The sequence below is a fragment of the Elgaria multicarinata genome, chromosome 4 (genome assembly GCF_023053635.1).
Source record: "Elgaria multicarinata webbii isolate HBS135686 ecotype San Diego chromosome 4, rElgMul1.1.pri, whole genome shotgun sequence".
In the NCBI taxonomy this organism is placed as follows: Eukaryota; Metazoa; Chordata; class Lepidosauria; order Squamata; family Anguidae; genus Elgaria; species Elgaria multicarinata.
Genome location: NC_086174.1, coordinates 39,915,135 through 40,188,489, shown reverse-complemented (window position 1 = coordinate 40,188,489; position 273,355 = coordinate 39,915,135). Strand labels below are relative to the sequence as shown.

Genomic DNA, 273,355 nt, shown 5'->3' with positions numbered 1-273,355 from the left:
CTCCCCTTGCCTTCCTGGATGTATAAACTTGCAGACTTACTAAAATGATCAAGGGACTGGAGCAACTTCCCTATGAGGAAAGGTTACTACCTCTACTGTTTAGCTTATATATATATATATATATATATATATATATATATATATAGTTCAGTTGAGGCATGATAGAGGTGTATAAAAATTATGAATGATGTGGAGACGATGGATAAGAAGACATTTTTCTCCCCCTCTCATAATATTAGAATATGGGGTCATCCCATGAATCTGATTGGTGGGGGATTCAGGACAGATATAAAGGAAGGACTTCTTCACACAACACATAATGGGCTCATCTACACCAAGCAGATATTCCACCATGAAAGTGGTATGAAAGCGGTATATACTGCTTTATAGTGGTACTGAAATAAACTGACAACTGTTGGGGCCCATGACATATACCATATACTGCTTTCATACCACTTTCATAGTGTTATATCCTGCTTGGTGTAGATGTGTCAAGGGTCCCAACAGTTGTCAGTGCACTTCAGTACCACTGTAAAGCAGTAGTGTGGCTCCTGCCTTTTATATATCGCTTTCATAGTGGAATATCCTGCTTGGTGTAGATGAGCCCATAGTTAAACTATAGAATTTCCTACTACAAGATATAGCAATTTGGATGACTTTAAAAGGAGGGAATTAAGCAAACTCTTGGAGGACACGTCTATCAATTACTACTACTCCTGATGGCTTTCTGCTATCTCCAGTTTTAGAGGCAGGATGCCTATGTAAACCAACAGCTGGGCAACACAACCAACCAGGAGGGAACTAGGCTGGTTGGCCAATGTGTCAACAGAAAGCTGGACTAGATGGCCCCTTGGTTTTACCCAGCAGGGCTCTTCTTATGTTCTTACATTCTAAATGTAGTTGTATAACTATGTGGGAGGCATATGAACCAATGGATTTTGATTGTGAGAAAATCTGCAAATTATTATTATTATTATTATTATTATTAATAATAATAATAATAATAATTGCATTTTTATACCACCCAATAGCCGAAGCTCCCTGGGTGGTTCACAAAAACTAAAACAATTCAAAGTATAAAACAAACCGTATAAAAACATGATATAAAATACACATTAAAATGGATTAAAACATATCATACATGATTAAAATATCTTTAAAACATCCTGAAAACATTCTAAAATTCCACTGGATAGGCCTGCCGGAATAGATCAGTCTTTATTCCTTTTTTAAATTCTAAAAGACTGTAAGTTGATGAATCTCCTCCAGCAGGCCATTCCACAGTCTGGAAGCAGCAGAAGAAAAGGTCCTCTGGGTAACAGTTGTTAATCTAGTTTAGAGGCTTAGACAGGTTGCTTATCCATATCAGCTAATACAGCATTGCAGGGGCTCAATTTACTTTTTATTTTTATTTGATTTGTACTCTGCCTTTCTACCAAGGAAAATGGCATTCAAGGCAGCTCAAGGCAGTCATAAGACAAATATCTAAGATACATGGAAATTACAGGAAGAGACTAGAGGCTCCAAAGGAAGACGTGTGACAATATACAGATGTCTCTGTGGTGATGTAAGATCTTGACACATATGCAGAAGAAGAAAGTCAGTTAATGTAAAGATACTGTCAGGAGAACATCTGCTACTGATGCCAAACCTGTCCATCAAGTGCTGGGAGCTCCTGACAGTGTACAGGGTTTCATACCTGGGATCCCTGCAGTGACGACTGGTGGCTCCGATGTCAGTAGGGCAGTGAATCCATTGTGGGTTTCAGTCAGAACTATAAAGGAGCTATCTAAGGTGTTTTGCACCCTGGGTAGCTTCTTTAGCGTACAGACTGATACGCAGAGCGGATTCACTGACCCACTCACTTCGGAGCCACCAGCCTCCACTGGATCTCTGTGATCCACCCCAGTATGACAGGGAAAGACTCATCAGCACCCTATAACCGTCTCATCAGAGCACTTCAACACATCAGCCAATGCCTGTCTCCTCTGTTCTAGGCTATCCCCCCTTCATTGTGGAATATTCTCCCTGCTAAGGTCCACCTGGCACCAAGATTGCCGTCTTTTTAGCACCAGGTTCAGACTGTCTTCTGCATGCAGACATTTGGCATCACATGATAGGTTTTGTTGTTTTAATGTCAGTTGTTTTTATCAGATCCTGGTATCTCCCCACCTCAGTGAGTCGTCAGCCCAGGGCTTTTACATACTCAAAATGGCTAAAGAGAGAAGCAGAGACAATTACATTTCACAAATTCAATGATGTTAAATTTATTCCAGACTCATACTCTGCTGTACCTGTTTCTTACATCTGCAATATTTGGGGCCAATATTGTCTCAGTTTCATTGAACTTTTTGAGCTTCTTGCTGAGTTGGAGAACACAGTTCCCTAACCCTGAGAAAAGAAATCCTATTCTTCCATCATTGTACCATCATCAAACTCTTACATGTAAACAAGCATGTATCCTCCCTAAAGCCAGTGGGGCTATTAATACTCATGCAATCTGATCCTATGCTTGTTTACTCACAGAGTTCACTGGGTCTTCTTGCTTCCAAATGAGGGTACATAAGACTGCAGCATGAAAAGGCAGCCACATTTCAAACTTTCTCTGTTGGATTTAAAACAAACATATGCTCAGCTGCCATCTTTAGGTCCTTGCTCTAAGAAGGACCATAGCTCAGTGTGATAGAGCCCCTGCTTTGCATACAGAAGGTCCCAGGTTCAATCCCTGGCTTCTCCAGGTAGGGCAGGAAAAACGCCTGCCTGAAACCCTGGGGAGCTGCTGCCAGTCTGTGTCGAAAATACCAGGGTCAATGGACCAAGAATCTGACTCAGTATAAGGCAGCTTGCGATGTTCCTGGTTTTGTTTCTTGCAATATTTTGTGGAAGTTGGAGGAAATGGCTACAATTTGGGTACAAACGTTGGTTAGGAATGCAGTTGCTTTAGTCGGTGGTGTGGGGTGTGTGTGCATGTGTCTTCTGTTCAGGAGCTTCGTTTTCATTCTCTCTCTGCAGAAGCATGTTCTGACTGGTTTTCCAACAGAACTGATTCTGGAAATTAGATGTCGGATGACTGAGTGCCTGCTGGTAAAACCATGGCATCTGTCCAAGTGCTGAAATTTCTAGACTCCCATCAACAATGGGTTATATTACTGTTGTGTTACTATTGATGATGATATTATCATTATCACCATAATCATCATCATCGGGTTGTATCTAATGCCAGCAGAATGGAAATTGCCAGTGGAACAGATTTCTTCCACAGCCCTCTGTGCAGCCCCCCACAATCTCCTCCAGTGGGTTGAGGGCTGCTCCGGAGTAGATTTGGGAGTGCTGGAAGGCTGCATGTGGAAGGAAAGCATGGGGGAGGTCCCATTGCAAAAGCAGAAGTCTGCTCATGCAACATTAGAATTAACCCATTATTAGTATTTTGTTGTTATTTACATAGCAAATGTTCCATTATTAGTATTTTGTTGTTATTTACATAGCAAATGTTAAATGTTTAAAGCAATTCACATGGCTAATCTCAGTAAGTCTTGAAACAACCCTGTTAAGGGATGTATGCCTCAATTGTGAAAGAAACACCCCTAAGAACATGTGAGGAGACTTGCCTATTCAAACCAAAGGGCTAGCCTAGTCTAGCATCCTAACAGTCACCAGCCCAAAGCCTCCAGTAAAAAGCCTTCTACTATCGCATGTCACCAGCACCTCATATTATTCCATACCAATACTCACAATGTGAGGCAATGTATGTTTACTCAGCAGCAAGTCCAATTAAGTTCAAGGGGAGTTACACCCAAGTAAGAGTTTTCAGGATTCCAATTTCACTATATAATCCTATACTTGTCTGTTCAGAAATATGTCCCATTTACTTAATTGGGGCTTACTCCCAAGTAAATGGTAGAGGCTTGCAGCCTTATTTTCTATGAAGAATTCTAACATGAATTGGAGTGTTGTTTGTTTTCAAACAAATTGAAATTCCCACTAAATAGACAATGCATGTTGTTTATTTTAAGCATATGTTCTTTAGTTTCACCAATATAAATACTTTATTCTTCCCCCTGTCCTGCTGCTTGTGCTGCAGTAGTAAAGGAGCCTTGCGGGGTGGGAGGAGAATCCTGGCTACTCTCCACTTCAGTAACTCGTGCTTTTTAGCCCATCTGATTTCCCTAGCAATAAAGTGGGTATAAACTTACAGTGACACATTCCCAGGGGCATAGACATCTAAAGGTGCAATTCTATGCATATTTAGACCCCCAAAAAAGTCCTATAACTCCCACCATTCCCCAGCCATGGCTGAAGAATGCTGGGAGTTATAGGATTTTTTTTCTGTCTAAATGTGCATAGGCTTGTACCCTTAATCAACTTTATTATTGTTGGAAAGTCTGGTGTGGTTACAGCAGAGCTGCCTTTTATAGAGAAAGTGTAGCAACACCCCAGTTAGTATTGGAGGCAATAAACAGAGGCTAGATTAAAAGATGTTCAAATCAACTTACTTTATTAGTGCTTTTATAGGGAGCTTCGGCTATTGGGCGGTATAGAAATGCAATAAATAAATAAATAACATCAGAGAAGGCCATCTAACACTGTTTAACTAAAAACACCCCATAAAGCTGAGTGTGTGAGTGTAAGTAAGTGAACACATAAGGAGGATGAACAATAAAAGCAGCTGTTGATGCAACATATTTTCTACTGCCCCCTAGTGTCTGCAAGCATGCGGAGTTGTTCCTATTACCCAGCAATTTCAACTTCATATTGAGCCATGTTCCCAGAGGCATACTATGCAGCAGCAAATCTAATCAGCTAATCAGGTCTGGGTCTGGTCAGGGACTGACTGGTGGTAACCCCATGTACAATGCCTTGAGATCCATAGAAGAAAGCCAGAGATAAAGAAACACTTAAGCATTATCTCACTGTACTTTTTGGTGAAAGGAGAAAACTTACCAATCAGTCTGGCAAGAATCCCTTCTTATCAGAACAATCTGGACTCACTTCTAGTTTCCCATGTAGTCCCAGGTCACTGGAGCCATATGGAAACAGCACTTCTGTATTCCTGATCTTCTAAGTAGTGGTACAGTACAATAATAAAAGGCCTGCTATGCATGCACAACATCCCAGCTTCAATCTAATTAATGCATCACAAATTGAAAAGCTGAAAAATGCCCCCTGAGCTGAGACCATGAAGCACAACTGCCAGACAATAATGGGCAGCTTTGTATGTCCACATGTTTTTTCCCCCATCCCTGGCTGTTCAGATAAGTGCACTTTTACTGCATATTTTCCAACACAATAGCCCACACAGGACCTGTTCAGAAGACACCTTAAACCCTGCTGGTGAAGGCTTTTGGTTAAGCAGCAGGGTTTCAGGTGTCTTGTGTGATGCATTTTGCTAAACGTTTCGGTCACTTTCTAACCCCAGTCGGACCATCTGCAGCAATGTTAGAAGCTCTAACTATGGCTTAAAGTGTTGTGTACGACAGCACGGCTTGTGGTTAGTGATAACCCCAGAGAACCACAGTTCTGCTAACCACATTCCCTGAAGTGTCATCTGAAAAAGCTCACAGTGAGTTACATCCACATTTTGTCATAAGGAAGTTGATTTCAATGGATCTAATTGAAGTCTGGACCCAATCCAATATTTCTAAATTAGCAGCCTTCGTGCTCTCAGCATTGATGACTTTAAAATATTTTGAAATATTTAATGTATATATTAGTCACCGGTACCTAGCTTCTTGGTTGAGCAACTCTAACAGTGTACACCTGCACAGCACTGATATAATTATAGGGTTCCATGATGTAGAGCATTATTGTAGTATTTAAGCTTGACATGGACTTTATTGTGGTTGCTGTTATCGGCGTACTAAATAGGAAACTGAAGCAAGAGAGGAAAGGAGTGAAATTCTAAAATGACCTTGTTTACAAGCAGCCCTGCTGAAGTCTCTTGGACATTTTGCAAATAAGAAATTGAGAATGGGATTGAAGGTGCAGCTCTACGGCCATTCATTATTTGAAGCAGCAGGTCCTGATTTAAGAAAATTAGGGAGGGGAAAATCAAGGCTATGTAGAGGACAAGTGAAGTTTAGAAACTCGAAACAGCTCTAAAAAAACAACCTGCCCAGTCACTGAGGTCATCAGAGGGCATGCTCCTGGTGGTTCCACATGGACCTATGGCCTGACTGGAGTCCACCAGAAGAAGAGCCTTTAGTGTGGTGGCCCCTTTTCTTTGGAACTCCCTGCCCCTAGAGGTCAGGAAGGAGCCAATACTGTGTTGTTTTTGGCACCCCCTGAAAACAGCTCTTTTCCAGGAAGAGTTCCTTCACTGACCGGCCATAGTTTTTATTGGTGTTCTGCTTTAAAATGAACAATTTTAAGATGTTTTCATCTTTTTATCTTTTTACTATTGTCTTATGTTCACCACTTTGGAATTTATTTTATATCTGGAACTGTATATAAATATTGTAAATAAATAAAAATGAAATCAAAAAAGCTGTTACATGGCTTAAAGTCAGGGCTTTTGCTAGTGACTTCATAAATCTAAAATGAGATGACTTCATAAAACAATGGGCCCAACTACCCATGCTGTTGTTCATGTAATTTGGCCTGCTTTTTTTGGTTTTGTTTTAAATAAATAGCCAGCGAGAGCCGGGTGGCATGGCATGGTGGGAGCGAGGCTTTAATCCTTTGCCCCCACTGGTGGTCTATTGGGTCTCCCCATGCCTGGTATTTGCAATGGAGCTAAATTCCTATTGACACCCATGAGAGATTTGCTCCCATTGTAAATAGTAGGTGCAAGAGGCAGGGTGTGGTGGGAGGAAAGTGGGAAAGGGCCCTTCCCTTATACAATGGTCCCAATCTATGTCACCCCCAAACTGAATGCCCCTTGCCATGATCTGAGGGCATGCACCCTTTGGCATTCCCCCTTCAGCAGCAACCCATCGCTTACACAGTCTCTGATGAAATAGGCCAAACATCAACATGCCCTCACATCCACCCACATTCCAAAATTTGGTACCCACATCACAAGCCAGCAGGGTGGGTCATTGTTGTGATTAACAAACTACCCATGGGCTGTTTTAGGGTTGTGGGTGGTGACGGACTGCGTTTTTAGAATATTGGTCAGTGCGCGACAAGAAACCCACAGTGGCTTGTTGTGACTTGAGAACATGCCGAATGTGTCTGGATGCTGCTCTCTATGGCTACTGCTGTGGAAACAGAATGCTGGGCTAGATAAGTCTTCGGTCTGATCCAGCAAGGATCTTCTTGCGTTCTTATGAGAGCAATATGGAAGGTGAACTTTGCCGTCTTGAAGTATTGCTGCATTTAATTTCAAAGGACTTGACTTTGTTCAAGTCCTCCATCATCCACAAATGGCTTGGTTCTGCAACCTGATTTGAACTAAAAGTAAAGATCAAATACAGTTAAGCAAAGCTGGTCTGTCTGACTATCTACCTAATAACATGGTTGATAGTATTTTGAGTTGAATATTAAGGTGGAGCTAATACCAACTCCTAAACCTGTGCAGAAATTCTAGCACACCACAGTTCCTGTCTGTAGAAGGGGATGGACTGGCCAAGATAAAATAATAGACTACAGATGGATGGGGGAGGAAAGGGAGGAACAAAGATTGAAATAAACAGAGATTATATTCTTTATTCTGCCCTGGTGTACGTGCAGTTGTTCCTGTTTATGCACTAAGTGGAAAATAAGGCAAGGCAGTAGGTGGTGAGAGCATTGGAGCTCGTATCATCACCCAGGACAAGTAATTGGATCTCCATTGTCATCCTAAGCCATGGTGAAGGTGTCCCCAACTTCTCTCAAGCAATTCTAGGACTCCGTTGGCAAGCTCATTCTAGAACTTGTTCTTCTTCCTAATAGAAACAAATGGGGATGGAGCTGGAGGAATGGAATTAAGTTGCTAGCCTTTTTGCTAGACCCTCATTTAATAGCACCTTCAGTACCTGGTATCAAAAGTGATTCGGGTAAACCAAATATGCAAAAGCATATTTGGTTTACTGGTGAGGATTGGAAAAGTTGTGATTTTGCAAGCAGCCAAAATAGGGTTCAGTTTCAAAGTCATTACATTGTTCAGGGGAACCTAGAAGTGGCATTATCCCTGCCCAGGTAGGGCAGCAGAGGACTTGCTGCAGGTGGCATTGCCTCCCTGCTACTGGTTTGTTTGGGGGGGGGTGTTTCTTTTTGGTTTGGTTATTTTTGGTTTTTTGCTGGCCATCCTATCATCAGCTTTACTTAACCCTATGAGACTGGGCATTGCATTTTGTGTGTTACATCTGATGTATGTGTTATCATGTAGGTATCAGACTTTACGTATGCATAGTTGATATCAGATTTTTGTTGAAGGGTTTCCAGTAAGGCTGTGAGCTATAGAATATTGGAGGTCTCAGAAATTATGCCATAAGAACTTCTGAAAATTGGATAAAGTGGCTCTTACTGGGTGATGTTGACGATCGTCATGTCAGCAGTTACAGCATTCTGTAGAACAATGACTCAAAATAACCATTTTAGCATCCTGTGGAGTAACATGTAGGCCCTGAACATTGCACCCTCAGCAATAAGATGGCCTCTTGACTTGTGAGTTGAAGGTTAAATGTCAGTGATGCAATTATTAATGGACATGGGTCAACAGCCAACACAGTGACTGTGGACTAATAGATATAAAAGTGGGCCTCAGAATAGTGCAAATTGGAGTTCTCATAACATCAAGAAGGTGTACACTTTAAGACCCCATAATCTCTGGTGTAAAGTCTCATTGAGTGGGTTTGGTCTCCCATTCTTATAGGTGGTGAGTATGATTGGATACTCTTCAAATCACAGATGTTAGATATCCTATAAATTCTTTATAGGATATCTAACGCCTGTGATTTGAAGAGCCTCATTGCTCCGACTCTTTTTAGATCCCAAGCCTGATTGGAACTGATACCAGCGGGAGGGTGCTGTTGTGCTCATGTCCTGCTTTTGGGTTTCCCATGGGCAACTGGTTGGCCTCTGTATGAACAAGAATGCTCTACTAGATGGACCCTTGGTCTGATCCAGCATGGCTCTTCTTAAGTTCTTGTAATTTTAGGTCTTAAAGCGCTACAGCTTAGTATCTGATTCAAGATCAGTCTGCTATTCAGTAAGTGTGATGGCTTATGTACATGAAACAAAAACAAAAGGCTAACCTGAACATTTCAAATGACACATTTCTATAGATACACCAAGCTCCTGTGAGTGCTAGGAAGACTTCCACTAGGATAATGCATGTAAACCTGGGAGGCAGATGTTTACTAGATGGATATGAGCTGTGTGCATGCACCTGCACAGCTGAACCATCTTCAGCTCTGTGACTTGGAAAGCCTCTCGGTTTGGCCTGGGTTCATTGGCACGTCATCAAGATCACTCAAGAAATGTTTTTGCAAAATGTACTGGGATTTTCCAGAGATTAATCAGAGATAATTTACACAGAAAATTCTCTGGGACGGAGATCACATGATTTTCTTGAGAGATTAATCAAGAGAGCTTACATAGAAAATTCTCTAGGGAAGATAACATGACTATGGCCTGTATACCATAAGTTGAAATGGTCTTATGTAAGTAGACCATCATGTCAGGCTCAAAAGGCCAGAGGGGCAAAGTGAGGGAAGGCACAGAAACCAATAGGACAGTGATGCTGGTGAACAATCTGCCCATGTTCCTCAAGGAATGTGATTAGTGCTGCTTCCAAGTAATAACTTAATAAAAAGATTTGCACGCGATGATTGTTTACAAAGCCACTATTTCATGGGTGACATCGTATACCTTAGAAAGTACATAACTGACTTTGAAGCTTGTAAACGGCTAAAGAATGAAGAGAAACAACAAGGAAACTTGCATCCACCTTAAAGATTAACTAATTTATTTTGGTGTAAGATTTCATGGATTACGGTGCACTTCAGCACATGGTGTTAATCTCAAATTGACAGATTTATATACATGTGCTTCGTTGGAGGTTGGATTGAGGGCGGACATGTAAATTGTTGTCAGAAGGAAGTGAAATTCGGGAAATACAGACAGTGATAATTACCTTAAGCGTTGCTATTCACAAATCATTGTTGGGTGATAACACATACATAATTGCAAAGTTGAGCCAATTAATAGATGCTGTATGATAAATGAAATAAAAGACATCTGTCCTTATTCAGACCACATTAAATAGAATTTAATGAGTGAGAGCCAGTGTGGTGTAGTGGCTAAAGTGTTGGACTGGGAGTCAGGAGATCCAGGTTCTAGTCCCCACTCAGCCATGGAAGCTCACTGGGTGACTTTGGGTCAATCACAGCCTCTCAGCCCAACCTACCTCACAGGGTTGTTGTTGTGAGGATAAAAATGGAGAGGAGGAGGATTATGTATGCCACCTTGGGTTCCTTGGAGAGAAAAAGGTGGGATATAAATGCAACAAATAAATAAATAAAAACAAATTGAATCCCTTGATGAATTGCACTTCAGCAATTTCATACTGATGTCTGACTTTGAAATTCCTTTGTTCAAGAATGGCCACCTGAAGCGCAATGACAGTGTGTCTTGGGAGCCTTATACCAATATAATGAATCCAGAAATACTCTGAATCCTATATAAGAGCCTAATAGTTCCCAATTCTTCCATGCAGACCTGAACTGCTTCCATCCTTTCCTACCCAAAGCCATTTGTGTGATCCAACTGAGCACTATGCAGAACCTGAAAAGTCAGAACCACCGGCAGGCAGCTTGTGCTGTACAAGTGCTGGCCTGCTCCAGGTATTTGAGGACCTTTCGGCAAGAAACCTTCCATGATCCTCCTCCCTCAGTGAGTCTCCCGTCTTAATGCCACTGTTACCAGCTGCTATTGCTCCTCATCCTCTTTTTCATAGGCTTGTCCATTGCTAGGAAATCCAGCCCTTTTGGGGCTCACTGGAGTCCCATGGTACAACCCTGACCTGACTTGCATTTGTGAGCTGAGGTGTGGGTTTCTCCCCAAATCCAGGAACCTTTTTTATTTGCAAAAAATAGATATTTGTGCAAAATCGCAGCAAATGACACAAATTGTGGTGCAATTTCCACAAATGTCTATATCCGCAAATAATAATAAGGAAATCAGTTAGCTGGTTGAACTCACTGCAGACCAAGTCAGGCCAGCGAACTGAAGTCCAGGAGGGTCGAACCAATGAAAGCTCATATGGATTCCTCTGAACCCTACTTTTTCATCGTTGCTACCACTTGCTTGCTTAACAGGCAGAGAGACAGTGAGCAAATAGGCAGTGAACAAAAGAACACAAGGACATAAGAACAGCCCTGCTGGATCAGACAAAGGGTCCATTTAGTGCAGCGTTCTGTTCACACAGTGGACCACCAGCTGCCTGTGGGAAGCCCACAGGGAGAACCTGAGTGCAACAGCACCCTGACATCTACTGCTGATCCTTCTCATCACCAGTGCCATTGTTTGGATCAGAGTGAGAGGCAGGTGAACAAGCAGGTTGAAATGGTGAAGATGAACAACTCCAGAGGGGTCTTATCAGTGGGGCCCTGCTGGGATCTGGGTGCTCGGTAGCTGCCCAACCATCCCCTATCCTTGATGCTGGCATTGGCTGGAAGTCAGCATTGGTACAAGGACATGGATCAACCTCCTGCATCAGCCATGGGACCTAAACCTATGAGGCAATTCCTCAGTTATGAAATGCATGTGATTGGGCAGCAAGATAGTGGAATTAATTAATTAATTAATTAATTAAGAAAGGGTATTACTCTAGGGCAAACTTTGTACCAAGTTCCACACTAGTTCTGCTACCGATGGGAAATGACTTCTCTTCTAGGTATGACTCCTTGTTCCCAAAAGTAATAGACAGTACTTATGGCAAAGTTCTGATTCCTTTTTAGCAGTGGCTTATCAGCAACAGGCTTAAAATTGCTTCTGTAACTCCCCAGAAACCCAATGTGCTTTGGGGTATATTCATTCCAGACCTCATGACCTTTCATTCAGTTTGGAATGGACGTTTGCAGCTTCTTGAGACAGCACGGCATGTTCCAAAACATAGGAGCATCTGATGCCATATCCAATGCCTTGTTAGTCACACAATCTCATTTTGAATCAAGCCATTATTGCACTAGTAAAGTTTTGATAGTCATTCGTACAATCATTTTGTTTATGAATTTAAAATTTTACATGGATCTCTTCAAAAGAGCCAATATAGAATTCCTTCCTCTTATTTTATAACAATATTTGTTTTTGTTTCTAATGTTCTTAAATGAACTAGCACGAAACAGAATAAGATTTATCCAGATTTGAAAATTGAATATCTCCTCTGACCTAAGTTACTGATGTTGTATCATAGCTAGGGCAGCTTTGTTTTTGCTTTTTATTGTTTTAAATATCCTGCTGCCCTCAGATTAGCTGCTGAATATCTCAGATTGGAAGAGATTGCAGCAGATAGTTTTAGACTTCAGCTACATGAGTGTTTTAAAATATTTTTTCTTTTTCTTTTACTCTGACGGACTTGTGCTTGCAGCCTTATCAGTTAACAGTGGGAGTATACAGCCACTTGGAAGCACATCTAGTCCTGACGAATTTCTCTTCTTGTTTGCAGTGACTGGCTGAATTCGGGTATCTTTTGGTAGCTTGCTAATTTCTGCCACACATATTTTTATCCTTATTTTTGCTGAGTATAACAACAACTAAGATGTGGCAGTAATAAAAACACCTGTGATTATGCCGGGGCGGAAGACGAGAACCCAGTATTGGAAGTTCAACTGCAGGTTATTGTCAAATTGATTATTGACTTGCTCCTTAAAAGAGGAATAGTTTAGATAGCAGCCGAAGAACAGTAAGAATGAGAAAAGCGAAAAGACCTAGGTGTCCCGATAAGGATGGTGATGTGGAGTCTTTAAATCTTAAGCAGAGCAGCCTGGATAATTATCTTCTGCCTCCTAAGGAGTTTGCTATCCCATTACAGAATTGTTTTAAACCTCTGCATACAGAAATGACTGAGCAGATATGCTCAGGATCCAATGAGAAGGATAAAGTTAACAATGTGGATACTCCCTTAGGTGCTGAACAGAGGCTGCTGGACAGAAAATCAGAACTGCTAGGGGAGTGTTGCCTGCTGACCAGCCAGATAGTTCAAACTATTTTTGGATGTTTGGACTATATTGTTAAGAAGCTGGACAGTTTGGAAGATAAGCTGCAATATACCCTCAACACAACCCAGGGAGGAGCAGAGAAAACTCAGACATATGCTTCTGAATAGTTCGGAGAGAGTTAAAGAAGCAGGAATGCCCTCCCACTCAAATAGCCTGGTACTGAGAGCATGCGAGGTTGTAGGGGCCCACTCATAGAATCACAGAAAAGTAGAGTTGGAAGAGGCCTACAAGGCCATTGAGTCCAACCCCCTGCTCAATGCAGGAATCCACTTCAAAGCATACCTGACAGATGGTTGTCCAGCTGCCTCTTGAAGGCCTCTAGTGTAGGAGAGCCCACGACCTCCCTAGGTAATCGGTTCCATTGTCATACTGCTCTAACAGTCAGGAATTTTTTCCTGATGTCCAGCTGGAATCTGGTTTCCTTTAACTTGAGCCCATTATTCCGTGTCCTGCACTCTGGCAGGATCGAGAAGAGATCCTGGCCCTCCTCTGTGTGACAACACCCTTTCAAGTATTTGAAGAGTGCTATCATGTCTCCCCTCAATCTTCTTTTCTCCAGACTAAACATGCCCAGTTCTTTCAGTTTCTCTTCACAGGGCTTTGTTTCCAGACCCCTGATCATCCTGGTTGCCCTCCTCTGAACACGCTCCAGCTTGTCTGTGTCCTTCTTGAGTGGAGCCCAGAACTGGACGCAATACTCGAGATGAGGCCTAATCACTGCTGAATAGAGGGGAACCAGTACCTCACGTGATTTGGAAGCTATACTTCTATTAATGCAGCCCAAAACAGCATTTGCTTTTTTTGCAGCCGCATCACACTGTTGCCTCATATTCAGCTTGTGATCTACAACAATTCCAAGATCCTTCTCATTTGTAGTATTGCTGAGCCAAGTATCCCCCATTTGTAACTGTGCATTTGTTTTGTTTTTCCTAGGTGTAGAACTTGGCATTTATCCCTATTAAATTTCATTCTGTTGTTTTCAGCCCAGTGCTCCGGCCTATCAAGATCACTTTGAAGTTTGATTCTGTCTTCCTGGGTATTGGCTATCCCAACCAATTTTGTGACATCTGCAAACTTGACAAGCGTTCCCTTCACCTTCTTGTCCAAATCATTAATAAAAATGTTGAAGAGCACTGGGCCCAAGACTGAGCCCTCTCATTACCTCTCCCCAGTTTGAGAAGGTACCATTGATAAGCAGTCTTTGAGACCAATTCTGTAGCCAACTGTGGATCCACCTAATAGTTGTTCCATCTAGCCCACTTTTAGTTAGTTTGTTAACCAAAATATCATGGGACACTTTGTCAAAAGCTTTGCTGAAGTCAAGATATATTATGTCCACAGCGTTCCCACAAGGGAGGTTACCCGATCAAAAACAGAGATCAGATTAGTCTGGCAGGATTTGCTCTTGACAAATCCATGGTGGCTTCTAGTAAATCACTGCATTGTTTTCAAGGTGCTTACAGATTGACTTCTTTATAATCTGCTCCAAAAAATTTCCCAGGGTTGGATGTCAGTCTGTAGTTCCCAGGCTCTGCAAAGCAAAGACACATGTGTATGGTTACCAATCACTCAACCCAGCAGGGCTTCTTTGCCTCAGCAGAGGATTCACAGACAGCAGGGTGGCAAGAGTAGTGTCTAGTGCCCCCCCCCCCAATGGAACCAGCTCCAAGTTTGGAACACCAACACCGGTTGCATAGCTGTCTGTCATAGGGTGTAGAGGTGCAAGAGAACAGCATCTGAGCCTGGGCCTCCATCCTGGTTTGCACAGAATGGGATGTGGGGTGGATCCTGTTACTGTGGGATACGGTGGAGAGCAAAGGGAGGCACAGGGAGAGAAAACAGCCATCCAAAGGCAGCAGCTCGAGCACATAGTGCCTCAACCTGGATGCACAGGAGGGGAGCAAAGGGAGCGAGAGGCGAGAGGGAGTGCGGCCGCCCGAGTGATGTGCCAGTGCGCCTGCCACGACCTCCACTTCGCCACTGGGGGAGGGCAGGGGGGCTGCAGAGTGCATTTCTTTCCCCTTTGGTGGCTACACTGAGACTGTGACAGGACAGCTGCAGCCGGTGCTTTTCCGTGCCACCAGGGTGTCCCCTTGCAAAGCAAAGGTGCTCACGAGTGACTGGCTGGCAGGCAAGGGAGACCCCTGCAGCCCTGACACACTTCAACCAGAACTCTCCACCCCAGTTGTGGGGCTGAGTGCCTCCTCTAGTGTGGTTTGCAGAATGCGGTCTCTTTGTTGAAGGGGGAAGGGTGTCAGCGCAATGCAGTGCAGGCAAGGCCCAATGTACGCTTCCTGCGAGGTAGTGGGAGAGGCATTGGGGGGAGTTGCAGCAATTGTATATTACAACATGTGTCCCCTCCCCACCCTCTCTTACTTGGGATCAGGGTGCTCTATCCTGGCACCCTCAGTTGCTGTCGGGTGTTAGCTATGTGCTCGGATTCTGCCCTTCTGTGCAGAGTCCCCCTTTCGAAGTGCAGAGTGTTCTCCTTTGAGTGCAAAGTGCCTTTTCTTCAGAGCTTCCTGTCCCAGAGTTCCCCCTTGTCTGCTCTAAGTACGCACGGTGGCACTGGGCGAGAGAGATGCAGCCCCAGGCTGTGCACCTGGCCATCTGACTTGTGCTCTGCGTGGGTGAGGCTTACATCCTGATGGAGGTGTGCCATGACTGAGCGCTGAGTTACCCCACATCTTATATTCTCCTACATCCGCATGGGTGTGGCAGTAAATGTCTGTGTGTATGTGTGTGTGCACAGATTGTCAGTTCTGTCCCCCCTCCTATTGGAGGGGAATTACTGACACCAGCCCTTGACTTGCCATAAAGTTCCACCATCATTGTGGGTGTGTTGTCAAGATCAGAGATCAGAGGTCTTAGGAGGGGGCCTAAGTATGGCATCGCCCACATCTTGCTCAGAAGCTATGGTGAAAGCCTAAAGAAGATCACGAGTAGGGTAAAATCCCAGGCACAGGAGCCCTAAGCTTTCTGCTTAGCACTGGCAACTCCTTGCCACCTGAGTCTGGCAGAGAGAAAGAGATCACGCACCTGTCCATCCTGGACTGCCGTACCCTGGTAAGCATCACAGGGAAGGGAAATATCTCAGGCACAGGAACTCTCCTGCACGTAACGTTAGCTCCAGGGCAGCTCTCTGCCACCTAAGTCTGGCAGGGAAGAAATCTAACAGTCCCACCCAACCTGCCGTACGCTGAGCTGACCAGGGAAGGTACCATCGCAGGCTCAGGAACTCCCCTGCATGTAACTTTAGCTCCAGGGGAGCTCTCTGTCACCTGAGCCTGGCCACACACACACAATCCACAGCAAATGCAAGTTCAAATCTATGAAAAGCCTCACAGTACTTTTCATGGCACAGTCCTTAGATTTCCAGAGTCCAAATAGCAGTTTGTCCATGTGCAGAGTGTTTTCAAAGTCCCAAATGGAGATGGAATCCAAGCAGGAGGGATTTCAGGCCTTGTGTCGAGAGATGAAACCCAGCAAAAGCTCTTCAGCTTTTGCACTATTGTACTTAGCAAGGCAAAAGCCTGCAGGAATAAAAAATAACTTCACTAACAGAGGCAAGACAGTCAGAGATGGGCCACCCAAACCTCACAGGCCAAGGTGTTCTACAAAGTTGGTGCAGCTGTTGAAGAGGCCTTATTGCCACCACCAGCTTTGCCTTGTGCCCTAGGTGGGACGCAGAGAAGTGCTTCTCCTTCTGAACTTAGCAGGAGTGGGCAGGTTGGTAGTAGGAGTTCATCCCTCAGGTATTCTGGGTCTATGATATTTAGGGCTTTCAAGCTAACCATCAAGACTTTGAATTGTGCCAAGGGAGCAAATGGGCAATCAGTGCAGATGTTTCAGGAAAGGTTAACATTTTTCCTGCTGTATTCTGGACCAACTGCAGCATCCAAAGATTCTTCCAAGGTAGCCCTCACATAGAGCACACTGCAGTAATCCAGTCCTGATGTAACTAAAGACAGTGTTATTTAATCCACATTGGAAACTGTGGTTAGTTTTAATTACAGTTTATCCAAACAAGCCAGAATCAAGAACCATGGTTTGATCTCAGTGTGTTTGTACAAACCATGTTTTAAACTAATGGAGTTTGTTCCACTTCGGATGATATGACAAACTGCAGTTCATCAAAAAGAAAAGCAGATGCTTCCAGTCTTCTCCTCATGTCCATATTGGAGGAAGAGAGGAAAGAGGAGAGCACATGAATCCAAGGTTTGTTCATGTAGCACTAAACGGTTGTGTTTTTATCTGTGCTCTTGGTTCCTGCTGTGTGTAAGGGCAGATGAGTGGACTGTATTTTTACTGAACGTGTTTTTAAAATTTCTTAAATTTTGTTATACGCCACCCTCAGACATACTATGGGAAAACAAGCAGAAGGAGTGGGAGGTGAACGACATTGTCTAAAGGATACGTGCACATCTGTAAGTGGGCAGTAGCGAGCGAGCAATAAAACGCTTGTCTGATGAACCTCATAGGCAGTAGAAAAGTGGGATAGACATTTCTATATAAAGACATGAATCACTGCACAGCCAAGCCCCACCTGCCTTGCTGGCGCTCTCTGGGAAAGCAGTGATGTATCACTGTGCCATAACCACAATAAGAAGCCAGGCCTGGTTGCTGTGGCCTAACGGCAAGTTGTCAAGTTGTCGCAAAAGCAGGCACTCCTGTAAGACCAGGCTGTTGGGAGGAAACTGGGCACGATATGAGAGCTGCCTTTTAGGCAGGAAATGAAGTGGTGTAATGGAGCTGAGGCTCACTGGGACACAACACTGACACGTTTTTTTCTAGCAGGAGTACTGATAGCATCTGCCACCCCACTTAGTTCCCTCATGCTTAGCTGCAGTTGTCACACTGGCTACAAGACTTTTCTCTTTTCCCAGGCATTTAACAGCATTTAACAACGCTAAGTTTATTTGTTTTTTAATGGACGCCAGAACGGTTGTTTTTAAATGGATACCGTTGTTTTTATACCGTTTATGTTTTTGATAGTTTTAAATTTGGTATACTTTTTAATGTTCACTGTTTTTAACTTTTGTAAATCGCCCAGAGAGTTTCGGCTATGGGGCAGTATATAAATGTAATAAATCAAATCAAATTAAACCAAGATGTGGGGAGAAGGAACTTTCCTAGAGGAGAAGACTGGCAATAGCTGTAACTCCTGTTACCTCCACTATCAGAGGCAGTATGCCTACATACACCAGTTGCTGGTGAACTTGGAGGAGAAGTTTGTCCTGCTTGTACGTCTCCCGTGGGCAGCTGGTTGGCCACTGTGTGAACAGAATGCTGGACTAGATGGACCTTTGGTCAGGTCCAGCATGGTTCTTCTTATGTTCCCAACAGCAACTTATTATTCCATGCCGTAATGTCTTCATCTTCATTGAACAATTAAGACCCATCTGCTTTACAAAACAGCTGCTCCTGGGTGGAGATAAAGTACTACAACTAGTTCAATGATGTGGATCCATACAGCTACCCGGACTTTTGTCCAAACTGCATGACCCATCTAGGGGTTGTTGATTTTGGGGGGTTGTTGTGTTAGAAAGACCATTCAGCTTCTTTCCTTGAATTTTAACAATTAACTTTGGCACTAGCCTTTTAATATCAAATCCATCTTAACAGACTGTGGAGTTTTACCTTTAAACTTATTTTTCCTCCATGTAATGGGAGGACCTTAGGAATAGATTGGAGATTTTTATTGCTTTTTAAATACGTTTGACCATTAAATCCAAGTCATTCCTTAACCAAGGCAGAGGAGAGCCAAAAACCCACAAATATTTTTCAGGAGGTTGTGTGTTTGCCACTCATTTGTGCTTTTGCATAGATATAAGGAAAATTCTAGAAGTGGCACTTCTGATACTACATTGAAAGCTGACATTGGCCATCTTGCTCTACAAATATAAATAGAGGTCTTGTTCTAGCCCTGCACCTAAACACTGATTTGCAGTTTAAATGACAAGTGCATTCAGCTTAATTCTAGATGTGCCAAGGCCAGCAACACCAGCTAGTGCAATGTTGGTGAGAAGGTAGCTGAAATTGGTTTTCAAGCTGTGATTTTATGTTATAGAATCATAGAATCATAGAATAGTAGAGTTGGAAGAGGCCTACAAGGCCAGCGAATCCAACCCCCTGCTCAATGCAGGAATCCACCTTAAAGCATCCCTGACAGATGGCTGTCCGACTGCCTCTTGAATGCCTCTAGTGTGGGACAGGCCATGACCTCCCTAGGTAACTGGTTCCATTGCCGTACTGCTCTAACAGTCAGGAATTTTTTCCTGATGTCCAGCCGGAATCTGGCTTCCTTTAACTTGAGCCCATTATTCCTTGTCCTGCACTCTGGGAGGATCGAGAAGAGATCCTGGCCCTCCTCTGTGTGGCAACCTTTCAAGTATTTGAAGAGTGCTATCATGTCTCCCCTCAATCTTCCCTTCTCCAGACTAAACATGCCCAGTTCTTTCAGTCTCTCCTCACAGGGCTTTGTTTCCAGACCCCTGATCATCCTTGTTGCCCTCCTCTGAAGCAATCTTGGCCTAGTTGTATTATCATCTGGTCAGGTAAAAGACTTTGTCCCTAATTTCCAGGTGGCCATGTTGGTCAATTACAGGCAATCTGGTGTTCTCTAGAGGTTCCGGGCTACAACTCCCATCTATATGTAGACTGCTTAGGGATTTTATTATATTAAATTGTATATAAGTATAAATAAATACATAAATAAATAAATGTAGACATATTGAGGGAGGGAGCTCACTGAGAATGCTTAGCCCATGGGCCCTCAGTCATATTGTAGCCAAGCCTAAGAACAGCCATGCAACAGCTAAAGACATGAATAATGTCTAGTTTGCCCCCAACTTCCATATTGATACAATGAAAATCTATGATGACATCTCCCACTGAATGGAATAGTTTCTGAGCCTCTCAAGTTTATGGGCTCGCTTTTTCACTGGGCCATCCTGTGGCTGCTTGCTGGAATCGCACACTTGTGTCAAGACGATCACAGACAAGTCAAGCTGGAAACAGCAACCGTGTTGTGAAACCCCAGTCGAGTTCGTTATTTGCACAACGAGTGCTTGCCAATGTTCGGTTCTCATAAATAAGTGGCTCCTGTGAGCGGAGAGGAATTGATTGGTGTGGGAAAATTGCTTTGTAAGGGAGAGATAAGGTTATTGCCCTTGAAAAAAGGGGGGCATCTGAATTTGTACATTTGGCAGGGCTTCATTGTGCCATGTTTAACCCTCGTTCAGTACCTACAGTAAGGGGGACAATCTGCCAATTTCATACCGTATCTGTAGCTTCACTAGATGTCCTGACAAGTTAAAAATAATTAACTTGGAAACCCACATTGTGAAATCAAGGTACTGAACAATGAACGCAAACTGTTTCTGTCACTTAAAAGAGTTACATTGGGACACGCCATTGCTAGTAATACTTATAAAATGGAGCATCTTTGAGATAAAGGCCAACACACAGTAGTGGCATATTTCTTCAAGACTTTACCATGTATATTACACAAGACTGATCTCTTTTTTGTTCAAATACAGTAGAGATAAACCACAATCTCTGGATACAGGGGGCTTCTCTAAACGAACAATTTATTGCACATTCATAACTGGCCAGTCACCCAAGTTTGCGAGTTGATTGAATGACATTGGTAACAACCAGGAGTTCTCCTGCCTTTCCCCCCACTTGTCCCATTTTCAGAAAGATCAGAGAAAACCTGGAATAAACCCTTAATGGCACAAAGTTGGAAGTGTGTAAAGCTGGCATTGTGCTATGAACTTGGTGAGGAAGAACTTTCCCTGCTATGGGAGGGAGAAGAGGGCAAAATGCCTCCCTGCAACAAAGGGACATAGATCTGACCACACCACACCACACCAAGAGCATCTCTTTAAGTTCAATGGGGCTTACTCACAAGTAAGTGCCATGGGGATGCAGAGGGTTCTACAAGACCAGAAGAACAAGATCCTTCATTTTGCTGAATTATAGTTGTGCTAGGTTTAAATCCAATGTGATTCTTTAAAATTATTTTTTCTTCTTACTGTTTGTGGTAGTAAGTCCCATTGTGTTCAGTAGGGGTTACTTCCAAGTAAGTGTGCTGAGGGTTGCAGACTTACAGCAGATGAAAACAAAACTCCCCCCTCCCACACTGCTCCTTTGCACACATGCCAGGGAAGGAGAGAGGCGCTCCCTCGATTCAAAAATGTCTGCTGTTTAAAGGAGTCCCGGGAAACAGCAGAATCTTCCGCCGTGTTTGCCCCTCTCCTCCCGTGTAATGCAACCCATATCAATCTTTTTTTTCCAATTAATACTTATATTTATTTTCCACAAAAACAGACACATAAGGAAAGGTACAAAAAACCAAAACACTACAAACTATACAAACTGCTACACCACGCATGCATCTACTAAAATAAACACAATACATAAGGCTATATTTCATTTAAAGTGATCTTCATGTCAGACGGCAAACATCCATTGTTTCTAGATTGCCAGGTACGAATTTCATAACAACAAGCTATTGTATATATATCAAAGGCAAAAGTACTTTTGCCTTTGTACTTCAACCTATATCAATCTTGAAGAACCAGGAAGCACAGCAGCCCCAGGTAAACAACGCGTTTTCCCTTAATGTAGAGACGCTATACACAGCTCCCATCATATCGCTTCTATTCTCATATGACATAATGCAAGGGGAATACTCTGAGAAGGAAGCAGTGTGATGATTGTTGGGCAGACCTGCATGGCATAACTGTCATGTCACCCTGCAATGTCACTTGGCATACAAACAATCCGCCTCAATAAAGTTGTTGCTGTACTCATTGCCATAATAATGGGTCCCATGAAACTGTCACGATGTCAATAGGCATAACCCTGGTCATGATTGCCATAATTATGGAATGATTCCAGTTCTTCCCTTACAGGCCCAGCATTCCCTATGGAGAAGCGCTGAATGAAATGCTTTGACCCTGATCTCTCAGTTCCCCCTTTCTAAAACTGGAATGGCAGGAAGGTGCCTTACACCAACTCAGCCGTCAGCCCACCCAGCTCAGTATTGTCTATACTGACTGGCAGCAGCTCTCCAGGGTTTCAGACGGGGCTCATTCCCAGCCCTACTTGGAGATGCCATGGATTGAATTGGCAACCTTTTGCATACAAACATTTGCCCTATTCTGAGCTACAGTCCTTCCTCAAAACATCTTCTGAACGTATTTTAATCTGGCCCTAGTTTGATGATGATGATGATGATGATGATGATGATGATGATGATGATTCCAAGGAGCTCAGAGGAGTGTACATGGCTGTATCATGAACTGAATCTGATCCACAGGGATAGAATGGGAATTAATTAAAATCCTAAAGATTTTAGTTATTGTATATGATTTTAAAAAATGGCATTATTTCGAATGCAAATATCTATGGCGCAATTTAAAATTTAATTCTTTTAAAAAGTTTCAAGTCTATCTTCATCTAAGCATGAGAAGAAAGCAAGTTGTTCATGCTGAAGCATCTTATTTCTGCAATGTCATCTGTGCAAGTCTGACAAACTCAATGGATCACCTCTCTATACATTAAGCACTAGAATACACACACACACATACACACCTTTTAAATTTGTACTTGGTATTGATTTGTTAAGATTCCTGTGCCATGCTGTTCAAAGAAGTCAGGGCGATTTCTAATAAGTCCTTATCTCATTTTTATCCCCTGATCAACTACACTGAAGGATAATGTCAGGGCCGCCCTATGAGTTGCATGTTACAGCCAGGTTTTAAACCTGCATGTCACACAGCCAGGCTAAAGTGGTTGTATTTGAATCTAGACCTTTAAACTGGAGATTATGGCCATTGCTAGACGAGGAGTTAGCGCGGTGTGAGGCCCGGTCTCCCTGCTGTGCATCCAGATGACGCACAGGGGATCCCGGGGTCAGGCCAGGCTAAGTCCTCACTTGTCCCGGGATAACCGGATGCGGTTATGGCCCGGCTTTTCCGCAGCCCTGGGCTGAGGCCAGGGCTGCGGAAGGTCTAGCAGGGTCCGTGGCTTTTCCCGGCTGCTCGCTTACTCGTGAGTAACCAGGAGAAGCCATGCACTGGGCACAGCATTCCATAGGAGCACTGTGCCCATTGGGCCGGGGGGTGGGGAATCACGAGGGGGGGGGAGATGGGGGATGGGGGAAAGAGCGGACCCAGCAGGAGAGATGGGGGGGAAGAAGAACGGGGACAGGCATGGCGGACGGGGACAGGGCATGGTGAGCGGGGATGGGGCACAGGCATGGTGGACAGGGGACAGGGCATGGCGAGCGGGGATGGGCATGGCGGACAGGGGGACAGGGCATGGCGAGTGGGAATGGGGGACAAGCATGGTGGACGGGGGGAAGAAGAATGGGGACGGGGACGGGCATGGCGGATGGGGGACAGAGCATGGCGAGCGGGGACGGGGGACAGGCATGGTAGACGGGGGGAGAAGAATGGGGATGGGGGACAGGCATGGCAGATGGGTGGAAGAAGAATGGGGACAGGGGACAGGGCATGGCGGATTGGGGAGGACGGGCGAGCGGGGACAGGGCATGGCGGACGGGGACGGGCATGGTGGATGGGGGGAGGATGGGCGAGCGAGCGGGCAGGGGGCATCAGACATTGTGGGGGGGGAAATCAGGGGGGCAGGGAACCCTTTACTTTTTAAAAAAACACTTACCTTTTTCGTGGGTGCGCTCCTGCGCACATGGCCGTTTAAGCTGAAAAAAACTGGAGCACGCGACGGTGCTTTCCCTTACCCCATCGCGTGTTTACGTCTAGCTAGGGGCAACGGCGCACGCTAGTTGCAGTGAGGCCTCGCCCCGACTCCCCACTGGGTTATCTGGTAGGTCTAGCAAGGCCCTATGTGTCCCTTCTCTCTCCTATCCTTTCTCTCTCTCTCCCTCTCCCTCTCCCTCTCCCTCTGCCTCTCTTATGTACATGTAAAGTCTTTTTTAAAAAATATGACATTTTGTTTTCCTATGTGCAATTATATATAAGATCATTTTCTTGGCTTGTCGCCTTGATCACGTTACTCTGCTTCTGAAATTTCTTCATATGGTTCCTATTTCTTCTAGGATTCAGTACCAGTTTCTTCTGACTTTTAAAGCTTGCCATGGGCTCGCTCCTCCTTCTCTTCCAGTCCTTATTTCTCATTATAGCCCCATTCACATTCTTTGCTCCTCAAATACGATGTTTCTTAATTGCCTAAGGGTTCTGCATCCCTTGTTTGGCTGCGTCTATTTTCTCTCACTGTTGCCTATTCCTAGAATTCTCCTCTAGAGTATTTGCGAATGGTTGCTTCAATGACTGCTTTCAAATCTGTTGAAAACTTTTTTTCCCAATATTTTAGATTTTATTCATTGTTGGTAATATAAATTATTTATTTTTGCAGTGCTTCCTGTCCATTTGCTGCATTTCCTTCCCTTCCAGTTCTGGATGAAGTTACACTCCCCCTAAATGACTGTGTTCACAGCTTGGGGGTGCTTCTGGATCCGTTGCTCCAAATGACAGCCCAGATAGATGTGACGGCCAGGAGCGCCTTCTATCAGCTTCAGCTGATAGGCCAGCTGCGCCCCTTCCTCAAGTTGGAAGACGGTAGCGCACGCACTGGTAACTTCGAGGCTTGACTTCTGCAATGTGCTCTTCATGGGGCTACCTTTGTGCCTAGTCCAGAAACTTCAACTAGTTCAAAATATGGCAGCCAGGTTGGTCACCGGTACACCTAGGGGTGACCATAGTACACCAATTTTAAAATCACTTCATTGGCTGCAATTAGTTTCCGGGTGAAGTCTAAAGTGTTGGATATTACCTTTAAAGCTCTACATGGTTTGGGTCCAGATTACCTGCAGGATTGCCTTCTCCCGTACAATCCGCCCCGCACAGTCAGGTCCTCTGGGAAGAATTTACTTCAGCCAGCAAAAACTAGATTAACAACTGTTACCCGGAGGACCTTCTCTGCTGCCGCTGGCAGACTGTGGAATGGCCTGCCAAGAGATTTGCCAACTTAACAGGCTTTCTGAATTTAAAAAAGCTATAAAGACTGATCTCTTTCAGCAGGCCTACCCGTTAAATGTTAAGATGTCTAGCTGTTATTTTAATAATGTATTGGTTTAATCAGTTTTATGTATTTTATAGTATTTTTGTATTTGATTTTGTTCCCCGCCTCGATCCAGAGGGAGAGGTGGGTAAGAAATAAATATGTTGTTTGTTGTTGTTGTTGTTGTTGTTGTTGTTCTGTGATTTTATTAGAATGTAAGGGATTTGTTGTTTTATTGTTTTATTCTGTATAGTGCCATGTACATTGATGACACCATATAAATAAATTAGAGAGAGAGAGCTCCGGCTATTGGGCGGTATAGAAATGTAATAAATAATAAATAAATAAATAAATAAATAAGATGTATATCCAATCCTTTTAGCCCCATGTCCCACTCAGAATAGTTCACAACAATTTAAAACCACAATACAATATAAAATCATACATTCAACTAAAGATACAATAAAAATACAGAGTCAAAAAAAAACACGGAATACTGGTGTACCAGTGCAACTGTACCACATGGTTATTATAAGCCCTAATAAATGACAAAAAAAGAAAAACACAAGGACAAACACTCGAAGACAAAAACTATGTGGTTACCTGATTTGCAAGAATTAAAACCTTTATTTACTCAGCACATTTTTATCGCGCACTTCCTCTAAGGAACTCAAAGTAACAGTCTCGTCTCACACAATACCCTTGTGAAACAGTGAGTATTTTACTTGCCGGACCAGTAAAACTGGGTTTTTTTCAAGTAAACAAGTAATGTCAAGACTTGAATATTGCAATCAATGCCTTTGAGTGGGAAACTCAACTGAGGCAAGAAGGTGATTCAATAGCCTTCAGAATAGCCTTCCTGAGTCTGCCAAAATCCTTTCGTAATCTGCCATGTTGCAACATGGCTCTGATGAAGGTTGCCATGTGTCCTACTTTACAGAGGACAATTTCTCTATTGGAAGATGTCCACTATTTAAAGGGCTGACCAGTCCATGTCCTGTGTAAAGATAATGAACCCCAAGAAGGGAGAGCAACAGGGACCTTGGCATTGCATATGCACAGGCCACCTATTTACAGTCTTTCAAATTACAATGAGATATACTGTTTTTCTATTGACATTATAGTGATTTTTCTAACTTTGCATCAATACATAGCATATGCAAAACCACTGTCCTCTTTTGATCTCTTTTTGGGTAATGTGTTTCCTCACTTTTTGGTGACATGCCCACTCTAGCTGTGCCCTTGACCCATCCCATTCTGCCCTACCTATGTTGCTGATGTTAGATTCCTCTAGACTCCATCCACAGTGGCAAGGTTCTTCCTTGGTTCCATCCTGGTCAACCATGTCCTGTCCTGGTTCCACTCCCTTCCATTTTTCAGGAAAACAGTATTTTTCCCCTTTGAACCAAAAGCAGTCAACCTTAAGTTTCTTCATACACAATAAGTGGTAAAAGCATCCTCACCCCATTCATGCATTTCAGTCTGGAAATACTTTTGTTTATTCTCCATTATTCTAAACCAGTCAAGCTAGATCTCCAGAGGTTTTGGACTTCCAATTCCCAGCATTCCTGACCATTGGCCCTGCTGGTAGGGGCTTCTGGTAGTTGAAGTCCAAAACATCTGGAGATCTACCTTCTGCCCAATCTGGCTCTAGTCCTTTTTATGGATGAGTTGCCACAGAGCAGAGATGGAATGGAACTTTTAATAACTTCAGTCACAAGCAATAGCCCCATTCAGTACTCAACTCATGTGATGAATCATAACGTGGAGAAGAGGACAGAACCTCACCCACTAGCTCTGTCCCTAATGTCCCCATTAGACCATCCATTCATTCAGGGGAATATCTGTAGAGGGAAGACTGCTCTAGGAGTATGATGTGGAACCCTGGGGGCTGACTATATGTGATGAAAGCCCTGAGGTGGGTGCACAGTGGCATGGCATCAATTGCTTCCCCCCGAAGCTCCAAACCAGAAAAGTTGGGGACTTACACCGACTTTTTTGTCTGGAGTGTGTTGAGAATGACATGTTGCCATCTGTTGCTGTGCTCCAGGGTCACTGCAGGGGCATGGCCGGGTGAATAGTGACCCCTGATTGGTTGCTGTCCACCTGGGCAGGGGGGCAGTGCAGTGAGCTGAGTGGCCACCAGAGCACCCCTGAGCTGCCTCTGGAGTGGGGAGAAGAGTCTCCCTTAGTCAAGGCATTTTCACTGGACTCCATTGCCCTGTCTTGTCCCTCACTCTTCCCGCTCAGAGTCATGGCTAGCCCACCTCCTTTCTCCTCCAGCCCCAATGGAGACACTCGCCCCCAGGCACAACCTACCCTACAAAGCCCACCCCGCCCTTAGCTGTAGCCATTTTAGATGCCACCCAGCACTCCCGGCTTCCCACAAAGGGCCTGTGAACCCTGCACTCACACTTCTTCGGATGTGGATGATGCAAGGGAGCGCAAATGTGAGGATTTGGGGGCTCATGACACCAATGTACCATCATCAAGTCAGCCCCTTGGTCTCAAAGGGTTCCACATCATGAGTGGAAGCTTCTGCACTTATAGCAGTCTCCCCTCTACAGTCATACTCCCAAACATATGGACAGCGGTGGGCCGGGCCAGCTGGTGCATTCTTGTTTCATGAGCGTAAGACTAATAATTAAGCCAGTTATCAGTGGAGGCCAGGAATCTTAACAGAGAACGTATTTTGCATTTGTATTAACTTTTGTGATCTACATTGGGGGTCTTGTTGGCCAAATAGTGGCACTGAAATAAACTGTAATGTCACATATATATATAATTTTTCAGTCTTTTATTCATTTCTTTGGCACTGATCACGAATGCATAGGTTCTCTTTGTATATGAGTATTTCAGAGAGGGTTGAGCCTTGCTTTGACATTTCTGCTCACCTTTCTTTTCCTGCCATTCTCTCTGAACTCACCATATATCTTTCTATTACCCTCCTTTCCCCTCACCCTGCTTTCAAGCTGAGAGCAGCCAAAAGTGCTGTGCTGACCTCATTTATGCATCTGTACAACCCACCCACCTACTCCTGCCAGTAAAGTAGATGAGATAGAAAAAAGAATGACTTCCTCCAAGGCTTTCCAGGGAAACGTATAGTTTAATAGGGCTTTGAAGTCAGCGCTGTGTAGCCACTTTATCTGATGTCTTAATGACTCTGCTTTGTTTACTGAGCTAAAACAGCCACTCATCGCATATATCCTGTGTTATAAAATAACTCAAAGCTGGAAAAAGTTAGGTTGTCAAGGTGATCTGCAAACGTCAGGGTGTTATGTAAGGGATTCTCTGTTAAACTTCTTCCAGTCACGAAAAGACTGAATAAGCATGTCCATTATAGCAAGGCAAAGAATGAGTATCAATATTCTAGTAAGACAGTTGAAGGCAGCGGTGCAGCTAGGGCCAGATCTTGGGGCTGAAGACCCCAAAATGATCACCCAGAGACAAGTAAGTGATGAAAGCATCAGGGCAAACCTCCATTTCATTCCTGTAGTCATGAAGGTGCTGTGATTTAACTGAATTTAAAATGCAAAACTGCACACGCTCAGTAATATTTTGTTTGTTTGTTTGTTTGTTTGTTTTACATCAGCGGTGGCACACATTAGCACTGTTGGTGTCGTTCTAACCTAGCAGGTATGTAGAACGAGTTGTAAAGCATGGAATGGTGGTGAGGGAGAGACATGTAACTGAAGTAATACACATTTTTTTCTTTTCTTTTTTTAACCCGAAATGTGGAGGTGGATGGGATTTTGGGGAGAACATGGGAGTAGGGAAAGCTTAAATCCACCCCCATTGGAGTGCCATGGTTGCAATCCGAATTGGGGCCATGGGCACTTACACTGAAGTAAATACACTGACGTTTTTCCCAAGGGCATTATAAGGCATCTTATAATGCCTGTCTGTCAGGCCAAAGCTCCAGATGCGATGATCACAATGACAAGTTGGGGCATAAAATCAGCACAGAAATCATTAGAAAATAAGAAAAGCCATGCTAGATCAGACCAAGGGTCTATCTATTCCATTTAGGATTAAGTCCAGGGTTGGCCCTACTCTTGTTGGTTCCCGGACTAACTGTTCCAGGGTGCAGTTCTTTAGGGCATCGAGAAATTGAACCTCTTTGTTGTGACTGGAACATGCATTTATCCAGTCAATGTGGGGGTAATTGAAGTCACCCATTATTACAACACTTCCTCATTTGGAGGCCTCCCTGATTTTGATTCTAATCTCAAGGTCACCCTGAGCATTCTGGTCTGGGGGACGATAGCAAGTTCCTAGCACTAACTTAGTTTTGGAGCCCTGTGAATGCAAAACCATAAACAGCACAGGAACTGATAAGACAGCCATAATAGTCTAGCACTAGGAGCTTTTCTACATGAGGCATTTAACCTGCACCCTTACGGAGGCTTCTGCTTCTGAATTCTTTTGTGGGATTAAGATCGTTTAGTTTGCATGTTTTTCCCCCCAGGGTTTTCTTTCTCTGTCTTTCAAAAGGTTCCACTATACGACCACTAGGTGGCACTGAGGTATAGCAGAATTGCACAATTACACAAGGCATCTACATGCCACTGAGAAAAATACTAGACTTTCCTTGTTATGGGGGGGAAACACAATAATGATTGCAAAGCATGGGAGAGGCTCTGGAGGATGACAATGTCATGTAAAGGACCTGCAAACTACCATGAGTGAGCAATCACAAGATCATTATAAAAGTCTCATGTAGAAAAGCTCTAGGTTCCTAAAATGCCTGGGAGAAAAGAAATGTCTTTGCCTAGCACCAAAAAGATAACAATGTAGGTGCCAGGCAAACCTCTTTGGGGAGTGTATTCCATAAGTATTGCGCCACCACTGAGAAGACACTCTCTCTTGTAGTTACCTGCCTAGCTTCGTTTGGCAGGGGCACCCATAGGAGGGTGTCTGAAGATGAACTAAGGGTCTGAACAGATATATGTGGGAGGAGGTGTGCCATTAGATACACCTGGGGATGATGGCAGTTGCAGCCCAACATATCTGGAGGGCACCAGGTGGGGAGAAGATGGAGCACACTATTACATGGAAAATAGCTATTTCTTTCTGATGAGTTTCCTCAGTCATAATTTAGGGTCAAATGCCCATATTCTCTGCCAAGACACAAATATGCTGTTCATCTATATGTTCCCTTAATGTGCTCATGTTTCTAAACTACCCATAGGCATGCGTAGCACATTTCATTAGGGTGTGCACCCAGGTTGTTGTTGTTGTTGTTATTATTTAAAGGTGAACACTTATTGAATATTCAATTGTAAAGGGCATTATTTTTATTCATTTATTTATTATACACTATAGACACTGATGTCCTACTCTGCATTCAGCTTGTCTGATGATGGAAGGGCCATTGTAGGTGAGGGAGGGGGGAATGAGGAGATGCTTCTCAAGCCCCAGCATTGGTGGGACTTTGTGGTGACACTGGCCAGAGGAGGGCTTAGAAGGCGATATTAGCCTTTGGGGGCTCTCCTCCTGGCCTCTTTGAAGCACGGCTCATGGCAGAGAGGCTCCTGACAGAATGATTCCTTTTTGCTCCTGCTGAAAGGAGCAATGGCACACTGTTGGGGACAGCAGCAGCAGAGCAACCAGAGGGCAGCCGGAGGACTGTTCCATCTGCCTCTGGATTCCCCTCTGGATCCCTACTCAATGCCCCCCTCAATTCAGTGCTTATTGCTTGAGACATTAGGGTGTGCCTTGGCACACCCAGCACACCCCTTGCGCACACCTATGAAACTACCCCTTTTACATTAGTGGGGAAATAATGTACACTCTCTGTTGATGTATTAATTTGGCAGCTTGGTTGTAGTTCATCCGAGACCCACACGATGGCATCAATGGCTTGAAAGATTTCCTGTAGCTGACTCCAGCAAATACCATACTTTACTTGAGCCTACCAACTTAATTAAAAGCACATTTCTTATTAAAATGGAAATGCCTCAGCCAATGCATTGCAGCAATTATTCACGAATCTCTTGGGAGCAATGGGATGTCATGTCAGTGTCAGCAGTGGTGACAAACTACTGAGGGAGAAGGGGAGATGTTTCATATGGGAACAATGTCCAGAATTTCGTTTCAGAGGGAGGGGAATGACTAAAAGTGGACACAGGAAGCTGTTCTCTGCTTGTGTAAATATTGAATGCTACCACAGCCATTGGCACATTCTTTAAATTGCTAACTGCATGAATACATGAGAAATGAAGAAGAGTGCAGACATCTCAAGACAAAGGAGAATGCATTTGCTTCGTTTTGTAGCTTGGATTGTCCAGTTATCACCAAGAAAAAAACAGAATTCTCAGCATGCATGTCACAAGAAAAAGATCAGATAATTTGCCTTATCCCCCCCCCTCTCTTCTTTCTATCAAGGGCTGTTATTTCCTCCAACAAAATCTGTCAGAGGCCATGTCAAGAGCCACACACCACTGTTAGGTGGAGCTGCAGCTAATAGAGGTTGGGGGCATCCCTTTTCTCTCTTTCCGTTACCAATCCATAAGATAAGCTGTCCTCTTATCCCATAACTGCTAAGTTTACTCAGCAGATTTTAGTGAGGAACTTTGCCAAAAGCTTTTTTAAAAGGCCAAGTATACAGTGTCTACCAGGGGGGAGTCTACACACCATTCCGAAGGCGCCCTGAAGCCACTTGAGGGCGCCCCGAAAACGCTTGTGTACTATGTACCTTAATCGTCCCCAGAAGAGGCGGAGGAGGAGGCGTGCTTCGGCGTTCCGAAGGGCGAGGAAAGGGGGGGTGGCGGCGGCCCCTGCACGGTCCCGGGGGTGGGGGAGGTGCCCTCCCCTTTCCTCACCCGTCCGCTCTCTTCCCTCCCACGACCCTGCTGGCTAAAGGGAAATGGATCCTGGAGCAGCCCGCCCGCAGTCTGCACCGCCGAAGCACGCCTCCTCCTCCTCCTCTTCTGGGGACGATTAAGGTACGTGCTACACGAGCGTTTTCGAGGCGCCCTCAAGTGGCTTCGGGGCGCCTTCAGAACGGTGTGTAGACTCCCCCCTGATCATCACTACCACATCCTTATTAAAACTCTCAAAAAACTCTAAAATATTAATATAGACTATTTACGTTTGCAGAAGCCATGTTAATTCTTCTTCATTAAGACTTGTCCCTCTATTCACTTGAACATTTTCTCTTTAACAATGTTTTCCACCAATTTACTCAGAACAAGCAACCTATAATTTCCTATCCAGACGGTAATTTCCTGGATACCTTTTCAAGAAAAGGGGAAAAAATCAGTCTTGCATTAGTTACTTTCTAGTCCTCTAGTAAAGAGGCCAGTCTTAAGACAAGTTAGATATTGTTATAACAGCAATTTCACATTTAAGTTCTTTAAGGAATTTCAGGTGGATGCCATCTTATCCCAGTGTTTTGTTGATTTTTCCCTCAAAATGCACAAGTTCCCCCAAAATGCACATTTTCATGTTTTAGCCTATGAGGGAAATATGCATTTTTGGCCATTTTTAAATTTTGTGTGTATTTTTCTACAACAATATTTGCACAAAATTCCTGAAGGTTAGGAAAACGGTCTACAAGTCTATGGAGTTTGACTGACAAGGGAAAAGCCTGTCCGCTGTGAACATCGCAGGTCAGTTGCATAATAATTTAAACTCATTTGGTTCTATTGCAGATTTCCCTAACATTTACACAAGTCAAATGTGTAAAAAAAAAAAACATTGCTCTCCTTCCTTCCAAAGCTAAGTCCTAGGTTGTGTAGGGAATGGGGTGGCTGTGCATGTTTATGCATTGTATCCCTGACCTACTCCAAACTAGTTCTCAGTGGTCCCTCTCTTTAATATTCTCTAAGCTTGACAAAAATTAGGGTTGTCTGTATCATCCTGCCAAATGACTAGGAGACCCTTAATGCATGTGGTAAAATAGTCACCTTTTAATACCACTTTCACACACTCCCCAAGATACATTACTGCTTCTTTGTGGTTCTAACCCATGTGACTATCTGGGAAGGCATGATGACCTTGAGGGGCATTCTCATCTGATCAGAAAGACTGAGCCATGCAATAAGCCCTCCTGACTGATATTCACATGCACATCATAAACAATTGGGATAGAAGAATGGGGAAGGGCTCCCACAAGTTTCTGCGAAGGGGTCTTCTTTTTCTTCTAGTCCAGTGTATTTAATGTGAAATTAGTCATAACAATATATGCTAGTACAGTACAAAACTTTCTGCCAAGAAGGTGGACCATCTAAAGTGGTGGTGGGGTTATCAGTAAGGTAAAGATGTATATATGTATATCACAAAATACGTGTGACATGTCCAGCAGTATGAGCGTCATCAGACAAGCGTTTTATCGCACGCTCATTACTGGCCACTCACGGTTTTTCATGGGTCCTTTTGACGACAACTTCTGCCTCCCACACGTCTCCCGCACCTTCTGGTCTTTTTTTCGCATTAAGACAGAAAAAAATCGATTTTGGGGGCTACAGCAAAACTTGCCGCCATGTGTGCAGGAAAAGCAGCGTGATAAAAACACCCACTGAATGGGCCACGTGGTCGTGGCTTGCTTCCTCTTTCTTCCCCGTGTGAAGAATGAGGAAACTGATTGTCCCCTGTTGTGGGACAGAAGCAGGAGGCAAAGCGACGGTAGGGAAATGTAATTCTCCCTCCCATCCGATGACCCTCTATATCTTGGCATCCACTATGTTTATGGAAGTGCTATGGAGCTTGTGCCCATTACAAGCACTATGCAAATTAGCTGTAGCCCAGACTATTGATCTATTTTCCACATGCCCCGGAGTACTTAACAAGTCATCCAGTCAGTGGCTTACAGAGAACTACATTTTTACTAGTTCCTGGTCTCATCTTGGCTTTGATTGCTTGGCAGTGTTTCTTTCCATTGGTTGCTTCACCCTTCTGGTATTTTTAACTATATACTTATAAGAAGGCAGTTTCCAAAATTAAATCCATCTTGGGTTATTGAGGTTTCATACAAGGGAAGATCTCCTTGCTCCTGATATGTCTCTCAAAATTTGCCCCTAGCAGCAACTGTCATTAATCCACTTCAGCGATAGTGTTTCCCAAAGCACCAAGTATACGCTTGGCAGCACTGGTATTTGTCCATCTGGTTGTAATAAAGACTTGGGCTCTGCTTGATACAGTGGCTCTGCACAGTATACCACCAAGCGTACATGAGGCCTTCCCTGCCCCTCCCTCCAGCTTGAGTTCAAATCCCAGCAGTAAACTGGAACTAGAGTTATAAATGAGGTTTTGCAAAGGAAGAAAGGTGCAGAGTGCGGATGCTGTAAAGTATTCACTGGAGTGGAGAGTTGAGTCTTCAGGTGACAGCCCTTGGAGGAGTTAAGAGACATGTTGGATTGCATTTGCAAGATGCTGCTGGAACCAATATTGACAGTAAGTAGGAAAGGGCTATAACTTATGCCCACAATGTCCAGGCCCACATCTATACGACAAAAGGATTTCTCCTCATTAAATATAAACCCAATTTTTTGTTGATTCAAATGAAGGTAAAGAGCGTCACACTGCAGCAGCAACAGCGATTTATTTCCTGGTTTTTTTATAGTGCAGTTATAAATGCGCACATGCGCATATACACAGATTAGATGCTACGGAGTAGAGACGATGGGAACTATAAATGTTATATGCGGAGATTCATATAACAGAAAAACTGGGAGCAGAGAGGGGGAAAGAATGAGGCAGCAGAAGAGGATGCCCGTTCCACCCCCTCTTTGTTTTAATAAGCAGAATCAGAGAATTCAAAGTAAAAACAGAGCGAGGGAATAAGGCAGCTGATAGGTGGGAAATCAGGAAATTGGCCAATCACATTGTCCTATCCTCAAAGTTCCACCCACATGTCAAAATGCAATTTAACTCCCCCAAAGACACATAACCATAACGCAGTGCAAACTCGGACGTGATCCAAAATTCACGGTAAATCGCCACTACAAATATGCCCATTATCACGCTAAAAACCTGGCGCTACGGTGAATGGACGGCTACGTCATGTGGCCTGAAATGTGAATATGCACATTTAGGTCAGGGTAAACAAGCCGTATAGACAAGCCCCAATTCATCTCTGGTATATGGAGTTGATGCTCAGCTCTGCATTACTCTAATTCAGAGCTCACCAGAGCTTGGAAGCTGTCTTTAATGTTTGGGATCAGCTCTGAAAAGAGCCTTTGAGCATGTGGGAAAGTACCTTACAGTCTGGTGACAAGACGCTCTTGCCGCCATGGAGTTTCTCAATGGTTGCCACCATTTCACACACACACACACACACACATTTTTTCCATGGGAGCAGCTGCGGGGCACTTGTTTGGATACCGGGATGTGTGGGTTAAGTGTGCAGAGGGATGGAATTTATCCACACAGGGGGATTGAGTAGGGGAACCACACAGCACCACATGGTTCCTGTTCATGTGGTGGGGCCCCTTGTAGTAGTTATCATCCCACTCTTTGCCCTGTAGTCCCACCCACCCACCATCCATACAATCTTTTTACCAAGCAATGCTCTTTTCCAAGATTCCTTAGCATTTGAGAGTCTGGTGTGATTTACAGCACCCAGATTTACAGCAGTGCTTTACATAAAGAAGCACAGCTTATAGTATTGGAAGCAATAAACACAAGCTAAAGCCAATTTAAAAAAAAAGTTCAAATCAACTTGCTCTATTAGTGCTTTTATATACAGTGGTTCCATTCAGAAGACACCTTAAACCACTGCTTTAACCATGGTGGTTAAGCCAGAAAGCTGACATTCTGGCTTAACCACCATGGTTAAAGCCATGGTTTAAGGTGTCTTCTGAATGGGACCACTGTCAGAGAAGCTTATCTAACTCTGTTTAACTTCAAGCACCTTGTAAAACTGGGTGTGTGAGTGTAAGTGAGCAAAGACATGAGATATGGTTACTTGCTTCCTTCAGGGAGAGAACTGCGTGGTGCTCCTTGTCACAGAGGCAAAGTGGAGAACAAGGAAGAAGGGGAGGGAGCAGGAAATGGGAATGGATCAAGCTACAGGACATTCCTTATCACCCTCTAGTGTCTGGAATTTTATTATCCAAAATTTAGCAGAGTCAGTCCAAAACATTTTGCTGCCTTAGCAAATAGTGCCCCTAAGTCCAGGTACGTAGTACCCAAGGCTGGCTAAGTTACTTTGGCACATCAAATCCTACAAACACCTTTCCATGGGGTATAATTACAAGAATACATCAAATACATAAGAATTTTCTAGCCTCTCATGAAACCCAAAATCAAATACGTAGCCACCACACTTTTGCAAACTACTATGGCCAATTAAGAGAAACCTAAGACTGTAATCCTGCATATCTGGCAAGAAACCTCAAGGAAATCAATGGGATTTTGAACAGGAATGTATTGGTTTGTGCTATTACTGTTACATCTTCCTATTTTTCTCCCTTTTCCTTTCTAAGTGTGGCAGATAGATGATCTTGGACCTATCACTGTCTTTCAGTCTTACATACTTCTGTCTGTCACAGTAAAGTGCAGGGTCACCCACTATAAAAAAAGATGTTTTGAGGTGCAATCCTATGCGTGTTTAGACAGAAAAAAGGCTTACAGTGCTCAGAATTCCCCAGTCAGCCAGCCTAGCTGGGGAATGCTGGGAGTTGTAGGACTTTTTCCCTGTCTAAAAACATGTAGGAATGAGCTCTTACCCATTTTTTTCTACACTACTGTGTGCCATAAGTAAAGAGGAGGAACTGTACCATCTCAGAGGTTCTTAGAGCAAGCAAGCTACACTATGTGCTGGAGAAGAAGATACAACACAGCATGTATTAAAATTAGGGTGACCATATGGAAAGGAGGGCAGGGCTCCTGTATCTTTAACAGTTGCATTGAAAAGGAAGTTTCAGCAGGTGTCATTTGTATGCATGCAGCACCTGGTGAAATTCCCTCTTCATCCCAACGGTTAAACTTGCAGGAGCCCTGCCCTCTTTTGTATCTGGTCACTCTAGTATAGCAGGGCAGGGCTCCTGCAGCTTTAACTGCTGTGATGAAGAGGTGATTTCACCAGATGCTGCATGCATATAAATGACACCTGCTGAAATTCCCTTTTCTATACAACTGTTAAAAATACAGGAGTCCTGTCCTCCTTTCCATAATGTCACCCTATTAAAATATGAACTCATGGTTCTCCATTTATGTCAGTAAAGATGTGCATCTTTGGCCTAAGCAAAAGTTGTTTTAAAGTTACTTTCCCTTTCGGACAGGCACACAACACCTGTTTCATTTCCTAGGGGCTGTTTCACAGCGCCGGGTTGGAACTACCTCCCTCCGAAACCCTGTGGTGTCCCTCTCCCGGGATGACGTTGGGTAATTCTGATGCCGAGGTGGAAGCACATGGTTTCCAGGTGGCCATCTGGGTAATGCAGAAGCCCCTCTTCCTCGTGAAAGGTGACCAATCGCTGATCGCCTTCCACCAGACACCATCCCCTGATTGGCCCTGGAGCAATGTCATATGGTGGAAGAGCCATACTGACATCGTCCCTGACTTTTTCATTCCACGGCTTCATGGGAAAGCCTCACGACAGCTGCGAAGCTGCGCCTGCATTGTCTAACTGATGCAGCGCAGATCGGCAGCCACCACGGGGCTTTCCCCACATATAGACGCCCCCCCTAGTTTGTGATGATATGGTAGCTCACCCGTAACAAAAGGGTGTTGGGAGTTAAATTCTCTTTCCAGAGACAAGCAGAGTTAGAAGCGTCTCTCAGTGTAGAACACAGCAAAGACACAAATGAGGTTCAGGATTCTTTGCTTAGTTAAACAAAGCCTTTACTGGCATAGGAGTTCAGTTACAGCATCACAAGTTATACTCACAAATCATATCAAATTATACAGCAGCAGCATTAAAGATGAGGTAAAGATGGAGAGGAGGAACATACAAAACACAGGCACTTATATAGGGCAAAACTGTACAGTCATGGTAATCACTAATTGACTAATTGAAAAATATCTCAAGCCAATAATTCAATAATCGTCCAGCTGAGGCCTTGATATTTAGAAATTTCTTCATATTTCTTCATGCCACCAGGCACTTCTAAAACAGTGGAATAAAGTAAAACTAGATCCATTCCAGGATCCAACAAAGGGACCCCTACATTTTACACTTTTTATATAGATTCATAATGCTGCTTTGTATCTGAATTATAGACTTCTGTTTCTATAGACCTGAGAGGTGGCCACGTGTCATGTGTCAACTCATGTAAATAATCTCTCATCACATCTCATTGTTTAAAAGAACTTCTTTGATGTACCTTGCCTATTGAGCAAATTTTCTAGGAGATAATAATTGGTATAGACTGCCTGCCTGTTGTGCTAATTAAGCAATCCTAACAAAGAGCCCTGTGACATAAATTATCATGGGCCAAATCCCACTTTCTATGGCCCATGAAAGCCCATGCCATAAGAAATTTGCAGATCTTTATGATGCCACAGGACTAATGCTCTGCTACTTCTGGTTTAGTTTGGATTCTCTTTTCTTAGGCCTTTGCTAGACCTACCTCAAAATCTGGGCTTGAGGAGGGGCGAGCCCGCGATGCAAGTATCACGGGCTGTCGCTCTACTCCACACGTCAGGTGCAACAAGGGGAAGGAAAGCCCCATCGTGCCCAACATTTTCTTTTTGGTTTAAAGGTGCCGCTGCGCACGAACGCTGGAGCAGCAAGGGAGAGGGTTTTTTTTTTAAAAAAAATTATTTGGCCACTCTCCCAACCCTGCCCCGATCTCCCCACCCTGCCCTGATGTCCGCAGTACTCCTGCAGAGTGCTGCACCCCATGCGCAGCTTCTCCCGGTTCCTCGCAAGTAATCAGCCCGAGACCGTGGGAAATATCAGGCTACAAGTGGTGCCCGTTATCCCGGGGCAAAGGAGGATACATCCCTGCCTGAGCCATGTATCAGCCCGGGATAACCCCCTCGCCTTATATTCTGTTTTGTTCCCTGTCTTGTTCCCTGTCATTTGGATGTGCCAAACTTAAGCAACCCCCTATCAATGCAGGGATGTCCTTCCAAATATTGTTGGACAACAGCTTCCATCAGTCCCTGCCAGCATAGCCAAAGTTCATGGTAGTTGTAGTTTACAACATCTGGATGGCCACAGGTTCCCCATCTCTACATTAATGTTAAAGCAAAGATAAGTGGAGGAGGAGCAGCAGCAGGAGGAGGAGGAGGAGGAGGAGGAGGAGGAGATGAATACTGTAGGTGTAGAAGAAACAGACCTGGCAACAACCTCACATTTTCATCATATGGTGAGGCAGCATCAGGAGTTGCACATGTACATAGTGACCCTGTTCAGACAACAAGCTAAGCCATAGTAATTAAGCATTTTAAGCGAAACATTGACCCTATTCAGAAAAGACACTAAGCCGCTGTGGTGAAGTATTTTGAGCGAAACATTATGGCTTAGCATTTTGTGTGTACCATGATTTAGTGTGTTGTGTGAACCATTCCTAACCACGGTGGCTTAAACCACAGTTTAAACACTCTCATGAACCATTTGCCGCAAAGGAGTTAGCAGCCTAACCATGGCGTAGTGTGTCATCTGAACAGGGTTATTATGGCATAGCATGTCATGTGAACCATTCCTAACCATGGTGACTACATAACCATGGTTTAAACATGCTCAATAACCTTTTGCTGCAAAGGGGTTAGCAGCCTAACCATGGCTTAGCATATTGTCTGAACAATGAATCAAGTGAAATTTAAAGTTCTTTATTTAAATAAGAGAGAGAGAGAGAGAGAGAGAGAGAGAGAGAGAGAGAGAGAGAGAGAGAGAGAGTCTTTTGCAGGGGCAGTGAGGTTGTAGTTATGTGGACTGAACAACATTTACCATTACATCACTGCTTGTAAGAGCTGTTCTGTTGAATAAAACTGAGTTGCAGTTCTTCTCTTTTTAATGGTCTGGATTTCTGTTCCTGAGTAAACAATCTATTTAATCTTCTGCCATTGCTTACAAGGGCTTGGCTCATTCTTCCATGTGCATATTAATGGGATTGCCAATTATCCAGTTAGAACCTTGACTAAAATTCCTACTGTTTTTTGAGAAAATGCAATAAAGTGTGTGCAAGTATGTCATCTGACAGTATAAAAATATTAATAGAACCTAAATTAAATATGGTGGATGTAATAGGCCCCCATTTACAGGCATGATCTTTATGTGCCTAAAATCATATTGCCTTGAGAATGCCTATTGTTGGATTGATATTTATTAGATGCCTTCTCAAGGCTTGTAAATTCTTCTCGACAAAAATTCCAGATTTTATTTGCTGTCACAGTTGATTTCAGTAATGTCATGCTAAAAGAACACAACATATAAATCTTTCATATAATCAATCTCTCTCTCTCTCTCTCTCTCTCTCTCTCTCTCTCTCTCTCTCTCTCTCTCTCTCTCCAGTTCCAGAAAAGCCTTCCTGGTGTATTTAGAATGGGATTCAACAATCCTCCTTGGTTGCTTTTATATGATAGAGATAGGAGTTGCCTAGAATGACAGCTGATCTGGGGTTTCCAGGTCTATGTAACTGAATGAAGTCCTCTGTTTTCCTTCCTCTTCCTTGCTAGACCCAACTCCTGTGCATTTGAAAGTGCAGGTGGAGCAAGGCAAAGGGAGATCAGATGAAGATGACCCACAGATACCAAGAGAAGCCTAACCTGGAAGCTTTTATGATGGTCAGAGAGTAACAATTGACCCTCTCTTGCATATTTGTGCAACAAGTCTTACTTCGCTGGGTATTCCAAATCTTCTTGCAGCTCCCTCCTTTGGCCCAAGCTGAGTGCCCAGGCTTAATTCCTGCCTCCCAGCCACAAATTCAAGACCCAGAGTAGGCTCCATCCCTGTCACTTCTCTTTCTCCAACCTCACAGAGTTTTTCTCAGCTAGCTTCATCTCAACAGCTGTTACAGGTCTGGCAAGCATTCCCAGTTGCCACCCAGTGTTCCTGGCACAAAGCCCAAGTCTGAATCATCTGAAGGGCAAGATTTTACCTCAACTGTGATCTATAAGCTCAGATACGACATGAGTGAAAACCAGATATTCCTCGATCTCCAGTTAGCCCCATAGACAGGTGACAGCGGGCTTCATTAAGGCTTTATGTCCATGAGGTACAGATTATCATGACCATTGCATTGGCACAGCAATGATATAAAAATATTGCTCATGAGTCAGCTCTACTTTCCCCCATCAAAATAACATTGCATATAGGATATGAATTGCTAACAAGACCACACACATTTAAACATTTGCCTAAAGCATTGATTGAAATTGTTGAGCAAATAACTGTCAGAAGTATGAATGTATGTTGTCTGGCCTTTATGAAACATTCTTAACTTCAAGGGAATCTCTTAATGACAGTTAATATTCTGCTGAGGTAAAATAACAGTTACAAATTTCAAAGATCTCCACCACAGAGAGACTGTTGCTGTGTACTTATATTTATTCACCAGTATCTGCCTCTCAAAGTGAACCATAACAAGGCTCATTGCGTTTGCTAAGGACCTAATGTAAAAACTACTAGCAAAAAAACCATCAGCCATAAGAAGAGCCCTGCTGGATCAGACCAAGGGCCCATCCAGTCCAGCACTCTGTTCACACAGGGGCCAACCAGCCATCAGCCAGGGATGAACAAGCAGGACATGGTGCAACAGCACCCTCCCACCCATGTTCCCCAGCAACTGCTGCACACAGGCTTACTGCCTCGAATACTGGAGATAGCACAGAACCATCAGGGCTAGTAGCCATTGATAGCCTTTGCCTCTGGAATTTATCCAACCCCCCTTTAAAGCCATCCAAATTGGTGGCCATCACTACATCTTGTGGTAGTGAGTTCCATAATTTAACTTAACCATATTGTGGTACAACAAACACTGGAAATTGTATTGGTTTCAATAGAAAAGTTAACAAAAAACTAAGTAACTGGTTGTTAATTGGTTTAGGGTACAATCCTGTGCATGTTTAGATGTGGGGGGGGGAATCCTACAACTCCCAGCATTCCCCCAGCTAGCATTGCTGGCTGGGGAATGCTGGGAATTGGACAACTTTTTTCTGTCTAAATGTGCATGGATTGTGCTCTTAATACCTTATGTTTGTTACTGTCCTAATTAAAGTTATTAAGACTGAAAGCTTTAACTGGTAGTTTAACCATTTAAAGCTTTTGTGGGGGCAAATCTCAATTTGTGTGACAGCTAAGAGAATGCTGGTGAATTCCTCTATTTCTCAAGTGTAGAGGAATGAAAAAGCAAAAGATGCCTTTTTCTTCTAAAGTGAGTGGTAGCTTTGATTCATTAAATTTTTATGTTAATTTACACTTTTTTCAATATGTCAAAGTACCTACAGTAAGTTTTTGGAAATGTAAACATTTATTTAAATTTAATTATAACCTTGTGAAAGGCAAACGATTAATGAACTAAGGGTGCAATCATATGCATGTTTAGACAGAAAAAAAGTTCTACAACTCCCAGGATTTCACCCTAAAATTATTTAATTAGTTGATAACCCAAGATATTGGGTTGGATCCAGACGTCACCAGACAAAGGGAGCGATCCTATGCCCCCTAGAAAGCATCTGAGAGCCTAGGATACTTCAAATTCCCAATGTGAGATCAGAGAGAGTGTTTCTGACCTCAGAGGTGAGAAAGAGAGATCCCACACACTCTTCCTGCTCCCCTTCAAAGCCAGTATGGAAAGAACCATGCCGGCTAACTCTCTGAGGTCAGTAACACAACCTTGGAGGGGGGGAATTGGGGCCTTTCAGTGGGTGGGGAAGTGAGGAGACTGGAGAGGCCAGAATATTAAATACTATACTGTAAATGGATTTTTAAAACTAAAGAATGTAGCTGTTTATTTTTATTTTAAAAGAAAGGCACTAATTGAAGAGGGAAAATAATTACCAATCCAAATAAAATTAGGGGCATCCTCAGATTACTAGGTAACACATGATAGTTGAGAAATTTGAAGATTTTATCATATGGGGACTCATCAGAAATAGTGTCTTCATCTAAATGCATAATGGGAGCTGATATATATACATAACAGCCTCTCTGTGGTGGTAATTTGTGAAAATTGAATCATATCCATTATTTTAGAGCAGCAGAATGTTATTGGGGGGCACTTTGACTCAATCATTTTTCATAAAGGCTAGACAATATCAATTCATTTTTCTGATGAGGGCCAGTGTCCGTTCAATAATTTCAGTCTACCAAGAAAAATAGTTTAGAGTCTGAAGATTCAAACGCACCTCAGTTATGAATCATTTGCTGAAAGTTTGGCTTTTTGCTATATTGCTTACATGTGAATTTTGTTTAGTGTTTTCTTTTTCCATTTCTATTAGAAATGTGTACTGTCTCCCCACCACCACCCCAGATGTGATAATGGTTCATATTAACTATTTTTGTATAATAAAATAAAAATGTAACTTTTAAGAGGTGGAGTTATTTTCCTCATATGGCTGTTTTGCTAATTATATTTTAAATAGATCTGGAGAGGAGAGAGGTATTCATAGGCCTAATCTACACCTGCCATTTATCCTAAGGTGGTCACGAGGTTGTCCCTGCACGTCCAAATGACACACAGCTGATGAACCAGGGACAAGCACTCAGTTCTTCCGGGATAGCTGGGCTCTTGAGCTCCACGGCAGTGTGGCTCTCCCTCCCAGGGTCCTCCCTCTTCCCCACGAGTAGCAGGAAATGGGCACAGAGCTGTGCGGGGGGAGTCCATGGGCATCGGGAATGAGGGGGAGAGAATTTTTGCCATCTTTGGAATGGTGCTCAGTGTCTTCCAGCACTGAGTTTGGTGTGTGTGTGTGTGTGTGTGTGTGTGTGTGTGTGTGTGTGTGTGTTTTAAATAATCTCACTTTCGTACAGGATCGTGGGAGGAAAAAATCTGATGATGCACAGAAAGTAGAGATGAACACTCAGGCCCAGGTTCTCCACAGAGAAGGCTGATATTTCAATCAGGAGTGTCAGTTAATGCAGGTACAGAGAAGCAATCATCACCCCTCACTTAGGAAAAGAAGTGCTTATTATACTGGAATGTGGAATGTGTCAAGAAGGCAAAGAAGTGGCTGAGTTAAAAAGGAGGAGAAGGAGAAGGAGAAGAAGGAGGAGGAGCAGGAGGAGGAGCAGCAGCAGCAACAGCAACCCTAACAACAACTGCTTACGTAATTCTGTAAACATATTTCCCCTTGTAGGAAATTATAGGTCTAAATATAGAACCACAGGTTTGTTGGTTTGTTTTTGTAAAGGAAAATAAATCTACAAATGTAATTCAGAAATATATCCGCATGCTCTTTCCCAGTAAGGCATTATAAGCCTTGATTTTTCCTATTAAGTCACTTTGAGGGATCCCAACAACCCAGTAACCAGCTCCAGTACTTTATTGTCTGCCATCAAAGGCAGCTTACTAGAAAATGGAACTGCAGGTACATGGAGACATTAAGTTGGTTAGCTGCTGCTGTCGAGCATCACTAGGGGGGAATCCGCATGTCGTACCAAGATCGCTTCTAAGCGACCCCAGTGCGGCGTGAAAGCGAGCGTGTAACTTGCCTTTTGAAGAGCCGACGAAGAGACGTCCTTCCTGCCGCCGCCGCCGCCACCCAACTCCATCCTCGCTGGCTGGGACGGAAAGCTCGGGGGAAGAAGGCGGGGTGGAGAGCTTCTTCTGCTCTCAACCCTGCCTTCTTCAGCCGAGCTCTCCTCGCCGGTCGGCGAGGAGGTCTGCGGGTGACGGCGGTGGCGGCGGGAAGGACGTCTCTTTGTCAGCTCTTCAAAAGGCAAGTTACACGCTCGCTTTCATGCCGCACTGGGGTCGCTTAGAAGCGATCTCAGAACAACGTGCGGATTCCCCCCTAGGGCAGCTGGCTAAAAAGATAGTACTGCAGATATAGCCAGACCTCTGTCTGCCACAGTCAGTTTGATCCCCATTGACCCCCTATTGGTCCCTATCTGTTGGTGACCCAGGGAGTCAATTATGCATCACTTTGTACCATAGACCTTTAAATTCTTCTCTTAGTCTTTACAGAGTAACTAGATTACAACTGGTGAGGAGGAAGCTGCTGCTCAAGGTAAATGTACACCTTTTTACCTGCCAACTCACCTACTGCTTGCCCTCTTACTCCTGTAGTTCTGGCCCTTCCTTGCCTTGCTGTCTTTCTCGTTGCGTATCCACGTCCTGCTCCTCTGGAAGACTCCTCCTCAGAGGAAGAGCTGGAGGACCTAGAACCACCCACCACCAGCAATGCCCAGACTCTGTCATTAGACCAGCAGGAGCCTAGGATCGCAGGGGTGATTCTCATGAGGGCATCACCTGTGGAGGAAAAGGTCTCTGCCTCAGAGATGGAAGTCAAGAAACCTCCAGGTCCTTGGCAGAGACACTGTCTAAAAAGACAGGAATTCAGAAGGAGTAATAGATTAAACCAGAGGCTCTTGATAAACAACTGGGAGTCAGAAATCCTTGCCGATCTAATGCAAATGACCTAAAGATCTACCAGTAGAACCCATCTTCTTCCCACCCCTGGGCCAACGCCTACTTCAACAGTAGCGAACTGCTTCTAATGAGGTTGGCTGTAGCCTACATACGATTATGGCATAGTAAATGTATTAGTCCTGATGCCAAAGGACTCTGTCATGTTTGTTTCAACAGACTAACGCTGTTCTGGAATTCATGAAAACTGGAGACACCACAAGCTGTTCTTACTCCCACTTTCCATAGAGAAGAAACCACACACACAAAATTATGTCAGGCTCACTCTGAGTTGAGTCAACAGTATTTATTCTTTTAGGTACATTTGTTTAATGTAGAACAAATGGAGCTTCGGGAAAACAGCGAGGAATGTATTTAAAATATGAACATTAAGTGTAGTACATTATTTTTGTATTTATTTAAAAGATTTATATCAAGAAGCTTTACAAAAAAATCAGAAAACAAAAATATTTTTTTAAAAAAAGACACACTCAAACTTTCAAAAACAAAATAACTATTTTCAAAGCCAAATTAACAAGTTGTATCTTTACCCTCTTTCTGAATGCATTCCAGAGGCTGGGACAAAAGAAGAGAAAACCTTTTCCTATGTGTCCAACAACTGGCCTCTGTAAGCAGGTGACTTCAAAAGGACAGCTCCTGCTTATCTCAGTTACTGAGTAAGTTTAAACCACAATAGGCATTCAGCAAAAATCCCACATCCTACTGGGGCTTTTGTCTTTACGGGTTTTATGATAGGCAAAATAACCAGCTTCTCCCACCCTTATTTTTGCCAGTTCCTTCCCATATGCTTCAATTCTACCGTGAGCAGATGGTGCTGTTTTATAGAGTGTTTTCCATTTATTACATCATTTTCAGGGTTTTATAAAATGACGGATTCCTGCTTGGAAACAGCATTAAAGGCATTGGAGGTTGATGACATCATGAAAAGGACCAGCAAACGTCCACAAGCGATTAATCACAAGCATGCAATATATCACTCATGTGGAGAAGTTCAGATAAGCAAGCCCTAAGGCAGTTAGAACTTTAATGATTAAAACCAATACCTTAAATCGAGCCTAGAAAACAATTGCAACCACTATAGATCTTTCAGTATTGGAGTTATATGATCATGAAACTGTGCATTGGTTAACAGTATAGCTGCCACGTTTTGTATCAATTGGAGTTTCTGGGTGTTCTTCAAGGATAGCCCTACACAAAGTGCATTGCAGTAGTCTAACCAAGATGTAGCCATGGCATGAATCACTGTTGCCAGATCAGACCAATTCAGGAAAGTATACAAGTGATGCACTAGACATAGTTGTGCAAATGTGCTCTTTGCCCCATTGCCACCTGAAGATCCAGGTACAAGAGTATTCCAAAGCTAAGAACTGATCTTTCAGTGCTATCCCATCCAGATCAAGGTGAATCCCAGTCCCTGAGTTAGGTATAATAACATGACACATATTGCATTTGCCAAGAAGATAAAAACAATATTTACATGTAAAGAGGGCAGCAAAATTATTGTGTTGAGTCAAGGAAAAAGTTGTTGGTACACTGCAAAATACTACTTCCCATAATGAAAAGGTCTGTGGGTAAATACAGGAAATAATAAAACATGATTAATACATGTTATTAAGCAAGGGAGAAACTCATACTTATCTTGAACCAGATTGTAGTAAGCATACATTGGATAAGGAGGAGGAGGAGGAGGAGGAGGAGGAGGAGGAGGAGGAGGAGGAGATGATTTAACTCTATACATGCTGTACCTGACAATGGATATTGCTGCTGATGTAGCAGTGTTAATCCATTCTGGGTCAATTCATGACACCAGCACAACAACACATGTCAAGAAGCACTTTTAAGTCCCGCTGATTTCAGTGTGAAAGTTAAGTGTGTGTTAAAATGAAGATGTGCTTAACTTCTACTTGATCAAACCCTAAATGTTTGCCTGGATTGTTCCCATATTTTCAAGCACAGTGGCTCATTGGAGCAGGCTAAGAAAGCAGTTATTAATATACCTGACCTATTTTCATTGGCATAATTTCAGTTTTCAAATGTTCACAGTATAGATAATCTAATTATCTTAGATCTGTTGATGAAAATGACATTTGAGATTTCAGAAGTTTGACACTGGGTATCTTGGCATTTGCATCGATGCTATTTTTCTGCTTTACCCACTCAGAAAATTGCAATAAACTACCAACAAAGCTTCTTTTTTTCTTTTCTTTTTTGTGAAGTGGGACATGAATCTACTTCATGTAGGGCTAACTCATTCATATAAGAGACACAAACCAGTGCATATTTTACTGTGTCCTAGATTACTTTTCCCTGGAATCCTGCATTCATAAATAAATCATAATAACATTAGTAAGATTTATTAACACACACACACACACACACACACACACACATGCACACACACATGTACACACACCTGATTTCAGAATTACATGCATCCTTATTAAACAGAAGAACTGTTCTTCACCCCTTGGAAGCTGTTTCTCAAGTAGAAAACCAGAGGAGGCAAATCATCATCGTCTACTTATTATCAATCTCTGGGCCATTTTTTAATTCAAAGACATGACTAGTCCAGGATGAAAGGCTGCACTTCCATCAGCATTCAATTTTCTCGTATCTCTTTGTAAAAAAAGAAAAGAAGACAGACAAAAGGAAACACACAAATAGCCAGAATGTTGAGGGAAATGAGACATTGTCTCCCCCCCCCAAACATCTGGTTGTTCATGAACAAGGCTTTGTGGGCTTTGCTGACTTGCCAAAAGTGACTTTTGTCATTAGGACAAAACAAGTAGAGACAAACAAAATCTGGGTGGGGACATTCTATTTCTCCTATTCCATCCATTGCAGGACAACACTGTTGATTTCCTGGGGGAAGGCTTCAGGAGTAGTTCCACAGGTGGCACCATTGACAGGGTAAAGGGAGCAACCAATCCCCAGACAAATAGCTTGTCCCAGGGACAGTCCTACCATTAGGCATAGTGAAGCAGTCACCTCAGGAAGAAGATGCTAGGAGATGGCAGCAAGGTGCTGGAAGAGACTGTGTGCCTTGCGGCCTGTAGTGCACCCTATTTTAGACTGCTGCTTTCAGATGCACTGTGGATGCTGTCCCGTCATCAGTGCTGAAGACAGACTAATCTGCCAGTCCAATCGGCATTTGTAGGCATAATTGGAGATGGCAACATCTTATTCTTTACCTCAGGCAGCAAGCTCCCTTGGTCCAGCCCTTCCTCCTATATGTTTAGGATGGGCATATTAATGGGAAATATACCATTATTCCTCTTTCAGAAAACTAGCATGTGGGACAAAGCTTCCACCCTCTTTAATGCATTTCCCCCCTTGTATTCTCCCTCCACTGTTCTGGTGCCTCCTCTGAACAGTTCATGTTTGAACATGCTCCCTCTGCTTTTCTTTTCACTATTGGGGCAACCATGGTTTGTGTGTGACTGCAACATATTTCATTAACAGCACTGTATTTCATTAACCAGTTTTAAATCTGTCCAAAAAACTTCAGGGTGTTCTTTCTTGATGTTTCTTTTCTAATGCTGTTTCACATACTGACGTAACACACCTACATTATTCATCTACAAGGATAAACAATGCATATATCCTCATCCCATCCCACAGCAATCCTACTTTGAGAGAAGGCAAGCGCTGAAAGGCTGCAATAGAGGCACCCAACATAAGCCAATGAAAGCCATATGGATGATAAATTGCTGAATGAACCAGACATGAGTATGGAATGAGGAAGTAGAGAGGATCTATTTACCATTTACTAGCTTTCCATTAGATCTAACATAGGGCACAATCTAGAGTGTAAAAAGAAAGGGTGTTGTCCTTAACAAAATGTACAACTATCCAGATTCAAAGGGTTAAGGAAAAAGACAATTTTAACAAAGTTTTATCGCATGAATACAATTTCAACAACAGTATTAAACAATTAAGGGGCCAGGTGGAAGCAACTTCAAAAAGTGAATGGTTTAGATGTTTCCATAATACCAGAGAAACCATGAAGAGGATGTATTTATTTATTATTTATTATTTATTTATTGCATTTCTATACCGCCCAATAGCCAAAGCTCTCTGGGCAGTTCACAAAAATTAAAACCATTCAAAGTATAAAACAACATAAGTGGAGTCAGAATGGTATTTTCTTATTCACAGAAAATGTTTCCTTGATTCTAGGACATTACAGCAGCCCAGGGGGCAGTGGTGTATTCTGTTTCAAAATAATCACAAAGGAATTCTACAAAGTGGAAGGTTCAGTTGTAAGCTATTTTACTCTTTGACTAAACCATATATTCACCTCAGGTGTACAGCTTGGGTGGGGGGAACTGAAGAGAGTGGGAAACAGCATTGCTTGTTCCTATTCTGGTAGCTGGCCTAAAAGAAAAACAACCAGGCAGGCCAATTTTGCAGTCGGTTGCACACATGAAATTTAGAAAACAACAGTCTGTAGGGTGACTATATGAAAAGGGTAGGACACCTGTGTCTTTAACAGTTGTGTAGAAAAGGGGATTTCAGCAGGTGCCATTTGAATGCATGCAGCACTTGGTGAAATTCCCTCTTCATCACAACAGTTAAAGCTGCTCTAACTATACTAGAGTGACCAGATAAAAAGAGGGCAGGGCTCCTGCAACTTTAACTGTTGTGATGAAGTAGGTGATCTAGGATCTTAGAAACTGAGGCGGTTGCTGTTGCTTGTTAATTCCTAGGGATCCAGTAAGTGTATGGAGAGAGTGAGGGTTTGTCTGCAGAAGGGGTTAGAACAGAGTAAGATCAATGTGTTTTATTATTTAGTGGGGGGAAGTGAATGGGAGGAGATAGTATAGACCAGTGGGTAGACTAGGCAGGGTTACATAGAATACTGTATTGAAACAAACAAGTATTACAATAAATGAAACTGCAAGATTCATAAACTGCATGAACTTATTGTTAAATAAAAGTTATTTTGTTTCATAAACTGGATTGGATTCCTGAAGTACCTGAGGTAACGTAAACTGTTATATGGTGGCAGCAGTGAAGGAAAAGGGTGAATAGAAAGTGCTGCCCTGGTTGCTGTGAGGTCAAAAAGGGTCATTGAGTCACAGAATCAATGAGCAGCATTCTGATGACTTGTCCCATAGTTGGGATCCTTTTATTATAGCGCGAAATAAAGGCGACCCAAAGGAGAAGTCATCACAGGAATGACGCCTGCTGAAATTCCCTTTTCTACACAACTGTTGAAGTTACAGCAGCCCTGTCCTCCTTTTCATATGAAACCATCTAGGAATCCTTATTTGACCAGCTTTAAATTCCTCTCTGTGGAAAGAGCCAGGGCAAGTCCCTTACATTCCTTAAGACCTCTTAACGGTTTAAGTGATTTAAGAATTGTGTAGGCCTTGTGCTAGCCTTCTGCACGCGTGGAGGGAAATTTCAGCCCATGAACCTTAGCACTGTATCTGGTACTCTAAAGCTCTCCAATTATGTTGGGGACGGGGAAAATGTTGGTGCTATGAAGCTGATAATAGCAGGCTGCATCTGTGGTGCAATACAATGAAATGTGGAGGAAGGCTGGGGAATTTAAAAAGGGGGGAGGCTTTACATTACTGATTTCCCAGAGTTAATCAGCTTTGCTGTTGAAATCTGGCTTCAGCTTGCTGGGCAGACATCTCCTTGGTTTCCTGCTGTAGTCAACAGAAACGATAGGGCCTTTACTTGTAAAATGCCCTGAGGAAACTCAAGAGGAAAGAGAGCAATTGTTCCATTTAAAATTGCTTAAATGCCTAAGGGAACTACTCCCTGTTTGAATAGTACATTACACTCCCTTGATTTTCTAATGCATAAACATAACCTGAAGAGTTAGTTTCAAAAAAAAGAAAGCATTAAATGCATTACTTTGATATTTAATTTTTCACTGATTCTATGGAAAAGTAGGTGATCTAGGATCTTAGAAACTGAGGCGGTTGCTGTTGCTTGTTAATTCCTAGGGATACAGTAAGTCTTGTTCTTGTACTAGATCTCCTAGTGAAAGTGGTGAGGAGAAAGACCTGTTTCTCCATATTTAGTCATCGATCTCTCAGCATCCATATTCTGGAAACATTTGCTATAAGCAACCATATTATGTCAGTAAAGAAGTTACTTCTCTCACTAACAATATACTCCAGCAGAAATGGACAAGCTCACCCTAGGGAAATGCTAAAAACTAATCTGCCTCACTTTTTTTTTTTTTCCTTTCAAATCAAGGGTATGGCAGATTTTAAGCAAGGGTTAAGGAATCTGTTGAATCTCTCCAGTCATAAATGGCTATGCTAGGCCTGCCAGAGTAGTTGATGTAATCTCTGTGCACTTGGAATTATAGTTGTTTATGCTTGGTGCAGCATGTGAATCACACCCTTCCTCCCTGCTGCCATTCATCCTAGGGACTGGGGAAGGCCCAAATTGGCATTGTGTAGCTTGCAGCAGGCTTAGAGACTCTGATAGGGTGACCATATTTTGGAAACCAAAAAGGAGGACAACATGGCCGCCCCCAAGGCGCCGGCCAAAGAGAAGGCCAATGTCGGCGCTGGGGGTGGGGGTTGGAGGATGCGTTCCCAGAAGTCTGGGAATGCATCCTCTAGGCCTTTTCCCCAGTGAATTGGGGCCCAGCCCCAGTTGCCCCGGAGACCTCCATTTTTCCAGAGGTCTCCAGGGTTTCCTGGTGCATCTGGTCACCCTAGGAAAAACCCCAGCGTAAGGGGTAGGCATGGGCAGGTTCAAAAGGACTCTGCCCTGCCCAGCTGCTGCCAGGGCTGGATTGCTGCTGCAGTGGCTCTTCTTCCATGCCTTAGTACAATTTAGCACAAAAGAGCACTATCCCAAGCCCAGATCATCCAGGAGCCCCTCTCCACCCATTGGCATGTTCAGACAATTGTATTCTATACAGCAGCATCAGACGAGGAGGGGGAATCATGGTTCTCTACCGTCGCTTCTCTGCCCCCACTCCTGTCCCACAATACTTACTCTTTCTTCCCGGAGAAGAAAGAGGAAGTAAACAAAGACCATGTGGCCCATTCAGGGGCTGTTTTTAATCACGCTGCTTTTCCTGCGCATTTCATTTCCCCCAAAAAAGTCAGATTAACTGAGGCTCATTTTGTAATGGAAAAAAGTCAAGAAGAATTGGGAGGTGTATAGGAGGCAGACAGTATCATTTAAAGGACATGTGAAAAACTATGAATGGGCAGTAGCGACCATGCAATAAAACACTTGTCTGATGAACCTCAGAATCTATTGTTAACTTTCAGATTTTTTCATTTTGCTGGCAATCCTACCTCCAACCCAAGATTGCCAGCCTTTTTTTCTCACTCTTAGATAAATGCTCACAAAGTAGGTCTGTTACAAAAAGAAAATAATCTCCTTTTGTTGCTCTTCTGCCTACTCAAGCATAAAATGTGAGATTTCAGCTTGTAATAGATTGATTTGCCATTTCTCCCCTCTCTTGCAACTGTCATTAAAAGACACTCTAGAGAAAAGTGAAAGAAGTAATAATATGATGTTATGGGGTCACCTGTGACCATTATGTCCTAAGGGTTAGAATGACCTCGGCACATTTAGGGCATAATCCTATGCATGTTTAGACTGAAATAAATTCTACAACTCCCAGCATCCCCCAGGCAGCATGGCTGGCTGGGGCAAGCTGGAAGTTGTAAGACTTTTCCTGTCTAAACACGAATAGGATTGCGTTCTTAGTTATCTAAACTAGGGGAGGAAGACCAAGTAGGATGATCTGTGTCCACTGGGTTCCAGAATACCATCATGAGGTTTTTGGCTGACACGCACAGTTTTCTTGTTGAAGTTTTGGTCCAAATCTAAATAGGGAATTTTCACAGGCAGTTGACACAATTGCACCTAGGTGACTTCACCCTCTGACTAGAGCATGTTCTTCTCTTTGGTCCCTCAGGACATGCAGGAAATAAAGTAGTGGAAGACTTAAATTAGAGTCCTATTCTAGGATATGGAATAAGATTCTATTTCTCCTTTTCTTCAGGGACAGATTAGGTGGTGGGTATAGTAAACCAGTGCCTCAAATCAGTAATAGGCTAGAGAGGCACTGGTTTACTCTACCCACCATCTGATCTGTCCCTGAAGAAGAGGAGAAATAGAATCTTATTCCATATCCTAGAATAGGACTCTAATTTAAGTTCAACCAGACCTTTATGAGTTGTTTTTTATATTTTTATAACTTTATTTTTACAAGCCCTTTGGAGTTTGATTTCAATTATAAAATAAACAGGCTTTTGGATCCACAGCTGTCCTTCTCTTAATGGAGGGACTCCGTCTGTTCATGGTAACCATTGTTGATGTCTGACTCCACTTGCAGTCCTCAGTCTCCACTCTCTTCCACTGCCCAAACAACCCTGCTCTAGAAGGTTGGGTGTCCTTCCAGAACAGTGCAGGAAGTGGTCCTGGAAGCTGCAAAGTGGGTAATTATCAAAGAATTCCACTCAAGCGATGGATGGAAAAGAACTTGGATCCAAACAAATAAATATTAAGCAGAGTGAAAACAAGATACAATGTATGAAGAAAAAATACAAAATGATGCTTAGTAATAACATTACCAATTATTAGTATTACGACTCATTCCATTTGCTTTTTGGCATTTCCTCTTTTCACTCATAGAATTTGGGGAAACATTAAGGCTTAACATTATTTATTAATCAAAGGAGCTTGGTTGTGAGTTAAACAGAAAGTCATAAATGTCTTATTATTTGAGATTATTATCCAAGGTTCCACCAGAATTACAAATTACATGTGTGTTCCAATATATCAAACTATGGGTAGATTATTGCACATCAATGTTCCGCCTTAAAGAAAGCAGTACAGAAGGAGCTGGAGTCTACTGTAATTTAAGATTGTTCTGAGCTAGAACACATTTGTTAATTAGAGTAAGCAGAGTAAGTTCCCAAGTTGCTTGTCTGTATTGGACCATTATCTTGTGTGGACAAGGCCAGTTTGTCGCAGCATTGCTTTTGTCATTTCCTCTTGGATCAAAAAAACAACAACTATCTACTCTGGTAAGTCTACTTGTCACTTGGCCCATTTGCCATTTTCAGACTATTTGGTAGCTGTAAAGACATGATTTAAAAAAAAATATTTTGGTACTTTGACATTAACATTAACCACCTTGGAGATAAATTCCAAAACAAGGCAAGCATTTATTATAATGTTGCTTGAAATTAATCATAGTTTGGAAAATCAGTTCTGGAAAGAAATGCCAAGTGTTAATACTGATAAATTACTGCTTCTAAGACTTCATTACATAGCAGAGAGCTTTTTATTTATTACAGCTGTTCTTGAGAAAATAGCTTGTCAACCTGTAAAAATATTCAAATTATTTGCTTACGCGGTGCTTTCTAACACTTAGGATAGATGGAGGTGGTGTAATATTACAGTGCAACTAGGAATGGGTGAGAATGTCATTCAATTCGTTCTTTGACACAAACTTATCAGAAATTGCAAATTTCTTCATAAATGGGAGGGAAAGAACGAGAGATTTTTAAAAACCTGAATGTGGGAGGGAAATCAAAACTCACAGAATTATCCATCCAGGCAGACAGTTTTGAGTGTTTGGCTCTTAAAAGCCTCGAGTTCACTCTTGTTCAACCATGTTTGTGGTTCTGAATTGGGACTGCTACCTCTTTTTCCATCAGGCTCCTTATTTTTAATAGGTACATGACAGGCAGTGTATTGCCATGTAAATACAGAATTTTAAGTTTGTTTATATTTTTATTTACTTATTTTATTTCATTGAATTTCATTTCTGTACCACCCAATAGCCAAAGCTATTTTATAATATGGAAGCTAAAAACCACAATATAAAAGTACAACCTGAATAAAACCTATCCACAATGCAGAGACGTAAAATGCAGACTTAAAACAGCAGAGGTAAAAGACTAGGATACTAAAATACTGGGAAGATAAAAAGGTCTCCATCTGGCACTAAAAGGAGTACAACGTAGGTGCCAGGCGAACCTCTCTAGGGAGCTCATTCTACAGCCATGGTGCCGCAGCATGTTTTAAATGAAATTCTATTCGAGTTTGTGTAAATTTTACTGACACTGTATTTTTTGTTTGTTTGTCAAACATTGCTTTGCAAAGATCCGATGAATAGATAAAAATAAATCTGAATCTGAAATCTGATCTACTTTGTTATGTGAAACTTCATCAAAATGGTTAAAAACACACCTTGGAACACTTCTGTACATTTGCAAAATATCCTGTTTCTTTTGTCTGTCTTTTGGTCCATTTTCTTTGATGCATTCCTTTAGCACAATGAAAGGGAAACCCATACAAAAAGCTATAGAGGAATCTGTCAACAATTCAGCACATAACTTGTAAATAACAGTGCCAAACAAATAAAGCTTAGAATTGTTGGGATTAGAGTGAGCACACCTATTGCTGTTGAACAACACCCTTTTGTATGTAAACTGATATGCTGATATGTTACAATGATCTTAACTTACATTCCATGATATGTAAAGGTTTCAGCTTTCCTCTCATTCTGATCAACCTTACACTGTTACTGTGTAACTCCCACCCCCCTGTGAGCCATACAAGGGTGTGATATTACTTCTGAGTAAACAGAGACCTGGTTCTTACATAGCAACAAACCATGGTTGTTGCTATGTGTGAACCTGGAACTACGGTTAACTATGGGTTGTTAACCATGAACTACCCACGAGGAGAACCAATGGTTCATTGCAGGGTTGTGAACTCTGGGTTGTTTAACCATAGGTGGTTGTTACATGTGGACCCAGAATCATGGGTTGTTCCTGAGTTGTTTCATTAGGCTATACAGGCAGTGGGCAAGAGTAGTCAGAAAACCCAGCCTCTTTACATGCCAGTACTGCAGTGCCACAAAGGCAGTTGGATGCAGGGAGTGAGTGCGCAACAGAGAAGGGAAACAAAAACAAAAAACAGGGATACCAGACAAATTCTGGATAGGTCAACAAATCATAATGAGGCCATAGCCTCTTACCTGCATTGACAGGCACAACCATCTATCTGCAAACTACACAACGACGTGGAAGAAACTCCATTGTAGTTCTAAGAGACTTGTTCAAGTCCAACACCTGCCATGTGGACTCACTGTGGACTCTTGTCAAGTCACTATCTCATGGGATAATTACACAGATGAACTCAGTAAAGACTATTAAGAACTGCAAATTAAATACACTGTTTAAGCAATGAGTGGTCACTTTAACAGTTAAAGTAAGTGTCAGTGTAAATATCTAGACTTTGTCTATTACATTTGTGCCATTATGGCAATGGACCCAACAGGATCCTGTCTTCTGTAGTTCTATTTGACTTGAAGCCATACAGGAAGAAATAGAAAGAGCAGACTACTTAGTAGTTGCACCAGCTCAATATATTCACCTTGGACTGATTACCTTGATTTTGACTTTATGCTGGACCTTAGGTTTGGATTTCCCCCTCTGGTGGGAAGATTTGGACCACACTGTTATGCTGGATGATGTTTAGGCTCTCTAGTCCCTGCCTCTAATCTTTTACTGTGAAATCCAAATTGTACAGGGACCTAACCCTACTTGATGTGGCTTCAATCCTACAAGATGTTGTGGTGCCTAATAATAAGTCAACTGTGCAGACTGCATATTCCATGCTGGTCCTGTAGCCATACGGATGGGTAGGAGTAGGGGTATGGGTGGGTGCACTCTGGCAATAAGAGATGGTTATAGGTGATTCTCAAAATTACGGGCCTACATCTGCACATACAATGGTTTTTATACATGTGTCCACCGCCACCGCTACCATTATGTATTAATGGGAATTCTTCACTGGAAACAAGCCAAACTATGCTCACTGTTCCTGAAAAGCACACACGTGGGCAATGGTATACCCATAGTGGATTATGATGTGACATAATAGTCCTTTGTTTCCCACACCTCTGACAGTTAAGGCATACTTTCTTCTGAATTAAAATGAGAGGCTATTCTTATGCTAGTAAAGATATACCTTTAAAGCAACCTTCTTCAGCCTGAGAAACCTTTTTCAGCCTGAGGGCCAAATTTCAAAATGGGAAAGGTCTTAGAGGGCAAATTCCATCTGTGAGTGGGGGCAAAGGCAGGTAGGTGGCCCAAATATGATTATTAGCTTATTAAATGTTTTTCAGGATGTTTTAAGGGTATTTTAAAGATGTTTTAATCATCTATGGTATGTTTTTAATCAGTTTTTAATGTGTATTTTATATCATGTTTTTATACTGTGTTTTATACTTTGAATGGTTTTAGTTTTTGTGAACTGCACAGGAAGCTTCAGCTGTTGGGTGGTATAAAAATGCAATAAATAAAATAAATAATAAATAATAAATAAACCTACTCAAACGTAAGCAGGACTGACTCACTCAGCAGCGTTTTCAAAGAGCATACCAAATATCAAGCCTCTGCATGTCTACTCACAGGCAAAATACAAACCTTCATTTTGTGCAGTAGCTCTTGGGCCTGAAAAATGCGGAGCTCAAAATCTTTGCAACAGCTGCAGATGACACGATAACCCACCATGGGTTAAATAACCCCACGTGGGTTATCGTGTTGCCCAAACCCAGTCCTTGATTTTTTGCAAGGTATTTAAAAGTTATTTGTCTTTAAACACTCCCTTATCTCCTATCAGTGTTGGGAGATAATGGGGCGAGGCGGTGGGAAGGTTGCAGGGAATGGGGAATACTTGGGGGCACATTCAGGCCATGGAATAGAAGTTTCCCATCCCTGTTTACCAGTAGGAATAACTGCTGATTCACTCAATCAAACAAACCATCAGGGCGTATTTAAATTGGTGCCTCATGCTGGGTGCCATTAAACTTATTACCTGCCCTGGTGCAGCTTGTCATGTCGTCCAAATTTGGCAGTATGACTTGCTTGTCTCAAATTGTTTCCCCTCAAACAAGACATACTGCTCAGGTTTGGACGATATAACGAGCTAGGTGGATAATTAGGATAATAATAATAATGCACCATCAGCGCTTGAAAACCACATACTTCCCGAACGTCATCAGCTCGGTAGGTGACACTCAGAAAATGAGAGAGGCATGTTCCCCCTCCCCTGTCCATGCTCTCCTGCTCAAGGAAGTTTGCAAGTGCTGCATTAAGCCCCCTATTTAACCCCACACTTTTCCCCTCTCTCCACCATTTGGAATTGTCACTGAATGGTGAAAACAAGCTGCAAACTATAAAAAGGTTGAATCCCCTACCTGTATTGTGATTGATTGAAAGAGCACTACTATGCTTTGATGAATAGAAAAGGGAAGCTATAGTGAGAACAGCAGGCTGGCTCCTCACTCCTTTCCTCCTTGCAACCCCTCTCCTCATGTCTACCCTTCCAGGGAGAATGATATAATAGTAGAGTTGGAAGGTGTTTACAAGGCCATTGAGTCCACCCCCCTGCCCAATGCAGGAATCCACCTTAAAGCATCCCTGACAGATGGCCGTCCAGCTGCCTCTTCAATGCCTCTAGTGTAGGAGAGCCCACAACCTCCCTAGCTAATTGGTTCCATTCTCATACTGCTCTAACAGTCAGGAATTTTTTCCTGATGTCCAGCCGAAATTTTCCTGTAACTTGAGCCATTATTCCGTGTCCTGCACTCTGGGAGGATCGAAAAGAGATCCTGGTCCTCCTCTGTGTGGCAACCTTTCAAGTATTTGAAAAGTGCTATCATGTATCCCCTCAATCTTCTCTTCGCCAGACTAAACATGCCCAGTTGTTGCAGTCTCTCCTCATAGGGCTTTGTTTCCAGACCCCTGATCATCCTTGTTACCCTCCTCTGAACATGCTCCATCTTGGCTGTATCCTTCTGGAAGTGTGGTGCCCAGAACTGGACACAATACTCAGGATGAGGCCTAACCAGTGCCAAATAGAGGGGAACCAGTACCTCACACGATTTGGAAGCTATACTTCTATTAAAGCTATATTTCTATTCTATTAATAGAAATGAATGAATCATGGGCTGCTTTCTGTGAATGGACGTAGCAAACTGCTGAGTTATTCTGAAGGGGTGATCCAGCATGATTTCTTGACTGGGGAAATGAATGAATCTTTGTGAATGGACGCAGTCTTAGTCTGAACAGGAGAGGCTGTTCCTGAAAGCACCCTGGGTGGCTCCACCCCTGCCAGGTCACAGAAACACCATGCCCAGGATTTAAAGTGGGGGAGGGCACACTGCAGTGGAACCGCTCGGGGTAAAGTAAAACGACGCACTGAAAGGACTTTTTTTTAAAAAAAATGCACCTTTCCGAGAGGGAAGTGGCGGGATGGCTGCGGTTTTGCGACAGCAGCATCTGTCATGAACGAGCTTTTCCCACCGAATTATATCCACAGTGTACATTGGCTCTGGCCCTGCAGGGGCCCACTCCAACTTCTGGAACCCCATGACCCTCCTTGCTCTTTCTCCATGTTGTTGTGGCTTATTCACCTGCCACTTTCAAGCATGCCAACAGTGAGGAGATGGGGCAGCAGCATCCATTTGCTTTGCACTCTCCTTCTGAACAATTGTGTAGATTGGGCTCAGAAGCAGAGGGCAAGCAAATGGGCAGTGGTGTGACCGTGTCAAGAAGGATGGTGGGCCACACAGAGAGGGGGGGCTACTGAGAGCATATTACCCACATGCATCCCAAAAACCCTGCAGTCGAACTGCCGCCGCCACCTGTGTTTCTGAATGACTAATTGTTCTGGATATACTTCCCAATGGGCAGTGAATCATACAGGCTCTTCTGAGAAGGTGGATAATTCTGTTGCATTTGTACATCAAAAGTGGTCGAATGATCCAAACAAGACACGTGACAAAATTACCCACACCCAATTGAAGGAGACAAGGCCAAAGTGGTAAATTATTGCAACACAGAGCATTGCCTATGGACAGGTACTTAGGAATTCCAGGAATCTTCTAATTATTTAACCTATTTCTTTCTCAAAGCACACTAAATACTGTTACTCCCTTAGCACACTGTTTGGGAATTAGTGTCTTGGATTCTTTAATTGAATGACATGACAGCAAAGAGTTCAAATTTATGGCAGACTGTTATTTGGTTGGAGGGTAGTGCTTTGTTTTAGTGACAGACTCTTTCCACATGTATCACCACCCAGATGTCAGATTGTGGTGGCTTCTGACATATTACTGACCTAGACCAGGCTCAAACCCACATGTGGAGATATAAATTTTCATTTTCCATTGTCTAAACCAGCACTTGGTACTCCCGTGATTCCGTTTCCCAGTGGTGCTAGAAACAGCCATCAGGATTTTTAGATAATCTAATAAACACACAAGTAAAAGCGCAAAGAAAGAGTGGGCATTAGTATTCAAATTAAATGTTACATTTTGGCTTCTGCTGTCAACTTGGGTGAGGATTACAGGATTATCTGGAGGGTAAGGGAGAAAACAGAACTCCTGCACCAAATCCTTGACTATGAAAATAGACCTACCAGCAATGCTGAATAAAATGGGGAAAATATGATCCCTTGAACAGAAGGATGGAAAATGTCCTTAAAGAAAATGTTGAGAAATTATATTATATTCCTCGCAGGTTTCAATAAATAGAGCCAAATCTCACCCCCCCCTTTTTTTCCCCTTTTTCTTTGGAACATTTCCTTGGCATCTGGATTCTCATCAGACTTGGAACAATGAGAATGTTAGGAAGGCTGTGGTTTGGAATGTGCAGACATTTAATCATACATTGATTTATAATAACAGCAAACTGCTCTCTGTCTCATGTTTTCAGGATGTCCAGTATTTGAACCAGGAAACTGATGGCATGATGGGAACTAACTTGAAGATGCATGTCCCAGGGCCTTAGAAAGCTCTTTTCAGGCACAGAAAGGAATAACGATATGCAACATCAGTCTTTGTGCCTCTAGAGACTTCCACATGAGTGAAATGAGTAAGGTATAGCAAATAAAAACAGGTGCACATTTATTTATTTAGAATACTTCTACACTGCCCTTCATCCAATGGATTCTAGGATGATGTAAAATAGACTTTAAAATTATTTAAACAAAATACAAGTACACAACAGTTGCAAGCTGAAACACTGCACATTGCTATAAAATTACAAGCAGACCGAGACAACATAAATCCTTAAAATGTCAGAGCAATTAGAAAAGTCTTAACCCGGCACCAGAAATATTACAATGTTATCACCAGTCAAACCTTTGGGGTGGGGGGAAGGGCATTCTAAATTTGGGGTGCCACTGCAGAAAAGTCCCTCTCCTTATGGCATAGGTAACGTACCACCATTAAGGAGGCAGTCAGAGAATAGTAGATACTAAAGCATGGGCAGGTTAGTATGGGAGGTCATAAAGATGGTGTTGAGCAAAATTCTCTGGAAGCTTGTTCCATAACCAAGGTGCCACTACAAAAAAAGAAAAAAAGAAAAGAAAAAAGCTCTCTCTTTTGAAATCGGAGCAATATGACTCCGCCTGGCTGAACCAGTTAGAATGCTGGCAGCCATGTTCCACACTAACTGAAGCTTCTGAGTCATCTTTAAGAATAACACATTATAACACATAAAACACATTATAACAATCCTACCAGGAGAATGGGTCATTGAGACCAGGCTATCTCTCTCCAGGAACAGCTGCAGTGGGTGAAACAGCTGAAGCTAGTAAAAGGTACTCAGTGGCCCCGTTCAGAAGACACCTTAAATCACAGCTTTAACCATGGTGGTTAAGCCAGAAAGCCAGGCTGTGTTCAGAAGACACCTTAAACTATGGTTTTAACGACCGTGGTTAAAGCCATGGTTTAAGGGCCTCCAGTGACAATGATGGATCACTCCCAGAAGGGCAGCCCCACCCAGAACAGGTTGAACATCAACCTCCCAGAACCCAAGAACCACCTATCTAAAGAATCCTACCTTCTCAGGATTCAACATAACAGTTGAGGTTTCTACACCTATGCAATGGATGTGAGACCTCTACAACAAGCAGGCCTTCCTCTTGACTAGTCCCTAACCCATCAAGCCATCCAAGGTACATACCAAAATAACCATGCACAGGGAAAGCCCCATGCAAAGGCACTGCCACCACTGGTAAACACATGAACGCTCATTAGCACAGGAGAGTTGAATCTCAGGCTTGCATGCCAAAGCTAGCCCTTTTAGATTCTGGCCACAATCCTTTTCAATCATCATCATTATCATCATCATCACCACCACCACCACCACTACCACCACCACCTCGTGTCAAATCATTACGATCCATCATGGTAGTGCTATATTCCTCTTGTGTATTTACACTTCATAGGACACACCATGACATTTGTCACGGTATTTTATATAATGCAGAATGAAAAGCAGAAAATAACACTATGAAAGTGGTATGTGGAATGAGTCCGAACAGTTATCAGTGTACTTCAATACTGCTATAAAGCAGTAGTGTAGATATAGCCTGAGAGACTTGCTTTAAGCTAAAATATGTTAGTGATTTTGTATATCATCATCATCATCATCATCATCATCATCATCATCAACATCATCATCGGTTGTTTTTACCCTGATCCTTTGCCTTGCCTGGTTTTGCACCACTGACTACTGGAATGCAGCTCCTGGGAGTTTCTCCAAAATTGAATTCTCCCCTTGGGGAATCCCTGCAATAGCATCTGGTAAGAACCATGAAACCACATCCAGAATTTACATTCAGCACTCAGGGCAAGCACACATGAACAGTGGTCAGATTTACCCACGTCTCCACGGATCCAGTTATCTGTATCCAGGATCCTGTGGCCATTCCAATTAGTTCTTCTTGTTTGGAGCAACCGCTCTCCCTCTTGTCTGAACCCTTTTAAGAACATAAGGAGATGCATGCTGGATCAGACCAAGGGTCTATCTATTCCAGCACTCTGTTCACACAATGGCCAAACAGCTGTCGACCAGGGAACCACAAGCAGGACACGATGCAGCAGCACTCTCCCGCCCATGTTCCCCAGTATCTAGTTGTATATAAGCTTACTGTCTCTGATACTGGATCTGTCTTAGTCCTTGTCTCCCCCAACCTCCACCAGTTCCGCTTGAATGCTGCCTATGTGTATATTCCATTTATGTTTGTAATAAACTATATTCAATTATTCTAACCTTCTGGCTTTCGTCTCATTGCTACTACCCCCCAGCTTCAGAACGAATGCCTATTCCCCACTTTGGCAGACCAATTCCTGCCACCGAGCACGAAGACTGTAAGTTTAAAGGCCCTTAATATGTGTTACTTGTGCACATGTACACTGTTCGACATGTCTACATGAGGAATGTGCTCTCTAGAAAATGTGCCAGAATTCTTTCCAATGCACAAGGGCTCTTCAGCAGGCAAGCTGATGTACAGAGGGTTTCCAGACGGTGGAACATCAGGGTCTGGTCTATTATATTTGATGTTTTAAATGTTATGATCAATGAATTGAACAGCTGTGCCCACAAAAAGATAGCCCAGCAAAGCGTTTCCTGCTGATGCTGTGCTTTCCTTGGCCTCGTTTCCTATTCGGCCACCTCACAGGTCCGTCTTTCAGGCACTTTTCTGCATATCTGCTGTGAAGTTCCAGACAAGAGAAATTGGAGTGGAGGGATAGAGAGACTCCTAAAGATGGTGCCTGGACCTCAACCTAGTTGCTTTTTACTCCATGTTGATACAGGACTAGGTGTCCACCACCCCAGCTGTCAAGATCTGCTCACATTTCCCATCTGCAGCATTGATTACCATGCAGCAGCCTGATCCCATGCACCTTTACTCAAAGTAAACCCCACTGTATTCTAGTGGGACATAAGCCTTAGAAGGTTCGATTGCAGCTTTATTGGGCTTAATATTTGGGTATGATCTTGCATCTAATGTTGATTTTAGGTTTAAAAGGTTCATGACAGGCATAAGAAGGAGACTGTCACAATGGGGCATTGTTTTAAGAGTTCCCAGTATCGATTAATATGTGGAAGCATTTCCCAGTAAAAGTATAATAATAGGGGTGGAGGAAAACCCTTCACATTCAGAGGCACAAGACTGGCCAACAGGGAGCTGCCATGTAGCAGGAATGAAGAATCTCAGGTCTGGGGATCAATTCCAACCCTTCACGACTCCCCAGCTGGCCACAACCCCTTTGCCCAACCACAGATTGTTTGGTAGTTTTCCAGCTTTTGTGCAGTTTGCCCCTAATTGTAAAAGGTTGAAATGCCTCTCCTAAGGCTTTTTATTATTATTACTGACAGCAAGAACTTTAAGCTACAATATGGCATGGTGATGGTGGTATTTTGGCTCCACCCTTTTTGCTTTGGGCCATGCAGCGGCCCCCAACAGCTTCTCCGAAATGAAGTCTGCTCCTTGGGCTGAAAGAAGTTCTTTACCCCTAAGAATTAAACATTCTTAGATGTATATCAATATTTATTTTAATAGATTATATATTGGTAAGAGTTTTTGGAATCTGTGGCCATAGCTAGACCTAAGGTTTATCCCTGGATCATCCAGGGGTCAAACCTGTTCATCTAGGTGACACACAGGGGATCCAGTGCTCAGGCAGGGGCAAACCCTGGATGATCCCAGGATAAACCTTAGGTCTAGCTGTGGCCTATATCTTAGGAAATTTTCAAAAGGAATTAAATACTTTCTTTTAAAGATGGTACAGGAAATAATTATACCAGCATATTTAAGGCAGCCCTGCATTCTGTATTTTAAATGTTGAAGTAATTAACATTCCTGAAAGGAGGCATAAGACCTTTTCCCATGTTATATGCAATAGTCATGCCTGGGATCATTCTGTGGGAAAAATTCTTTACCAAGCCTATGTTGCCTGGCTTCTCTTCCCATGCCAATCTTGGGAGCCTCTCTGTCCACTGGATGGATATAAAGAGAGCACAATTAACCAGTAGTGGGGTTGTTCCAGGCATCCAGCCACTATCCTCAACTGTATATGGTTTTATTGAAGAATAGCCATTGCAATGTAAGTTCCTTGTCTGTGTCTTGTCAGACTGGTACTTGATTCCATGTTTAAATATCTATGTGGCATGTTTATTTTGATTGTTCTGATGGCCAGAGGGGGGAAAAACTATTCCTTTGGGAGTCAACAGAGATTCTGATATAGTGTTAAGAAAAATAATAATTGAAAGGTGTGAGGTAAATTAATAAATACACAAATACATAAATAAATTGCTGTCAGTTCTACCTGGGCTCTGTAACATTGCTGTCATAGAATCATAGTATTGGAAGGGATTTTGGAAATCATCAGATCCAACCCGCTGCTCAATGCAGGCTCTGCAATTCAAGATGCAGCTATAGCATCCCTGACAGATGATCATCCAGGCTCTGCTTCAATAACTCCTGTGAAGAAGAAGCCATGACCTCTTGAGCCAATTTATTTCACTACCAAACAGCCCTCACTGTTAGAAAGTTTCTCCTAATGTTTAGCCAAAATCTGCTTCCCTACAATTTCCAACCATTGATTCTAGTCCTGCTCTTTGGAGCAACAGAGAACAAATCTGCTCCATCTTCTTCATGACAGCCTTTAAGATATTTGAAGACCAAATTGGAAGGTGGGGTATCTGAAGTCTCCCTTTAATTTTTAGGAATAAAAATACTTACACATTGACTTTTGGCCTGAGCCTAGTGAGCTATGTTTGGTGGTTTTTGTGACTTTAGCCAACTAAGCGACACCAACAAATTTTAGCGCCACTCCAAGTCATATTTGAGTGTTCTCCCAATGTGGGGAAGAACAAATATTTCTTTCCCCTTCAGATCTTATGAGGACGTCTGGAAAAGGAGTCTGAGTCATTCATGCACTCTTGCCATTTCTGGAGAATATCCAAAGCAACCCAAAGATTTACTGTGTTTCTCTTTACTGTAGTCTACCTACATGCTTCTTTTCTCAGCTATCCAGATTGAGAACCCGTCTGTATGGATAGAAATACTGATACAAGTTAAAACCTGTTCCCAAGTTGCATGGGGTTTGGATGGCATACACAGAATTTCCCAGAGACTCCGTAGAAGAAAGGGATGGAATTGAACAACCAGACTCAGGGTCCCCTACTTTAATTACTGCTCATCTAAAATAGTTGATTGAAAACAGCTGGCGTACATTTTTCAGCCTAGTGCTTTTAACTATCTTAAAATTCTCTGCATTAATATGTGCTTATATCATGCCTATATATGCATATATTGCCATACTATCTGTACATATGTCCATAAATAGCTGTGACACAAGCATATATTCATTTACATATATCATATACAAATGTAATGAATAGACTGACAGATACTTAACTACAGCTGCACAGCTGAGATAGTTATCTATCTATATACAAATGTGCTATTCTTAACAGATATTTTAAGTCATCTTTTATCTTCTGCTTCATAGAAAGAATGTTTACATTGCTGTTGAATGATATGATTGATGTGACTTCACTTTTCAACAAAACCTCAGTAATTTAAAAGAGAAATTACATCATACATTCAAAGCTCTAACCCTGGTTTGTCCCAACAAATATATATGTTATTAAGTTCCCCTGTCCCCTTTCCTATTGGCAAATAATTTTCAATCATGAAAAATAAATCTGTAAGCATTACTATGCCTTTTTGCAGTGTATTGTTAGTCATTCATATAGAAGTTTTTGCAATCACATTGTTTTCTGATGTACAGTTCATACAACCTCACTATAAACCTATGAGGTTGGTTTTCTATTTTTATGCACCAAGGAATTGAGCATAGGAGATAGACTTGCCAAAAGCCACCCAATGAATCAAAACCAAAGTTGCACCTAGGTCCCAGTCCTGAATCTACTATTGTACCTGCAACTCTCTAGCTAACAATGTTTTATCTTAGAGGATAACATAGGACTCCTTTGTATCTAAGGAGATGTGCCCCATGGGTTTTCACAAGAAGGACTTGGAGGCTGTGAGCCCAGATTCACTAGAAACCAGGCCTTTATGTGTTCTCAATGTATCCATTTTCTCTCTTCTATTTCTTCTTTTGACTTTTTTCCAGGTTGGTTTTCAACCTCAACATTCTACTGAGACTGCTCTGTATAAAATCTCTAATGATCTTCTGTGTGCAGCGACTGCTTCCTAGGGTTGTATAAACATCTTGGATGAGCCAGCTATGAATCTGAAGTGAGTATCTCCACCTCAGAGATATTTGGACCACCTCTAAATCCAAGGAAGCTTGGGTCCAAAGCATTCCAAGGTGAAATGGGGGTGGTCCTGAGGTTTTAGACCTGACTTGCAGGGTGCTTTTAAAAGAAAAGTGTGGGGGGGAACCTTTGCAAACCCATTTGTAGCCTCCTACAAGCTCTCTATAAAAGGAAAATACAGGGGTGGGTGAGGTTGGAGAGGCAATGGGTGTAGATTTGTGACCGATACCTCTAGCTTTCAATAAGAGAACGACTTTACCAGGGCTCTCCTCATACTTCAAATTCAAACTTTTTTAAACCTTTAAGTCTTGTTCCTTCTTATCTATGTTCATTGCTTTCACTTTCTCAACTACTGAAAACACAAATATTCTTACTAAACTTCTATTCCCTTACATTCTTTCTCATGGAATTTATATAAATCTCTCTTCAGCTGGCCTCTTGTTGTTGGATTAACTAACAGAGGTCTGAGTTTGCAAATCACGCTGCACTACCTATGAAGGAGTCGATCGTGGGATATGCACTAAAGAAGACGAGGTGGGTGGCTGCAGGAAGTGCACCTACACATCCCACGATAACCATTCCTTTTTGCCAAGAAATGCTGAGAAGTCCTGTAGAAACCACTTACAGATTTACGATGCTCCATCAGTTTTTGTGCTGCTAATTCAGGCTTATTCTGGATCAACCAGAAAAATTTAGATTTGAGCTGAAGTGATTTTGTTGTTGTTGTTTAATTATTTATTTTTGTCATTTGTATGCCATTCCATAACATAAAGTTCTTTGGGCAGCTTGCAAAAGAGAAAAATAAAATAATTTAAGTACAGAATAAATTTTAATGCCATAATATAAAAAACAATATAAAACAGAACAAAACAAGACTTACAGCACACTAAAATTAAACACAGAGCTTTTAAAACTGAGAGGCCCAGAATACATTATTATTATTAATTATTATTATTATTATTAATTATTATTATTATTATTTATATAACGCCATCAATTTTCATGGTGCTGTACAGAACAAAATAAAACAAAATACAAAACACCCTGCCATATGGCTTACATTCTAAAATCACAGTAACAAACGGGGAGGGGAAAGGCCAGCATGATGAAATTAAAAGGCCTGGGTCAACAGAAAAATCTTCACGTCGATTTGAAAAGACCACAGGGATGGCTCCCAGGAAACCTCTCTGGAAAGGCTGTAATGGGTGCCACTACTGAAAAGGCCCTATTTCTTTTAGTCAACTATTTCACTTCATTTGGTGGAGATACTCAGAGTTGGTCCTCTGAGGAAAATCTTAACGTTTAGTTAGGGGACAAGGCAGTCTTTCTGGTAACCTACGGCCTTGCTAGACGAGGCCTTAGCGTGCTTTGTGAGCCGGTTTCCCTGCTCTGTGTCCAGATGACGCACAGGGGAATCCGGCGCCAGGCCGCACTGAGGCCTCCTCTAACGCGCCATAAGCAAAGTCGCTTATGGCGCGCCTTTTTCACAGCCCCGTGAAAAAGGAAGGTCCGTGGCTTTTTGCGGCTACTCGCTTACGAGTAGCCTCAAAAAGCCATGGACCAGGCACAGCGCTCATATGAGCGCTGTGCCCATCATGCTGGGGGGGGGGGTGATCCGGGGGGGGAGATGGGGGAGGGAAGGCCGGACCAGCAGGAGAGGGGATGGCGGAGGGCAACGAACGGGAGATGGTGAGGGAGGGTGGGGGGGGCGACGAACAGGAGATGGCGATGGAGGGCGGGGGGCGACGAACAGGAGATGGCGAGGGGGGATGGATGGGGAGGGTTAACTAAAAAAACCCGTTACCTTCTCCGGAGTCTTCGGGCCGCACGTGGCCCCTTTAAACTAAAAAAAAATATGGCGGACGCTGCAGGGCTTGCGTCGTGCCTGCGCATCCAGCGTCTGGAAGCTGAGGCGGCGCTAACGTTAGCGCGCCTTGGCCCCACCTCCGTGCCGGCTTATCCCGGCAGGTCTAGCAAAGCCTCTAGTCATTTAGGGCTTTAAGTGTTAAAACTAAATGTTAAATTGGGCCTGGAAATGAACTGGAAGCACAGACCTAATATGTTTAAAGTGCCCAGTTCAAGCACCTACTGGGGGCCAACAATCCAGTAGAGGCTCACTGGCAAGAGCCCCTTGGAGTTGTTTCTTTTCTTTACCATTACAACACGCTTATTTACTTGCCTTTTGTTCTGGTCCAAACAACGGTGGTGGTGAGGAGCAATATATGTCATTGCCTACTTACTCACTTGCTCTTTATTTGTTATGCAAGCAAGTAGCACCAATGATAATAAATAGGATGAGAAGCAAGAGAAGGTAGTGAGAATGGTGGTGAGAAGATGGAGCCAGCACTGAGGAAGGACATCATCACTAAGTGTTGCCTCTTACACCCAATCTGGACAACCTAGCCAGAAAGATACCATGGTTAATATTACTGAAAATTGTAAGTATAGTGAGCAAATACATATAATAGCATGTATGACTGGATGCTGTCTTTCAGAATAAAATCAGGAAGGCTTGTGATGATCTCATGGAGAATAACAAGTTAAAAAAAAAGTAAAACCATTGTTAGGAAAAGTCAATGGTATGAGAAAATAAGAAGAACTGATAAAGATGATGAACAGAATTTTAAAACTGAGTAGGAACAATATTCTTTAGGACGTTCAAGGAAACATTAATAGGAGAAGTAGAGTTTGCAAAATTGGGGCTAAATTATTTGTCACTCAAAATGTCCACTGAAATGAGTCTTATTAAAGGCTGGGGCTTAAACAGAGCAGCAGTGTTTAATCAATAAATTTCATTTGCTAAATTTAGAACATCAACCATTTATTTGTTCGCACAAATATGCAAAGCTTGACTTTGTAAAATATATTTTAAAACCCATTCTTGTCTTCGGGGAATACACGTTCAGTATCTAATTACCATTCCTCATGTTCAAAAATACATAACTCCTCTTTTGTACTATCATTTCATAAATCCTCTGGATCATTTTAAAGGTTTAATTTTATTGCTTCGTAGCAATATCTTCTTTATAGCATTCAAACAAAATTGAGAAGGCAGCTTAAACTTCATGGTAAAGCAAAACTCCACTAGATGTAGAATTAATCTTCCATGCCAGTATTTTCTCCTACAACTTATATTTGTTAGCTCATTATTTTGGAAATGTGATGATGCTTAAAGATATCATGGAAGACATCTGGAATAAAACACTAGGTTTTATGGGCTTTATAAGTGTTGGTTTTATTTATACCTTTGCATATTTTGGCACAACATACTAGTATAATGGAAATCCATCATCTCTTTTTATATTGAAGTTGCAGACAATTTCTATTACAAAGACTGGATAAGGACCTTTTCCCAACAGTAACTTTGGCTTGGAGAAGTTGCTACTGACAGGGACATGAAAAGATGAAATAAAATGCTTTAGCAAGAATTTGCTGAAAGTATTTTAAAAGTGTAAGATATTAAAAAGTTGTTTAGAAATACTGGCCTTTGTTAGTACATCTTTTTCTGTTTTGATTAAAAACATATATCCCTGCTCTTAACTGTTTATGATGATATTTGCACGCTGCATGCATTTAAAGAGATGAGGTGACACCAAGGGTGCTTCCAGACGAGGTGTTTGTTGTGTAATTGTCCTGCTTCATTCCCATAATTTTATTGGGGGGGGGGGGTGTCAGACAATGTGGACTTCAACTTGGAACCTGCCTTTCTTTTCCCACTACTTCCATCTCTCCATAAAACAAAATCTGTTAAGCAGGAAAAGTTGGAACAGCTGCACAATGCCTTTGGAATGGTAGTGGTAGGCACCCTCTGTCTGGAAGCATCCCAAACTCTGGAAAGAAATGTAGGGAGTGCAGAGAGGAAATATAATATTCTTCAAAATGAAACGTGCTTGGCTGGGTGGGTGGCAACAGCAAAACCTTCAGTTTGTGGGTGGGAGCGCCAAACCAGGGTGGTAGGACTGTCACCTATTATTTTACCAGCACGGCATTTTCAGTAGTGATCCTGCAGGGCAGCAGTCCCCTACCTGGTGGCTGGTGATGATATGCAGGGACACTTTGAAAATAAGGGTAGACTAGACGGTAGACAATGCTGTGTGTGTGCCTTCCCAACTTATAACATTAAAATAGTTGTGGGATTGATTCCATCATAGCTCTCTTGCTTGATATTATGATTATTTCAATGTATATCCCCCCTATATACAAAATACCCTAGGAGGAAATACTTTTGTACCCCCCTTTTCAATTTATTCATTAAAAAAAAGAGTTTGAAATAATTTTGAAATAATAGACGTTCTATCCAACTCTCTGAAGAGCCTTCTCTCCCCCCCCCCCCCAGTAATGCTCCCCCCTTAAAAAAAGCGACTATTGCAAACTCTGGGAGAGGGAGCCAAAAGAAGGCGCTTTTAAGAGGTGGGATATAACATAAATTAAGGAGTGTAAAAGCCCCGAAGGGGTGTGCGTGAGAGAGGGAGAGAGGGTTGCGTGCGTCGAGGAAAGACCCTCCTCCGCGCAGGCTGGGAGAGAGAGAACACGGAGGTTGGGGCGGCGGGAGGAGCACAAGGACCGGCGAGAGGAGCTCCAGACTCTGCTTAGCAACCGGGTCCTGCAGTAGCCCACAGGGCGTTTCCGTGCCGCTGTCCCCTCCCCTCCGTCCGCCTGTATCCCTGCATTCCGTGCTGCAAAGAGCCGCCGCCGCTGCTGCTGCAAAAGCATCTCCGCCCGTCTATACTATCCTACGGCGAGCTCTACTCCCTCCCTCCCTCCCTTCTTCTCATTCCCAACCGCTCTCCAGCCTCTGTCGCCTCTCTGCAGCTTTGCTCGCTCACTGGCTGGGGAGGGGGGGGGGGGGAGAGAGGCCGCCATGTTGGATCCTGAGACTTCAGTAGCAGCAGGAGCTTGTGCGTGAGGCGTAAAGGAGAGGAGTAGGAAAGAAGAAGGAGGTCGGCGAGGAGAGGAAAAGGAAACCGGAGGAGGGAGCACAAGCTATCACCGCGTCGTCCTGGGTTTTGTGTTTTTTTTGCCACATGAAGAAGATGCCCTGAGCACGGTGGACTGAGGCAGGGGCGAGCATCTCTTCATCCCCTGCACTGGGAAATAGCAGCAGCAGCAGCAGCAGCAGCATCTTCTGGAGGAAGGAAGCGGTGGGGGATAGAGCAGCAGCAATATCCTGACACCCTTAGTCATCCTGTCCCCCAAGACAAACAAGGAGCAGGAGGACACGCACCGACATGAAAAGGATTTGCTAGGATTATTACCAGCCCAGCTTTCTCTTAGCCGGGAGAATTTAAGGGAGGGCGAATATTATTTTCCCCTCCACGCCCTAACATCTCTCCCCCCCCCCCCCAATATAGCGGGGAGGGGAGTTAAGGAAATGAAGACTTCACGTTTATTTTTGGATAGCTGAAGACTTGGTAAAGGAAGGGAGGAATATCTATTCTACCACAGACAGCCCTGAGGAAGGGCTCTGTTCCTGGGGACTTTTCCTCTCCACCCCCCCACCCCCACTCTCTGAAGGATTGCCACTGATGCATTTTCCAAGGGGTGGTGGAGGTGGAGGTGGTGGTGGAGGAGAAGGTGGAGGAGAAGGTGGTGGTGGAGGCGGCGGTGGACACGCTCCAGCTCTAGACCTTCCAAATCCTATGCATTTTATTTTTTGCCCTCCCCTCTTCAAATATCTTTCTGCTGCTGTTTCCATGAAAGTGGATTGCTGATGCAAATTGAATGGGGATTTTACACTTTAATGATGCAGTAGGATTCATTTCGGGATTATGTTGCATGATCTGAATTTTGAATGAAGAAGGAGACCTTTAAAATCTATCTATATCTATATATGAGAGAAGACTGGAGTCAGTCTTGGGTTGATCTTTTTTAATTATTATTATTATTATTATTATTTAAATGTATAAAGTATATATTTTCTTTAAAATGTATTAAAAGAGATTTTAGGGTAATTATTTTCTTTAATATTCTGTATATATTGTATATGTCTGTGAAAAAACTGATCAAGACACAGTTCTCAGAGTGGGAATTCTGAGATGGATTGTACGTTCAGCACCATCCTTGAAGCACTGACTTTTCAACATACTTTTTAGAAATTATAATACATTCTAATGTTTTAGATTTTTGAAAAATAACTAATAATAATAAGAGAGAAGGTCCACAAAAACTGAAGCAACCATGTCTGGAGAAGTGCGCTTGAGACAGCTGGAACAGTTTATTTTGGATGGGCCAACACAGACAAATGGTCAATGCTTTAGCGTGGAAACCTTGCTGGATATACTCATCTGCCTTTATGATGAATGTAATAATTCACCCCTGAGGAGAGAGAAAAATATTCTGGAGTATCTAGAATGGGGTAAGTTTGACCATATATAGTTCACATGTATACATTCTTCTGAACTTTCTAGTGTTTGGGTGTGATTTGTATTGAACCAGCATATATTTATAGCTATGTTGTTATTGAGATAGCTTACATCTATATTTAATAATTTTTATCTGGTAAATAACCATTATTTTATATCAGGAATCCCAGATGCAAGTTTCCTAGGCAGTGGGAGTCTTACTGGCATATGCATGGCCTTTTAAGGCCCAGCATTTGAAGTTTACATCTGTAGAAAGAGTGACAGTAGCACATCATTTGACTTACCTCTGTGTGTATATAGCTGTGCTTAGATGAAAAATAATGAAATTCTTTGTCATGTACCTGAAGAGTTTGAAATAAACAAAGGGAAAGTGGAAGTATTGATGGTCAGGTGTACCCTAAGCTACTGTTGACCAGTCTAAAATAGTGAAAATGGCTAGGTAGCAGGCAAGTAAATTTGCCTTTTCCTATTCTAAGTACAGTATTGAAACACTAGGATTTTTTTAAAAAAGAAAGTCAAATGATAATTGGTGACCGAACAATGTTGGCATCATGACAAAGCTGGTTATTTATTTCCTTCTAAATATACAGTAGTTGGAATACAGGAGATGGTCACATGAGAACAGTTATTGTATGACCTTCAAGTGTCAAAGTCATATTGTAGATAAACATGCATTTAAAAGAATGTTTGACAAAAATAGCACAATAGAACAGCATTTTTATAACATTTTTAAAAACCTGTATGGTTAGAACTGGGCACATTCAATGACTAGCTGGGATTTTTATTTTAAAAAATCACTAAAAGAAAGCCATTGTGACTGTACTTTGCAAACAGAACAAAGCTAGCAGATTGTACTTCCGTATGCATTTTTGGTGCGCAAATACTTAAGGCAGTTAAGTCGCTCATGGCAGAATCCTTAACAGGTTTACTCAGAGTAAGTGCCTCTGAGTTCTGTCGGTCTTACTGTCTAATAATTGCAACCCAGGGTATTTCTACTCATAAGAAAGTCTCATTGAATTAAACTTGGCTTACTATAGGATTGTAGCCTAAGTGTTCCTTAGACACTTAATCATATCTGCATTGGTTTTGGCATTGTTTATAACAGTTGGAACCTGATATTAGGTCATATGCCTGAGCAGGTTCATTTAAAAGAAAACGAAATTGCAGTTGTTTACCAGGTAGCATGAAACAATTACTCTGATGGTGTTGTGTGTGTTTTGTAATGCTAGCACTGAGAACATAGTTTACAACAGATGACATAACTGTATTGAACAAGTTTGAATGATCAGCTTAATATCAGTGAAATAGGATAAACATCAGTGTGAGCAGGATAATAAGAACCTAGCATCTTCGGTTGTCTCAGAGATGGTTCTTTGACAAGTGTTGTTTGAAGATACTAACAATAATGCCAGATTTTAAAATGAATACTTCTGTCAGGAACTTCTGCTGAACAGTGCTGAGAGAGATAAAATTCTGTCTTGAAAAGATTATAAAATACTTTTCTACATGTGTTTCTGGAGTTTTAAATTTACATTATTCTCCCATAGAGTTCTTCAGCTCAAGAAAGGAAATATTTATTTAATTTCAGATACCCAATTTGTTAAAACACACACACCCTAGGCAAGTAGATATAACAATGGGAATTTGAAGGTAAATTGTATGATAGTGCATTTCCTGTAGGTCATATGGAAAATAGGAATGCAAAGTAAGGAATAAGGGCCATAGCCTTTCCCCCATGATTGGTCTTCAGTTAAATGAATAGATTCATGATGATTTCTTTGGGACTGTGCACACAAAGATTCTATGTGGAATCACTCTGAGCATCTGAATTTTCGCCTTCTTTAGCCTAAAGTTATAATTAGTTGATGGGTGTGAAGAATTGTAACAGCTCATTCATATATGTAATATTATAGTAAGCTACATGATTTTGAAATAGTTAACATAGGCTTGGCATAAATTTTGTTCACCGTTCTTGCAATTGGGCTTGAGATTGTCTCTCATTTATTTACTTAATTAATTTTTACTCTGCTTTTCAGCTGGAAAGGCTCCTAGACCAGCTTATATAAAATCAATAACAAACAAGATGGTCCCTGCCCATAGGCTTACCATGTGAAAAACACAATACAAAAGGAAAAGGGGATGAGAAGTGGGGGAAAGCAAATTCAGGCACCAGTTCGGAAAGTTGTGAAGTTCTTATAATGGCCAGCTTGAATGGAAGCAGTTCAAGGAGAGGAAGAGCCTGGTCTGCTGGTCTCACAGCAGAGCAGAGGCAAATAGCCCTGCTTCCTAACTCTCCCTTTGCGATAGCCTGATGGAATGGCTGCTGAGAGATGTCAGTTGATGGGGAGGAAGAGACAAATGGAGCTGGTCTCTCAACAGAGCTGATGGCTTTATTTTTCATAGTTTCTTCAACTGGAAAGTAGGATTTTCCACCTATATTTGTAAAGTACAATATATTTGTAAAGAACAAATGTTCACGTGAAGGATGGTATACCAGAAGACAATATTTTTAGTTAAAGGGATGTTTCAAATTTAATTCACACCATTGTGTTTATTATTTTTAGCTTTTATAATGTATACAAAGTCAATTTAGTGTTGAAAGTCATCTTTTTAAAATTGTTTACAACTTGAACATGTGTTAAAATGCATGCCTGCATAAATGTTTTTAGCAAACTGGTAAGCGCTTAGGTAAAAGTTTATGGAATAGTTTATAATGAAAAATGCAAAAGTAGAATGCTACATTTGTAAAAAAAATTGTTAGTTAAAGATGTGGATGCTGTTTTAAATAAATAAATACTGCCCTGAGATCCTAGTGATATAGGGTGGTATACAAATGTTTTAAATAAATAAATAATAAATACTTGTTTGTTTGTCTTTTGAGGCTCATTTAAAAATATCTAGAGCAATGTATATTTCATTTACAGTTTAATTTTTTAAGACTTTACACTGGGGTTTTAATGAGTATGATTTGGTAGCTAAGGATTATAAAATTACATAAGTACAATTACTCAGTGCTGCTAACCTTTAAGTATTCATTATGATAGGAGTTGGGAGAGAGAAAAGGCAGAAATGATGGGCATGGTTTATCTTTGAAGGCCAATCTTTATAAATCCTGGAAATACAAAACAATGTCAGCATTGAGCTACTGTATTTATTTGTGTGTACTCCATGTATACATGACCAGTTTCAGTCTGCTGTGATAGTTCTACTTAAGTGACAGAATAAGGAGATCCTTTCCATGTAGCAACTGGAGCCTGCCAGCTGGAAAGATTTGAAAATGCAAGGCATGTTGTCCTCCTTTTGTACAACAGCATCCGTTGTCGCTGGTGCTGGTGACCCTGGAGGAGGTAATGTAGGACAGGATGCAGAGGATTAGAAGAAAGACTAGAGCAGAGAAAGAATGTTAAAAGTGTGTAAATTTTTAAAACTATACAAATTATTTTTCTTAAAGGAAGATAAGATATCAACAGTCTTTAAGGTTGGAATGAAACCTTAAAGTGTCTTTAAGGTTGGAATGAAAGCTATGCTTAGGAAGCTTTTAAGGTTGCAGTCCTAATCCTTATCACATTCAATCAAAAGGAGTTGTTTAAAATTGTATTTTCAATATCCGTAATGCTTAGTATTTCTATAGTGCTATAGCACGTTCAAAGCACTTCATGTACAGTACCTCAGTAATTCTTATGATCATCATATAATGTAGGTTGGTAATATTATCCCTGTATTGCAATTTCCAGAAGTTTTGGCCTACAACTTCTATGATCCTTCACTCTTCGCTATGCTGGCTAGGGTTGATGGAAATTGTAGGTCAAAACATCTGGAGGGCTACAAGTTGCCTACCCTATCTATATTGTAAGCGGGACTGAGACTGAGAGTTACTGGCTTCCATAGGCAAAGCGTTCAAGGCAAAGTATTCAATGCAAAGGTGAGATCTGAAGGGACTTCCTGGTTCACAGTTTAATTTATTACCCACTCTTCAGTACTGCCTCATCATTTTAACTTATCTACTACAATACAATACTAATTGTTTGCATCTTTATGAATTAAAATAGCAGTGGTTTCATTTTTCAGAATCATACCAAGGCTGAAAGTATAGACTTGTCCAAAGCTACAAAAGGATTCAGAGTTAGCATGTTTTTCAGTTCAAATCTAACACAAAGCATGGATTTCCTTTTTTCTTCATCTTTTTTTACCTTAGATTGGGATGGGCAAGCCATGGCTTGCATGCGCCCCCCAAGGCCTTTTTTGTGGCCCCCCACTGTTGCCAAATTTCATGAGGCAGCCAAAAAAATCCATGTTTTGCCACCAAATTTCAGTGGTTCAGTAGCACTTGTGGCCAAAAAGGGCCTATTTAGTGTTAAAACAAGGTGCCTTATTTTAAAGTTAAATTGCCCCTTTTTGGCTACTGAACCACCAAAATTCATTGACAAACTACCAGGTTGTGGTTTATTTGTTTGTTTTTTGCTTCAGCTATACTACCATATTCCATCAGCATGGTGTCAAGAGTGTGAACCTTGCTGTGTGTAGGGGCGAAATTAGTCTTAGCAACCCCAAAATTGGCCAATTGCACTTAGATGAATAACAAAGCAATCTTGTGGTCCCCGAGCTATGAACTTCAGTTGAGGGTGGATGGGATCCAAGTGGATATTCCCTACCCCTCCCAGCCGACTCAGAAAACATTGCGGTGGTGCCTCTTCCAAGACCGTGGGAAGGGGAGGGTAGAGGAGAGTCCATGGGTCCACTGTATCCAGAAGCCTCTCCATTCCTGTCCCTGCCCACTTCCAGGTAAGCAAGCTAAGCAGGCTCAGAGATCCATCTTGTTCTAAATGCTTTTTAAGGTGGAATGGGAGGTGAAATCACCCACAGGGTTACTCTGAAAACTAGATAAAGAAATATCAAAAATATTTGAAGTGAGCGATGCAGATAATGCGCTGTAACCCATATGCGAAATCATAGTTTAAAGCAAGCTGCTGCTATAGCACTGGTGATGGTAAAGTATGTACATACATGACCACCATAGTAACTAGTATTATTAATGATTGTGTTGAGTTTTATACCACTGGAGGTAAGGGAATGGAGCTATATTGATTCTAGAATATTATAAAACATTTATTATAAAATGTTATTTCATTTGTAATTCAGTAACTCTCCTTAGGGCGCAATCCTGTGCATGTTTAGACAGAAAAAATCTTACAATTCCCAGCATGCCCCAACTAGCATAGCTAGCTGAAGAAATGCTGGGAGAGTTGTAGGACCTTTTTCTCTCTAAAAATGCATAGGATTGTGCCGTAAGTTACTCATTTGATCATGCATATACTTTCAGTATTAAAAACATACTTCTGGTGCTACTTCACTTCAGCTTTTTGTAGAGATTTGACATTTACATTTGAGCTTGTGCTTTTAGCAAAGACTGTTATATATGCTTAGCAGTATTTGAATAATACAATTCGGTGATTATATTTCGTTGGGCTTTAAAAAACAAACATAGTAAAGACTTGACGTTAATTGGAGCAGAGTTGGTAACAAATGGTAACTTCTTCAAAATACACATGTAAAAGAAAATTCTCATGGAAAGTCAAAAGTATTATACACAGCCTATATTGCAGAAGATTATATATATAATCTTTTCAGGATTGGAGCTGGAGGATGATACAGCAATATCCATATGCTTAACTATTAGCATTAATCTTGTCTCTGACCTCTTTGAGACTCAGTTCATGCACATTACTCCATCTAATTGCACACATTTTTGTAAATCAACTGCCTGTTGGTCATTCATATGAATTAATAAAGCTTTGTCTCTCTTGTACACTGGGCAGTAAATGTTTAACATAAGTTGTAATTGGTGGGAAGAGAACATGGGAGTATCCCTAATGTGAGCTTTAGATTGTCAGTTTGAAGTTACCATTTTAAGTGATAATAACAAAAACCTGCAATTAGGAATACTAGTGTAGTAACTTCTCAACATGTTTTTTCCCCCTGTGTTATTTGACCTAGTCTGCAACACGTCTCCAGATTTATTTTGGATGTATTTTTGTATGAATTGCTAAGTACTGATTAGTTTTACTGTAACTGGGTGGAAAGCATATGATACATTTAGGAATTCAGCTTTGGTTTCCAGAAGACACATATGCTGTTCCATGATGAAATATTTATCTCCTAAGGCTGCAGTCCTATGCATGCCTACTTGGGTATAACTCTCACTGAACTCAACGGGACCTTTTTCAGAGCAAACATAAAAAAAGATTGCAATGTAAATCTTAGTGTATACATACCCACACACCTGTGCATTCAACATAAATATTATTTTGACTGCAGGTTGGCCACTGTTAAGTTATTGAAAGATTTCATGGTGAACTCTAGCTCTGTATATACTGTGCCTACATTTGAACTCTAAATTTGGCCACCGGGATGCCATGGCATTCCATGTTTCTTCTGTGGCATGGGCTGAGCCAGGAAAGCCATGAGGTCCAGCACTAGCAGATGTAATCTGACATGGGCACTGAAGTTTTGCTGGTCTGTCCAACAATTCGTTGAAACCACTGGAGCAGAGGCATGGCCTGATGGCTGTGAACCAGTTAAATGACTGGGAAAAACTAGGAAGGGAGAGGAAAGGAGTATGGGGATCAGGAAAGGAGAGGACAAACAGGCAGAAACCAAGGAAGTAGGGAAGTGGTCCACAGAAGCAGGTTGGATGGGGAAGACTGTCCAGCCCTAGGTAGAGGAGCAGGACGCTAAGATTTTGCCCCAAAGTTCCAGGGAGGAAAGGAAGGTTTTTGGAAGAGATATAAGGGAAGGGAACAGTGAAGTGGAGAGCCTCTTACCTGTCATATGCATTACCTTAGGGCAGGAATTATAGCTCCAAAGCCCTGTCCCTTGGCAGGGATGGCATCCAGGATGGGAAAGATTAAGATATAGGGACACTCATCAGATTGATCTGAAAAACCACAAGAGGGAGCTGACAAAGTAAATATACTTAATCTCCCAGGGGATTGCTCACAAGGGTCTTAGGACTTCCAGGGTTTTCAAGCTTACTTTGAACTCATCTATGGGACCTGATGTTATATTTACAACATCTAGTGCTGTAACTAGGGTGAGCAGACAAGCCATACATTACCAATTTACCTGTTTAAGGCTCCTGCTTGTGGTCTTCAAGATGGAAGGCAGTGGTTTTGATGTGCCCTTTGTAGGGGACCCTATGGCAAGGGCCAAGCTTCAGTGACATTAAATGTGCTTTTAAAAACGTGTTTAAGGTGGCCACTTCAATTTTGAAGGAAAAGTTAGCTTCATGGGCCTGTGATCCAGATTGTGCTTCCCTGCCTAAAATGCACCCTCCACCGAAGCTATTTGCTCCAAGAAGTGCTGCTTACTGCAAAACGCACCTTTTAGTGGCAAGTAATAGCCCATAGTGGATGAGGGGATTTTTGTTGTGAAACCAGCATGGAGCCTTGTGAAATTTCCCCCCACCCCTTCAAAATAAAGTGGCCATTCAAAAGCATGTTTTCAAAAGTTATGCTTAACATAAGGTGTAGCTTGGTTTTGGCTTTGGGAGTGTAGGGTAGATTGTTTTTAATTTCAGAGGACTTCAGCCATGTTGATGACCGGAAACAAGGCACAAACATTTTAAGACTTTATCTACAAGTATTTTAGGAATTCCTTTTATTCCATAGTGAGATCCTTGGTATGCTTTTGCCTTGAAGAAATAAAAGAAGTTGAGTGATGTGAATAATTTTGCAAGCTACGTCATAAGCCTCGTGACATGATTAACAAACTAATTAGGGCCCAAGCATTTCTGAAGCTTAAGCATGAGTTCATTATTTTGTCTGCAAGATCCATGAGCTAGCTATTAAATGTATTTATGTTTGTAATAAATTTAATCAAGTGTTTAACAATATACTGTGATGTTTGACATAGTGTAGCTTTTCTTAAAAAGCATGAAAACAAAACATATTTGCACAAGGAACTGTTAGAATTCATCATCTCAAAACAACCAAAACTCTGAATTTCATCTAGGGCTCTGTCAAATTGTTCTGCCATGTGCAACTAAAACCTAAAACCTGTAATGACACAATCCTATGCATGTTTAAACAGAAGAATGTCCTACAACATGCCCTATGGGATTGTGTCATAACTATCAAATTATAAATCAAGTAATGATGTACCAGAAGCAGAAAGCTCAAGGAATTCTGGGTATAATTTACATATATTTTTATGTGGCTCTGTCCGGAAAAAAAACTACTATCCATGCAAACAAAGCTTTCCCCATTCTTCACTGTTGAGAGTGCTCTGCCAATGCAGTGGGGAAGCTAACACACACACACACACACACACACTCTGTCTCACACAGGGAAATAGTAAGAAACAAAAGAAAGGAAAATAAACTTGACAGCAAAAAGAAATTTAAAAAATTGAGGTGGGGAGGGGTTTTCTGTGAAGAAAGAAAGGTGTTAACATGGGGGCTTAATTTTAGCCAGTCTTCTTACACAACTCAGTACATGTGTGCATGCACATGCATTGTTGAAAGCAGACATGTGTTAGTAGGTGTTCATACAGGTTCTTCAGTGCAGTTTCCAGAGGGGTAGCCGTGTTTTCTATGGCACTTAAAAAACCTTCTTTGATATACAGTATGCTCTGATCAAGTGAAAGAGGCCTGCAATTAAAAGCAGGTTTTCATTTGCAAAGCTCCCCTCTTCGCAAGTGCAAAAGGACACTGTGGAGCAGAGAATGCTGCCTTCTTGGTGTGCCTAACTATACCTATACTGCTTAATAGATTACTAGTTTTGTCAGCTCTGACAGTGCCAGTCACTTGTTGAAGCATTGCCAGCATCAGCTCAGTTGATCCCTTCATCTGTTAGGCAGAGAAGGCCTATTTTCTGTCTAAATATGCAAAGGATCGCGCCTTAATGTGCATTAACTGCCCTGCTACACTCATAGTTGAAAAGGATACAAGAGAACTCATGAGTGGGATTTAGAAATATTGTTAAATCATATTAAAATCCTGGCTTGAATAGATCGTTCCTTTATGTCTAAGTTACTACCTCTCAATTATTTTATTGATGTGGTTGGAAATGCTTTTAATATGGAATTAAACCTTACAAAAATGTGACTGAACTAGGTCAGTCATATGCAATCTTTTGTTAACTTCAGGTTTTGTTTCTGGTTGTTTATGCACAACATGAAACTTAATAAGTGTAAAGAAATCCCCTCCATTCAGACATGTCAGTTTGCTTTATTCTTTGCACTGAAGCATAATACATTTTACTACTAAAAGTTACCATGGGTAAATTCTGCATGAAGTGCACCAATGTACTTAAATTTTCATGCATTTTTCTTAACTACATCTAGGCTTTGGGTTTTCATTCAAATTAGTTTTGCACAACATTGGTTATGCACAACATTTCAAGAGAATCTTCTTGATACAGAATTTTGCATGAATTGTGTTATTTATAAACTATATAACCACAGTTTCCTGTTCCATCTGAACCAACTATAGTTACCAGGTTAAGAACTAACCAGCATCTGAAACCATCAGATTCTATGATTAATTAACTAAGGAAGTCTTTAATCATAGTGCACTGAGAAACAAGAGGGAAAGGGGTGGAATGGATGGGCACAAGTCTCATGCATAACTTGGCTTAACAAATTAAGATATGTGCCATCTAAAAGGGACCATTGTCAAGGAGTGGTAATCCAAACCACCATAAATGCTGCTGCTGCTGCTGCTATTATTATTATTATTATTATTATTATTATTATTATTATTTGCCAGTGAATGTGGAACTAAGGCCCAGATGTCTCTTAGTGCCTGTTGTATATTACATATTAATAAATAGTTTCTTTGCATATGGTTTATGTGATTAAACACAAAGTTAAACCTATAATGAGTATGCTCAATAATGCTCATTATTGACTTTTTGAGGCATATGTTTTTCTCATGCTGATAAAATCGTATAGCACTTGAGAAGCCTTGAGTGCTGGTTCATGTATCACCTATTTGGCATAAACTATAATATTCTTATATTATCCAAAATGAGAATAGTAATGTGACTATAGACTGTGGTAGTTATCTATCTCCCTATTATTATTTTTCATATCTAGTATTTCTAGAAGTAACATTACACGTTAGTTTTGCAATTTTCTGAGTGCGTAATTCCAAATCTCAGCATTTCTGAGTTTGTTCTTCAGTTCTGAGAGTCATTTGTAACCTGAGTGAGTGGCTTAAAATAGTCAGAAACCAAAGTAAAAGTACACTTGGCTTCTAGGTTTACTAAGATCAAGTGTACAAATATGTAGGAATATTTAGATTATTTTTTCTCTGCAGATTGATGTGTTGGGAGTATTTGGATGCTTTGTTTGTTTGTTTTATACAATGTTTTTGAGTGCTTTTATGTGATATATGTAAGCTGCCTTGTGCCTTCAAGCAAAGGCAAGTTAGGCATTTAATAAGTGATAATGCTGATGTGTCCTTGGTTACTTTTCCATCTAAGCACGTCCCAAGCTTAGTTTGACATTGGAATGCCTGCCTACAATTAATATATTTGCTTCAGTAGCATGTGATGAGTCAGTGACATGAGTTGGATTATGCATATTTCTGAAGGGCTATCTAAAGTTGAGGAATTCTCACATTCCATAAAATTCAAGCATTGATCAGATGCACTTATACTCATAAGTGCTTTGAGAGATGCTGGCCTGTTGATAGAGAGCTATACATAAGACTTGCCTAGATGAAGAATCTACTTAGTATTCATCAATGTGTTGACCCTGGAAATGTTTGTCCTCTATCCATATCTTGCTATCATCAAAAGAAATCTGTATATTAATATTTGATTATCATTATTTAAACTTAATTTTTTTTTAAAGACTGAGGATAGTTTGCAATTAAAAACCAAGAAGTTAAAACATATGGAACAGATGCTGTAAGAAAGGACAATATAATTGCACACTAAAGATCAGTAATGTATCTCCGGTACAAGAGTTTTCTATAGTTTTTGTACTAAAATGTTTCCATGTATAGTCAAAATTATTGCTTTTGTTAAATTTCTTCTTCTTCTTCTTCTTCTTCTTCTTCTTCTTCTTCTTATTATTATTATTAATAATAATAATAATAATAATAATAATATAACACCATCAGTGTACATGGTGCTGTACAGAGTAAAACAATAAAATAGCAAAACCCTGCCACATAGGCTTACATTCTAATATGTATTTTACATCCTGGGCAAGTAGAAACTATTATTACTGTTCTAGCCTGTTGATACTACATAGATTTATTTGTAGCTTTTAACTGTAATGGGAAATAGATAGAACTGTTTGATATTTTTAACCAGCCATTTGGCTGTGTCGAAGTAACTGACAGTAAATAATGGGTTTGTGCTTCAATTGAAGGGTTATTGCATGGCAGTCTGCAAAAATGGTGTGCAGTGCTCCTGGATTTTATGTCTGTATTCATGAATGAGTTCTGTAGCTGCTGGGCAATTGCCTGAAATAGCTCTTAACACACCCAGAAAGCTGGATTTTAACATTTCAGCCAGAAAATGCCATAGGGCAGTTGTTCAGAGATAAGACTATTTTTACTCAGTTTGCTTTTTCTTTAGCTCTGTTGAATGATGAGGATTCTTAACTTAACAGACATGAAACAGCTGTGCTATTTTCTCCATCCCCTGCAAAGCAGTAGATTAAGTATGTGATTCTGTTTGGGCCTGGTTTAAAAGAGATTTTCTTAAGATTCTTGTAATGGCTAAATATGCTTTTGTTTTCTTGTCATGATTTTGGAAGAACTTTTCAGAGAGAAGTTTTAGGAAAAAATTATAATATTCTGCTACACATTTCAATCATCTTAGGAATGATTATGCATGTTGTGGAGAAAGGGGAGAGATATAAGTTTTTCTTTAGAACCAATGGGTCACCCAATGAAACTGAATGTACTTCTTCACACACTACATAGTTAAATTATGGAATTTCTTTCTATAATATCTGCTTGTGGGATTCCTTTAGGCATCTGGCTGACTAGTATGGGAGGCAGGATACTGGACTAGGTAGACCTTTGCAGCAGGGCTTCTCTTACCTTCTTATGCTTCTTATGGGCGTAATCACTGGCATAGAATAGAAACTTGATTTCACCTATGATCATATACTGAAAAAGTGGATAAATCCAGAAGTCCGAACAGTATCTGTCTCCTCAAAACACTTATATCGGAGCAGGCAGGCACCCCAGAAATTTCAGCATCCCAGATGAGTTTGTTTTTTGATGTTTTGGCTGATCTTGGAGAAAGTTCCTTTCAATCCTTCTGCATGCAGTGCAATGTTTTCACTATAAGCACTGTAGGATTTGGGCCAGCAAGATTATTTGAGTCCACAGTTTTGACTCAACAGGAATGCCTGCCTTGTCTGACATATAACCATGATAATGTGAACTTGGAAGAGTCCATCATATGGGTGTGGTCTTGGAACAAAAAGGTTGGAAAGGAAGATTAGTTTAGGAAGAATGGGTGAAAATATTGTGCAAACATTGGTTTAAGCTACTGCAATTCATTAGCAGTAGTATTGTGGATACTACTCAAGGTGGATACTACACAAGATCACCAGTCTGTGGTAAGCATTTATTTAAACTAATGTGGAACACAATAATCTATGATTGACCTTCAAAAATTAAAAAGTAAAGTAAGAAAATGCTACCCTAATAATATCATTATCATTTAATGTGCTGCCTGGCATATGAAAAGACACTGTGAACTAGTTTGCATGTACCAGTAGCAAATCATGTTTAATTAATTAATTGGTAAGTTGCGTGCCGTGCGCATGCCACTGCTGCTTTGAATATGCAGCTCTGACTGGCCTGATCATTGCTTTGTGATGGGCTGTTCTTGGGTTAAACAACCCAACGTTAATCTTCAGTTCGTTCTTAGGTCAACTTCGGGTTGTTTAACTCAGCATATTTTGGATTAATTAACCCTTGCTTTGCCCCTGTTACGTGCACTGTTATGTGTATATGCATTGTGTAAATTTTAATTTGCCTAGGGCAACGAAACCTTGGGTCAGCCTTGAGATTAGACACATGAATATGATAGCGCAAAGCTGGTTTGGGATATTTATTCTTTTGAGGAGGCTTTCCGGTTTTATTAAGAAGCAGACACTGGCTAGGTTCACACAACACAACAATCCATGCTCAAAGTTGAGTGGCTTGTGAATCATTGATCACATTGTGTGAACCTAGCAATGCTAACAAACCATGGTTTGTTAACCATAAACAACCCACAGTTTACAACCCAATAACAAACCATGGGTTCTCTTTCTAGGTTGTTTGTGCTTAACAAACCATGATTTATTAGCATGGCTGGGTCCACACAACACAACAACCCATAGTTCTACGACAACCCACACTCACCCCTGAGTACGGGTTGTCATGTTGTGTGAACCCAGGCACTGCCACCATAGGTAACACACATTAACCAGCCCAAGTATATCACAATTTCCCTCTTAATGTTAGTATTTTAAGTTTGAATATCTTCAGTGTATTGTCTTTTCAGCATCTTCAGTGTATTATCTTTTATTATTTTACTGTAATATAGATTTGCCTCTCAGAAGACTAATTTTAATTTTGTTTATGCTGAAATTGTAGTTAGATGAGTAGAACAGGGGTTCAGTAATTAAACACCTGAGATTTGGGGATCTGGATCTCAGCAATATTTTAATGACTTCTTTTGATCTTAATTGTGGTTGAAGAGTTGTTGCTCTTATCTTAGGGAAGGAGAAATATATTAGTAATGTGATGGCTTTATTCAACTAACTTCTGTTGGTAAAACAGATACAAGCATTAATGAGTAATGTAATTTTTAATGAGTATCATATTTTCATCAAACAGTAACAAGTAACTTCACCAAGTAAGCAATTGTCAGTGTTGGCTTCTGGTGTCATTACAACTATATGTTAGCCAATACTAGTTAACTTATTTCATGTATCTGTTGTCATTAAACTGTTTAGATTTAGGCCATTATATGCCTGAGTGATTAAAAACTATGGAGATAAGTTATTTCTAATTCTAGCTTTTTAGTAGTCCCCCAGTGTACTGGCCATTGCTTTTAATCAGGACTCCTCTGGGGGGCTTCCACACACAGTCTTCGGGGCGCCCCGAAAGCGCTTCAGGGCGCCCCGAAACTCCTAGTGTAGCTACCTGGTCAGAAGAGACAGAGGAAGAGGCGGCGGCGGCGGTGGCAAAAAGTTCCCAGGGCTCGGCGGCTTCCTTGCCGCCGAGCCCAGCTCCCCACCGGCCTCCTCCTGCTGCTGGCGAAAGAGCCACCCGGGTTGGAGAGCTCGGCGGAAGAGCCCGCCTTCTTCCGCCGAGCTCTCCAACCCTGGTGGCTCTTTCGCCGGCAGCAGGAGGCCAGCGGGGAGTTGGGCTCGGCGGCAAGGAAGCCGCCGAGCCCTGGGAACTTTTCGCCACCTCTTCCTCCGTCTCTTCTGACCAGGTAGCTACACTAGGAGTTTCGGGGCGCCCTGAAGCGCTTTCGGGGCGCCCCGAAGACTGTGTGGAAGCCCTTCTGGATGCCTGCCATCTATGCACACAACCATAGCTTTCATCCCCAGACTCTCACCTCTAGAAAGTACAATAAATACATGGGTCTTAGAAGAAAAGGGATAGCAGCATATGTATGGGAGAATTATGGAGGGACCTATGACTGAAAGTATTCTGCAATACATGCTAGAGCAATCTGAGAAGGGGGAAAGAGAAAAAAGAGTTCACCTGAGCCTTAAGCTGATTAATTACTGAAAACTAGTTACTTGCCTAAAATGTTGTGTAATATGTGTGAGTTCATAGTCATCCTTATCCTAAAAGTTCAAGCTTTTGAAAATACATTAATACTGTGAATTGTCCCTTTAACACTCAATTATACAGATGTAAAATGGCAAAGACAGCCCAAAACAAAAGATTTTACAGTGTTTCCCAATACTGTTTAGATTTGTTGAACAGCAGTATTTGGTAGACAGGTGTTGTTCACTGACAGATTTTGCATTATGAGGGAGAGCTAACTTGAATCTTTTATTTTAAAATATGCCTTGGAGTTCATACCAGGTGTTCATGGTTTCATCAGGATATGCTCGTCTTTCCTCATGCAGTGCTTGGGAAATTAGTCAACTCCTATTGGTTTCTATTAGGAAGTTGCATTCAGTCTATTATGTGCCTATATGGTAACAAACAAAACCTCAGGAAATCCTGTGGCTGAGAGACAACTCAGGCTATGATTTTAAAAAAACAAGAACTCACCCCTCTCCCACTTAAAATGCCAGTGATTCATGCCAGTGTTTCCTAAACTAAGGCTGTAATCCTATGCATGCTTTCCTGGAAGTAAGCTCCATTGAACACAGTTGAATATACTTCTGAGTAAGTATATTTATAAGATTTCACTGAAATAGCATTTATTTATTTTATTTATTTATTACATTTATATACCGCCCCACAGCCAAAGCTCCCTGGGCAGGGCACAAAAGTTAAAACAGTAAACACTAAAAGTATACAAAATTTAAAAACCATCAGAAACATAAAAACAACAGTATAAAAACAACAGTATCCATTTAAAAAACAACAGTTCTGGGGTCCGTTAGAAAACAAACTTAGCGTTGTTAAATGCTGTTAAATGCCTGGGAGAAAAGAAAAGTCTTGACCTGGCGCCTGAAAGATAACAGTGTTGGCGCCAGGCGAGCCTCATCAGGGAGATCATTCCGCAGTCGAGGGGCCATCACCAAAAAGGCCCTCTCCCTTGTTGCCATCCTCCGAGCTTCCCTCGGAGTAGGCACTAGGAGGAGGACCTTAGATGTTGAGCGCAGTGTACGAGTAGGTTCATGTCAGGAGAGGCGTTCCATCAGGTATTGCGGTCCCAAGCCATGTAGGGCTTTATAGGTTAAAACCAGCACCTTGAATTGGGCTTGGAAGTGATAATTCATTAGGAAATACCAAAAAAAGTATTAACAAAAATGCAAATTAACTTGTGACCTCTTGTGCAGTAGTTCAACACCACTGTAAAGAAAATTTTTTGTTGAGCTTCTGTATACACCTGGTTATTGGATTTTCCTTCACTTGAGTGAAGATCCTTGAGGGAGCAATGCATCATCGTGAAAAATTAAGATTTTTGTCAAACCATTACTTTTGGTATAACATCTCATAAAGAATGCTTTAAAATTGCTCTTGCCACCCTGTCCTCTTACCTGCCGAAGTTCCATGCCAGAAAATGAGAATTTATTCAACAGGGAGATCAGAGAGTTTCTTCTGACAATCTTTCTTAGTTGAGAGGAGCTCTGGAAAGAACTTTCTCAACAAAATGTGGACTGGGCAGCCTGGTGCACTCCAGTTATTTGGCACTACAAAATAACTTGAAGAAAACAGATTGCTTACCCCCGTATCTTCAAAAGAAGGGGAAAGGAGATGGCATAAAGGAATGCATATCCAAGGAATGTATGGACCTTGAAGCAACTTAGTTTTGAATACAAAAGCATTTTGAACAGCCAAAGTTCTTTGAAAGATATGAAATATGAGTTCTTTGAAAATAGATGTCTATTTTACATGGACATCTTTCAAATTCTGTATGAATTTGCTGAGGGGACCCTGTGATTGGAAGAATTCTAGGATTATTTTAGGGAGGGAACTCTCAGTGACTGTTCAGGTGACATGCTAAACCAAGCTGGTTAAGCATTTTGAGCTAAACATGGCTTAGCATGTCATGTGAACCATTCCTAACCACAGTGGCTACTTAACCACAGTTTAAACACAGCCACTAACCATTTGCTACAAAAGGGTTAGAGGCCTAACCATGGCTTATTGTCTCAACAGGCCTGGTATGTGAAGGGCTTGCTGTGTTGCCCCATGCAAACCAAGACCATGACCAAGAATGGGTTCGACACATTCCTGTGACTGTGCATTGCAGGTGAAGATCAGTAATGCTGGACCAGTGGCCTCTCAGGAAAGCTTATTTATCCTTACTGATCTTGTCATATTGGAGACTCCAGCAAGCTTCTGAGGAGGCCTATAATTCCTAGGAATAGTTCAAAAATGTCTGTTCATTTTTGTGGTCTCTGTGTACCACACATACGTGCTGTGTGCCTGCGTGGAGCCTCAAGTCATGAAGCTTCTATAGCTGCAGAGATTTGACGGAAACTTTTCCCTCCGGTGTCTCATTGCTCATGTCCCAAGCTTGGTTCTGTTTGACAATTTTTCTACTAAGAATCCATATTATTGTTGTAAAGTTTCTTTGAACTGTATCTCTTAATCCTTTTCCTACTTAATGTAGGCTTGAAAATAGTAAGTTTGCAGTGCTGGCAGGATTCAATAATGAGCACTTCATGACGTTTAAAAAAATATATTTTTTTTTGCCAAGCCTATGAACTCCTTTTACAGGGATGTTTCTAAAATGCAAGATGAGAACAGCTAGGGGGAAATTGTGAATGTAATGTTTAGAATGGCATACAACTGTGCTAAGCCTTTTTTTCCAAGTGTGAATTGCCTTTATCTTCGTAATCCCTCAGTCAGTGTAGGAGGCCAGCTTATGGTGAGGTGTTTTTAAATTCTTCACTCTTGTTTTTCCGCTTGTTGTTTTATAAGCTGCCTTCATCAAAAATAAACAGATAAGATGGCATTATGTATAAAAACTTACCAAAGTGAAGCACATCGACAATTGGTTCTGTATTTACTATAACTTTTCTTCATACAAGATTTTGTTGCTTTTAATTTGAGTATGTGTTTTTTATATGGCAGGTCAGTTAAACAAAATAAATTAAAATAAAAGTAATGCAAACTTCATGAAGGATTTATCCGGGCTCAAGAAAACATGAATAGAATGAATATATATGGATCTGTAAAGCATGTCCCTGTGTTCTTGCTATTAACTTAAAAATAATATTTAGTATATTTATAATTCAGGTTGAAACATGTTGCAAGCAGAAAAATGTGTGAATTCTCATGGAAATATTCAGTATTTTGTAATAGCTTCCTTTTTCCATCCATGACCCAGATTATATGTTTGTTGCCACTTTATACATGGTTTTATAGTAATATTTTACACCACTTTGAGCTTTATAAGGAAAAGTGTATAATATAGTTTATACATAAATATGCAGAACTCTTAAAACTAAAAACCGGCTTGTATGAACCAGATCCACATTCCAATGAGAAGTATCAGTCACTTTGTACAGAATTGATAGAGCTTGCTATCCAAAGTAGGCAGGGTTGGGCAAAAATGTTGCTTTAGATGTATCACCAGCCATTTAAAACTTTTTTTTTCTTTTAACAAAAGTACAAGCCGCTTTATAGTAACTTTCTTTATCATCAAAGTTGTTTCCATCATATTGTTTCATAAGTAATTATGTCTTGAATGGGCAGGGAAGGACAACACAGGAACCTGTAGCAAGGGAGTGATAAGCTGCCTGTAACTGGCCCCGATCAATAGACTTGGCTGCAGTATTCTGAACCAATTAAAGTTTCTGAACAGTTTTCACAGTCAGGCATGTAGACTGCATTACTGTAGTCCAAAGGGGATGTAACTAAGGCACGTGTGACTGCGGCCATCTTTAGAGTCAGGCGCAGTTGGCGTGCTAGCCTCAGCTGTGTAAATGCAATCCTGGCCAACGCCAAATCTGGGCACCCAGGTTCAGAGCTGAGTCAAAGAATACACCCAAATGGCGACCCTGAATCTTCAGGAGGAATGTACTCTATTCCCTGATCTGTCTTTCATCTGACCAAAAGCACCTCTATCTTGTCTGGATTAAGCATCAATTTGTTTGCTCTTATCCAGTCCATTACCGCCAATGGACACCGATTCAGGACCAGAAAATCTTCCTTGGGTTTAGTTGGAAAGGAGAGATAGGGTTTAGTGTCATCAGCATACTTGTGACACTGAACTTTAGAACTCTGGACAATCTCTCCCAATGTCATGTATAGGTTAAATAGCATACAGGATAAGATGGAACACTGAGGGACACCACAAGCCAACACCACCTTTTGAGATCGCCCCTCCAAGATGGACCGGAGTCACCATATAACAGTGCCTCCCAGTCCCACCTCAGACACACTCCCCAGAAGGATACCATGTCTAATGGCATCAAAAGGTACTGAAAGGTCCAGCAGAACTAACAGGGACATACTCTCCCTGTCTAGTTCCTGGCGTAGATCATCCACTAAGGCTACCAAAGCAATCTCTGTCCCATAATCTGACCTGAAGCTAGACCTAGATAATCCATCTCATCTGGATATCCCTGGAGCTGAGAAGCCACCATATGCTCCAGCACCTAGCCTAAGAACAGAAAATTGGAAATTATCCAATATAGGGAGGTAGTTTAGTCCAGTTCTGGGAGGTTTTTTTTAAAATAAAAAAATAAACACCATACCATCACCACCTTTAGACAAGACAGAATCACACCCAGCCGTAAAGAGGCTTTCACCACTATCCTTACTCAGTCCCCCTGCCCCTGCTTTTATAAGCCAGGAAGGGCAATGGTCCAGCACGCAAGTGGTTGGCTTCACCTCTCCAAGGATTCTGTACACATCCTTGGGCTGTACAACTTGTATCCATTGTAAATGGACAAGCGGAAGCCAAAGTTACATCCGCCGGATGTGTATCAACAATGGCATCCAAGTCGGCATGGATACACTCAGTGTTATCTGCAAAGTGTCACAGAAATTGGTCACAGCAAGCTCTAGAGTAGTCCACCTCTTCTTCTTGTGGGCCTGAGCATAACAGGCCTCTGACCACATGAAAAAGCCCTTCTGGACAGCTATGAACAGATGTTTGATGTTGGCTTACAGAACTCGTGTGTGTGTGTGTGTGTGTGTGTGTGTGTGTGTGTGTGTGTGTGTCTGTGTCTGTGTCTGTGTCTGTTGAGTGGAGGTGGGTTGTTAATTCTGTGGCATGGTTGGATAGATGATATAAGTTAGTGAATGTCATTGAAAGGTTGAGAATAAAAATACATTCATCCCTATTATCTGTGGTAGCAAATGTCGATAAGGGAAGCACATCTTTAATTTATTTTCGATCTTGCCCGGTAAAAGATTCTGTTTTGACTTTGCAGCATTGCTTGCTTTGGCAAGAAACAGATATTTATTTCCATGTGTCTGTGGAGGGTAGTAGCGTTGAGATTCTTAGAAAGGCAGGGAAAGTTAGTGGCACAGTGTTCTTGACTATACATGGGGTGAAAATGCAGTTCAGCTTTCAGAAGCATTCCTAATACAGTATTAAAGGGCAGTGCCAATATATTGTGTAAGTAGATGTCTTGGGAATGTCCAGTGACATTCCCAAATATTTTTCTTCACACTGTAGTACTTGTAACTATTTGGAAAAAACTGATATGTGACAAAACAATACTGGTATTTGACAATAAACTGGTATTTGACAAAACAATACATCAAGTTTGGTAGTAACAAAGTGTATTTTTAGATTTAAGAAACCATAAATGCAGTCCTTAATGAATGGCTACAAAGTGGATACCACTAAATTCAGAGTGAAAATTAATAGGTTTTGCACCGCAATGTCCTTGGAGTAGACTTGTGGAACTAAAAAACTTAAATGGCTTTAAGGTAAAATTTTGGTGAATTAAGTGAAGATAACTTGTTCTCTTTGTTTTGACCTTTCACTTGAGAAGATTTTCCCCTCCTGGACGTATATCACTTTAGATTTTGTCCATCCCTTTAGGGCATAAAAATCTCCCATAGTGTTGGGTAGCATGGAGAAGTTGTGCTCCCTGAATTCAGTTTTATGAATTTAGGAAATCCCCCCTTTCCAAATTATCTAGACTCTAGTTGTTTTGATTTTGTAGAGTGTATCTTGGCTATAATGCTTGCATCATCTGGAACTGGTTGCTGTGCAGGTATCTTTCTGTTCATCCATTCCAGGTGTGTCTTGGCTTGTCCCCTCCTTCTCTGCCACAGTGGTGAAGTGTTCATAGGCTTTTGTTTCCATGTTTTTTAAGTGCAGTTGCTCATGTTGTTTTACCTGGCAAACTGTGGTTAATTTTAACTACGGTTAGTAGAAACAAGCTATTCTATTCCCTATGCAGTGGTTTGAGGGGAAAGGAATGGTTGGGAATGGTAAAGAGGTTAAGGATAAATATGTTTAGAAATAGTATTACATACAAATATGCTAATTTGCATATTACATGGAAAATCCAAAAAAGAGAGATACCGAAGTATGAAAGCTCTATTTCATAATAAGAGTGGGATAAAAATGGTTTCTGGCCTGCAAGCTATCAGTTGGCCATCATGGATATAGATTCTGACCTGGTTAACAAAACATGGGTAGTTTGTAAGTACTCTGCTTTGCTAAACAATCCAGGAATGCAATGACATCCAAACTTAGAATGTTTGTTGAGGGTTAAACATGGTTTGTTGTTGGGTTAAAGAACGTAAGAAGAGCCATGCTGGATCAGACCAAGGGTTCATCTAGTCCAGCACTCTGTTCATACAGTGGCCAACCAGCTGTCGATCAGGGACCCACAAGTAGTACACGGCGCAACAGCAATCTCCCACCCATGTTTCCCAGTAACTAGCGTATATAGGCTTACTGCCTCTGAGAGTGGAAGTAGCACATAGCCCTCAAAACTAGTAGCCATTGATACACTTCTCCACCAGGAATGTATCCAATGCCCTTTTAAAGCCATCCAAATTAGTTGCCATCACTACATCTTGTAGTAGTGAATTCCATCATTTAACTATGCACTATGTTTTAAAATGTATGTTTTAAATTTTGTAATACCGCCTTGAGGCCCAGTATTGGGCAAAAGGCGGAATACTACTACTACTACTAATAATAATAATAATAATAATAATAATAAGTGAAGAAGTACTTTGTTTTATCCGTCCTGAATCTCCTACCAGTTTCATGGGATGACCCTGAGTTCTAGTATTTTGAGAGAGGGAGAAAAATCTCTCCCTATCCACATTCTCCATACTATGCATAATTGTGTACACATCTATCATGTGTCCCCTTAGCCTCCTTTTTTCCAAGCTAAACAATCCCTGCTGTTGTAACCTTCGCTCATAGGGGAGATGCTCCAGCCCTTTAATTAGTTTAGTTGTCATTTTCTGCACTTTTTCCAGCTCTACAATATCTTTTTTTTGTGTGGGGGGGGTGGTAACCAGAATTATACACAGTATTCTAAATGTGGTTGCACCAAAGATTTGTATGAAGCCAGTATGATACTGGCCATTTTATTCTCAATTTCTTTTCTAATAGTGCCTAACATGGGGTTTGCCTTCTGCCGCACACTGGGTTGACACTTTCATTGAGCTGTCCACCACAACCCCAAGACCTCTTTCTTGGTCAGTAACTGCTGATCCCATCAGGTTCCCCCCCCTCCCGCAACATGCATCGCTTTTACACTTGCTTACATTGAACCTCATCTGCCATTTGGTTTCCCATTTTCCCAGTTTGGAGAGATCCTTTTTTAGCTCCTCATAATCACTTTTTGTTTTAACCACCTTAAATAATTTGGTGTCGTTGGCAAACTTGGCCACTTCACTGCTCATTCTTAATTCCAGATAATTTATGAACAAGTTGAATAGAATTGGTCCAATATAGATCCCTGTGGGACCCCACTCTTTACTTCCTTCCATTGGGAGAATTTTCCATTTATTCCTACTCTCTGCGTTCTCTTCTTAACAATTTACTGATTCATAAGAGTTTGCTCAGGAGTTTTTGGTGAGGGAGTTGATCAAAAGCCTTTTGGAAGTCCAGTAAATGTCAACCAGATCACCCCTGTCTACATCTTTATATACACTCTTAAAGAACTCTAAAAGGTTAGTGAGACAGGACTTACCTTTGTGGGAGCCGTGTTGATTATTTTTCAGCAGGACTTGCCCTTCTATATGCTTACTAATTTTGTCTTTAATAATGCTTTCAACCAATTTACCTGGTCTGTAATTTCCCAGATTCCCCCCGGATCCCTTTTTAAAAACTGGTGTTACATTGGCCATCTTCCAGTTCTTTGGTACAGAGGCTGAGCTTAATGTGTGTCAGTAATGTTAAAATGTCATGGCCAACAAATACCTTGAAATTATATCCTAAAAACACAAGAACATGAATAGCAATACATGCAGCCAGTTCAGAGAAAAGGTCTGCTACATTTATCAGATCAGAGTCTCGTGGTTTCCCAGGGCCAGTCACAGTGTTGGTTAAGAGAGCTGTGGCCAGAATAAATTTTGCATGTATTTTTATTCACGATATCTTCGAAAATGCCATTCTGAAATAATAAAGTGAGAGGCAGACCTAAATATATAATCAAAATTTTACGTATTTGTACAAATGTACAAATGTTCAGGAGGATCTATTATCTTAACTACTTTGTATTATAATAGTATTAAGAACTGTTCTTGAAACATATTTTGACCTATGAATAATATATAATCTCTTGTGATTTTTGTTTAGAGTTCTTTGCTTTCTACTTGTCCTATCGGGAATGTACACTGCACCTGTTCTCCTTTAGGCTAGGAAAGACTGATTGGCATTTGAGACCTTAACTATGTAGTGAAAGATCAGAGAAATGTCTTTCTTTTGTAAATAGGCTTTGGAAAAGTGACTCTACCATTCATTACTACTATTTATAATTTTGACAGGGACCTATTTTTTGCCCAATTTGCTTTATGGTAAACTAATGGTGAACGATTCTCTGGATTTTTGGGAAACCACCCTTTATTTATTGTTTGTATTAATAGTTGAGAGAAATGCAAAGATAAATATGAAAAAGATGGAGTTGAGAATATAGTATACATACACACCCACCCAATAAATTGAAAATCCATGGTGTGCAGAGTGGGTTATTTCCTGACCATGGTGGCTACATAATCACAGTTTAAGAATGCTCACTAACTATTTGTATATATGGGGAACCTGGTAAAATTCCCTATTCATCATGACAGTTAAAGCTGCAGGAGCTATACTAGAGTGACCAGATTTAAAAGAGGGCATGGCACCTGCAGCTTTAACTGTTGTGATGAAGACGAAATTTCACCAGGTTCCCCATATATACAAATGACACCTGCTGAAATTCCCTTTTCAATACAACTGTTAATAATACAGGAGCCCTGTCCTCCTTTTCATATGGTCACCCTACATTTGCTGCTAAAGGGTTAGCGGCCTAATCATGGCTTAACGTATTGGAAGAAAGAAGGGACTAAATGAATGGATTAAACAGACACTTGCTGTTTTAATATATTTATACTTAAAGTTATGTTGTGCTTGGACATTTTTGGGACTATGCTGTGATACCATCAGGGCCGGCCCAAAATATTTAGCTGCCTGAGGCAGAACAGCAAATGACACCTCCCCATCCTCCTCAAGTCAAGGTCCATATTACCTAAAGTCATTCAGTTATTTTTGCACTTGTGGCCAGTGGACTGTAGTCCACGAAAGCCGATTGTGCCATAATAAATTTGTGAGTCTTCAAGATGCCACAAGATACTTTGTGGCTTTAAACACAAAAGAACAAGCAGTCTCTATGCTTTTTCATATCTGTTCACCTTTCCACATTCCACAGCTGCTAGCTACATTCCTGATGCTAGACTAATAATAAAAATAGAAATAATAATAGGAAAGTTGTTGTTGTTGTTATTATTATTATTATTATTATTATTATTATTGCAACTGTGTTCATTTTTTAAAAGATTCCATAGACATGCAGAGTTACACATTTTAAACTCATTTAATACATGACTGCAGGAATAAAATAGGTTTTCCTTTTGCTGCCCTGATGCTGAACACATTTAGGAGTAAGCAGCATTTTGTTATAGGAGAGCATAATATATTTTAATTAAAAATTAAAAAATAAGATCTGTAACGATGTACAGAGTTTTCCTATGGAAAACATGGCTGGTTCAGTGTTGAGATTATTTGATTGGGACTGAAATGCAGTTATGGATGACTGAAGGAGATACACTCTAATCATTACTTTGCATATGATAGCCTTTAAACATGATGAAACACCCCATAGCATCCTGCTGTTCTATTTTTGCAATGCCTTCATCTGCATTCCCTACTTTTTCTTTTTCTCCACCCTCCATTCTTTCTTAGGCTGCAGTCCTATGCACATTTATGTCAGCATAAACCCTACTGAACTCAAAGGGATTTACTTCTGAGTAGACATATTTAGGATTGTGCTGCAACTCTCTTTTTAAGGTGACACAAGACACGCACACATACACACCCTGCAGCCGTATTTACCAAAGGAATAGCTTGCTGATTGCTGAATCATATTTGCTTGTAAAAGGGGGCAGGGACATGCTAAAGTAAGCAGGAGCAGATAAGAATTGTTTTAGCACTCCTGAGGCTGGATGCAGAAAGGTGCTGCTGAATCCTCCTTACCCAGGAACAGCCTCAGGTCCCTGCCATTCTTTTTTCTTCCAACTCTGGGAGAGCAGAGAGCAAGTTCACTTCAGCCTCTCCTTTTCTCTCCTGGAGTGTGCTGGAGTCCGGACGTGAGGAAGGGAATGGTAACCTGATGCAGCAGCGGTTCCTCTGTAACAAGAGAAAAACACACTGTACGGCAGCATCTCACATCTCACGCTAGCAGGAACTGCTGCAGGGTTGTTCAGGAGCTTCAGTGTGAGACAGGCAGCACAGGCGGTGGGCGGGTAGACATGTGAGCAGGGGAGAAATGCAGGTACGTGATGGAAGCAACAGCAAAGGGTTAGTTGGGTGTTTTGGAGCACAACAGCAACTCCAAGCACTGTATGCACAATGGGCTAGATCCAATGGTGCCCTTGCGCGGTTGGCCCAGGCAGGACACGTGTGGCCAACTCTGCCAGTGGTGATTGCAATATAGCGCTTCTGGGGGCAAGTGCCAAAATGTTTCTGGAAGGACTGACCTGCCCATTCCAGGAACAAGTGTTTCTGCTCATTTCAGCACTTGCCTCCAGAAGTGCTATATTGCAGCTGCCAGTGGTAGGGTTCATGCACGCACCACCACTGGTGTGCCTGGACCACCCGTGCAAGAGCACGGTTGGATACAATCCAATGTAAGGGATGGTGGTTGGGACAACAGGGGGGCAGCTCAATGGGGGATAGGATTCCCAATCTGCGGCTTCTCGCAATCTGCTGTGTGAAGCAGACACTACTTTCTGCTTCTTGAAAGGACCGGCTCTGGATACCATGATAAACATAGCTAGAATACATTCCTCTTTTTAAAAAATGATTGTAATAAATATGTTGAGATCACAAGCTGATTTAGTTTTACTTGTTAATTTGAGGACATAGTACTGAAAAAAGGCATGAAGGATTATTGTCAAGGAGGCTTTATTGGTTTATGAATAGGAAAGCTTGACTGATTCCTTTTCACTCCCTCTACTAGCAAACTCAGGTGGTGAGTACCCACTGGATTGGAGACAAAGTGGGGGCCCTGAGATACTAGAGGAAGGTATCAGTATGTTCATAGGAACCCTGATGTTTGCAGAGGTACAACCAATATTAAACACAGGTGAACAACTGCCTAATGAGGAGTGACTATGCTCAGTAGCCATGGACTGTTATGTGTCAGTTGGAAAATAAAAATAAAAATTGGGAAGGGGGAGTAGAGTGTCCTGCTTGAGCAGCTTTCATTTTATAGTATCTTTGAGGAGGGCATGGCTGCATGGCTGGAACCATGAACAGGAGCACCCCTGTTAGGGAGTGAGGCTGGCCAACTTTTCTCTTTAGTGTATTAGAGCAACAGAAGTAGAGAAGTTACTTTTGAAATTCCTTTTGATCACATTTTGGGGCACTGATCTTTGGGACTGAAATTGATGAAGTCAGATAATGCAGAATCTTTCACTACCAATGTTCACTTAATTGGAAGATGGGAATCAAGCCAAGAAGAAACTAGGTGTTGGAATACAGGTTGTGTTTAACTAATGGGCAACCTTTCAAGAGCCAGCTGAACTGCTTAACTTTTATAATTTAGAATATTTGCTTATTCTTCAGGTGCTTTTATCTACTTTTAATCATCTGTTTACAGTGTGGCAATGAAATTCAGCTCCCTAGAAAGAGGTTACAGATTTGCTGTATTGGTCTAAGGATGGGAATCAAAATAGGGCAAAAAGTAAGACCTCAGCCTACAGGGGAAAAGATTGATGTCACATGATTCAGGGTCTTTTTCAAGGTGTAGTAGGTCTACCAGAACTACATTTTGGTCTATACACTGATTTCCTACTTGAGACCAAAATTTCTCTTTCAGCGTTTTCCTGCTAAATCTACTGGAAGCATGACTTGAAATGCCCCCTTCTCCTCCTTTCTTAGTCTGAGGTCCCCTTTCATCATAGGACAAAATCACCCTGATATTCTCCATGTCTTTGATAGCACTCTTTGCTATTGGAATCCCTGTAAGCATAACTATTTTCCTTTTTCTTACTCCCTTTCTTCTAGTAGGAACATAGGAAGTTGCCTTATACTGAGTCAGACCATTGGGCCATCTAGCCCAGTATTGTCAACACTGACTGGTAGAGGCTGTCCAGGGTTTCAGGACCATATGAAAATGTATCTTTAAGAGTTGTATTGAAAAGGGAATTTCAGCAGGTGTCATTTGTATATATGGAGAACCTGGTGAAATTTCCTCTTCATCACAACAGTTAAAGCTGCAGGTGCTCTGCCCTCTTTTAAATCTGGTCACTCTAGTATAGCTCCTGCAGCTTTAACTGTCGTGATGAAGAGGGAATTTCACCAGGTTCTCCATATATACAAATGACACCTGCTGAAAAACCCTTTTCTATGAGAGTGGTATGAAAGTGGTATATAAAAGGCAGGAGCCACACCAAGCAGGATATAGTGGTATGAAAGTGGTATATGGTATGTGTCAATGGGCCCCAACAGTTGTCAGGGCACTTCAATACCGCTATAAAGCAGTAGTGTGGCTCCTGCCTTTTATATACCGCTTTCATAGTGCAATATCCTGCTTGGTGTAGATTAGTCCTAAGAAACACTTAGGCTGCAATTCTGTACCTACTTACCTAGTAGTAAGACAAATTGAATTCAATAGGACTTACTTCTGAGTAGAGATGGATAGGATGACATTGTCAGGTTGTAATCCTAAACATATTTATTAGAGAGTAAGACTCACAGAACTCAGTGGGACTTAACTAGTAAATCTGTTTAGGATTGTACCATTTGTAACTTAACTGCCTTAAGTATTTGTTCACCAAAAATACATAAGAAAATACAGTCTACTAGGTTTTTTTTGATTGCAGACCATGGTCACAATGGCTTTGATTCCTATCAGCCCAGAAGGCTCTTAATAGCACCACATGAATGGAAGGATGTATTTGATTGTAGAAGAGGAGGAATGTCTGTTTAATTTACTAACTTGCAGATATAGTGATAGATGAACTACTTGTCCATTCTGCTTATAGGATTTCATTAAACACACAAATGAAAACTGAATGTTGAGTTCTCCTTCCTTACAGTCTGTTGTAGAAATGGCATCTTTTTGATAGAGCTGCATTTATTGGATAGAGCAGTACTGTTGGTGATGATGCCTGCTTTGATTTAGAAGGGTAGCAGGCATTTCAGTTGCATAGATGTCATCTTCTGACAGTAATATGTAGGCTAAACATTATAAAGAATTCTCTTCAATGTATGTAATTGCATTTCCTCAGATTATATGTTCCATATCTGTGCATATCCTATATAAACTGCTCAGAGAGCCTAGGCTATGGGGCCATATACAAATGTAATAAATAATAATAATAATACTTGCCCTTTCATTATGTATGACGCTCATTTTAATTTACAACAACAACAACAACAATAATAATATGCATAAACCAACTCAAAATATAGGTGCTGTTAAACACACAAACAGACCCAGCCTATGGAGTACAATGTAATGAATGCAAGTAAATAAACAGAGGAGGGAAATGTCTTACAATGCAATTCCTGTTGGCTTAGAAGTAAACCCATTAATCTGAATGAGAGTTACTCCCAGGTAAATGTGTACAGGATTTCAAACTTAATGTCTAATTAATCTACAAATGCAGGCATCCAAAGAACTGCATAGCTAGTTCTGCATGATCAAAGGGATTAGGGCTTTTGTTTCTTATAAAGCAGCTCCCCATGCCACATAGCCAGCAGCCCCCTTTTGAAAAAGAGGGGCATCCAAAATTAGTGATTTGAAATGATGGAAGATCTGTTATTCAAGTTAAAAAAATCACTGGGCTTTCCTAAATACCTCTTTGGATTAAGAACATAAGAATGTAGGAAGGTGCCTTACACTACGTCAGGCCATCTAACCTATTATTGTCAACACTGATTGGCAGTGGCTCTCTAGGGTTTCAGGTAGGATTCTTTCCTAGCCCTACCTTGAAACGGTGGAGATCGAACCTGGGACTTCTCCATGCAAAACATCTTCTCTACCACTCAATTCTAGCCACAGGAAATTAATTGAGTAGTAAAGTCAGGCCATAAAACAAGAGAAATATCCATGACTTGTTTGACTTAGTAATTTTACCAGGTAAAGTCCATTTATGTTAATATTTAGTTATTTAAAATATTTGTATCCTGCTCATCCATTCCTCATAGATTCACACAGAGGTTTACAATGAAGTAGAAAACATCAGACATAATAAAACCACATTAAAAGCCAGTCTATAAAAGGAACACATGCCTGGCACATAATCCATCAGAATAAACAAGATAAACAGCATTAGCATTACTAATAATGTTAGTATCTGTGTTGTTAATATAATGTAAGAATAATTTAATCACAAAAGAGATAAAAGATTATGCAAGACAAATATGGTGTAAGCAGGTAGTGTGCATGTATCAGGCTTCAGATCATCCTTTGAGCAATTTGCAGGATTGTAAATGGTGGAGTATCTAAGGATTTAGGAAGTTGCCTGAGAAAATCAGTGACTCCTAAACTTTAAACTTCACCCCATCTGTATCCTTTTGTGCAAAGTTCTTTCTCGCCTTTTTAAATTTTTCAGATCAAAAATCTGTGATTATAACACAGATTCCATAGACACAATTATACGTCAGAGTAGGTAAAATAACAAATTAATCCATTTACAGTATAAACCATATGATTTATGTTGATATCTCTGATATCTTAATGTTTTCAAATTTTAGCACCCTCTATGTAGTTCACAACAAAGAATGTGGCTGTACTTGAGCCATCTTTCAGTACATAATAAAAATATCAGCGTAGTCTCTGACTGATGATATTTAAGCCAAACTGCTAAGGGATCTCTCATTTCTCTCATATGTTCCAAGATTGTCTTCCATAAATTATAATTTTAAAGGTCATTTCCAAAAAATATGACATGTCTTCTGCTGAATGATCACATCTGAATCTCCTTCTGTTCTAAGTTCTAAGAAAAATGTTAGGAAAACAGCAGCATATGCAAAGGGCCACTTCGTCAGCTGGAAGGTGTACTGCAGATAGAGCCTGACAATCTCTGAGAGTGTAGCTGGATCATGGGATGCCCAAGACTAGCAGGCAAACCAGTATTGGCACTATAATACATAACCATATTCTGCATATTTCCACATCCATTAGATATATCTCTTATATATCCATTAGATATATCAGTTTATATTGATGTAGAACGTGCAAAGATTTAGTAAAACAGTAGCCTTAGAAGCATCCACGTTCTTCTGGAACGCTTAAGGAGGTTTGAATTCTCCTTTTAAAACATTGTGACTTAAGTGACATGATGTTTTCTCGAAGTACTATTTTTTAAAATATTTACAAAAAGGAAAGGATTTCTTTTTGCATGCAAATCAAATTTTCTTAATGTTTAAGACAAAAGTAGTAATCTAGGGATTGCAGAGGCTCAACATTTATATCCGTGCTTTTTGTTTGAATAAATCAAATTCAGGTCCAGTTATTTTAAAATTGGCTTGCATGATGTTATTCATCAGCAATGCTGCATAGAGATTATTTCAAGATATAAAAATGATTATACCTTGTTAGCCATGGATCTCACCAAGGTGAGATGTGACTCCCAAGTTTAATCTTAAGTAGTATCAAGGATCTGTGTAATATAGCCATTGTTGTATAGTTCAGAAATGGTGCTATCAAACTCAATATATGTGTAAGTGTTCAGAAACTCTAGTCATATTTAATTTCAAAATAGGGTGAGGATTTTTTTAATCATAGTTTTTTAAAATAAACTTGAAATTTGTTCAGTAGAGAAAGATAGTGTTTTGACAATGAGCTAATTTGCCCATAAAAAGTTCTCCATTTATGCTTTTGTGCAAAAATGTTTTTCCAGTAGTGCAGTTTACACAGGGAACACCCTTATTTGCTCCAGAACAACTAACATTTACTCATATGACTCTGGGAATTGAATACTGTAACTCCCCTTTGGCCCGTTTTCCATTATTGGTGAGTCATTAAGAGAACACCAGTGTGTTTGCTAAGTGGGACTGAGATAACCTTCAGAAGTATACATTATTCATAGAATCATAGTAGAGTTGGAAGGGGCCTATAAGGCCATCGAGTCCAACTTCCCGCTCATTGCAGGAATCCACCTTAAAGCATCCCTGACAGATGACTGCCCAGCTGCCTCTTCAATGCCTCTAGTGTGAGAGAGCCCATGACCTCCCTAGGCAATTGGTTCCATTGTCATACTGCTCTAACAGTCAGGAAGTTTTTCCTGATGTCCAGGCGGAATCTGGCTTCCTGTAGTTTGAGGCCATTATTCTGTGTCCTGCACTCTGGGATGATCGAGAAGAGATCCTGGCCCTCCTATGTGTGATAGCCTTTCAAGTATCTGAAGAGTGCTGTCGTCTCCCCTCAGTCTTCTCTTCCCCAGACTAAACATGCCCAGTTCTTTCAGTCTCTCCTAATAGGGCTTTGTTTCCAGACCCCTAATCAACCTGGTTGCCCTCCTCTGAACAAACTCCAGCTTGTCTGCGTACTTCTTGAAGTGTGGTGCCCAGAATTGGACGCAGTACTCAAGCTTTTAAGCCCCTTATTGTAGTGGGAGAATACATGCTTATGGTGGCAATCCTATACACACTTACCTGGGAATAAGTACAATCAAACTCTATTTGGTGTACTTTTGTGTATACATGCATAGGTTTGTGCTTTACACATAGATGGTGTGGTGTAGTGTTCTCTTGCCAGCCGGGAGATCCAGATTCTAGTTCCCATTTGGCCATGAAGCTCACTGGGTAACTTTGGGCCAGTCACACACCCTCAGCCCAACCTACCTCACAGGGTTGTTGTGAGGATAAAATGGCGAGGAGGAGGGTTATGCACATTGCCTTTAGTTCCTTGAAGGAAAAAAGGCAGCATATAAATGCAATACATACATACATATCATGAAAATAAATGGAGTTCAGTAGGGCTTACGTTAGCTGGATCTTGTCCTTTAATTTTGATGAGTAGTGAATTTGTCATAATTACCAATATTAAACTGCTGAAAGTAAAGAGAGTACATGATATTTTGATTTCCATTAATATGTACATTGTCTAGGAAAGAAAAAGATTAGTCTTCTCTTCAGAAAAACAATATTCCATTCAGATTCATTTAGTAAAATGTTGTAAGTTAACATGTATTGGGTTCAAACAATAATAAGATGTAATCCTGTTAAAGATGCATGAGAAAAAGCTAACAGTGCTGTGAGTGATCTGCCTATTAGATAGCCACACGTCTGCTTGAAATGTCAGCCCATCCAGTCCTGAGCCACCATAAGAAAATCCCCACAGTCCCAAACTTTAGAGGTCTAGTTGTTCGAGATGATAGGTGCAGTCATCAGAACTTGAAGGTAGTGGGACCTATTCTACTGTTGGTGAGGGGCTCCTCTGTGCTCCTATAGACTGTTTGGATCCATCATCGTCTAGGCTTCTGGAGGCATTCTGCACATGGACTCTCCTGACTGGAAATTTGGATTGCTAAAGACTCACCATGAAAAGTACTGCAAGGCTTTTCATGTACTGGGTTTGGATGCTATGATAATCAACAGTGGGTTAAATAGCCAACAGTGGTTTAAATAGTCAACGGTTGGCTATTGTGTCAGGACATTTTCACACCACGGTTATTCAGCTGAAATAACCAACGCAAATAACAAACGCTGTGCACAGTTGATTATTTGAACAATTGTTGGTTATCATCTCATGTGTCGGACACTGTTGACTATTTTGTTGCACACAGTTGGTTATTTACAGCTACTACAGCGACTACAGACAAGAGCGACCAAAGTGGCGGCTGCCACTCTAGTCCAGGCAGCAGAACTCGCAATGGCTGATAGGATACCAGCTGGAGGACTGAGGTGGGTGGGGGGAGAGTGTGGCAGATGTGTCAGTCAAACACACCATTGACTAATACTCAACTTGATGCTAGCATTAATCCACACCATGGTTGATTATAATCATGTTGGGTGGGGAGTACCCCCTCAATAAACAACTGTGGAGTTGACTGTTAACCCATCATTATTGTGTTGTCTGAACGCAGCCATAGACTTGAACTCTCGTTTGCTGTGGATTATGTGTCTTTGTCTGTCATCAGCTCAGTATACTGGCAGGCTGGGTTTGATCTACAACTTTTGAACTTTCCTCTGCCTGGACTCATATGGTATGGAGTTGCGAGTGTTAAAGCAGTGGCATGGAATTCTTTACTTCTTTGGGTTTACCCTTCCATTGATCTTGTGTAGGCCTTGACCATGTAACCTGGAGTTATGAACAAATGATCCAAAGTTGGACTAGTTATTTTTGGGGTGGTTTGTTAGGCCTTTCAAGAATTTGCCCCTTTGACTGCCTGAGGGATCATGTCAGGAGACACATTTGAAAGCACTGGAGAATCCTTATGTTATCTGTGTGACCATAAGCATCCCGGGCAACAGAGAGCAAGACTACCTTCTCACATGTAGGGTAGAGTCTTTGCACAAGTAAGAGTTAGGTGAAAAAATGAAATGTGCTGTGGAAAAGGTGAGTGTACTTTCTCCAGCCATAGGGATGTTGAATGTTGCTGAGACTGAAAACATTGCAGACTTGGCAGGAGAGGGATGCTGAGAATGTCAGAGTACTTGCTGCTGTAAAAATCAGCTGCATAGAAGGGCCTTGAGAGAAAAAAGAGTGCAACAGCAGAACTAGAAAATAGGGGATCCTGATAGATCCTCTTTACATTAAGGAACCCCATCTCTGGGATACTGTACAAACATTTCAGAGCCCCAAATTCGCCTTTAACAAACCAATGAAGTAGTAAATGAAGTCCTAATATATATAAAAATAACAAAATAATGCCCTGTATTTATGAAAGAGCATAATTGACAGGATAAGATTCATAAACAGATGTAGCATGGAAAGCGGTATTTTGCTTCATACAAAGGCAGGGTGTTTATGGAAACTATAGATTACAAAGTAAACATGGTCTTCAGAAAACATTCAATGCCTGAAAGTTTAAACCAGCATTTTAAGAATGCATTCTGATCTATTTATATTAAATATGGAAGCAGTAATTATTTAGAGGCACAGTTCAGAACTGGATTGACTACTGTGTGTTATAAAAATAATTTTTATCCTTTCAGTTCAAGGAATATCATTTTAGTAGTAACTTTACCATGGCCACAAGCTGGAAAAGCATGTTGTGTTACTTTCATTTTGTTGTAAATTCATTGCATTCTGCAATCCTAGTTGTATGTTCCTGGCAAAGGAATCAGAACTTACACACCCTGACGTTCATTCCTGCATTTGACTTCTCATATTAGCCTCTGTTTTAAGAGGCAAACACCTATGTTTTATCCATTGACCTCAAAATTGTTCAAAGGGTATTAGTGGATAACTGTGGATGCCATTGCTAATCTTCCCACTTTATCTGAGGCTATTTGACTCAGGCAATCCCAAGCAGTTTGTGCCTTGGACTTTTATTTTCCAACTTTTCTAGTAAGCATGTTACCTTCAATTACATGTACACCAAATTTTAGGTTCATTACTTTAGGGTAGGTATCTTAAGTTTTGATACCTGAAAATGATATATAGGATCACTCTCAGCATATCAAAATTTTAAGATTCCTACCCCAAAGTAAAATGTGGTGCATACTTAATAGAAGATACTTACTGAAAAGTCTCTGTGTGTGCATGTATGCGTGTGCAGGGTGTACGCATGCACACACTGGATATAGACTTCAAAGGATTTTGCAGAGTACGAGCTTTACTTACTAGCATCAATATGATTCTACCAACTTTTGACATAGAAGGTTCTTACATTTTGGCCCAATTCATATAAAATACTTCTCCTGTATGTGATGTTTCCTGTACATATAAAACTACCTGCATCAGGGTAACGTAAATTATGCTTAGGCATGGGAAATTCCCCGTATCTAAAACCATGTAATGGTGACGGCACTTGCCCTTTCCATGGCTGCTTCTGCTAGCCTGCTGGAAATGACTCTATCACACAAGAACTGGACCACAGCAGAAGATGAGAAACATAGGCAGGATCTACACTACTGCTTTAAAGCGCTTTATAACAGTTATAAAGCGCTTTAACTGGTTTAAAGCGGTATAAAACTGTTATAAAGTGCTTTAAAGCAGTAGTGTAGATCCGGCCAAAGTCACTTCTAGGTGAAGATGGAGCTTGCCTGCTAATCTACAGGCCTTTCTAGGGGGGAGTGCCTTGTTCCAAAGAAGCACCCTGTTGCTTCTCTATGATACACAGCCCACTGGATCTTTGTATGAAATTCAGTAACATAGTTTTCATCATTTTTTTAAAGTGGTGTGTGTGGGGGCGGGGGACATCCAGGTTGTTTCATCTTGGTTCCTAAAATTATTTACAGGAGCATAGGAATTTGATTTTTTTTCTTGCCCTATGCATGGTATATCTAACAGCTAAGAATGTGTAAAGTGAGTTCAGACCCCAGTTGACAGATTGCAGGAGAGAAGTGAATTCTGTCTTGCATCCACTACTTGTTTTTAACTAGAAAATCATGCATATTCAATTTACAAAGTAAGGCAGAACTAATTTGTGTCAATTGATCCTGAGTATGCACTCTTGTTTAAGAACATAAGTTCCTTGTTGGATATCAGACCAAGGCTAATCTAGTCCAGTGTTCTTTGCAAGAATGCAGCAATGAGCATGTACTAGCTGTCCTCCAGTAGACCATGCTTTGTCTTCTGCCTATCCTGATATAGTGAGCTTTTCTCTTTTCATACAGCCGGTTATTTTTATGTTCTGTTCATTATCTGGCAAAGGACTTTTACTTTCTTCAAAGTTCTGTTTATTTATTTACTTTATATCCTGCCCTTCTGCCAAAAAATGGTGCTCAATTTACCACCCAATGTACCATCCAGTAGCCAAAGCTCTCTGGTTCACAACAGTTAAAACCACAAAATACAACAACATGAGCAAACACTGTATAAAACTTTTAAAAGTTTAAAACTACAGTATAAAACCAAAGTAAAAACCAGCAGCAATGTAAAGATCTAAAAATGCATTTTCGACACAGTACCTATCTCCCTTTGTGTTGATACGTGTCTGCCCTGGTGTGCATCTCTCGGGAGTTATTAAAAAAAAGTCCATGCCCCATACCCATCTGCCTAGTCCCACCCACTTTTGCCAATACACATTCGGAACTACCGTCATGGGGCACACGGTTTCCCACAACAGCTCTCCTTTATTTGTGGGAAACTTCCCCCACGTATGCCCCATGAGAAGCAGGGAACCATTGCAGTCAACCCTCCTCCATTGTGAAAGGGCTGTAGATGTATATTAGTCTTGTCTGTCTGTCTGTCTCTTCTTTTGTTTACTGGTGGGTGTATAGTTTTTTAGCAATTTTTGTCTCACCCTTTCCCACCCCAATTTTATCTGCACATAGATTATGAAGAAAGGGTTGCAGAGGGAAAATTCTCTTGCACATTGCTGCCATCATCCTTTTGCACTGCAGCAATATTTTGAAGATCTCCTGTGAAACCACAAAACAGAAAGGTTCATGGTATTAGCTTCAGTCCTAATAATTATGCTAGAAGAGCCTGCAGCCATTTTTATTTGGTCACTTTTCTAGTGTAAATTGATTTTTGCAACTCCCACTTTTGGTGAAGAACTTTCTAGACGCCTGTCGTGAATGGGTTCAGCATATGATCAGTTGCATGCAAAAGTCACAGCTCCATCTACCCTTCCTTAATGACAATTAAGCACAACCAGGTCTAATTTATAGCAATTTCTACAGGGATTGCTGTGTTAGTCTGTTGCAGAGAACATAACAGTCTTCTTGCACCTTAAATATTTGCACATTTATTGTGGCCAAGCCACAAAGGTTTCATGCACTGGAGTCCACTTCATTGGATCCATGAAGTGTTAACGCTGCATTACCAATATATATATACACATGGGTGGATGGGAAATAAACAGTAATTTTAGATGGAAATAGCAAAAAGCACAGAGAGTACTACCTTATTAACAGTGGTTGTTCACAAAGTAGCTGCTGGATAATAACACAAACATCGTTGCATTAGCAACCCCTGTCAAAGGAGCATAAGAAACCACCTTATGCAAGAACAGATTATTTGTCTTTCAAGCCTGGTGTTGTCTGTTCTGACTGACAAGATTTGCCCTTCCTATTTAAAACAATGTGGCGTTTAAAAGCTAATAAACTCATCAAGAGTCTGTGGATTTTTGCAAAAGTTAGATGGACAAGATCTCTGCCATTTTCTAGAATTTATGAATGCATTAGGAGGATCTAGAAAAAGAAGGGACATTATGGGGCAGTGCCAAAGATGGTCATAAGCAGCAGACTTTTGGACAAGAAAGGAAGTTCATTAACTCTCAGCTATTTCTGAATAGATCTGTTTGGCCAAGTTATGGTGCTCAGCATAACTGTTTTATATTGACTGTCCTATGCTGGTTTTATCATTTTGTGGCATTTACCTTTTTCTTTTTTTGTATGAACATTTTAATTGTTTAATTCTTTTGTAAACTACTTTGGAATATGTTTGAAAGGTGGTAGAGAAATAGTTAATAGATAAAACTATGCCAAATTTCAGAGAGCCTGGACAAATAATGTTACCAGCATTTAGAATGCTCAGGCTTTGGCATAGCAGACTGCTTGACCTATCTAAACTATGCCTTACACTATCATGCCTTTCAATATTGCTATTTGTTTATCGCTATCCAGTATACATTTCTTTGAAACAGATATACTCAGTCATATGACATTGGACATATGTGAACTTCTTCGCATAACACATATTTAATTTATGGAATGTGCTCCCATGTGGTGATGGCCATTGGCTTAGATGGTGTTAAAAGGGGCTTAGACAAATTCATAAAGGATATTATTAGCCCTGATAGCTAATATCTGAACTTTCATGTTCAGAGGTGGTATGCTTCTTAATACCAGTTGCTGGGGAGCAAAATGACAGAAAAGGTCTGTTGCCTTCATGATCAATGTGTAGTCTTCCCAGAAGCATCTGCCTTGCCACTACTGGAAATGGGAAGTTGTACTAGATCCTTGATCTGATCCAACAGAACTCTTCTTATGTTCTTATGACCAATAAACAGTAGCTGCTGTGCTTAGGACTTTTAATTTGCAATTCTATGCATGTTTAGAACTCCCAACATTCCCCAGCTGTTTATAAATGCACAGGACTGTGACTTTAGCTCACTTCTGTGAGACAATGGCTATGTTCAGACATAATGAGAAGTCAGAATTGCTGAGAAGTTTGGTTCGTTGTTCACAAGCACACTTGTTCACAAGCACACTTGTTTGGCTCGTTGTTCACAAGCACACTTCCCTCTTGGCTCCTTCTACCAGCAAGGAACAGCTAAACTAACAAGAAAATAAAAATTATCTGTTATGTCCAAAATCAGAGTCCTGGTTTATTGTTCCCCTAACAAACCAGAGCATGAAGTCTGGGTTTGAAGTTGGCTTCTTATTCCTGGTTTGTTGGGAGAGTCAGTGTCCAGGTTCAGTTTTAATAGGAAATTACTTTAGGCACTCCCACTGGTGGGAGAAGCTAAGCAGGGGGTAATTGTGAAGCATACTCATGCACTCTAAGGCAGAGTCTTCAATGTGGCCTGTGTCTTCCAAGTTGTTTAGCCAGGGGGGTTTTCATAGTGAAAAAGTACAGATATTTACATGGCAAGCATGTTGTTATGAAGTTGATGATATAGCAAATTAAGTGACCTCTCAAATTTGAAACTGTTAAAAAATAAATTGCTTGGAGAATTAATTATTTTTGCACTGACTCTTATCTTTATTAAACCTTTAAGTCACAGAATGCCTTGACTGTTTTCTGTTATGAAAACTATTCCAGACACGATTAAAACATATATTGGACTTGTTCAGACAACATGCTAAATCATGGTTAGGAATGGTTCACACAAGATGCTAAGTCATGGTTCACATGACATGCTAAGATAAGGTTTAGCTTTAAATGCTTAACCACCATGGCTTAAGTGTCTTCCGAACAGGGTCATTGATACTGCAAATTATCAAATCTAGCACAGACAGTTTTTAGATAGGTATGTTTTATAAACTGACATACTTTTAACAATGACCTGGTTTGCTTGACATGACAACCCACCATGGGTGATCACTCATGATGGTTTGTTGTGCCATCTGAACCTGGTTTGGTTCCCACAGGGTGACTTATTTTTCATGAACAAGTCAATCTGAAAACCCATGGCTTGTTGTTGGATTGTTCAGGGTGTCTTGTTATGATGTCCTACCTGGCAGGGCAACTTCACCATGGATTGTTGGGAATGGATATGGATAGATGCCTGGCAAGGGCAGCAAAAAACCCTGCTACTCCTTGCAATCGCACTAGTGCTGCCACCATCCCTTACCTCTTGTCAGTACCCTCCGCCCCTTGCTCCTAAATATTAAGATGATGATGATGATTCAGTCTTGCACTAGTGCATAATAATAATAATAATAATAATAATAATAATAATAATAATAATAAGTCTCCAGCTATGAAATCGATGTAATTTCCCCCTCCTCTTTCTTGCTCTATCATGAAATTTGCATATATTTATCAATCCTCCTCACTTCTCTGGGTTAAAATTTGTGTATCTTTACCAATCCTCCTCACTCCCTGCTCTGCCTTGAAATGTGCATGTCTTTACTTCAAAATTTATGTATTTTTACCAGTCTACCTCATTACTTGAAATTGTGTATCTTTATCAATCCCCATCACTGCTTTGTAACCTGTACGTATATTTGACAGCTAACAACAGAGACCAGTGTAGGGAAGTGACAAGCATGAAGTGGGAGGGACAGCTGAAAGCAGGTGGCAGCTGCAGGAGAAGGAGCTTTTGGGGCAGGTGTAATTACGTTGGTAATATGTGAAACAGCTTCTTCTTTTTAAAAGATGTTTGCCAACAAAGTAAGTGTGGAAGTGGAGGGAGAAATTGACAGGGGCATTGACAAGAAGGGGTTGTTGATATGTTGGATTAAGTAGCAAACAGGCATTCTTCCCTTCTTGTGCAAAACTCTGCATTATTATTTTTCTTAAGTTCGTGAATGTGTTACCATGTTCATAAGGGCTCAGAAAATTGATCCCATTTGGCCATCTGATGCGAGGGGGAGTTTTCCTTGGTAGCCCACAACCCTGGCGGCCTAGTTGCAGAAAGGGTGCTGATGTAGGGACTGAGGAAGTAATCAGTTCTGCCACAAAGGATATGTGCTTGGAGCCAGCAGTACTGAGGGAGGAAACAAGCCATGAAATGTAACAAGGAACCTGAATGTCTGTTTGGTTAGCAAGCAAACAAGCAACCCATGGTGTCTTATTCTCAGGGTGGCGTAGTAAGATTTGTGAATTCACCCAGTGTTTGTTTACCATTATTCCTATGGAAATTGTGGAATATTCTGAAATATTAAAATTGAAACGCTATAGGCCTATCTTCAGGTTTAGTTGCTGCTAGATTCTTGGCATATCTGTGATCTTGCTGAAAGTAGATTCTTTTCCAGGTCGTCCAGCTGGAAACAAGAATAACTGGCAAGAACATTCTAGAATTATGTTCTTATGTTCTTATAACATTCAAATGGTTGTGAAGTATTGGAAAATATCTTAGTTGTTGACAGTACAACTAAAATTTCCTTTAGTTGTCAGCAACATAACTAAAATGGAGAGGTGTGTTTATTTTATTTTATTTTCAGTTATTTTTAGGCCACCCATAGAGGTAGAATCATAGAATAGTAAAGTTGGAATGGGCCTATAAGGCTATCAAGTCCAATTCTGTGCTCAATGCAGGAATCCATCTTAAAGCATCCCTGACAGATGGCTGTCCAGCTATCTCTTGAATGTCTCTAGTGTGGTAGAGCCCATTACCTCCTTAGGTAATCAGTTCCATTGTCATACTGCTCTAACAGTCAGGAAGTTTTTCCTGATGTCCAGATGAAACCTGGCTTTCCATAACTCGAGCCCATTATTCCATGTCTTGCACTCTGGGAGGATCAAGAAGAGATCCTGGTCCTCCTTTGTGTGACAACCTTTCAAGTATTTGAAGAGTGCTGTCATGTCTCCCCTCAGTCTTCTCTTCTTACAACTAAACATGCCCAATTCTTGCAGTATCTCCACATAGGGCTTCGTTTCCAGACCCCTGGTCATACTTGTTGCCCTCCTCTGAACCCCCTCCAGTTTGTCTGCATCCTTTTTGAAGTGTGGTGCCTAGAACTGGACGCAGTACTCAAAATGAGGCTTAACCGGTGCTGAGTAGAGGGGAACCAGTACCTTGCGCGATTTAGAAGCTGTACTTCTATAAATGCAGCCCAAAATAGCATTTGCTTTTTTTATAGCCACATCACACTGTTGGCTCATATTCAACTTGTGATCTACAACAATTCCAAGATCCTTCTTGTTTGTAGTATTGCTGAGCCAACTCTCCCCCATCTTGTAACTGTGCATTTGGTTTCTTTTTCCTAGGTGTAGAACTTGGCATTTATCCTTATTAAATTTTGTTCTGTTGTTTTCAGCCCAGCACTCCAGCCTATAAAAATCACTTTGAAGTTTGCTTCTGTCCTCCTTGGTATTAGCTATCCCACCCAATTTTGTGTCATCTGCAAATTTGATAAGCATTCCCTGCATCTTCTCATCTAAGTTATTAATAAAAATGTTGAAGAGCTCTGGGCCCAGGACTGAGCCCTGCGGTACCCCACTCGTTACCTCCCCCCAGTTTGAGAAGGTACCATTGATAAGCACTCTTTGAGTCCAATTCTGTAGCCAACTGTGAATCCACCTAATAGTTGTTCCATCTAGCCCACTTTTCGCTAGTTTGCTAATCAGAATGTCATGGGGCACTTTGTCAAAAGCTTTGCTGAAGTCAAGATATATTATGTCCACAGTATTTCATACTACTCCACGGCAATCCATACTCCTCCAAATATGGGACTAGTCTTAGTTTTACAGATTTTGAGTTGATATGATTACCTCTTGGCAATTTAGTACAGATTGTCTGTGTTACTTGAGACTTTGAATTCTGTTGTCTCTGATTATGCATTTTATGAGATCTCTAGAATGAACCGATAAACTGGAGGATAGGATAGAATAGGAAAACGTGGCAGGTGAAAGTGTTCACAACATTGCATGGCAAATTACAACTGCCTCTTTTTTAACAGTTCTTTTCCAAAATCCATTCTTAACACAGCCCTTAAAAGTATTAAATAGCTGTAATGTGGAATACTTGTGATCATATTTCCCAACTGTTTTTTGTTTTGTTTTTAATTTTAAGGCAGAACTGTGGAAAGTTTCAGTTTTGACTATTAGAGAAGTGGTGCTAGAGGAGGGAGTATTTAACCCTTTCTTTCAAGCATTTTTCCCAGCCTTATTTGGGGAAATAGATCTAAATTGCTACTCAGCTCAAACAAGGAGTCAAGTAGTTATTTGCAAATCTGTTCTTTGGAATCACTCTAGCAATGAACAATCTTCTAGATGTTTAAGATTTTAACTGTGAATATTACTGCAACCTCTTGCAGATCACATGTGTAGATACTGTAGAGAAACAACACAAGGTATTTCTATATGTATTTGGAATGATCTCTACCACGAGCAAGTCAACAGATTTAGATACTTTTGATTTGTTTTAAGTAGATGTTGGCCTATGCTGTAGTTATTTTAGTAACTATTTATAAACTTTAGTCATGTACAGGCTTTTAATATGTTAATGTTACTCTGCTATTTAAAATGATTTATATTTTCCTTTATTTCAGCCAAGCCTTTTACATCTAAAGTGAAACAGATGCGACTACATAAAGAAGACTTTGAAATCTTGAAGGTGATTGGCCGAGGAGCCTTTGGAGAGGTAAGAGTTACTCACAGTTTGAATGTGCCTGCAGTATTTTTTAGTGAAAATGTACTAATACAATGGAAATGTAGTACGTATAGCAGGTACAATTAAATTGCAGAGGACTTGTGAGGTTTTCTGATATGGAAATATATTGTATAGAGCTGTTGAATTTAATATCCAGTTGCCTTTTCACTTCAACAGTTTCTTGGTTTTTTGCATTGAACAAAGATCATTAGGAGTACTTTATTAATGGTATTTTTGTGCTTTTAATATTGAGCTGTAAATTACATATGGCTTTTGTAAACAATGTATTGTAGAGTTTCCTATATACAACTATGCCACTGGGTGATTTCGTTTCATGGAAAGTTCTTCCCTACAGTGGCCCCTTAAGTTTGTATATGCTTTTTGATTTAGTGCTGCTGCTTTTTAAGAAACACAATTTAATTAATGTATTTATTACATTTTCATATCGCTCAATAGCTGAAGCTCTCTGGGTAGTCATCTGGAGTCAGGGATGGGAATTAAGGTATCCAAGATTGCAGATGATAACATCTGGGGCAGCTGAAAAGCATAAGCTGAGTGTGAGCTGAAAAGTGCTTTCCTGCGGTGTCCAGTCCTCTATTTGCCACCTCAGGTTATGTTGGGGATTGCTCCTTTAGCTCCCTCCTCAACCTTTGCTGTCTCCTTGCTAATGCCCATCCGTGTAGGGGTGTTATGTCAGGATAGGGAAGACTTCTGTGTTCAGTCTGCATCCTATTCCCACCCCCAGGCTAAACTCTGTATCCTCTCTAGCCTTACATAGGACAGTGAAAACTGCACATGGACTGTGGCTTTTCACCATTGTCATTGCTTTGGCATCATGTTGGCCCCTGCAGCTCGTCTGGCACAGCCACATTGACCGATATTCCTGTGGTAACTGGCAATTTTGTTGTTTTTGATGTTGGAGCCCTCAGGCTCTTTGGGGTTACCACCTCTTACTACTGGGTGGTGGGATGTCTGTCTTGGTTAGTGTAAGGGGACTAGTAGTCTGAGGGTGAAACATGCTGGAAATTGTAATTCTGGGTAGTGCTAGTCAATAAGAAAATTCTGACCATTGGGGAGCCTGAGCGGAGTTGGGCTTTTTAAGTTGCTGTTCCAGCAGATGATGTGGGCAATGTGCTTCTGACACTGCGGAAAAAGAAGCTGCTTGGCTTAGCCTGCCCGGTTCTGCACTTCCTCCGTGCACCTTCTGAGTCCACGCTGGAGCAGAGCCAGGAAGAGGAGGCACCTTGATGGGGGCAGCTGCTTCCCAGCTTTCGCACTTGCCTTCAGCTGTATCTCCCTCCCACCGGCCTGGGGAGACAACTCATCTGTCAGAGTTTCCTTGCGCTTTAGAGGGCCAAGGTATTAGCTTTTCAGTGGTGACCCATCATGGGCCATGGAGACCAGGTGGTGATAGATGGCAGTGTTATGAAACGGGCAAGCTGGAAGGAGAAGGAGAGAGAGCCGAACACGGCAAGAGTCTGTTGGGGTTGGTGAGGTCCTCGGATGGTGGAATTGTACACGCGGTGCACCTGAATGAATCTGGCTATTTCTTGGAAGATGAGCCTTCACTAATCTCGTGCCCTCCAGATGTGTTGGAATGCACTCCTATCACCCCAGCCAGCATGACCATTGGCCGTGCTGGCTGAGGAAGTTGGGAGTTGCAGTCCAACACAACTGGAGAGCACCAGGTTGGGAAAGGTGGGTGTAAATAGTCAGTCTGCATAATTGGTTGTCATTTACAGGGGAAATCCCAGTGGTATACTACAAACAGTGTACCTTTTCTTAATTTAGAATGAGGAATTGGATTTAGCTGTTCCATTTTTGTGTCACTTTCGTCCCAGACAAGGACTGTTTATGCTCATCCAAATGTTCACATGTATATTCGTGCTGCCTTTAAAAGTCAAATGAACACAAAGTGACTTACATTCCAACTAATTCTAGAGTGTTTCTTTTTAAACTGTTGCTAATCCAAGAAGAAATAGAAATCCGTTAGTAGATTCCTTCCCTTCCCTCCACTCAGATATCTGCATCCATCTTTGATGAAGGAAAGGTAAAAGTGTTGATGTACAAGTACATGAGAGACCTAACCTTGTGAAGAGGCAGAAATGGTTTGACAGCAAGCCAGACAGTATTACTGTTTGTGGGAAATATGGAAGAAGGATTTTGGCTTCTGTCCTTGTTTCAAACTAAACCCAAAATGTTTATATCAGCACATACCAAGCATTTTTAGCAGGCTGTTCATGGAGGAAAAATACACTTTTTAAAAACCCATTAAATCTTCAGTCTTAATAAATCACAGTGACCAGACTTTTTTGGGGAAGGAAGGGGAGAGTGTGTTGGTCATTTTAGATTTTATTTTTCCTTATTGGTTCAGTTAGAGAGTTTTTAAATGGTGTGAAAATTCATTTATATTTGATACCAATGAAGGTAAAGTTCAAATTAGGACAATTTGAAATATGAACTACAAATTGAACCCTGAATCTTTCAGATTTGGGCTTGAATTTGTAAAGACTTGTTTGGGGATCTGTCTGTCACTGCTACCCCTGCCAGCCAGTGTCCTTCCCTTTTTTCCTATGGTCTTGGGAGACCTGGAAAACTGTGTTTCCCAGGGCTCCTTGCACAGATGATGCTCCTATTGCAGCAATTCTATGTGCCAGAAAGAACGATTGAGAAAGATTGAGTTCAAGGGGTGGAATAGAAGGGAGAGTTTGAGCTTGTCAGTTATTCCCATTGTTGGACTGGAATTGTTCCAGATGAACCTGAACCTTGTGTTAACCATTGCAATGTTGGGAAAGACCAAACTAGCCAACCTGGGAATGTGTTTTAAAAATATATTCATAGCATTGTTACTTTGTTATTAGTAAAGTCAGGAAACTGTAATATCTGTTGGACTAAAAAAAAAAAATCTCTCCTGTGATCTTTCTTTTCTGTTTCTCATGTCAGGAACTAAATGATATGAGGGATTATATCCATATTCTCTTTCTGAAGTGCTGTTAATGTCCTTTTCTCCAATATGTATAAAACAAAATAGTTTACATTTATGAGTGTTATTGATATTAAAGACATTTACTGGAAGATTAGCTATGATTTAGGGAAGATTGGTACTGGAATCTTCCTGCTTCTTGTGGTGTGCTTACTGTCATTTACAATATGCAATATGAATATTGAGGATTGCATGTTATATTAAGGGCCTGTTTTTCAGCTATCCTTCATCTAACACTGTTAAAGGGGTATTTGCCACTTGTAAAATAATAAATTGAATCTTTTAAAAATATTTGAATTCCAGGAGATAGCTTTATTTGTGTCTGGCTGGTGCATGATAGTTTCTAATTTGTATTGCTGTTTGTAAAAGCAGGGCCAGCCCTCCCGGTCAGATCACCTGGTACAGGCAATCTCCTGGGATAGCCCTCGTCATGGTTGGGTCTTAGGAAGGACCTCCTCAGAGCCAGGCATTTTGACCTCGCTGAATCAGCTGCTTTCTACAGCCATGTGGCTTGTAGCGAAAAGGGTATGGGGGTAACACAGTAAAGGAGGGAAAGGGTACGGTGGGCACGACGTAGTAAAGGTAAGAGGTAGGTGGTGCACACAGTGGGCCCATTCAGAAGACACCTTAAACCATGGCTTTAACCACGGTGAATAAGGCTTTTTGCTTTATTCACCGTGATTAAAGCCATGGTTTAAGGTGTCTTCTGAACACAGCCTGACTTTCTGGCCTATCCAGTGGAGTTTTAGGATGTTTTTAGAATGTTTTTTTTAGGATGTTTTAACAATGTATATTATATTTTAATTCAGTTTTATGTATTTTACCATTTACTGTTGTTCCCCGCCTCAATCAAAATGGAGAGGCGGGTAAGTATTAAATTTATTATTATTATTAGGGTGTCTTCTGAATGGAGCCACAGGCAGAAAGGGGAATGGGTGTGACTCTGTAAAGGGAATGAGGTGCAATGTGGCAAAGGGAAGGGGTATGATGCAGCTGCATTCGGTGCATGTGCTCTCTCACCTAAGGCAGTGGAAGAGGTTGCACCACTGCTGCGCAATACAGAGAGAAACTTCCATTTTGCTGCAGGAATTGAATAGTGGGATTTAACTCTGCTGCAGAACTTTTAAAAACATCATTTGATTGAACTTTAAGAGAGTTGCAATCCTATACCCAGTTACCTGGGCGTTAGCTCCATTGAATTCAGTGTGACTCGCATTTGAATAAGCAGGTTTAAGATTGCGCTGAAAGAGTTGTTATTCAGAATGGATATTAGACTGTGTAATAGAATGTGGTGCTGCCTTTCTGTCACACAGAAAAAGCCTAAATCACAAGCCTAACAATGAATTATCACCAAAAGAACAGTTGTATCCTAAACCACAAAACAAAATAGATTTTGGAAAATTGTATATACAAAATTACAACTACTTTTAATATATTACATACAAAATGTAAAACAATACATTAGCTATAGTTTCTTCTACATATATAGTTTCATAACTGGTTTCTATAAAGGGTTATATAAATACACAATGCCCTTATCCCAAATGTGTTTCGACCTTGGTGGTCTTCAGTGGGAAAAATATGTAAACTCTAATTACAGCCCTTATTGCAACTAATATTTCATAGTATTAAATGTCTTATACAGAACCAGTAAATATTTAACTAAGCAAATTATATGCTTCTCATGAGGTGGTTGATATCAAGGTACAATGAAAGTTAAAACAAGAACATTTCTTTCCACACCTAAAACAAAAGTTGATAAGTTCCTTCTGTCCACAGAAACTGAGTGGGACTGTTTCAAACTGTTAAAAAAAAATCTGGCACTATGGCCAACTCCCACATAAGGCTTGGATGCTGTGCGTAACCATTTACAATTGTAAACTGGATTACTATATATAGGCCCTAATCAGAGCTCAATACAGGTGTGAATAGAAAGAATGTCCATAATTATGTAATGCTGGATGAGTTGCTCCTGAGGTCAAGAAGCAACAACAACAAAAAAGGTCTTAAGGACACATACATCTCATATAGGTATAGAAAGAACTGCTTCTTAAAGACATAGCTCAAATTTAATAATACAAAACTTATAATAATATTAGAAAAATGTCCATCCCTAAAAATACAACATAGAAAAATAGAAGAAAAAACAACAACAATGGCAAGTGCTATATAAAACTTCTTAAAAAGCCAATGTAAAGGAAGTTACAGATATGGCATACAACTGCGTTCTTCATTTAGTCCATAGGGCAATATTCTTTAAGGTATAAACCCAGACTATTTCCCTCCTTCTCAGTTGATGGGGTAATCTGGTCTCACATCCTTGAACCCTTTCAATAATCCAAAACTTCAGATCATTTTCATCATGCCCCATGTCCGTGAAGTGATTCATTATAGAAGTTTTCTTAAGTGGATGCAGCTCTTGTGTTTGCATATCCTTCTCTTGACAGCTCTGGTGGTCATGTCAGAGTATATCAGTTTGCAGGGACATTTGACAGCATAAATAACTCCTTTGGCAAATTCCTTAATATAATGATAACTGTTACCTGAAGGATTTCTAAATAACTTGAGTTTAGTACAGTTCCCGCAAACACTGCAGTGGCCATATGGATGATTTCCAGTAATCTTTTCATCACTTGTACTAGGTACCAGGGGTGGAGGAGACCTTAAAGAATTGTGAACCAGTACATTTTTCAGGTTACATGCCCATTTGTATGCAAATACAGGGCTAACTCTGCACTGTGAAATTTCTGCCAACAGATCCCACTATTTACAAATAACATTTCTGATGTGTGCTGGATGTCCATCATAGATCAGGGGCTTGAACTTCTCCCAATTAATTTGATGTTGCTTAGGCTTTAATAGCATCCTCCTGTCCAAATTCTTAGCTTTATAGAATGCTTGTTTCAAAGTCTGGAGAGAGAATCCCTTTGATTAAGTTGTTCCAAGAGGATTTTGGCCTTAATGCAGAAATCCCCCTCGTAGCTGTAATTTTTACACAATCTGATAAACTGGGAATAGGGTAAATTCCTTTTTAAATAACCAGAGTGAAAGCTATTATAAGCCAAAAATTCTGTAGTCCCCTATTCCCACTTCCATTTCTAAAAAAATAATTAAAAAAATGATCCTGCATTGAATCGTCTCCTTCAAACTGTTAAAATTCTTTCAATTAATTATTCACTCTTTCCTTCCTCCTGAGTGATAGCTGTCAATCATGCCTTTCCGAAATTGGCTAAGGTTAACAAAACCTGAAGAACCTGCTTGTTGTGTTTCTCAAAACCTCCTGCCTTCTTGGGAGACAAGAACGAGGCCTGCTAAGTAATCCACCAAGCTTTATAAGCAATAAACATCTCTTCCTACCTGAAGAGAGTCTAACCTCTAGGAACTTTCGCCTAGGCAATATGCAAACTAAGCGAGACAATTGTCCTTTCAAGAAGAATGGAAAGCCTTTTTCCAAGACATGTTAACTTCAGAGAGACTAGTTTTGAAGCGGCTTCTGATGTGATGTGAGCCGGGCCAACTTTCTCTCGCCTTCCTTTCGCTACGCATGTTTTAGTCGGCAGTGTACTTTAGGATCGGCTAACCTGTCCATGCTCTCTCCTTCAGAAGAATGTTGGCTTCCCATTGACTGTGTATTATTTGCCCTTGACGAGATAGGCTCTGGAGAGAGTTCACCACCAGCTGGTGAAGAGCCCATGAGAGCTTTCTACCCCACTGGTACAGGCTGGCCTGTTTCTGGCGCCAACTCCTCTACTTTAGAGTCTGATTCTGATTGATCACCTGAAAAACCTTCTTCCAACCCAGGGGGAGCAGGGCTAGACATGACACTGCTGTCAGCTTGTCTAGTACAATAGTTTTATCTTAATATAGTTACATACACCAGTTTCATGTCATACTTGCAAAAAATCTGACATGCAACTCTGCTATTTAAATATATGCCTTGAATTAAATACCACAAAGCAGTAAAATGGCAAAACCCATTTATAACCAATACCACATTAACTGTGAGATAAATTATGAAAAGAAAATTGGGCAAACTAATGTAACGTATGCTCAATTATTATGCAATACATTGATATCCTAATTTAGGGCTGTGCAAGATTCAGAATTGTGAATTTTTGTGAACTGCCCAGAGAGCTCCGGCTATTGGGCGGTATAGAAATGTAATTAATTAATAAATAAAAATAAATAAGAATTGGAATTTCAAAGCGAGGCAGCCGTTTTGTATGGATTCCACCATTTTCTGTACAACCCTAGTAGGAAGAGCGAAAAAAAGCTACAGTTCCAAGCATGCATTGCAGCCAATCAGAGGGCAGCATGGTCTTCTCCATGACAATAATGTGAGTGATGGATTAAGCCTTTGTAGTCAATTAGAGAATGGTACAGGAAAGTTAAGAAAACTACAGGTACAAACTAAAGTTGAGCAGCAGCAAATATCCCAACTTCAACACCCCCATATATTTGTAATTGTTGCAGGTATAGAGGAGAGAGAGAACTTGTTCAGATGACATGCTAAGGCATGGTGGTTAAGCATTTTGTGCTAAACAGTATGGCTTAGTAAGTCATATGAACCATGATTTAGCGTGTTGTGTTAACTATTCCTACATAACCACAGTTTAAACATGCCCACTAACCATTTGCTGCAAAAGGCTTAGTGGCCTACCCATGGCTTAGCGTGTCATCTGAACCGGGTTCAGAGAGAAAGAGAGAACCTAGCACCTCCGTCCCCCAGACCCCTCCCACTAATTTAGTGCAGTGTAACCTATGATAACTTCTAGAGAGCATTTTAACATTTTTGGAGCAGAAAAGATAGTTCTGAGTGGTAAAATCCTAAAAAGAAAAGGTCCTAGGAAATTTGTTCCATATGTAAATATACGGGAAATGTATTAAGCATGACTATTACTGGTGAAAGACATGAACACTTTCAGAACAGAGATGAAACTAAACAATTTCATCTGCTGTCCCCTCATTTTGATATATTCCTGGATTCTATTTTATTTTTACAAGTGTAGGATTGTGAAAGAGGCCAGACCTGATTATTATACCACAGCAATTCTGGGAAGTAATAACTGTTCTATCCAAGTTTATGCATTACAGGTCTTGACTTACACTTTTATAAGAATTCAGCATGGTGTATTGGATTGATTGCTTGAGCTCATGAAAGAGCCTTATATGACACTTTTTTTTTGTCATGCTATCATCTGTTGTAGATTCCACCCCCCCTAAAATTCTTTGGCTCATAGCCAGAATGGAGGTTCAGAGATAGACAGAATGCAAGATTCAACCTTCCCCCCTTTTTTTTTTACTTTCTTTTTCTCAGTGGCACAAGAAGAAAATTGAATACCAAACTTTGTGATAGTTCCCTGGTGTGTACTGTAAACCAGATGGAAACAAAATAATGTTTTTTGTTGTACCATGGTGGACAGGTGGTATTCCTTAGCAAATGATGGCAGTATGGAAATGTTTGATATGTGCATCTTAAATTAAACACTTTACAGTGTTTAGGTGTGGGTTACTCTTACATGACCTTGACATTTGAGTTCTTATTTTATATTTTCCCCAAATTTCAGAGAATCCAGTGTAAGAAGGCATTGCCACTTATAAAATCTGCTCTTTATAGACAACTTTTACCACTTTCATTCAGTATCCATACCCTTAAGTAGGAGGAATGACCAGATCTTTAATATGAGATAAGACTCTAAACTTGTAGAAGAATGGCAGGGGAACCCCTCCCAACTTATATTTAGTTAGTGGCATGGGAGCTCCTGCAGTGTGGTTCTTTTCCACACGGCGATGGCTGTATTCAAAGCTTTGGGCCATGTGGGAGGAGGTGGAGCTAGTGCTGTGGTTCCTCCTGGAAATTGGAGCACTATTGGCATGGGGAACAGTCACATGGCCAAAGGTCATCTTCATATCACAGGAAGGGATGCAGGGTTTATTCAGGAGGGCTCTTTAGAGTCAGTCTACTGTTGTGTACTTTCTTTTTAAGAGGTAAGCTCAGAAGGCCTCAGGTTGAGTAGGCCACGTGTGAGGACTCAACAGGAATGTTTTCACTTCAGGCAGAAGCCAGTAGGAGCAGTTGGGCCAGCATAACCTCCTGAGAAGCCAAGAAATCCCAAGCCTCTATGACTGTTAGCAGGGTTATTTCTTCAGTTATGTTGTTTATGCTTCCCTTACAAATCAAAGGAGGTTGCTCTATGTTTCTGCAAGCTGTAATAAATAACTGTTGAGTTTTAAGACATGTGGTGCATGCTGCTGTTTCCTATATACAAAACTACACATTATGCAGAATGGGATGATAACCTTAGGCATACCACTTCTATATAGTACTTCAGAGTGCAGATGGGAAGAGATTGTTTTTATAAAAAAACATTCCTCCATGTGAAGAACTTCCTTCATGTAGTAAATTAGTATGCCAAGAGAGTAAGGGAGAGAGATTTAGTGCCAATCTCCCTCAAACATGCAAAGAGCTTTTTACACAAAAGAGCCTTTAAAATATGACCATTCTATATTTCAAGACTGACATGGTACAGTTTATTTTGCCACCTCAGTCAGTCAGAATTGGCATATTGGTTCTTAGAGTATTGCATAAACTGCTTCCATTGAGCTATCCTCTTTCCTTCATGGAATCTGCTGAATTAAAATTATAAAATAGGCCAATCTAAAATCAAGGATAAAAGTAATCCCCAGAAAAGGGATGTACTACCTAAGGCAAAGAAGTAACAGGCAAACTGCCAGTAAATTTGGGAAGAAATCAAAATCCTTTCTGGGTAAGAGTGTCAGATTAAATCTATTCAACTTTATTTTTTGTGTATGTATGTTTCTACTACTCTGTACAATAGGTCTAGGAATAATTAGTTGCTTATTTCTGCTATTGTGGAGGAAAGAGGTGGAATATTGGTTGTGATGATACCAAATCCCTTAATTACCTAATTGAAAATATGGATATTTATGCTCCTTATGCACAGTTGCTTTATTAATTGGAGCCATTTTCTCCCAGAGTTCTCAAACTGTCTAGAATATTCTGCTATACATGTGCAGCTTCTGTTATTTGCTTTGGTGGGTGCACACAGTACTTGTCACTTTTACTTAAAACTTGTGTGAGCTGCTGAAATGGATGTTTAATTTGCAAAACAATACTGTGGTCTATCAGTCACGCATGATAAAATGCAATATCCATTTGTCCAAATAATGGGAAAAGGAGTGGTTTTGTTAGAGGAAAGTGGGCAGGAATCAGTCCAAAATCTAAATCATAGAGTTTCCTGTTGGTCTGGAGTGCTGGAGTTGGCACTGCAAATGTTGGTTTCCTGATTGTACAGAGTGGGATAAATATCTCAGAAGATGGTGGGCAGCTCACGGGGGGAAGACATATCAGATGATTAGACATTATGGGGGACGGGACAGCAGCAAAGCAAGAAAGGCTTCTACTTTCAAATTTAAAGCACATTTGTGTCAGTATAGTCAGATTCCCCCTTCTCCTTCCATACCCCACATAGTAGTGTTAAGTTGGTGTTTATGTAAGCCAAGGGTGGGGAGCCTACACCTCTCCAAACAGCACTGCCAATGTTCAGGGTGGATGGGAGTTGTAGTCCAACAATAGCTGGAGGACCACAGGTTCCCTAGCCCTGATCTAAGAGAAAGGTGCCTTCAGGCACAAATTAAGACAATTCATTTGTTTATTTTATTTATTTACAATATTTATATACTACTCCCCATTCAGGAATTTCAGAGCGGTGGGCAAATCTAATAATAGAATCAAAACAGAATGAAAACATATTAAAAGTACATTTTTAAAAGAAACAAAGTGCAAACAAAACCACGGCTGGTCATTAAAGGAAGGCTTCCTGGAACAACGGCTTTTTCAGGAGGTGCCAGAAGGAATACAAAGTTGGCGCCTGCCTGACCAGAGGCAGGGAATTCCATAGGAGGGGGACCACCACACTGAAGGCTCTTCCCCTGGTGGACTCCAATCGGACAGTAAGTCTATGTGGAACCACCAGGAGCATGCCCTCAGATGACCTCAGTGACCAGGCAGGTTGATAGAGAGTAAATTTGTTTTGACAAAATTTGTTTTCAAGGATGCAAAGATGTATGTATTCAGTGCCTACAGGCTAGGTTGGTTCTTGTGTTTTTACAATGAGAGGGAATGGTATGTGTGTGTCTGAGCAGTGCGTTACTGTCAATAGCAATGTCTGATGAATTATAGCTGGTTGTAGGTGAAGCAAATTGGTGATGGCTGGGCATATTTGAAAGTCCATCCTATTAGTTTTCTTGCTGTTAAAAGGGCATAAAGATTCAAATAAAGTCAAATCCTTTGGATAGCTGATTTGTCAGAGACACGGAATGATAACTCCACAGCCATGCATGCAGCTGGGTGGGGTGTCAATTGACCAGCAATGTAGGATGCAGCAAGACATTCCATTTCACTCCCATTTCATAGATAGTGCTATTCCGGGTTAGGTAGAAATATTAACTCTGGGTTAGTTAGAAATATTAACACTTTCCCCACCTCCTCGCTCTTCTTTCTGTTAGTTGCATGTTTAAAGAAACAGGACAAGGAATGGACATAAAGACTAATTGCAGCACACACCTGTACCTCTTTTTACTTATTTATTTTTTTAGTAGTATTTATGTATCCTCTGATCTGTTAAAAAGCCATCAGGAGTGTTGCATAGACTGGACATAATGTAAAGCCCACCGTATTATGACATATTGTACATGGAAAGCATCTGCTTTAGCTACTGAACCACAATTCCCATGGTGCAATGAGAAAATGCCTTGGCATTGCATTTCAAAATGAATAATAGGTATTCTGAGTTTGTGTATGTTCCTTATGCTTCCTTCACCGTGCATTTTAGGCTACACATCAGAAAGTTGAGTTTTTCTTTTTATAGGCAAACTACCTAATCCTATGCAGGGTTACGCATGCCAAAGCAAAAGAGTAATTGCTATGTTTCTGTGCAGATACAGAAATTAGCTATTATTATTATTATTATTATTATTATTTATTTATTAATTTATTTATTTACATAGCACCATCAGTGTACATGGTGCTGTACAGAGTAAAACAATAAAATAGCAAAACCCTGCCGCATAGGCTTACATTCTAATAAAATCACAATAAAACAATAAGAAGGGGTAGAGAATGCACCAAACAGGCACAGGGTAGAGTAAAACTAACAGTATAAAAGTCAGATCAAAATCAAGTTTTAAAAGCTTTAGAAAAAAGAAAAGTTTTTAGCTAAACTGAAGATGTGCAGCCCAAACCCATGCATGTTTCTGTTAGGAAGGGTACCATGGCACACTTACTACCAAATAGGTGTATGTTGCTGCATTACTTTTTTATTTAATCCATCCCTGCAGGAGAGAGGTTTTTTTTAAATATATTCACACCCATCACAATTACATTTTATTTTAGTAAGTTTCAGCAATTATGGGAGCCTCCTCCTCTATTTAGGTAGCAAATCAAAAGCTGAGGTTTAACTTTAGTTTAATAATATTTTATTAAAAAATCAACTTTGCTTCCATTACCTGCCACAAAGCATGGACATGTAACTAATAGTGAGGCATAGTGTGATGTAAGTAAAAAAATATAACATGTGTGTCATCACAACATACTGTACTATAAGTTCAGTATATTTACTATATCAGTGGTTCCCAATTAGCTAAGTACTGCAGACCCCTTGTTTTTCGACCCCCTCCTTTTGAACATTTTGTTATCTCTATGGTAGTTACCTGTGCGAAGCAATTTTTTTGAGAAAATAAGGGGTAGCCACTAATAAGCAAAGGATTGTAGGGATACTAAAAAAAGACCATAAAATTTGTGATATTTGTGATATTACCACGCAAAAATGGCAATGATTTAGTTAGGAATATAAAGACGAATTTAATTTTACTAATGTCTAGTTTACAACTGAACAAATTATGACGTGTCTAGCAGCTACTAAACTTAAATGTGATGGGAGAAATCATGCCTCTTTTTATCCCGAACAATCCCTTCTACATCTGGTTCAATATTTCCTACTTTTAATCTCAAATCTGGATCAACATTGAGCCGATTTCTATGCTTGTTCTTCATATAACAAAATGTCAAAAATGTTTGTTCACAAAGATATGTGGAACAAAAGGGAGCTAGATGTTTCAAAGTTTTTTCACCTAACTTCTTATAATCAGGAAAAACTTTCACCCCGAATTTGTCCAGTCTATATTCTTTGAAAAATGATTTCAATGAACCATCACAAGTCACGTCAACAAGTGCATCTTGCTCTTCCGCAGATAGAGTTGCTAGTTGTATATCACCACATTCAAAACGATTCCTTCTCCATGAGTTTTCAGGATTAGGTGCAAGGAAGTAATTTCTGAAGCTAGTCACTAAATCACACAGGTGCTTTTGCGCATGACGTCACCGTTGAAGCAAATAGAGCGCGGGAGATGGCGTATTTTCTTTTATTAAAATGCAGACCTTGCAGAGCTAATAGGTGAATGGTGCCACGGATCCCCTGGGGTCCACGGACCACCAGTTGGGAACCACTGTGCTATATCAACAGAACTTCAAATCCTAAAGACCAATAAGATAATGCTAAGGTGTGAAGAAAAGCTCACCATTAAAGCTCATATGCCAACATGACAAACTAGGAGTGGTTTATAAAGCCATCAGTCATTTTCTGGACACCTGGAAAAGAGGTTTGTAAGCATGGATCACAATGTATTGAACCAGGTTGAGAAGTGGGAAACCTGATTTTCATTACTTGTGCGATAGAGGGCTTTGTTATCATTGTTTGCAAAATCACAAAATTATTTAAAAGGAAAAGCTGGGGCCTGGGCAGTTTATTCTATGGGACTTTAGTAAATCTGTAATAATAATGTTGCTATATAAGAGAATAGTTGGCAGGAAATGTGCCATCATTGATTTTTGTGATATTGGGAAAGTCATGCAATGCCACCCTGAGAATAAGCTTTGGTGGGTTGCTCGATACTCATGATCAAGCACTTCGTGGCTTGCTGTGGCTTGTTTCTCCCAGCAAAGGTGGGTTGTTGGGGTGGTTAACAAGACACTCAGAACCCATGGTCTGTTGTAGGGTTGTGGGTCTGCCGCAGCCTGAATGTTCAAAATAGCAACTGCCACAGCAACAAGAAGCTGCACAGGGAAATTCAACCAGGTGGCTTCTTGTTATGTGTGAACTGGGCCCTAGAGTAGCAGATATGTTCAGCTTTGGTGAATTTATGAAATCACAATATGTTCTATCTGTTCTTAAGACAGTGGGTACCTAGTACTGTAATGTGCATGAATATTTGGCTTATATTCTATACTGGTTTTAGCTTGATTAATGGTTTAATTTATTTTTAGCTGTGTATATTTATTGTTTTATACTGTCTGTATAATTGTATATGTATGCCACCCTAAGATCCTGGTCATTTAGGGTGGATACAAATGTTTAAAAAATAAATAAAGTAGATTTCTTCAGGTATAAAGTCAATTTTGAAGTTAAAGCTGCCATTAGAAGTAAGACTGGCTCGGTTCACACAACACTTTTCTCTACACAATTGACGTTTTTAGGTGGTACTCGCCACACAACATATTCCAACTCCACCATTGTGTGAATGTGGGCTCCTGTGGAGTAGAGTAAAACACAACTCAGAGTTTGATTAACAGTTCCTCCGCCCTCTCTCCTCCCTCAGTCCTCCTGATGCTATCCCATCAGCCACTGCTGTGAAAAAACAATCTCAGCCGCTCTCCTAGAACGGCACTCCTCCTTTGGCCACTCTAGTCAGGGAACTCTTTAACCAGTGGGGAAACTCCACTCAATCCAGCAAGAAACGCTACAGAGACCTTCAGACGACACGGAACGCAACTGCCATGGGGTGGAGTTTTCCCACCAGACAACATGTTTCTTAACAGTGGTGTAACAGTTCCATCGTGGAGTACTAAAACCACTGTTGAGGTTGTCTGAGCTGAGCCTGTGTGAAAAAGAAGTGTGCTGGTGAGTTCTTGGTCTACCACAAATCTTTATTTAAAACTATTTTTTTCTCTACAGGTTGCGGTAGTGAAATTGAAAAATGCAGATAAGGTATTTGCCATGAAAATATTAAATAAATGGGAGATGCTGAAACGAGCCGAGGTAAGACTCAAATTATTATTTATTATGTATTCAATTTATACCCTACCTATATCCAGAATACCCTAGGCGGCATGTATATTCAAGCTACTGTTATGATTATTAGTCTAGCGTTTCCTTTATTGAAATGTGGCAACGATAAACGTAAAAAGAGATTTATTGCTTAATGCGGTATATCTTGGGATAGAATGAATAACTGAACAACATGGACATATTCCTTCAAATTTCTAACTGCTAAGGTTCTTGTAACAAACAAGCTAAAAATGTTCTTATGAGCTGAGAACCATCATAGCTAATGGGCGTACACACAGTCGCCAAGATTGCTGATCATCTGTTTGGGGAACAAAGAAATGTACATTTGCCCCACACCACTCCTACTAGGTGTTTGATGCTACCAAATCAGACTGCCCTGCCATCTATTGGGAGGATTCCCTTGCACAGATCGTTGTGTATAGTTAGTAATGCACCTGTAGTATCTTTGGAGACAGATAAGCCCAAAAGTTCTTCTTGCTGGATGGAGACTTTTGAATTGAGTTTTATCCATAATGTTGCCTTAGAGAAATTCAAAGCAATGAAAATAATTATCACCATAACCTCTAAAACAATATGATTTAAATGCATGGAGAAATGTTCTGGGGACAAAGCAAGTAAACATGGTGCATTCCATACATTCCTGGGTTTGTTACATGAACATGGAATCCGATGGATTATAGTATCCCCCCTCATTCTGGAGAGAATATTGTAGACACACACACAGTTTCTGAAGTCATATAATTTTGAGTAGGACTGGAGAGTGCTTCCAGTGGTTAGGGATTAGGGGTTTGTACAACTGTCTTTAATGGGATTTATTCTTTGCTTTCTACCCATAAAAATGAATTTATTAATTTATTTATTGCATTTTTATACCGCCCAAGCATTTTGCATTTTTTTTTTATATCGCCCAATAGCCAAAGCTCCCTGGGGAGTTCACAATTTTTTCTTCTTCTTCTCATACACAACATACATTTTAACATCACACGATTTCTCGTGGTTACAGAAAGGGCAGGTAAACTGGGTCTCAAGTGTTCCAGTCATCTTCTTGGGTGGAGGTTTCCGCTTAGACTTTCTACGGCCCATTCTTGCCTGGGATCAACAACCTCCCCAAGCCTCGTTTCCAAGGTGCTGATGGTCATACAGTTAGGTGCTGATGGTCATACAGGCCGTAGCTAGACCTACCTTATAGTCCGCAATGGAGGAGGGAAGATCTCACGTTGTGATTAACCGAGATCCCTCCTCCGTTTATACGTGAGGCGGGACGACCTCAGGAAGAGAGGCGTCATGCCCGCCATTTTAAAAAATATTTTTAAAGAAACAGGAGCGCACGAACAGTCGTGCACAAAGGTAGATCCTTTTTTTAAAAAAATATTTAATTTCCCCGCTCCCCCCACCCTACCCCCGATGGGTGCAGCTCCCAGTTCCGCGCGAGGAATCGTGCGGAGCTGGGTCAAATTGCGGCAACGGGTCACACATTCCGCGGTCTCGGGCTCAGCCCGGGACCGCGGAAAAAGCGGGCCCAAACGGGTGGGCGAGATCCCGGGGCAAGGGAGGAATCATCCCTCCCTAATCCCGGGATCCCCTGTATGTCATGTGGACGCACAGGAACAATCCCAGGATTCACCCCGGGATTTCGCCCGGTCTAGCTGAGGCCACAGTTAATTCCAGTACTCCCTTATTTCATCACTATATGATATGACCATAATACATGAACATACGCAGCTGCCTTGCCCTTAATCAGTCTAGCCCAGTATTGTTAACTGTGGTCAGCAGGAGCTTCCTCATTGGCTCAAGCAGAGGCCTTTAATCCTATAACATGAGATGTTAAACTTAAGGTTTTTATGCTATGTTTTACTATGTTATTTATTTCATTATATTTCGTTTTGTGAATAGAGTTTCAGTGATTGGGTGGTATAGAAATGAAATAAAATAAAATGAGATGCCAGGAAGTGAACCTAGATGGAAAGAATGTATTCTATCACTGTGCTATTGCCCTTCCTTGTTTATAGCACTATTGTAATAGCCAAGGATTAAACAGCTAAGTAGAGGAATCATATAGTTACAGTTCCTCTGAATGCATGTTAAGAATTCCAGCAAACCGGAGCTGTGGGAAGAGTAGCTTAAATAGCTTGCCCCAAGAAAATAGCCCAGAAACTATTAATAGCCTTATTTTAATAAGAAAATAATAATTTTCAAACGAACCTTGGTTGGTTTCATTCTTTTAAAAAACTGATTCTGTTTAGGTTGACTTCTGTATATCACAGTTTGCCTAACTTTAGAAAAGTAAAATGCTCCAAAATTTTAAAAGTGATTATTATGAAGACATATTATCTCAAGATGCGCTGTTAATATTTTTATGTATATGTAGCGATATACATTTTTGTTGTACTGTGATAGAAGATTAAATGTAAGGGGGGGAAGGTACCCCAGTACATACTCACACATAAAGTTCTGACTTGTTCCAAGGCAGCCCTTCGAAGGCATGATGCATTTTCCAGATAATGAAAATTGGCAGTTTAGCTATTTAGACTTCATCCAAATATAAACAGTGGGATGCAAAAATGCAATTGAATTCCCTTATGTATACTGCAGTACATTCCAGAACTCTGTATGGCAGTTAGTATCGCTATATAAAAAAATAATGCTTTCGCTCCTGGTTAAAAATAGAAAACTGCAACAACTGGCAGGAACAAGTCAAGCATATTAGATAATTAAACTCATAGGTCAAGATCCGAAGAGCTAGTTACAGCACAGTCCTATGCATCTTTACTTGGAAGTAAGTCACACTATTCAATTCAACTTAGTTCCTACTAAGGTTACAATCCTATGCATGTTTTGACAGAAAGTCCTTCAACGCCCAGCATTCCCCAGCCAGCATAGAATTGGGCCCTAAGTGAGTTTAGGATTGCATTCTTGGGCTGAATAACCGTGCATAGGATTGCATCATTGGGCTCACCAAGAAGTGGCCCAACAAACTTGGTTTTGCTTTGCTTTTTTTTTATACTTTCAACAGAGGACACCCATATGGTTTCACAACTGTTTCCAAAAATTTCTAGTTTCAAAGGCAATTTCTCATGGTGATGGTGCAGGGAAGGGTTGATGTGTGAGAAACGCAACTTTAAAACTCATGGAATTATTGTCTTAAATTGGTTTTATTCCTGGATCCTTTTAAAAAAAGGGAGCTTTTGAAAAGCTCATTATTATTATTATTGTTATTATTATTATTATAAAAAATACAGTTTTCCTCCTCTTTTCCACACATTACCCACTGCCATCCTGCCAGATTTCCTCTGTTTTATCTACCTCAAAACTTAGACATTGGGAGGCCGCTGCAGTCTGCGCTTCTTGGGGCCTTTTATGTAACCTATCTAGATGCCACAACATGTTGTGAGGCACACATATGTTGCTTATTAATTATTACAGCATTAATAATTAGAACGGTTAATTTAATATAATTAGAATAATCCTGTGTTGTGTTCTGAATTACAGTGAGTTTATTTATGAAGTGATTTGTATCCTGCCTTTCCATTATACAGTGCTCAAAGTGGCTCAAAGAAAATTAATTAAAAAAGGCTCTGTTAGGTTTTGGGATAAAAATTCTTTTCCCAAAATATCTTTTGAGTAACTTGCTGATTTTATGGACACTATGTAAACATAACGTCCTGATGTGATGTTTAACTTTAGTTAAAGAATTGGGAATGCAGCATTCAGGATCATATGTTCCTTTCTTTCCAGAGCTCAGATACATTTATTTATTATTTATTTATTTATTACATTTTTATACTGCCCAATAGCCGAAGCACTCTGGGCGGTTCACAAAAATTAAAACCATGAAGAGCATAAAAACAACCAACAAATTTAAAACACAAATACAAAATACAATATAAAAAGCACAACCAGAATAAAAACACACAGCAAAAATTAATATAGGTTAAAATATGAGATTAAAACAGCAAAGTTTAAATTTAAGTAAGTTAAATTAGGTGTTAAAATACTGAGAAAATAAAAAGGTCTTCAGCTGGCGATGGAAAGAAAATAATGTAGGTGCCAAGCGAACCTCTCTGGGGAGCTCATTCCACAGCTGGGGTGCCACAGCGGAGAAAGCCCTCCTCCTGGTAGCCACCTGCCTCACTTCCTTTGGCAAGGGCTCATGGAGAAGGCCCCCTGTGGATGATCTTAAGGTCTGGGCAGGCACATATGGGAGGAGGCGTTCCTTCAGATAACCTGGCCCCAAACCGTTTAGGGCTTTAAATGTTAATACCAGAACTTTGAATCAGGCGTGGACCTGGACTGGCAGCCAATGAAGTTGTTGAAGGACTGGTGTGATATGATCTCCCCGGCCATCCCCTACCAGCCTTAAGTATAACTAACATTATCTTGGCAGCATTGTTAACCAAGTACGGTTCCCACTTAATCATTAGTTGAAGCTTGCTTAACTGCCCGTGAGAAGTAGAAGGGATGGGTGCATTTTCTTATGACCCACTCACAGTGGCTTAAATGGCTGGGGCTTATGGGAGTTGTGGTGTCCATTTGTTGTGAACCAAATTGGGGAAAGCTGATTTAGAAGCTGGGAACAGTATGTTTACATCAGACCTTGTTTTACAGACAGAGCCTATTTGTCCTGATATTTTAGAAAATCATTTTATATATGATTATATGTGATTTATATATGATTCTGCCCTGTGTTAACTATTCAATCTAATGAGAATCTGAGTGAAATTAAATAGATAGTAGCTACTCATATAAAGGGTTTCCATCAATTAAAAAAGCAATTTAAAACTCCCAGATTCTGGTCCAGTTGTAATAAGAACTACTACAACCTCTCATTGATTAGGTTGCTGTCCTAGTTATTTATTTATTATTTATTTTCAATATTTATATACCGTTCAATAATCTAACACAGATTCCAAAGTGGAGAACATAGGTATAAACAGTAAAAGAAAAGATTTTAAAAAGTAAATTAAAATTGTTCGAATTAAAAACAAAGAAACCTTAAAAACAGTGGCTGGTCAGTTGAGGAAGACTTCTCGAAACAGAGCTGCTTTCAGGAGGCGCCAGAAGCAGTCTAGTGTTGGTGCCTGCCTGACCTCCAGGGCTAGGGAGTAACAGAGAAGGGGCCACTACACTAAAGGCTCTTCTCCTTGTGGATTCCAATCGGGCCATAGGTCCATGTTGCAGAAAAGATGAGCCCTTCATAATTCTATTTTTGAAATGTCTAGATTGAAGTTTAAATAAATGTATTTATTTATTACATTTAATATTATTCATAAATAATACATATATTTGGATATGGTTCTAAAGTGTATCTAAAATACTATTTTTCTACCCTTCAGACAGCTTGTTTTCGAGAAGAGAGGGATGTATTAGTGAATGGAGATAACCAATGGATTACAACACTGCACTATGCCTTCCAGGATGAAAACTATTTAGTGAGTGTTACTTTGAAGTTCATTCATTTCCTGAACTTGTAATGTCGAATAGCTGTGTGCACTTTCCTGGAGTTCTTAGTCCTCATTGATCTCTAAAATCTAAATAAGCAAATGTTTTGTGATGGCGTTCCAAGATACATATTAGAATGGAGGTTTTATACATTTAACCTTAAGATTTAAAGCTGGCCTGCTTTTGTGTCGTTTTTAAGCAAGGCATGACATTTCTTGCCTCCCCCCCAGCCTAGAGTAGCCCAAGCCATTGGGCCTGGGGGATGCTGCTGTTCCCCTCTCACGCCTTGCAGCTTGCGAAGGACAGAGGTGGGAGAACATAACACAGTAGTGCCACAGAAAGCGACACTTCCCCTATAGCAGGACAATCCCATAGTGTCTTGCCCCAGCAGGACTGCGCTCTTAATACCCCCTTTCTACTGTAGAATACAATGCAAGGAGACACTTTGGCAGCATTCCTGTAGTATATCCTGCCTTTACTGTACTTCTTGCCTATTTGCATTCCTTTCCAAAGGTATTAAAACTACTTTCTATTTTCTTTGTTCCTAGTACCTGGTTATGGATTACTATGTTGGTGGAGATCTGCTTACCTTGCTCAGTAAGTTTGAGGACAGACTACCTGAAGAAATGGCTCGCTTTTATTTGGCTGAAATGGTGGTAGCAATTGATTCTGTACATCAGCTACATTATGTCCATAGGTAAGTATAATCAATGGAATATTTATTATTTCTTCACTATTTTGATTTAAGTAATGCTCGTATCTTAAATTCAAATTCCAGGAAAACTTACGAAAGTACTGTAGTTACATTTAAACAATTGCAGCACTTTAAAACTAGCATGATAAAGATATTTTGTTGCTGTTTGTAACTTCTGGTAGACAAATTGACAGGGAGAACTTGGGACTTAAAGTTTCACTGGTTTAAGCCTTTACTCAGAGGCTTGGCTGAGACAATCCATAATAGTATCCTGGAACACGGAATTGTATATAATTTATTTGTGTGTTATCAAAGGTGTGGTTCATTTTTAGAATGCATTAATTGCAGAACAGCTTACATTTGGAATGAGAGTTTGAAATTAGATTTTTGTGTGTGTACTTCGTCATAGAGATAAAATACAGCTTGGTTTGTGTCCAGAAAATTAATGGATAAATTTATTTGCACAGATAATTTAGAAGCTTATAAACTTTAGGCAGCTGGTCTTGTCTTTTCCACGAAAAGTTTATTTGAATAGGAAATGTAATACTATACCTGACTTTCTTAGCAGCAGGGATTGCTCTTCTGTATACAAATGACTTTATTCTCACTGTTCAGTTTTAATTTGGAGTGCCATCTTGCATAATGATGGCTAAATATTGCCTAAAAACAGGCAGTGATCGAAAAATCAGCATTTTCTTAATTCTACCTCATTGAAGCCCATTTCTGTAAAAATGAAGAGGGCCACAATTCTGTCTCACACAAAATTAATGACGAAGGTAAATGTGGAAGCTCTGTTTCTACTCAAGCATACCAGGAGGAGGTAATATGTTTGTACATCTTTCCCAATCCAGTCCCAGTGCACACATAAAGCTGTGCCCAGCCTTGATAGATAAGGATGCCTTTTGCCAGAGTATCCAGTAACCCAAGTCCTGATTTGCCACTTATAGAAAAACTAATATATTAAGGGTTCAGTCTTATGGTCCCAGGGACCATAGGATATTTTGGATACCCCTTCTGAGGAGACAGAAGGGGGACTCTGGGTTCCAATCCCTCCCCCACTCCCTTAGAGCTGCCACAGAAAAAACGGTGTTCACAATAGTAACCATGGATATCCTCACAGAGGTCAAAAAAGGGGGCATTCCAGTGCGCCAGGAAGAGAGGAAAATAGGAGAGGCCAGGATCTACTTGATCCTATGTCCTCTCCGACACCTGCCCCACACACTACATGTAAGTGAGCTAGACTGGCTCAGAGGCCCATCTAGCTGGGTTTTTTTTATTTGGAAAGGGAATGGGAGGTGAAATTGCCTCCATTGCTCTTCCCACCCGTTTGCCAGCATCCCAGAAGGCATAGGAAGCCTCCAATAAAAGACTAAAATCTTATGGACATACCTGGGAGTATGCCCCATTGGTCTATAAGACTAATATATGTAGAGAGGTTAGTGGTGGATTAAACAAGTGGATTGGCAGTGTTTGTGAGCTGTATATGAGGTTCTAAATAGTCCAGTTTTGATTTATTTTTTTATTTTTTTATTTATTTTGCGGTTTCAATACCTAATAATATTTTACTGTATCTGTACTCTTAGTTTTGGCCTCTGCACCATGTGTTTAAGTGTGCTGCCTTAAATCATTTTCTGTGTTTGCTTATAACACAGCTGACATATAAGTTGAAGATATGTGACTATAGACAAGCACAGAACTTAAGTTTGATGAAACTAAGTTTAACATCATCAAAATAACATCTTTTTCATGGATGCAATTGTGGCGACCTGATTTATTGTGGTGATTGTAACCTGCTGGGAAAAAATGGTCTGGAGAGGAAAAATGCAAGATATATTACAAGGGCCTTAATGACAGACTATTCTTTCTCTTACAAGACTAACAAGCTAAAAATGCACAATTCTGAGACAGTTTTACCTTGTCTTCTTATTTATACTTCATTGGCAATCTTGCTGACCATAGTCATCAAGAGTGCTGCTTAGTGAATATAATCAGCAGTGACCTTATGTCTATAAAGTTGAACGTCAGTTCTTTTAGGATTCTCCTGCTATCCTGGAGCTCTAGATTCTGTATGCCTTGTAAGTATAGTAACTGCAATCCAAGTGCTCCGTGTTCTGCATCATACTTATGTCATGATATAGTATCCTTTGTTAGTACTTTGTGATTGAATTCCTGACTTATTCCCTCTGTAGTAATAGACTAACTACACACTTTTTTCTACACTAGCTGTTACAGTTTACTGTGTTGTTGTTTTACAAGAAAGTTTTTATTTTCAATAAACACATAGTTTAAAAAACAAAATGTGACATGTGTTGAGATTCAACGTTTTCTCAGAGGTTAAAGGAACTGATTTGTTTTTGTCTGGAATCTTGATAATTACTGAACTCTTTGTGAAAGCTCCTTGAATAGGTTTATTAAAGATAGTTTACGTTGCTCATTTTTATTTATTTTTAATGGTATGATTCTTTGAGAAACTACATATTCTGATATATGGCATGGATTTTTTTGGTCAATAAACATTAGTGGGTGATGGTGTAGTTTAAGCCCATTTAGGGCTAAAATAACTTGGGAGAATTATGGGAGGTGAAGGTAGAAACAATGGTAGGGTTGAAGTAGGGTTGGCTGAAGTGGACAAACAATGAAGTCAGCATTGGTGAAGTGGGAGTAGCAATGGCTCTCTAGAACAGATGAAACTCTAGTGGTCCTGTAGCCACTAGCCACAGTAGAAACAAGAAGGAAGCAAAGCCAAACCATGGCAGGGGCAGGAGGGTAAGAGTGAAAGAAGGGACAAAGAACACATCATGGGAATAGGGTCACTCCTAGACTAGTTGACATCCAAGATCTCTTCCAGCTCTATGATTCTTGATGGATATGAATGCCAAATATATGTCAAGTATTTTCCAGTGGTGTAACACCAGGGACTGGGTGTTTAGGAGCAAATAAAGCAAGGCAACAGACAGCAAACATTTTGAGCAAGAGAGTCTATGAGGGATTGGTAGCATTGTGTAGTACAGAAGGTAGCGAACCTGAGAAGATGGTAAATAAAGAGTGGAGAAGATTGCCCTTCAATTTGTATATACATTGTCAAGGTTACTGCAGTAGCTACAATTGAAAATATTTGAGACTTTCCCACTTTTGACTGCTGCATTGCCAGTGCATAACTTTCTGTAATATTTTCCATCTTCAAATGGTTAAGCACGCCAGAGTGAGATTAGCTGTTAGTTAAATTAGATGTTTGCAGGCATGCTTCTTGTCTTGCTCATACGCCTTTCATAACATATTCCTATGTCTTTCCTAGTATTATTTGCAGCTTTGCCAATGAGACTGCCTTGCCTGTTGCATAAATTTATATCCAAAATGACAGTTTTTATCACTTGGATTGCAGTTAACACAAACCATGCTTGTAACGCATAGGTTTCTTGCAAAAATTAAAAACTGCAAAAGAAGTTTACTTGAGCAGTCATTGAAATGTGACTCCATTTCCCTCTTTTTTTAAAAAAAAAAAAGGGGGGGGAAATCCAGCTGTTATAGTAGAAAGTGAAGGAAAATGTCAGCAGTGTCCTTTTCTATGGGAACAGCATGGGAGTTGTTCTCTTTGGGGGAAGCATTAACTATGTATATTTGTAAGGAGATGTCAAGAGTTTTCCATTAATAGTTGTCCCAGCTGGGGCCAAAAGTAATGATCTTCTCAAATAGCTGTGCTGCAGTTGCTAATGCTTTGGTTAGCTCCTTTGCGTCGATTGAGCTCATTTTGTGCGCTATATTAAAATATTTGCCATACAAACTGTTAGTTTTGCTCATTCCAAACCTCCAGCTTGTGTAACTATTTATTTATTTAAGCTACCTTTAAGGGTAAAAAATGTGACATCCAAGATAAAAATAACAAATAATAAACTGTAAATCTCTACCTATAAAGCGGAAATTATGCGTGTATCGCATATATCCAGAATTGTTTACCCACTTCCACATATGGTACTGCCTTAATGCTGTTCACCCAGACAGGTCTTCATGTACATGGATCAGAAAAAAATCTAAAAACATGAATTTGGGTTTTTTAAATATTTTTAAAGAATTTAATAAAAAACCAAGGTTTATGCCTACAACTCCCAGCATGCCTTGGGTAGGAGGCCAGACTTACTGGCCTTTGGCGGCCATTGTGATTCCTAAAGTCAGTCAACCCAATTCCACATAAAAGGAATCAATCCACATAAATGGGCTGCATCCATTTGCGGTGCCTCCCCCACCTGCCATGTGTGGCTTTAACATCATAATCTGAGAAGACCTTGAGACCTACAAAGGACAACGTTTTCCTATCTTTCTACCAAGACAGTCCTCTCTGTCTTCACTTCAGTATTCATCACTTGCACTTCAGGAGTTTCTGTTGAGTCCTAGTGTTGCAAGAATTATTTGTCTCACTATGTCAGTTTGCCCATTCTTTGTCCAATAAGGGCAAACTAATGATGACAGCACAAGTCATTACACTTAGGAGTGTCTAAGCAATCTGTCATGTTTCTACTACTTATAATTATTCCATCCTTTTACCATGGTGCTATAAATATGCAAAGGCTAAAATATGCAACTCCTGAATGCCTTGATTAAAGAGTAAATAGAATTACAGGCAGGTTCAGACTTGCTGAATTTCTGGGTTGTTAAAGTAACATCTGTGTTTTGTCTGGAAATCAGATGTATTTAGATATTTAAAAATTAGATATATATTACATTTTAAAATTATCATCAGCATTTGTCAGCTAAGAGCAGAGATTTATGATGGTCCTTATCAATGAGAAGGCTGAACCAGAAAAACTACAGCTGGAATTTGACAGTTACCTGGGACACCGACAGAGTTGAAATACGCAGTCACTGAGTAGGGCTTTAGACACAGGCAGAGTTGGGTGTGCAGTCCAAAGGGTCAAGGTTTACCAGCGAGTCTAAACACATGGAGTGCTCATAGGCTGTATGTTGTTTCCAGCATCATCCCTGGGCAGCTCAAGACCTTTTAACCCTTAACAACCTGACACCAGGTGCTGGCATTTAGCCCTGTAGCTCCCAAGCTCTGGCAGCCTGCCAATGCTGATCCCTCACTCTCATTAGCCTGCACTCAGCTGGTATTGGAGGAGCCTCGTGATCCCTTTCCTCATTGTCCAACTCTGTTAAAGGGGCTTCAGCCAAGTCTTGCCTGTCCTGTGAAGGTAAGGGGTCTTGTTCTACTTGGCAGCTTGTCCCTTCTCCAGGATCTGCTGGAGCTTGCTCTTTCCCTTCATCCTCTGATGATGATGGCTCTGGGGGAAGCATGACAATTATGAACTTTTAGTTAAACAGAATTTTCAGTTGGGGAGCTCTGTAAGTTAAGAAATAATATTCTTGTAGAACGTGATGTAACTTGTGTGAAAGCTATTTAATACTGATAGAATAACAACAGTCTTCTGGTCGCTAGACATTGGGACCAGAAGATTGTACCCAGGGAAATTTAGATGGGCTCTGAGGCCCCTCTAATGGAAATTCCCATTTTAGAGGATGGAGAGGCAAAACATGCCTCTGTTGTTCTTCTTGAACTGCTGGCAAGAGCCTGGCAAAGCTTAGGCTTCTGAGATTGGAGTATTCCATTGATAGGGTTCTTCATCCTTAGAATTGCTCTGTAAATGTAATAAAGTATTAGCATGTGGTCAACATCTCTGTGGCAGAGATCACAGTTCTTTGCTTTAAAGGTCTCATTTTATCCCCCCCCCCTTACATCTGCCTACCAAAGTGTATCATCTTTAAATAATTATTTAGCTTGGACTTCAGAATCCAACACATAATGAACTTTATCTTTGAGTAGTGCCTTTGATGCTAGGATGACTGTTTTTGATTTGCTGAATCAGTAATATGTTATCATCTTGGGAATGTCTGGCTTTCCCTGATAATTAAGTAGAGTGGGAGATTTGGAGCAAAGGGAAGTAGAGAAATGTTTGCAGCATCTTCTATGTGCTTTTGAGTTGGTTTAGCTCAGTTGTGAGCCAAATGCATGCTGGCCATTAAAATGAGACATAATTGTGAGTCTATACTTAAAACAGATGATTATGTCTGCACTACAACAGGTAGCATCAAAAACACTTGAAGAGAAACATTTACTTTGAGAGTTGAAGCAACAGGCTCAGACTCGAAGGCAAAATTGAGTTAAATTATTGTAATACAATGACTCAAAGTGAACTACTGAAATTAAGCTTGGGTTTTCTGATGAAATGTGATGATGTTGAAGAAAAAAGAAAACTAAATTACAAAAACTAAGTTACCCTAATGCCAAATAGAATATTGCTGTCAGAAATACCGCTGCTTTTAACCAAAACATGTTTTTTGGTTCTTTGTGAAATTGAGGAAACAAAAAACACACACTCTCTCTTAATAAAACCATATTCATTTGGAATATTATATTAAGGTATCTGTTAAAGGTAGTATCTATTAAAAGGAAAGTACCAAGACGTTTATCTTTGAGGCTTTCTGTTGTAGCATCATGTCTGTCTGTTAGCGTCAAAGATGTTTCATTTCGTTTTGTAGGAATGGGGAGGAAATTTCTTCAGCTCACATTTTAATGCAGCCCTGCCTAATTTGCACTTTCCAAACCAATGTGCAAACCAAAATTCAGATATCCTTCAAAAATCATAGAAGTGTATAGTCAGGGGAAGTCCACACAAAAATGCATAGGTTAAAGAGTCATAGAATCATAGATCATAGAATCATAGAATAGTAGAGTTGGAAGGGGCCTATAAGGCCATCGAGTCCAACCCCCAGCTCAATGCAGGAATCCACCGTAAAGCATCCCTGACAGATGGCTGTCCAGCTGCCTCTTGAATGCCTCTAGTGTGGGAGAGCCCACAACCTCCATAGGTAACTGGTTCCATTGTCATACTGCTCTAACAGTGAGGAAGTTTTTTCTAATGTCCAGCCAGACGCTTTAACTTTTGAAGACTACAGAGACCCCAACCGCTTACATTATCTTGAAACAAGGAGTGAAATTAGGGTTTTGTTATGCTTGCCATAAAGTGTGTACATACACTGTCGTAAAGGACAGGTAAACATACCTTCTTATCCTGCACTTAGTGCTCAGTTTTTGGAGTAAGTGAGCAGCTTTTTATTTACCTTGCCTCAAATCTCATCAGTTAGCTCTGGAGCCCAGCAGTGTCATGCTATTGTGCTATGTTGCAACAGGGGCACATAGATTCCCAATTGTCTTTCTCTGTCCCTGCCAAATTCTTACAGGCCTTTAACTTGTTTCCTTGTACTCCTGAGAAATGATATAGAGAGTTTAGACCTGTCTGTTCAAATACATAGTTTTCCAATTGTGCATATTGATATTCCCCAAATTTTGGACATTTGCTGTAACAGAGATAGTCCTTGGCTGCTAGTTGCTCCTTCTCAAACAGGGATTTTAAAAGGTTCACACATGTACTGCCCAGCTGCTGCTTCCTTTACTCTGCAGAAGGGTCCTGAAGATGTAGGTGGTAGGTACATGGAATACTTTGCTTTTTTCACCATATTACAAATGAAATTGTCTGGAGTAGTTTCTTACTTTTAGAGAGCATTTGCACAAAGAGATTGTAAAACAGACAGTGAAAAATTATCTATTTGAACCGACATCAAAAATATCTGTAGTACTTTCTGGGAATACAGCTAAAAACTGAATGTTGATAACTTGTCACTTTTAAAGAAAATTTGACCTTGTAAATTATGAATGGCTCACCAGTAGTAGTATTTTTTTTATCAGATATGCTTAGTTGAGTAATATGAAGCTACACTACTAGGTGCTAGGTTCTTCCTGATGTTGCCAGAGTTCTACCAAGGCCATCTATTGATTCAGGTGCAGTTATGTTTACATATTTTTAAAGCTAACAAAACATGTCAGAAATTTTAACTTTTCCTTGAGCAGCAGGTAGTAGTTATATCACCATCCCTATAGTTTCTTTGCTTTCAAATAGTAAAATTGGCTACAGTTCAAACAACAAAACTAAGAAAGCAAAAACCATGATGTGGGAAATATAACTCAGAAGAGGGCCATCTTAGGGCCAAACTAGATGTGATGTTTGTATCATAGTTTTCCCTTGTGTAAATGATTTTTGTTTAATAAATAGCCAGGAAGGAGTTGGAGAGTCAGATTGGGACTGTGACATGGAAGGAGGGGAACTTTCCTACCATTTTAAAATAACAGGTGCATGTCAGTTGTCAGATACCAAGAATTAAAGTGCTCCCTTCCACCATGGCACAGTTCTGATCTGCCACACCCACTCCACATGACAGCTATTTAGGGTTTTTTTTAAAAAAAAAAAAATCCAGCACACAAGGGCAAACTACCTGGCAAACTACCTGGCAAATGACACCTGCTGAAAAAGTACCACATGACGTTCTGATTAACAAACTAGCTAAAGTGGGCTAGATGGAACAACTATTAGGTGGATTCACAGTTGGCTACAGAATCGGACTCAAAGAGTACTTATCAATGGAGCCTTCTCAAACTGGGGAGAGGCAACGAGTGGGGTACCATAGGGCTCAGTCCTGGGCCCAGTGCTCTTCAACATTTTTATTAATGATTTGGATGAGGAGGTGCAGGGAACGCTTATCAAATTTGCAGATGACACAAAATTGGGTGGGATAGCTAATACCCTGGAAGACAGAAACAAACTTCAAAGTGATCTTGATAGGCTGGAGTGCTGAGCTGAAAACAACAGAATGAAATTTAATAGGGATAAATGCCAAGTTCTACATTTAGGAAATAGAAACCAAAGGCACAGTTACAAGATGGGGGATACTTGGCTCAGCAATACCACAAACAAGAAGGATCTTGGAATTGTTGTAGATTGCAAGCTGAATATGAGCCAACAGTGCGATATGGTTGCAAGAAAGGCAAATGCTATTTTGGGCTGCATTAATAGAATGCATAGCTTCCAAATCATGTGAGGTACTGGTTCCTCTCTATTCGGCCCTGGTTAGGACTCATTTAGAGTATTGCGTCCAGTTCTGGGCTCCACAATTCAAGAAGGATGCAGACAAGCTGGAGCGTGTTCAGAGGAGGGTGATCAGGATGATCAGGGGTCTGGAAACAAAGCCCTATGAAGAGAGACTGAAAGAACTGGGCATGTTTAGCCTGGAGAAGAGAAGATTGAGGGGAGACATGATAGCACTCTTCAAATACTTAAAAGGTTGTCCCACAGAGGAGGGCCAGGATCTCTTCTCGATCCTCCCAGAGTGCAGGACACGGAATAACGGGCTCAAGTTAAAGGAAGCCAGATTCCAGCTGGACATCAGGAAAAACTTCCTGACTGTTAGAGCAGTATGACAATGGAATCAGTTACCTAGGGAGGTTGTGGGCTCTCCCACACTAGAGGCCTTCAAGAGGCAGCTGGACAAGCATCCGTCAGGGATGCTTTAGGGTGGATTCCTGCATTGAGCAGGGGGTTGGACTCGATTGCCTTGTAGGCCCCTTCCAACTCTGCTATTCTATGATTCTATGAAATTCCCCTTTTCTATGCAACTGTTAAAGATACAGGAGCCCTGTTCTCCTTTTCATATGATCACCCTATCTACATTGTCTTCTGAAGAAGATTCCTTCAGACGGGGTATGACAACTTGTATTACTTGAATTCTAACATCTCAGTGTTTGGCAAGTTAGAATTTGGGGCTAGTACATGAGTGTTGTTGTTTATTCATTCAGCTCCTTCTGAAAGCTCCCTATCTAGCAGGAATGGGGAACCACTGGCCCACCACATCTCAGGTTCTCTCCTAGGCAGGGAAAATCTCTGATCAAAGTAAAGAGATCCCCCAGCCCAACTCTCTTATTTCAAGTCTGTGATTAGAGATGAGATTTCCCATCCCATCATGCTTCAACTAGACTTTTAAAAAGCTTCGTTGCAGCATTTTCAGGAAGGGAGAGTTTATGGCATGTGTGAGTGAGTTTAGGCAATGATTTTTGGGGATCATATGCCACCAGTGTGGTGGCCCTGCCCATGTTGGAATGTGGTACCACCCACTGCTGGCACGCAGTCCCTGATGTGCTTCCCCAAAGCTAGTTCAGGCCTTGGGCTGAAAAAAGTTCACCTGCTCTATAGCATGGGGAGGGGAGTTCTTTAAATTAATGCCCCCACCCCACCCTTTCTCCCAACTTACAATTCCCATTATGGAAATGTGAATAGTCTGCTTCACAGGGTAAAGACAGAAATGCAGACCATAATAATGACTGAAAATACTCTCAGAGAAACACCTGTCTATAAAGTATATCAAGAAAACACCTTGTTCTTTGCTTACTGGCTGGTATGAACATTTGTTCATGCAGTACCTTGGGCACATCTCTTTTGTAAGTATCTGCTAATAACGCTTCATAATATTGAGAATTCTGAGGGGTTTTAAAAATAGCAACATGGATGAATTTTGTTGCATGCGACATTCAAATTACATTGGCAATAGGGATTTGTAATTACATTTGCATAATGTAAGAGCCCTTAGTATCTCTGCACGCATGAGCTACCTCAGAAAAGGTCAGAAACAGTAATTTCAGTGAGCTTTGTTAGCTGGAATGAAAGTAAACAGGCAACTAGAAAATAGTATTGGGCAAAGAGAAGAAACGTGATCAGCTCAAGATATAGACAGCAACTGGCAAGCAAGTGCTTCTAATTTTATAGATAGCTGAATACTCTCCTTATATAGTATTTAATACACTCAGCACCAAAATAAAAAGAGTGCATTTTAACATAGTTTTTAAAACATGACATAAGAAAATAATACTAAGAATATATATCTTAAATCCTTCATTTTTGCTGATTTTCAATAACTGTATATAATTTAGTAAATGGGAAAATGGTCTATTTTTTATGTTAGTTGCCTGGGTTAGTCTGGGATTCTGTTGTTATTCAACTGTGTTGAAGATATTTCTATTTAAAGAAGTATTTGATTCTGTTGGCTTATTTCTATTAATCGATTGTTAGATTTGGCTCTTTGTGTTTTTGTCCTTGTTGAAGATTTTAGCTTCCAGCTTGTTGTAAATGCGTTTTTGTGCCTCTATATTTTGTAAAGTGATTTGAATTACTCCTTTTTTTGGAGAGGGAAAACGGGGTATAAATTCCATCATTGTTGTTGCTACCCCATTTCTCACTAGGGTGCCTGACCATCTTGTTTTATTTAAAAATGTAATGGAGTTAGTTGAAGGGAACCTCTGGAGCCTAAACGGAGAGAGGAATTTATTTATTTATTTATTTCATTTCTATACCGCCCAATAGGCGAAGCTTTAAAATTTAAACCATGAAAAGCATAATAAAACAACCAACAATTTAAAAACACAAATACAAAATACAATATAAAAAACACGACCAGGATAAAACCACACAACAAAAATTGATATAGGTTAAAATATGAAATTAAAACAGCAGAGTTTAAATTTAAGTTAAATTAGGTGGTAAAATACTGAGAAAATAAAAAGGTCTTCAGCTGGCGACGAAAGGAAAACAATGTAGGCGCCAAGCGAACCTCTCTGGGGAGCTCGTTCCACAGCCGGGGTGCCACAACAGAGAAAGCCCTCCTCCTAGTAGCCACCTGCCTCACTTCCTTCTGGTTACCTTTTGGCTAGCAGGATGGGCATGTTCTCAGAACCCAACTCCTTCCTTACCCAAAGTACACTACAACACGTTTCTTGATCTTTGTGCCTTCCTGCATGGGATGACAAGCTGGATCCAAGAATAAACAAGAAGTAAACTCTCCAGACAAAAGCGAGACGCTTTCAGTGGGTAGTTCTTCTGATGGAGCATGTTCATATGTTCTCAGTGGGGTTGCACTCCCCCAGAAGAAGCAGGTTCATAGCTTGGGCATTCTCCTGGGTGTCATCATTATCACCTGAAGCTCAGGGGACCTCATTGAAGTGCTTTTTACTCACTTTGGTTGGTGACCTTGCTATGCCCTAGATAGTCAGGAATCACATCAGTAGTCTGTAATTTGGTAACCTCCAGGTTAGATTAGTGCAATGCATTCTACATGGGGCTGTCTTTGAAGTCTGTTCAGAAGCTAAAGCTTCTGCAAAATATGGTGGCCAGATAGCTGGCACCAGAAGGTCTGAGCATATAACATCACCTGTACATTTTCAGGCCCAATTCAAGGTGCTAGCCTTGGATTTAGAATATCTGACAGAGTGCCTCTTCTGGTATGAACCTACCTGTACGTTGGGATCAACATCAGAAGCGCTCTCCTCTAAGGTTCTCCAACGGAGGTTCAGAGGTTGGCAGCAAGGGAGGGGGTCTTCTCGGTAGTGCCCCCATGATTGTGGATTGTTCTCCCCATTGTGGTCTGGTGCTAACATTGTCATCTTTTCAGTGCAACTTTTATTCCCAGGGATTTGATGGCATATGATGGAACTTCTAAAGGTTACTTGTTTTATCAGTTCCTGATAGTTTGTTGTTAATTGTTTTTAGCTCTTTCAAACTGTTTTAACTTTTTGTACATTAAAGATTTTATATTATGTTTTATCAAGTTGTATTTTATGATTTTAATTTTTAAAAGAAGTTTTGGCTATTGGGCGGTTTGGAATATAATGAATGAATGAATGAATGAACACTCCCTCTCCTTGTGAGGAGGTGGTTACAGCTGCCTTGAAAAAGTCAGTTGGGAGACCACTCCTAAAGAGACCACCTTTGATTTTCAAGAATTGCCACAACTATCAGCTGGTTACACATCTCTCCAAGCAAGGAGGTTGTTGCCACACATCTTCAGGCATTCTTGGATGAAATTAACTATCTAGATCAGTGGTACCCAGTGGGATTGCATAGGGGGCGTTAAGAGGCAAGGGGGCGCTAAGAGGCAAAGGGGCGGGAGGAGGGTGCTTGAGGCAAAAAGCGCCTCTCCAGCAGGTCTTTAAACCCAGGGACATTTTTATGGGAGAAAGTAGTTTGGTCCCAAGCCATATAGGGGAAGAATCCACACGTGTATTAATACCATTTAAGAAGAGTCCTTTTAACGGTGAATTGAACTATTTCAAAAGCACCAAAACGCTAATGAAGAGACATACCCTGCTGGGTGTGCCCCGCCATGCTGGCTGCAAAACAGAGGCATTTGCTCTCTTTCCCCTCCCTCCCTCGGCAAGCCTGCGGTGGGTGCTTCCCATTTAAAGGGGCCACGCGCAGGGGGCACTGGGCATGAGTTTGTGGAACCAAGGGGGCAGTTACCTGTAAAAGTTTGGGAACCACTGATCTAGATCTCTTTCAATCTGGCTGCAAGCCTAGGTTTGGTTTTATGATGCCACTGGGCTTGCAACCTTGAAGGGATGGTGGGGACGTAAATGAACTTTAGCCTTGAAGTGGAGCCTATACAAAGCCCTTTCCCAAGCTGCCATAATTTCCCCAATATTGGCAGCTCCAGGCATAGGCCCCCACACAGAGACAGAGATTAAAATATTGGCACCTCCACATAATTCCTGCCTACTTGCAGGCAACCACATGAGGCCCACTGAGTGTCTGAATGAGGCCATGGACCTGGAACGCTTCAGTGGATCATTCTTCCCAGTATGCAGCAGTTAGCTGCCTGCTGGTTATCAGATAAATACCAGATCACAGTCTTTTTAGGTAGCTTCTCCAATTCATTTCCAGAAAATCCATATCTGCTTCTGAATTCCGTGTTATTAAGTAGCTAAGAAGAATTTTCACAGGGATTTCCTTTAAATATGGGCCTAATCTACAGCAAGCAGGATATTGCACTATGAAAGCAGTATATAAGAGGCAGGAGCCACATTACTGCTTTATAGTGGTATTGAAGTGCACTGACAACTGTTGGCCCATTGACACATACCATATACTGCTTTCCTAGTGCTATATCCTGCTTGGATATAGCACTAGGCCATGATCACGACAGTATCTTTCTGTACAAAACTATTTGGAAGGCAATGTGTTGGAAACATGCATGGAGTAAATATATTTTATCTTGCTTTTATTTCATTTTTTAATACCAGGTACTTGAATAGATATTCCTGAATGAGTTTAAAATAGACTCTGTTTAGCCTGCCAGAGATTAGAGGTATTACATTCCAAGGAGCATGGATTTGTGATCTATTTAATCAGGCCTGAATTGCAACCCCCACCTGACTACAAACAGTGAGATATTTTCATCACTCTCTCATATAGGTTACCTTTCTAGCCTAGCCTTTCCTTACCTTATTAGCATAATGTCTAAGTAGCTTGTGTTCATTTATCAGTGATTTTAATCAGAATAATATAAACAAATATATAGCTCTTATTTTGAGAATGTTTTAGGCATGAGAAAGTCACGTAGGGCTGTCATGCACAATAAAACAAGCCTTGTTTTGATCATGTGAACCAGATCATAGTTTAGAATACTGTTTAAGAACACAAGAACTTTTGTAGTACTGTAGTTGTTGTTGTTTATTCGTTCAATCGCTTCCGACTCTTTGTGACTTCATGGACCAGCCCACGCCAGAGGTTTCTGTCGGCCGTTGCCACCCCTAGCTCCCCCAAGGTCAAGTCTGTCACCTCCAGAATATCATCCATCCATCTTGCCCTTGGTCGGCCCCTCTTCCTTTTGCCTTCCACTTTCCCTAGCATCAGCCTCTTCTTCAGGGTATCCTGTCTTCTCATTATATAGCCGAGGAGTAGCCTATTCAATTAGTATTCTTTCTCGGAGTGATCAGGACCACATGCTTAAAAAGGAATGTTTAAGAGATAGTGGACTGGTTCTCACATCACAATAAGCCATGTTGAAAACAAACCGTGGTGGGTTGGTTAATTGCTCACTAAGCTGTGTTGCTCCTGACAGACAATCAGGCGCTTGCCAGTTTTCCATGGTTTGATTCCCCCTTCGTCCTTTCAATTCTCCCCAGCATGAATCCCAGGGTCTTTGTGGCACAACGCATATATATTCCTGCTGTGATGAGATTCTCCCCCCTACCTTCTTGCCTTACAAAGCACCTATGTTGATATATATATGCCAAACCTTCAGAGTGGAGTTGGGTATATGTGTGTTACCTTACTTTTTAGGTCAAGGTGGCTGCAGGTTTTATTTATTTTCTTTTGTTAACTCTTAAAAAAAAATTCCTTGGCTGCTCCTCGCAGCCTATTCCTCTTCCTAGCAAGTTATGCCTGTATGCGTGATTGACTTACCTCTGGGTAAGCAGCCCCGTATTGAGCAACCCAACTCTGAGGCCCGGTATTGGGCAAAAGGCAGGATACAAGCATCCAATTTGGAAACATGACATGGCAATTGATGGGGAAGATTTAAGCTTTGCCCTTCCTGCTTTTATACCAAAATCCCCCGCGCCCCAACAGTGAATGATTAAAAAAGGATGGCTTTTTTCAGGGTGGCTTGCACATGGTTAACAAACCATGCTGAGGAAACTGCGCTGGGTGCAGACATCATGACAAGCCACCTTGAAACAAATAAGGGAGACAACCCACTGTGAGTTGTGCAAACCAGGTCAGAGTAACTGCGAATACTCTTTAATGTACTTTTAGCTCCTAGACTTTTTTAGCCTGAGAAGTAATAGTTGTAGAGAAATAAAACTAAGTCTATTAAGAGCCATTTTATATGGACATTGAACAGCAGGATCATTATGTTCTGCAATTAAAACTTGGAAAATATATATTTAACATTTTACAGCCATTTTGCTCTGTAGCTTATATTTCATTTCCCCTTTTAAACAACTCTTAATAGCTAGGGCATTTTTTTGTTCCATGGAGGGGTTTGGCAGAGTCTCTGATCGCAAGGATCCCTATTTCATAGTGAATGATTCAGTGAGTAGTTCATACTGCAAACTTTTAACTTTACTTGCCTTGGGAAGAAAGGCTTTGGGAACCATTGCTGTGTTGCTTTCAGGGGGACTGAATGCAATAGATGTTCCTGGGAAACATCCCTAAGGGACTAGGATCAACTCTCTCTGGACAGTGATGAACTTTGCTTTGAGGCCATGTGAGACAGGCAGACAGATGTCTACACATGTGACATTAAAGCAGAACTAAGGATGAACTATTTTAAAAAGACAGGATGGTTTTTTTAGGAACATAGGAAGCTGCCTAGATGAACTGTTTGTTCATCCAGCCTAGTACTGCTTATTCCTACTGGCAGATGCTCTGCTTTGGGCCCTCCACAGGAGAGTACTCAAGTACATAAATAAGTGTGGAATGAGATGACACGTATATACATGATATTGAAGATTCTAATCAAGGAACATAAGTGATTCTCAATTAAATTTGCCCATTTAGTTTCTTTGTTCTGTTATACTTTTTAAACCAGGGAACTATATTTGCGCTTTATCCCTCCTGTTAGCATGCAATCAGTATACTGGGTACAATTATTTAGAAGACCTACAGTGGCCCTTTCTGTTCTTTGGGGTCTTAGTTTTTTATGTGATGCCTTATTTTTTTATCAGGTCCTGGTAGTTTTATTGTTAATTGTTTTTCTTGTTTTTGAAATTATTAAATTATTGAATGTTAAAAGTTTTCTGTATGTTCTATCATGCTTTGATCTGCCCAAGAATTCTAGCTGTTCGGCAGTATAGAAATTATTATATAAGGGCTAGAGAACAACAGATATTTGAGGATAGGTTTACTGAAAAATGAAGTGTCTTTGTCATATATTAAAATGATACATTTAGGGCGTTACTAGACGGGGCTCTAGCGCGCGTTACCTTCCGCAGTCACGTCGAGGCTTCCAGATGACGTTCACGAGGATCCGCCGTTATCCTGCGGTGAAGCCTCTTTCTCCCGACTTTAAAAAAGTGAGTTCTAGTGCGCCTTTTCCTGCCATCCCGCGGTAATTCGGAGTACGTGTGGGAGGATGTGAGGTCACTGCGGTCCACACTGGGCAGGAAAAGGCGTGCTAAGGGGGAGTGGTCAGCGGCTTCGGTCAAGCCGCCTCCGCCATTTGCGCCCAGTCCGCCAGCTGGGGCAGCGCGGCGGAGCGGCTTTTTTTTATTATTCCCCCAGTGACAGTTTGCGCAGGAACGGAGGACCGGAAAAGTGGCTGGTGACTCCTTGCGGTGGGCAGCTACCGTGGCCGCATAATGGCAGTGCTGTACGCTGCCTGTTAGTGTGGGTACCAGGCTGGCAGAGGGCAGAGCTGTTTGTGGGCTGCTGCCATGGCTACGGCCAGATGTGGGTTGGCTCCTTGGGATGGGGCACAGAGGCGGTCATCGCCGCTGACACCTCAGAGGCATGATGGGAGATGTAGGCACAGAGTGCCCATGCAGACGATTGACCTTGGGTCATATTACACCCGCCACGACCCCCATCAGAAAGTGAGCGCATCAATGCCCTCAACAGCACCAGCAGCACTTCAGCTGGCACTGGCACTGACGCCGACGCTGACGCCAGCAGGGCCGGCGGCAGCATCGCTGACGGCTGCGCAAGTTTGCGGTCTTTCGGACTTGCGCAAATCGTGCAGCGAGCGAAAAAAAAAGCCGCGGCAATCAGGCCAGTGTGGCTGCGCAACCGTGCTCGCGGCGGCAGCAGCACAACCGGCGCAAACTTCCGCCACAAATCGAAGGCAGGTGTGGAGCATGAGGCGTCACGGCTGAACGGGAAAATCCGCTTTCACCGCTCCTCAACAACGGAACACCTGGTAGGTCTAGCAAAGCCCTTAGAGATAATGTTCATCCATATTTGTTTTCCCTGATCTGATTTTTTGTTATTGAAAGATATGTACACATATATCATGTTTATGTTAATTTTTGTTTTATATGATTAAATAGAGACTAAATAGAATGTAATGAACGCATGAATAATTGTTCAGGAAATACCTATCTGCCTTAAATGAGTTCTATTCTTTAGGATTAGCTGAATTGCATTCTAAGGTACTAAAGGAACTTGATGATGTACCCTGAGAACCTCTATTTGTCATGTTAGGCAAATCTTAGAGTATGGGTGAGGTGCCGCAGGACTGGGGACGTTGTTCCTATCTTCAAAAAGGGGAGACAGGACAATCTAGGAAACTAGAGACCAATCATTCTGACTGATACCAGGGAAGATACTGGAATAAAGGAATCTATTTGTAACCATGTTGATAACAATGCAGTGAATAGTAGAAATCAGCATAGATTTGTCAGGAACAAATCCTGCTAGACTAATCTTATCTCTTATTTTAAACAGGTAACTAGCTTAGTAGATGGTGGGAATGCTGTGAACAAAATTTATCTTGATTTCAGCAAAGCATTCCCCATGATATTTTGGTTAACAAACTGGTTAAGCATGGGCTACATGATAATATCATAAAATGAATTCATAGCTTGTTGGAAAGCTGTACTCAGAGTGCTTATCAAAGTGGAGAGAAGATTTGAGTGGATGCTGCAGGGCTCTGTCCTGGGCCCAATACTCTTCAACATTTTTATCAGTAATTAGATGAAGGGGCAAGGGGGTGGATTTGCACATGACACAAAACTGTAAAAGATAGCTAACACCACAGAACACAGGAATAAAATTCAAAATAACCTTGGTAGAATGGAAAACTGGCACTTTGAATTAGATCCAGAAGTAAATAGGCAACCACTGCAGATACCTGGTTCAATATGATTCGATCTGGCTACACCTGTTAATATTCTAGCAGCCGTATTCTGCACGTTGAAGTTTCGGAATCATCTTTAAGGGCAACCCCACATCTAGTGCATTATAATAGCCTAATTGTGTGGAGCAGGATACCCAGACTATCCCTGTCAAGGAATGGTTGTAGCTGGCGAACCAGCCAAAGTGGTTAAATGGTGCTCCAAGTCTCTGAGGCCACCTGGGTGTCCAGTAAGAAAGTTAGATCCAGGAGTACCCCCAAGCTATGTACCAGCTCCTTCAAAGAGAGTGTGCCCCTATCTAGAACAGGCTGTATACCCAGTTCCTGGACATGAAATCCACTTATCCCGAAGCCCTCCATCTTGTTAAGAAATCTGCATACTCTATCCTGACTCAGATGACAAGAACAAATAGAACTGGGTGTTATCAGCATATTACGTAATAGAAAAAAACAATCTTTCTTCTATACACAATGGCAATTTCTATTCATCGTAAATTAGATCTTCCATTTTGGTTATTTTGCATGGGCGTTTTCATGTTTAGCATTCTATTCCACCAGTCCAAAATTGCAGCAGTTTTTCTCTCTCCATTGTATAAACAAGTAATTTCTTTCTAAACTAAAAATTCAAAACAATTTTAAATTACAGCCCATGGTAAAATAAATTGTACTGGGGTAGTACATGATTTTTGTTTTACAACTGACATATTATTCTACTTGCTGATTATACAACTGGTGTTTATTTCCACCTCTTTGTTTATTGGAATAGGCAGCCCAATCCTATAAATGTTTATTGGAAGTAAGACCCATTGACTTCAATAAGACATACTCAAATATAAATGCGTAAAGGATTGTTGCCCATGTTTCCTTCCCCACCCCACCCTTCAAGAGGCGCAGTTTCTGGCAGTCTCAAGCCACTAGGAAAAGGATAGAAGATGTTTAAAACTTCTTGCACTAGTCACAAAAATAACTAGGATTCCTGAATCCAGAGTTGTTTTCTGTATCCCCACAGTCTGGAGTAAGATGGTAGGAATTAGTCCAACTGTTGTTTAGTCTCTGTCAGTGCCGGTGTTCTTCAATTGTCAGTTGTGACCAGAAGAAGCTTTGCTATATGTGCCAAAATAGAATAGTGCAAAAGGTATCTAGTCTATATTTAGTATGAAGTAAAAGAGGTGAAAGTCTTTCTAAAAACAAATATACTATACTGAGGTTACAGTATCAGGTAGCAATTTACATTGTAACAGCTGAACATATTTTGGATTTCTCTGTAGCTTCTCCTTTCAGGATTCCTTTGACAGATGGTACCCACAGATGGATGTGACATTCTTAAAGAGATTATTCTTTCTACTCCTTTACCAGCCAGCAACTTCTTCTACCACACAGCTCTAAAAGCTCTCACATGAATTAGCTTTACTTAGCAGACTTTAATTATTTAATCTTTAGACCATGCAGCAGACTTGTGGTGGTGATTAACAAGTGATCTACTTATATTTTCAATAACTAGGTTTGAATCCTAACCATAGCTGATTTACCAATCCAACTTTATAGTACATTTTTCTGTCTTTGTGATTCTTTCTGTTTTCATTTTCATTTTCTGACCACTACTAGGTTTTTCCTTAAATTATGTTCAGACTGAAATAAATAACTTTGGTAATTAAATTAACTTAATTCATTTCCCTGTAACATTTATAAAAAAAGATTTTATTTATCAGACTTCTAGGTCATGGGTAGACTATGGGCCAGTTCACATGACACAACAGCCTATCATGGGTTATTTAACCCACGGTGAGACTGCAGGGCATGTGAAGCTTTATTTTGCATATCCTCCATTCAGATTGTGTTGTACAAACCTGGAGATTGTGGGACATGTGAGGGCTAAGCATTTGCATAACCCACAGTCGCTTTACATGATATGCAAAGTGGCACCTGCGGGCACTGCATCTCATCATGGGTTAAATAGCCCCTGACAAGCCATGGTGTGCCATGCAAACTAGGTCAGCATAGACCCTGGACTTTATAAGACATGTCCCAGAAGAGGCTTTCTCACCTTTCTTCACTGGATGACAGGTCAATGACTGGAACTCAACATGTAATGATGGCAATTGAGGGATTGTGAATGAGGAGGCAGTTGCCTTGACAGGCAGTTGCCTACATCCTGCCAATCTTGAATTGCCTATACCTATCCTGTGTGTCATTACAGCTAACTATCATATTATCGCCTCCATGTTAAGAAATAAGTACAAATTCATTTATATCTATCTCAGTATGCTTCTTCTTAAACATCATGAAGATATTTATTTATTTAAAACATTTGTATCCTGCCCTATATCGTTAGGATCTCAGGGCAGCGTACAGATAAAAGCATACAGTATAAAACAATAAATATACACAGCTAGAAACAAATTAAACCATGAACCAAGTTAAAACAATATATAATTTAAAAGCAGTAAAAATTAAAACAGTTAAAACAATGTGCCACCTTAGTGAATTTAACCATTAAAGGCTTCGTTAAAGGCCTTATGAGGGATTGTAGAAGCTAGGCTTCCTAGAACTAGCATTTTAAAATCTGTTCTGCGGCATGGAAACTGTATCTTGAAAACCATAATCCTTTAAATTGCTGAATCAAATGGGTGAGTCCTCTGTAGCATGTTATTGGTGTAAAATTTCCTTTGAGGAATGCAAAGCCTAGCTTGAAAGACAACATGCAGGGTAGCTGAATCAAGAATAATATTGGGTAGCTGTACACATTTTGAAATGCCCGAATACTTTTACCTTCTCAGTCAGGCCTGGCACTGCACAGATGACTGTTATGCTGGAATGCAGAAAATTAAATCACAAATGTTTGGGGTTTAATATGTTCTTTCCATTCTTGAAGAGGGAAATGTTTTTAGAATAATGTAATAGACATGGTGTCAAACATTTGCTGTAAATGGAGACTGAATTCATAGTAAAGCATATGTTCTCTAGAGTACAGATAGAGAGTCTTACTAGGTTTGAATATTGATACAGTGGGTTGAATGTCCTGCCACTGGCTTAGAAGCAACCTCTGGATGCTTTGCAGATGTTGTGATGATATCTATCGATTTATCATCTCTCTGTCTTTCCCCCAACCTTCAACAAAGTATCAGAGTGGCTTATGTGGTCAAATATGAAGATTTTATATGTTCACACAGACACCCTTGTGTTTGGAGTCAACTCAGGCTAGGGAGTGGGATCATCCTGCAAGTCTCCATTGGTGTATTTTTTTACAGTCGTATGTGATATTTTTTATTGCTGCTGTATTGCTGCTGTTTTGCTAAGTTGGATGTTGTGTCTCAGTTGATCTTTAGATAGTTTTGTATGATTTTAGTGTTAATAGTTTTAATTTGATTTTGTAAGTCACCTTGGAGAATTGGTAGGGGAAAGGTGGATTATATGTATATTAAATAAATATAACAATCATAGCTTTTGTGAGGCTTTCCAGTCCTTTCAACACATTAGAACTGTTCTGTTTGCCCAGACATTTTAAGTTTGGTTCTTTATCTTTATAGTATTGGCTGTCTCTCAGTTGTTTTGATGATTGTATTTTTGTTTGATTTTGTATTTATATGACTATTCATAGAAGCCCTTCTTGTACACAACCCTGGGATCCATAGGGATGAAGCAAAGCATATATATATATATATATATATATATATATATATATGAGCAAGAATGCATAGACCACAGCCTATACCCCTGTTACTAATGTAAAACTCATCTCTGGGGTAATGGAACTATTTTAGGGCTTTGGAGTTTAGGGCTTTGAGTGTGTGTGTTTAGTCTTTGGTGTCAATTTGATAAAGAGTTTTTGGAAAACTACAGACCACATCCTTAGAAATAACACCACAACAAAGTTTCTATAAGGGATGTTATGTACAGTGATTGTACTGAGCACATATTCTGTTACAAATGAAAGGAAATAGATACTGCATCTTACTAATGAAACTAAAAATTGCTAAAATAATTTTATTTTCCGTACTTGGAATTAGATTGGGAACCTTTCTGAAATAATGCAATCACCATCTTGTGGAAACAGAAAATTGAAACGGAAGCTCTGTAAATAATTAAATATTGTAAATCAGGATTAGCTTTGATTAATGAATGGCATGTTAACCTCCACTGCTCTGGAATACTCTTCTGTAATTGTTGCAATTTGTCGTGTTTCAGCTGAAGATTACTTATCTCGTTTCCGTAGGATTGTCTACTCCTGGAGCTTTTACAAATTGGATCAGCTATAACATTTTTGCTAATTTCCCTTGGTGCTTTGTTGGAGTTCTTAAGATCCAAGCTGGGTCCTTAGAATAGATTTTAGTTTTAATGAAAAAGATCCTTTTCTTAGCACTCCCTTTATGGTCAAGCAGTAATGATTTTTGCATGACCTAATCAATAATCATTGGTTTGAAGTGGTGGCTGAATTTTGCTGTGCATTGTCCTACCTGATGAAAAATGTGGTTTTGGAATTAAATGTAATCTATTTGCGAAGCTCTTATTCAATTACATATTGACAATTTACATAAACTATATTTGTTAACTGTATTACACTGTCACCTCCCATCTTCATTTATGACTATTCTAAATAGTCCATCTCTCTCATTGTCCTCTTATCAGATAGGTTCATCTCTCATTTACTACTTTGAATCATTTTAAGTAGGGATGGCCTGAGCTAGATGATATCCAACTGTGGCCCAGTGTCACATCTCCACTTCGTTGTTTGGGACCTTTTTCAATATCCCTAATGCATAATGGAGGGGTGGGCAAGTATCATGCTGACAGGCTCCACATTGACCTACATGATTTGAAAGTTTGAAGGAACTGTGTTTGCATACTGGCCAGCCATTTTCAGTATTCCCAATGGCCCTGGGCCCCATTCCTGATGTGAACCGCCCAGAGAGCTCCGGCTATTGGGCGGTATAGAAATGTAATAAATAAATAAATAAATAATATCCTTCTGCTATGCTGTATTGGGATCCAGAGGCATTCTGAGGGAACAGAGGTGGCAGTGGCTGCAGGTGCCCAATCTGGCACTTAGAGGCATACCAGGTGGTTAGAAATTCTACTCCTTTCGGCAGCAGCAGCATTAAGTAAGCTTGGGGAGGGGGCACCAGGGAGTGGGTAGAGGGCTATGATCCCCTTAAACTTGTCATCAGCCCAGTATAAGGAGAAGGATCAAAATCGTAGCAGAAGATTCCACCACTAACCCACACACATTTGTTTGAAGGTCTAGATCCTATGCACGTAACCAGTGTACATGCTGCAATGCTAAAACATACTCACAAATGTTATCTGAAAGAGGTTACCGTAACCATGTTTTAGTATCATTACATGTACACTTCTAGATCTTCAAACATGTTTTCCCCTTGCACATGTTCATTAATTCCAGAAATATCCCTTGAAAGAGGCTAAGAAATATGTGTGTGTGTGTCTGTGTGTGGAGCACATTCATTTGAAGGTCTAAAGAGATCCTATAGGCATAGGATATAGTTATAGGAAACTCACAGCTTTTTCAAGGTTCTCAATCGCACAGAGTGGTCCCTATGGCTGCCCAGCATTTGGCTAATCATATCAAGTACTCACATATTCCCACATATGTTGTCTGAAATAAGCAAATGTAATGTGACCATATTTTAGCATTATCCCCCTTATATAAAAAAAACCCCTAGGGTAAGGTATTAAATTGTCTCTGGTATGTACGATTCTAAAATTCCAGTTGTCATAGTATTTTCCCGTTGCTATAAATTTTAAACCACTTGGTCTTTATTTCCTTGGGAAGATAAAAATTCCACTTGACTTGTAAGAATTAAGCAAGATTATTTTTTTTACATTTTCTGAAGTGGTAGTTATAGGTTTAATTGTCACCTGCTCACATGTCTTGTTTTGATCCTTTTCATGAGCTGGGCACTGCTATTCTGAAAACCATCAGAGAGAAGAACATATTAAGCCTGCTTTTAAAAACTTTTGAGCCTAGGAAGTACTTTGCAATAGCTGGCCTTGTTCAACAAGAATAGTATTTGGCTTCTGTATCATTATGGCTCTCTATGCCAGCTGTGTTTCAGACCATCTGGATGATCTGTCTTCCCCTAGTAAAGCTTAATAAGCAGATATAAGTCATGTCTGAGATGGCCTAAAATGAGGCTGATGGCAAAAGGAGACTCTTAGAAGGAATTAGTGGGATGATCGCATGACCAAATTGTGAAGACCGGCCCAAGATGGTTGTGGTCTTGTTCAGGCTGTTCAGGCTGTTCAGGCCTCCTCATGGTCCATCTCTGAGAAAACAGCTTGTTAAGCTGAACGCTCTCCCCGCCCCTGGTGGGGGGAGGCCCCCTTCGCAAGGGAGGGGGGAGCCAGAGGCCTGCGTGAGGCTTGAGATTGGTTGACGTGGGTCATGCTACTACTTCGCATTCCGTTCTTGTGCTTCTGACTAGGGCCTTATGTGTTAGAATTAGTCCTTAACTTGTGGTGTGAGTGGTTAGTCTCCAAAGGGCTGGCTAATACCATCTTGGTATGGGGTTAGGGAGGTGAGGATCTGGGTTACCTGGCTTTTGTTCCAGAGCCTACCTTGCAGGGAGGTTGGGTGGACCTCAGTCTTCCTTCATACAAATCACAGTGTGTATCGAGCACAATCACTGCCCAGGCGTGGCTTGCTGTGTCATCCAAATGCAGGTGGCATGGCTTGTTGGAGGGGAAAACAGCACTCCAGTAACCTAGAACAGCCCATGGGTTATTGGAGGGTTGTTTCCTCCTCCTACAAGCCATGCTGCATGGGTTCAGATGACATGACAAGCCACACCCTGGCGGTGATAATGGAAATCACACACCACAATTTAAATAATTCGTGGTGGCTTAATTTTGATCATGCAGACCAGATCAATATGTGCAATAGGAAATGGAGCTCTTTCTGAAGAGAAGATTGAACAGGAATATGTTGTGTTCAGACCGAGATTTAGATTCTGAAACCAGGGAAGTGTAGCAGTCTGGAGCATGAAAAGATTAGACATTTCATGTTATATGATGGATTTAGGTATTGGCTAAATAAATACCAAATAGCTCTTTTTTGTAAGGGGGCAGTTTGCATATGGGTTTTTCTTCTAGCTGTAGATTACATGTACATTCACTCCTTTGTTGCACATATCTTACTGATCACTTATAAGGAATCCAAAGTCGTGGATGTACATCAGATAATTCTTACAATCATTCTTACTGGACAAATTGATTTAAAACAAGACTCATGTTGCAATCCTGAGACTTACTTAAGTCCTACTGCTAGGATTGCAGCCTTGTTTTTTGAGTCTGATTTTAAATCTGTTCGTCTGTAAAGAATGATCATAAGAATTATTAGAAGTACAACATTTACATGTGAATACTTTGTCAGTGACCTGGGGGCTGTCTATATGGCGGTGGGTTGCCGCTGCGATTATCTCAAATCCTGCGCTTTCGCTGCTGGCAGCAGCTAATCCTGACACTGCAGCAAAAGCACAGGGTTTCCAGCACCAAGCTCACCCCCTGTCCTCTGCCTGGGCAGATGGTGACCAATCAGGGGTCGCCATCCACCCAGCCACACCTCCAGAGCAAGGCTAGATGGCGGATACGCCATACTCGCCTCGCTCTGGGAAAAAAAAGTTGGGGTAAACCCATGACTTCTTCTTCGGAGTTGCAAGTGAAAGCTCTGTAGTGGCTGCAAATCAGTGGCTGTGTCATATAACTGTCACAGCGCAGATTTGCAGACACCACTGGGCTTTGGGCGCATATAGACAGCCCCCTGGAAATGTGTATAATAGGAGTAAATGTAAGTTATCTAGAATTGTAGGACCTGGTTCTTACAAACTTTCACCTCAAGCTTCCCTCCTTTTTCCTTCCACGGTGTTTTTCAAGAGACTATTTTGTAAATGCAGTAGAACATGACAAGGCCTGCTTTCCCTGGCCAAAATTTGCACTCTGTGTGTGTTTTTATGAATAAACACCAGTAACTTAGGCTGCCCAAGGCATGCATATGTTGGCTGGTGAATGTATATCCCGTTGTGTGTTATTGCTTGTTTTATTAGTATTTAAAATTCAGAAGGAAAACCAGATACCATAAAGCTTTGGTATTTTCAGAGTAAAGTCTGAACATGAGAATTTAGTTTTAAGAGAGGTACGTTTTTAGGAACAAATTGTATTTTAAAAACAAAAAATCATACCGAAGTTTAGCATTCATGAGTTTCATGTATAAGAATGTTTGTCTGTTTACTAAATTTGGAAGGTCAGAGATCTACAGGGTGTGAATTAAAGGTAATTGAAGCTGGTGGAAAACATCCCAGTTGTTCTGACAAGCTTTCCCTTGATCTTAGAGATATGTTAATAGCCATTTAAACCTCCAGTGTCAGGTGAATTTATGCTTGTTGGGCTGCAGAGGCAGGTGGCGATAATGGACATTTTCAGGTAGCATAATAAAACACCTATTTTCTCATGCTAGAATCAAGCAGCATTTGTTTTAATTGAGATCACACAAGACTAGCCAGTAACTATATAGTCTACATTGCAGTAAATGCTTATGTTATTTCCAGGTTGAGTTTATTTGTAGCTCTTGCTCACTAAACTTAAGGTAAGGCTGAAGTTGGCAGAAAATGGCAACCTCTCTGTACTATATACATTGTAATGGAAAATGGCAATTGACAGTAGGATCTGCAACGAAATGTTGCTGTGTGGAGTGCTCCTGTTCAAGATTTCAGCCACCAGCTATGCCTTCTTCCTGGATCCTCCATTCCATTTCTCTGCCCACCTGATTTTACATTCCCCCTCCTCCAACAATCAACCAGCATTGCATGGCTGCTGAGCATGCTCAGTCCTCATTGAGTTGTTTTTAGGGTCTTTTCCCCAAAAGGGTGTGTGTTAAACTTTTTTTGTACTTCTGCAAACCTTGGGATTGCCCAAAGCCTTCTGATACTGCCATCTTGTGCTTAGACAGTACTGTTGTATCTATGGAAGGATATTAGTATATATGGTGATGCTGTGTGTGTGTGTGTCACATCTGGATTGTGCTGTTTAGTTATTGATGCTGAAAAGTATCAGCAATATGAATATAAAAATACTGAGGTGCATTTGTGTTTTGAAAATCAATAATTCCATTAGTAGTTTTATAAAAGGAAGTGTTGCAAACAGCTTACATTTGTTAGTTTTGAGAAATTTTCCCCTTGTTCTTCTTAAACTTGGGAGATATTTGAAGTATCAGTATCATACTTAGGTCTAATCTACACCAAGCAGGATATTGCACTATGAAAGCAGTATATAAAAGGCAGGAGCCACACCAAGCAGGATATAGCGGTATGAAAGCGGTATATGCTGTGCATCAATGGGCCTCAACAGTTGTCAGTGCACTTCAATACCACTTGAGAGATATCAATTTTAGACTTGGGTGTCCCCAAAACAGTATTCAAATTACTTGCAATGCAGAATGTTTTATTACACTTGCCCCCATACAGTGACCCAAATTTATTTATTTACAGGGATATCAAACCAGACAACATCCTGATGGATATGAATGGACATATTCGGTTAGCGGATTTTGGTTCTTGTCTGAAACTGATGGAAGATGGAACGGTAAATTAGAAAAATAATACAACTAAAATATAGCTTCAACAATTTCATTTCTATCCCTTGTTTACAGCTACAATTTCTGATTATATTTCTGATAATAAAAATAACATTTCTGGCTGTAAACTTGTCATTTTAGTAAGTATGTTGATTGCATAAAAGAGACCCTTTTTAACTGTTCTGGGTGGGTAAGTGATAAAATTCATTCACTTTGCACACCTACTCTATTCCCACTGCAAATATCACATTAAGTAATAAATGCCCCATTATGGTTTCATAAATCTTGTTAGTTCTCTCTTATGATTATTCTATTCTTTAGCAAAAAGTCTGTAATTATAGAAACCTGCAGTTGAAATAAATAATACATGTTGAGAGTTCTGCTTATTTGCTCTCTCTTTGTAATGTACACTACTATGGAACTTGGGGTAGTATCCAATGTGAGCTTTGCATGGACAGCCCATGGCCCCTACAGTGGGCAGTCTCAATGTAAGTGCTTCTGCAGGCAAGTACTGAAATGAGCAGAAATGCTCGTTTCCTGAAAGGGTGCGACCTGCCCCTTCCAGAAATGAGCAATTCTGCTCTTTTCATCACTTGCCCCTGGATGCACTACATTGCAGCTGCCCATTGTAGTGGCCGCATGTGTGTGCTTGCATCCCCTGACACCAGCCCTGGGCTTCCTGCACAAGGCCTGCATTGGATACTACCCTTGGGTTCCTGGTTAGAGAATGTGGATGGTTTTAGTGTGGAACCAGCAATATACAATGCAATGAATGGAGGGGAGATTCATGAATCACAGGAGCCCTGAGGCTGGGATGGAGCAATTTCTGAATGTCTCCTGGTTAATCCATTTACTCAAGCCAAGTGCGAAGGGTCATTGGCTCTTACAATGCTACTACATACTAGACGGTGACAAGGGAGACCTGTGGTCTTCCTGTAGTAAAAGCAGCATCAGAACTGGCATATCAGCTGTGACTCTGATGCGGATATACCAAGAGCAGGAGAAGCAATTATGAACTGTGATCAGGAGACAGGCTTTTCTGTATATGTCTCCATCCATGCTGCTCCTGTTTAAAGCAAGTTTGGAGCAGGGAATGGGATGATGGATTTTAACCCCACAACTTAACTCTACCTTTCTTTGCATCCTGAACAGGAATGCAGCCATATAGTAGCTACCCATTGTATGATAGATGATAAGTTCCAGAATACTGTTGTAGCGATGTTCAAAGCTTTGATAGTATGTGCTGGTACAATTTGGCAATAATTCCATGTACAAAATCATACCTAGCTGAAATGATTTATTGTGGTGTTGGTTCTTGAGAAACAAAGAGCCTTGATACTTTGTTTTGCTGGACCTTTCTTTTTCATATGCCCATGAAATTGGATGACACTCCAAACTTTGTGCTATGCAGTTAAAAAAGTAAGAAGGGGGTATTGGTGTATCCCAGTTGATGTCACAAATCCCAGCCTGTCACACAGATCTCAGAGTACTATAAATAATGCCTATTCATACATGGTACTCACTACTCTATGTACACTGTGCAACTTTGTGTGCCTTTATATCCTAAAACAGCATGACATGTCTTTTTCCACTACCAACTCAAACCCATATATTTTGTATTACTTTGCTATCTATTAACAAAAGCCTTGCCAATTTTTTTTAAAAAAACATAAATATATAAAATTATGCACTGTTTGCTATTAAATACTGAAAAGCTTTTCCATTGTCTGACACTCTCGGGAAGAAATACAAGACTGTATAGGAATATGGAACCTCCCTTCACTTCAAGGATTGGAAACTAGATACTAGTGTTATGTAGTGGTTAGAATGTTTGACTGGGACTCAGAAAAAGCGAGTTCTAGTCCCAGATTGGCCATGAAGTTCACTAGGTGACTTTGGGCTAGTCACTGACTCTCATCCTAGTCTATTTCATGGGTTTTGTGAGGATAAAATAGAGAGGAGCAAGATCATCTACACCATCTTAGGCTCCTTGGAGGAAAAACAGGATATAAATGCAACAAATAAGTAAATACACCCTCCAGAAGCAAATGCTAAACTTCATATTACTGTAATATCTGTATTAAGTCAACTCAAAGGTCAAAAAATACTGTGCAAGCTTCTGAATTCTTCAGAACCCTTCACCAGGCAAGTCATCTTTCCATTTTGGTCATGGAAATTGTAATCCCTGCAGGTTCAGTCTTCAGTGGCAGTTGGAACACCAGACTACATCTCTCCAGAGATCCTACAAGCCATGGAAGATGGGAAAGGGAAGTATGGTCCTGAATGTGACTGGTGGTCCCTTGGTGTTTGCATGTATGAAATGCTTTACGGAGAAACACCTTTTTATGCAGAGTCCCTGGTGGAGACCTATGGAAAGATAATGAACCACAAAGTGAGTGTTTGTGTATGTAAACCATTGACAACTCTCAAAGAACCTAAAATTCTTCTACTCGGTGCTTTATTGTTCTCAGTTTCACTGATAGAATATGCTATCTTTAATTAACTTTGGACTTCACTTTTAACTGCTGCAGTATTATTGTGTGATATCCTTATGTAGAGAAACAGGTTTTTAATGATAGATTTTACAATAATATGCTGTTCTTCTGGATAAAATAATCAAATTCTTGTAGCTTGGACATGATGAAAGCCCCTTAAACATCTCATATCTTAGCTATTTTACCAAATTTGAAAGTGATTAAATAGAATTAATAGAATAGTTGTATGATTAGTTGACTAAATTATATATTTAGCTAAAAAAGAACTGCAGTGGAAATGGACCTCTGAATTTACTGTTTTCCCTTTAAGAAGTCCAACCAGTCACTGTAGGGAGTAAGGCCCATTTAACACACTAGGAATAAATATACAGAAGATTGTGCTGAGTCTCCATGTAGACATAAAGCATTAACTTCACTGTTAGTTAACAAATCTTATGTTGTTTCTTGGTACAAACATAAGGAAATGGAACAGTAAACTATGATTTCTCAGTGTACACTAATTTTCCACATCTTCTTTTCTTTAAGGAGAGGTTTCAGTTTCCTGTCCAAGTGACGGATGTGTCTGAAAATGCCAAGGACCTAATTCGAAGGCTCATCTGCAGCAGAGAGCATAGACTTGGGCAGAATGGGATAGAAGACTTTAAAAGCCACCCATTTTTTTCAGGGATTGACTGGGATAACGTTCGAAACTGTGAAGCACCTTACATCCCTGAAGTCAGCAGTCCAACAGATACATCAAATTTTGATGTAGATGATGATTGTTTAAAGAATTCTGTAAGTTATGTATAAGAGCATCTTCTCCCAAATTGTATTATGCGCATATATTGGTTCGGTTTGCATGTGATGAAAATTATTGTGAATGGGGCAGCATACTAGTGCATGCAACCCATTTGTTCCAGCTGCAAGCAGATGTGGCCCTTCTAAATCATGGCCCTTCTAAACAAACCATGGTCAAAACAGAGTTCTTGGGATCTTTCTCCAGCTTGTCAGGGAAGAGACAAGCTGGAGTTCCTGGTCTGCATATAACCAAACCACGGATGGAAGGTCCATGGTTTGTTTAGCCACTGCCACTTGCAATATGAGCGTGAGCATGCTACCTTGGTTATGAAAATTATTATTATTATTATTATTATTATTATTTATATAGCGCCATCAATGTACATGGTGCTGTACAGAGTAAAACAATAAAATAGCAAAACCCTGCCGCATAGGCTTACATTCTAATAAAATCATAATAAAACAATAGGAAGGGGAAGAGAATGCACCAAACAGGCACAGGGTAGAGTAAAACTAACAGTATAAAAGTCAGAACAAAATCAAGTTTTAAAAGCTTTAGGAAAAAGAAAAGTTTTTAGCTGAGCTTTAAAAGCTGCGATTGAACTTGTACTTCTCAAATGTTCTGGAAGAGCGTTCCAGGTGTAAGGGGCAGCAGAAGAAAATGGACGAAGCCGAGCAAAGGAAGTAGAGACCCTTGGGCAGGTGAGAAACATGGCATTAGAGGAGCGAAGAGCACGAGCGGGGCAATAGTGTGAGATGAGAGAGGAAAGATAGGAAGGAGCTAGACAGTGAAAAGCTTTGTAGGTTAACAGGAGAAGTTTATATTGGATTCTGAAGTGAATTGGAAGCCAATGAAGAGATTTCAGAAGTGGAGTAACATGGTCAGAGCGGCGAGCCAAGAAGATGATCTTAGCAGCAGAGTGGTGAACAGAAACCAACGGACTGATGTGAGAAGAAGGAAGGCCAGTGAGAAGAAGGTTGCAGTAGTCCAACCGAGAAATAACCAGTGCATAAACAAGAGTCTTGGCAGAAGAGAAAGACAAAAATGATCGAATCCTGGCAATATTATACAGGAAAAAACAACAGGATTTAGCTACTGCCTCAATATGAGGAATAAAGGAGAGCGAGGAATCAAATATAAAGCCAAGACTACGAGCTTCCTTGCCTGGAGTAAGTGTAACATCATTGACAGTAAGAGAGAATGAGAGATGAGGAGAAGGTTTAGGAGGAAAAACAAGCAATTCAGTCTTTGCCATATTAAGTTTCAAACGACAATGAAGCAACCAAGTTGAGATATCTGAAAGACATGCCGAGATACAATCGTGAACATCAGGAGAAAGATCCGGAGATGAAAGATATAATTGTGTATCATCGGCATACAGATGATATTGGAGGCCATGAGATTGAATAAGATTACCTAAGGACAACATGTATAAAGAAAACAACAACAGGCCAAGCACCGAGCCTTGCGGAACCCCTTCTGAAAGGGAGAAAGAAGAAGACGAGCTGCCATTAGCCAACACGTTGAAAGAGCGACCCGCTAGATAGGAGGCAAACCAGTTATAGACGGAGCCACAAAATCCGAGGTCATGAAGGGAATCCAAAAGAAGATCGTGATCAACCGTGTCAAAGGCTGCAGTTAGATCAAGGAGAAAAAGAACGGAATAAAGGCCTTTAGACTTGGCAATAAGAAGATCATTGGTAATCTTAGTAAGGGCTGTTTCAGTGGAATGCAAAGGACGGAATCCAGATTGAAAAGGATCCAGAGCAGAGTTACTAGAAAGAAAATCAAGACAACGAGAGTAGACCACACGCTCCAGGATCTTTGAAACAAAAGGCAACAAAGAGACAGGTCGGTAGTTAGACAGAGAAAGCACATCAAGAGTAGATTTCTTGAGAATAGGAGAGACTGTAGCATGTTTAAAAGCAGAAGGAAATGAACCAGAGGACAAAGAAAAATTAATAATATGAAGCAAGGAAGGGAGGATAGCAGGGATAAGATTAATAAAGACCCGAGAAGGAATCGGAAAAGCCATATTTTAAAAATCTGGGTTATTACTAAGTACAATACATGCATATTTGCTTTATACTGTAAATCAGGGTAGGCAACCTGTGACCCTCCAGTTGTTTTGGCCTACTACTCCCATCAGCCCTAGCTAGCATGGCTAATGGTGAAGGATGATGGAAATTGTAGGCCGAAATATCTGGAGCATCACAAGTTTCCCATCTCTGCTCTAAATACTTCCAAAATATAGCATTGTGATAACAGATTTCTTTAGGGCTGTACAAAATAGCCAACCTATAGCCAAAAGAAATAGTCAAAATTGAAGGGTATTTTTTAAAATCATACAATATTTTGGTATGTTTGACACATATTGAATTGCAATGACTTTTTAAAACAGCAAGATGGGGGGGGGGGGGGTTTAAAAAACAAAATCCTGCCTGACTATTGGACACAGAACATCCAAACACAGTACTATAGTATGTGGTATTGTCAGGCTGTTGTTTCTAGTTTACAGCTCTGTACATGTGGTAGGTGGGTGATGCTGAGATCAAGGAATTCTAGGTCAGAAAGATCACTACAGCGCCATAAAGGGCCAGGAAAAATAGCTGTGTTAATTATGTGGAGGTCTTTCTTTCTCAAGGATGATAACATTGCCACAACCAAGAGAAGAATAGTGAAGCTGTTATTAAGTTATGCCCTAGGGCAAATTGCTGCTGCCTCTAGTAGAACACTTAAGTGGCTAATATCACCTTCAATGGATTCAAACACATCAACTTTTTTCAAACTCGTGAAACCTAATTTGAATGCTTGTTTTTATCCCTAAGGAGACGATGCCCCCTCCAACCCATACTGCGTTTTCTGGTCATCATCTGCCATTTGTAGGATTCACATACACAAGTCGCTGGTGAGTTGAAGCCTTCCATTTCCATGGAAGATGGATATGCTAATGCAGAAGAAGGAAAGTTTATTTCCTCTGTAATGTTAGTTATAGAGATTTTTCTGTTTCAATTCAAATGTGAACATGTGGATTCCTTTTGTTTCCTTTATGTTCTTTGAATGACATAAGAACTAGATCATTGTTATCAAATAACAAAAAAAGTTAATGCAAGAAGTGCATTTGGCTATAGGAAGAGCTGCTCTGCCCAGACAAGACAAAAGTGCTCTTGGACAATCCGTGTTCGATGGGGCTACACTCCCCTTGAAGACTTGGGTGTACTCAGCTTGGTGTACTTGGATTCAGCCCTAATACTGGATGCCCAGGTTTTGGCTGTGATTTATTTACAGCTAAACATTTCTTGGCCGCCTTTCAGGGCAGAGGTCCTCACAAGGCAGCTTACAACAATAAAATATTAAAAGCCATAAAAACATGTTCGCAATAAAATAGCAATTAAAACAATAAAACCGTCCGGAACAACAATATCAGTGATCAGGAGTGTGTTTGAACAACTACAGCACCAACTGCACCTTTTCCAAAAGATGTCCGACCTGGTCATGGTGACACAAGTCTTCGTTACTTCCCATTTCAACAACTAAAATGCCATGTGGTTTCGAAACGCTTTCAGAAACGTCTGCTGATCTATAATACTGCAGCCAGACTATTGACAGGGGTCAGTTACAGGGAGCATGTGATTCCCTTGTGAAGGTTATGAGCCAAAAAACTCTGCGCTCTTTCGGATCAGGCTAGTTGAAAGGCCACATTTCCCCCCCATATGAGTCTGCCTGAGTTTTACGATAATTCTCTGTCCCAGCACTACCAAAGGCACATTTTGCAGGAATGTGAGAGAAGGCCGTCTCGGTGGCTAGTCAACTCAGGTCAGGTTAGCTCCATCTCTGGAACTCCCTGTCTAAGCAGGTCAGGTTAGCTCCGTCTCTGTTGTCCGGTCAAAGACATTTTTATTCAGAAATCCATTTAAATTGACCGTGTGTCATTTTCCAAGAAACTGGTACATAATTTAAGATGACGTGTACATCCAAAAATATGAAAGAGCTTTTTATTACAAAATTCATGCAATATTCCTTGGATGACATAAGAACTACATCATTGTTATCCAATGACAAAAAAGTTAGTGTAAGAAGTGTGTTTGGCTATAGGAAAGAGCTGCTCTGCTCAGACAAGGCAAAGGGGCTTCTGCACAATCTGTGTTGGATGGGACGAAACTCCTCTTGAGGGAAATCTCAGGTGCACCAAACAGAGGGTATTTAGAAAATAAACAGAAATAAAGAAAACAGGAGGGGGGAATCATAATTGCACAGGTATGAATTTGTGAAAATTTGCACCCATGCAATTTTCCCTCCCCTGGATGAAATTGTATGGGATTCTGAGTTGGATCGGGTGCCGACTGACTAGGAGAGGCTGCCTATGAAGTGTAGTCCAGATCCTGCAAATCTTCACGGGTTTATAGAGCAGCAGCAGCAGCAGCTGTATGATCCTGTCTTGCCGCGTGTCTCTATTGGCAAGCAAATTAACTCATGGTGCCCGACAGACAGCAGGATAACCCATGGTGGATTAAATAACTCCTCTGCAGTTTGTTATCAGAGTGGGTTATTTCAGGCAAGTAGCCCATCATGGGATAAAAAAAATTCTGACTGACGACACAATGGGTTAAATAATCCACGTCCAAACCCAGTCACTATGTTTTTATTTGATTATGGTTTTCTGTTCTGAATTTTTTGTAAACCTCATTGATTGTTTTCAGAAAGATGGTATAGAAATATAATTATTAAATACAGTAGAAAAGTCTATTGTAATGTATAAATTACAATAGCCAATCAGCTAAAATAAAGAATAAGTTAAAATAGTTGTCTTTTTTCATGTTTCTAAAATTGATAAATTGTCTTCTCAGTGTCCTTTCGGACCGCAGCAGTCTGAGATTTGCAGCTGGGCAACGTGCTGTGGACCTTGATGCCAGTGTTCAAAGGACACTTGAGGATACCTTGGCCACAGAAGCATATGAGAGGCGAATAAGGCGTCTGGAGCAGGAAAAACTAGAACTTAGCAGAAAACTTCAAGGTATTCCTAACAAAAGGGTCTTTGATCAATTATTTAAGTTAAATTAACTTATAGATTTGTGGGAAAACTTGAGGTATGCTATCCTTGTGAGGTTTCACAGATGTTTTAATATTTTTATCTTTAAATAAAATTTTAAATTAAAAAAACATTATTTGAATATGTTTCACGTATAATATGGATAATAATTCACAGTCATAACTTAGTAGTGGTTTTGATAAAAAAAAAAAGACTACAGTTTTCAAGCAGAAATTGAAATATTTAAAAGAGTACTTTATAATAATCCAAAATCAATTGGAGAATCACTCAATTGGAGAATCACCTGTAATTGTTTACATACTGTACAAAAGTAAAAATGAGCCATTCCTATTCTATGGACTATAATGTAAAAATATAGAGGAGGAAAAATTAATGGTGAAAGGACAATCAATCAACTGGTGGAAATTTAGAGAGAAGAGATGGGTTTTGAAGTATAGTTTAAAATGAGCAACAAAAGAGATCTTGCGAATATTGCGATGTTGGAGTTTCAATGTTAGGGAACAGCTAAGGAAAGGGGCAAACTTGAGGGATGGAAGAGCTATTCTTATGCTTTATGAGAATGTTTGTGCCGGAGGATCAAGTTTATGAGAGAGTATGAAAAGAAACAAGGGGAGACACAATTCGTACATTTAAATTTTAAAATGGAAACATTTAAACACAATTTGAGAAGAAAGAAAACGATCATCCCGATTTCGTCACTGCCTGAGTACTGGATGCCCTGTGTCACACAGATGAACAGGTTTGACCCTAGGACAATCCTGGGATAAACCTTAGGTCTACCTACGGCCCCAGTGTACTATAGAAAAGAGAGTAATGTGATCAGACTGGTTGATAGTGAAGATTAAATGGAAGGTGGAATTGAAGACAGAAAGAAAAGATTTGAGATTTGTAAAACAAAGAGCAGAGAATTCCACTTACGAGATGACAAGAGTGCAAATTAGGATTTTTGCAGTACTGGATAAAAGAAAAGAACAAATGTGGGAAATGTTAAAAGTTGGAAAATGCAACTTTTGGAAAAAGTTTTTGGAAAATGACAAGAGACTAAATATGAGGGTAACAGAACCTGGGAAAAACAGACTTCTCACAAGGAATAGAAAAAGATGGGAGAGAACAGGATGGAAGATAAACTGAAAGTTCTGTCTTCCTTGCTCTGACTTGTAATTATTGAGAAGCCATGCAACTAGAGATGTTTGAGAAGGCATCAGATATTTGCTAGAGAAGGAGAAGTGAGTAAACCTTACAATTTGAAGTTGTTGTATAGAAGTGGCAATAGAAGCCATAAAAATGGAAAGTGGAAGTGGTATATAGACAAAAAAAATTCTACCAAACCTTGCAAAATACAAACAGAGGGAGAACAGTAAAAAAGAATAAGAGATATTATATGAATCATAATAAATTCATATAGCAGGACTTGAAGTAGTTAAGACATTTCTGTGGAGTTAAATAAGTTAGAGGAATATCTGATTTAATATTTTGAGAGAGAAGCAGTATAGTGTAGTGCAGTATTGGGGTTAGAGTGCTGGACTGGGACTTGGAAGACCCAGGTTCTAGTCCCTATTCAGCCATAATGTTACTGGGGGCCTTCCTAGACAAGGCCTTAGCGCGCCTTCTGTCCCGGCTTCCCTGCTGTGCGTCCAGATGACGCACAGGGGAATCCGGAGACAGGCCGCGCTGAGGCCTCCTCCAACGCGCTATAAGCGAATTCGCTTATGGTGCGCCTTTTCCCCAGCTCCGGCCTGAGGCCGGAGCTGGGGAACGTCTAGGGACTTCCGCAGCTTTTCGCGGCTCCTCGCTTACTCGCGAGGAGCCGCGAAAAGCCGCGGACCTGGCACAGCGCTCATAGGAGCACTGTGCCCATCGGCGGGAGGGGCGAAGGCTGGGAGGGTGGGTGGCAGGGTGGGTGGCATGGGGGGAGGGCGGGTGCGATCGCGCCGCGCGCCGCCCGGGCAATGCCTGGCCGCCCCATGCCAGGCATTGCCCGGGCTCGGGCGGCGCGCGGCGCAATCGCACCCGCCCTCCCCCCATGCCACCCACCCTGCCACCCACCCTCCCAGCCTTCGCCCTGCCCCCCGTAAAAATAAATAAAAAAAACCCCTTACCTTGTCCGCTGTCTTCGGGCCGCACCCGGCCCCTTTAAAATAATAAAAAAATGGCGGACGACGCAGGGCTTCCGTCCTCCCTGCGTCTCTGCTATCTGTAAGCCTGGGGGAGGCGCGCTAACGGTAGCGCGCCCCAGCCCCGCCTCCCTGCCGGCGTAAGCCAGCAGGTCTAGCAAGGCCCTGGGTCAGTCACTGACTTTCAGATTAGCCTGCCACACAGGGTTGTTGTGAGGATGAAATGGAGAGACTGGGATCATGTAAGCCATCTTGGGTTTGTTACAAGAGGGGAAAAGACAGGATGAAATAATAAATAAACAGTATGAGATTTGAATGTGCACAAGCAGTACCTCTTTTGTGCATTTAGCAGAAACACTATCACTTTACAAGGCAAATAATATCTTCCCATTTTACATATGGTTGCCTCATGCTGTTATTGTTGTTCCTATTCATATATAATGGGAACAGCTGGACAGTTCAGTGCTTGTTTTCCTAAAGTTCCTGATCACGGGAGGGAAGTGGAAGCTACTTCCTTATCCTCAAAATGTGTGAGTTTCACTGAATGGAAGGCCGTCCAAGCAATCTGGAATGAGGAAAAGTTTTATAGATCTATTGAAGATTTTTTTTCTTATTGAATATGATGTTGATAATCAGCTACCAGGTCACCAATGCAGCCTTGGGATTTCCTTGGGCAGTCTATTATGTGGGAATAGGTCTCAAGATGCCAGAACACCTCTCTGCTATTGCACAGATTGAGACTTGTGGATGCAGCCGCTCTCACATGTGTGTCTGCCTTGCTTGCTTGCTTTTTTTCAAAGAGTCCACACAAACGATCCAGGCCTTGCACTATTCAACTGTAGATGGTCCGTTAACAGCAAGCAAAGATACAGAAATTAAAAGCCTAAAAGAAGAAATTGAAAAGCTAAGAAAACAGGTGACTGGTAAGTCCTAGCTATTTATTGTTTTAACACATTTATTGATTGATTGATTACATTTTTATACCGCCCATTAGCCGAAGCTCTCTGGGCGGTTCACAAACCAACACATCATGGTAAGTGTTTGGTTTGCATGTTTGAGAACATACATAGAGGGATTTGTTTTGTTTTTTTCCCTCATAAAACGGCCTCCAGGTCACACAATGAAATTGACAAAATGACTGAAAGAAAGCACTTCTTCACACAACATATAATTAATTTGTGGAATTCACTGCCACAAGATTTGGTGGTTTAAAAGGCTTTAAAGGGGGTTTAGACAAGTTCATCAATGGCTATTAGCCCTGATAGCTAAGCGGAACTTCCAGATTGAGGAACAGTTGCTGGGGAGCAAATCATGGAGACAGCTGTGCTTGGGGGCTTCTGGAAAACATCTAGCTGACGTTCGTGGGAAACAGGATACTGGACTAGATGGATCTTTAGGTGTGATCCAGGAGGGCTTGTCTTGTGTTCTAACATTTGGTTTGCAGGGTTTTTTGCCTCCTCCTTCAACAGAGCTTTTCACTTTTAACAGATTGTTCAGTTATGGAGGATAGTGATGCTGCACTGAGTACAGCCACAATACTTCTTGGCGTTTGCTGTGGCTTCTGCTGTGCCTGTCTGTCTAGGCTGCCGCCTCTTTATGGGTGGGGGCTTCACTGTTTGGTCCTATGTGAGTCCTTACCAGCGTTTCCACTTTGCTATGGGGTTCTGTTAGCTACACCACACTCTTCTTGCTTTTTCAAGGGGATCTCAGGTACAAGGGGTTTCATGAAGGGGTAGGAATTGCATTAGAGACTTGGGCTACCTCGCACCTGGAAGAAATGTAGCACACTTGGCTCTTCACTGGGCATGTAAAGGAAACACTCATTTCGCTTCAGACCCACCTTTTCTCAGCATGACACATGCAGGCTAAAATTTCTATCAATTTCTTGACTATAATGAATTTATTTATTTATGTCTTAGTTTCTTATATTTTTAATCCTGCCAATAACAATAATAGCAAGCAGTTAAAAGACTAATAACGGTACCACTTTTATTTTGATCATCAGTCCCCTCTCCAATCAGAATATGTATTCGTGAAATACATGCATGCTGTGACTTGCCCTCTTACAAAATACGCTGCATTTATATAGTACTTCCAGAGTGTTCAAAACTCCCTGTATAAATCCTCTGTCATCTCTGTACTGCACGGTCTCAATAATATTCTTCTGGTTTGGACTATGCTTACTGTGTGATTTGCTTCTATAAGCAGTTTTAGTGGCCAGTTTACCATGGGCACACGGAGGGACGCAGTAGCACTTCTTCCAGCTGTGCCTGTCAGCTCCATGATGCATTTAGCTATGCAGGCAGCAGAGAGGCTCATAGACATTCCAGAAAGGTTTTTCTGGCTACCTTTGTAAACATAAAGAGGGTAGCCATAAAAATTGGGAGCCTGCCAATCTTTATAAGTGGAGCTTTTGATATTCATTCACATTTGTAGATTTCAGCCCCATTATGACAGCAGCTGTTGTCCTTGGAGCTTGCACCCTGTCTTTTGAATTAATATTGGCTCTTGATATTTCAGAGAAAATGAGTTGGTGATCACAATTCTGATTGTAATCATATGTACTTGCTAGAAACAAAGTTTTAAATAAACAGTAAGTCAACTGAAATCATAGTTTCCTTGGCATTTTAAAGTGAGTCTGAGGTTTGGCTGTAGATTTGGAATTGAATTGAAAGATAAGATCATTCTATCTCAGTTTAAAAAAAAAAAATCTTAAAATATAGATGTTTTTCTGGGACCAGTGTTGCAAAGGAATGCATTTTCTGTCCAAAACAACTGTAGATGGAAAGACTACACTGAATAATTTTGGCATCCCAGTTTTGTTAGGATACGCATGGAAGAGTATATATCTGGTGTGTGTGTGTGTGTAGGCGTGTGCTTGTGTAAATCACTTATCCAGGTGTGAAAACTTAAGATCAATTTATAGCTAGTATCTGTTATGTAGAGAAGTTTAATTGTTTTAAGAAATGTGCTTAAACTGGATTTAAAATCAGTGGACAAATATAAGATTTAGTGATTGAGACAGGATGTCTAATAATGAAACAATTTCTTCTAGTTCTTGATTATTTTAGGCATGTGTTTGTGTTGAAATGAATGATATTTAAAAAAATGTAAATTACAGTGAAACTCAGAAATGTAATCTGTATTTTGCCTTTGTCTTCTGCTCGACTGTAAGGATGTGGCTTTTGAGACTTCTACATGTGCTTTTTATATTGTATTTTGTAATTGTGCTTTTAACCTGTTGGTTGTTTTATTGTGGTTTTAATTTTTGTGAACCGCCCAGAGAGCTTCGGCTATTGGGCGATATAAAAATGTAATTAATAAATAAATAAATAAATAAATCTTGGAATGTGCTAAAATAGGAGAAACATTTAGGGCTCGATTCTTCAATTCCCAGCATTACCTAGCCAGCCATGATGATGGCTGGGGAATGCTGTATGACTTTTTTCTGTCTTCATTTGTGCAGGATTGCACTCTAGATCATTTAAACATAAAATGTATGTTATCGCTTTGATGTTATATATATTGCATTCCTGCATGGGATTTTCTCACCTAAATTTCAGTCACATTCTCAATTCTGTTTGTATGCTTCTACATTAAAAAAAATACATTTTTGACTGACATTACAGACATAGAGAATAGATTGCAAAAGGTAAAGGAAATTATGTCAGTTCCAATTTCACCAGAATAATTTTATTTATTTTATTTATTTATTACATTTTTATACCGCCCAATAGCCGAAGCTCTCTGTTTATAATGCATAAACAAGATATTTGATGATACGTAGAATAAGCAAAATACTGTTCTTGTGGTCATAAAGATAACAGAGTGGAGGAAGTTGTTACAAAACCAGATTCATTCCCTCATTTCTCAGGGGTGTTTCAGCTTTACATTTCTGTTTCCACATGTCCTCATTCTGTGGCCCCAGAGTAGGATTCAATTTAGGGTCCTTTAAATCTATGCTTGTGCAAGTTGTTATAAATGGATATTGTTGTTTTTATACTTTTGGTGGTTTAAAATTTTGTATATCTGTTTTTAATGTTCATTGTTTTAACTTTGTAAACCGCCCAGAAAGCTTTGGCTATGGGGCGGTATATAAATGTAATAATAAATAAATAAATAAGTTCTTGAATCAGCCAGTGGCTCCTAGGAATCATTAACACATGCATATTTACTCAGAAGTAAGCTTCACTGGGTTCAATGGAGAAAACTCATCTTTATGCAAAGGATTGGCAACTAAGGCCTTAGCTAGACCTAAGGTTTATCCCAGGATCGTCCCGGGGTCATCCCTGTTCATGTAAATGACACACAGGATATCCCAGGAGCAGGCAGGGACAACCCCAGGACGATCCCAGGATAAACCTTAGGTCTAGCTAAGACTTACTTGTATGGTGTAGTACTTCAGCAGTGTTTGTTATATAACATTACATGTAGAACTACAGCTGTTAACCTGGAAAAGGAAGACAGGGTGGGAAATAGTTTATCAGTAGATCATAGGCACTGCATTTCAGTTTTAACCTTTATGACTTTATTGAATGACTTTTTAAGAATATTGTTAGCGAATATTGTCAGCACCATGTACATTGATGGTGCTATATAAATAAATAATAATAATAATAAAATAAAAAGTTGTAATGTGTTACATTTAGAGTTCTACTCAGCGGGGGTCTTAGTAAATTATGACATTTTTCTCTCCCCATCATTTTGACAAATGATAGCCTAGCATATGCTTTTAGTTTTTTGAGGTCAAAGTTACAGTATTTTGTTATCTAAGTTACATAGGAGAAAACTTTGAGGAATCTTTAATATAGTGAAAAAATGTAAGGGAACGAGTAGAGAGTGCAACAAAGTAATTCATGCATGAAAGAGAGATTTATTTTGGCTCTCTTTAACAACATAATACATTTCTTGTGCTGGTGACTTCAGGAGAGTTAATAATCCCTGGCACTGAGCTACAGGTGTCATTTAAATTCTCTAAACTTTAAAATAAGTGTTAAGAATTTTACAGAGTTCTACTAGTATCTAGCTTTGTGTAAAAATCTTGCTTTTCAAAGAGCTGGTCTTGTAGAACAATGTTAATGAAAATCATGATAATGCTAATGCTGGGGTCTTGGTTTAGAAAAAGTTGGTTACGAGTTTATGGCCCAGTTCACACATCACGATAAGCAGGAGAAACTTGAGAATCCTGGCTTATTGGGATTGAGCAAGCAGATTGCTAGATTGCTCCCGATTGCCTGCATGGGCTGGCAGAATGAGCCAAAGTAGGAGCAGTTGGTCAGTGTGCACCAGCGTGCTGCTCATGAATGACAAACCAGAATTCTCTGCAGTTCTGGTTTATTGTTACATGCCAACACGGTCTCTATACTGTAACATAGCTGACATATTTTAGAAGTATTTTAATTTTTAATTTGCTATTCAACTGATTAGCACTTTGTTTAAAAAATAAGCACTTTAAGGAATGTGTTCCTTCTGTAGTTACAGAAATAATAAACCAAGTAGGGCATACAAACACAAATGATATTAACATTAGAAATAAAACCACCTGAATATAGTATGAGTATGATCAACAGGATATTGTCTGCCAGCCTTGAGTAAATGTAACATTTTCCCCTCATCTTGTTTAAAAAACATGCACAAACATACAGAGCACCCTGCTATTTAAGTTGCTAAACCATGCACCATTACTTATGATTTAGATGGCATCCTACATCCCAAAATGTTGTGTCTGAAAACAGATGTTGCGCTATATACCATGTTGTTATGTTATGTTATATTATATCATAAAGTAAAATAACATCCAGCATGTCACACTGTTGTATGTTGTTTTTATACACCATAAACATGTGACCCCTACAGAACACTCAGCTAAAGATTGTGTGTGTGTGTGTCTGTGTGTGTGTGTGTGTGTGTGTTTAAACAATTTGGGGCACAATGTTTTTAAACCTCTCTGTATAGTTATTTCTTTTATTACATATTAAAATGATTGATCTAAAGTATATTTTACTGATAGACATTTATTCTCAGGTTCCCATCATGTGAATAGAGCCACCATTGTGCATTCTATAGAATTGTTTTGTTCTATAGAATTCTGTGTTTCTGATGCTGTAGCAGTCATTTAATGTAGTTCTAATCTATTCAGACAATAGTCAGAAATTTACTGAGTTTGCTTTTAAAAGTTTTAAAATATAATGATAATTTTATGAGCAAACTATGTTATACATAAAATAACTTAATTAGCAGACAGGCTGCTTTGTGTCCTCCAGATGTTTTAGGCTACAGTGCCCAGTATTCCTGACTACTGACCCAGCTGCCTGAGGCTGATGGCAGCTAAAGTCCAAAATATCTGGAGGTCACCAGGGTGGAGAAGGCTGTCTTAAAGCAACAAAGTGATTTTAATCTGTAAAGAGCACTAAAATGTATTGCTTATTTTTCCATTTATTTATTTATTACATTTATATATTGCCTCATAGCCGAAGCTCTCTGGGCGGTTTACAAAAGTTAAAAACAGCGAACATTAAAAACAAATATAAAAATTTAAAAACAACAATATCCATTTAAAACAAACTATTTCCCCCCAAATTTCTGGGTTTTGCCTGAAAACGTTTTTTTTCCCATGGCCTCAAAATTTTACATCACTAGAATGAAATTCCATGTACTTGGAATTAAGCTCTTTTAAAACTAGTAAGTCTTAGGGCATGTCAGCCCTGAATGTTTTTGTTCTTCTGGCTGGTTCAATGCTTTTTTTTTTTTTGTCTTTCTAGTTGCTGTGAACAGTTTATTTATTTCTGGTTGTATGTTCTTTTCTGTACTAGGCTCATCTCTTGCATCCTCACACTTGGGTTATTCAAGTCCAAGTGAGATGTGTTTTCTTGTTTCTGTCATCTTCCTCTGCCTTTCCATTAAAAAGCAAAACATAAACACTAGCAAAAGTTGTGCAACCAACCAAGCACTCCAGATGGTGACTTCTTTGTATTCCTTTGCTCTCTCATAATATTGTACAGTGAATACTTAAGGTAACGTTTAGAAATGCAGTCATATAAGGGCCTTGCCATTGATCATTCTAGGTTGCAATTGTTCCTCCTTTTATACGCAATTTCATTCCTCATTAATACACATATTTGGGAATTAGAGTTGAATGTGATTGTTTGGCTGTGCATCATGACAATTAACCACCCGCTTCAGTTTTTCAATCAATTGGATTGAATTAAGACGGTGGTGGTTATATTGTATTCCTAGAACTTCACTTTGGTTTTGCAGTTTAGTATGTTGCTTCGCCACAAATTCTTCTGAATTTTTAATTTCGATTATTCAGGTCAGAGCCTTATTACCATGCAAATAAGACCAGTCGATAAGACATTACAGGTGCCTACCCTTAGGCATTGAGATACCATGCTTCATAGAATAGCAGAGTTGGAAGGGGCCTACAAGGCCATCGAGTCCAACCCCCTGCTCAATGCAGGAATCCACCCTAAAGCATCCCTGACAGATGGTTGTCCACCTGCCTCTTGAAGGCCTCTAGTGTGGGAGAGCCCACAACCTCCCTAGGTAGCTGATTCCATTGTCGCACTGCTCTAACAGTCAGGAAGTTTTTCCTGATGTCCAGCCGGAATCTGGCTTCCTTTAACTTGAGCCCGTTATTCCGTGTCCTGCACTCTGGGATGATCGAGAAGAGATCTTGGCCCTCCTCTGAAATAGTTTAGCCCATTACATTCTTTGTCTACCTTGCAAATAAATTCTCTTGCATATGGTATGCAAAACAATGTAGCCAAAATCAGCCTGTAGCAGGGCAAATGTAGCATTTTGGAGGTCAGGGATGACCAACCTCAGGATGCCGAGGACACCGCCCTCCCAGTTGCATCCATGGGAGCACCATAAGAATAATCAGCAGTTTGCCAATATAATATGGCAGCAAACCAGTACGGTGCACTGAAAGGGCCAAATTTAGCTTGAGAATAGACTACAGTTATGCTCCATAGCACTGAAATCACCAAATTCTTTTGCAGGCCATGTATTGCCCACAGCCCACAACCTCCCTAGGTAGCTGATTCCATTGTCGCACTGCTCTAACAGTCAGGAAGTTTTTCCTGATGTCCAGCCGGAATCTGGCTTCCTTTAACTTGAGCCCGTTATTCCGTGTCCTGCACTCTGGGAGGATCGAGAAGAGATCCTGGCCCTCCTCTGTGTGACAACCTTTTAAGTATTTGAAGACTGCTATCATGTCTCCCCTCAATCTTCTCTTCTCCAGGCTAAACATGCCCAGTTCTTTCAGTCTCTCTTCATAGGGCTTTGTTTCTAGACCTCTGATCATCCTGGTTGCCCTCTTCTGAACACGCTCCAGCTTGTCTGCGTCCTTCTTGAATTGTGGAGCCCAGAACTGGACGCAATACTCTAGATGAGGCCTAACCAGGGCCGAATAGAGAGGAACCAGTACCTCACGTGATTTGGAAGCTATACTTCTATTAATGCAGCCCAAAATAGCATTTGCCTTTCTTGCAGCCATATCGCACTGTTGGCTCATATTCAGCTTGTGATCTACAACAATTCCAAGTTCTTTCTCGTTTGTAGTATTGCTGAGCCAAGTGTCCCCCATCTTGTAACTGTGCCTTTGGTTTCTATTCCCTAAATGTAGAACTTGGCATTTATCCCTATTAAATTTCATTCTGTTGTTTTCAGCCCAGCACTCCAGCCTATCAAGATCACTTTGAAGTTTGTTTCTGTCTTCCAGGGTATTAGCTATCCCACCCAATTTGGTGTCATCTGCAAATTTGATCAGCGTTCCCTGCACCTCCTCGTCCAAATCATTAATAAAAATGTTGAAGAGCACTGGGCCCAGGACTGAGCCCTGCGGCACCCCACTCGTTGCCTCTCCCCAGTTTGAGAAGGTTCCATTGATAAGTACTCTTTGAGTCCGATTCTGTAGCCAACTGTGGATCCACCTAATAGTTGTTCCATCTAGCCCACTTTTAGCTAGTTTGTTAATCAGAATGTCATGTGGTACTTTGTCAAAAGCTTTGCTGAAGTCAAGATATATGACGTCCACAGCATTCCCACAGTCCACAAGGGAGGTTATCCTATCAAAAAATGAGATCAAATTAGTCTGACAGGATTTGTTCCTGACAAATCCATGTTGGCTTCTAGTAATCACTGCATTGATTTCAAGGTGTTTACAGATTGACTTCTTTATAATCTGCTCCAGAATTTTCCCAGGGATGGATGTCAGACTGACTGGTCTGTAGTTCCCAGGTTCCTCCTTTTTGCCCTTTTTGAAGATAGGGACAACGTTAGCCCTCCTCCAGTCATCCGGCACCTCACCCGTCTTCCATGATTTTGCAAAGATAATAGACAAAGGTTCTGAGAGTTCTTCCGCTAGCTCCTTCATTACTCTTGGATGCAGTTCATCGGGCCCTGGAGATTTGAACTCATTCAAGGAAATTAGGTGTTCTTTGACCATTTGTTTATCAATCTCAAACTGCAATCCTGCCCCCTCAACTTCTGCTTGACCAGTGCAGACATGGATTATCAAGGAGAGGGCTTTTTTTGGCCTTACCTAGAAACATTCTTCTTTGGGAGGGCACCTTACACATTTTCTGATGGCCTTGCACCATAAGCTTAGGGCCTCTTGAATAATAATAATAATAATAATAATAATAATAATAATAATAATAATGCCTTTAGTGGATAGGACATTACTTTACTGAAATTAGTGATCCTGCTGGAAAGGTTTACTGATCCACCAGAAAATAAACTTACTATGAGGATTTTCATTATGTAATTTTTAATGGGTGGCCTTGATTTTTTTAGGTATTTAAACTGCTCAATGTATTATTGGGGCTCTTAGTATATTATATTATATTATATTATATTATATTATATTATATTAATTTCATTTGTATACTGCCCAATGGTGGAAGCTTTTTTGTTTGTTTGTTTTTATTTTAAAAAATATCCCACCTTTCTTGAACAATTCAACGCAAGTAACAGTCATAAAACAATAAAAAGTGTCAAAAATATATTGAGAGAAAAAAAGAAGAATAAAACAGGTATACATATAAGAATCCAGCTAAAAAATGTTACCTTTAAATATCTATAGACAGATGGGGGGAAAATACATTAAAATACCAGCAGAGTTGAAACATCTTAGGACTCTAAAGCCTTCCTAAATAGGAAGGTATTTGTCATACAACAAAACACCATTAAAAGAAGAGGCCACGCAGGCTTCCTTTGGGTGGAAGTTTCAAATCCTAGCGCAGCTGCTGACGCCCTCTCCTTAGCCCCAACCAGACAAACCTCAGGTTTTGGAAGGACTTTGAAGAGCACCACGATTACCTTAGTAAGCATGAAGGCTCAAATGGGGTCAAGTAGTCATTCAGATATCCAGGTCCTAAACTTTAAAAGTCATAACTTGCACTTTGAATTGCACCCCCCCCCCCAAAAAAAAAAAATTAGAAGCCACTGTAGTCGTTTCAATAAGGGATTCATGTGCTCCCAATAAGCATTCCTGGTTAGCAATCTAGCTGAAGCTTTTGGATAATTTTCAGTGAAATTGATCTCTTGTATTATTTGTTTATTCAATTTATACCAAGAAAATGGTGCTCAATGTGGCTGTTTTGTCTTTACTTTATGGTTCTTAATTTTTGTAAGCCACCTTGAACATTTTAACCAAGCAAAACTGCCATAAATACTTGCAAACAAATGTGTTAAATACTGAGGTTAAGAGTGGCCATGCGACATGTGGCATTCTGTTGTTTCTATTGGTTTGACTCTTGCAGATTTTCAAACTAGACCACCATTTTTCTATCCAGCAAACAGCAAACTGGCAAGTAATACATGGGGATAGGAAGGTAGGATATACTTAGGTTTTGAACTGTTTAAAATGCAAGTATGTAACTAAAGCATATAGTCCTGATCAGCAGTATATTTTAGAGAAGGGACAGTTTATAGAAGAGATGGAGGGTGGTATGCCACCCCTCCTTTTAGATTTGATGGCCTGTTAAGCAACAATCAACACTACACACACACACCCTTTCCTCAGGATTAGCAATTAAAGCTTCAGTGGGTACTTCTCAGAGGGCTGGATTTAGCCCTGGGACCTTAAATGGCTAACCACTATTGTACAGCACTCAGCAGTAAGTGTTCTATTTTACCATGTGTTGTTTAGCAATGATTTTCTTTCATAGATTCTGGGCGACTGGAGCAGCAACTTGAAGAGGCCAGTTCTGCAAGACGAGAATTAGAAGATGCTGCCAGACAAATCAAAACGTCTGAGAAACAAATCAAAGTATTAAAGCAAGAGAGGGACGATCTTAATAAGGTAAAAAGGATGTCATTTGTGTTGTTATTTAAAAATAACTATTCGTGTCCATTTCACTTGTAGAGCATTTCAGCCCAGATTAAAATGGTCTTAACAGAGTTATGCCGAAAAATGATTAGGCTGTATAAACATATCAGCCTGTCTGCATTCTGAGTGCATTTTCTGAAATGGTTATTATTAAAAACATCACAAGCATTGCCAAATGTGTGGTCCTATATGATTGATTCCAGATTTTAAACTGTTGCACGGGGTCACTGCTCTTTGCATAGAAAATCCTTATGGACTCAAGTTAGGATGATTGTTACAGTGCAAACCATGGAAGAACTATGTTGGGAAAGTGATATAATATAAAGTCTGAAAATAGTGAGAAAATGGGGTATGGACATCCCAGAGGCATTGGATGAATATGTGTCTATGAATACTCCATGAAGAGAAAAAGGAGATGTTCAAATTCTGTGATATGGGAAATAATTTTGGAGACACGTGCAATTTAATAAAAATGAATATGAAAATCTGACATCTTAAATTACAGCTGCTTTGTGCATTTTTGTAAAATCAGTTGTTATAGATAATTAAATGTTGCCACATTTGCTTGGGACAACTGTTCTGTCAAAACAAAATTGACAACAATTGTGCTCATCCTGAATAGAGAGGTAGTAGATGCTGGATGCTGTGTTTGGTAATAGGTGGAAGATCACATAAAAGCTTGGGTCTCTCTGTAATGTCCATTTAGCATATTTGCCTGATTGAATCGGGAAGCAGGCGATCTTTGGCTTGGTACATCCAAGCGCTCCTTAGCAGAGTACAGAAAGCTAGCATACTCTCTTTTCCATGGCAATTGAAGGTGGTGAGTGGTCCTGCAAACATACCCTGTCCTTGATAGCCAGCCCTTGCCAGCAAACAGTAATAGACAAGATGGAGCCTGAAAGACGATAGGGGTGTAAAGACTTGGAGGCAAGCTGCTAACAGAAACGTTTTACATTGACCATGAATATACATAATTGATGGAATTAAGATTTGGCTTATGAGGTTCCAGTTGAGTGCTAACATTTACACTTTTAGTCTTTGCACAGTATATCTTGTTTGGGGCTGAGAAATGTGTTTTAATTTTTGTTCACATTAATTTTAATAGGAACCTTAAATACCCATCAAGTTGCAGATTTCTAAAATGTAAGGATATGTAATCCTTTGTTTTTGACTGTAGGAACTGATTGACTCTAGTGAAAGATTAAAGACCCAAACCAAAGAGCTGAAAGATGCACACAGCCAGCGGAAATTGGCTATGCAGGAATTCTCTGAGATGAATGAGCGACTTACTGACTTACATTCACAAAAACAGAAACTTACCCGTCAGGTCAGAGATAAGGAAGAAGAAATGGAAGTGGTGATGCAAAAGGTTGAAGGCTTGAGGCAAGAGCTACGCAGAACAGACAGAATGAAGAAAGAAGTAAGTTATTTGTGGGATAGCGACTATAGGAGAGAGTTTTCTCAAAATAAGGCTTATTTCCCAGGCTTCTTACTTGATAGAAGATTAGTAATTAGTGAATAATTCAACCTTTCTGCTGCTTCTCTCTCTCTCTCTCTCTCTCTCTCTCTCTCTCTCTCTCTCTCTGTGTGTGTGTAATTCTTTATAGGAATTTTTTGTTTATCTCCAGTATTGCATTTTTTTTCAGTCTACTACTCTGAAGACTGGGAGATTTTTTTCAAAACTGAGGACAATATCCATGCTTGCCTGTGCACCAGAGTGCTGTTATTCTCAAGGCTTGCTTGTTGGTTTCCTGTGGGCAGCTGGTTGGCCACCATGTGAGCTGAATGCTGGACTAGATGGACCCTTGGTGTGATCCACCATGGCTCTTCTTTTGTTCTTACCAACAGGGCCCTTTGTGCACAATGGGGAACTAGCAGTTCTAAAAGCAACCTGAAATCAGCAGCAACTCATTTCTAGATCAGGGCAGAAGGAAGCTCCACTGTCCTCTCCTGGTCTGGAACTAAATATTTCGAGTGTGGCTTTTTGAATTACTTGCTTTCTGTTGCATGAGTGGTGAGTCTCGTTGGCACAAAAAAATGAGTGAAGCCATAGAGGATACTTCCCTGAGTGTTTCAATTTTCTGATGAAGAGTGGCTAAACAAAATGTGAAATGGTCTGATACTAAAATGTATTAGTTAAGTAAGATTAATGGATGCAAGGCAGATAAAGTTGAATAATCTGATAACAGAGTATGAACTCTTTTATTCAGTTCTGTGAAAAGAAATTGCAGAAAAGCAAGAAATAAGGAACCTTTTTCTGTGTTGAAGTGAATGGGTTTTCAATATAGTATCTGTTTACAAAAGTAAGTGTCTGATTATAGGTGTTACTTTATATAATTTATGTATTAGCATTTATTATTAATATCTTATTAATGATGTATGTGGACAAATTAGCTATGCATTTGCATGCTATGGGAATTGTACATAATAAAGTAAATAACAAAATTCTTATTGTTTAATAATAGAAAATAGGATTATCTGCAGCTCTTAGTGGAGTTAGTTAGAGAATGTAGCAACATCTTAAAGGTTTGCTTGCAAGAAATTGGAGTCAAATAAGAACCTTAGTCTGCAGTCCTATACCTACTTACCTAGGAGTAAACCCCATTGACCTCCATGGGACTTACTTGTGAGTAGACTTGTATAAGACTTTGCTGCTAGGGTTACTTGCAAGTCTGTATGCAATTGGGGATGTTCATTGCCATTGCCTTCTACCTAAACATCCAAAACAATTCACAGTTAAGGACAAGATACTGAAAATACACAAGCTCTTTTTGGGATGCATTATTAAAGAAAAAAGTTCAAAAGGATGGTTATGATTTCAAACATTATTTTTGTAGCTGGAAGTTCATGCTGAAGCTGCAGCTGCGGAAGCATCCAAGGACAGGAAACTGCGTGAGCGAAGTGAGCAGTACTCTAAGCAGCTGGAAAATGAGTTAGAAGGACTAAAGGTTAGTCTTTGTTGACTTCACCATTTTAAAATGTAATCATTGCCTATTAGATCTGAAAAGTCACTGTCAAACACAGGACAAAAGCATATGTAGATTAGTATATTGTTGTAAAAGTACAGACTTTTTCCCTGTAGAAGCTCATTGTTGTGTAATGATGGGGGTTGGCGAATCCTAAGGTATTTCAACAGTCCGTCTCATCTAATGTATATGCTCCCAGACGTAACTATAGTGAACTGACTATATAGCCCATTTCAGTGCACTTTGCACAAATATAATCCAAGGAAGCAAACAGGTTTCTCCATAGCCAGGCCTCTCCTGAAGTAGAACTATGCTTTTACTGTAAGAAATCCAGTAGACTTAAAAATAAATAAATGTTTTTTTCAATATGTAAATGTACTTTGACAGAATACTGAAATAACAAGGTAATTAGGATTGTTATCCCACGCACACTTACCTGAGAGTAAGCCTCACTGAACACGGTGGGGCTTATTTCTGAATAAACCTCCATATAGGCTTCAGCTAGACCTAAGGATTATCCCAGGCAAATGGAGGGGTTGTCCCAGTCTGCTCCCAGGATCCCCTTTGTGTCATTTGGATACACAGGGATGATCCCGGGATATAGGCCTGGTCTAGCCATGGCCATAGTCACACAGCAGTATTGTTAGATATGTAAGGGCCAATGGAGGCTGATGGCTCCGATTTTGGTGGGTCTGAATCCATTCTGGGATTTAGTCAAAACCAGCTAGAATTTTAAAAAGGCTATCCAACCTGTTGAAACTATTTTAGGGATAAGGTTCAACACCTTGGATAGCTCCTTTAGAGTTCTGGCTGGTTCTGACTAAAACCCAGAATGGATTCACAGTTCTGCCAAAATTGGAGCCAGCAGCCTCCACTGATAAGGGCTTATACTTCATTTAAGCAATTCATATCTTGGAGCAGTATAGAGTGTTAGTCCTGGCTGTTGCTTTACTTTGACATTGATTTTGGAACGACGAGAGAGAGAGAGAGAGAGAGAGAGAGAGAGAGAGAGAGAGAGACTTAATTGCAGTCGGTTGCACTTTCTCATTCTTTTCTACATCCAGGGTGACTTTTTTCTAAGCTCATGCTTTCATAGTTCTTCAGTTCATGGAAACTAATTCTGAGATGTCCCTTTTTTATATATAGCAGAAGCAAATTGGTCGCTCCCCAGGGGTGAGCAGCACAGAACATCAGCAAGAGATCACAAAATTAAAAGCTGACTTGGATAAGAAAAGTGTTTTTTATGAAGAGGAGCTATCTAAACGAGAAGTAATACATTCAAATGAAATTAAAAATCTGAAGAAAGAACTGCGTGATGCAGAAAGTCAACAGGTTGCTCTCAAAAAAGAAATCCTCATCTTGAAAGACAAGTTAGAAAAGACAAGGAGAGAAAGGTACGTGCAATCCTGTTATTTTGTCACTGGCTTAAATTACCATTTGTGATGCCTGCTGTGCATGGATTTCTCTGCAAGAGTTTAGCAAAACAGATTGCCACAGTTACAAATAAAGTGGCTACATTCAAGACATGCAGTCAGGGTACCCAAATGGTATCATTTTAATCTAGATTAAGGCAATGAAAAAATTGTTTCAGCATCTGAAGTGTAACTAAAGCTGCAATGCTAAGCAAACATACTTGGAAAGAGGACCCATTAAAATCAGTGGTACTTCTGAGTAAACATGATGAGAATTGGGTTTTAAGTAATTCAAACTGATCTCTTGACAACTTTTTTTTTTTATACTAGGGTTATACTATAGTTCTGATAGATAGTGTCCATGAGCAATCCCCGTTGCTTTGATCCTTCATTTCTTGCAACCAACTTCCCTTATCTGTCTGTCCATCATTTCTGCACGAGGAATATTAGTTCTTCCCAACAACCCTGTGAAATGGGTTAAGCTGACATGTTATCCATGGAGTTCCATCGCTGAGCAGGGAATTAGATACAGCTCTTCCTTGGCCAAGTTCAATACTATATCCTTACTGCACTACCCATTGATACAGGTGCATTACTGTATTCCTTCGATTCTAAGACATACTTTTTTCCCCATATAAACATCTCTAAAAACGGGGTGCGTCTTAGAATCGCGGGTGCGATTATTACTCTTAGAATCAAAGCTTTTTTTCTGTCGGTGGTACTGAAATTAGTGTGCTTCTTACAATCGATGGCGTCTTAGAATCGAAGAAATATGGTAGTTCACATGATACTATGGGCTGGATCTAGAATCTGCTTCCCATGGGCTCTTTCCATCCATGAGAGGCTTCTGATCTGCTGGGAGAAATCCCACTGGCTGAATGGAAAACGCTACAACCTTTGTTGTTCCCCCCCCCCCCCCGCAGTCCCCAATTCCCCACTCCAAATCTGTTCTGAAGGATTGGAAACTGTGGGGCAGGTGGCACGGGGCTGCAGAGGAAAGGGCAAGTGTCCGAAATTGCCTCCTACCCCCTTTCTGCCAACAGGAGCGTTCTGAGCAGAACTCTGCCCAGGGAACACTCTCGCTGGTGAAAAGGAAGCTGGATCCAACTCCGTGCATGTACTCTGCTTATTATTATTATTATTATTATTATTATTATTATTATTATTTATTTATTTATTTATTTATTTATATATAGCACCATCAGTGCACATGGTGCTGTACAGAGTAAAACGCCTGTGTGGCGTTACCCAGGTCCTGCAGTAAATTTCAGTAAAATGCATTTGTGCAGTTGCATGCATGATCTTTTGAGCCTGTTCTTAGTTTGAGTTGGATGGTTCAAAGGAAATGGTGGGGGTGGTTTGGGGTATCCATCATGCTTTATTATTTGAAGTGCATTCATTTTCACTCCATCTCTCTCCCTTCTGCTTGCCCGTCTCAGTACCTCATAACCTACTGGACTGATACATAGCTTTATGAGATAGCTGAATAAGAAAACCTGAGAAAGTAAAGAACCTACACCACACACATATACAGGTACCATTGGCCTGCAGCATAATATACTCTACAAAGTGAGCATAAAAGGTCCCTTGGGAGAATTAGTGGGAATGAGGAGCTGAGCAGTACTCCACTTCTCTCCCAAATCAAGAAATACCTTTTTTTTAAAGTTGGAATGATAGAGGCCAGTAAGGAGCTAACATTGCTTAGTCTGGACTTAAACACATTGAAAAAACTGGAGCTTCCAAGGTTGTAAATGTGTTTCCTTGATTTGACTTCTAGCTCCTACCCGCCCCCCACCACACACAAAGCCCCTGGATCATAATTTGTCTTTGACATGAACAAGTAATATATTAAGAGTTCAGCTGATGCTTATATTTAATGCTAGCACAAGAACAAATACTTAAGGTGTCCTGAGGCTGTTATGTTCCAGAGATCATCCAGTGCTAACATTCTTTGTCAATCCACTCTAAATACAAGCCCTTTTTATCTGATTTGAGAAGATGAGTTGTTTTCTCTCTCCTGTGATGGAAAGTAGTGGCTCTGAGAGTATCCCTCCGTGGTATTTATCAGTAAAATACAAGTTAATTGCAACAAATTTATGTCTACTGTAATAAAAATGTACAGTGCTTTAATGAAAGTAGGCCATGCACTGCTTTACCTTACATTAAAAGTAGTTTGTAGGGTTCTTCTTCATGGTCTCTGTGCATCAGACATATGAGCTCTGAACCTGCATGGAATCCCAGCCTTTCTGGACTCTTGTTTTTCTGGCTGTTGCATTTGTTTTAAGTTTTATTTTCGTTAACAATAGCCTGAAGGCATATGGCCCTTTTTAGAACAATAGCCTGAAGGCATATGGCCCTCCTAAAATGCCCATTTCTCCTCCAAGAGATGGGCATTTATTGTGTCTTCTGTGCTTGGGAGAGCGGCATAAAGTGGACACCTGCTCTTTCTGTCGCGCATTCACAAAATAAGCAAGGTGCAGTTGTTCCACCAGAATCCATGCTGTACTCTAGGAACAGGCTTTGAAAACAGTGAAACCCACAGAGGGCAGGGATCCACCACCTAGGCATAGATACAGTCTTGACAAGCTCCCCTGGAGTTACAACATGGATGTGGGCAAGGACATGTATCAATCACTTTACTATTATCCAGACAGTTTCATCAGACCAGTATCGACATACACCTTGCTATGTTAATAGTATCTGGTGGCCCTAGAAACAAGTTTACATGGCAGAACAATTATACTTCCCCGAATAAGAGGCAGTCAACTTGCAAGTTCCTTACTATCACAAACAGAGAACAGAAAATTGTTGATTCCTGTTTACCAGTATCATCCAACATATTTTTTTACTGTCTACTGAGATAAAGATGCTGTTCATCACAGAATTTCATTTTCTGATTAGATACTATCCAATTTTCTATTTTCTATTTTTGACTTTTTGATCAGTATGTGCTACATCTTTGAGAAGACAGGTTACCTGTAACTATAGTTCTTTGAGTGGTTGTCTGTGCACTCACATATGAGCTTTGTGCCTGCATGGAGCCTCGCTTGGGAACTTTATATGTATAGCTGGCAGGAATCCTCCCCCGCCATCCAGTGTGCACGTCCCTAGCAGGTTCCTGCTTATTCCCTTAGTTCACTGTGACTACCAAATGCAGCCTCAGAACTGAGGAAAACCTCAGTATCAATATCGACAGCAACATGGAAGTGGGTAGGGTGTGTGACCATTCGAAGAAGTAGTTATAGGTAAGCAAACTGTCTTTCTTCTTCATGGTCTCTGTGTATCACACATGTGGGCAAATAGTAAGCTGACTTACCGGAGGCACACCCAAGCAAGCAGTCAGCTCTAGCCTGCACGTCTAGTCTGTGGTGGCTGGTGAAAGTGGATAGCTTCAACCAAATAGCCAGCCAAACCCAGTTCTGGAAGAAGAACTTCCCTATCAAACGCCATTGACGTAGCCATCACTCATATGGAAGGAGCTCAGATCGGGTTCAGGAGTAGGAGTCCTGACAGCTTATAAGCCAGTTTGATGGTATGCACCACCCAGGAGGAGAGTCTCTGTGACAAAATGGGCAATCCTCGTTGCTTACTTCCATAACAGAGGAACAGGCAAGTTGACTGATGAACTGACTCAGTCTGAAATTTGTAAAATGCCAGTGTATGCCAAACATCCAGGATGTGAAAGGTAGATTCAAGAGGCACTGAAGGTGACAGAAAGAAAGCTGGCATAACTACGTTATGGAACTAAGAGACAACCTTAGGTAGGAAAGCAACACTGAGACAGAGTACCATCTTGTCACAATGTAAGGTAATGTAGAGTAGATCAATGCATAAAACATTAAGGTCACTAGATCTCCATGCCATAGTAATCACCACTAGGAATGCCATCTTCCAGGGAAGCAAAGATCCACAGTAGGTGGTTCCAAATGGCTTGTCAGAAAAGGTTTGCAAGACCACAGACAGACTCCAGGTCAAGCCCAACTGGTAATCTTTGGGAGCTGCAGAGACACACCTTTTGCTGTCAGAGGGCCTGCAATCCATCAAGCCCCAAAGGGACTGATGTAACAAAGCAGTACATGCAGGTGTAAGGCACAACCTAGAAGGTAGCATGGTGAATGGCACCAACTAAGGTAGTTGTGCTCCTATCAACTGCAGCATGAGGGCCGTTGCCAATACATCACCCAGTTGTTGAATTGGTGATATTATGGGAAGAGGTGTGCTTGATTTATCAGTGGAGGTAACAAGAATGTTCCTGTTCCAGAGGTGGTCTCAGTACCTTAGCATTCCCACATTTTACTGCTCCATTGGTGAAAGGATGTAACACAAATGTGAGTGTGGATTCAGAGCAGTACTCTAATGTCTGTAGGCGAATAGGAAATATATTCTCAGCTTCAAAAGCAACCTTTCTGAAGTTTTTGAACTATAGCTGTGGTCATGCAGTACTTTTTGTTTCATTTTCAGATCCACTAGTGTACTGTGTGTCCACAATCATGGTACAAATGTTCATAAACTAGCTTCTAGCATAATATACAGATCATCCAGAAGATTCTTCAGAATCTCACCTTTCATTTTATGAAATGTTAGCCCAGTGTCTTACAGCTACAAGTTGCAAGAAATTATGACTTTGTTTCTGACCACAGCAACAAAAAGCTAGACTGTTTGAAAAGTTTTCTTCCTTTGACATTTTGGGGGGCATTTGGAAGATGGTTTACCAATAATGTCAGCTGAGCCCAAATCTGTAACACAGTCACCGCTTGCTATCAAGACTAGGTGCGGCCACGTTGACAGTCATAAAACCTTTCCTGTTTCAGCAGCTAGCCCCTCCTTTGTTATACAGAGGGTGCTTTCAGCATTTTACCACAAAGTTTGAGCTGTTGTTTGGCCAGCTTGGTGCACTCCCAGATGAAACCCTTGGCTCGCCTTTTTGAGGGCCCCTCATTTCCTACTTCCACATGTAGCAGGGAATTGTAGGAGTCTTGTGGTTGTTTATATGTAAGTAGGGTTTTGAAATTCCTGCATGGAAATGTATACAAACTATACAAAATATAGGATTCCTAAACTGCTGTGGGCAAAGTGCCACAGCAGTAGTTTTCCACTCAAATGCAGAAGACTATAATTTTTTGTGCTTTGCTGCTTCATTCAGTTTTAGATAACATGATATAATCAAAGATCATTAGATCTTCTATATCAGAGTTCAAAAGTTAAGCCTTTTTAGAAACACCGAAGTATATAGGTCATGATTATTGCTTCTTATTTAAGAATATCCCTGCTCTTTAGAAAAGATAGTATAAATATTCCCCTGTGTTGGAAATTTTATATGACAGCCTTAAAATTTTCACAGTGGTCTAGGACTTTGAAAATCAAAACATATGGCTTGGGTAAGGAACTTGGTGTTCAATAGCTTGAGCCTGAAACAGGCTATTATCCTGGTGGTTCCATGGACCTATGGCCCAATACACCGGGAGAAGAGCCTTTAGTGTGGTGGCCCCTTCTCTGTGGAACTCCCTGCCCCTGGAGGTCAGGCAGGTGCCAACACTGTGCTGCTTCCTGAAAACAAGTCTACTTCGAGAAGACTTCACCAAATGACTAGCCACTTTCTTTTTCCGGTCCTTTATTTTAATTCGAACAATTTTGATTTGCTTTTTTAATCTTCTTTCTTTTTACTGTTTATACCTATGTTCACCGTTCTGGAATCTTTTTTAGATATTGAGTGGTATAGAAATATTGTAAATAAATAAACAAAATGAAATGGCAGCTTCTTCATAAAAGTGAACACTACTTGATGAAGCACCATTGACCAGACTTGCACAATCGTGGAAAGAAAATAAGTTTGTCAAATGTGGCTTATTTTCCCACCCCACACATTCCAGTCACATTTATTTATTACATTTCTATACCGCCCAATAGCCGGAGCTCTCTGGGCGGTTCACAAAAATTAAAAACATTCAAAGTATAAAACAACAGTATAAAACCATAATATAAAATACAATATAAAAGCTCAAACAGCAGCAATGCAAAATTACAAATTTAAAACACCAACTTAAAATTTATTTATAGACTGTTAAAATGCTGGGAGAATAAAAAGGTCTTCACCTGGCGTCTAAAAGCATATAATGTAGGTGCCAAGCGAACCTCCTTTGGGTAATTAACATAATTACCCTCACAATGGCATGGCTTGTCAGATCTTCTAAACTTAGAGAGAGCGGTTGATAAAACACTCCGCAACCTAGAATAAGCCATGGTTTCTGCAGTGGTTTGTTAACTACCCCTGCCAGCCACCCTCACTGGGTTCAGACAACACAACAAGCCATGCCCAGTGAGGGTAATAATGGTCATTAGGCAGCACATGTGGGGGCCAGGAAATAAGCCACGGTGGCTTATTTTCCATCCCTGATTTGCGAACCCCACCATTGTTTTAATAGACAAATTATTCTCTACTCAGTCTTCGTATTTCTTATATAAGAATGAATGTTTCTGCTTTAATAATGGAATATTAGGTAATAGTGCTGAAGGAAAGAGGAAACACCTGTGGGTTTTATGTGGAATCAAGCTGAATTACTGAATAAGCTAGCCCATGCTTCAGTATTAAGATTTTGGAAACCATAACATCAACAGTTGTCAGCGTTACAAATTGATATAATGATCGTGTAGAATAGTTTCATTGGCACTACTATTTGTCCATGAGTTTCAAAGCTATAGATAAGTTTTGGAAGACATTTCGAAGCCAAAAACTAATACAACTGCATGCCAACAACTTTTCATAACATACATTTCTTGAGAAGAAGTGGAATAGTTCCTTGGCAACACATAACTCTCTTCACAGCTCACCTCAGTCCAATGCAAGTATTCTCTGCCTTCACCCAATGGGGGATTGAGGTTGTGCCAGCTGACCTTGCCCAATGCCTGCATTTTAAAGGGCAGAGAAAGATAATAGCCTTGCTGCGGGCCGCCACCAGTGGGCTGCCCCGACAGGTGCGCCCCTGAAGGGAGTGACACCAAAGGGGGTATGCCCCTTTGGGATGTCACAAGGGCAAGAGCGCCTCCCGTTTTGGTCTTCTTCTGTTTTTGGCCAAGGTGATCAAGCAGGCAGTTGCCTTCCAACTGCAAGCAGTCTTGGATGATACAGATTTTCTAGACCCATTTCAAACCGGCTTCATAGTGGGATACGGAGTTAAGACCTCTATGGTCGCCTTAGTGGATTATATTTGCATGGGTATTGACGAGGGGAGTGTGTCCCTACTGGTACTTTTGGACCTCTCAGCAGCTTTCAATACCATTGACCATGATATCCTTCTGGAATGCCTGAGGGGTTTGGGAATCGGGGGCACTGTGCTCCAGTGGTTCTGGTCCTACCTCTCAGGTAGGTTCCAGATGGTGATGCTTGGGGATAGTTGCTCCTCAAAAAATGCTATTTAACATCTACATGAAACCACTGGGAGAGATCATCTGGAGGCATTGGGCAGGGTGCTATCAGTATGCTGATGACACCCAAATATATTTCTCTATTCCTTCGATAACAGCGTCAGCTTAGGATAGTGTGTCTCCTCTGAATGAATGCTTGGAGGCGGTAATGAGCTGGATGAGGATAAAAAAACTGAAGCAGAATCCAGACAAGACAGAGGTGCTTACTGTTAAGGGCCCTAACCTGGGTTTGGAGGTGTGTCAACCAGTTCTGGATGGGGTTACACTCCCCTTGAAAGACTACATTCACAGCTTGGGGGTGCTCCTGGATCCGTCGCTCCAAGTGACAGCCCAGATAGATGTGATGGCCAGGAGTGCCTACTATCAGCTTTGGCTGATATGCCAGCTGCACCCATTCCTAGAGTTGGAAGACCTAAAGATGGTAGTGCATGCACTAGTAACCTCAAAGTGTTGGTCATTACCTTTAAAGCCCTACATGGTTTGGGTCCAGGTTACCTGCGGGATCACCTTCTCCCATACAATACGCCACACACACTCAGGTCCTCTGGGGAGAACTTACCTCAGTCAGTCCAAACTAGGCTGACAACTGTTATTTATTTATTTATTTATTTATTACATTTCTATACCGCCCAATAGCCGAAGCTCTCTGGGCGGTTCACAAAAATTAAAACTATAATAAAACAACCAACAGGTGTTTTTTTAAACTGTTACCAGAGGACCTTTTGTTTTGTCACCCCCAGACTGTGGAATGGCCTGCCAGGAGAGATTCATCAACTTAACACTCCCTCTGAGTTTAATGCAGCCATAAAGACTAATCTCTTCCGGCAGACCTACCCAGATGAATTTTAAACCTAATAATAATTTTAAGACGTCCTGATTGTTATTTTAATATTGTATTGGTTTTATATGCTCTTTTAATTAATTTTATGTATTTGATTTATATTGTATTGTTGTACTAATGTTGTTCCCCCGCCTCTTATCTAAAGGGAGAGGCGGGTAAGATAGTAGTAGTAGTAGTAGTATTAAATGGAGGCCTATGTGCATAAATTGTAAGTGTTACCTTTCCAGGCTTGAGGTGATTTAGATCAGACCTACATATATTGCACTGTTCTCATATGGACCAGTATTGGATGTTAACTGCCAGCTTGCAGATTGTGGCAGAGAGTCCAGCTTGATTCCTCTAGCCAACTGCATGTAGATATTTAACACCTGCATATGGTTTTATAGACCAGTCCCTTAAATGTACTGCGAAGCAATGGCAGAACAGCTTTTACCAGTCTAGCTTCCAACCATTCTATAAAGTGTATTTTTAATATTTCAGGTGCCTTTAACTTGATTTTAAGGATATTGCACTGCCTAATCTGAATCAGTTGTTCAGTAGTTTCTGTTGCTACTTCATTAGTTATGTTGTATAAGTGACATTATGATTTTATCATTTTATAATCATATGTTTTATTTTATTTTATTTTTATCATTTTTTTTACCTCCTTGGGCACTGTAAAAAGTGGAAAGGAAGTTTAATAAAAATAGTCAGGAAGCACACGAGGCCAAATCACCAAAAAGGATAATTGTGAGAAAAAGGAAGCAAAACAATATGCCAGAGATGCCCTTTATCAAAAGACCATGTGGGCAGGATAAGCTGTATGACAACAATGACTGTGAATGTTTGTGGGATGGTGCAGTATACAATTGTTACTTTAAAAAGCCTTAACAATTGTGCAGGAGTGCTCTTATTTTGCTTTCGCTCTTTATACTGTCGACCAAGCTTCCAGCAGGAAAGCTTCTCTGAAATGAGGAATCCGGAGATCTTCTTTCTCTAATTTTTTATCCAATTAAACAAGCAAACAAGGCATAATTTTATGCTGATACATGTGACTGAGGAAAAAGGCCTAAAAAGTACTAGTAACAAAGAGAGCACTACACTACTTTCTGTTTCACTTTCCTAAGAAAACGTCAACAGTTTAGAGCAGCCTTTCCCAACCTGGTACCCTCTAGATGTTTTGGACTTCAACTTTCATCAAGAGTCAGCATGGCCAATGGTCAGGAATGCTGGGAGCTGTAGTCCAAAACATCAAGAGGGCACCAGGTTGAGGAAGGCTGCTATTTATTTATTTATTTATTTATTTAACATTATTTTTAGGCTACCTTTAAGGATAGAACTCTCTCAACATACAAGATAAAAAACATACAAAAGTGAATTCAATAAATAATTGCACATTCAATAAAAATCCATTAAAACAGAGATTAGCTATAAAAATCAATACCAGCCGTGATTACTAATAAAAACAGCAGTCCAAGGTGAAGGACAACAAAACAGATGGGTCCTTAATGCTTTCCTAAAGACCTGCAAAGGTGGGAGGGGGCTGATGAACCCCCGATAGAAGCTGATTCCTTAGGTGTGGAGCCACCGCTGAGAAGGTCCTCTCCGCTGTACTCAGCAGCCTAACCACTCTTGGTGGCGGGCAAGTGAGAAGGCCCTCTGTTTATAATACTGCAGGCACGCTGGTACAGGAAAAGGCTTGTTATTGTTGCTCTCATGATTTTCAAAAAATGTGTGTGTGTACACACAGTCACATATTTCATCTTTGGTTCACTGTAGGAGTTGCTAAAACATTGGCTGGTGTAGATTGTGTCTGAATCTGTGCAAATGTTCATGCATCACAGCATATTTAGGGATTATGCTAACTTTTTAAAAAAATCTGATTACCTGTAATTTAAAAAGCAAAAGAAAAGAACTGTTTCACATGAAATATAGTGCCTGTCAACATATACTGACATTTCAAAAGAGTGCCGAGAACAGTTTTGAGTACTCTTTTAAGAACTAAAAATATTTAAAGGAGAATACTGCATTCAAGAGGCAGCTGGACAGCCATCTGTCAGGGATGCTTTAAGGTGAATTCCTGCATCGAGCAGGGGGTTCGACTCAATGGCCTTATAGGCCCCTTCCAACTCTACTAATTTATGATTCTTTCTATGATTCTATGACTGATTAGTTTTATGCAGTGTTATTTAGATATTTTATGAGCTATTTCAAAGGCTATTATTTTAAAATAGCATGAGAACATCTGTATTCTTCTTCCATTGTGAAAACAATCCTTGAAACAGTGATACAATCTCATGAAGACATCTAAAACTAGATCTTCCTGTTTTGCCTTATTTTGACAAAATGACTGGGGTTTGGATGACAAAATAATCTACCATTGGTTATCATGTCATGATTTTTTTAACCTACCGTGGGTTATTTTGCAGAAATAACTAACACAAATAGCCAACGATGTAACGATTTAACCCACTGTGGGTTATAGTGTCGTGTGGTGTTTTTTAAAAACCCATCTTGGATTATTTTGCCGAAATAATCCACGCAAATAACCAATGGTGTGCAGAGTGGGTTATTTAAACCACCATTGGTTATTGTGTTGTGTGGAGGGAACCGTTAATTAATTTTGTTGGCTGCAGAGTCACTAGGCAAGAGCGTTGAAAGTGGTGGCTGCCACTTTACGCGAGCTGGCAGAACTCTATTTTTGGCAGTAAGGGATGATGGGATACAAGCAGGAGGACTGAGAGGAGGGTGAGAGGGCAGGGGATAAATTAGTCAATGCACCATGGATTAATAATTCACTCATTGTTGCTTATAACCAACTCATGGTTGGTTATTTCTCTGATCATGTGGGGAGTACCCACAAAATAACCATCTGTGAGTTGACTATTAATCCACCGTTGACTATTGTGGCATTCGAACGCAGCTAATATCAACCTAGTATGGGTAGACATGAGTTTAATCTAGTGTACAGGTAAGAGTGCTTTAATTTCAACTGATTTTTTGTGATACTTTAAACCTGATCTTATGGAATTGTTGTTGTTGTTGTTGTTGTTGTTATTATTGTTTGTTTGTTTGTTGTACTTTTAAACTGCCCAATAAACCAAGTTGTCTGGCTGGTGTACAATACATTAAAAACATAAAAGGCAAACAATGAAAAATGAAACAACGAGTGAAAACAGCACATTATAAAATCACATAATAAAACCTAACTCAGGAGTAAGGCTCACAGAGGTTAATCAAGCATACTCTCAAGTAACTGTGCATAGGATTGCAGCTTGAAATGTGTTCAGCTGTACTCTGGTTTCTGCTTTATGTCCTCCGTAATTTTTGAGCCAATAGATAACTGAAGTGTATGCCTAGATGAGAAGTCTTTCAGAAAATGGGTTTGAAAGAACATAAACAGTGATCAAACTGTTGATTCCACTGTGTTCCTAAAGTTTGTTTGCTTGGCTTATATGCCCCTTGTTTTACCTCTAGGGCTTTCCTTGTGTACTATTCTTTACCCATTTTCTTTGTTTGGGAAGAACTGTCTCTATTGCAGCCTCAGCTGAGGCTTTCAACACATCAGATTTCTAAGGCTACCACCAAAGTGGTTAACATAAAGCTTCGCATCACATCTTTCCCCATTGTCTCATATTGCATCACAAAAGCAAATGAAAAACTACTTCTATAGAAGCTGTGAATGAAACAACCACTACTAGAAGGAGGAAAAAGTACTAAATGCATAGAAACCAAGAGGAAAATGTAACTAAATGCTTAATTAAAGCATCTTGATCTGCTGTCTGAGAGGTTAGCCTTAAACCCCATGTCTCCCACATAGCTGTGAGACCCATTATCCATTCCCCTGACAGTTAATGCTTTAATCTTTTTTGGCTTTCCCCCAGATTGTTCATCATATGCATGGAATCTGTTAGCCGGGGAGAGGGATGGGTGGTGTTGGATTACAGAATTAGAGTTTAAACAGCAGTGATTAATATGCGACATTGTTAGAACAAAGTGTTATGTTTCAAATGATGCCTAGCAACACACAAATGCAGAGATAGGTTTGATATTGCCGTGCTGTGTTTCAAAGTCTGATGGAAACAGTAAATGAATTTCAAATTAAGAATAGGAAATTCAAACCAGAAATACTCTTACTGTGTTTCATTATAACCGCTCAAATAGTGGCTGATAAACATTTCTGGATAGCTTTGGAGAACAGTTCTGAATTCTTTGCAAAATTCTATCCCAGAGGCATTCTGCAGTCATAATTGTGAGGATTCCTTAACATGGTTAAGCGATTGGGAACAGACTATAGGACTGAGCAATCTGTCTTCCCGACCACCTCCTCCTAGATTGTATGTCCTAGGTAGAGTAGACCAATTGAAATTAATGATATGTAACTAAGTCACATCTAACTTAAGTCCCATTCATTTCAATGAGTCTACTCTGTGTAGAACTATCATTAGATACTACCCCGTTTTCCTCTGCTCTGCTTAAGCTTTCCATCTATCAGACTTTCCAGCTTTTGGCGGCCATTGTAAGTGTGCGGGCAGGCGGCCTCTGTGTGCCTTTCATGACCCAGACTAAGGTTGGTCTCGAGCAGCAAACCGAATTCCACATAAAAGGAAACATCTCACATAAATGGGCTGCGTCGAAATGTGGTCCCTTCTCTCACCTGCCGTGCATGGTTTTAAAATCATAACTAGCAAACCAGGTCACTATATGCAAATCAGGTCACTATCTCTCAATCCTAAATCTGCTCCCACTTTCTGACCTCTCACTAACTGTCTTTGTTCTCCTTCTACCTGACTTTCTCCAACTGCCACTTACCCCGCCCACCATTCCATTCTAGCCTCAGCTATCAGTCATTCCTCCATTCACTCTTCTGTTTCAATGGTATAGTCAGGCTTTTACATAAAAACCATAAGCTTTATTTAGCAGTTCCTACATCTGTCTTGGAATGTTGTAGGTTAGTTATAACGGGAGAAATGCAGCATAAAAAATCTCATCAAGTTAAAAGGCCTTGAAAACAAAAGGAAAAAAATATTCACTTGGCACTGGAAATCTATTAATGCAGTCACTAGACAAGCTTATCCTGGACGAAGAAATCCATAATCAGGGTGCCGCAACTATGAATGAATGAAACTTTATTGAATAAGTCTTCCGACCATTTCAAAAGATCACATCATCGTTAAAAACAAACAGGCATTAATTAAAATTAATTAATGAAGAATTAATCCATCTCGAGCTGATGGATACAATGATGCTACAGGGTAGATTTCTAGGCATCCTATCGAAAGATAGATTATGTTTATGTGGCATTCTTGCTATTGAAGATCTAGCTCACTATTTACTTGAATGTTGTTTGTACTCAAAATGTAGAGAAATCTATCTATGTTTTTAATACGCATAAGAAACTGGACAGTGAAGGATAAATTGTCCTTCCTCCTACGTGGTGCCGCAACTAAGAAGGCCTGCTCTCCAGTTGTCTCCTACCAGGTGGTGTTCAAAGTTTAATATGTTATTCAGAGGCATAGGCTTATGTCTACAACTCTCAATAGTAACTCCATTAAAAAACATTTGAAATAAGAATAGACATACATACATAATGTTTGGGCAAATAATATTTTGACCTGGCTCTAAAAAGATTGCAGTGATGATGCCAGTCATACCTCTTTGGCAGATTATTCCACAATTAGGGACCCACTGTTTGTTCTGTTCTAAGGCTTTTCCCTTGAGCTACATAAGCTTTTATAGTTCTTCACCTAGAAAGGAGATTTAAAAAGATGCAACCCCGTCTACACAATTTGGAGGCACTGGAAGGAAAAAAAAGGTGGAGAAGGAGTGATAGTTCTTCCAAAGTGCCGTTTGGGCATCCATGGAGGAATAGTCACTGGAGAGGGATGCCGGATTGTAAAGAGCGTCATGGGCTCTTTTGCCTCTGTTGTCAAGTAACTCTGTAGCTTGATCCCAGCAAGCCATGATAAAATCATTCTCCTGGGTATGGATGACCCAACAACCCACCATGGGTCTAAACAACCCTACAACAAGCCATAAGTTCATGAAAATTAACCCACCCAACAGAGAGCACAACAAGTGTAGATAATACAACAACACACAATAGCTGGCTGCCTATGGTGGTTGGTTTGGATCCTGAGATCTGTTGAAGGAAGTTCATAGAACAGGACTTTCCTATTCCTTCATCCCCTTGCGCCCCCTGAAAAGCCTCTTTCTACTGTAGCCTCCTATGCTTCATTCCACACCATTCAGGAAGGTCCCTTAATCCTCTTGATAGGCTATTTGGGCAATGCAGGGGGGCAGGAGGACAGAAAATCCCATTCTATGAACTTTCTTCCATTCATGGATCTGAATAATCAAGCCAATGAATACAGTAAGATCCAAACTCATGTTGTTCTGTTACCCAGTTTGGGGAGTGTTTCACAATAGGAGCATCTGCGCTTTGCTCTCCCATTGCTTCTCTCTATCACGCAGCAATACCTTTGGCCACAACAGGATTGTACAGAGTTATGTACAAGTCTCCTGGGAAAGTGATCTCTCTTTCACTTGTATGAAGATTAAAGCAGATTGTCTTATATCTGGTAAATCAGCATATGGATGGTTCAGGCATTGGGTTTTGTTATAATTAGGCTAGTTTTATTAAGTTAATGGGAAACTTCATGCATGAAAGCTTTGCAGATCCTGGCACCATATATGGCAACTCTCGCTTTTTTACTGGCTGGGCTACAGAATTACCGATGGTTATAAAAATGAATAAGCATATTGAATCAGAAAGTTTATTCTGAAGTGTGGATGTTTGGGATTCATGGAAGATGTCTAATAGCTGGAAAGCAGGAATTGCTGCCTTCCAGAGATCTCCAGGCCTATCCAATTCTCTTTGGAAATTAATTGGACTGACTGTGTACTTAGGTTCCATTGATTTCAATGAAATTTATGCATGCTTAGCTTTTAATGGTTTGCACCTAATGTGTTTTATTGTGACAATTCATAAATTTGAGAGGAATGACAAACGCCTGCTAACAGACATTGATAATCCCATGTTAAAGAAAGGTTAATTTGTATAGTGCTAACATGGAGTAGCAGATAATCTTGTTGTTGTTCAGTGGATATATATTACTGCATACTGTTCTCTCTTAGTTACTGTTAGTCTTTAAAGTTCTGCATGAGATCTGTTGAAGCACATGCGTGGCGAATTCTTTTCCATATATGCCGATTTTATTATATTTTATGTTTTACCTTAGCCAAAGTGAAAGGGAGGAGTTTGAAACAGAGTTCAAACAAAAATATGAACGAGAGAAGATTCTGCTGACAGAGGAGAACAAAAAGCTTTCCAATGAGCTTGATAAGGTCAGTGTTGCGTGAGTGAAACTGAAATATCGAACAAAATTAGAGACTTGATAACAGAGCATCTTGAGGGATAGAACATGTTGAGGGGACGCTACTGGCAGGAAAAAAAACTAACTTTCAGTGCTAATTCAAGAATAATAATATGGGAGTAAATGACATCCGTGTAATTCAGCTCAGATTAAATCCCATAAAATTACTGAATAATGTAGTTTAATATATGTTTCTATGTTGATTAATTGAGAGCCATAGGGCAATAGCGTATTTATTAAGCCATGTTTCAAAAGTACTAACAAAGATAATTCAAAGAAGAATCGGAACAAACAAACAAAGCTTTCCTTATGATTCGATTACTGATAAAGAGAAGACTAGGAGTTGACCTAGAAAAGCCTTTGACAACCTTGGCTGGAATTAAATGATTGCTATATTGCAGAATATGCTACTAAAACAGGAATATATAATTTTTACAAAACCCAGCAATTGGATTAAATTATATTGAACAAGGAGCCAACATCAGAAAAGGGATCTATCAAGGTTACTTTCTGTCTCCATTTAACTGTTTAACATATTTGTAGAGGACGCAATCAGTAAAATAAGTGGAAAGCTAGGGCACTAAAGTAAATGGCAAGGAATAAATTAGCTACATTTCATTGATGACATAGTAGTAATGGCACTTTCGGGTGGAAAGCTGTGGAACATATTAAAGACAAATTGTTTTTGCAGAAACGTACAGCCTAAAAGTAAATGAAAATAAAACAAAGATATTTCTGAGATGTGTATATATAAACAGAGTGTGCGCAATTGCTGTTCCTCTCTGTTTTCTAGAATAACTTTTGTTTTAATGAATTCTAAAAATGCATGATAAGCACAGAGGAAAGCTGTTTCGGATCACCATCATACCTCTGCAAAGATTAATCATGTCTCTAAAATTTATTCAGCTTACAGCCATGTATGAAAGACTAAGTATGAGTAACCGGCAACTGGAAGAAGAGATGAGAGATCTTGCTGACAAAAAAGAATCTGTAGCGCACTGGGAAGCCCAGATCACCGAAATCATCCAGTGGTGAGAACCTTCTTCTAATCTGGGGGTGGGCAGAAGGTAGATCTGGATCTCTCAGTGATTTGCAATAGTTTGGCAAGGATTTCTGACTCCCAAACCTTTCACAATAGCAGCAACAAAATGACTCTCTTCCTGCCCCCCTCCCCAGCCCACCTAAAATTATTGTGCTGAAATAAAGAGACCTTGAGATAACCAGGAATGATTTGTTTATGTGAAAGAACTGTGAACTCTGTTCAATTGTCATACTCAGAACAAATTGCTGGGCTAAGAATTCTTACATTCTAACCATATGTCTTTTATACATGGCTCTAGTGGTTAGATGTCAGGGTTCTATTAAAATATTAATAGATCCGGCAAGTCCGAATCCTGCCCACCCCTGTTCTAAACCTGTCTATTGCTACGCCTCATGCGACAAGGTACATTTCATTCTGCACAAAAAAAACATAATTCTTCTGTCTATAGGTCTTGTTTTCAAGATTCAGAAAACTGTCTCTTCTTAAGGAATATTAGCCATCATTGGATGTGGTTCTTTCATTTTCAAGTGGCTCAGGTGACAATCCTATGGACTGCACTTTCCCTGCTCAGAAGCCCTCGAACATGGAAGCTTCTGAGATTTCTATGCCCTCCCAGGCTGAAGCCAGTGGGGTAGGAGGCGTGGCAGAGGCGATCTTCGCCCCCCCTGTGCTCTAGTATCCTGTTTTTACTATATAGGCTTTTCAGCCTGTCTAGCGAGGGTGCTTCATACGGGGAGGGAAGGAGGCTGGACAAGGCTCAGGATAAATCATATGCTGGCCTCTCTGGTCTCCTCCCCTCTCTGACCACGGAGGAAAAAACCTCCCCCCCCCCCTCATCCGAGTTTGATTTTCCAACCTCAAGCAGCCGGTGCTGTTCTCTCTGCACCAACTGCGAGGGGTGGGGGTTGGATCTCTCACGCCCCCTTCTTCTGAGGTCAGAGTGCTGACTGTGACCTCAGAAGGGGTTTTCTAAGCCATCCTATGGTCCCTGGGATGCTTGTTTTAATTTGATTTAATTTTTACTATCTTAAGTTAGCTCCATAGATGTGAAAATGAAGGATGTCTGTTTAAAAATGAGCAGCCCTAGTCCTAAAACAAGTATATTTATATTAAACAGTGACTGGAACTGTTTAAAATAAATTTTGTGCGTAGCATTTTGTGCTATGAATTTCAGTTTTAGGATACCAAATAAGAGCTGTTTTCTTTATTTGGGATCCTAAAATTGAAATTTGTAGCACAAAATGCAAAGTGGATCTTCCTGGAACTGTTTCTCTAATAACCCTTCTGTCAAACAGACACAGCCTGATTCCTCTGCTTTTATAGTGCTAAGAGTAACACAGCCAAAAGTTTGACCTGTTAATGGGAAAAATATTTTTGTAGTAATGTGTTTTCCCATTTCCCTCCTATTTTTGGACCATTTGTAAAATGTTACTTCTGAAAACAAACTGTACCTAAACATTTCCACAGATCACTTACAATGATTAATGTTAGTGTCCGATTAATGTTAGAAACAGTCTCATTTTAAAGAAGTTTGTGACCGTTTTATCTGATTCATAGCAGCTATATAATTAAAGTTTTGTATTAAAGTAAAAATGGATAAACATAATTCTTTTTTTTAAGGAAGCCCTGTTAGCTAGACAGTGTTTTCACATCCAGTATAACTTTACTGTCCATATTTAGACATAGCTCTTACTTTTGAATATGATTAGTCAATTTGTGTTGAGCTCTGCAACTCTGGATGTGGTCCAAGCAGCAGTATAATTCAAACCAAGGATCACGGTCCATTTTCTCTGAAGGCCTAATTTTTACAAAAGCAAAGAATAAAAGCAAGATAATTTATAGTACTTCTTTTCAAGCCTTTTTTGATAAACCAAGTTCTTTCATATAGGAAAAAAACCCACAAGTAGAGGAAATATATTTATATATTTAAAGAAACCTCACTGTAGGTCACTGATTGGGAATTAAAATCGTTATGGTACTTCCTTTGCAGAAAGAAAGTTGAAATTTCGTGTGTGTGTGTGCATATATATTTGTGTGTATACCTTGATTACTAGAAAAATCTGAAAAATGGACACTTCGAATTGTCAAAACTCAGGACATGAATGCCCAGTTTACTATCAATGGTAACCCACGAGTTTTTTTAAGCAAGCATTCCCATGTTCATGTGGCTCGATCACTCCCGCTTGGCTCTTCCTGTCAGCAGGAGTAGTTGTTTAGCTGATAGAGTGACCATATGAAAAGGAGGACAGGGCTCCTGTATCTTTAACAGTTGCATAGAAAAGGGAATTTCAGCAGGGGTCATTTGTATATATGGAGAACCTGGTGAAATTTCCTCTTCATCACAACAGTTAAAGCTGCAGGTGCCCTGCCCTCTTTTAAATCTGGTGAATCTAGTATAGCTCCTGCAGATTTGACTGTTGTGATGAAGAGGAAATTTCACCAGTTCTCCATATATACAAATGACACCTGCTGAAATTCCCTTTTCTATGCAACTGTTAAAGATACAGAAGCCCTGTCCTCCTTTTCGTATGGGCAGCCTAGTTTAGCATGATGTCCAAATTTGGAAGTCTGGCTTGTTTTTCCCCAACAAGCCGGAGTTGGAACCCATGGGAGCCAAACGACAGTTATCTAGCCATATGAAGTAGCATGCTGGCCTATCCACAGTAACCCAGGGTTTAACCCCTGGGTTAATATTCCATGTGAATCAGTCCACTATCTACCTCCTAAAAGTGGCAGTGACAAGCAGAAATAAATCTGAAAATAGGGCAAGTTAAACAGGTGTTTGTTTGATGGATTGATTTATTACAATTGCCCAAGCTGTCTGGGCAGTTCACAACAATTAAAACCAGAAAAACAATATGTTAAAATTCAATATAAAATTTAAAAGTTCAAAACTACTGTATAAAAAGGAAGCCTAGCAGCAATGCAAAGATTTAAAATACATTATTACAGATGATGATGATGATGATTATATGAATAAGTTCCCACAGTGGTTTACAAAAAAGTGGGGAGGGTGGAAATAATAAATTAAGGAATGAGCATAGAATATTTAAAAACCACAGAATGAAAACAAACATTTCTCATTTGGATAGCTAGGAACATGTTTACACTCACAAACTGTAGATATCCCCCCCCCCCCCCGAATGTCTGACTATTTCAGTCAGTGCTATTGTTCTGGAGTTTAAAAAAAATGTTTTGGGGAAAATAAAGACAAATGGCATAGAATATAGAGCTTTTTGCATACTAAAATGCATGTAAACTTCTTTGGGCTCTTCTACAAGTTAAACAATTGAACTTTAATTCATTTCCCCTGAGGCACTTGGGCCCTGCCTATTGAATCTTGTGTGAGAAAATCAGCCATGCTCTTAAACCTCAAATTTAGCTACTAAATTTTCTTTTACATTCAGAATCTGTGACTTTTTAAATGGCTTCAAATGATTTCCCCTGCTTTCAGTATTTTTAGCCTTCAAATTTAGTACTTCTCCTTTTCCTGTTGTCTTCTCCTGCCTGTTGTCTTCTCTCTCATTCTTCATATTCTCTAGAGGTGCAGGCACAGAGAACCTGCAAGAGCTCTTTCACTGCACTATTAGAGCACTTCCAGTATTTCTGATCTCTTGGGGAAACAAAGCACTGGCACAAAATCTCATTCCATATTCTAATGTAGTAGAGACTGATCCTTGTAGGTCAGGCACTTAAATTGACAAGCTCATGTTATCCAAACTGCTCATCAATCCTTGATGAGCATTAGAAATCATGAGGCTAATGCAGCTGGCTGTAAACTTCCTGGTGGGTAACAAGAAAGGGATTAATTATGCTTAATGCAAATGCACTCACTTTTAAATGCAATTATGTTAGCTAGCCCTAAATACATTGGGTAGTATCCAACTGTGCCCCAGCACTAGCTATAATGACATTGCATTTGTGTAAACAATTACTTGTGCAGCGTAAGTAGCGTAATGACAAATCGCTGCTTGGGGCAGAGTTGGATACTAACCGTTGCTATTAACTATTGACTTTTGGAAGTTGCCAACAGTATATCACAATTCACTGGTTTACTCCTGATCCCACTTCCCTTCTCCTGCAATTTAAAAATTTTAATTTTAAAATTACATTATTACCCGAAGCATATCCCAAACTTTAGATAACTATTTAGCAGATGATAACAAACAGCATGCAGCTGTTACCTGTGATCACACCCCAAGCCCCTCCAAACACAAGCAGTATGGTCTCTGAATCCATGCACACAAAACTGCCAGTTTCTTCTGTAACCATCCAAAGCATCTTTCCAAAATTTAGGGATATAGTCTACATATTTGGTGGCTTTAATATGATCACATCCTCCAGTATTTCTTTTACTTTCTTTTATCATTATTATTAGTTAGGGATTCAGTTCAACGACACTCAAGAAAATATTTGGCATGCTCATAATCACCATTTCTAAAAGTAAACCTGATAAATATTTTGTTATTTGCAGGAAAAAAAAATCAGTGTGATTAATAGTGGGTTAATATCTGAACATGTTTACTTTTATTAAACTTTCATTGTGGCTTTCTCTGTCTCTTATTTAACTCACAATAAAAAATGTAGCCTTTGCTTAGTCCAAACTTCTTATCTCTTATTTCATTGCTCCGGTAGGGTGAGTGATGAAAAGGATGCTCGAGGCTACCTCCAAGCCTTAGCCTCTAAAATGACTGAAGAGTTAGAGGCCCTGAGGAACTCCAGTTTGGGTGCAAGAGCAACAGTAAGCAATTGATGTGCTGTGTCATTAAATGTCTGGTTCTAACATTTCTTGTGACATAAAATAAATGCTTAGCATGAACGATATCAACTTAGATATCATTCAAGATTTGGAGCACTTGGTGGTACCTCTGCTCAGTCATGTTTTTGCCGATTGTGTAGCTACTGGTAAGGATATATTTATGAACAGCACAATACTTCAGCTTTCCCTTGGGTATACTAATCATAATGCAGGAGATTCATAACTGTTATCTCCTGCATTAAAATAATAACAGTAACAGTAATAGCAACCATGGGAGTTTAGCTCAAGTTTAGCTTGAGAACATAGTGCTGGGAGTTTAACCCTTTCCCCTAAAACAATTTTCCCAGTGGAATTGAACACCCGACACAAAGTTGCTATTTGCCCTCTGAAGAAAACTTACAGGTGGAAAAAGCATGGGGGAAAGGATTAAACCAGCACTATAGTCCTGACTGAATTCTTCCCCAAGGTTGCTGTTATGGATATTTTTTTAAAAAAAAGAATTAGGCACTCCAGTCGCAGATCTTCCATTCATGGAGAGTTGCACCATCTCTAAGAAGCAGCTCAACTCTTGCTTATGAAAGTTTTAATTCCACTTGAGATAGCACTTTATAAACTATATTTGTTTGAGTGAGAGGATTAAGACAAACAACATAAGTGAGTCTTAATAGCATGGAAAATTTCCCTCTGATGCATTAATTTTTTCCTGTGAAGAAGTCTTTTAATTATTAATGTAAATTATGGCATAAATAAAATATATCATAAAGTTACTGTTATCTAAAACTGAGCTGTTTTATTACTCACAGGGGAAAAGGATAAGGGAGTTCATTAGATACCCCTCTAGCAGAAGTGGGGGCTGGTGATTTTTTGCTGATTCCTTCTTCATTCTGTCCCATGTTCCCACTGCAACACTGCTCCAGAGGGTTGGTGGACCCTTCAGAACACTCTTAAGACATGGTTTAGGGAGCTTCAGGGAGAAGGGTTAACTGTTGAAAACCACCTCCATTCCTTCTTCTAGTGGGGAATCTCCACTGGATCTTGGTTCCTTATACAAACAGAAAGCGCCCTACCGTTTGCAGAAGGACAAGTCCAATCCAGCATATTAAAATGCGATGAACTCCTAAACTGAAAACAAAATGCATTTCTTTTTAGGACATGCCCTGGAAAATGCGCCGCTTTGCAAAACTGGATATGTCTGCGAGGTTAGAGCTACAGTCAGCCCTTGATGCAGAAATACGAGCCAAACAAGCCATTCAGGAGGAGCTAAATAAAGTTAAAACTTGTAATATTGCAACAGAATGGTAAGATTTTGTGATTCTAATGAAGACAGTAGTAGGTTGCAATGACTTTTTGGTGGAAAGACAGCCTTATCGGTAATGGTTCACGAAATCCTGACTTAAAAGCACAAGCTATCTTTGTATATTTATATTTCTTTGAAAAGTAATTATCACACTTTACAACCTTAATAAGAGCAATAAATATTGGTTTTTGACATTTCTGTTGGATTGGCTTATATATTTTGAAGATGTTTTCTTCCTTTCTTCTTTGATCATTTTTATTGAATTAGAAAATGAACTGAGGAGAGAAACCGATTGGAGGTAGATAATTTCAAGTAAATTGCCTGCTCTGAGTCAGAAATGCTATAATTGTTTGTTGTAGGTTACACTTCAGTTGACTTAAAAAAGTGAACATAGCAGCAAGAGTCCAGCTCAGTTTTCCACACAACAAATTTTACCAGTAAAACTGGAATTAAATCTATAGTTTGGTTACTAGCATATCAGAGTGTAGGATGCTAATAGCTCTTTTTCATATACAAATGACTCCTCCTCCAAATTTGAATAAAGCACTTTGGCATGTATCCAAACACCTATCAAGGAAATATTAAACTTGAATTACCTGAATGATTTTCTGGAGTTGTGTATGGTAAATAATTAGACAAAAGTAAGCATTTAATGCATCTTAAGAATATCACAATTGTGAGGAAACAGCAATAAAAATAATAATCAATCTTGTGTTTTAAAATGAACATTTTCTCTTCTCATTATCAGTGTTCTTACTGTTACTCATAAAATAGAGACAAGAGATAAACAGAAGCAATTATTAACTCCTTACTAAAACCAAACTTCCTCTCTTGTAGTTTTTATTTTATGCTTTGTTTGTCAATGAGACCTTGGCTAGCATTGATCCCAACTAAACAGTGTAGCAAATAATGTTCAAAACATGACCAAATAACATGGCTCTTACTAATTTGATCTCTCTCATTTCTTTTGATTGTATAAAGCAAACTACAAGAATCTGACAAGAAGAACTCTGAGCTATTGTCAGAAATAGAGAGACTGAAAAAAGAGACAGAAGAACTCCGATCAGAAAAGGGTATGAAAATTGGTGTTCAAATAAACAAAGGCATAATTCACTCCACAGTGGTGGGTATATCTTATCAACTAAGAATGTCCTCTTACAGCGTGCTGACAGAATCTGGATTCTGAAGATCCTGGCCCTAAAGTGTCGTCATAGCTCTTGCTTGATAAGATGTACCCACAGCTGTTATAAAAATACAGAAGCACATTTATCTTGTGTTCTCTTGCTACACTTGAAACACATATGGTTTTGTTTGTTTGTTTTGTTTTTCAAATCCTGTTGTTTTTGTTTGAGCTCGGTAAGTATGTAGTAATACATTCCTTTTTCACTGCTGTCATTCTTTTTTTAAAAATTAATTGTTTACTCAATAGATTTAGGCCAAATTTACATGGTCAATATATGTAGTTTACTGCTGCATTAGTATGCATACTTCTGATTAAGCCTGGATTCTCTCACATGGGTGATTCTTCCTTTATTAACTGCTCTTTTAAATGTGCTGCAATGAAGGGCTTGGGACAAATCCTAGTCTATAGTACTGCTTAGCTACCTTCCCAATTGACTTGGAACCAAATGTGAAACTTCCTGTGAAAAATGGCCTTTCCTCCACTCAGCGTCTGTGGGAGTTGGAAACATCTCCAGTTGCACAAAACGAAATTTGACTCAGGGCATGTCTACACCTGCCAGATATTCGGGGTCATCTCTAGGTCGTCCCTGTGCATCCATATGACGCACACGGGATCCCAGGGGCAACACCGGACGTCCAGGGACTTTCCCCAGGATATCTGGGGCCATGGATTTCCTGATATTTCCACGTTCCCGGGACCATCCTGAAGAGTGTGGGTGGTGTGGCCTCTGATCCCGGCTCATCCCTTCCCCATGAGTAGCGGGGCCAGGCACGGAGCTGCGCGGGGAAGCTCAATGCCTGGGGGGGGGCAGCAATTTTGCCATCCCTGGGATGGCGGCCGCGTTGGATGCAGAGTTTGGCAGGGGAGTTAACTTACTTTTTTGCCGCGCGCAGTTACTCTTCTTTTAAAAAAGATGCCTGCGCTGCCCCTCTTCCCTTCCAGGATGTTGCGCAGCCGTACAGATGCTGGGGGAGGATCGCGGAAGCAGGTAAGTCCGCGATCCTCCCCCCTCCCCTCTGGGAGACATGCCCTCAGTTTAAATAAAAAGCAACCATGGGAAAATGCCGAAGTAGTGCTTCTCTCTCAAGAGAACATGATGGGAAGTGGATCCCTCTAACTGTGGATAGTGATAAAGGAAATAAATCTATATCATTCTTTCATTGTGTAAACTCAACCCAAATCTACCTAATTCTTATAAACTGATCCTATAAAACTATATCAGCAGCCACAATACTCAAATGGTTTTATGCTGCAGCATGGGCCAGGGATTTTAAGCAATGATGCAGTAGCATTCATTATGCTAGGTCACAGAATAGATATCAGAGCCAATGTGGGAGTACCACTTGCAGACATGTACCACCTCTGGAAACCTTAATTTCACCCTACATTATCATTCTATAGCGCAGGAATTTTAAGTGCAGTGGTTGTAAATATGGAAGTTACAAAATTATGTTTACAAATTCAAATGAAAAGTTCACAAACTATTTGAGGGGGGACTTCACATCTTGTTATACACGAGATACAGTTGTATGAGTTTACAGAACTTTAATATTTTGAACCTTACTGATTCTGATACCCACAATAAATTGGTGGTTTAAAGCTTTATATTGTGGAGGGGATTCGTGTTCTTTTAATATCATAAATGGCTGATCAGGAAGGGTTCTATTAAGATTAGACAATGCCTTAGGTTTTGGTAGAATATGTCCAGAAGATCCAGGTGATATGTTAAGCCTCCAAAAGCTTTATACCAATATGTATCTTGTGCCAATGCTTTCTCTGATTTTGCCTCAATATCTTGTTCTTTGAGGAAGGATGCTTACAATCTTCATCACATCAGGAGTGAGACATTGGGGCAAGATCTGAGATGGCTTCCCACCCAACTGTGCCTTGTGCTGTCTTCACCTGGCTGTGGTGGGAAAAACTGTTAGAAAAAACATTTTTCCCACTGCGTCAAATCTACACCGCTTCTACAATTGAGACTGCAAGAATATGAGGGGCACTTCTAGAAGCAGTTCTTTTCCCCTCACAAACACACACACACTTACAACTCTGGTTCCTCTTCCTGAGCTATGGAGCAATCCGATACATGGAGCTGTAGAACAAGTGGAGGAATCTCAAGAAGGACATCCCAAAGATGGCCATTTTTTATAAGTTAAAAACTTGCTGCTGTTTTCTAGGTGTAAAGCACCAAGACTCACAGAATTCTTTCTTGGCATTTTTGAATGCACCTACCTCTGCTTTGGATCAATTCGAAGTAAGTACACAGCTAATTGAATTTATTTGTTACATATTTCGATGACATGTGCATATTCACTTTGCGGTTACTGCTGCTTGAAATGATAATTGGCACTCCTGTGTTGTGAAAATGTTATTTAGATTATAAAGAATATTAATTATTTCTTCCGCTATCTATTTTATAACAAGTTAAAATGCCATGGATAATATAATAATGAAAAGGACCATTAGAAGTATTGATTAGGCTTCTACATTGTGATTCTTTTTATTGTACTTTTTCATGAATTTCTACACAAACCTTTTAATTGCAAGTTCCATATCTGCCAGCCTAAGGTTTATTTTAAATATATAAGAAGATGGAAAACATAGGTTATTTATTTTCTACTTTTTTCTGCTGTTTTCACTTATTTGGAAATATATGCCTAAAATATATTTTTAATATCCTTAAAATATATCTTTAATATCCTTCAAATTAAATAGATTGAAAGTTTAATAGAGAACCAGAGGAAAAAATGTAAAATAGAAATAAAAAGTATCATGGCTTCCAGTGCTTTTCTTGTTTAAATATAGCAAGGTCCCTATTATATTAAATACTTAGAATGAAATCTTACTTTAAACATTTCAGGATCATAAGAAAATATAAAGCAGATTTACATTTAATCTAAATTAAAGGCTTTAAAATAAGAATTTCATAAGATAATGCATCCTATAATGCCCTTGCCTTCTGAACTGCTTTGTAGCAAAGGTGGGATTGGAAAGCTGCGGGGAAGTGTAAAGTGATAAACTGTCTAGGGAACCTGCACCCCAAATGCCAGTTCTCCTAGGGAATTGTGTAGGGGGGTATAATGGCTTTCCCTTGTTTACAGGAGATGGCATTTTTTTGACATGAGCAACCATTATACCCTCATCTTAGGATTCGTTACACGTCTGTCACTTAACAATTAACACACATTATATTAAGAATGCTGTTTTTAATAGGTTTAGAAAGGGTAAGAACTAACAACAACCAGCACAACTATTGTTTGGAAATGCAACTGAAAAACCGTGTTGCATTTGGAGAAATAAGAACACGTTACTGTAGCTAACAAGGAGAAAAACTCTACCTGTTTTGCTTCCATACATGTTCCTACCATAGCCTCAGCAGTGGACTATAGATGAAGGGAAGTGAGAAAAGAAGCAAGCAGTCTTGAATTAGAATAGGGATGAGATTGCACGCTGGGGTCCCAGGAGAAGGAAAGAGGGGGCAGGGGACAGAGGGAGGGAAGTGATCAGAGTTAAAGTAGAATTGGCTGGAAATCAAAGTTGGCTCTGTCACTTGCCCACTCACTCAACAACAGCCAATCTTCATGGCCACTTTTCCTCACACAGGCACACTATTTAGCAGATATTTTAGTAGCTTGGATACTCAAAGCCTGCCACCAAGAAATGGTGACAATAGATGTCATATCCCCCATCTGTGTGATTTCTCCTAAAGGTACAGCAGACGTCACTGTCTCTAATGTTGAGCTAGCTCCTTGCACTGTCTTTTAAAGTAAGTGAACTAATATGTATTGTAGGGGGAATTATAGTCAATTAACAAAAGCTATACACAAGTGATACTAAAAAACAAAATCTGTTAGTCATTTGGAATCTTTCTTTACTTGATTTCTCAACAGTATGGCGGTGCTGGTTATTTTCACAAAACAGAAGTTTTCATCTATCTGTTTCTGTTTCTTTACTGCTCTATGCGTTAAAATAGGATTCCTTTTCTTCTTCATCATCCTCATTGATTGATTTTATGGATGACGTAAGTCTTTCATCTCCAAACCACCAAAATTATTCAGTAGAAAACAGATCGATTTGGCAAATTCAGATAGTAATGCAGTCATTTTAACAAGTTGTGCTATCAAGAGCATGGGAATCAACAGAAGGTTTCTGTGCTCCTGATAAGTTTATATCCCATGTAGTTTTCAATGCAGTTATTTTTAATGGCATGGGCTGAGGGCTGTGTGTGTGTTTTCCTTTCTTTTGGAAGTTGCTGAGATATGATACATGGCTTGGTTATTGAGATGGCTCACACTCAGCCTTACAATTATTGCATTGTTAAAGATATTGCTTGGTCAGAAGTTGAAATCTGTTCCTAGAATTATGTCTTTATTTTGGTTTGGGCTGAGTGTGATTGTATTTTATTTTCCTTTGCTTTCAAGCTGTTTTCTTTTCTCTGCTCAGTTTATTTCCCTTTGTATTAGAGATTTCTGACCTTTTTTGCATTCCAAATTGCAGCTAAACATTATGATGACTACACCAACCATTTTTTATTTACATTTTTAATATTGGACATTGACAAATTGCTTTACCAGCTAATGGATCATTTTCAAATTGACTGCATTATTTTATTATATATAATTAAAAATTAGAAGTGTTGTCTTAGAATATACACAGATCACTCTCTTTCTAAAATTGACTTTTTAAAGTACCCTGTTGATAAAGCTGTAATCCCATCTATGCTAAAATGCATTAAATGTAATTTTCTGGTAAAAAAAAATGACTTATTACTACTGGTTATGGGAGTCCATTGAGAACTGTGAAGTAAAGAGGGTGTAGTGTATACTCATATACTGATAAAAAAAAAGCTTTTATCAGGTATACATCAACTTATGGTGTGAGTAGTATTGTAGACTTGTAGTAGATGTAATTATGGTGTTACCTTTGAAGTATTAGGGAATTATCTAAATTGACAAGGATCATAGAAGAATTTGCTTTATGAATGCACTTGTGAGTTTAATACCTTTCTGTCCAACTTTAGATTTAGACTGGATTTTTATCTTCAGTACATGTCAAAGATATTCTAACTGAAGGCTACTTAGAAAATGTAGGCTAGGCCAAGTTGACCTTTTGTGTAAAAGTTATAATTCAGTTATGGATAAAGAAGAAAACTTCTCAACCTTTCTTCCAGCATAGTGCTAATAAAGTGTTTGCTGTCTACCACCTACCATTTGTCACTGAAACAGTGTATGTGTGTTCTCCACCTTCAGCACTAGAACTAACTAGTTCTTTGTTTTTAAAATTGTTTTTTTAAAAGCTAAAGTAGACCTTTTTTTCTTCTTCTTCTTTTTTTTTTTGGTAGCATGTTTACCCTCCCACCCTACCCTAAATCAAGGATTCTATTCACATGTCTTACAATTGCCGGTTTACCTACATTTTGAAGCTGGACTGGAGTTAGAGTAACTAGTAGCATAGTGCAGAAAATGCTACATTTGTACACAACTGTAGTTCTGAGTTCTTAATAGCTTGGCTAACATGCCATCAGTTTCTCAAAACGCAACTGGAAAGTGTGCCTAAAATGGAATCAGTCCTAAAAAGGAAATTAATTTATGCTGATTATAGTAATTGGGAGAATGTAATGTCCATTTTTATGCACATTCGGTAGTAAATAGATTCCAGGAGACTATAGATAAATAGTCAATGTATTTGTGTAGCATGGTAATGCTACCCTTCTACTCACTTCAAACAAGTGGCTTACCACAAAGAAGCAGCCTCACATATAGCAATTTAAAAGAGCCGCTGCATGGAAGATATTCTCATGTTGCCATCTCAAGATGCTGAGTGTGGTTCTACTCTGCTTTTTTCACTTTACATACACATACAATTTCATGTATGTCATCAAGCAACTTTACTTATTAGAACATAAGCTTTGCATTTATCCGGTTAACATCCAATGTTTTAGTCTGTGTTTCTCCCAGACAAGTAATTTATATATTTATACAAAGCTATGAACAATTACAGTTTACTCTAATTACACTAAAAGGAAGCATGTAATTTCTCTATTTTGTTAGCGGGGGGGGGGGGGGAATAAGCATCTGGATCCCCAGCTGAACTTTACTGTAGACTGCAGATGGAGGGAGGACAAATGAGTCATTGTTGCAGTTGCATTAAATTTTGGCTCCTTCTCTGTAGGTAGCTTACTGGACACCTGTGGTACTGGTCCTGTACTTACCTTCTTTGAGAACATTTTGAGCTACATGTGGCTCATTTCCTCCATAGGTAGCTCACCATTGACCTTCTGCATTGGTCCTGTGCTTCCTTTTTTGAGAATATTTTGTAAACTGTCCAAAGATTATTTACAAAATAAAAACAACAACAACAACACAGAACCCACAAATAAACAAAGAAAAATTGTAAGTATGGCTTAGGAAAGCCATACTTTCATTTTCTGAAACGAAGGCTTCCTAATAGCCATAAAGGATCAAGATATAGCAACCAAGAACTACTAAAAATACATAATAAAATAGTGTAACAACAGATTTATGTAGGAAATGTCATCAATTCCAAGAAACAACACACCATGTAACAGGAGGATGCAAAATTCTGGCAGCAATTGGATTCTATGGACGGACACAGTACAGCTACAAAAATAATTCACCAACAACTGGCCAACAACCTATACATATTGGCCCGAAACAATATTGGAAAATGCAGATCATAAAATATACTGGGGCAGAACAATTCATAGGAACAAAACAGTATCCTACAACTGACCAGGCATAACAGTTATAGACAAAAAAAACACCCAAACACACACTTAGCAATACCTAATAACAAAAATGTAGAATTGGAAAAGAGAGAAAAAACACACCACTGTCTATGGAAGTTAAAGAACTATGGCAACACTTATTCTGTTAATCACATCAGTCACCTCCATCACATCAAAAAAAATCACATCAAATACAGAAAACCTTCAGAAACGAGACCTACCAAAATACATCCACACCAACATCCAGAAAGCAGTCATACTTAAAGCATGCTCAATAGTTAGGAAATTTCTGGATCGGTAAAAGACAGCATGATTTGGCAAAGCATGTCATGTCCCTCTAGAAAAGCCACGATGAGTAAGAACCACCGTGGTTAACTTTTGTAAACCGCCCAGAGAGCTTTGGCTATGGGGCGGTATATAAATTTAATAAATAAATAATAAATAAATAAGAAAAGAAAGAGGAGGAGAAGTTGAGCTGCATTTTACTTTAAACTTTAAATTGAATTGTATGTAGCATAGTTAAATAAATATTCCCTGCCTATTGTAGCCTTCCAAAAAATCTTGTGTGATTCTCCCCATTCCCAGTTATGGAGACTGCTAACCTATATGAAGGTTAGGTGACTGTTGGATGCCGCTGTCACTTCCATCTACTAGGCTAGAATCATTAATGCTTCCATTTCTTCCAAAACTTGCAGAAATCTTTAAACAACATTTTATGAGGACATTGCTTTCACGTTTTTATACTTTCCATCTCCTTCATGCCCAACTATAGAATTTCTAAATAATTAGCACTGGCAATTAAAAAAAAATCTAGTCAGTATATCAAGGTTCTTTGTTGTTGTCATTATTTTTTATTGAATTTCAATACAGTTAAAAGAAGTATCAAAATGTATAGAATTAGAAATCTCCCTCAAACCTGATCCAGCCTTATTCCAATCAGTTATATACCTAACCCTCCAACAGTTGAAGAGTCTATCAAGATGTCCATAGGTTGTATAATGCCCTATAGGATAGTCACACTTCAGTCTTGTCCTCCTCTTCTACAAACATATCACAGTAGGCTGAAGTTCTGAGAAATATTGCTAAAATTGTCCTTTGGGTATAGATAGATGAAATTTATTTCAGTGAAAACTATTCTCAATATCTAAGTTCTATTAACAAAAGATCACAAGTAGTAATGTGTCTTGAATTGGGATGCTTTTCTCACTAAGGGAAATTTGAACTCTTCTGTTATACATTTAAGATTATATGAATTTGTGTTTTCTAACATTTCATTATGTTCTATTAGAACAAACAGTGGGTAAAAGAAAATTAAAATTCAAGTAGCTTCAGCTATTGGGCAGTATAGAAATTTAATTAATAAATGAAAATAAAAGTGTTCTTCAACTGATTAGCAAAAGTTGTCCTACAGTTTGCTTCAATCACTTTAAAATAATTCAATAAATAAGGAAAACAGATAGAAGTTATCTATTATGGAGGAAACCATCTTTTAAAAATGCACTAAATACTGTCTTTAAAAAATCAATACAAAGCAGAGTGTATATATCTACTTGATAATAGAAAATACAGCATACAACAAGGATATTGAACATAATGCCCGGGGGGGGGGGGGGGCTGTAGTACCTAGTAATGTTGACAAACTTGTAATTAGCTGCTTCCAAATACAAATCTGCTTGTAGTACACAAGTTATACATATTAAACGTTATTCTCTCAAAGTTCTTATACAGAATAGAAAATGAGATTTGTATATGCTCAGAGAATAGGGGGGGGGGGGGGAATTAATTACCATAGAGCTCAACCAACATTATGAATCAATTTAGAAGTGGCGGGGGGTGAGTGAGGTCCCCCCCAAAAAAAGTCTTCTAAAACAGGCTTACTCAACTGGGTGCCCTCCAGATGTGATGTAGTACAATTCCTGTCACCTCATGCTGACTGGGAGTGATGGGATATGTAATCCAACGCATCTTTAAGGCACAAGGTTGAAGAAGGCCTGGGGATAGAATCAAACTGAAGGCAATTCAGCCATTATTAATTGTACCCCTTGTAAATTGTGTACAATTTACATAAATTGTGTAAATTGTACACAAATTACACAACCAACGTCAAGGCTAGAAGGTGGTTCCTGCTGCACACTCCCCCCTCACACACACATTGAATTAGCACTTCTGCTTTGAAGGAGTGCAGTATTAGCAATTTACCAACAGTTACAGTCTTGGGCAACAGGTGTGATATGGCTGATGGTAGCCTTTGGAAATAGGATCTTAGATGTCACGGATTATTTAGTCTTGCAGGTTGGAGAGGGAGAGCTGTTTGGCATATGAAAAGGCTTTGGAAGTTAGGCAGTGGTGTGTAGAAAGTGGGTCAGAGGGTGAGAAGCTAGAAGCTGCAGAGGGGTGTTTAGGCCCAAAGAATGTCAGAGCTGGTAAGTGGTAAAGGGACTTTGGCAGGCAAGATGTTGCAGGATATGTTTTTTTAGAAACTAGGCATTGACTCCAGCTCCTTCCTTCTTCAGAAGATGCAAATTTTGTGAAGAAAATTGGACAGCTGCTGGGTAGGAGTTTCTCATTTGAGTTTAACATCTCTCCTCTATAAATTCTCTACATATAATACAACTGTTGTCTCTACCAGTGGCAGAACCTTCTAAAAGATTTCTGAACGTTTCAGAAATGAAACCCATTAATTAACCCATCTAGACAGTGAATCTTCAGTTAAATTCTAAGGTTTATAACTTCCTCTACTTGCCTTAGTTACATCCATTCGTGTTCTGTCTCTTCAGAACTTGAATGATAGATAAATGCTAGAAATAGAATGAACGGTGGGCAGTTTATAACTCTTATGACTATTGTCAAACAGTCCACCGAAGCTGTTACTCTTATTGAATTAAATACTGCTAAATAAACTTAAAATTCAGTAATTTAATTTTAACTTCTCTGTAATCAGATTTTTATGCATTGCTCTAGGGATGGAGAGCTCACTTTTCAAGTGAAATGCCTGAGATACCAAAACACCATACATATATTGCATTAATTGATCCCAAATAAGTTCCATCTCATGGTTCTGTACTCATAAACACTACTGTAGCTTATATTCCCCATTTCCCAGATAAGTATGCGTTGGAAGTGTGGGGGGAAATCCCTCCCTTAAGCATTCTTTAACCATCCTTATGGAGAGTAAAATTGGTTGGTCTCATGATGTTATGGGATAACTAACCTGAGTTATGCATTTACCTCAAGATGCACTGTGCTTGGAAATGGATCATATTTTGGGCTGACTTGGCCAGTTCATATGTTCTGAAATCCTACATTTGGATGCAGTTGTGTGGAAGAAGCAATGTATGAGCTGTGCTTACATAATTAAACTGATAGTCATTGCTTTACGGCTGTGAATTATGTGAACAAAGCAGCAGTCCTGATTGTGGGAAGTAACAATTGTCGTTGTTGTTGTGTCTGCTCGTGGGTTACTTCCTGCATGTGGCTGTGACCATGGAATATTTAGAGCATATGACCTGGCCCAAAAGTGTTTTCTTCCCCCATAAGACTCAGGAGATAATAGATATGGACATAATGATTACATCTTCTTACATTTATTTACCACTTTTCCTCCAAGGAGCTCAAGGTGTGGTGCGCAGTTCACATAATGATAATCCTGTGAAGTAGTTATTCTGAGAATGTCCTGCTTTGGGTATTGTGAAGAAAGAACAGCTAGGAATTAGAAAGGCTCAGTACCAGAAGTATGGTATGGAGACAGTCCAAATACGGTGTGTGGTGATGGGGTTCCAGCGAAGAGCTAGGTGATGGGATTCCAGCGAAGAGCTAGGTAGTCAGGTGATATACAAGACTGAAGTCTGAGAGCTGGTGCACAGATGCTGTTCCAGCACCCTGTGCCTTGAACTGGAAGCTTTTTAAGCCTGGGCCTTCAGAGTCCCACTCAAAGCACAGCTATTAGAATCCCCTGAGGAATGGTGCACTCACAAGGAGTCTTGCTCCTCTATTGATAGTCTATTCATGAGGAGTCCCTTTACTCATGAGAGACTCTTTATTCCTCAGGCAGGACTAGAAAGACCCTTGGTCTGATAAAGCATGGTTGTTCTTATGAGGGCCCAGGATCCCTCAATACCAGCTGTTCCTCCACAGCATTCCTTCCTCAGGAAGTTCCAGGTCATCCTTCGAAAAGGAGTCTTCCAGAGGGGGCATGTTATTGAGATGGTAACTGGCCCAAGGTCACGCAGTGAGCTTCATGGCTGGACAGGGATTCAGTCGTAGTCCATCACACTAACCACTACACTATACTGGCTCTTAGAAGCAGTGTAATGTTTGAACAAAAAATATAGATGGATGCTATTTCCATTTTTAAAATCTTGCATATTAAACACAGGGATGCATTTAACATCTAGTTTGGCTGTTAGTCTAAAATTTATTTTTTTTATTTTTTTAGTATTGCATTTATATCCCACTTTTTTTCCTCCAAGGAACCCAAGGCGGCGTACATAATCCTCCTCCTTTACATTTTATCCTCACAACAACAACCCTGTGAGGGCTGAGAGTCTGTGACTTGGGCCTTTACTAGACCAGCCTATATCCCAGGCTGATACCTGGGATCGCCCCTGTGCGTCCAGATGATGCACAGGGGATCCCGAGCTCAGGCAGGGATCAACCCTGCCTGGCCCCAGGATATAGCCTACCCCTTGGGGCCCACTTTGTCCTGTAGTCTTGAGACCGAGACCGCGAGCGTGTGGCCCGTTTTTGCGGCTTTTCCCAGCTCCACCCAATTACTCTCGCAGAGCCATGAGCCGCGCACGGGGCGCAGGGTGAGGGGAGCAGGGGAACCCATTTTTTAAAAAACAACAACAACAACCTTACCTTGGAGCACGAATGTTTGTGCACTTCGTTCCTTTAAAAAAAAAAAAGGCAGACGTGATGAGTCTCTCCTTGAGCTCATTGCGCCTGACATGTAGACTAGGGCGACATCCCACAATACTTGCATCGCGGGCTCTCCCCTTCTCCGTCGCAGACTTTCCGGTAGGTTTGGCAAAGCCCTTGGTTTCCATGGCCGAGTGGGGACTAGAACCAGGATCTCCTGACTCCCAGTCCAATACTGTAGCCACTACACCACACCGTCTTGAGTTTTAGCAAATTGTGTGATTTGAATGTACATCCTTGGAAATAATTGTTTCCTGTGTTTACTTTCTTTTGGTTTATTTTCATAAAAGGAATACCTTAGTACATGTATCTCTGTTTTTGTAATTCAAAGTACTATATATATATATATATATATTGTTGTGTGTGTCTTGTGATAGAAATGTGGATCTGAATTGTGTACCTTTCCATGACATTTTGTTAACAGTCTCCTCCTTTCTCTGTTAAAGCGCTCTCCTTCCTGTATTCCAGCTCACAAAGGCAGACGTGTAAGAGGATGTCTTGCTATGTGTGCTGTGTGTGGCCTTTTAGTTTTGCCTAATAATGCACATGCCTTTGCCTTTGTTTAACGTAGACCATTTTTGTTGATGCTCTTTATGGCTTGCATATTTATCTTGCTGCTTGTCTTGTGCTATGGCTACTCAATACTTCCCTTGCATTTAGTACTGTTTAAGTGGAAAACCTCAAGAATGTGTGTGGTGGTCTTGTTTTTAATGTTGCACTCTTGCCTCTAGAATGTCATAAAAACAAAAATGACCTAAAAACTAATTAGGTTGTGGGGCGTAATTATGAGCAGAATTAAAATCCTGTAGAAACACTGATCATAGGGAAGCTATTAACTTGGGGAATTAATTTAATTCATTATTAACATGCAGTCACTTATCTCATGATCTTAAATCAATAAATAAATTGACTTTAGTTGCTTTTACTGTGCCAATGATAAATACAGTGAACACTACCAAAGACACAAGAGCAGATTAGAAGGCTGCCTTCCCCACCCAGCTACCATGTAGGATGTGGTCAAGATTATAAGTTCAGACAATGCTAATTGCTTGATTGACTGGAAGAAAAGGGGAGTACCAAGGTCTACCCTGGAACTCACTTTCTGTGACCTAACAAGTAATTAGCTCTATCCAAGCTGAGAACACTGATCATTCATTAGTCAGTGCATGCTCAGTCTAGGACACTGCACACGTGCATTAAGCTGTTGTTGAGGGATTTCGCTATACAACAGGCATTTGCTCTGGGTGTAGGAAATATATGTACCTGAATGGCTAAAGACTACAGTCGTGAAGCCCCAGGGACAGGGAGGGGTGGAAGGGAGGCAGTTTTTTAAAAACATTGTTTTTTCTGTTTTTTCCTGAGGATTTTGGGGGATTGTGGGAAGGGAATGTTTTTACCCCATTTTTTCCTGTAATACACACTTCTCCCCGCAAGCCTTTCTATCTCTACTAAGGACTCATCCCTAAATCTATGAGTGTCCAGGTACTTTGAAAACTTCTTAATCCTGAAAGTTTGCTTGGACCGTGTTCCCCTCCTCTGCAGTGGATGAAATCCACCTGGGAATGGGAGGGGGGCTACAAGCACAGCAACAGTTGTGTACCCTGCTGCTTGCCTTCTGGACTTTCCACCACATGCAAAGGAGAAACCTGCTTCTGTCCATGGATTGCTCTTCCCTGAATCACGGCCATTGAATAGGATGGAAGCACTAAATTTGTGAGACGTATATATTGCAAGCCTAAGCAGATATGTACCCCCAGTTATTTGCATGTGTACTCTCCTTGCGTTTGTCTGTGTCCTTTTTGGAAGAAAACATAGAAAGCGATGTAAAAATGGGTTTTTTAAAAGAAAGATAATTCTTTTAATAGTGCTGTATCTCCTCCATGCCATTCTGACACATAGATATGGCACATGATGCAGTCAATTTTGTCAAGAATATGTACGTGACAAGTATCTTTAGAAACCATGTCAGACCATGCACCCAAAAGAGATAGAAAAGGCTAATACTCCCTAGAAGTGTTCAGTGTGAATGAGCAATGTTTTCAAAAACTATATTAAATAAAGGAAATATAATACCTGATATCCAGTGTGGCATAAAATTACACATTTTTGCTATTAAATCTGAGCGTAGAAAAAAAAATCTGCTAGTGATTGCTGCAGTGCTTGAAACAGCTTGTTTATATGTAGCAAACGTGTATTGATGATCATATTGTGTTTTATTATGTATATGTCCACTAAACCATGCAGCTCTCTCACACTTGTAAAACGAACTGAGCAGGATTTTGTGCCTCAGTTGCTGTTTTGACAAATATAAGCACCTGTTAAAAAAAGAAAAAGTAGAAACCAGACATTAGCTGGGTTCAGACAACACAGTAACCCACACTCAAGGGTTGAGTATGGGTTGTCATTGAACCATGGGTTGTTGTTGAAGTGTGGGTTATCATGTTGTCTGATCCTAGCCATGCTAAAAAACCATGGTTTGTTAACCACAAACAACCTATGAAGAGAACCAAAGGTTTATTGTTGGTTTGTGAATTGTGGGTTGTTCATGGTTAACAAACCATGTTTCGTTATTGCAGCTGAGTTCAGACAACATGATAAGCTAAGGTTCAATAACAACCCACAGTTCAACGACACAATTATCATGTTGTGTGAACCCAGTCATTATCTTATACCTGTTCTCTACTAATGGTTTGTTTAAAAGGCAAATGTATATACATGTTCAAGAAAATTAGTTTGGATATGTCCTTTCCGCGGTGTTACATTTTTTGTACTCCGTGATAACAAATCATTCTCCAGCAGTTTGTTAAAGTTATTAATAAATTGCATTACAGATAATTTTTATTAAGGAAGTATAGTTTACCAAAATGGCATTTTTTAAAGGAGCAACTAGACTTTTTTTGTTAGGAAGTGTAATTTTTGGACTGACGTTCCCTGTGCCATGTCGTTGTTCTTGTGGGGGAGAGCTTGTTATAAAACTACAGTTTCAACTAAGAGAAGTCAGTAGATTTTCAGTATGAACCTTCTTCCTTCAAAGATATTTTAAATTAAGCAAAACCATTTCTAGTGTAGCGCTGTAAGAAAATATGTAGAGCTCCTCTATGTCCCTTTGTGTGTTGAATGCAGTCTTTATCATTAATATTGATAGGACATTTTTGTTCACAAATGTAAATATTGCATTACAGCTAAACCATCAAACAATTCCGATATTAATGATGACAGAAACATTTGAAATTAGAAAATGTAGACCAAGGTGCTACTCTCAAATAGAAACTTTTCTATTATTTTGCTTCAGAAATGTATCCTTTATTGGGGCAAATTTAGTTTCTGTTCTCTTTCTTATTGTTGAACAACTACAGACTTACAGATCTGCTAAAATAGAATGAATTTTTAAAAAACATACTTGATTAATTGGTTTAAGTATGTGTCATCCTGGCAATTGCTTTTTAATAATCATCTTCCAAATGTATTCTTATTCTTAGTCCTTTGGTATCATTCTTTCACTGTTAAGATTAAAATTAATATTTTGGAAAAGTTACTTTGCTATCCATTAAAATTTATAAATGGCAAATCAAAAGCCGATGGAAGTATCAAAAATAGTTAGTTTTTTATAATGACTGCGTAAGAGAGCCTCATTGGCCTGCAAGCACAAACATAGGCTTGATTTTAATTGCTCTATCCTGCCAACAAATAAATGCTCAAATAAAATGGTGGACTTTACTGATCCCTGCCATTTCAGAGGAACTGGTTATATGCTGCCATTGCAGACAGGTAACCTGGTTCAAATGTTTACTATTTTAATATCAAATTATTATTTATTCATTTAAAAATAAACTTAAATATCACTCCCCTATTATTTCTATGTTTTTTAAAAAATTGGTGCATTATCGTAAGTGGCTACTTAATCTTCTCCTCCTCCCCCTTTTTTTTTCCTTTTTCTTTTTTTCTTTTATTTTACTTGTTTCTTTCCCTTGGTTGTTTCTCTAGATTGATTCTGTTGAAAATTTTACCTTATCTAATACGCCTTCGCGGGATGAAGATATCAAGTGTCACCTTCATTCAAGATCTAGGTCCCCTTCCACAGCTAGTGACATTGAACCAATTGAGGTACTCTCTCTCTCTCAGAACATTTGCTTAAGAATTGTCTGTCCCATGCCACAGCATCAAATAGTTTCATAATGAATTGCATTGCAACCTTGTGCTTACTTACATTGGAGTAAGCTCCTTTAAATTCAGTAGGACTTACTTCTGAATAAATGGAATTGCACTGTTAGTTTGTTTAAGGTGACCTACTGTTCTTGAACTGAATGAGTCTGTATGAAAGGACCAGTACACTCATATAGAAGTTAAATACACCTAAATGTGAAATGAGCGTGCAGTGGACACTTGTTTAGGTACAATCATCAGGAAGCTGGCGTTGTATCTGACTCCCTGTTGAATGTACATTTACTGGCAAATCTTGGTTTGCTGCCATGTCAGTTTCTGAAATTGCCTAAGTACAAAGTTAATAGGTGGAAAATGGTACAGGCTGGGCCTGGTAAGATGGATTGCTGTTGCTGCATCTTCCTTTCAAGTATTTCTCAGTTGCATCTAGGATGGAACATTGCTTCATTTACTTTTCCTCTATTGGCTGCTAAGTCTTTTTATTCTGCGTTGCTGAGCTTTGCTAAGTAATCTTCATAACATTTCCTGTGGGTGTTCCTTTTGGGTTCCATCCTACACTTAGGCTACCCAAAGGGGCTTTTAGACTTAAGCAACCTTCCATGCTGTATGACAAACTGTTTTTGAAACTGATGGTAGTTTCAAATATAGTTTGCATTATTGTATGGTTGGGTGGAGCATGTATCTGCTGTTTGGAGAAAATAACTCATTTTACTGGGTTCCCAAATCCCCTTGCATAAGCCAAAGTAGTTCTTTGCTAGCCTTATATTCTTGTGGAATGTTCCCTTTATTTTGATTGCAGTAGTTAGTTTTTCAAAACATTACTTGGGCTTTCATGGTTAATAGAAAGTTTTATGCAATGGGCTTTTCATGGCTATCCTGGCTTTACAGTTAATATGTCACATACTACTACAAATTCATTCTTTCTTATATCTTTTGACTTTGAAATGCCAAATGCTTAAGTAGATTGCTGTCATGTAACTGGCCTTCATGTTTTATAGCTACCTGTACTTCTGTCACCTGTAAATTCAATATTGATGCAAAGATGTTCACATAATCAACCACACTCCAGTATAGTTGGGAAAATTTGGGTCCAAGATTCATGTCACAGCATTTCCTTCAAACAAGCCATATGCATCACAGATGGCAGGTTCTGATGAATGAAACATTTTTACTGGTGTACCTCCAAAGGAATAATCTCCAAAGTCACTTCTTGGATGCAGAATGGCACATCTATCCCAAATTATAAGAAGCTAGAGTACTTCCTCTGCTGGAACTCCTAAATAATAACATTCATTATTGATGGACAGACGTCAGAGAGTAAAATATTTATGCGTTTCTGTTGTCATTGTAAAGTATCATTTTATGTTTGTGAATTTTCTTTACTTAAATAGGAATTGCTCCTTTCTGTCACTGAGCATTTGGGGTTGAACCAGTGGAACATATACTTAAGTAAAGCACATTTGTTTGTTAATTAAGTGAGCTATGTTAATGGTTGTAAAGGAGAATTTAAAGGTGCTTCACTTTTTTTTTTAAGATAGCAAGTTGCTGAGCATGTTATCCAGAGTAAATGCTTTTTTCGTTTATTTGCCTCCTTTAGTTTTTGTGCCCTTTTTTGCAGCAATTTGTTTCTGTCATTGATCTTTTAGTGATGTGCTTTTCATACTGTACCTTAAGTAATCTATATAATCTATCTGTGTTCAGGTTTCAGATCATCCTCTGCGTCCCGTTCACACACCAACCATGAGGTCACCGTATATTGGTTCAGGACTTTCTGTGCCAAAGGTACCAAGTCAAATGTTCTGGCTAGAATTTCACTAAAATCACAGCAAACCTCTTACCTAAAAATGTGAAATGCACTTTCTTGGGCATCGGGACGCTGAGGCAATGTCTCTGTAGGCCAAGATAGACATGACAGCAGCAATTCTATGTGTTTTGGTTCACAGGTGACCTTTGGTTTGGTCTAGCAAGCATATTTCTTTGTTTTTAAGGCAGCCTCTTTCTGTTTTAAAAAGAATCAGTGGTTCCTGGGCAGAGCTGGAAAAAAATCTTGTAACAGAAAGAGATAAAGCAGTTACTGGTTATATTTATAAATCATATTATTCATAACACAGATGTAGGAATTTCTCTCAAACGTAACATCTGCAGTGGAAGAAAAACTACATTTATTCATCACCAAATAGTCTTGGAAGCTAAGTGAAACAAACATAATAATTTGGTTTCTATGCATTCCTACCTTAAATATTCTGTCATTGAGACTGTAGAACTGCCTATCTCATCAATGAAAAATAAAGCAATAATTCACTCCTCTATGTAAAGCCTCAGTATTTTTATACTCAGGCAACTTACTCACCTGTGCCATATCTTTACATTCACCTGCCTATTATTTAGCTACTTTTATAGAATGCACAGGAGTTTAAAAGTCCTATATACTTTGATATTTCAAGGTGACAACTGACATAGTTGCTGGGACATGGGTCAGCTTTCTTCAGAGTGCTGATGCTGTTCTCTGAACAGTAATCAATAATGACTGAGCTATTTTAAGACATAGGAACAACCTGGAATTAATATTACTAAAAAAAAAAAAGTCCTAATTTTACTGGCACAGCAAAACCAGGCTTTTTATCTATAACATACAACTTTTTTCTCCCCTATAAGGTACCTGGTACCTAACCTCTATTTCTATTTGTTTCACAGCCTAAGGCTCATCAGTTTGTAGTGAAATCTTTTAATACCCCTACCAAATGCAATCAGTGCACATCTTTGATGGTTGGCTTAATAAGACAGGGCTGTACCTGTGAAGGTAAGACTGACAAATATAAGAGCACTTTTATTGTTACAGAAGATTATAAAAACATTTTTATATTACACATAAATGGTAATTGAATCTTCCCATGCTCATTTATAAGTGTGTTTCATACTTGTGACAAGGAAAGCTAAGCATTTTAAGGATGTATATGAAAAATTCCAGAGCTAATTTCCTTAGTTTAGTATCATGGGATATTGTGGAGAAAATGTATAATATTGTAGATAGCAGAGGATGATGGTGTAGTAGCTTTACTCTAAACGTGAGGCAGAAAAATAATGAGAGAGTTGAAATTCTTCATATAGTTTTGTTTTCACGTATTAGCCGCGTTTTGACGTAACACATAAGAAGTAAGCCTTAGGTTGTTTTAACCATGGGTTATTAAACAAGTTAGGATCTAATTTGCAATCAGTAAAAGAAACCATGGTTTGATGCACCTGATATTGGTTTGTTTTCCCTTCCCTCATCCTGAACACCATTGTGGCAGTTGAGGACTGGGATGCCGCATTGCATCACCAGTTTTCTTATTATAGGTTCACTGCAGAAACAGTGCAAGGAATATGACCACTGTCCTCCTTGGTCATGCCCAATGGATGCTTGCTGCCATTATGTCTTTATTATTTCTTTTCCCATCCCTCCCAACCTTCCTGAACAAAAGAAACTGTCATTGCAAGACTTTTGCCTGCAAACCTGATTGACTTTTAATGACATTTGCTAGCAGGCCAAAAAGGAGACTGGTCAGTGGCAAAGGAATTTGTGAAACCTTTCTGTTGGAAACTGAACCATCCAGCACCAGCTCCAAGGGAAATCCTCCACCCTGTCTTTAGCAATCACTGCCTTCCAGCCTCTACCATTTGCCATTTATCCCTATCAAATCACCAAGAAAACACGGATGACTCTTACCCCATCTCTGTTTCCAGAGAGAACCTCTAAACTGTCAATTGACACTCAGCTCCCAGACTGTTAAGAGTCATACAGAAATTGCACAGTTCTGTCAGTCAAGGCTACAGAGCTTTAGTGGACATGTCCTTTCATGGGAGCAGCATGGCTCTAAGGCTGAACTGCTGCTCCACTAGAAAAAAATGGGCTGAGGGGAGAAGTCACATAGATTACCTATTTTATCAACAGAAACACAACTGGTTTTGATGATCGGTTATTAGGGAATAATTAGCTCAGTCCTAGCATAGTAGTTGTATGTGCTGATAACGGTGATACATAAGGTATAATAACCAGCATCCTGTCACTTCAGCATATAGTTAATTTTTTTGCAAACAAAGAGCAGACCAAATAAGTTAAACAGAACTATTTTCTTATTTTTGCTTAGCCTTAGAATTTATCCTGACTATAGTTTCTAATCCGCAGTTTACAAAACTCTAGATTGTTTTTTGTTTGGATCCTGTTTCTGCTTCTAAAGAATGCATCCTGACATAGTTACTCTTACTCATCTTTAAACCTCTCCAAAATTTATCATTTTAGTTTATGTGCAGTTGTAAGTTTAGGATTATTATTATTATTATTATTATTTATTTATATAGCACCATCAATGTACATGGTGCTGTACAGATAACACAGTACATAGCAAGACCCTGCCGCATAGGCTTACAATCTAATAAGTTGTAGTTAACAATAAAGAGGGAAGGAGAATGCAAACAGGCACAGGGAAGTGTAAACAGGCACCGGGTAGGGTAAAGCTAATAGTATAGAGTCAGAACAAACTCAATATTTGAAGGCTATAGGGAAAAGAAAAGTTTTTAGCTGAGTTTTAAAAGCAGTGATTGAGTTTGTAGTTCTCAAGTGTTCTGGAAGAGCGTTCCAGGCGTAAGGGGCAGCAGAAGAAAAAGGACGAAGCCGAGTAAGGGAAGTGGAGGTCCTTGGGCAGGCGAGAAGCATGGCATCAGAGGAGCGGAGAGCCCGGGCGGGGCGATAGTGTGAGATGAGAGAGGAGAGATAGGGAGGAGCTAGACCGTGAAGAGCCTTGAAGGTCAGCAGGAGAAGTTTATATTGGATTCTGGAGTGAATTGGAAGCCAATGAAGAGATTTCAGAAGTGGGGTGACATCCACCAGGTGAACATGCTTTGAAGTGGACAACTTCACCAGGTCTCCTCTTCAGAGATTAAGAGTTCACTGTGAGATACATTTGTGACATAACATATTAAGCAGTCCTTAATATATCAAGTTTCATGAACATATATTGAGACAAGGGAGATGTTTGTTTATGACTTTCATGTGTTATTAGATTAACTCTTTCATAATCAACAATGAGAGCTGTACATCTGGTTTGTTAATTTTGTTTTTCCTCCCAGTGTGTGGATTTTCATGCCATGTGACCTGTGCAGACAAGGCACCAGCAGTGTGTCCAATCCCACCTGAACAGACAAAGGGTCCTCTAGGGATTGACCCACAGAAAGGAATAGGAACTGCTTATGAAGGGCATGTCCGAGTAAGTATCAGGAAAATTACTTGGGACAGTTCATCGCCTTTTTCTATATAATATTTTTTTCTGAGTGTGAATCAGAAGTAAAAGGGGGGAACCTTATCCTAAAGTTCATTTTGCCCCCTTTTTACTGCATATTATTATTTCAGCATACATGTAATGCACTCTATAAGCCTATAGTGGAAGGAAGTCATGTCACCTAAATCAATGGGCTCAATCCACCTTTCATCTACCTTTCGTTGATGGAAGGGCTCTCTTCACAGAAGGTGCTTCTGCCCAATTTTCAAGGATTCCCTTCTCCCTCATCCCACACCACAGATCATGTAATTTAGCAGAGTATCCTTGCCCTCTGTGTAGCATTTTCAGGGGCCTGGAGGGGCTGCAGTGGGGAAAATGGGATGGGGGCATCTGTTTCCACCAGCACAGTTGCGCACTCCTACATCTGGATCCACCCCAGTTTGTTTGTCCAGTATGTATGTGCTTTTGAATAATGCATTGGTTATGTCATGAGAGTAACCAATGCTTTTCCAAGAACAAATTAACGGCATGAATTAAACTCTTTCCATTTATCTTTTTCTAAAATATAATTACAATTAATTTTGTTACAGGTCCCTAAACCAGCTGGAGTGAAGAAAGGCTGGCAGAGAGCTCTGGCTGTTGTCTGTGACTTCAAGCTCTTCCTTTATGATATAGCAGAAGGAAAGGCATCCCAGCCCAGTGTGGTAGTGAGTCAGGTTCTTGATATGAGGTAAGAACCATCATGTGGTGTTTTTTGTTTTAGAACCAAAGACAGCAAGTGCATCCCTTTTGAATTCTTCATTGTGTGAATTGTATCTATCAAACTTTAAATGTCTGCGAAATAAAGGTCTCTGGTAGTTGTTTTCTTATAATTTAGATCATTTGTTAACCTGTAATTAGAAGAGCATCAGCACTAACAGATCATAGTCATAGTCACTATATGCAAAATAAAGGATTATTTGAGTTTGACAATGTAGTTAATAGCGTTCAGCAATGGTAACTTATATTTAAAAATAATAGAAATTACTGCTTTGTATTAAGATTCAGAATTCCCTCTGAGTTTTGTTGATTTTCTCTGAGGCTAATTTGCAGTGAGCCAGTTAGAACGATCTTCCTACATACAGTGGGGAAAGTGAGAACCCAATCTCTTATGTTGAGGCACTTTCATGAATCGGCGTAATGTTTGCAGGGGGCCTGTGCATGTAAAATCCAGTGTAAACCTATATTTATTGATTGATATCTCACATACAGCACTGTGAACTGGGGCTTATTCATGTTGGATTTTATCCAATAGAAACTTTACACCCATATGTAGATATTTGGCAATCCTGGATGGCACAGGTGTGCTCTCTCACACATCCTGTGTATAGGGAGAAAGTCAGGGAAGGGCCATTCAAAATAATTCAGTCATAATGGCCTTGAAAAAATTGATTTTGTTATCATTGTCATTATTACTTGGCAGGAAATCCTGCAGATCCAATTTAACGAGCTTCCAAGAAAGCATATAAGGATGGCAGGCTCTGTTCATTAATACTTCCCTCTGCAACTGAGTTGGGCAACTTTGTGTGGTGCAGGGGCTAAAGCCACATTTTCACTTTAAAACAAGGCACACAAATAGAATGTACTTTGTTTTCATGTAAAATTGCGCTTCTGGAAGTCCCAGGGGAGTGCGGTTTTGCATTTGGTGTCATGGCAGCAACAAAGTGGGGACAGTGTGGGCCACAAAAAATGGATGGGAGAGCCTCATGCAGTGTGTGGGTTGTGCGTTGCCCATCCCTAGTCTATAAGGACCCACATATCTTCAAGGTCGTTGGCATTCTGACAAATTGGATGGCTCTCCATATCATCCTGGATGCAGCTGTTAATATGGCAGCATTTAATAAATTAAAACTTGCATTATAATTTGTAAGGAGTCAAATTTGTCTAGCTAGAATGAGTTTTGTATTGCAGAGATTTGGTGGAGTTGTTACTTGATTTGGTGGGAAATTGTCTGACTTTAGCACTTGCATTTTAACCATTTAGTTAAACAAAAATGATTTGGTAGATTTTTTTGCGTTGAACTTTTGTATGAAGAAGTAATTACATACACATATATCAAACCTGTCTGTTCCTGCTGAACCAAAAATCAAAACATTTGATAAAAAGTGTTTATTACATTTATATAGAATTTCTGTATGATTTGGAACATTTTAGCTCAAAACTTAATAGAAAACAAACACCAAACTTCTACTTGCTAATGAACATTTTTTGTGTCTTTTTAAAAGAGATGAAGAATTCTCAGTGAGTTCTGTCTTGGCTTCTGATGTCATCCATGCAAATCGAAAAGATATTCCCTGTATCTTTAGAGTAAGTAATACGTATTATGATTGATGCATATTCTGTATAAGTAGAAATGAGTAGAACCTAATTTTCGTATTCGCTTCCTTTATTATCAAAAAGGATCACAGTTTGTCAATATAGTTTTGAGTATCCCCTTGTAATTTTATGTATTTTCATCCAAGCCCTGGACACTAGGAGGAAGTATGAAAATGTCACCAAATGTTGATTTGTAATGCTTCAGGAAATGGTGCAGTCTCTGATCTAGCCTACAGGCCCCAAATACACTACTTATAAAATACACATATCGTTTCTTGGTATTCCTCATCTTTACTATAGTTTGTTTTATTAGATTTTATTCTGGCCTTTCCCCAAGGATCTTAGGGTAACATAAATGGCTTTCCCCCAACCATTTTATATTTTCATCCACCTTTAAAGTTAGGTTAAGTGAAGAGATGCTCACTGGCCCAGGATCACCCAGTGAGCTTCATGGCTGGATGAACAGGGGTTTGAACCAGAGTCCCTCCAGCTGCTATTATGCCACACTGGTTTTCACTTGAAATGTATATTTAATGCTGAGTTCCTCCATTTATTATTGACTACAAGCATACTCAACAGTTAAGTAAAGGGTACCTTTTAGCTGTGCATCATAAATTCCAAGGAATCCGTTTTCTGTTTACTTATTCTGAGTATTTATGCCCTGCCTTTTTTTCCTAAGTGTGTATTCTGTCGCATCCCACATAAATGCAAACATGTCTATAACTTTTCCAGGTTACAGCTTCCCAGCTATCAGCATGCAGTAACAAATGTTCAATCCTGATCCTAGCTGACAGTGAGAATGAAAAGAGCAAATGGGTAGGAGTCCTGAATGAATTGCACAGGATTTTAAAGAAGAACAAACTCAAAGATCGATCAGTCTATGCTCCCAAAGAGGCCTATGACAGCACTTTGCCCCTCATTAAAACCACCCAGGCAGCAGCAATCATAGGTATGTATTTTATAACCTACAGTAATACTTGACTCTACCCTAATGTTAACTTGGATTTTAACATGAAAAGAATTGTTCTATTTCAAAGGTAAGAAGTCTCAAATGCATATCGGGATTAAATTTTCTTTGTTTACCTACTAATACCTACTAATAAAATAAATTGTGATACATTTAAATAAAGTAAGATGAATTTTTGTTTCTAATATAACCCATTACTATATCAGATAAGACATTGCACTGGAATAAATAATGTATAGAAAATACCTTTTTAATGTATAGAAAATACCTTTTTCAATCAACTTTGGTTTATTGAGAACACCCAGCCTGCAGGCCTAATCCATCTGATGGAGACTAGGCATCCGGCCACCAGAGGCTTTGGATCCCTCTGGAAACCACTCCCCCTCCTCAAGTCCTCACATCCTGGAGGCTAGATGGGAGAGGAGTCTCTGCCGTTATCTCCAGTCACTGGTCAGAGATAACAGAGGAGATTCCTCTGATTGGGCCATTCGCCCTCCCAAGAAAAGGATCTTTAAAAAGTTGTCATTAGCATTGCAATCATATGCATATTTACTCAGAAGTAAATCTCATTGAGTTTAATATTTACTCCCAGATAAGCGTGTATAGGATTGCAGCCTAAACAGACAAGATTAACATAGTATATTAATAGAAAATTAATGGTTTATCTAGTGAGAAATGGTGAAGATAAACATTGAAGATATTGTTGAGAGTAAAATGTAATTATTTAATAGGGTTCAAAGAAAGGAGGGGAAATAGGAATTCATTTATGAATGAATGGAGTTTGTTTTTAAATTTTGGAGTTTCTAGTTCCATTGGTTCCCAGGTCAGTTGTGGACTTCACCTGTGTTCCAGTTAACACTTACTTATTAAAATCTATTCATTGCAAAATTAGTTCTTTACTTAAATGCTCTGAATAGTTCTAGGAAAAGATTTATGGTGTTTCAGTTAATACAAGAAATTGGAGAAAGTGTTATTTTTCATTCTTAAATTCAAACAAAAAGAGTGAATGGTAAATTTTATTTTCTAATCATTAAACTGTTCTTATTTAATCTGCTTTCTGATCTTTATTTTTTACCTTATCACCTTGTGTGTTCACTTATTTATTTTTTATTTTTTATTAACTATCACAGATCACGAAAGAATAGCTCTGGGAAACGAAGAAGGGTTATTTGTGGTGCATGTGACCAAGGATGGTAAGAGTACATATCTATGTTTGAAATGTGGGTAGTTGAAATAATAAGCTGCACATTTTGTTCTATCAACTCCTTCTAGTTCCATCTTGTATCAGTTTAAGTTTCTAAAGTTATTTTTAATAAATGCCAGCCGTGCTGCATTTCTGTGCTCAAACTGTTCTCGGTTGTCTCCTTCTACCCAAAAAGCATTTCAGTCTGTGCTATGTGGGCAGATTGGAACCCAGACTTCTCTCCTTTACATGGCTAACAGGAATACAATCCTTTTTCTAGAGACTCAAGCTGCCATAGCAGTAACTTTTTCTTGTTTTATAATATGTAAAATTAACATTGCCATGGCTATTTTAACATATTAATATAAAAAGAGCACCTGCTTTTTCCATTGCCTGTAGGTATGGCTATGTTGAAACCTCATCTTATTTACCTATTTGCTGGAGGGGGGCGTGTTCAGTTCAAGCAACCATTTTGTGCAAAATATAGAAATGCTGTAGCTCTTTCTCAAAAGTAGCTTTACCCTAACAGTACAGAGGGGAAGGAGAAGACAGAGCTAGGTAAAGGAATACTGAGAATGGCGAGAGGACAGATTGATGGGTAGCAGAAAGTGCAGAAAATGAGGCTCAGGAGAATCTTTGTGCCTGTACTATGTACTATTCTTCTTTTATATTAGTTGTTTGCACATTAGCAGGGAGGTTGTACTCACCTGAGTTTTTATTTTTGCAGAGATAATTCGTGTTGGCGACAGTAAGAAAGTTCATCAGATTGAACTCATCCCAAATGAACAGCTTATCGCAGTGATCTCAGGACGAAACCGTCATGTGCGGCTATTCCCTATGGCAGCCCTAGATGGACGAGAGACTGATTTTTATAAACTGGCAGAGACAAAAGGTTGCCAGACGATCGTTTCTGGACAAGTGCGCCATGGAGCCCTTACTTGCCTGTGTGTGGCAATGAAAAGACAGGTCCTCTGCTATGAACTAAATCACAGCAAAACACGTCACAAAAAAATTAAAGAGATCCAAGTGGCTGGGAATGTCCAGTGGATGGCAATCTTTAGTGAGCGGCTCTGTGTAGGCTACCAGTCAGGATTCTTAAAATACCCTTTGCATGGAGAAGGAAACCCACATAGTTTGCTTCACCCAGATGATCACACACTCTCATTCATTGCACAGCAGCCAACCGATGCCATCTGTGCAGTTGAAATCTCAAATAAGGAGTACCTGCTGTGTTTTAGCAGCGTGGGGGTTTATGTGGACTGTCAAGGTCGAAGGTCTAGGCAACAGGAACTGATGTGGCCTGCAACACCTTCCTCTTCCTGTAAGTTCCGGTCATGGTATTGATGCACTGCAGCTTTATTTCTCTTCATGGCTTGGGGGGAAGTCACAAAATGTGGTTATTGTTCAGGAATATACCCCATGCTTTTTCTACAGGGTGACATCATCAACATGTTTCATGGGGATGTGATATACAAGAAATAACTTTTTAATATGTTACTTCAATGCCATGATGGAAGTTAAGTTCAGATTGTTCTGAACAAAGCAGTTCTATTCAGATTGTTGTGAACAAGGCACACGTGGATTCCATTTCCTGTTTATAACTAGTTGAAGTCTGATATAATGCCCAAATTGGCAAACCAGGGTTACTTGCCTTCCAAAGCAGAACCAGAAACCATGGTTTGAAGTGGGTTTCTTATTCTGCTCTTGTTTGGAGGTTGAGCACCGCTGTTTGCCAATCTGGTTTGCATCATGGCAAACTATGGTTATGTGCTGCCTCTAAAAACTTCCTATCTAGGGTAAATAAAGTCCTGTTCGTATGATTATGAACTAGTTGTCATGACTAAAGCTAGTTGTCATGACTAAAGCTGCATCGGTATCGGTATTAAACCATGAGCAAAAGCATTAGTAAATATTAATGAGTTCACAATAAAAAAATAACATTCCTGGTTCCAAAAACTTGGTTTCAAAAGTTATTAAATTAATAAATGAGTAGTGCAGGGTTCCCCATCTGGACTGCAAGCTTCTTTGAGCAATCCCGCCCATTCTCCCTCCAGCCCTATACAGGAAACCCCCACTCTCATCTCCAATCACTGTTCTGAGATGAGGGCTGCAATTTCCCTGCTCAGCACTGAAGAAAGGCAGCTTTCTGTAGGACAGAACAGGAAACGTGGCTCTTATCTCTGATCAATGGTCAGAGATAAGAGAGGGATTTAAAGGCATTTAAACATTAAGTATCTTAAAGATCAGGGTATTTAAAAATTTAAATACATGCTCTTTAAATACCTTTAAAATTAAAGGTATTCAAAGTACAAGGTATTTAAACAAGACCAATAAGGAGAAGGGGTTTGAACAGGAGGCTTTTGATTTAAAAGTCAGTTTCTGGGGTTTGCTTCTGTACTCAATGTACCTGAAAGCTCTTGCATTGGGACTTCCTTCTGAGCAGGCATACATAGAATTGAGCTGAGCTTTGTATGCATGGTGTCCTTGGCCTGCCTCCTGTGCCCAATGTCCTGCCCATTTCTGTAGTGCAGCCCTGAGACCCTTTCCAAATTGGAATTTGGCCTCTGGGCTGAAAAAAAAGTTCTCCAAACCTAAGCTAATGGATATCATGTTAAGTAAGTGGGAAGATAATGAATATGACTCATACTAGAAACTGAAGAATATGAGAAGGATCTGTATTTCAAACCATAATTACTTGTTGGCTTATGAATTATCATTTCCCAAATGATCGTTAAAAGCTTGGCAAAGGAATTCTGATTAAAACCGGACTCAATTGTAATTAAAAACAATTTATTGCTAAATGTCAATAAAATAATTTATTGACATTTCTCAACATATAGAGGCTGTATGTTGAGAAATGTCAATCTTCTGATCTTCAGCACAGTCTGATGAATCCCAAATATGTATTACCCAGACATGTATTTGTACTTCTCCCCAGGTTACAATGCACCATACCTCTCAGTATATAGTGAAAATGCAGTTGATATATTTGACGTGAACTCCATGGAATGGATTCAGACTATTCCCCTCAAGAAGGTAACTAGCAAATTTTACTGGAAATTGAGCAGAGTGGCCCAGGCACTGATGGCCACAGGCAACCTTATTAGAAAAACTAGAGTAATAATAAAGATTAGCATGTCAATAGACTAGCTATGGTCATCAGAACTAAGAGGGTTTGGTAACCATGGCTGTTATAGTTAAGTGCTCTAAACACAGTTTTATGGACTGCATATAATGTCACTAAAGGAAAATAGATACTAAATTTCAGAATAATTATAGTGAGGCACATCTTATCTTCTGTATATTTACTGCACTATCTGAAACCTCTGATAACTTTAAAGACAGTGCTTTGATCTTTAACTTCTATAGTTAACCTTTCCAAACGTTCTGCTTTCAAATGCTTATTTTCCAACATGAGAATTGTTTGTATTAGTGATCCTGAAACAAATGTGGGAAATGATCCTCAGTTATTTGTAACAGATGTTGAATCCTACCTGGATTAAAACATATGTCCTATATAATTGATTCCAATAAGAGTAACTCAATTTTCCACCTTATTGTATGTTTTATCAAATGCAACCTATAAAAGAATGCTCCATTTGTATATTAATTATGCATTATGATTCCTGTTACCCCCTGAAATTCTCATAACGTTAGTAAAAAATATGTATCTCGGACATTAGCCAAAATTGCTCCCCTGTTTTTTGGGGCAAAAGTTTCTATACCCATTCACTACTAAGTTTCTATTTTGTTGAAAGACTGTTATTAATGATAGTTTGGCATAATTTATGAAAATCTTGATATATATTTTGGGCTAAGATATTTAAACTTCTGTGCTTTCAGGTACGTCCTTTGAACACAGAAGGATCGCTAAACGTTCTAGGACTAGAAACAATTAGGTTAATATATTTCAAAAACAAGATGGCAGGTAAGTAAAATAAAACCCCTTGTGGATGAAGAGCCTTGGGAAGGCTCTTGACCTAAAAGGTTGCCTAGAAATAATTTTAAAAGGGGGTGGGGGGGAACCATTCAATCTAGAATAGTACTGATGGGCTGGATGCAATTGATAGGGCCTTTTCTTGGTTTCACAAGCATTTCAGCTTTAATTTGATAAAGACTCTTGTTCTCAAGCTTAGTAACAAAATTAAGAACATGTAATTGTTGTAAGACCTTAACAGGCTGAGAAACTGGAGGCTTTGGGGTTGGGGATAGGACTGGCTTATTTAAGACATTTCAATTGCGGCTATCTCTTATTTCGACTGCTTTTGCATAGTTAACTTTGAAATCTATTTTCTTTTAGATGCTTTTGATTCTGTGTATTCTTCCACAAACAAAATGTAAAATTGATTAACATTTTTCAAACTTACATACCAACACTTTGCCAGTGTGTGTGTGTGTGTGTGTGTGTGTGTGTGTATATATATATATATATATATATATATATATATATATATATTATATCCATCCATCTATCCATCCATCCTGAGGCAGTTAACAAGAATGTTATCATAAATACAGAAAGTTGAATTCAAAGTTTTTGCAGAGTTCTGCTCGAAATGCTCCTGCTGGCCAATCTCCCCCATCTCTCTGTACCCTGCAGTGCCATCTCCCCCCAACTCTCTGGAGGAGATTTTCAGGGAAGAAAGGGGACTGTGGCCTTAGCTAGACCTAAGGTTTATCCTGGGGTCGTCCCTGCCTGCTCCCAGGATATCCTGCGTGTCATTTACATGAACAAGGATGATCCCAGGACGATCCCGGGATAAACCTTAGGTCTAGCTAAGGCCTGTGATGAGATCTGTGTGTAGAAAATGTTATGTGCAAACATACATAATGAAGCCCAGTGCCTTTTTTTGTTTGCGAGGAGGTGAATTTGACCCGAGAAGTGGGGAGGAGCTTAATCCTTTCTTTACTTGCTGTTTCTAAAGATGCAAAAGATCTTTTAGCTAAAGATTCCCGCCTGCAGCTTTTCTCTCCATGTGGTTCAAAGCACATGTGGTTCAAAGCACATTTTACCACAGGGGTAAAATCTATGGGAAGACAGTTTGGAGTGTAAAATCTTTTGGGCAGGCAAAGAATTAAGCCTCCCTCTTCCTCCATCACTTATAAGCTCAAAATCCTACCCCCTTACCACCAAAAGTTTTCCTTTTAAAATAATAATAATAATAATATGGCATTGTGGCTGTAATGCATGTTTGCCTATATTGTGTAAGTAGCATAGGATTGCACCATAGTAGTGCAGTTCTGGTTTCTTCATATTTTATTTATGTATTCATTTTACAAAATTTCCTAGGGACTCTCCTTAGATAACAACCTCAAAATGAAGAAAAATCCACAGACTGCTATATTTTTTTAAAAAAAAACATTCTATTAAGTAACTTAATATGGAACCTGCTTGGTTTTTTTAAATGTTGTTCACACAGAGGGTGATGAATTAGTGGTTCCTGAGACATCAGATAACAGCCGGAAGCAAATGGTCCGAAATATCAACAATAAACGCCGTTACTCATTCAGAGTGCCTGAAGAGGAGAGGATGCAACAGAGGAGGTCGGTATTCAACCTCTACTTGTCTTCTGTACATGCCTGTAGGCCATGAAGACTTGTTTGTCTGCTGTCAAAATGTAGTTTTTTGTTTGTTAGAAAAATTTGCTTTTCTGGGCCACATGTTCAGACGTTTGTCTCTCTTCCCTTATATTTATCCTTTATATATGATTTGTATAAATGCCAGTCTGAATATTTAAGTCCACGTTACATTATATATTTGTGCAAAACAATTATTGTAATTTGGAATGCATGCCTCTGTGTATTGTATATATGTACATTTGTGCATGTGTGTGTGTGTGCATATACTGTATATATAAAGATTGATAATAAAAAGTTTTACAAAAGAGGATTACATTGCTAATTATACATATATATTACTTCTAGAGTCTAGTTCTGATATTCCGCTTCTTGGGCAATTCCCATCCCATTTTCTGTAATATTCCCCAGTATTCTGTTAATAATAACTTAATAGCCAAGCCCAGTGAAGCTTTCAGGTAACAAGATGGCATTTCAAGGCATATGGAAGTATTTGGAAAGGATTATAATTTTAAGAAAATATTTTCAACAAGCACAGGTCTAATATTTCAGTGGGTTCTAGCCACGTGTTCTCTCTACCCAAAAAAGTTTCCACATACCTTTGGAGGGGTGGGGTGGAAATGTTAAAAAACTGGAAATGCTTGTCACCAGCCTTTTGGCTAATGATGTGGCCAGATATCTGCTTTTCTTTTTGTTCAACTCTTATAACTGCACCAAACATAAAATTGGCACCAAGCTAAAGCCCTATAATTTCCTGCTTTTCTAAAATGCTGAGAAATCTCTAAAATTTTATATCCTACAATGCATTGGCACTTTTCTCTACAAGCTCTTAAAAGTGTTGTGACAGTGAAATGTGAAGGGTAGTGCAATATTCTTCTAATTCTTCTTCTTTTCTTCTGTCCTTCATCTCTGCTTCCATCTGTGCAGCGCCAGGTCATCACTGAGCCCGCTTCTACACCTTTTCTTGAGTGTTGTCTCAACTCCCTCTCGTAGTGCACTCTGAGTCTCAGTAACCATACGGACGTTTTATGGGCCTGGGCTGTTGAGCCTTTAAGCCAAACCTCTGTTCTTCTTGACCCTTTCCCCTTTCATCAGGCTGAGAGCTGGCATAGAATCAACATCAGAAGTTAAAAGTTCCCCTCCTTTGAAACCTGGCCAGATATTTCACTTATTGATTTCTATTTTAGTGTAAATGATATGAAAAGTACTTTTTTTTTTACATCGTCATGAAAAGAATACCTGACCTGAATATCTTCTCTTACAGGGAGATGCTGCGAGATCCAGAAATGAGAAATAAATTAATTTCTAACCCAACTAACTTTAACCATATAGCACACATGGGCCCAGGAGATGGTATACAGATCCTCAAAGACCTGCCTATGGTAAGCGTATGAGAGTGTGTCCACAAGTGACTGTAATTCATATATAAAAGAAATAAAATGTATATTTGGGCACGAGATTGTGAGTTAAACAATTGTAAGACTGCAGTCAAATGAAAAGTGACGTCACGGGCAGGGGTTTGAGAATGATTTTTGGCAGGTTTTTCAATATGCAAAAGCATATCCATATGAACATAGGGAACTGCATTATTCTATGTCAGGCCATTGTTCCACCTTGCCAGCATCATGTACTCTGACTGCAAGCAGTTTTCCAGGTAGAGCTTTTTCCTAGCATACATCACTCAAGAAAATTGTAACTGGTGGAGAAGCCACGGAGTGAACTTGGAACATTCTCTAGGCAAAACATGTGCATTGCCCCACTGTGCTACCACTGGTGATACTCAAGTGTTAGTAATGCTCAAGTGTTCTACTCCCATGTAGGCTATGCAATTAGATGATCGTGGCTACTTCCATTGCATAAATTTGTTCCACATTTAAAATCACCAACATTGGGTCCAGGTCTCCATAGCCGTAAAGGAAATCACTTCACACAATGACCTCACAGTATCGTACACTGTTGGCCTTGGACTGCTGATGGAATGGCAGTGCTGGCATTTTAATTAGCAAGAAGGAAAGGAAAGGAACCTCTTGTGCAAGCACTGAGTCATTACTGACTCGTGGAGGGACACCGGCTTTCGCTGACGTTTTCTTGGCAGGCCTTATAATGGGGTGTTTGCCGTTGCCTTCCCCGGCCGTTATTACCTTTCCCCCAGCTAACTGGGTACTCATTTTACCGACCTCGGGAGGATGGAAGGCTGAGTCGACCTGAGCTGGCTGCCTGAAACCAGCTTCCGCTGGAAACCAGCTTCCGCTCTCAGGCCGTGGGGAGAGTTTCAGCTGCAGAAACTGCTGCTTTACCACTCTGCGCCACACGAGGCTCATCTAGCAAGAATAATAATCATTTTGTATCCTCTTAATAAGAATGTAAGAAGAGCCATCTGGATTAAACCGAAGGCCTATGTAGTCCAACAACCTGTTTTCCACAGTGGCCTACCAAATACCTATGGAAAGCCAACAAGCAGAACACAGTAGTCTCCTCCTAGCAATAGTCTTCTCCCAGTGCTCCTCCTCAGCAACTGGTATTCAGAGCCATGCTTCTTTTGATCCTGCAGGTAGTACCTAGCCATCACAACTTGTAGCCACTGATAGCCTTTATCCCTCCAGACGATTTTTTGACCTAGCAAAAGGGGGTGCCCAGGCCAAGTTCTCAACTCTACCGGCTGCCATCTGGTTTGAACTGTTAGTTCTACCTGTTGTTTGTTTCTCCTCCAAAGCTTTATATGTCCTCCTCTGTTATATATAAAATCCTTGTGTTTTCCTTCTCTGAATACTTTTCTAGCTTATTTGAGCCCAGTAGAGGAAATGAGAGATAAGGGGGATTTGAGCCAGGTGCTAGGAAACAGTATTGTTTACTTCTAATTTGAACTACAGTAATCAGCTTAAATCCACAGCCTAGGGTGTATCTGTGGATTACCCCTTTCCAATGGCCTTCTAGCATGATGATATCCTAAATACCAGACACTGCAGCCTCATTCTCATGTTTTCACAGGTTCTATTTATTTATTATTTATTTATTTATTACATTTTTATACAGCCCAATAGCCGAAGCTCTCTGGGCGGTTCTAGTCTTTCAGAGTTTGTTGTGACATAGGGCATTCACAAATAGCCATATAGTTTCATATTGTGCGGTTTTATCTTGTCAAATGTAACATGTAAATTGAGCATCATTCTAATAAAATGAGAGGGAAACTCTATTCAAGTATTTGCAATAAAATATTAGCAATCAGTTTATAGTATGACTCCTTTGGATGGTTATTTTGTATATGAGTAAGCAATGAAAATTAAATATTACACTAGAGTCATTGGTATACATTTGTGTATCTTAAGCAAGGTATATGCAACAATTATCTCACACTTAAATCACTTCCATTTTAAAAAGAATTAATGACTGCAGATATTTCCATTTTTCCTACAAATTCAAGCTATCATAATTTGAATTTGGAAGTGATAAAATATCACTTTTATCTGTGCTTGAGGAAGCATCTGATCTCTACACTTGGTAAGGACCAAGGGGCTGTGCTTCCTTCTCTTTCTATGTGTGAGAACCTAATAAACCCCCCCTCAGTGTATATGGAGGCTGCCATACGATGGGAATATCATGTTGTGTGCCCTCCCAATGGATCATACAATGCCGGTGGTGTTCCATTTGCCTGTTTGTGAATATGAACTTCTAACTGAATAATTAGATGTCACTGAATTAACAAGTAGGAAAAGGTGATGATCTAAGAAAACAATGGTTACCTAAACCATTGCTATCAAAATGATAGGCAAAAGTGGTAGCCTCCCATATCACAAATATAATGGTTCTTCAACAAAATGTTTTAAAATTTAGGGCTGAGTCTTAAACGAAATTTTCCACCGGATCCACCAGGAAAACATTACATCAAGAACATAATCCACACTAGGGAAAACCGATTTGTTTGTCCATAGAGGAGAGTAGAATTAAGCACTTTGAGTACTATGTTCCCTTGCAATAAATGATTGTATATGTTTCAGTTTTTAATAAGAGACTGGAAGTACAGTGTTGGTACTATATAAAATAATAATAATAATAATAATAATAATAATAATAATAATAATAATAATAATTTGGCTACCAGCTGCATTTTTTACTTTGTCAGAAGAAGAAGAAGATCATGCCAGAAAGGGAGGCTTGGATTTTATTTCTATTCTAGAACATAGTCCCCGGAACACTGAGTGAGGATCGTAATTCAGACAACAATTCTGAAACAGGTCTGGTTTTGCCTGCTTTTGGAACTGCCTGCTGTATGCAGCTCCTTAGGAAAGAGTAGCTCCATCGGTATATGTGGAGACAATTATCTCTGAAAAATGCATGTTTGTAAGAGGTAGCGTTAGAATTGGCTCCTGTTTGTCTTTGTTGTTGTTGTTCAATTTTGTTGTTCAGTTTTGAGATATTGTGTCTCTTTGTGGACCTAATTTGCTATACCCCATTTGCTGCCTCATTACTAATGTGTTCGAGAAAAGTTCATTTTTCTATGTTTTAAAGACAATCTTGCTCTAAAAATTAAAAATAAACATTTGAACACCTTGTCTTTTACCACTAGGTGGGGCAATCCGCACAGGGTAACTATTTATCGAACTGTATTGAATTCAATGATTTAAAAAACCTGCTGGTTTAAGACCAGCATCAGAGCTATCTTGCGTTGGCTCAAGGTAGACGAAGGCAGGAAATTGAAAACCAAAGCTCATGCCTTAACTGATGTGCCCTCTGATCAGTAATGATGATGGGTGATGTCACAAATGGTGGTTTCTTATGATGCATTCCATGCACCCACATTTTTCCTTGGTCTTTCAGGGCAAATCCAGATAGTGAGGATGGAGTACCTGCTGCGCCTATCCATTGCTAGTAAACAAGCACAATTTATGGCATTGCACATTACTATTATTATTATTATTATTATTATTATTATTATCATTATTATTATTATTATTGTTTACATTTCTATACCACCCCATAGCCAAAGCTCTCTGGGCGGTTTACATATCGTCACTGATCACTGGCACGTCTGTTAAGCCATCAGCCTTTGCTTTCAGTTTCCTGGCTTTGTAGAGCCTTAGCCAACATGAGATAGATTAATTCTGGTCTTAAACGAGTAGATTTTTTGATCAGTGAATTTCCTTGGTTTTTTTTTAAAAAAAGGAAATATATTATTATAGTGTTCTTAAAAAATAAAACACGAACTAAAAATCAAATTAACTGAGTAGATATGTACAAATGCATATAAATGTCCCTGTATGTACAAAATTCTCAGTAAGCCTGCACAGGAGTCTAGCATAGCGTTTTCCTTTTCCGCCGTCTCTTAATCAGTGATCTCTGTCAATCAGTGAGAGTGATTACCTGAGCCTTCAAAATTACCTCACTCTTATCTCAGTTGACAGTTTCCTGATATCCCTTCCCCACGGTCAGAGTGCTGACAGAAAGAGTAAAATTCAGTACTGGAGTACTACTGGCAGCACTCTGGCCTGAGTGAAACTGAGCATGCCTGACATAATTTTGCCAGCAGTGGCTGCCTTGGGCTTACATTGGGCAGAAAACCCAAGGCAACGTTTGAACCACTGCTCAGAATTTCACCAAACCAATGAAAGACACACTTCCCTGACACAAGTCTGAATAAAGTCCATCAGGCTGTGCTGAAATAGCCCCAAATATCATGGGCCATGAATTTGGATGCCATTTCTCTAATTCTAGGGGGGATTACATGCCAAAATTTGCCCTTTCCATTTGCAGCAGTGGCCAGCTTCAATTTTTTAAAAAGATTTTTTTTAAAGGATTAGGTGAGCAAAATTAAGCACTTTTTTTACTCAAAGGACTGCAGCATCTTATAGCCACTGGTGGAAGAGCTCATTATATGGCATTCATATCCCAGGAGGCAACCACTATCCAAGCAAATTGCCTATGTCTACACTGTTGTCTGTGTTCTGTACAGGAAAAACACACTGATAAAAGTGGTTCTAAAATTCTGGGTTTGGAATTAATAGTAACACACTCAGTCATTCATAACCTTTGTCTGGCTTTGTCCATGGCAAACTCTCTCTCTCTCTCTCTCTCTCTCTCTCATACCTTAACCTATTTTCGGGAATTTTCTCTCTCTTTCTACGATAGAGGCATTGTTTTTCTGCAGGGTTTTCTCCTTGGGGAGGGGGACAGCATTTCCACAGATCTTTTTAAAGTATAGCGCGTTGATGAGGGTTCTTCTTTTTTATTTAAAACAACAAAAACAAGTGTGTGTGTGTGTGTGTGTGTGTGTGTGTGTGTGTGTGTTTTAAATAACATAAAAAGATCCATCAACAACTGCCTACACTTAAAAAGATCTGTGGAAATGCTGCCCCCCTCTCCAAGAAGAAAATTCTCTGAAATTCTCACCACGCCCATCGTCTTTTGCCAGAGTTTTTGTTCCCTTCCCACCCCTGTGAAATGCCAAAATGGAATAATCGAAATTTTCAGCACAGCACTATGTTATTTTGTACTGTAGATTGCATGGTTCACAGGGTAGGAGGCTGTTGTAATTCGGCTATGTGGAAAGGACATAGATCCATAAATCTACAAATTGTTCAAAAAATACACCCACAGTATCCTTGCATACAGCAGGTTTACACAGTAGCTGAAAAATATTATAACCACTAGTTGTGGTATAATGTACATGCAAGGAAGTTACATTAGTTCCTTATCTTGACTTAACCAAGGACACTAGTTATCTACTACTACTAAACATTTATGTAATGCCAACAGTATAGTAGGCTGCATGTATGACATTGTTTACATTGTCCAGTGGGCTTATAAGGTACATGTTCTATTGAGACAGGATTTGCCTTTCTAAGCCACTTCTGTCGCTAGCCGAGGACATGTCAGTCCCTTGCCTTTGTTGTGTGGCTGGTGGGGATGTAAAAGCCAAGCCTGTGCAGGCTGACCTATCGGCACCATTCCATTTACGATGTTATGCAGAGTTTCTTAGCACCACGTCATTCCCTTTCTAGGCAATTTGTTACTTCGACCAGACTGTGAGCAGGAGCAGAAATAAGAGTCTCTGGAAATGAGTTTGACGATATGCAGATGATATGCCTATCAATTTATAACCTTCATTTTTAGTGGGCACATGGTCCATCGTTTGTATTCCTGAGATCTCATTTACCATCCCTCATGATCTCTCTTTCTTTCTGTCTCTCTCTCTCTCTCTCTCTCTCTGTGTTGTCTCTGATAGCCAAGCTCCCCTTGTCCACCCCCTCATCATCATTCCCGCCTCATCTCTTCTCCAAGCAACTTCGAGCACATCTATCACATGACTGTTAACTCAGCTGAAAATTTCCTCTCCCATGATTCCGTAAACCCTGCATATCCCCCACCTCTGCGCTCTCTCCCTCGTACACCAGCAGTTATGAATCTAAGGGTATGAACTGCTCAGCCAGGTGTTCCTGCTACTAACAATGTGTGGTGCTTCCTTTTCTTGTTTTGTTTTTTGCCTAGCTAATATCTGGAGAGATTTAAGCTTTGCAGTTGGTTTCATTTGCCTCCAAATACATTTGTACTCCCTTCCGTTCCGTCATTATCTATTTGAAGCTCCCAAACAAGGGAGAGGGAGGGACTGGGCAAGTAGGATAGAGGCTCTGTCAATGTAGAGACCCCTGACATTTTCCCCAAATGCCAGGGATTCAAAACATCCCTTGCAACCCCCCAAAGTTTCCTGACAAGGGTTGCAAATGTAAGCTTTCCTAATATCATCAGGGAATTTCCCAGTTCCAAAGACCCACTGAGTGATTGGGTTTGCTTAACGAGCTAACCCACACTTAGTAAGGGTTCAGTAAGGGTTGTTGTTGAACCGTGGGTTGTTTGTTGAACTGTGGGTTAGTGTGTTATCTGAACCCAGGATATTTTCCACAAGGTGGCTTGTTAACCATGCAGTGTGGCTTATTTTTCTTGAACAAGCCACCTTGAGAACCCATGGTTTGTTGTTGAGTTGTTCAAGGTGGTTAACAAGCCACCTTGTGGAAAATGTCCTGGGTTCAGTCAACATGGTAATCCACGGTTCAACAAATAACCCACAGTTCAACAAGAACCCCACTCAAGCATTGAATGTGGGTTAGTGTATTGTATGAACAGCCCCATGAGGGGATTCTGAAGAGGCCTGGTGCCATGTCCCAAGGGCTGTTGGGACATGGCACCTGCTTCCCCACAATTCCCTCAGTTTTTGCCCAATTACTCAAGACAGAAACAACTGCAAGCTTTAAAATGAACTTTTTCTTAATATCAACAGAGGCCTCGTTACAACTAAAGCAGACAAAGTAAGTAGGCAAAAGTAAAACCAAAACCAAGGCAGAGTGGCCTACACAGGAAGGGAAGGGCAAGAACACATCCCAACTCCCTGTCCCTACATGCCTGTATTATCTAGTACCAGTTATTTCTCTCTCTTTGCAGTTGGTTTTAACAAACCACTATTGCTTATTCCAACATCTTCATGTACTGAGATCAATAGACCCACCAGGTGAAAGGGACTTTGAGGAAGCCCAGTGCCATTTCCCAACAGTTATAGATAAATTCAAGAATCTGTTGGATGAGTATGGGGAGGCTGTTGCCCAATCCCAAGACCTCTCAGGATTCAATATCAGCCTCCACAGGTTCATTGGATACATTTGCCATTAGACTGGGATTGTGAGGCTATGAATAAATATTTTAAAAATATATGAAGAACTCCCTTAAATGTCTCTATCATTTCTCCTGATGCCAGGAATTCCCTCTTGGAACTCCTAAATTGTGCCACCTCTACCTCTCTCTTCAAATCCCTGCTCAGAATCCCTGCTGTTGAAATTAGATTGTCCACCTCTCAGAGTGGGGATCTGACATTTGCCCCCTTATGGTAACTGCAAAGCATGAGGTACTTTGATAGTGAGAAGTAATTTAATTTAGATGAGACTGAGGTTCATATTAAGTAGACAGAATTGAAATGCAGAATTCTCCCATTGTAAACAGGACTATTCCTAATCCATAGGTCTCCTTCTGTCACTTTGCATGCAAATTTCAAACCAAGACTGTTCTGTTGCGCAGGGGGGGAAAACTGGCTTTACATGTTTCTCCTGTTTGGAGCTGTGACGGATTAGCTCTTAAGTATCATAATGGTAGAAAATATATCTTGAATCTCTCCAGTCTTGAACAGATAGATAAAGCCAGGCAAGTAGGTGCAGCTTTGTTACCCTGTCTTTACTTCCATATTCGTTTCTTCTAATCCTCCTGCTGATACTGGAAAATCATATTCTGACAGAATTTGTTTCCCTATTGAAGAATCAAACTGCATTTTTCAAGAATCCAGCTTACATTTTTGGGCTGTTAAACAAACTATCATATTCCTTTTTTCTCCTAAGAAAAAAGAAAAAGTTGATTTGGCATTTCCACACAATCAACATCAATCAAATCTTTTTTAAAAACACACATATTTGAATCCTATGGGAAGAAAGGCAGGATATAAATTGTAATAATGCATTTCTTTTATCTGTTGAGATGTATTTGGCTTGATTGTGGGTTATTTGTTCATTTGTTTTACTTTTTGGCAACAGACTGGGGATTAATTCTTTAGTCGGTAAGAAATTTTCTCATGTATGTATTTTAAAGATGCAGTTTCATAGCTTCTGTTTTGAACTACCATGAATTCCCTTTTCATAGCTGTATGAAAGTTTTTCTTCCTACTTTCCCCCCTTCAGCAGCCACATTTGCTGGCGATAATTTATTTATGTATTTATTTTAGAAAAAGGGGCTGTGAAGCATTTGCTTTGAGGAGGAAAATGCATAAGAATTAGTTGGATTCTACCTTCTAGGAAATGAATATCGTTCTACTTCCAGCAGTATTTGTTGCCTCCTTTCTTTATTGATTATGGTTATTAAATCTACTTCATCTGAATTATATCTCTATCTATCTATCTATATAAGTTTATCTTTGTCCTTCAATGTCATCAGAAAACAAAATTATAATGGTTTAATGGATGCATGCATAACGAGATCTATTTGTAGATAGTCAGCTTGTTTTTATAATATACTAGCCAAAGGATCATCATTCTGAGTGAAGGAGGAGGGCTTCCAAGCTTCTCTATTCATTCTACATGTCTAGACTCATTGTTCCTCTCTTCCTTAGGGTCTCTATTAGTAGTGTCTACACCACAAGCTAAAAGCCCCTCCCCATCCCTGGGTATCGCAGATTGTCGCCACATAGAATACAAGAGGATCCACTGAGAACTGAACTAGGTCTCAATCCCTATTTTTTAGTTGGCATATCCTAGTCCTGAGTTCAGTTCCTTGGTATAATTTCCCGTCCCGTCCCCCAAAACAAGCATCTGTATATTTGTTGTCTGTTGAATAAACTACAAGATTCCTCTTTCCTGACATAAAATATTTATTTGGTATTTTTATCATGGTGCAGAATTTCATGTGCTCTGATCAGTACCCGTTTTCATTCCATTAGCATTTGTTTTGCCTAATCAGGACCATTGTTATCACTTCGGTGAGTGTTTGTTATTACAGGCTATATCAAATTTACTACTGCTTACTGGAGAGAAAAAGACCATGAGTAGCCATTTAGATGAAAGTTTCTCAATCATCAACAGAACACTGTCACAATATTTTCTTTGCTGTTCACTGGAGAATATTCACAATTATTGATCACATCGTTACTTTAACTTGGGGGGGAAAGGAATATTTTATATCTGACATTTATAACTTTTGACTAAGAAGCATGATCCTAAGGTGGCCAACACACAGCTCTAATGAGATAGGCAGGAAACATAATGAAGATTATGTACCCCTTTACACATGCCAGATGCCAATTAATCCATCGTTATATAATACACTAACAGCGATGGAAGCATTTATTCATAAAATGACATACGTTGTAATTTAGACATTGCAGGGAATTCTATATTTTGGAAATCTCAAAGATGTCATCTTCTTTTGATAGCGAATGAATGCAGCCAAATAGGCAGAGGGTACCAATCAATCAATAGGAGTTTTATGGTTGGTAGTGCATATTTCTGTAAGCTACAAAGTTGAATGCATGAAATAGTGGAAGCTTATATAATTTCATTATTATTATTATTATTATTATTATTATTATTATTATTATTATTATTGTCATTAAGTACTAATTTTATATACCTGTATTACTATCATGTTGTAAGACAAAAGAAATCTCTTTCAGAAGATTTCTTACATAAGAACATAAGAATCAGACCAAGGGTCCACTGTTCACACAATGGCAAACTAGCTGCCCATGGGAAAGACACAAGCAGGACATGAGTGCAACAGCACCCTCTTGCCCATGTTCCCCAGTACAAAGGCTTACTGCCTCTGATACTGGAGGTAACATATAGCCATCAGTTCTAGTAGCCATTGGTAGCCTTCTCCTCCACGAATTTGTCTAACTCCCTTTTAAAGCCATCCAAACTGGTAGCTATATCTCTGCGTCTTGTGGTAGTGAATTTCATAGTTTAACTATGTGCTGTGTGGAGATATCTGACCTGAATCTCCCAGCTTCGTGGGATATGACTGGTTCTAGTATTATGAGAGAGGGAGAAAAACGTCTCCCTATCCACTTCCTAATTAGTAGCAAATAAAAATTTGATCTAAAAACCCAGAGCAAATTTTGAAAAGTGCTCCTACTTGGAAATATAGTACAGGTTCATCAGGTTTTGCATATTTACAGGTGTGGTACACGGCAGGCCCCCAGCAACACTTTTCGATATAACTATCCACATAGATGCATACATTTAATGAAAATTATACAAGGATGTGTGATACGTTTCAAGTTTCTAAGAGAGAGCACCAAATCTAGGTGTGAGCCTTACATGTCAGCCAAAGTAATCCCAAATTGCTCTAGTTTTCCCTCCACTTGCCTGCTTATGGCCATACATAATTCAGCATTTTGCAGTCACTACTGACTATGAGTTTCCCCCAACCTGGTGTCCTCCAGATGTGTATGGTTATAATTACCATCACCACCACTGGTTATGTTGGCTGAGGATTATGGAAATTGTGGTCCGACACATTTGGAGGGCTCCTCAGTGCAGAAGGTGGCTATATCGTATGTGGTTTCACCCAGTATGCTTCTTTATAGAACCTAACCCTTTGCATACTTGTCTGACTCACCTATATTTACTGTGAACCTCTGAGAGGTTTTATTATATTCAGCGGTATACAAGTGTCACAAAGAAAGAAAGAATCCACTATCTAGATAATTTGGATTGTTTTAACCTTTGTTTGGTTTGCAACATGGTAACTCTGGTATTTCTGCTTATATGAATTTCCCTCTTCCCTATCTCCATCTGTCTTTTCTCTATTGCAGAACCTTCGACCTCAGGAAAGTCGGACTATGTTTAGCGGCTCTGTCAGTATCCCATCTATCACAAAATCCCGTACTGAACCAGGGCGGTCCATGAGTGCTAGCAGTGGCTTGGCAGCAAGTAGGTTGTTGTGTCTCTTCCTTATCTCTGGCATATTTCATCTGTATTGAAAAAACGGGGATTTGCTGGGGTGTGTATATGTATTTGTACTTGTCACCATGTTTGAAGCATGTAAGGCAGCCTTCCTCAACCTGGGGCACTCCAGATGTGTTGGACTGCATCTCCCAGAATGCCCCAGCCAGCAGAGCTGGCTGGGGCATTCTGGGAGTTGTAGTCCAACACATCTGGAGCGCCCCAGGTTGAGGAAGGCTGATGTAAGAGATCATATTAAGAATGTGCCTGGTAGGGCCTGAAGCTGAGGTGGTGAGAAACATGTAAGACTCGGGAGCCAAGTGAGTTTTAACCAACAATGAACAGAACAAAGACAATGTCTGCTCTCCATGGAGAATGCAGATAGTGCCAAAAGGCTGCAATCCTTGGGCATTCATTTAAAAAATGCAATGCGCTGAATCCAAGTGACTGTCTACAGGCAGCGTGACCGTATTTTGGCACACATCACTTATGGCACATCCTTGTAGCATACATCATTTTTGAAACTTCCCAGTGGTGCCGGGATATCTGCTTGCATTGGGCAGATAGTCCACGCCATCAGAGATCTGCTATGGCAGCTTCCTTCCGTTAGCAAGCAGCAGTTTTGAGGGGACAATTGGAGCCACAGTAGTGTTAACTTCCCTTCACGCTGCCGTCTCTTGATCCCTCTCTTGCACCCACAGCTTATTTTAACCACAATAACAACAACAAAATGACATGTTAAACCAAATCACAAGCTTAGAGTAATTCAGAGTTTGGTTCTTAATAAAACAAGATGCAGGAACGGAGAGGAAAGGGCTTGCTAAATTAGTGGAGACGATGAGGTTGGGAAAGAGAAATTGGCAGCAGGCAGTGCACTGAATAGCGGTCTAAGGTAAGCAGGTTGCAGTTCTCATGCCTTCATATGTGTCACGCTGCTAAATTCCTGGCTGCGTTTCTAGGATCATCTGCGCAGAACGGCAGCGCGTTGCGGAGGGAATTCTCAGGAGGTAGCTATGGAGCAAAACGTCAGCCGATGGCATCCCCTTCAGATGGTTCCTTGTCCTCTGGCGGTTTGGACCAAGGGAGCGATGCGCCAACGAGGGACTATGAGCGAGAGGTGGGTATAACAAAGGATAAGGTGGGTACAATGTAGGCAAAGGCCCCAGTTCTGTACTTCATTGTGCTGGAGAGGATCTGAGATGAACAAACGGCAGTGCTGCACTGCTTAGCGACCTCACGAAGAAAATCCACAGCTGTTGCTAAAGGAGAAAGCGTTTTCCTATTGACGTATGATAGAAAAGTACCAAAAGAAATAGTCTGTGTGACTTGTAATGCAGGGGATTTATATCATACATTTTAGCAGCACTTGTGGATTTTTCTTCCTTTTGCTTGTAAGCAAAGTTGAAGTAATCAAGAAAAGAGCTATTGCCTCTGACAGTGAAGTAAACACACGGGAGATATTCTAGGCAAAGTTTGGCACATTTCAGTGCCACTTATTTCAATTTGGGACATGTGCTTAACCTTCCCATTGAAATCAATTTATATGTCGATGGGTGGTGCTCAATATGTACAGAAAATGTATGTGTGAAGACATGGCAGAAATAATAAAATTATCAATGTTCTAATATCTGGGTTTTGCAGCGAGAAAATCTGTATTTGTGACACAAGCATACTCTGAAAGGTTGCTGGGTTGGATCCAGGATCTGCCTTCTGCTAGAGAGAGAGCTCCGCTCATGCACTGATCCCTCTGCACTGTTTTTGAAGATCTCCCCTCTCTACACCACAGCTAACCTCATTCAGCAGGGTCTCCTGGGTCCCTGTATAGCATTTTCAGGGGGCTGAATGTGCTGTTGTGGGGAGGAGTGGACAGGGAAGCCCATTTCTGTCACCACAGTTGATCCACACCATTGGATTTTCATTGATATGCTTTCGTAGAATTTGGCAATGGCTAGATTAGTGTAGATACTACTGGACATAAAGGTGATCGGAAGTTGGAGAAGGAAGACCTCCCTTGTCCTAGCGATAGACTGATATTTCTATCCCTTAGACAACTGGTGCCCAACTCTGTGAGGCTCAGCTTGAAATCTGTTGAGCCTACAGCAGACTTCCCAAACCTGGTGACCTTCCAGATGTGTTGAGCTGCAATTTCCATGGTAGTAGTTGTAGTCCAACATATCGGGAGGGCCCCAAGTTGGGGAAGGATGAACCATTACACAGAGGACCTTCTCTTCTGCTGCTCCCAGCTTGACAATCTTTTAGCATTCAAGAAAGCTATCAAGACTGATCTCTTCTGGCAGGCCTATCCAATAGAATTTTAGGATGCTTTTAGGATGTTTTTAAACAGTGTATACTAAGTTTTTAATTAGTATTTTATGTATTTTATGCTTGCTGTTGTTCCCCGCCTCGATCCAATCGGAGAGGCGGGTAAGAAATTTATTATTATTATTATTATTATTATTATTATTATTATTATTATTATTATTATTATTATTATTAAAGCTTAGGGCCGCTTCACAAAGTCAAATGGCATGTTCATATGGCAAATGCCTCATGAGAATTGAGCTCTCTCTAAACACAGACACAGCTTCTCAGCAACAGTTGCAGTAATTGTGAGTGTTTTGCTGAAATTGTCACCAAGAAGCAGCTGTACCCCTGGAGATCCTAATAATCTATATAATACATTCTTTTGTTTTTTTAAAAAGCAATATTTTTGTTAAGGTAATTTGCAATGTATGGCAGGTAGACAGCTACAATATACAGTATCAGTTGTTGGTGTTCAAGCAAATATTGGTTATTGAAATGCTATGTAGAAAACCACTGACACCTCTCCTGCAACTTATGAAGCAAATAAACAAACTCAAAGAAAATAAAGAAAATATAAGCAAAACAAATCAAAATTTAAACCAACTAAAAGTGACAACAAATATATCCATTTCCATAACAGTAACTGTCTGGATATACATCATGTTCTCTGTGCTAATGCACCCTTCGGAGCATTGCATGGAGTCAAAATGTGAACCAGCCCTAAATTTTTTTGCACAAATGTCTGGTATTGTGTGTGTCTGTTTGGGGAAGGGGGGTCATTCCAAATAAAGTCCAGGCCACAGCTTTTGGGAGACAATATTAGAAACATCCTCTTGGGAAGCTTGAGTAGATGCTGTTCCTCCCCAGACCTCTGATGGCTTTGTGGGCGGCGGGGAGAGAGGAAGGGCAGTTCTTGCTCCAGGTGTCCGGTCCCTTCCTTGCCCTTCCTTCCGTCTCCACCACTATCTGCTCTTCTGATCCGGCTCACTGTTGTGTTCTCTTGCATCTTTTGGGCTGCAGGACTCTGACTCTCCAAGGCATTCGACAGCTTCCAACAGCTCCAACCTGAGCAGCCCTCCCAGCCCCATCTCTCCTCACAAGACCAAGAGCCTCTCCCTCGAGAGCTCTGACCACGTGAGTTGGGACACATGAACTGCTTCAGCACTCAGATTTGACATCTCAGCAGCTTATTGTCCCCCATGACTCTCCGTTTGCTCTCACTGTCATCACCCCTCAGCTTCCCTCTGAAAACAAACTCGGGGAGGGGAGGGGAGGGGAGGAAGAGAATATATTTGCCTTCTCTGGCACAAGCTGCATCACGCTCACCGCTCCCTCGCCCACATTCAATAGTAGCAACAAGCCAGAGAAAATCTTGGTGGAGGGTGGGGGTTGATAGACGAGAAATATTGGTATATTTGTATTAGTATTGACTTTATTTCATAGGATTACATTATTCTGGGCATATTCCACCTCACCCCACCACTCCAAACAAAACACAGTAGTGTAGACTGACCAAAACACAATCTGTAAGAGAGAATCAGATCATTTTTGCTTTGACACACACACACACAGTATCGTATTATATTTTTTCAAGGGTAGCACAGCAAACCGCTTCGTCTCTTGGGATGGGACGAAATTCGCCCTGCTGGGGACGATTCACATGCTTTCAGCCAGTCACTCCGTTTGAATGTCAGTCTGATTGTTGCCAGCAAATCTTTATTGATTTTTTAAAAATGATGCATATTTTACTACAGTACAGAGTTTAAGTAAATACGCAAAATTAAGAGTTAGTACGTATGTATATAATAAAAGAAAAAGCAGCATTGTGATGCAGCGGAAGATGGATTCCTATTTAAGAGATCCTTTAATTTAAGAAGACTTTTGTTGTTCCCTTTTTCATATTAAATAATCTACAGATTGAGGGTATGATCTGAATATAGAACATGACACTGGATACAAAATATACAGCCTGGAGGAAGACTCCAACTTCACAATGTGCTCTGTAACGTTTCCTTCTTGTCAGTAGAAGAACTAAAGCCATAACCCTCATTTTTAAACTATCTCTTGACTGTCTCCTGCATCTGTTTCACTCTACAAGCAAAACCCATGATTTGCGAGTCGACAAGCATGACTTGGGCTCAAGGGCAGTTTAGTGTAGAATCAATATTCATCCCCAAGAAATGATAGACTAACCACAGCCAAAGTCAGGGCTAATGGATAAGAGGTTTGGGAAAGGCTAGGCTAGGCTTTCAAACCCATCTTGCCATTTAATAACCACTTCGCTCTTCAGTTCACTATCAAGTCTTAGTGGACTATCTGCATTAGTCAATCACAATACTAGTTCTGAAATGGAATATTTGAAATATGTAGTTTGCTGCTCTTGCACACTGAAGGCTAAAATGCTGCTGTTAGTCTTATACTTTGCTCGAACACTGGGTGGTTCAAGACTTCCGTTCTGAAGGCTTTCATTACTGTCATTTCCCCCACCCCTGAAACTCAACCCAGCGCGTGTTTAATGTTTTTTGCCATAAAATACTGTGGTGGTTGGATTCAGCAGAGAAGCATTTAGGAGGGCAAAGCATTTCTCTCTGGATAGAAGACAACGGAAACCTATCAACTCCCTGAAATGAACAGTGGCATATGTAACATGCAAAGAGGGGATGAGAACAACCCCCCCCCCAGCTTCTTGAGCAAGATGAGCGCAGTTCGCATTTTCAGACTAGATTAATGTGATTTTTTTTTCTCCTTGGAATTATTGCTACCTTACGCTGTGATCAACCTCAAATGATAAAGAGTTTGTATGGTGGTGTTTTTAAAAATTTAGAATAATATTTTACTGGAGTTTGGTAACATTTCATGGCTACCATGGAACCATTCCAAGTCATTCTGGTCAGCAGGAAAACATCAAAAGTGCAACTAACAGAATTCCCAGGTTCCTTCTGAAAAGTGTTAGCTGCGATCATGCAAGGTACAAAGGTTAAGAAGTACTATGAGATATGGATCCTTGTCTTTAACCATCTAGCTGTATTGAGTCTGCTAGTTGTTGGTTCGATCTTTTCCTGCGTTGAGTGCATTGCCACATCTAAAGCTACCACTTAGCTATTTTATAGGGGTGGGGATGCAATCAGATTTTCTATTAAATATGGCGTCCAAATCCTGTCTCTTGAATTCAGCTCATCAAGAATCTCAAAGTTAATGATGTCTGTTTTCTTATCATGGGTATAAACAAGGGATTTGCAACTTTGCATTTTATAGCAACCAGTTTCAAATACTAAATTAATTTTCTGTTCAGCAAGACTTTTAGAAACTGCCAGTGGATTTTGAATGCTGTCTGTCCCTGTGGCCTGGCTATTTTATTTCCCAGCCCCTTCTCTTCACGCCCATAGAAGTTAGCATTATATTTTTCACTTGTATGTCAGAAATAACCTTGTTTAAATGCCATCTTGTAAGAGAGCTTTAAGGCTGCCAGGACTTGAGCTATACAGATGGCCTCTATGGTTATCCACTTTAGAAGTCACACCAAGTCCTATGGCAGTTTATCTGTGCCTCACCTGAGAATGAAAGCTGAGGCAGCACCTATATTTTGAGCTATAAGAGCTATAAGGTGTTCATATAAGAGGTGATTGGAAGAAATTAGCACCCTAAAAATACATTTTATAGAACGTTGGGCATTTTCACAAATTATGACTATCATTTGTTAGGCTGCCATGAGCCTGGAATGCACAAGGATGTAGTTGTATGTTACGAGCCCTGGTTTCCAGCTGTGCCCAATGCAAATGCTCTAATACATCTGAAATGGTTAGCTGGTGAATTTGAGATTTGCTGCTATGCTTTGTTCAATTTCCATTCAGATATGATTATATTTCTCCAAGCACTTTTACATGCTCTAACTGAATCCTGACTCATTTGATTAGCATCTCTGTGTGTACGCAGTTTGAAGCCGTGCTTTCCGTAACTGAGAGCCTTTGCTTTTTGTGGATTCAGGCACCTCAACACTTTGCACCATCATTCTTGAGGCTTATTAAATTGGGTTTTGATTGTAAATGAACCGCAGATTGTATAGCTCTTGCCCAAGGCTCCATTGTGTGTTTTTCTGTATTAAATGCTCACAGATTATTCACATCATTACTTTTTTCTTTTCAAAACACATTCCCCTTGTATTATTAGTTTTTTTCTTTTCTTGAATCGGTTTTTCATTAGCTGGCTTCTTCTACAGGTTGATTTGTGTGTTCGTTGTTTTGTGTTCCTAACCTGCATTTTTTAGAACAGGAGTTTTGGTTTGGAAAAAAAAAAACTACAGTTAACATTTGTGTTAAACTCTCAGGTATTTGAAAGCAACCGGATGTCTTCATACAAATGGAATAATGTATTTTAGCATGAGGTTCACCACAGATACATCCTTGGCACAAAGAAAGCTTTTGTTCTGAAATAATGCATATTTGGGTGATAGATTGAATTCAGGATGATAATTTAAAGACCTTGAATGTGGAAAAATAGTTAGGTCTCTTTAGCCAGTGAGTTAAAAAATAATACTGATAGAGCAGCACAGTGGCTCAATTTCTTTTTTCTGGCATGTTATTAAATCAGAAAGAAATTGGGAACCCAGAATCTGGCTTAATGGGATTTTCCTAGCCTTAGACAATTTCACCACAGGTGTGAAAGTTACCTCTATACCACCTGGGTTCCATGTATGGATGCCCTGTTTGGAGACCTCAGGAAGGGCCTATGCCTTGGGGTGAATGTCACTGAGAGGCGCATGACCTAAGTGTAGCCCAGGCCAATAAGGCTTTGTGTCTGGAGGTTAATTCCAAAAGCGTCATCTGGCTTCTCCTGGAATATAGATCTGGGCTTCTAACTCCTCATCTGCAAGGGGGCCTTCAGAGATCACATAAACTGTAAATTTTTGACTTTTAAGACCATGTTGTGCATTAGGGCAATTCCACACAACGTCATCTTGTCTTTTTCTTTCTATAAAAAAAACCCTCTCCCATCCTGCATAAGAACTTGTCTCACTCATAAGGAAGCAATCCTCAACCAAAAACCAGTGTTGGTATTTCACAGCAATTATACCTGCCTTTTTATGTATGATGGTTTCATATCATTTATTTTTTAAAAAGATATTTTTAGGGATTTTTTCATTGTAATATTATTGTACAGTTTTGCATGGCCTAGATGTAATCACTTTTTGTTTTCGTTTTTGTTTTAGAGTATAAAAGCTGACAAGTGTGCGTGGGGGGGGGGGAGATTCTGCTTTTTGCCTCTTCTCAATCTTCTCTTATTTTTGATTTATGCCCTCAGTGTTATAGAGGACATTGTAAGAGATTCTCTGCTCCAGAACAATGATGTAGATTCTATTGCACAGAAATATTTAAGGTGGACCGGTCAATGATGTAATAAATGACAGACCACCAATATTTTATGTTGGTAACACTTAATATTAACCTACTTTGATGTATTGCAATAAAACAGGGAACTATTAGAAATACAGATGGTTTGTCTTTTTTCCCCTTCCCACCAGATTAATCTTTGATGGGGTGAGTGGGCAGCAGGGAAATGGAGTAATCATGTAAATTCTGCCATAGTTGTGTGGTTCCTTACATCAGAAGCATCACTACAGGCTGCTTTTGGGGACTGGATGTTCTCTTTCACTGCATCAAGCCACCCGCCAACCCCAATCAGCCTGTGCTCATCCCCTGCTTATATGTCAACAATACTTCTGGGGAAGGCGGGGCAAATACAAGTGGCACAGAAGGAACAAACTGGTCATAGGGAAAGGAAAACCTTGAAGGTGGTGGTCAAGAGGAGAGTACAGGTGCATGGTACAAATAAAAGCCAAACAAATGTCAGATGTGGAGGAAAGGCAATTTGGCAGCAAAATAGGCAGGTTGAGATGAATAGCTTCCAAATACAGTAAACCCATCTCAAACAGAAAGCAGTTTATTCTTAAGAACCCACTGGTACATGCCTTAGGTGTTCTGAGGTTTCACAGTTGTGACTAAGGATTAGGTAGCATATCTTTTTGTTGCCCAAGATTGCTAGCTTTTGGTCACTTCTTTAATAAAATATGTTGATGTTTGCTACCATCCTGTTAATCAAAGAATCATAGAATAGTAAAGTTGGAAGGGGTCTATAAGGCCATCAAGTCCAACCCCTTGCTCAAGGCAGGAATCCACCTTAAAGCATTCCTGGCAGATGGTTGTCGAGCTGCTTCTTGAAGGCCTCTAGTGCAGGAGAGCCCACGACCTCCCTAAGTAATTGGATCCATTGCTGTACTGCTCTAACAGTCAGGAAGTTTTTCCTGATGTCCAGCCGGAATCTGGCTTCCTGGAATTTGAGCCCATTATTCCATGTCCTGCACTCTGGGATGATCGAGAAGAGATCTTGGCCCTCCTCTGAAATAGTTTAGCCCATTACATTCTTTGTCTACCTTGCAAATAAATTCTCTTGCATATGGTATGCAAAACAATGTAGCCAAAATCAGCCTGTAGCAGGGCAAATGTAGCATTTTGGAGGTCAGGGATGACCAACCTCAGGATGCCGAGGACACCCCCCTCCCAAGTTGCATCCATGGGAGCGCCATAAGAATAATCAGCAGTTTGCCAATATAATATGGCAGCAAACCACTACGGTGCACTGAAAGGGCCAGATTTAGCTTGAGAATAGACTACAGTTGGTCTTAGTGCTCCATAGCACTGAAATCACCAAATTCTTTTGCAGGCCATGTATTGCCCACCCCAGATGTTAATGAGGAGCAGACTGAACTGCAGGCCACCTTTTATTTGTCTCAAGCTGAGTGTTATTTACCTTTCATTTACAGATAGACGGTATTACCATGTTCCCTGTTAGATCACTACAATCAGACAGAAAATAGACAATACGTTTGCTGTGTGATTGGGTATGTTTTTCTTTTAGAAACAGCAACTGTGGGGTGGGACAATTTTTTTATTTATTTATTTATTTATTTATTTATTTATTTATTTATTGCATTTCTATACTGCCCAATAGCCGGAGCTCTCTGGGCGGTTCACAAAGCTGGATCAGGACTGCAGTGGAGAAGAAAAGAGATACCTATTCTTCTCACTGCACTGCTTTCCCACCAAAACACACACACACCCGTCCCCAGCCCACTATTTGCCCATGAAGGTTCCATTTGCTGCATTTACGCCTTTGGGGACAAGACGGAGGAGGGGTATTTTAGGCAGTCACCCCCTTCTCCATGTCTCTCTCACGCACAAATATCGTTCAGATGTCATTTCTAAAATGAAAACAAGCCCAGCATGACAAAAATATAATCACGTACCGGTCTCATTCCGGGGTACAAGAGCTGTTCCTAGGAGTACATGAGTGTGACTTAACCCCAAACATGTCACTATTATACCTCTTCTTGCATGCTACTTCCCAGTGTGGATCTTAGCTGCGCATCTAGTAAAATTACAGATACATGCATATGCAAATGCTCTAAATTAGTCAGTGCTTAAAACATAATTTCACTATATTTGCTTTTAATCATAGCTTTCTAAAAGCAGGTGTAATGCACATTTCATCTTTTTTTTTTTTTTTGTCAATGTGTCACTGAGCTGAAATTTGTATAAGAAGAGTGACAAACTGTCCCCTTACAATCAATAGCACAATAAGTGTGGACAAAACCTTAAAATTTGGACAGTATTGCTACAATCTAATGTAGCTAAAAAAAACTTATAGTATAGATCATAGCCTTCCCCAACCTGGTACTTTCCAAATGTTTTGAAGTTCAAATCACATCAGCCCCAGTCAGCATGGCCAATGATCAGGAATGCTGGGAGCTGTACTCCAAAACGTCTGGAGGGCACCAGGTTGGGGAAGGCTGGCATTGATCAAGTGTTAGGGAGGGCAACTGGATCAGACCTTCTCCCCTTAACAAAATATTGATACAACATTAGCTTTTGAAAAGGGAGTTCCACAGGTATAGCTCTGGTTGCAGGTTCAGAGCTGAATCCCATGTGCAGCAACTGATTGTGCTAGGGGGGGGATCTACACTACTGCTTTAAAGCGCTTTATAACAGTTTTGACAACTGTTGGGGCCCAGGACACACTGCATATACAGGTTTCAAAACGTTTTCAAAGTGCTTTAAAGCGCTTTAAAATCAATAGTGTAGATCTCCCCCAAGTGGGTCCTGAACAAGAGGGAAATGCACACCCATTTTGTGCACATAATTACTCACACTTGATTGGTGTAACTGACCTCCACTTGCTAAGCCCTCTATTTTATCCCTGGATAAAATCAAGACAGCTTAACTCCATAAGAAAGTCCTTTGAAATTAATGTGTTTGAACATGCATAACTCTTGGGTGCGGCTATTCCCTTTGACTTCTCTTTCAACCGTAGAACACTTCTTTGTTAATTCCCTCTGGTCCAAAACTAACTACCTTCCTGTTGTCATTTGTGGGCAGGCAAAGGCTGTGGAGTGAGGGCTTAATGGGCTGGGCAGATTATTTCCTCTATTGTGTTTTAACATATTTGTTTTTATGTTGTGTTATTTTTAATTTGGATTTTAATGTTAATGGCTTTGAGCACAATATTTGATGGATTCCTGAGATTTTCCCCCCTGACTTGTTTTTGAGGTTTACAGGGGTTGGATTAAGCCATGGTCATACCTAGAGTTGACCCACTGAAATCAACGATCAGTTAGTTCAGTTCTACTCCAAGTATGACTAATACTGGATCTAACCAAGGCTTTTAATGTGCAATCAGACAATCCACATAATGGAAATTTGGGGGGGGGGAGGTGCCATGATCCCACAAGTCTCCCACAATCCTCTCATTCCCTTATATATCACTCCTCCCCCCTCCCAAGACATTCTAACTCCACTCACTCAGGCCAACATTCTAAGCACCACAGACTTACCAATTCCAGACATACATTAGGGAACTGACTTGTGGGGTGTAATGCCACAGGGGGCTCCCCATGGGTTTTGTTTTGTTTACCACTACTTCAATATTTTTCTTACCAGGGGAAAAAAACATTATGGAAGAAAAGATGGAACAACTGCTGAATGCCTTTTAATTGTTGGAGCTAGAAGCCCTCCATTTGGAAGCACCCGAGGTCATTTCAAAGACCTTATTTTGCAATTTAGTGACAACTATTTCTCCCACCAACAAGGAAGAGGGCTGTTTGGGTATAGAAATGTGTCTATTGTTTTTGTGGTAAGCAGATGGCTTCTACTAGAATTAAATGGTTCAAATTTTTGCATATAAACTGGATTATGTTAGAAAGCCTCCTTCATTAAAGATCTGGATAAGCAAAGCTTCTACAGATATGAAGTAAAAACCAAACTAAATGAAGTACCGTGCAGGTTTACAGCGGTTTCTCACCAAAGCAGTAAGGATCCCAATTGGTGAAGTTTTTGGCTCAACAAGCCCCTTGTCAGCTTTTTATACTCTTTATTAGTGCTTTAACCATCTTTTACACATTTCACCTCCCCAGCTCTCCCAGAGTGTAGACACTGAAGACACTGCACTTTCAAATGTTTCTTTTGGAGATTCTTTCCTTAGTACAGTGAACACTACTTACTAATTATCACACTGTAAAAAAAAAAAGTAATGGGAATATATCAAAAAGTAAATTATTAATATGCCAAATCATATACAAAATACAAAATTTAGAAAACTTTCTTAGAGTACAAGCAACACCATTTTCAACTAAGGTTTTACGTAAGGCTCGTCGGAATTCAGCCACATTTCCACAATTGTTTGAAAAGAATTATTCTTCCCGTAAGTATGAACAAAGCACACCAGAAAGACAACACTGTGTCGCATAAATGAAAAGCTACTAACCATATTAGATACCGAGGAAAGTCATACTAGTAAATAACAGAATGTCAAGTAGGTAGACTTCCTGTGTGTTCCTGCTGTCTCATCAAACCATCGTATTGAAAGGTAAGCAGCTTCCTCCATGAAACAATGCAAATGTTGGGCTGCTCGTCATGAAACCAGATCTGAGGTATGAGCCACTCATATGAGCAGTTTGCCACGTATAGTTCAAGCAGATTTGAACATGGCAATCCTCTTTTGCAGTGGTTTGCATTGCTTAGTATCCACTGCAAAGCACATAGGCTGTTCATCCCACCCAGAGGATTCCATTAAATGTTTCTTATGAACTAATGCTAAAATTCAAGTCATTAAGACTAAATTCGCCTTCTCCATCCATGTTATATTGCTGGAAAGATGACTTCTGGCTTAATATTTGTAACACACACCGGGATGTAGAAAGTAAGAAAATGTTTGCCCTTAATTAATACTTGGATTCAGGACAGGTGTAAGGATTTCACATCACACATAACTATCTTACAGAATTTGCTTCTATACAAATGCAGGGGTGACCTCTGACTTTAAAACAGGAAATTTATAAAAGATAAGCCCCTGAACACATGCTAAGAACAAAACAGAAGACTTTTGTGTTCTGCTTGTAGGCTTCCTGGAGGCAGCTGGCTGGCCAGCCACTGGTAGAAACAGCATAATGGATTGGATAGATCTTCAGCCTGATTCATCGACTCTTCTTGTGGCACACTAGCATGACATTCTAGTCATTGGTCAATCCACTATAATCTGACATTTTCTTTTTCTCTGCTGTCACCACTACCACAGTTGAAATGGAGTAGCCATGATCTAGCAAGATAAGTGGTAGATGTTTTTGGAGGGGAAAGATGA

At 40.2% G+C, this 273,355-nt stretch overlaps 1 protein-coding gene and 1 long non-coding RNA gene across 8 annotated transcripts; one reads left to right on the top strand and one right to left on the bottom strand.

The window, feature by feature from the left end:
- The first annotated feature begins 72,548 nt into the window (after nt 1-72,548).
- Nucleotides 72,549-268,147, top strand: CDC42BPA (CDC42 binding protein kinase alpha). Of its 7 annotated transcripts, XM_063124145.1 has the most exons (40): nt 72,549-74,135; nt 117,231-117,322; nt 132,347-132,430; nt 137,794-137,889; nt 138,448-138,596; nt 166,595-166,688; nt 168,872-169,072; nt 169,701-169,949; nt 172,782-172,861; nt 174,801-174,967; nt 177,918-178,040; nt 188,295-188,428; nt 189,633-189,875; nt 191,293-191,403; nt 192,568-192,815; nt 208,317-208,422; nt 209,358-209,482; nt 214,129-214,234; nt 215,402-215,550; nt 216,531-216,622; nt 218,910-218,986; nt 220,706-220,753; nt 228,847-228,885; nt 232,385-232,504; nt 234,263-234,343; nt 235,256-235,361; nt 237,668-237,804; nt 238,407-238,546; nt 240,081-240,162; nt 240,904-241,120; nt 242,269-242,331; nt 243,049-243,642; nt 245,260-245,357; nt 246,165-246,249; nt 247,742-247,865; nt 249,163-249,280; nt 255,118-255,303; nt 260,236-260,353; nt 261,325-261,482; nt 263,690-268,147. In XM_063124145.1, the coding sequence occupies exons 1-40, from the start codon at nt 73,958-73,960 to the stop codon at nt 263,819-263,821; spliced, it is 5,550 nt and encodes a 1,849-aa protein (XP_062980215.1). In that variant the 5' UTR covers nt 72,549-73,957; the 3' UTR covers nt 263,822-268,147. The 7 variants fall into 7 exon arrangements, with proteins under 7 accessions (XP_062980215.1, XP_062980214.1, XP_062980210.1 ...); XM_063124144.1 differs by lacking the exon at nt 220,706-220,753 and having other exon boundaries at nt 72,550-74,135; XM_063124140.1 differs by lacking the exons at nt 220,706-220,753; nt 255,118-255,303 and having other exon boundaries at nt 72,551-74,135; nt 192,571-192,815.
- Nucleotides 240,010-243,093, bottom strand: LOC134397466 (uncharacterized). The gene is made up of 2 exons (XR_010025367.1): nt 243,029-243,093; nt 240,010-240,194 (listed from the first exon to the last, which is right to left on the bottom strand). It is a non-coding gene; the product is annotated as an uncharacterized LOC134397466 (long non-coding RNA).
- Nucleotides 268,148-273,355: the final 5,208 nt, after the last annotated feature.

Bases quoted from the DNA above. Each gene is read 5' to 3' on its own strand.
- CDC42BPA (XM_063124145.1), top strand. From the start codon at position 73,958: ATGTCTGGAGAAGTGCGCTTGAGACAGCTGGAACAGTTTATTTTGGAT. The intron at 188,429-189,632 runs GTAAAAAGGATG...TTTTGACTGTAG, and splicing joins AGAGGGACGATCTTAATAAG to GAACTGATTGACTCTAGTGA. The intron at 191,404-192,567 runs GTTAGTCTTTGT...TTTTATATATAG, and splicing joins ATGAGTTAGAAGGACTAAAG to CAGAAGCAAATTGGTCGCTC.